Source organism: Colias croceus, chromosome 19 (genome assembly GCF_905220415.1).
Source record: "Colias croceus chromosome 19, ilColCroc2.1".
Lineage (NCBI taxonomy): Eukaryota > Metazoa > Arthropoda > Insecta > Lepidoptera > Pieridae > Colias > Colias croceus.
Window position 1 is genome coordinate 6,819,042 of NC_059555.1, and position 287,894 is coordinate 7,106,935.

At 32.3% G+C, this 287,894-nt stretch overlaps 20 protein-coding genes, 1 long non-coding RNA gene and 1 other non-coding gene across 24 annotated transcripts; 10 read left to right on the forward strand and 12 right to left on the reverse strand.

The window, feature by feature from the left end:
• Positions 1–2,503: 2,503 nt before the first annotated feature.
• Trnap-cgg lies at positions 2,504–2,580 on the forward strand. The gene is given in 2 exon segments: positions 2,504–2,540; positions 2,545–2,580. It is a non-coding gene; the product is annotated as a tRNA-Pro (tRNA).
• Positions 2,581–2,612: 32 nt separating this feature from the next.
• LOC123700308 (trafficking protein particle complex subunit 3) lies at positions 2,613–8,359 on the reverse strand. The gene is made up of 4 exons (XM_045647490.1): positions 8,227–8,359; positions 7,941–8,146; positions 6,983–7,181; positions 2,613–2,978 (listed from the first exon to the last, which is right to left on the reverse strand). Exons 1-4 carry the CDS (start codon positions 8,263–8,265, stop codon positions 2,892–2,894), a joined length of 531 nt encoding a protein of 176 aa, XP_045503446.1. The 5' UTR covers positions 8,266–8,359; the 3' UTR covers positions 2,613–2,891.
• Positions 8,360–9,453: 1,094 nt separating this feature from the next.
• Positions 9,454–17,879, forward strand: LOC123700177. 2 transcript variants are annotated; one of them, XM_045647314.1, is made up of 7 exons: positions 9,454–9,686; positions 9,801–9,961; positions 10,155–10,269; positions 10,380–14,664; positions 16,775–16,908; positions 17,061–17,209; positions 17,706–17,879. In XM_045647314.1, exons 1-7 carry the CDS (start codon positions 9,665–9,667, stop codon positions 17,772–17,774), a joined length of 4,935 nt encoding a protein of 1,644 aa, XP_045503270.1. In that variant the 5' UTR covers positions 9,454–9,664; the 3' UTR covers positions 17,775–17,879. The 2 variants fall into 2 exon arrangements, with proteins under 2 accessions (XP_045503270.1, XP_045503269.1); XM_045647313.1 differs by having other exon boundaries at positions 9,454–9,961.
• Positions 17,880–18,051: 172 nt separating this feature from the next.
• Positions 18,052–19,812, reverse strand: LOC123700178 (glycine-rich protein 5-like). The gene is made up of 4 exons (XM_045647316.1): positions 19,602–19,812; positions 19,269–19,302; positions 18,957–19,058; positions 18,052–18,316 (listed from the first exon to the last, which is right to left on the reverse strand). Exons 1-4 carry the CDS (start codon positions 19,650–19,652, stop codon positions 18,255–18,257), a joined length of 249 nt encoding a protein of 82 aa, XP_045503272.1. The 5' UTR covers positions 19,653–19,812; the 3' UTR covers positions 18,052–18,254.
• A 923-nt stretch (positions 19,813–20,735) lies between these two features.
• Positions 20,736–54,955, forward strand: LOC123700020 (phosphatidylinositol 4-kinase alpha). The gene is made up of 38 exons (XM_045647111.1): positions 20,736–20,924; positions 25,121–25,331; positions 25,936–26,660; positions 26,757–26,870; positions 27,535–27,712; positions 28,188–28,241; positions 28,957–29,057; positions 29,238–29,388; positions 30,961–31,153; positions 31,533–31,643; positions 32,090–32,263; positions 32,919–33,129; positions 34,115–34,226; positions 36,307–36,580; positions 36,814–36,915; positions 37,289–37,490; positions 37,818–37,955; positions 38,348–38,452; positions 39,924–40,115; positions 40,475–40,694; positions 41,206–41,406; positions 43,133–43,265; positions 43,686–43,760; positions 44,007–44,236; positions 44,778–44,908; positions 45,316–45,462; positions 45,769–45,950; positions 46,240–46,369; positions 47,227–47,406; positions 47,881–48,001; positions 48,277–48,467; positions 48,699–48,765; positions 48,891–49,012; positions 49,688–49,876; positions 50,576–50,698; positions 51,417–51,540; positions 52,265–52,424; positions 52,998–54,955. The coding sequence occupies exons 1-38, from the start codon at positions 20,841–20,843 to the stop codon at positions 53,221–53,223; spliced, it is 6,384 nt and encodes a 2,127-aa protein (XP_045503067.1). The 5' UTR covers positions 20,736–20,840; the 3' UTR covers positions 53,224–54,955.
• Positions 42,183–42,926, reverse strand: LOC123700021. Its single transcript, XR_006752590.1, has 2 exons — positions 42,876–42,926; positions 42,183–42,379 (listed from the first exon to the last, which is right to left on the reverse strand). It is a non-coding gene; the product is annotated as an uncharacterized LOC123700021 (long non-coding RNA).
• A 1,422-nt stretch (positions 54,956–56,377) lies between the features above and the next one.
• On the reverse strand, positions 56,378–58,194 carry LOC123700137 (zinc finger HIT domain-containing protein 2). Its single transcript, XM_045647269.1, has 4 exons — positions 58,003–58,194; positions 57,394–57,922; positions 56,971–57,174; positions 56,378–56,696 (listed from the first exon to the last, which is right to left on the reverse strand). The coding sequence occupies exons 1-4, from the start codon at positions 58,047–58,049 to the stop codon at positions 56,382–56,384; spliced, it is 1,095 nt and encodes a 364-aa protein (XP_045503225.1). The 5' UTR covers positions 58,050–58,194; the 3' UTR covers positions 56,378–56,381.
• Positions 58,195–60,380: 2,186 nt separating this feature from the next.
• Positions 60,381–62,110, forward strand: LOC123700265 (structure-specific endonuclease subunit SLX1 homolog). Of its 2 annotated transcripts, none has more exons than XM_045647435.1 (4): positions 60,381–60,706; positions 61,117–61,168; positions 61,241–61,432; positions 61,676–62,110. In XM_045647435.1, the coding sequence occupies exons 1-4, from the start codon at positions 60,528–60,530 to the stop codon at positions 62,087–62,089; spliced, it is 837 nt and encodes a 278-aa protein (XP_045503391.1). In that variant the 5' UTR covers positions 60,381–60,527; the 3' UTR covers positions 62,090–62,110. The 2 variants fall into 2 exon arrangements, with proteins under 2 accessions (XP_045503391.1, XP_045503392.1); XM_045647436.1 differs by having other exon boundaries at positions 60,601–60,710.
• Positions 62,111–68,545: 6,435 nt separating this feature from the next.
• Positions 68,546–75,646, forward strand: LOC123700334 (aldo-keto reductase AKR2E4-like). Its single transcript, XM_045647518.1, has 7 exons — positions 68,546–68,638; positions 71,711–71,806; positions 73,015–73,185; positions 73,528–73,644; positions 74,167–74,334; positions 74,647–74,847; positions 75,424–75,646. Exons 1-7 carry the CDS (start codon positions 68,600–68,602, stop codon positions 75,610–75,612), a joined length of 981 nt encoding a protein of 326 aa, XP_045503474.1. The 5' UTR covers positions 68,546–68,599; the 3' UTR covers positions 75,613–75,646.
• Positions 75,647–77,378: 1,732 nt separating this feature from the next.
• On the forward strand, positions 77,379–80,661 carry LOC123700163 (aldo-keto reductase AKR2E4-like). Its single transcript, XM_045647299.1, has 7 exons — positions 77,379–77,425; positions 77,638–77,721; positions 78,085–78,240; positions 78,613–78,729; positions 79,151–79,318; positions 79,673–79,873; positions 80,442–80,661. Exons 2-7 carry the CDS (start codon positions 77,668–77,670, stop codon positions 80,628–80,630), a joined length of 885 nt encoding a protein of 294 aa, XP_045503255.1. The 5' UTR covers positions 77,379–77,425; positions 77,638–77,667; the 3' UTR covers positions 80,631–80,661.
• Positions 80,662–82,784: 2,123 nt separating this feature from the next.
• On the forward strand, positions 82,785–88,014 carry LOC123700162 (aldo-keto reductase AKR2E4-like). The gene is made up of 7 exons (XM_045647297.1): positions 82,785–83,030; positions 83,344–83,436; positions 84,116–84,280; positions 85,030–85,146; positions 85,480–85,647; positions 87,079–87,285; positions 87,761–88,014. Exons 1-7 carry the CDS (start codon positions 82,971–82,973, stop codon positions 87,947–87,949), a joined length of 999 nt encoding a protein of 332 aa, XP_045503253.1. The 5' UTR covers positions 82,785–82,970; the 3' UTR covers positions 87,950–88,014.
• A 1,939-nt stretch (positions 88,015–89,953) lies between these two features.
• Positions 89,954–109,219, reverse strand: LOC123700262 (alpha-tocopherol transfer protein-like). The gene is made up of 8 exons (XM_045647431.1): positions 109,099–109,219; positions 103,816–103,974; positions 102,882–103,044; positions 94,328–94,386; positions 92,914–93,110; positions 92,438–92,548; positions 90,509–90,611; positions 89,954–90,152 (listed from the first exon to the last, which is right to left on the reverse strand). Exons 2-8 carry the CDS (start codon positions 103,967–103,969, stop codon positions 90,001–90,003), a joined length of 939 nt encoding a protein of 312 aa, XP_045503387.1. The 5' UTR covers positions 103,970–103,974; positions 109,099–109,219; the 3' UTR covers positions 89,954–90,000.
• Positions 109,220–115,497: 6,278 nt separating this feature from the next.
• LOC123700173 (alpha-tocopherol transfer protein-like) lies at positions 115,498–125,297 on the reverse strand. The gene is made up of 8 exons (XM_045647310.1): positions 125,222–125,297; positions 119,954–120,105; positions 119,372–119,531; positions 117,639–117,697; positions 116,981–117,177; positions 116,614–116,724; positions 116,308–116,410; positions 115,498–115,804 (listed from the first exon to the last, which is right to left on the reverse strand). The coding sequence occupies exons 2-8, from the start codon at positions 120,102–120,104 to the stop codon at positions 115,653–115,655; spliced, it is 933 nt and encodes a 310-aa protein (XP_045503266.1). The 5' UTR covers position 120,105; positions 125,222–125,297; the 3' UTR covers positions 115,498–115,652.
• Positions 125,298–129,577: 4,280 nt separating this feature from the next.
• Positions 129,578–143,719, reverse strand: LOC123700175 (alpha-tocopherol transfer protein-like). The gene is made up of 8 exons (XM_045647311.1): positions 143,579–143,719; positions 139,042–139,188; positions 138,506–138,665; positions 132,247–132,305; positions 131,786–131,982; positions 131,328–131,438; positions 130,706–130,808; positions 129,578–130,358 (listed from the first exon to the last, which is right to left on the reverse strand). The coding sequence occupies exons 2-8, from the start codon at positions 139,178–139,180 to the stop codon at positions 130,207–130,209; spliced, it is 921 nt and encodes a 306-aa protein (XP_045503267.1). The 5' UTR covers positions 139,181–139,188; positions 143,579–143,719; the 3' UTR covers positions 129,578–130,206.
• Positions 143,720–155,098: 11,379 nt separating this feature from the next.
• Positions 155,099–172,081, reverse strand: LOC123700501. The gene is made up of 6 exons (XM_045647734.1): positions 171,971–172,081; positions 158,989–159,238; positions 158,469–158,606; positions 157,958–158,081; positions 157,348–157,576; positions 155,099–156,556 (listed from the first exon to the last, which is right to left on the reverse strand). The coding sequence occupies exons 2-6, from the start codon at positions 159,222–159,224 to the stop codon at positions 156,312–156,314; spliced, it is 972 nt and encodes a 323-aa protein (XP_045503690.1). The 5' UTR covers positions 159,225–159,238; positions 171,971–172,081; the 3' UTR covers positions 155,099–156,311.
• Positions 172,082–204,722: 32,641 nt separating this feature from the next.
• Positions 204,723–218,082, forward strand: LOC123700292 (ras-like protein family member 10B). The gene is made up of 3 exons (XM_045647470.1): positions 204,723–204,882; positions 212,663–212,811; positions 217,141–218,082. The coding sequence occupies exons 1-3, from the start codon at positions 204,786–204,788 to the stop codon at positions 217,762–217,764; spliced, it is 870 nt and encodes a 289-aa protein (XP_045503426.1). The 5' UTR covers positions 204,723–204,785; the 3' UTR covers positions 217,765–218,082.
• Positions 218,083–222,189: 4,107 nt separating this feature from the next.
• On the reverse strand, positions 222,190–224,593 carry LOC123700144 (esterase FE4-like). Its single transcript, XM_045647275.1, has 3 exons — positions 224,409–224,593; positions 222,760–224,015; positions 222,190–222,544 (listed from the first exon to the last, which is right to left on the reverse strand). The coding sequence occupies exons 1-3, from the start codon at positions 224,589–224,591 to the stop codon at positions 222,271–222,273; spliced, it is 1,713 nt and encodes a 570-aa protein (XP_045503231.1). The 5' UTR covers positions 224,592–224,593; the 3' UTR covers positions 222,190–222,270.
• A 2,895-nt stretch (positions 224,594–227,488) lies between these two features.
• Positions 227,489–231,045, reverse strand: LOC123700508 (juvenile hormone esterase-like). The gene is made up of 3 exons (XM_045647741.1): positions 230,765–231,045; positions 228,297–229,558; positions 227,489–227,823 (listed from the first exon to the last, which is right to left on the reverse strand). The coding sequence occupies exons 1-3, from the start codon at positions 230,942–230,944 to the stop codon at positions 227,544–227,546; spliced, it is 1,722 nt and encodes a 573-aa protein (XP_045503697.1). The 5' UTR covers positions 230,945–231,045; the 3' UTR covers positions 227,489–227,543.
• Positions 231,046–236,025: 4,980 nt separating this feature from the next.
• LOC123700509 (para-nitrobenzyl esterase-like) lies at positions 236,026–237,987 on the forward strand. The gene is made up of 3 exons (XM_045647742.1): positions 236,026–236,243; positions 236,421–237,682; positions 237,788–237,987. Exons 1-3 carry the CDS (start codon positions 236,061–236,063, stop codon positions 237,972–237,974), a joined length of 1,632 nt encoding a protein of 543 aa, XP_045503698.1. The 5' UTR covers positions 236,026–236,060; the 3' UTR covers positions 237,975–237,987.
• A 2,134-nt stretch (positions 237,988–240,121) lies between these two features.
• On the forward strand, positions 240,122–242,247 carry LOC123700510 (juvenile hormone esterase-like). The gene is made up of 3 exons (XM_045647743.1): positions 240,122–240,319; positions 240,443–241,686; positions 242,020–242,247. Exons 1-3 carry the CDS (start codon positions 240,134–240,136, stop codon positions 242,201–242,203), a joined length of 1,614 nt encoding a protein of 537 aa, XP_045503699.1. The 5' UTR covers positions 240,122–240,133; the 3' UTR covers positions 242,204–242,247.
• Positions 242,248–256,555: 14,308 nt separating this feature from the next.
• LOC123700135 (aquaporin-like) lies at positions 256,556–257,665 on the reverse strand. The gene has a single exon (XM_045647267.1). It carries the CDS (start codon positions 257,532–257,534, stop codon positions 256,728–256,730), a length of 807 nt encoding a protein of 268 aa, XP_045503223.1. The 5' UTR covers positions 257,535–257,665; the 3' UTR covers positions 256,556–256,727.
• A 5,057-nt stretch (positions 257,666–262,722) lies between these two features.
• LOC123700063 (odorant receptor coreceptor) lies at positions 262,723–271,212 on the reverse strand. Its single transcript, XM_045647175.1, has 12 exons — positions 271,184–271,212; positions 270,279–270,513; positions 269,913–270,012; positions 269,141–269,351; positions 267,469–267,605; positions 266,859–267,019; positions 266,135–266,321; positions 264,592–264,802; positions 264,223–264,322; positions 264,051–264,155; positions 263,619–263,774; positions 262,723–262,892 (listed from the first exon to the last, which is right to left on the reverse strand). Exons 3-12 carry the CDS (start codon positions 270,010–270,012, stop codon positions 262,842–262,844), a joined length of 1,419 nt encoding a protein of 472 aa, XP_045503131.1. The 5' UTR covers positions 270,279–270,513; positions 271,184–271,212; the 3' UTR covers positions 262,723–262,841.
• Positions 271,213–287,894: the final 16,682 nt, after the last annotated feature.

Consider the following 287,894-nt stretch of genomic DNA (forward strand, 5'->3'; position numbering starts at 1 on the left):
GAATCCTACTAATCCTATCCTATTAATATTATAAATGCGAAAGTTTGTGAGGATGGATGTGTATGTGTATGTTTGTTACTCTTTTACGCAAATACTACTGAACCGATTACAATGAAATTTAGCACACGTATAGGGGGTAACTTCTATTAACACATACGTATCCCGTAATCCGGTATCCCGGAAATCCCACGGGATCGGAATTGGTAGTTGGCAAAAACCTTACATTGTGTCAATTTCTTGAAAGTAGCTCTACCATGAGTTTACGCACACGATACTCGCTAGCGATCTGCGATTGTAGTAAAGGGTTTGTATAAAATTTCGTACAGCGCCCCTAGTGTGCCGTAGCGTAACTAAAAAGCCTACCAAGAAATGTATTTCAATTTGCAGGTAGTATTTAATTTTTAACTCGAAATATATTATGTTATTTAATTTAGTTTGTCCTTTTTGGTTATTATAATATATAATAACATTCATTAGCTACGTCTACATGTACATATGTTAGCTTATTATATTAGAATATTTTAAGTGTGTTTGTCTATATGGGTGTCAATGTAAATCCACTTTAATATTTAAAGACTAAAGGCATACAAATACACGCCGATTTTAAGAGTCACGCGATCTTTTAAAATCGGCATATACTTACATACATAAATAATTCCAACCACATAAACTGAGGTAAAATGTTTGTTATGGAAGTACCTACTTACACACGATAAAATAAATTATAATGTATTATTAAAACAACGGTTTGATGTTTAAATAATTTTATTTTTTATATTTCCTCAAATACACCATAAACAATTAAACATACTTATTATTTATTTTGACATACCTACATTCCGATTTCTATGTACAATCATAAGAAAAAAAGACGTGTGGCCATTCTAATATATATATAAATCTCGTGTCACAATGTTTGTCCTCAATGGACTCCTAAACCACTTAACCGATTATAATACAATTCGCACACCATGTGCAGTTCGATCCAACTTAAGAGATAGGATAGTTTAAAATTCAAATCGTTTTAGAGAAAGCGGGCGAAGCCGCGGGCGGTAAAATAGTTGAGTTATAATATGTACTAGTACATATTAACTCAATGCGTGTGGCACTCGGGACTGCCGCGGTAAAGCTATTGCATGCTATGCCTTCAAGCCACACCTCCGCCCGTCGGAGTGGGGAGCGTGAGGTTTTTTCGTTACGGAATTTCTCGATTCGGTCCCCGCGCTCAAGGCCCGCGATAGAAGCTATATGCAATAGCTTAAAACTTGATTCTTGCAATGGTGCTTTTTTGAAAAATACAAAATCGTAACATAGTCAAAACTGTACATTGAATGTTTAATTAAAAGAATGGCGTGCTCTACACTCGATATTGCAGCCAAAAATAGTTTTAAAAATGTGTTTGTATGAATGTAAGGGCTAATCTCAAAAAGTATTGCATGGAGTTACTAATTCAAATATGGTACAGAGATAGCTTAATTCATGAGAAGGGATATGGGATAAGTTTTAATCCGGAAATCTCACGGAAACGGGTACTATGCAGGATTTGGACTATGCGGACGGGAAAAATGCTTTTATGCAAATGCTAGCATCTATATTATCTGAAAATAATCTATCATTATTATTTTTCAGATAAACTATGACATCATACATAATCACGTTCTATTACCTATGTAATATGCTGCTAATAATAGTCACAGTAATTAATAGATTACATGTGGCAAACTTATGATTTTCTAAGGCCAGTAATTTTCAACCAAACCAACAAAATATATAATAAAATACCGGACAATTTTAAGGAACTACCAGTAAATCTTTTCAAAAATAAACTGACGAACTGGCTAATGGTAAAACAATTTTATGACATTGAAGAATTTATGACTTTGAAGTAGTGTAAACTGAATTGTGTGTGATAAGTGAAGTGTGTAGTGATATAATCGTGTAAATCGTAGTGCGTTCGCGTAATTGTGAAAATTGAATTGTGTGTACATTTAAATAATTAGACTAATTAACTTTCTTTTTTAATATTTGCACACCCAATCAATGGGTAGGATGTATTAGCCACATAACATTGTAATTAAAACATCTAGAATCTGTAACTACATTCTTGCAAATAAATATAATTTGAATTTGAATTTGAAATTTGAATTTGAACCAAATATAAAACCAATGCTTTATAACTCTTTATTTAGAAAATAATTTTTCATTAAGGTTGAAGCTGGATTAGTTAGTTGCTTATAAATATTATTAAACATTTATACATTTTATCAATGTTTTCATACAATTTGTTGTCATTATAACTAACAGACAGCCTAAACAGAACATATTACATAATATTATGACATGTTATAAATTTATAAAGAATATAAAAATTCGATCACGAGGCGGGACTCGAACCCGCATCCTTTCGCGCCATTCCGGGGCGGATACCTGACCTACAACCTGGTGTGTCCATTAGACACATAAAACTGAAAGAATATATAATAAATTCGATCACTCTGGCGGTTCACGAGTGGCCGAGTTGGTCAGGCATCCGCCCCGGAATGGCGCGAAAGGATGCGGGTTCGAGTCCCGCCTCGTGATCGATTTTTTTCTATTCTTTATAAATTTATATTTATAAAGCATTTGAATGCCATAAAACCAAAAATATCAATTTCAATTATGACATGTTGTTCTGAATATTCAGATAACATTCCAAAAACAAATATGAACTAATAAATACATACCATTTACATACAATTACCTTTACAAAAACTACTCAAACAATCATATAGTTTTGCTCAATATACAAATTGTCTTAGAAAATAATCATCAGTCACTACTCTATACAGTGTGAACTAGCCTTAATTAATTCTGTATGAGAATTAACCCTATATAAAACAAATAAATATCCCTTAATCTTCACCAGCTGGTACCGCGTCTTCCAATCTCTTTATATACTTCACTCTTAACTCAGTTACCGCATCGCCTTTTAGTTGGTCCTGGAAAACATAATGTAAAAGATTTAGATCACTATTATAAACCAAATAATGTGTAAATAAAAATATCGATCTATCATTTAAAATTACTTCAATCAATTTCAATACAAAAAAATTGGTTCTCTGTAAAGTCGGTTTACTGACACTAGTTGAACGTGACAACGATTGTGCTTCTTTGTTGCTCGTTCCGCGCTCTCGCTTGCACTTCAAGCCTTACATGGAACGCCTCAGAGCGAGGTAACGCCGCATGAGTCATGTTTTTTCGGGCGTGCAGCCGGCTCTATCGAATTATAAGACGTTGTCACATCAAAAAAAATTTTTTGGCCTTCAATGATTGTTGTATGATAAAAAAATGGTGAATTAATTATGAACAAGACTTACTCATATTTTATAGGTAAAATTTGTACTTTTGGTTGTAAATCAAATTGTCTCTCTTGTGTTTGAGACGCAGTAAGTTTGTGTTTGAATATGGCACATGTTTCCTAAACACATATTTTGTTATTCATTTTGAATACATGCTCTTAATGAACTAAAGAAAGTATTGTAAGTAGAATTTGTGCCTATATATAATTTTTAAACACAAACTATACATATTATAATATTATATCAATAAATACCTAATAAATACCCAGTGATAAATCAATTCATTTGCATAGAAAGTTCACAGTTCTATCTTGAACAACTTAATTATTATTCAGAATAACCAATAAAAACAATAACCCATACATACACCAGAGATTAACTCCGCCATGGCCGGTCCTAAGCCCGGGTGAGAAAGGAGGAAGGTTGGTTCTTGCGTATTCGACCTAGCAAACCGTAAAACCGTCAACGCCGAGTATCGGGCGGCGGTCAAATAACCCGAACACTCTGCCTACCGTCAGAGAGGGCTACCACAAGCCCAGAGGAGTAAATACCCTCTGAAAGAGTGGACTCGCCAACTTGCACTAGCCAGCACGGCGTTTCACGGCTAAAACCCCTCATGATTAATATGAATAAAGCCAATAAACCACGGCCCCCAGTTCCCAGCGGTCCTGTTAGGCCTGACTACGGCAGCGGTCGGGGATCCGACAGGACAGGGGGTGCTAAAAATCTCTGGACGGGATCCGGCTGCCATAAAAACACTCTAAATTTTGCTACGTTTAATGTGAGAAGTCTTCTTAAAAACGAACATCTTGTGGAACTTGAAAACAGCGTCCTGAACAAAATCAATTGGACAGTTATGGGTCTTTGCGAAACACGCCGACAGGGTGAAGGTCTCACAAGACTACCGTCTGGCCACCTTCTATACCACAAAGGAAATGAGAACTCGCAGGGTGGTGTTGGAATTTTAATTAATAAATCCTTTGCACATCTTCTTAAGAGCGTGACCCCCGTTTCATCTAGGGTAATTTACGCTATTTTTAACGTTAATAGTCGTCTAAAACTAAAAGTTGTGCAGGTGTACGCACCAACGAGCTCCTGCCCCGACTTGGTTGTCGATGAATTCTATGGTCACCTAGAAGACGCTCTTAACACTTCGCCTTGATACTATTGTTATGGGTGATTTTAATTCAAAGATTGGAGAAGGATCTACAATAAATGACGAATACATAGGAAGGCATGGGTTGGGTACCAGAAATAGTAGAGGTCAATTATTGGTAAACTTTCTAATTAAACATAAATTATATGCAATGAATACATTTTTCCAAAAAAAGAATAACCGGAAGTGGACCTGGGCTAGTCCAGATGGTACTACTAAAAATCAAATAGATTACATTCTAACAAACAAGAAATACGTAACAACTGACGTCAGTACTTTAAACTGCATTAACATGGGCAGTGACCACAGGATAGTTAGAGCCAAAATCCGTCTGAATACAAAGTCTGAACGCTCAAAACTCATACAAAGAAGAAATGTAAAATATAATTTAAATGCTATATCCGCCAATACCGACCAATTTCAACAGCGTGTTCAAGATCTGCTTAGAGAGCTTGGAGAGAAAAGTGTAGACGAAGACATTGACAACATAAATGATCATCTATCAAATGCACTTAAAACGGCTGCAATGGAGTTTAGCAAACCAAAAGCCGGCAAGAAATTTCATATATTATCAGTGACCACCCGAAACCTGATCGATCAAAGACGCACCCTACTCTCTAATCACTCAAGCGACATATCAGTATTTAACAAAACAGTCAAAAGAGCTATACGGCGGGATTGCAGAAATCATATCCACGACACTATAATGGATACTATTTCTAAGAACCGAGGCCCCAAAGTATTCAGAAAAAAGTTGTCAATTGGTAGCCAGCATATTTGTAGACTGAAGGCAGAAAATGGGAAAGAGACCAACGATCTAGAAAAGATTACGGAGATTGTTGAAAAATTCTATTCCAACCTATACACCTCATCATCACGACCTACTTCTATACCGGGAGACTGCAGAGCTAAATTAACGAGACACTACACGGAAGACTTACCTAAAGCAAATGAAATGTGATAAAGTGCCCGGTGAAGACAACATTCCAGTTGAACTGCTCAAAAAATCAGGCCCAGTATTTCTCAAAGAACTCCAACAACTTTACAATAGTGTGCTTATACAAGGGCGAGCTCCTGAAAGATGGAAAAATGCCATAGTCACATTATTGTACAAGAAAGGCGACAAGGCCAATCTTGCCAACTATAGGCCTATATCGATCCTTCTTCACATCTATAAAGTTTTTTACCAAACTACTGACAAATAGACTTGCTAGTAAACTTGACGCTGAACAACCAGTGGAGCAAGCGGGATTTAGACGAAATTTCTCAACAATTGATCACATATTTACCGTACGCCAGGTCATAGAAAAATGCGCAGAATACTGTCAGTCATTATGTGTAGCTTTTATTGATTATGAAAAGGCTTTCGACACCTTGGAACACTGGGCAGTATTCCATGCTCTACAACGCTGTCAAATTGACACGAGATATGTGGAAATTTTGAAAGAAATCTACCGCGGTGCTACTCTCCAAGTCAAACTTCATCAACTTACCCAACCTATCCCTATTCAGCGAGGCGTTCGACAGGGAGATACAATATCGCCAAAATTATTTACAGCGGCCTTAGAGGACGTATTTAGAACATTGGATTGGTCATCAACAGGTGCGAATATCAACGGAGAATTTTTATCTCACCTACGCTTTGCTGATGATATCATCCTATTTGCACACACACCCGATGCCTTACAAACGATGATCGAGCAATTGTATTGCGCTTCGCTTGCTGTTGGATTAAAAATGAATACACAAAAAACCCAATTCATGTGCAGAGAATACCCTAACTTGAACAGCTTAGCCGTTAGGGAACACACAATACAAAGAGTAACAACATACATATACCTAGGCCAAACCATACAACTGGAAGGGGATGGGCAGACAGATGAAATAGACAGAAGAATACAACTAGGTTGGGCGGCTTTCAGTAAACTTGCCGATATCCTTAAAAACCAGAAAATCCCACTATTTCTCAGGCGGCGAATGTTCGATCAATGCGTCACACCTTCGATCACATACGGTGCAGAAACGTGGACATTGACTAAAAAAGTTACTCACAAACTGCAAGTAGCTCAACGTTCAATGGAACGTGCCATGCTCGGAATCTCCCTTTTAGACCACATACCAAATAGAACTATCAGAAAACGTACAAAGGTTACTGATATTGTTCTCAAAGTATGCCAACTCAAGTGGAGATGGGCAGGCCACATGTGCCGAAGGAGCGACGGGCGTTGGGCGTTGAAAGTGGCGGAATGGAGACCATGGAATGGTAGACGTAAGCCAGGCAAACCGAAAGCACGGTGGTCCGACGATATTTCTAAAACAGCGGGTAAATCTTGGATGCGTCTGGCCAAAGACCGAAAAGAATGGAAAAAACATGAGGAGGCCTATACCCGACTATGGGTGAATTAAGGCTTGAAAGAAGAAGAAGAAGACACCAGAGATTACCGCATATACCAGGGTCAAATATTAGCATTTCAAAGCTAAAACATACCTGAATAAACCAGCACTGTACATCAAGCTGGACCATTTGCAATGCCCCCCGTATAGCTCCCGGTATCAGGCCGCAGTACTTCAGCCCATTGTTAGGCATCTCCACCCATTCGCTCAGGGGACACTGGTCCCAGACAAGGGAAAACTCGTCTCCGGCGCTACTCCAACTTGTGACGGTTGGCTGCATGTTCAGGTACAGTCTGCAATGTCGTTACATTAATGTTAACGTCACATAAACAATAATGTATACGTACAACCATTAGTTGTACGTATACATTATTGTTTTTTAGTATATTATAATAAATAGATAGCTTTTTCTTTTTTTTTTATTTAAACCAAGTATTATCAATTTAGCAATTAAAGACATTAAAACGGATTTGAAATTTCAATTATTCATATTAATCATAAGAAGATGTGATTTATACATTAAAATTATTACTAACCCCACATTTCGCACACTGAGCGTAGTCAGGGGAACAAAGAGAGACATTTCAGTTTTATTTCTTAATAGATAGCTGCACATTTTCTGTAGTAAATTGCTTTTTGACAAGACAACGTCTTATAATTCGAAAGAGCCGGCTGCACGCACGAAAAAACATGACTCATGCGGCGTTACCTCGCTCTGAGGCGTTCCGTAAGGCTTGAAGTGCAAGCGAGAGCGCGGTACGAGCGACAAAGAAGCACAATCGGCCTTAAGACGTTGTCACGTTCAACTATCGTCAGTAAAACCGACTTTACAGACAACCAATTTTTTTACTGTTTATGCAGTGCAAGAGAATTCATATGTTCTAAACTATATTTCATTGTCTGTTCTTGATAATTGAGTTTTTAATTAAAACTTTTCTTACTAAGTTATTGGTTAGAATATAATGAAGCAGTGTTATGGGCTTTAAAAATAGGAAACATTGAGTTGTAGACAATGAGCATAGTAAACGAATAAGCTTAAAGTTACTACATACCTAAATGCTTGCTGTATTTTATCTGCAGTCTCCCTCATCTCCAGGCATCTGTTTGAACCTGTCCGAGCTAAAAAATCTTCAATCAACCGCACGCCCATATTGTAACCAATTCTCTCTAGCTGTTTATTTACATCATCTGTATTATCGATTTCTTTCAACATTTGTGAAACTAGTGCACCGTATGTAAGTGTTAGTAACTCTGAATTCTGAAATAATACATTGAAAACAATTGATTTTGTAGAAAAGTTTGTCTGAGTATATCTAGGTAGTCGACGTCTCTACTTACGACTTTTTTCGCATCAAGCCTAGAAGTTTGCCGAGACATCTTTGAGTGAAATGCAATTTATCCTTTTCACTTGCTAAATTATCAGTTTATAAGAAATATTTTTGACTAAATGCTGTACCTACATAAGTTTTTGTATTAGTTAGTTTTTGACTCACAGTCAGTAGTCACACAGTTCACACTGCCCACAATTTTTAATGAACTATGAAGACGATTTAAAAAAATTGACAGTGACAGTTGACATAAAATTGTCAACGTTAAAAAACGTCTTAAAAAATTATTCAAATGCATTTTTACGCCAATTTATGATGGGTGTGACCTTTTATTGTTTTATTAAACTTATAATTGGTATTTTGAGTATTAAAATAACTGTTTGAAGTTGGTTTAATGCTCAAGGTTTGAACATATGAAATTATTTCTATTTGTATTTCACTTAGGTCGGCCTCATACATCAGTTTTCCTGATACGATTTCCTGATCCGTTTTCCGAATCCGGGCCTCTGAACGCAGTAAATTCATACAAAAATAATAATTAATGTCACACACATTCGATAACTTTCCGTACGGTTTTCCCTCCGTACGTTCTTTCCGAATGCAAGCCCATGCATTCGGAATTCCTGACGGAGAAAAACCAAAAATCTTTCTGGATAGGCTCGTAATATAGCTCTTTTTACATAATGTTGGCCCTCCGTTATTCTTTGTTGTGTTTAGTGGATGTAGCCAGTAACGACGACGCTTTTTCTTTTTCTGAGAAAGTAAAAATGCGATTGCAAGGAGGAAATCGTCGTCGAAATTCATGCTTCTTCCAAACGTGTGCTCTCCACTGAAGCTACTCCAAGACTAATCTCGGTATTCCGAACGGAAAAAAACGTATGTGTGTGGTAGTCGTACCGAATTTTTCAAGATCTTGAACCGTATCTACACGGTTTCCGAATCAGGAAAACTGATGTATGTGGCTGACCTTATTAAACAAAAAAAGCTTCTAATATAAACAAGCCATTTTACACACATTCTATAAATTTTTGGCAGTTTGGAACACGTTGGGAACACGGAAAATCAAATACATTCTATCATGGTTCCATGAAATATTATAAATACCTACTGTGTTAAATACTTAAATACCTAGTAGGTACCTAAATGGCAACACTCTTAGATAGGAAGGCCGAAGATTAGGTACTTTAAGATTGCGACTGAAGGACTTGTATCCATGGTTATGAATAAATTAATAAAAAAAAAGGAAGGCCGAAGGAATTCGGTTTGAAAAATATGCAAAAGGCGTTTGACTGTTTTGAAAATTTCATTTTTAAGTTTGTTATGGTTTTAAAATTTAAATTTTTATTAAATTCTCAAATAAATTTGTTGAAAATTAAATAAATAACGAGTTCTTCTTTTGTTTGTGTGAAATATGTGTTTCATTTTGCCATGAAAACTCATTATTTGAGATGGAGAAAGACGAAGAAAGAGGTGAATATTACGATGCATTACAAAAAAGTTCAGCTGTAAATAATCTAATTCTAGAATATTATAAAAAGTTTGGAAAGAAACGGGATTTGGAACAGTTCTTTTCGTTATCTACAGCACAAAACGAGATAAGGGATCCGAGTAGTTCATTTTGGAGGAAAATGAAGGCATTGAGTGATTCTTCTGACTCTGGAGAAAAAAAGAGTGAATCTTCAACAGAACTTTGTCGGATTTCTATAAAATGTTCAATCCCAGAGCCCTCTGGTTCACAAATACCGGTAAGTTTGTTAAATGTTACTTAAGATATAATTAATGTTGTTTACAAAAGTGAATTAGATATATAAACTATTCATACTTTAAAAGTGGGTCATGTCATAGTAATTTAATATGTAAACATATAATATAGTATAAAATGTTAATGAACTTTATTGTGTAGCATTTAGCTTTTTATGTCTTTTACTGCTATTGTAGAGAGAAACTGTGCAGATGGCAGAATCTGATTCACCACCAATCATAAATGAAGTACCTGAAGAAAGAATCTCTGATAATGATTCTGAAAACTCAGACGATGTTCATTCACTTAAATGTAAGTCAAACAAGTTTATTTAAACTCAATTTAGTGGTTATATGAATATGGATATATTGATCATTGAATTTATATATTATAAGTAATAAGTAATTTCTTTATGTTTTTAGCTAAAGATGGGACTCTAGATACATCTATGAATAAACCACATTCACCAACAAGTAGTGTCACATCACAACGTAAACTAGAGTGGGATTCATTGGCTGATGTGGGATATGGGAATGAGAGTGATAAGAAAACATCAGCGTCAAGTTTGAGCACATTAGAGCGACTGGCGCTACAGCAACAGTATTGTTTTAATGACACACAACATAGTAGTCATGTAGGGGTTCCCACAGCACATTCTACGCCTCTTGAACCAAGTGAAAGCAAATCAAAGGGCAGAAAAGATCTTATAAAGAAAACTACGAAAATACTCAACAAAGATGTTGATCATGTCCAATTAACTTTGCCTCAGATCCCAGAAACTAGTCAAGCCTTCAATTTAAATCTCACAAAACACATCACCTTCAATGTGGATAAAAAGGGTGAAGTTAATATTGAAAATGTGACTAAGAACATATCTAGTTCTCCTGAAAAGGTATCTGTTGAAACAGAAATGACACAAGAAGTAAAATTTGACAAAGAAATACAGACAACCTTGACAAAAGAGGATAAATGTAGTGGCTCAAATGATATTCCTACAAACACAATGCAAAAGTTCCCAGTGCATGTTAATATAAATACTTTGAAAAAGAGGAATAGAAGGAAGAAGTTGAGAAAAGTGAGAAGAAAACCTAAAGAGAAAAGGCAGGTTGTTGCTCATATAGAATCAAATCAAGTCCAAAAAAGTGGGGAACAAATATCAGCTGCAGAGAGTTTTGAATACATGCCTGGACATATTTATCACCAGAATCAAATTAATAATGACCACAACCAAAACAATGTTTCACAAGTTAGAAGTGACAACAAATCCAGCTTAGAATCTAGTGCTGGACACACCACTGACTCAAGCAAAGATAAAAATTCATTTGTTAGAGATTTAGAAAAAAGCATTGACTTGCTTAAAATTACTCTCAACAAAAAACATACTGATGAAGAACTCAAGAAAAAGCTCATTAAAGAAATTGTTCAAAGGCTTTTAAAAAGTAAATACAAAGATGACGAAAGTACGACAGATTTTCTTTCTGGATTGAGTTTTGATAGTAAAAAGCTAGACTTAGCAGGAAGCAATCACACCACAACAAGTACATCAGATCAAAATGACACTGGTGACAAGAAACTTCTGAAACCAAAGAAATCCATAATACGTACAGATAAATTCAATTCCAATGTTTTACCTTCTACATCACAAAGTACTCCTAATCTACCTTCAGTAATAAATAATGACATTCCTATAAATCCTGCCTCTGCAAAAGTACATGCAACATATAATACCGATTCAGATATATCTGAAAAATATACAAAAACATCATCTGAAGAGCTTTATCAAAAATATCTGAAGGCTTTACGCAGAGAACAGGCATATAAACAACATTTGAAAGAAAAAGAATTGCTTTTTAAACAAAAACTAGTTGGCTCTGATATGCGACTCAATACTTATAACCAATCTGATCAAAATGCTCAAAATAGAATAAAAGATTTAATGAAAGACTTGATTAGAAATAACTATGATGATGGGTCTGGTGATGCTAGTAGACTGGAAGGTGGAAGTAATACTCATTTACATATGAATGACATAAATCCAATAAGGAAGCATAGAAGTCATTCAGTTTTTACATTATCATCTGGTGCATCTGATAGTCAAAAGAAAAATATGAAATTAAAAAACAGAGACCCAGTAGAAGCTGCCACTGCTTCATGCAGTAAAAATGAAAAACATTATTGTTGTTGTCCATATCATACATCCCATGGTAAATTAGACGTAACAGATAGCTCAGTGCAAGTGAATATACAATGTTGTGATAAGATCCAAATGAAAGATAATGATCAATATAAAGAAAGTCCAAAATGTAGTCATCCACATATTTGCAAACCTGATTTGCCAAGTAAAAATAATCAACATACTTGTTTTTGTCTAGAAAGACATGCTCAAAATAAGCCTGATAATGCTTACAGATGTAGGTGTACACATTTCATAAACAGTGGTCTCAAAATTAAGAATAAAGATCCACAATCATATAATCAATCTTGCTTTAATATAGATTGTAGTAGAGATCACGACCCTGCTAGTTTAATACCAAATTATAATGTGAATAAAGCTAGTAATGAAAATCAACCTCATGAAAAGAAATGTATAAACACACAAGAAAGCTCTAGTTCAAAATCATCACAAACAAATTTGGATTTGGAGCGAATACTGCGTCGTAAGTCTAGCTCGAAAAGTGTTGCATCATCAATTTCTGACAATGTTCCTTCTTTAAAAGAAGATATATCACCAAAAAAACAAACAAATAAAATTATACATGAAGCTATCAGATGGACTCAAACTGAGATAAGTATTGATCCTAAAATCGCTGATCCATCTTTCTCTGATATTGTTATAATTGATAACAAAGATTGTGCAAAATTAATAAGCAAACAATGTAGAGAAATATCACCCTTGACTTCAGAGAATAGTATGAAAACTTATAACGAAGAAATGAATACTGCATCACATAGTAAAGATAAAAGTATAGATAAAGTCACGAGAAAATCTCCAAGAACAATTTCGGAAAATAAATCTTTAGCTGTTTTGAGACTAGATAAAGAAATTCAATCAGATGTAGACCTCAGTACTTTCAACAATGTTGGAAGTCAAGTAAATATGCCAAAGCTTAAAAATTTTACAATCCCAATTCAGGGAACAAATATGACATTAAAAGTAAGTTTGGGCAACTCTGAATCATCATCAACTGCGGAAATAGATACACCTGTATCAAACAAGTCAAATCAGGAATTTATAACCCATGAATCAAAAGAAACTGTTACTAATAAACCATTAACAGTAGACAATTCTACATCCTTACTAGAAGAATGTTCTAAAGGTGTACAATCAACCAATCTTGATGTATTCAAAGAACCTCTCAAGGAAACTACAGTTGTATATAATTACGAAACTTGTATGGATACTTGTAATAAAAATAATGCAGGAAAAGCTTGTCAAGTGGGTTGTATGGTTCAAGATAAGAAATTTAATACATATCCCAAAAGAGAACAAACTAATCCTCAAAAACCATTACTGCGTTCTAACACTGACACAGGAAAGATGGAAAAGGCTTCTCATGTATCATTTGATCCAATTGCAAATGACAATAGAGAAAGTCAAAACGTTTGTGACAATCTAGATATTGCTGCTAAAGCTGTTTCCACTGAAACTGAAGAAAAACAAACTAGCAGTACTGAACGATCTTCCAAAATAAGTAAGATTTGTTCAAGTTCTAAAGCTACTTCTGATAGTGATTCACAAACCACATGCTCTAAAAGTATTTCGAAAAGTTCAGGTGATAGTACGAATGAAAATCCTTCTAAAGACCCATTAATTGATCTGATTCAAGATATAACTAAAAGATACTCAAAAAGAGACATTGAAAAGAGTAAGAGAAGAAAGTGTTTCAAAGAATTAATAACAGTTCTAAATTACTTACTAGATACAGAAGATAGTAGAGATAATACTGACCAGGAAAATAAAGTCTCACAAGCATCAAATTGTGAGAATAAAAAAGTAAATGAGGAACAAATACCCCAAACACCACCAACAAAAACATATGTAGACAAAGGAATACAGCTTTCAAATAAAAAGACGAAAAAACCTCATACAGATTCCTCTGACCCAACTTCAACAGATTTGCCTACTACTTCCACTGACTCGGCTGCTTGCCAAGTCCTAAACAAAATAAAGAAAGAATGCGAAAAATACCATCAAAAGAAATGCAAGTCGCATACAAGTAGGAAATGTGAAGCATCAAGTAGTACATCGGTGAATTGCGATCAATGTAGACGCGTCCACCATTGCTATTGCAAAGGATATAAATGCCATAAAAGTAAAGTAAATGCTGAGAAAACTAAACGTAAATGCGTAGCATATAACTTGATACTACAAAGCGATAGCTTAGTCAGCGAAGAAACGACGTGCGATAATAATCCCCGCCAACTTCGCAATATTATAATTAAAGTACCAAAGCGAAAAACAGACAATGTTCCGTTCAGAGAAATGACTGCGAAATTCGAAAGGGAATTCCAAAGCAATATTCCGCAAAGTGCAAGAGTACATAGATCGAAGAGCCTTCCGAATGATAGTGAGATATCTAGTACTGATGAGATGTTAAGAAAAGCCCAAGCTTTAACAGTGAGGGAATATTTGGAAAGAAATCGACCGGACTTTGTTGAAAGGTGCTCAAAACGTCAGAATTGTCTTAAGATAGTTAATGAGAGTCGGTAAGTTTATTTTGATTTTTAGTTTCGAATACTCACCAATTTTTCTTACTTCAGGTCAAACGAAACGTCTCCTAGAATGAATATGATTGTTGTACACACTCCTAAATGCAATACTAATCCTCGTATGGAAAATTGTAATATGTACTGTGGAGGTAACTGTGTCTATTATATTTTGTTGTAGTAATTTGGAATAAAATTTAACAGAAGTTCCTTCTAGGTGCACCAATAAATTATTGTGCTAGTTGTGTAAATCACTGTAATAATGTACATTCTATTCAAAGTGAGGTAACAAGGATTGGTGAGTTTGCCTAAAGTTTTTATTAGTAGACACAGCATATTTTAATATGTAATACTAGCTGTGCCGCGCGGTTTCACCCGCGTGGCTCCGCTCCTGTTGGTCTTAGCGTGATAATATATAGCCTATATTACTCGTGGATAATGTAGCTTTCGAATGGTGAAAGAATTTTTAAAATCGGTCCAGTTGTTTATGAGCCTATTCATTACAATCAAACAAACAAAGTTTTCCTCTTTATAATATTAGTGTAGATAGTTAATTTTAATTAAGATATATTTTAGATATTAACAGCCTTACTTATAAAAACTGACTGATCTGTTGCTTAAACACCTCTCAGTTAAACAACTCTCAACTCCATAAACAATGATTAAAATAATCATACTTATAAACCTGTCTCAGCAGTCTCTCAACTAAGTAACGTCGATATATTTTTTTCTAGTAACATTATCGACATAAAACCCGCTATTCACGTAAAACTTGACTAAAAATGTACTTTTTGACAAATATGAATGGTAGTCTTTATTTTGTATGACATTTAACTGTTATATAAACTTTCAATTAAATAGTTATTTCTTTGTAATTTAATATAGGAATAGCAATTATTGTACAGCTGTGATTTATGTAAAATTATGTTTAATGTTTATCGTATTTGTACAGTGAAAAATCAAATAACTGCGAGAATGAGTATCAATTATTTATTATTCCTCCTTGCAAAAAAGCAGGGAAGAACTTATGAAGCAACAACAAGAGTTGCATGAAATTAGAATCCAACAGGAAAGGGAGACTCATGAAAAAAGGCTCTAAATACTTACTTTGGAAGAGGAATATTTTAAGAAAACAATAATAAATTTACAAAAATATGAAAATATTCATTTAATTATAAAAATAAGTTTCAATATGACTGTGTTTAAATTTTCCCTTGATTTTCGCATTCATCTTCTTATTCTTCTACATTATTAGGGACAGTTAGTAGGACAGGGATTTGTTAATTGATTTTCAATGCCTGTAGGATCTAGAAAGAAACAAAAAAAATAATTAAAATATAGATAGCATTTATGTATTGGCATTATTAAATATACTTTGTTTGCATAAGAAAGTAGTTTGCGTAAATACCTACCTTGATTTAAAATAGACTCATTAATTAGTATTGTTAAATTGTGCAAAACTGCACCAGCAATAATCGTGATCTTGATCACGTGGAGGAATCCCCACATCGTATCATTGAGAATGCGGAATCTTTGCTTCCACACCCCGAAGCAACGCTCGACAGTTATAGTAATTATTCCTCGTTCGCATGTGACTCAGATCGTATATGCTTCCCATCAGATCGTATATGCTTTCCAAAACTACGACCGGAATTCTTCTTCTTTCAGGTCCAGAGGATTCACGCTCTGTTTATAAACTTTTTTTTGACGCCTACGAATTCTAAAATCACGAAGCACCTGCACATCCTTCGTAAAATCCTTACTCAAACTATCAATATCCATTTTACCACAATTTTACTGCGAAGTGAATAAAAACACAAATATTATAACTCTTGGCAACTACAAAACGTCAAATGTTTGACAATATATCCGCCATGATGTCTCTCAAATAGATTTAAAACACGGTCAGACGTTGCTTAAATTTTGACATTATTTTAACAGTTGCTAAAACACTTCTCAACACTGAATTGGGTTTATAAGTGAAAAAAACGTTGATCAACAGCTAAGAGGGGCTCTTAAATTTGAGAGACGTTTATAAGTAAGGCTGTAAATGAAATAAACTGTACTTTCAATGACAATAATGTTTTTGTCGTATTTCTTTATATTTCAGAGCAAACGAAAGGGCGGCGAAACGCGAGCTGCTGTCAATGCAGGTGGCCCACCAACCAGAATTAAGGGAATTATCTGAATCAGAGTTACGTTTATTCGCCAAAGTGCTTAGCAAGGATCTTAGGACTAAGAAATGTACGTAAAAAATTTCATATTAATTATCTCAAATATTACCAATCCAATATTTCGTCAAATAAGATTTAAAAAAATGATTAATGTCAAATCATAGAAAAAAAAATCGAAATTTAACAAATTTGTATTTATTTTTATATTACCTAAACTTTCAGTGGCGCCGAAATTTATAAGTGAACGTGCTATGAAAAAACATTCAGAGAAAATCTACAAATCACTGCCAGAAGTCGTGCGAAAGAAAGAGGAGTTGAAAAAGGAGAGCATAAAGAAAACTAATTTATTACTAGCGAGTATATTTAAAAAGGTGAGTAATTCTCCTTATGGTTAATACTCAGTGATTGAGATCTGGAAATAAGCTAACTCGTATTTTGTATATACTTAATCCTTTTCTGTTTTCTGAATATTGTGTACAAATACTAGTTTGCATACAAGCTTAAACCGGCACATAATGTAACCAGATCAATAGCTCACCTATACGCATTTTCATTCAAATTTGATCGACAGTCTATCCTTTAAAGACTTATGATGCGACCTTCATCTTCAAAAAATTTTTGCATTTCTATATTTTCGTCAATTGACAATAATTGCAATACGAAGATGAACGGACGTACAAAAACGCATGACATGCGATTGACGCGACGTTGCCGCTCCGCTCAAGTAATCGTCATTAATATTGGACGAAAGCGTGCGCACGACGGGTGTTTTAATAGGCCTTAGTAGTAATATTCAAAGTTCGAAAATATTTTAGTTCTTTATAAATATAATTCATATTGATATTAATCAATGCAATCTTGTTTCAGAATTTACAGAAGAAGACCCTTCAAGGTGCTGTGAATTTATCGAACTATAGTACAATTATTAAAATTTGACATGAATTTATAAGCACTGTTTTAATGTTATTTGCACTAAGTATGTGTTTTATGAAATTGTTTTGTTGCAGACATGTTTTTAAAATAAATTTATTTTTGTAGCTACATATTTTGTTTTATTTCTTAGGTTTCAGGCAAAATCAAGTATTTCTATATAACTCACATACATCCGTCCTCACAAACTTTCGCATTTTTAATATTAGTAGGAAGTAGGATCAATTTTATTAATAGAGGATAAGGACATTTCGTTTCAGGTTGTTACAAAAAAAAAAATTGATAATCACATGAAACGTAAAATTTTTACTTCAAAGAAAGAAATACATAGGATCGTCAGTAGAAACGTAGAAATATTAAGAACGTATAGAATTACGTATCTCTAAAAGTGCTAAGAAATAATTAATAATAAAAGTGCTAAAAAAAAATAATAAATTATTTCGAATGCATACAACTTATTAATTACGTTATTACACCTTAATTTTTTTATTTCGGTCCTAGTCCACCATCAGCGCCGCCGCCCACGCCAGCTCCAAAACCAAAAGAGCCTGCAACAATATTTCAATGAAAAAAATTCTTATACTTATCTGCAATAAAAAAAAAATGAATCACGTTGTAGGATCGTATCGACGTTCACACAATATTTCAAGGTTTTCATTGACGTAAGTAGTTAATATTATTTTATTCGAAGCAAAACTCTGCCTTCGCGTCTAGTTAGCAGAGTTTTCTAATGAGCGTATAGAACAGACTTTGAACATTATTGCCATGTGATAAGGTGCCATTTTGACTGAATGCTACGAAAAGACCGTCTACGACGCTTTTAAGTTGGTACTGAAGATGAAACTGTAGAATCGTAGTTTCTATTCGAATACCTACACAAACTTTAATTACCTACATTTGCAATTACAATTTGTCGTAAGTATAGTTTCATTTTAACTGAGATTCAACTCAATCTTTTTGAAATTTTTGAAGTTATACTTCTTTTGGCGCGATGGAGAAATATGATGAAGAGTGAATTTTTACGATGCGCGCGCACACCGACGCCTAAATTTAACTTGAAGTTAGTTCTAGGTGGTATGAAAATTGATAACTATGTTCAAGTTGTATATTCTAGTATTTTTTTTCCATACGCCAAAGAAGTATAACTTCTAACGCGTGTATATAAGTACACACACACTCTTTTTTTACCTTTTATTTCACCATCGCTACCAGCAGCGTTATCACCACCTTCACCACCAACGCCGAAACCACCACTGGCTCCAAAATCGGCGTTCATACCGGCGTTAGCTTCTGTATTAAATTTTAATTGGTTTATTAAAGGGAAATACAAAAGATTTGTATACCTATCACATTTACGCAAGGTTGTGACTTCAAAGTTTTAAACGCTATAATATTTTACCTAAAGGCTTGTCTCGTATGTACCTATCAATATTCGTTTGAAGTTCATAAGCTGTGTTCCTAAGTAACTATTAAATACCTATAATGTAAGTAGATACTTACGGCTTTCAGCGCCACCTCCGGCTTCCTGCATAGACTGTAAATATAAAAGGTAACAGTTGTTTAAAATTACATACACGTGTTATATTTTATTCGTATTTTGATAATCATATATCTAAAAATCCCTACTGAATATTACCTATAAATGCGAAAGTAACTCTGTATGTCTGTCTGTTACGCTTTCCCGCGTAAACCTCTCAACTGATTTTGAAGAAATTTGGCCCAGACAATCTTTAGACCCTGAGAAAGAACATAGGCTACCTTTTATTGCGAAATATGTACCACGGGCGAAGCCGGGGCGGACCGCTAGTTACTCATAAATCTTAAATAACTTACGTTTGCTATGAGTGTTACAGCTACAAAAAGAGTTAAATAATGTTTATACATTTTATACGAAGGGATACTGATGCAGTTTTTATTAGAAAAAATTTAATACACTATGTTCATCATCATGCGATGTGAACTTTTATATGAATGTTACATCGATAATAATATAATCGCATGATTGTTGTATGTTGATTATAATCTTTAAATCACGCTTAAATTGTAATAATGTGTCATTGTTGGTCTAAAACACAGTCTAGAATTTAACACGAATGACGGTAGATTATAGATTTTATCAACATTTAGTTTATAGTTATATTTATATTCATATATTTTCATAGGTTTTCGCCTGAGTAAGTAAACAGAACATATTATATGTATACTCAGGCGGTCAGGCCTGAATATGAAAAGGTAATTCCTTTAGGAATGAGACGTTTTACGACCGTTTATGAAGGTAGCATAAACGTTTTAGGCTTATCAGTCTAATTCAAAACTCAAACTCAAACATTCATATTTTATTCAATTAGCCCATTGACCACCGAGCAGCCCAATGAGACCACGACACAATAGATTTTCTATTGTGTCTGTGATTCCGGGGGCTGAGGCAGACTTCTTCTAGAAGCACTTTTAAAACGTCATTACATATTTTTAACATTAATTACCACCGATTCGGAAAGCAGTATGGAGAAGAACCGGCGAGAAACTGCATAGTTGCTCTTATCTGTCTGTAGCTCCTTTCCTTACTAGCTATTAATGGAACCATAAAATTGAAAGAAAGACAAACAAATACAACACACACTTTCTTATTTTTTATATTATTGAGCAACGATCTTAGATCATTCTAAGGCAACGATATAGTTCTCAGAGCAATAAAAGTTAAAAGGGCGTAGATAAAAGTTCGAAAAATGATGGCCCCGGTTACGGCGTAACCGTTACGCACACATAAAAACATTATAAAAATTGGGTAAAATTGAATACTGAGCGCAAGGTTGTTACTTGTTACTTATGATCGAAGCCACAATATGACTACCTGTGGCCTGTGGGTATACTTTATTTCAAGAAAAAAAAAAATATGTACGTAAAATGAAATGTTTTATTGACAAACTGTCAAAGCGGTGACATTGAGTTTGACAGTCGTGATATCACTTCGGCCCGTGTAATAGTGGCTAAAATTTTGAAGACTATATTAATTCCTAATTTTTGAATTAGAAATGTATGGTAGCGAAACGAGACTAAATAGGTAATCGAAAAATGGACGAGAACGATTTCTTCAGGCAAACGGTCCAGCATTTAGCGAGATGTCTCTCTTGTTTAAACCCAACACCTTGGGAAAAGGTAAGGTTGCAAAATGTATTTTGTAATCTTGTTTACTATTTAGTGATGAAGTGAATATCAATGTGAACTTATAATAGTCTTAATTAATTGACAATTAGTGTGTCTCGCTCATGGAGTATACTGAACCTTTAGTTTTCTGTTTTTTGTTTTATAAAATATGACCTCATCTAGTGACATAAGCTTTATATTTATCGTAAATGTCGCAAAAAATATTTCAATGTTATTGTGTTTATAAAATTAATTTTATATTCACTTACTTGTTTAAGCTTTGAAATTGAAATACTCTGAATTTCTTCTTCTCTATTATAAATCTACACTAATATTATAAAGAGGAAAACTTTGTTTGTTTGTTTGATTGTAATGAATAGGCTCATAAACTACTGGACCGATTTAAAAAATTCTTTCACCATTCGAAAGCTACATTATCCACGAGTAATATAGGCTAGGTTTCATCCCGGAAATCCCACGGGAACGGGAACTACTAGTAGAATATAACTTTGGAAACACACAATTGTATCATACAACAATAAAATTAACAGGCACTATAGGATAGTAATCACTTCAGCAAAATGTGAGATCTTATAAAATTTTAATCATATAAAGAAGAAAAAAGGTACTGCCTGTTTTGATGTGATGTATTTAACTACCTTTAATATATAATTGTTTGAGGAGAGTGAACTTAATATTAATATTAACAATCCAATTGTGTTATAATCAAACTGTTAATTAATGCTTTAGGATAAGGGTCTTCAACGTGCGGCCCGCGGGCCGCATGCGGCCCGCGGCAGCATCCTTGGCGGCCCGGCATTAGTTTACTCAAAATGAGGTTCATATGTATAGAAATTGTTTTTATGTATTTATTTCTATTATATAATTTAAAAATATACAGTCAAAACCGTTTATGGCGACATCGTTTAGAACTTTAGAACAACATACCGGTTAAATTGACCAAAATCAAAGGTCCTGGCTGAATGTTATATGACCGCCTTATCGAAAACATTGGTTTTTACGACATTGTTTACTACGACATACCGCATTAAGTGACCACATTTGGTTAATATTTTCGGAGAATTATATCTGTAGAACGACCGGCTCAGCTGTATTGTAAACAATTTGAATAGGTAACTGTATCCACATCTGGCACGGTATAAAAGTCAATGGCTATTATCGTAAAAGTAATCAAAGTTTAGGGTCTTTTGTAATTCTTAGAAACAAAGCACATGCATGCCGTAGCCTCAAGGCCCGCTTCGTCATTTAATATTTTCGGAGAATTATATCTGTAGAACGACCGGCTCAGCTGTATTGTAAACAATTTGAATAGGTAACTGTATCCACATCTGGCACGGTATAAAAGTCAATGGCTATTATCGTAAAAGTAAGATAGGTTAAATAAAACGCGCGTAGTCCAAAACTGAGTTCCGCGCTCGCGCTTGGCAGGTAGGGGCGCACGGTGCGGTGACGCAGTGGCAGTCGCTGAAACGCAGTGGCGCGCGCGGCTGGCAAGCAAGTCAGGTTTGCATCTCACAGAACTTCGGACGCGTTTATCTCATTCGCTCGTTCAGTGCGTTTAAACAAGTTGTAACTTGATTTAGTAATATCAAATTATTGTGATGGCAGCAAGTTCAAGTAGAAAACGGAAGGTCGTTGATGAACACAGATTATTTCAAGATAAATGGACGAATTTATATCTTTTCGTCTGTGTCGGGGAAAAACCCATTTGCCTCGTATGTAATGAATCAGTTTCTGTGGTGAAAGAATACAATATCAAGCGTCATTATGAGTCAAAACATTCTAGTAAGTTTGCACATCTTCAAGGACAATTACGAATTGATAAGGTGGAGACTCTGAAGAAACAACTTAAAAAACAACAGAATTCTTTTCACAAACAAAATGAAGATAGTGAAGCAAGTGTAAGAGTTAGCTAGGTACATAATTTCGGAGAAAATTGCTAAGAAGTCAAAACCATTTACCGACGGTGAATTCATAAAAGAATGTATGGAGGCCGCAGCGGAAGTTTTATGTCCCTCTCAAAAACAACTTTTTTCCAAAATAAGTCTCTCCGGCGTTACAGTCGCAAGGAGGGTAGAAGAATTGGCTAATGATATCGAACGATCATTAAAGGAACGCGTGTCGCAATTTGTTTATTACTCCATTGCACTCGACGAAAGTACCGACTAACTGACACCGCTCAACTGGCAGTGTTCATTCGCGGCATTGACGTTAATTTTGTCGTTACCGAAGAAATGGCTGCTCTTTTTCCTATGAAAGGTAGTACAAGAGGATGTGATGTGTTGGAATCGTTCAATTCCGTCATAGATAGATATGGACTCAAATTATCAAATTTGGCTGGAATTTGCACAGACGGCGCACCATCTATGGTTGGAAAAAACGAAGGACTTGTTGCTTTAATAAAGAAAAATAATCCCGATGTCTCTTTAATACAGTACCACTGTATCATACATCAAGAGAATTTAAGTGCTAAGTCAGTTAATATTCAAGACGTTATGAGTATTGTGGTAAAAACCGTTAACTTCATCAAATCTCGAGGTCTTAACCACAGGCAATTTCAGGAGTTTTTAAAAGAACAAGACGCCGAATATGGTGACATTACCTATTTCTGTGATGTTCGTTGGCTTAGCAGGGGAAAAATGTTAAAAAGGGTGTTCGATTTGCGAAAAGAAATTGCAGCATTTATGCTTAATAAGGATAAAGCTATTCCACAGTTTGGTGATGAAGCATGGCTAAGTGATTTTGGATTTCTTGTTGATATAACAGCACATCTCAATGATTTAAATAAGAAATTGCAAGGAAAAGATAATATGGTTCATGAACTATTTGACGCTTTAAAAGCGTTTGAAGTGAAGTTGGAGTTGTGGATCAATCAGTTAAAAAATAATATGACCACGCATTTTCCACATTTATCGTCATGTCGAATTCTCAACATGGACAAATATATTACCGCGCTGCTGGATCTGAAAACACAATTCGAGTCGCGTTTTACCGATTTCCGAAAACATGAAAAAAGCTTGAATTTGTTTGCTCGCCCATTCAATGTTTCTGTCGAAGATGTCCCTGATGATGTTCAGATGGAGTTGATAGAATTACAATGCAACTCTTCTTTGAAAGACAAATTCAACTTAGGATTGTTCGAGTTCTATTCAAAATACATCACTACTACACATTTTCCTAAGATAAGAGACCATGCACTGAAAATGACATCTCTGTTTGGTACCACATACCTGTGCGAGCAGTTATTTTCTCGGATGAAAAACGTTAAGTCGAAGACAAGGAGTAGAATCACCGATATTCACCTAGAAAACAGTTTGAGGATTTCAACGACCACCATAGGGACTGATATTGATAAGCTAGTTAAGAATAAACAATGTCAATCGTCTCATTGATTTCAATTTCAATTACTTTTAGTACTGTAAAATTAAATAATAAATAACTTTAAATATTATTGTTAGTTTTTATTTCAACATTCTTACTGGAACTGAAAAAAGCAGATGAAACCGCGGAGCGCAGCTAGTAATAAAAAGTTTTTGTTTTATTGCGGCCCACCGAACAAATATCAAAGTATAGTTGGCCCTTGGCTTCATAAACGTTGAAGACCCTTGCTTTAGGAGATTTATATTTGGTGAACTTTGTGCGGTCTTCATAGCTTTTTCTTAGTAAATAATTTATAATTATTTTGATGGATTTATTTATTAGCAGAGATAATATTTTTTTGATTTATTAAAATAACACAACTTATAAAAAAATTCAAGCCCAGAGTTTTTTTAATTTAGAACGGATTAAATAATTCAACTTTGTGGACTTTAAAAAGTTTAAGTTAATCCTTATTTACTTGACTTGACCTTTTGAATCACTCAGATGAATCTGATAAGATGTTAGATTACTCAACCTACAAACTTTAGAAATATTTTATTTTTAATCCGACTATGGCGAAGCACAAATTTCAAAATATATGTAAACACTTAACATAAATTCACATATCTTCAAAATATTTTAAATAAATATAAAGTTTAAAAACTGACTCTCAACTGGTAAAACATGCTCTAAAAGTACAAAACAAGAAAATAGTCTCCACTGATAGAGATTTGTTTGAAGGAAAGCCATTTTTTAATAATTTTTCACTATATTTTTCAACAGAGAATTTATTGTAATCAAATATAATAATTATTAAATATTTGTAGGTGAACACACTGTTCATGCTATGTCCACAAGTAAGTTCGCCGTTCGTAGTGACGCCACGCAGCCAAGAAGCCAGCATAGCTCTTGGACTGTACTTCCTGCAGAGTGGCTTGCAGCACCAGGAGAAACTTCTGCCGTATTTCCTGAAAGTGTTGAAATGTCTCTCGAATGCTCAGTTTCAGGAGCCTATGACGAGAGTCAAATGTGGCGACCGTGAGTAGCTTGCTTCTGTATGCTTTATTGATTGATATTAGATATATGTAATGATCCTTATACTGATTAAAATGTACAGTAATAGTATTAAAGCAGAAGTAATTTGTAAGAAATATCAAATAGGATTGTAGGTCTGCTCAATTAATTGCTCACAATTCATGAGATCGTACTTTTGTAGCCATTAATTTGAGAAGTGCCAAGCTTCATATAGCTATTAGATTATTATTCATTCTTTAATAAATAAAAATAATACAATATACTGAATAATTATTCTAGTGTCACTTAGTATGTAGAATATACATGTGATTGCCTTGTTATGATAAGAATCTTGTAATTAGCGTGTTGAAAACATATAATATACACTACTATGATTAAATCTGACATACATTGAAGTAAATAAATTACAATGACATTCATGGCTATTAAATAATAATATTTATAACTACCCATATATTTTTTATTCATCTGAATGAATGACCAGGATGAATGGATCCTAAAGATAAGTAAAGAGTGCTAATACCTGCTTAAACAAATGTAAAATCTTCTTCTTCTAATATATTATTGCAACTTTTTATTATTCCTCTACACTAAGACATTGTTTCAGGTATTCCTATGTCAGAGAAATTTAGCTTCTGTCTAAATACACTGCTCTCTGATGTCGCCACGAAGAACCCTTCGTTGCGCGAAGAAATCACAACAGCTCAAATTGAGCTCATGTCAAATCTGACAAAGATAATAATCACGTGTTTCGAAAGCAAAGACTACAGCAAAACAGTATCAAAGCTGCAACTGTGTAAGAGCACAATACCAATATTGATAGGATTGTCGAGGTCTATGGGCAGATATGCGACGGTCGAACCTTCCCTATTATGTCGATTATTTCCCCAACCAAGTAGCCCAGTCAGAACGAAAGAACCAGAACCGAATTTCGAATACGCCACGCTGGATAAGAAAAGGCGTTTCAATCAATTCAGACCAATTATACCCCGTTCTCTATCGGGGAATTTGAACCCAAATTTTGAGAGCATTGTTGAAAATGGCAGCGACACAGTCGATAGTGGTTGCGGTACATTAAAACGAAGCTCGTTCCAGAGTTACCACTCCGTACCTTACGATCCGACCACGTATTTCTTTCACAAGTTCGGATCTAGTTTTAACCAGTTTCCGTACATGCGGTTTCCGGAATCCCCTGAAAAGAGGATAAGCGTTCCGTTTTATGTAACGTACTTACAGTCGATATTGTCGTTGGCTAAAAAGTTATTGACGAGAGAGCTTTTGGCGTTCTTGGACGAAGAAGCAGAGGATATTCATGCATCTGGACAAATACAAGTAAGTCTTAAAAATCATAAAAATACAATATCTTCTATTTTGAAAATTGTATGCTTATATCCTACTTCTTGTGGTTAAAATTATTTTTTCTTGCAGGTATTTCCTTATAGATCGTTTTCAGAAACATTAAATTTAGTTATGGTGACATTATTACGTGATATTCTTCAGAATCAAAAAGATTTACCCGGTCCATTTACTAAGGATGTACAGGTATATAAATATAAATAATCTATGCTTTAAATATACAGTTACACAATTTAATAAACATTTAAATGATAGAATATTCTTAAATTGTGTTGTTACGTGCGATATTGTTTTTAAAAATTTCCACGTCACACATTCATCCAATTTTACCGACCTAAAAAAGATTAAGCTATCATATGTAAAAATCTATTTCTCCTATTATGTAAGCTGTTTTTGATAGACAATAGTAACAGAGTTGTAATTAAATTAATTATTGCCTTACCGACCTTCAGTGTCTCACACGAATGTTAAGCTATTAACAGCGTGACATAAATTGTTTTATTTTTATTTATGAATGGTGGAAAAACAGTACAAAGCAAATTCCATACAAAGTTTTTCTCAAAATTTTACACCATAACAATCGTAATCCACCTTTAAAATAATTTTGAAATATCTTTGGCAATAATGTAGCTCATTCATCATTACTACTCTACAATTTCATTTAATTGAATTTAAATTTAAATCACTCTCAATGAACGGCTTTAATGTTCAAATATTTGAAACAAAAAGTAATGTTTATCTACACGCCACATTATTTTAACACTGCTGTATCGATGTAACATACTTTATTTTATTATAACTTTCCTTTGTTGGCTTTAATACCTCATAATTAATTCAATCAATATTTCAGGAATTCGTAAAATGCCTATTCCTCAGTGGTCAAACAGAGTTACAGAGTCGACACCACGATGCCTCTGAGAAAGAAGATAGGGAAACTAACTTTGCCACGGTGAATAAGTTCAAAGTTAACGTTATGGCTAATTCGGCGTGCGTTGATTTATTGGTTTGGGCTATTGGTGATGAAACAGGTAAATATTGAACTATTATCCAATTGTAGAAAGATATTATCTTACTACTATATAAACCAATATTCTAAAGTTTGTCTTTTTGTGTGTTATATTATATAAATATACAGTGAAAGCCTTTTTGTAAGAGACTTATTTATGATTGGTTTTAGTATGTATTTCAATGAAACAAACATTTATTCTATTTTATCGTCATGTTCAATTTTTATTATTTATATCTGACTTCCTGTACTGAGTTAGAGTCTATAACTATCTATTTGAAACAACAGAGAAGAGGCAATTGCTTTTTTATTTAGATTATTTATTTGCAGCCAATTTTTCAATCAAAATTTATTTAAGATAACACAACCAAAGATATCTATGAAAATAAATAAACTAAATCCAATGCTATCTCTTTCCAACATAACGCTTATTTATCTGTATTTTTCATTGGTTTTAAAACAACAAAATCTAACATATTTATTTTATCCATACACAGTGGATGAAGACTATGATGTTCCAGCTCTAATTAATGCTCTCACGATATTAATAGGTACAATTGTGTGAGGGTTTCCCCTATTGACTAATACTGCCCCCGTACCATTATGTCTTATAGCATTTTTAGTGTGGAAAAGTGACAGCGCTACATAGCTAGATCTGTGATAGGTTGTCTATCGCCATCCCTTTCCCACACTCGAAATAACACTGCTATAAGACATCATGGTAAACCTGTTTGGCCATTGACCTGTTTTATACACAATTTAAAATGCTGTGTATTGTGTTAGTAGAGGGTAGTTGGATATTTTCTGTTACTACACTGGATTTAACTCATTCATTCATTGATGAGACACAACCTTGTATAAATAACTAACCACGTCCTATCTCGTTACCATTCATAACATTTCATATGCGCATTTTAAAAGAAATGTCTGGTTGTTTGATTAGAAGCGTCATTAAGAATGTGTTCTTTGGGTGGGCTGTGTAGTGAATGTGACGAAAAATGGTATGGAGTCTTCTACGAGTGTTCAGAGTCGGACAACGACCTGCAATGTTTTAGGCTATTATGGATTATTCGATCTTTTAATTAAAGAGCTAGTTAAGATAGAGGAGATAGTAATCTTAACTTGATTAAAATTTAAAATATATGCGCGTGTAAGTTGTTACTGTTATCAGAGGAAATGTTAGGTGAATGAGTTTTGATATGTACCACGTAGACGAATTTATAAAAAACTGAAGCATTTATATTAATAATTTAATATTTATTTTAGGAGCCGATTCATTATGTGGTCGTTTGACAGAGAAAATCAATTCAAATCATAATCACAAGTTGATATTAGCGCACATGCCGCTGCTTATGGTTTGTCTAGAGGTAAGTGAGCTGTCTTGAATTTGAATAATCTTAAAATTGTAAAGATGAACATGATTAAGACAAATTTGTTTAGACTTTAATTATTATTCATTTCAAGTCCTTTCTAAAAAATTTACATAAATTAAACACTAGATGGCGTCATTTGAAAGTTTGGATAAACGTCTATCTTGCATTTTACAGGGTCTCGGAAAATTAGCAACAAAATTTCCAACAATAGCAAATACATCTATTTATTGCTTGCGTGACTTCTTGGTCACTCCATCGCCGATATTGTTCAAACTGCACAAGTTGGAACTTGAGAGGTCTGGTAAAGACCATATAAAGGCGACGCGTAAGTTTATGTATAATTCGCTAGTTATAACGTTTAATTCTGAAATAAGCTCATAATGACTGGACAAAAAATAAAACAAATTTTACATTAGCCCCAAACCTATTCATATTGCTCCTATGTCAATTTAAGGGGAGGCTCCCTAAAGTTTATGTGAATTTGCATTAATATTCTGAAACAGTCACACATACAATCAAAATGAAACTTTAGTATACGATTTATTGGGTCTTTTTCTTTCCATGTACAATACAGTTACGTAGTTGTAACATTTTCGCTCGATTCAATTATTATTCAAAAATTATGCCTTTTTTAAGGATTATTACATTTTTTTAAAGATTTACTTGAACTTTATGTTTAAAATAGTTTGGAAAATCCAAAAGTGCACGCCTCATAATCTCATCCTTTACAATAAAATTGATTATTTATAAAGAGTACGTGACTATAAATATAAAAATGAAATAAAATAAAACATTTGGAAAAGTAAAGAAAGCGGTACCGTAATAATTGAGCTATTTTTCTTGTGGCCCCACCTAGATGTGAAACTGCGCAGGTTTAAGGGACTGACTACCAACTTATTTTTTTAAACCTTGGCTTATAGTATAAAGAATCGAGTTTATAATGGTGAATTTTGAGTACACTATAAAAAAAAAAAAAAAAAGTCGATATTTTTTTTGTTTATTTAATAACAATTAAACCACATCGAATCAGACCCTGAAAAATGAAAGGGTTCTATTCCTGAGCATACTCAAGCGTAAGAGAAAAAAAAAGACTCGATTAGTAAAGTATTTCGGTCGCTATCGTGTTAACAAGAAAAAGGATCCGCACATACAGACACACGGACGTCCAAGACAGAACTTTTTTAAACTGTTTTTTAACTAGTTTAAATAACAAAAATGACATCAAAAATATCATGAACGTTAAAAATAGTGTTTTTTCTTAATATGTGTGTGTATGTATTATCTTACAAGTGCAATGTATGATACATAAAGACATTTTAAGTTTGAAAAATCAGATGTTTTGCGCGAAGTGACAGTAGTACCCACCTCAACGCTTCGCTTATGAGGCGTGCAATAAATGTTAACAGTAAGAAAATATAGTTTACTATCCAATCCGAAGATATTTTTTCTCTAGATCAATGATTACTTTAGTTCTAAACGAAATAAGAATTGAGACTTACGAGATTTAGTTTCCAGCTCGAACGCAATCAAAGAGCGCACGCGATATTCAACTTTATTACGGCTGTGTTAGCACCGTAGCGGTCTAACCGGTCTCTCAGTGCCAGAAATTATGTTAGGCAGCCTCCTCTTAACATTTAAGAGATATTCATTCTAAAAATTTGAAGATTTCTTGCTAGCGTTGTTACGTAACATTTCTGAACATACTTTTAGAATTTACTTTTAATCATGGTGCATAAACTTTAAACTAAAATATTATTTACTTTACCAATTCATTGAATAATATTGAGATATCTCAATTATTTCTATACAATTTGAACTTATTCCCAAATATTTCTACAAGTTACATAATTCTTTAACATAATATGTTATAATATAATATTATTATAAAATTTCCCAGTAAACAAAGAAGTACCAGGAGTAACGGATACGGGAGCCCCAGTGAAATCTACACCGTTCGAGAAGCTTCGAGACGCGGCAATAGAGAATCTCTGTGTAGCTCTAGATGCAGCATTGTCTGTGGACCCTTATTGTGTACCAGCTTTGGTTGGTTCTGTTAGCAATAGACTGTTTACTGCGGAGACCAGTGATAGGTAATATTCATAGAAATAGAGAATTTTGACATTTTAATGCTACTTGGAGTAGTCCTAATTAAGTTTTAAGGCTGCTATCTAAATAGATGCCCTTTGAGACGCAGCGATAGACCACATGTTTGGTCGCAAAATAAACTGGATAAACTGATAAATATATACCAAAAAAAGTGTAAAACGTTTTGTTGAGTTTTCGATGTAATTAATGCAGGCTTTAAACTTAGAAAAAAGTTTATTTGTCAAATCCATATTGATAGAAATCCAAGATAATGTGAATTGATTTTCCATTGGTGCAATGCAAAGATATAATTGATTGCTAGACAGTAATTTAAATGTAATATTAGAAACTAGTAAATAATTCAAAGTTATGGTTCCGTTTCAGTGAGTCCTCGTTAATCAGTACAAATATCGTAATAATGTTGGGACACGTCGCGGTTGCGTTGAAAGATACACCAAAGACAACGGACACCATTTTGCAATTCTTTCAACAGAGGTGAGTGAAATTTTATAAACAAGTTGTGCCCGCGATTTCGGTCAAGATGTTAAATGGATTGTTTGTGAAAATTTTAATATTTGTGCATAAATGGCGACTCTTAATTGTTCTCTTGTATAGATCTTCAGCTTGCTGTAAATTCAACTTTAGTTTATTTTGTTGTTTGAAACTTTTTTTTCAATAAAATGAAAGAACATTTTTTTACAGGCTTTGTTGAAAATAATTGTTGCTGAAATTCCCCATACATGTATAATGTATAGGTATATACAGTTTATAATGTTGTAAAAAATATGATATTTTCATACTATTTGAGTGATTTCCTTTATACTTAACAATTTTCTGAACCGTATCTAGTTATTACATATCTGTATAAAACATTTTATTGTGTCCCCCGCAAACGACAATATTCTATGTTTATAAATTTCTGATTTAACCGTTACTTTTAGGTTATGTCGTTCACCATCATCCCTAGACACACTTATAGTAGATCAATTAGGGTGTATGGCCCTAGCGAGCCCAGAAGGACCAGCGCACGACGAGATCATGAGAATGTTCACAGTCATCACAGTGGAGGCGGCCAGCGCTGCGTATCAGCATACTGACGATAGAAAACAGTATCGGTGAGTTTGTTTTTGAAATCAAACTTCTTTAGGCAAGTAGAGAATAAAATTTCAAGGTAACGTCATGGCAATACGTGAATAGTTGTCAATCTTGCCAAAGAAATTTCACTTCTGTGTGGCTAGTGTGAGTTTTCATCGAGTAAGAAACGTTACTATCGCGTCTGCGTCACAGCGAAATTTGTATGGGGAATCAAAGCTTCCCCATACGTCCGCTAGGGGCGCTGTTCGATTTCCCATACTAATTCGGCTGTGACGCAGACGTGATAGTAACGTTTCGTACTCGATCAAACTCACACTAGGGGTACAGAACGGGTGCTCGGCACACACGCTCTTTTTTGATCTGTGAAAGGTTGTTTTGTTGAAGTGATTGGAGGATATTGTAGTTTTCTGTAAACTTGTATGTTCTCAGTAATTAAAGCGGTTAAGAAAAATATTTTCATACAATTTATTGTATAACTTTTAAAGAAACAATTACATAAGATTTAATTAAATTTATTTTTAATTAATATTTACCAAAAGTAACATCGTTAATATTTTCGTTTCTATATTCTGTTATTCTTATTTTTGTGTTTGTTTTAATTAACATCCTCATTTTATTTCACTACCATCAAAAGAGTCAAATATTGATACTAAATCGTCCTTATTCACATTACAGTCACGTATCGGGCGCGGTACTGAACGCGCTCGCGAACATAGCGGCGAACGTTCGCGGCACGAACGCGCGGCACGAGCTGCTCATCCGCCTGCTCGAGCTGTTCGTGCAGCTGGGGCTGGGGGGGGAGCGGGCTACGGACAGGTCTCCGGCACCTGTGCTCAAGGCTTCTGGAAGTGCTGGGAACTTGGGCGTGCTTATACCTGTTATAGCGGTGAGTTTGATAATCAGAAAGGGTAAGAAAAAAGTGTAGAGAAATTTGTCCTCTATGGAGTCAAAAAGGTAAGTGAATGGTAAGAAAACTTTGAGAAAGAAGAGTGGATAAAATCCCCTTTTATGCAGCCAAAAAGGGTAAGTGAATATGCTGTAATATGGGCTTCTTACTAATGGTCAACATGTGTGGTACGAATGCAAGGCACGAGCTGCTCATTCGCCTGCTCGAGCTGCTCGAGCTGGAATCTGGGAGTACTTATATCTGTTATAGCGGTGAGTTTGATGCTAAATTTGTAACAAGAAGAGTCTTCAGAAAAGTTGGAAAGAAGAATGGAAAATATACTCTTTTATAGAGTCAGAAAAGTGAATGTGAAGGTATATTTATTTCTTGTCGGAATGTGTTCGTGGCCAGCTAGATGATAGTGTGATCAGGAAAGTCTACTGGAAGATCCGAAGAGATAAGAGGAAAATCTCCTTTAGGACTACTGTGTCTAAAAGCTGATGTGAAATATGAGTACTGTACGTACCAACCGTTTTGTTCTTGTTGCTGTTCGTATCGTTTCGTTCAAACGAATCAAGGCGTTAGTACACCGAACCATTCGCGAGCGGCAGCGAATCTCTGCGAAACTACTGCGTAGCGAAATATCTGCGGAACGTTAGTACACAGCAATGTTTTCGCAACTTTTTCGCAATGCGTCTGTGTAATGGTCATTTCGCAGTTCCTTGAGAAACAATACTGACAAGGACGCAACTATTTCATCTATCTATGTGCTAGAGTGAGACATATCATATGCGAAAACCTGCCACACTACTGACAGATTTTTCGTTGTTTCGCTGCCGCACGCGAATGCGTCGTCGTACTAAAGGCGTCATCGTTTTCATTCGACGGTCAACTTGGAACATTTGTTTTATATTACTTCACAAATATTTAAAATAATATATTTGAAATGAACATTCGTTCATGTTTAAAAATGTTTCTGTTACAGGTTCTCGTCAAAAAATTGCCTCCAATAAAAAATCCCAAACCACGACTGCACAAGCTCTTCAAAGACTTTTGGTTGTATTGCGTCGTAATGGGCTTCACAGCCGCTGAATCAGGTGATTATAATTCCATTGTTTTATATTAGTTTTATTTTCCCTAATTTAAGTCGCTCGAATTTGAACTCTATTCCAATTATAATTAGTATTAAAGCACTATCCATTTTTAAGTATATACACATGACCTGTGCTCTATTATATTACTGTTTTTATAGTTTCTTTATTATCAAGGCGGATGATGCGTGGTTGTAGTTGTGCGTGTTAATAAATAGTATAGAATATAGAAAAAAAAACTTTTTTCTCAATCCGCCGATCCAAATTGTAGGTTTCATATAGTATTACGATTTGCCTTTTTAATTATGCCTCGAGTGAATGAGTTGAGGAGTTTTTAGTTTAGAAAGACACAGAGCTGTCGAATAAGAGGGATACCGAATGTATAGAAACAAAAATAAGGTCATAGATATTTAATAAAAACCATAATACTTCTATTGTAAAATTCATCATCCGTATGCTAGAAATTATATGATGATTAGAAACATTATTTCTTAATTTAAATTCCATATTGAAAGTTTTTGACGTCAGTTTAAGGATTTAAAACTGGATTGATATAATATTTAGTTTAGAACAAAAATAAGTTAAAATTTATACGTAAATTTGCGTCGCGTACGCACAATTACGCACATTTCACCCGCCTCCGTGACATGTTCGATTTATATTTAAACTTTAATGTGTCTCTTCTTCTATGGCCAATCCTGTAGCCATGCGAAAGCGTGAGTAACGATGCTTATAGAGTTGTTTTAGATTTATGTCGTTTGGTTTGATGTGTTGTGGTGACTTGGAGTTTTGCTATACGTATTTACTAGCTTTCCGCCCGCAGCTTCGCCCGCGTTTTCAGAGAAAACCCCGCATAGTTCCATTTCCCGTGGGATTTCCGGAATAAAACCTATCCTATCTCTCAAGTTGGATAAAACTGCACATGGTGTGCGAATTTTATTATAATCGGTTAAGTGGTTTAGGAGTCCATTGAGGACAAACATTGTGACACGAGATTTATATATATTAAGATTTTATTTATTTATTTATTTCAAGAACATAGTGGCTTACAGTCACGCCAAAGCACCACTATGCTATACAGTACAATTTAATCATTATTAACACAATTCAAATCAAAATACAAAAGAAAAATAATTATATCTAACTACAATTAATTTAACATTATGACAATACAAACGATAATAATTTATACAGATATTATAGAACACAATACAATGGAAATTTACAGATCGTTTGTTTATACAATTATCTTGTTTATTTAAATTGACACACCCAAATAAATTACAGGGAATATACCTTTCTTGATTTACAGTCGTTTTACAGTTAAAAAGTATTAAAAAATTTACACATTTCGAAAAAAATTAAATATATTTTTTTCCCGCTTTCAATTTAGACGTAGCTAAATTCTATTTGCATTATAAAATTATAAGTTTTCCATATCACAAGAAAAAACCAAGCTAGAGGACGCTTGCATAGCAAAACTTACAAGTCATGGCATTAAACAACCAGTATACATTGAAATGTGTGAAATACAACGTTCTGTCCAAGTAGTGAGTGTTTTATTTACGAGTGGTTTTTGTCCTTTTTACTTTAGAATGCCTTGTTAGCTCCTTTTTTTGTTTGTAGGAAAATTGTGCTTGTATTTGAGTGACGTTTACAATGTCCGCAAGTATATATTGGTCCAATTTAATTGGCGGTTTTTTGTATATAGTATCGGCTTCAGTGTACAGAGCAAGATATTATTTCTAATGATTTGTTTTCGACGACTAATTACGTTTTATTTTTTTTAAACAATGGAATACTAAAAGATTTTACACGTGATTTATTAAAACACTTAAAATTGTAGTACAATTCAATCCAATTTATTAACTGCTGAACATCCAGTAAAGGATTTGTCTAGGTGACGTCATATTTATTTGCCATATATGTATATTATTTCGCATTTTATCAAATCATTAGGCATTCAGCCTTTTGCTTCCATTTTTAGTTAATTGAAAATTAAATACATGGATAAGTTAAATGACATAAATCACGTGTAAAATTCAATAAAATTTCGCGCTATAATACATCATACACAAATCTCCAGGACTATGGCCGCAAGAATGGTACGCTGGGGTAAAGGAAATAGCCGTGAAATCGCCTTACCTCGTCTCACAGACGTCCTTACGTTCTGAAATGAGAACATATCAATACACGTCAGCGGTAAGGAACGATTCGGTGTCGATTAACGAACTGCAAGAGTTGAAAACCCAGATTCTGAACCTGTTAGACCATCAGCCTGATGTCACGGTGATCGTGAATAAGTTGACGTTTGCGCCCTGTATGTATCTACTGAGCGTCTATTGGCTGGAGTCGTTGAGGTATTAAAATTGAATATTTTTTATTTTGTTAATAACATTTTACGGATTCAATAAAATGCTGCATGTAATTTGCCTCATCATAATTTCCTTTTCTTTATCATAACATCGTATTTTATGAAAAAAAAAAAACATTATTGAATTAATGTCATTATTGTTAATTTTATTAGTCAATGTGAAGTCTTGTGATTTCAATTGCTCTTACAAATACATAAATAGTATGAAACATATTTCAGAGTGGCAAACTCTCCAGAGCCAAGTTTGCAGCCGATTATAGAGTATTTGAGTGACACAGCGCTGCAAAAAGACAAAAGCAGTATGTGGCAGTGTGTTGCAAGGTAAGATATTTTCATATTAATTCTTTTAGAATTATTATTTCCAGAGAATGTATTCAATCACTCAATGCTTAACAAATTTTGACCCAAATACATATAATATGTAAATACAATATTATATTTTATAATATAAAAAATACTGCACTTGAAGGGATATTGAAAATTAATTCAACCTATAATGCGAATTTTATCATTTACATGTTTTCAATTATTTAATATTATTAAAACACCTATTTTAAAGTGAAGAACCACGTCTTGGAAAAAGCTTGATTTAAAATAAAACAAAAAGAGAAAAAAAAAACAAAACATGTTAAAATATATCACGTAATTTCCAAATGTTTCGTTTTTAATCTTAATATCATCAAACTTTTTACAGCGTGGGCGACAAAGTATTCCAGAAGTTTCTAGACGTAATGTCAGCGAAAGTAAAGGACGAATCAAGGGAGAGGGAATTAGAGCTGCACGCACAATTTTTGCTCGTGAATTTCAACCATATTCACAAGCAAATAAGGCGGGTAGCTGATAAATGGTTGGCGGGGTTGGTTGATAGGTTCCCGCATTTATTGTGGAATTGTCGGGTCTGTAAAGTTTAATTAATAGGTCTATTGTTTATAATGCCACGACTAAAAATATGAATGCTTCACACGGAGCTAATTTTCTACGAAAATATTTATTTTATTACGCAGAGAATTATTAGCGGCTACTTCTACTGCAATTCTAAATTAATTTTATGTTAGAAGTAAGTATAATAACTACAGTAGCAGTAGTCTGTAAATGTTCTTGGTATTTTTCAAACAAATATTTTTGTTAGGAAATTCGTACTGGGTGTAGCATTAATATGTTTGAGCTGAGGTAATAATTTTTGAATTGAAAATTTATCTTATAATAATATGAGATGTTTCTAGGTATTATGGTCTATGTTGGATATATTACAAGTACTAAGCTTCAGCTTAGAATTGGACCCGAATCAAGAGACTCCGCTATTGAAAGTACCAGATACAGACTTTACATTGCAACTACAAGACACATTAGAAGGAAGAGAGGTAATTCAGATTTTATTGATTCGACTCTTTTTACACATGCATTGAAAGTATATTTGTCGTGACAAACTTCTGTTACAATCGTTTTTCTTGTAGCGATATTTGAACATAATTTTTGTTTAAAACAAAGTCGTTTTTTCTGTCCCTATGTCCCTTTGTATGCTTAAATCTTTAAAACTACGGAACGGATTTTGATGCGGTTTTTTTTTAAGTACAAATAGAGTGATTCAATAGGAAGGCTTTAGTGTATAATTTATTAGGTTTGATTCAAAGCGGGCGAAGCCGCGGGCGGTAAGCTAGTTTTAACTTAAGTATGGCAATATAATCTAATAAGTTTCCTTGTTTATCCGTTTCATGTTCTTGATTGCCTATGTAAATATCTTTATTTTTTACAGTGTATCGTAAAAGACTTCGCGGATCGCTGTGAAGGTATAGTGAAAGAAGCAATGAAATGGGCGCCGCAGTCGACCAGATCGCATCTTCAGGAATATTTGAATCAGGTAAATACTTTGATATTCTAACTCCTGCTTTGTTTTCATCTAAAAATATAATAAATGTTTTATCTCTTAAGAAAATGAAAATAAATGAGACTTGTAAAAGTAAGCGTTTACATTTGACCGCCATCTCATCATAGTCCTAATCAGTTATTAAAAAATTATTTCTGCGACCGTAAAAGAAATTTCAAATAATAGTAATCGACAACTCTCTCAACTCTTACCAATTCTTTCCTATATTTCTTCCCTTAAAAAATGAGTGCAAATTTAAGGCCTGAATCGGGTAGAATTCCCTTTTAATACCGAAAATTAACTCTAGTTATAACCGTTTTTCTTCTTAGATTCTTAATGTACATATCTAAAAATAGTTTGGAAAATCCAAAAGTGCACGCCTCATAATCTCATCCTTTACAATAAAATTGATTATTTATAAAGAGTACACTAAAAAATATATAAAAAAGAAATAAAATAAAACAGTTGGAAAAGTAAAGAAAGCGGTACCGTAATAATTGAGCTATTTTTCTTGTGGCCCCACCTAGATGTGAAACTGTGCAGGTTTAAGAGACTGACTACCAACTTATTTTTTTAAACCTTGGCTTATAGTATAAAGAATCGAGTTTATAATGGTAAATTTTGAGTACACTATAAATATAAAAAAAAAATAAAGAATATATATATAGATATACTAAAATTATGGAGAACAGTCGATATTTTTTTTTGTTTATTTAATAACAATTAAACCACATCGAACCAGACCCTGAAAAATGAAAGGGTTCTATTCCTGAGCATACTCAAGCGTAAGAGAAAAAAAAAGACTCGATTAGTAAAGTATTTCGGTCGCTATCGTGTTAACAAGAAAATCCTCCGCACATACAGACACACGGACGTCCAAGACAGAACTTTTTTAAACTGTTTTTTAACTAGTTTAAATAACAAAAATGACATCAAAAATATCATGAATGTTAAAAATAGTGTTTTTTCTTAATATGTGTGTGTATGTATTATCTTACAAGTGCAATGTATGATACATAAAGACATTTTAAGTTTGAAAAATCAGATGTTTTGCGCGAAGTGACAGTAGTACCCACCTCAACGCTTCGCTTATGAGGCGTGCAAAAATGTATATTAAAGTTTCGAATATGATAAAGGGTTGTTTTAATTTGTTTATTTTACAATCAGGTTTTTTGGAAAAATCTCATGAACTAAGGTCGATTTTTGGACTTTAAACCAAAACAAAGTCAATATAACATCAATTATTGTAGTGTTTTTACAGTGTGTTTATGAAATTGAAACACAGGGCATGGTTGTTTTAAATTTTGATTCCATATCCAAATATTTTTTTAAAATTTTTATACGTACTTTTACTACGGTAGATTCGCGCCGGTCCCCCGATCCCGCCTTGTAAATCACCTAGCAGGGTCGCTAGCCCCTATTAAGGCCTTGATCATTTTACATTATGATGTGTATTTAAATCCAGGTTCCAAACTCAACGCTCTGGCATCACTGCGGTCTAGCTCTCGCCATTGGAGCCTTATTAGGAGCCCCAGGTTTAAACAGAATGTCGACGCCATTGCCTCGAGCGGCGTTAGACAAACGGCCGCCGTGTGTGACGCAAGATTCGGCGGCGTTATTGGCGGTAGTGTCGCAGAGGAGTCGATATGTTGGAGAGGTGACGACATATTTATTTCATTAATATTAATAAACTGAATAAAATCAAAAAAATTATGTATGAATAATGTTGCAATCCGACGGCTTGTATCTAAGAAAAGATAGATTATATATAAAGATAGATAGATTTAATTTCTAAAAATACCGTATAGAATAAAAATACAGAACATGCTTTCTTATTGAACCGACTCACTTTATTAGAACTTAACACTGTATGTAATTAACAGTAAATAAATTTTATTATTATTAACATAAAGTTGCAAGTTTACTGCGTGCTGCGTTTTTACATGGCTATTTAACAAATTTGCTAAATGCAAACGAACAAACAAAAAAATATGAATTTATACCTGTTTTTAACAGATCGCAGGGTCAGTAACCGCCGAAGGCGGTGGCGAAGCAGCTCTATGGCGGGTCGGCAGCCGCTTACACACAGCGCTTAAAGAAGCTTGCGCCAGCGGCAGTGAGACAGCGCACCGTACAGCACTGTGGCGCTGTACAGCGCTGCTAGTGCACGCTAGAACATTCTCCATCAGCACCAACTACATGTCGGCTACAGCGCGCGCTCTGCTGCATAGCGTTGGTGAGTGGAATTTGAATTTAGAACATGTGTAGTTTGTTTGGAGTGTGCTAGTGGCAGTGAGACAGCGCTGTACAGCACTGTGGCGCTGTACAGCGCTGCTCGTGCACGCTAGAACATTCTCCATCAGCACTAATTACGTGTCGGCTACAGCACGCGCTCTGCTGCATAGCGTTGGTAAGTAATATTCAAATTTAGAACATTGCCTGACGATGTTCTCGACAATTGGCTGTTTGCGAAAAAGAGACAGGAGGATTGTGTTAGTTAGTAGGAGTAAAATAGCGGATCATATCTCTATTACATATCGATGCTGAGCATTACTAAAATTTATAATAATAACCGTAAATGCATTGAATTTGTTATTAATTATTTTATAAGTTATTAATGGTTTTATTTCAAGGTTCAAGGTTCAACATTAGTCCTATATTATTTTTTTATTTATAATAAATAAGTTATGAACTTAACTTTACGCAATATTCCAATCACAATAAAAATATTATATTTTTGTTCCCAGCCTGGTCACAAGTGGACATATTCACGGAGGACGCAGTGACGTCAGCAGTGGAATGCTGGCAATGGCTGACCACATCCCGACCAGATTTGGAACTAAGATTGTTACAAGAAGTGTTCGCAGCTTGGCAGACAACTGTGGACAGGAAGATGGGGTTGTTTGCTAAACAAGCGGATGAGATTAGCCCACTGGCTGCGTATGAAGGTACGTAATACATAACTTTGGTATGAAATATGTCCAGTTTATGGTCAGTAGGTAAGGATTTCTTTTATATCCACGAGAAATGTTCTAATGGCAAAATTATAGGTATTACCTGAAATTTTTGTATTTACCCTTTTTTAAGTAACCTCAATCTGCAAAAGGTAAATAACCGGGGTTTCGTTTTTTAGTTTTGATTTTTACAAAAAATGTTTTTATTGCCATTCTGTAACGTGAACAACGTATCTATAACGATAAAAAAACGTGTGTTAAAAATTCACACATTTTATTGAAAAGCCTTCAATAGTATTCATTTTCACATATCATCATAATCTTAACAACAATTTGCATTATTTAAACATATGTACTAGGTTTTATCCAATGATATTTTATGTATAGATACGTTATATACTCACAAGATATCCAAAAAAAATGCTTCCTATGCAGTGTCAGGCACACACAAATACAAGTTTCATTTTACTTAATTTATTACATTGACAGACTGTATAAGAGAGATGGCTCTAATAAAATGATATAAACAAAAAAGACAAAGATAGTTTGTCACTTCCGCGCAGGTGTAAGCAAAAGTCACAAGAATTCACCAATTAAATATAAATAAACAAATAGTTGCCATGGCAATTGGCATAGACTAACGACACAGAAGGTTCAATGTTATAGATGTTACGTTTCCTGCACACGTAAACAAATGTGACAATTTCATTTACTATTTAATTATTATTATGAAGTTGTATTAAAATGAAAAAAACTTTTTTGGAGATATAACTGTATTAAGCATTTATTACTAGCTGTGGTGTTCGTTTTCGGTCATCATCATTTCACCCGATAAACACCCACTGCTGAGCATAGTCCTCCTTATAGAACTCCATACGGACCGATCTTACGCTATTCGTTTCAAGGCAGTTCCCGGAACCCGTACAAGGTCATCACTCCAACTTGTAGGATATAATAATAGTGGTGCCTAGATGAAAAAAGTATGAAATAAAAGAAAGGATGAAGTATAAGCCTTTTTTTATCTAAAACACAAATAAAATGTATGTTCAATAGCTATTTATAGAAAAGCAAATAGCATTTTTCGTCAGTAGCGATAATCTTTTCTTTAATGTATACGTATATTCAACATCATTTTTGCAAACAAACATTTTTGCCATCACGATTTCATTGTATACATATAATAAATAGATATATTTGTTAATTACATGCACTGTGTGGATTTAAATATAAAAATAATCAAGTATTTACCCAAATCGAAATTAATAAATTATCCGTTTTATTTTCAATAATCGTATCTACATGATAATCTTTGAACACAGTGTGCGCTAGCTTTGTCACACTAGTGATTGAAGCAATGTTTTATCCCTTTCATTATTTCAATACAAGTGTCAAGCAAGTGTCATTCATTAATAATTGCAAATTGTTATTTTTGCTCTAAAATTATAATATTTTAATACATTTACCTGTGATATGATATTCCTCTATCTTTCTTTATTTTACTATCGTAATTTGTGCACTTTCTGAACACACAAGAAGGCATTATTGATAATTTTAACGTTAATATCAGCATGTACGTTCGCTGTCACAAGTCACAATCTGACTGATTCCACTGGTCCCAATTAGGACCAATTCACGGTTTACGTTTTGGTGCGTTGGTAACGTATCTACCTCTTGTTTCTATATATAATATCATTGGTTTTATCTTTAACATTGTTAATAGGTGCAAAACTAGAGCCCCGTCCGCCCTTCGTAGCGCCGCATGCTGTATGGGTTCGATATCTGTGCGAAGTTGCTGAAACAGCCAAATACAATAGCTTGGAGAAGGTTGAAATGTTGGCTAGTCTTCTACACAGGTACGTAGATATCGAAGTATCACTACATAGTATAAAACAAAGTCGCTTTCTCTGCCCCTATGTCCCTTTGTATGCTTAAATCTTTAAAACTACGCAACGGAATTTAATGCGGTTTTTTTTTAATAGACAGAGTGATTCAAGAGGAAGGTTTTAGTATATAATTTATTAGGTTTTAGACAAAGCGGGCGAAGCCGCGGGCGGTAAGCTAGTTTATAATACTATGTATTTGTATTGTGATATACGGTGTTGGTTTCTTACTATTAATGTGTCTAGATTACAATGTGTATTTAATTACTGTTATAAATCTTATAAAATATACGCTAGCCATCCATTTGTGAAAATATGCCCTTATAATTATTATCCTGATTGAAAATTGGTGTATTTTGAACTCCATTTATTATAAATGAAATATATTTTCAGGAGTTTACCCATAACTGTAGGTGATGTGAGAGATCATATAAACAGACACGTAGACGCTGTTGGAGTGCGTTTTAAGTAAGTATTTACGATTTAACTGATAACATACATAAATATTACAAAGTTTATTATTGTAATTTGGTTTATTTGCAAATAATGTGTCATAATTTTTCAGTATTTTGAAAACACTTATTGTAACCGAACACAATTGATTTAGAGCGTAATACCATTGACATTTTTTGGAATTTTTTCGCAGATATTTTTTTTAATAAGTAGTTTTTTTTTTCAAAAAATTTTGTTCCATTATCAATTAAATTTCCACAGATTGCTATCCTGCGGTCTATCCCTGCTCCAAGGGGATATACTACCCCGATCTTTAGCCAGGAACATACTCCGAGAACGAGTATACTCTGTTTGCTTAGACTACTTCTGCAGAGGCCTGCAGTGCCCGGCCAAAGGTGCGGGGGCTTTGAGAGAGGATATTATTTCCTTGATCAAGTTCTGGCAACTGATGCACTCGGATAAGAAGTACTTGAAGAGCAGCGATATTGGAGGTCAGTTTTGTTGTAAGCTAAAAGAAAAGGCGGCTAAAATATAGTTTTATAACTAAAGGAGTATGAATTATGAGGGTTATGGTAGTTAGTTTATCGGATGGAATGCCAGATCAGTCTATAGTACAACAGTGTTGTAATAACTCAGCCCCCGGAATCACAGACACAATGGAAAATCTGTTGTGTCGTGGTCAGATCGGGCCACTCGGGGCTCAATGGGTTAGAAAGATATTGTTTTTGTAGATAAAATACTAAATAGGCAATAAGATAATAATAATAATTTATTAAAATGCTTATATTTATCGATAATAAAAATGTTACAAACAGGGATATAGGAACAATTACATCCGTTAATCACTCTTTGTTCACATAATATAACAAGTTATGAAACTAAAATTCAGACAGTAAATAAGAAGGTCTTTCACTTATTACTAGAGCGCAGAGACCCAAAGTGAGTCTTGGCCTCCGACAATAAGAGCCTCCATTTGACTATCCTGCGCCATTTCTTGCCAGAAGGTCTTCTTACCTTTTAAAAATTTTTCAGCGGACTTTGAACTCATGCACGGTCCTAACAGTCAACAGAGTTTGTACACATCAAACTCGCCGACGGACAATAGATCGTCTGTGAATAGCAGCGATATTGGTAATAGACAGACTACTGGCTGGATTAATACGGTAAGTGTAGTTTATATAGATTTTATTATTATGTCTTGTTGTGTCCCATTATTTTTTCTGAAATTTGTAAGATAATACATAACATTTTTTGACGAGCGATACAATAGGCTTTTATCTTGACTGGATCGAAATAAGAATTTAATTTAAATTAATTTTTCATACAATGCTGCTCGACATTTTCATAGGCAATTGAGTTTAGTTGTTTATAGTGTTTTAATCGTCATTTACCATAAATTTGATGGTATAACCTAGTCAAAAAGGCACACGCCACTATGATATAAAAATGAATAAGTGCATAATATGTTATGTTTATTATTATTTAATACATATAAAAAACGGCTCGCTAATGTTTAAAATACTTCAATTACAGTTCACTTCATTATTTTCTTCATACTTGTATATTTCAGGTACCAATGTCAACAACAACATTAAGTAGTGGGGCAGGCAGTATCGCCGGCAAAAGGTCGAACAGAAGTGTGAAACCTCCAACGAAGACTCAAGATCCTTTCGTCAAAGATTATGTGAAAAAGAGAAACCTTATATTGGAATTGATGGTGAGATTTTTTTACTGATGCTGTTATTTTCTTGTTCTATGATGTTTTCGGTTATTATTTAAACCGTTAGAAATTTAAAATTTAATTGATTGGTTTTGGATATAAGCCATGTATTTATGACATGTTAAAACTCAATTTTTGAAATGTATGTTGATGGTTTGATTGTTTACATCAAAATTAATCTTGTTATCAAAATGCGACGGCATGTCATATTTGCCGCTTTACAGTGGAATTAAACATTGACTTTTACTCATGATTTTTTATTTAAATTCAGCCCTTACACAAAAATAAAACAAACATTTTCAGGCGGTAGAAATCGAGTTTTTAGTCACGTGGCACAATCCTCACGGAAGGCCAGAGCAAGCGGTACCGGGTGAAGACAATATAGCGACGTGGCGGTCGAAACCGAACACGGAACGCACGTGGAGAGATTATACCAAACTAGCTTGGGATATCAGCCCCACTTTGGCTGTGTTTTTACCTGAAAGGTACATAAGTGACATTTTGAAATTAGTTTTATTTGTCACAGTTTGCGCTGAAAAAAAAAAAACAATACATAACTTACTGTTGTCTATGATTTGTGTACCATAGATGAAAATTAGTTCGCCTTGAATTCTAATAAACTGAATTTTGATAATCAAATAAGTTATAACATATTTCGATACTGCCTTATAATAATTATGTGAAAAAATGGGAATCTTAGTACATACCAAAAAATAAAATCAACTTTTTTTCAAACGATTCTTTTGAGGCTATTAAAAAAAATATTGTTTCCAGACTTAAAAACGAAGGTATAGTAGCGGAGATCAAGCGGAAGGTGCAATCACATCCAACGGCCGTCTGTCACGTACCACAAGCACTCAAATACCTAGTCACTACAGAAACTCTACTTAACGATGCACATGAGGTAATTATTTATTAGATTATCAATAATTTTTTTAAAGATTTGTAGGTTAATGCTATTTGAAAAACCTTATACACAGCAATGAAAATGACGTAGTTAATAAATATTTAAAATTACAAGTACACAAGTGCCTATGAATGAAATAATATTATTCAATGTACTAAGACTTTGTTATCACCGGCAATAACAATGTTTTTGGATAGACCTTTCATTGGACACCTAAATCGTTAAGATATCTCCATAAACCAAAAATATATTTTCAAGTCGTAATTATTTCTATTCTGCGCGTGAGCGGTGACAACCGCCTGTCGTAGCGGTGACGCGGCGCCACTTACAAAAATAGTATCGTTGTAGGTACGGCTGATTGGCGGGGGCATGCTTCAGCAGTGCTAATTTTTATTATCATAATATTGTATGGGGGTGCCACAGGGATCTTACTTTGGTCCCTTGCTATTCATAATTTATATTAACGACGTTTGTGATTATATCGAGCATTCCGAATTTGAAATATTTTCCAACGATTAAGAAAGTTACAAAACTGTTGAATTTTCAAAAGATTTCACACACACGGGGCTTATTTATAAGAAAGTTGTAAACATTTTTTTTAACTTGTCATTAAAAAAAATTCTAGTGTTTGATTTAACGCGAGTATTTCTAAATAGAAATTAAAGATTTTTGAACGGATTATAATAAATAGTATAATCAATAATGAATAAATCACGTTTAAAATCCGTTAACCCATTGAGCCCCAAGCGGCCCGATCGGTCCAAGACACAATAGATTTTCTATTGTGTCTGTGGTTCCGGGGCCTGAGTTATTAAAAATCTTTAATTTCTAAATATTTTTTTTAATTTCCACAGCTAGTGCACATGGTAACATGGGCGCGTGTGAGTCCCGTAGAGGCACTATCGTACTTCAGCCGGCAGTACCCGCCGCACCCGCTGTCCGCGCAGGCGGCCGTCAGCACGCTCACGTCGTACCCGTCCTCCGCCGTGCTGCTCTACATACCGCAGCTGGTGCAGGCGCTGCGACATGACACGGTGAGAAAAAATGATAAAAAAAAGAAAAAAATTATCCATCCTATCCTATTCTACCGCATAGAATGGAGAAACAGAAACATACAGAAAAATAGGGCTAAAGAAATATAATAAAAAATATTACGTTATTTTGTTGTTTAACGTAATCAACATATCCAAAACTTAAAATTCAAATCCTTTATTTGTAAGAAAAATTTAAAGTATAAGTTTAAATTCTATCGAGCTTATAAATTTATAAAGAATAGATAAAATTCGATCACGAGGCGGGACTCGAACCCGCATCCTTTCGCTCCTTTAATTCGCATCCTTCGCATCCTTTAATTTATATTTATAAAGCATTTGAATGCCATAAAACAAAAAATATCAATTTCTATCGAGCTTACTACACCACATGCGGCCACCCTGTATATAATTTTTTAACATTTGCTAATTTTATTTTCGTTATTAGGGATAATAATACTAAAATGTCTCTTCCAGATGGGTTATGTATCGGAGCTTATAAAGTCGCTAGCGAAGAAGTCGCAAGTGGTCGCGCACCAGCTTATTTGGAACATGCATACAAACATGTATACTGACGAAGAAATGCATAATAAAGATAGTAAGTTAAACTGAAATAATTTACAATTTATATGACATAAAAGGAATTTTCAAAGTCCATTATATTTTTTTGTAAAAGATATTTTTTAAGTTTAAACTTTTCTTTCTTTGTCCGTGCTTCTTATTCGTAAATTAATATTTAGGAGTCATCAAATCTCTTCGATATTCGTGGATAAGATGGCTAATGTCGAATCAGAGCAATTTGTTCTTAAACTGATTTTCTGTGCTTTCTATTTTTTGGACCTATATCTTAACTATACTTGTATTTTATTCTAGCTGCACTATTCGACATATTAGAAGGTCTAACCAAAAACATAGTGGATGGGCTCTCTGGGCCTGCCAAAGCGTTTTATGAACGAGAATTCGACTTCTTTAGCCAAATAACAAACATAAGTGGTATTATACGACCGTATCCGAAAGGTGCTGAAAGGAAGAGCGCTTGTTTGGAAGCGCTTAAGAATATAAAGGTAAGATGTAATGTAATTTTCTCATTTAAAAGGTAGATCCTGCTCGAAGGACCAAATGCATAAATAAAGTATAATTCCTTACTAAAATTTACTAAACATTTTTTTATAGTGAACAGATATAATTTTTTTGTGGCAAAAGCTTTATGCTTTTAAAAATTGTGCCTGTTAAAATGAAAAACTAAATAAATAATGGGTCTTAGAAATAACACATTTTATAACGATTACTTTCAGGTACAACCCGGATGCTATCTTCCTTCAAATCCAGACTCGATGGTCATTGACATTGATTATAAGAGCGGTAAGTTGTCTTGATTTTATGCATAAACTACTGTATTTGTTTATTAATTTACGGCATTCAAATGCTTTATAAACGAGACATATTTCTTTTAATAAAAAATGTTTCAAACCACTATTTTTTTTAAGGTACGCCCATGCAAAGTGCGGCGAAAGCGCCGTATTTAGCAAGATTCCGAGTACGAAAGTATGGGATAGCGGAAATGGAGTCTACAGCCATGGCCATTGCTTCGGGAGAAGAACCGCCTGTTGTGAGTTGATTACCTTTATATTAAGTATATGTAAAGGTCTATAAATCTTCTTTGTAACTGTAAACAGATAGATTTTCGCCTGGAATCAATAATAGGAAGACTAATCAACCGAAATCGCGTACTAAAACTAGTACATAAAATTGAAATCCCAAAATTTTCCCGTAAGGAAAATAAGGAAGAGTACATAGAAGTCAGATAAGCATAACATGATATTAAACCTATAAAGAATTTACTTTTATTACATTACTAGCTTACCGCCCGCGGCTTCGCCCGCTTTGTCTAAAACCTATATGTCGCTTTTAAGCGATAAGGTCACCTTTTGTACTTCGCATCCATACAAATATATATTAATACTGTACATTGTAATATTAAATGGTGTGGTACAATAAATGATTAAATAAATAAATAAACCTAATAAATTATATACTAAAACCTTCCTCTTGAATCACTCTTTCTATTAAAATAAAACCGCATAAAAATTTGTTGCTTATTTTTAAAGATTTAAGCATACAAAGGGACAAAGAGACAGAGAAAGCGACTTTGTTCTATACTATGTAGTGATTGTGATATCATAGTGAACCTACCCATAGGACTATTTACATAATATTATAAAGACCCATTTCTGAACGGATAGTTACTTTAAGAATTTATCTATTAAATATCTTTATTTAACAGGAGGAAGGCAAAGACAGATTCACATCAATAGCGCAAGAGGTGTGGCAAGCGGCCATATTTAAAGTGGGCGATGACGTAAGACAGGACATGCTTGCACTGCAAGTTATTTCTCTATTCAAGAATATATTCCAACAAGTCGGCTTGGATTTGTATCTATTTCCGTATAAAGTTGTTGCTACAGCTCCAGGGGTAAGGTTTTTCTTTTGTTCATGAAAAAATGCTCTGTATAATAAATAGTCGCTCATAAAAATAAATATTAAATTTATTACATAAGATTATTAAATATTCGCTCTTAAAAAGCAATATAAAAATATTTTACTCCGACATTATTCGTAAAGTTATTTTCAAACTTCACTATTCAGGGGAGTTACTATCATGTCTTAAAACAGTATTATTTTAGTGTTGAAAAGTGATGGCCTATAAAGCTTTTTCACTTCTCCATACTGCACCCCTAGACAAGTGGCTTTCTATTAGCGTAACGTTTGATAGAATAGATTATGAATGTATGAGATTGACATAAGCTGTCGATACATTTATCTACAGGGGCCTTAGACAAAGTAACAATTACAAAACGATAACGAAGTTAGAAATCGCAAAAATGTATGGGATTGACATTAGATAGACCACGTGATCTAACGCGGCGTATGTCAATCCCATACATTTTTGCGATTTCTAACTTCGTTATCGTTTTGTAATTGTTACTTTGTCTACGGCCCCTGCTTATGTCAATCTCATACATTCATAATCTATTCTATCAAAGGTTACGCTAAACGAAAGCCACTTGTCCCCCCTGGAATCAATACTGCTATAAGACATCATAGGAATTTGAGATAATTTTCCTTAAACATTACTTATTAAACTGTGTTTTCAACTGTTTTTATGTTATAGTGTGGTGTAATAGAATGTGTGCCGAACGCGAGGTCCAGGGATCAGTTGGGCAGACAAACGGACATCGGCATGTACGAGTATTTCATTAAAACGTATGGAGATGAAACCACTAGAGAATTTCAGGTATGTACTATTTATAAGAGCAAGTTAAGGAAAGGATTGTTTTATTGCATACTAGCGGTCCGCCCCGGCTTCGCCCGTGGTACATTTTTACGTTTTCTCTCCATAAGAACCATCCTCGTACTTCAAGAAATGTAATAAAAAAAGAATTAACGAAATCGGTTCAGTTGTTCTCGAGTTATGCGCTTACCAACACATTTTGCGATTCATTTTTATTTTATTGCATATTATGACAGAAAGTAAACGAAAATATTAGTTTATCGAATAACTAGCATTCACACGCGGCTTCGAGTGCCTAGACAAAAGAAATTCCTATGGGAATGAGATGTTTCATTGATAAATAGTAGCCTATGTCAATTTTTATCTCCTAAATATCAAGGCAAAAAAATCATAGCAAAAAATCATGGCTTCGTTGCAAGTTGCAACGTGAATGAAAGACATACAAACAAACACACATTCGTAAACATTTATTTTTTGTAAGGATTTTTCTATATATTATACTAGATCACCGCACGCGGCTTCGCCCGCTTTGTTTAAAACCTAATAAATTATATACTAAAACCTTCCTCTTGAATCACTCTATCTATTAAAAAAACCGCATCAAAATTCGTTGCGTAGTTTTAAAGATTTAAGCATACAAAGGGACATATGGACAGAGAAAGCAACTTTGTTTTATACTATGTAGTGATTCAGAATGTTTATAAAATGTCTCTTTATGCAGGCTGCTAGACGGTGTTTCGTGACATCGATGGCCGCGTACAGTGTTGTAGGATTCTTGCTTCAAATAAAAGACAGACACAACGGCAATATCATGCTGGATACAGATGGACATATTATACATATTGGTAAGTGAGAAGTGATTTTAGTTCAAAAAAAAAAACTTAAATATTACGTATAACGTATATAGTTGGCTAGAGTCAGCTTGAAACTTGTTAAAAATAATATCAAGTCTAATGATTGCATTCGTAACTGCGTTTTTCGTAATTATTTTAATCTTTGATCTTAATTATTTATTCGCAGATGCATGTCAAAACTATTAAAAATGACTCAATACGATAAAAAAAGTTTTTTAATAATGTTTTTTAAAATCTATATAACCTATCTTCATGTTCGTGATCAAGTGTTTGATTTTACGCGAGCTTTATACATTTACGCAAGCTGTTATATCATTTATGTATCCTTTACATAATTTATTTATTTCTTTTTTATTTCAAGACAATTTTCACACACGGCACGATTTGATCCCATACTAAGCTTTCGATTGTGTTATGGAAACCAGATGGCTGATAAACATGCATATATAATTTTAAATAAATACTTATATATAGATAACTAGGTTTCCACCCGCGCCATCGCCCGCGCAGTCAAAGAAAAACCCGCATAGTTCCCGTTCCCGTGGGATTTCCGGAATAAAACCTATCCTTATGACCTTTCTCGGGTATCAAAATATCTCTACATCAAATTTCATGCAAATTGGTTCAGTAGTTAAGGCGTGATTGAGTAACAGACAGACAGACAGACTTGCGCATTTATAATATTAGTATAGATTAAATTCTAATTTATTTCCAGACTTCGGATTCATGTTCGAATCGTCGCCCGGCGGAAACCTCGGCTTCGAGCCGGATATAAAGCTAACAGACGAAATGGTGATGGTGATGGGCGGCAAGATGGAGGCGCCGCCCTTCCGCTGGTTCTGCGAGCTGTGTGTGCAGGCCTTCCTGGCCGTCAGGTAATGGGCCTTCGACACGGATTTAACTATACTAATATTATAAAGCTGAAGAGTTTGTTTGTTTGAACGCGCAAATCTCAGGAACTACTGGTCCGTTTTGAATCCTATATATCATTACGCTAAGACCAACAGGAGCGGAGCCACGCGGGTGAAACCGCGAAGCGCAACTAGTTTTGAATATATGGACTTTAGATTGTGACTGTGTGAATGAATGAATGAATGAATGATGTGTGGTATTATGATATAAAGTACTGAATATGATATTTCTCGCAAATTCGTAGTTTTTGCGTAAGAGCAAACAAGGTACATCTACTGTCAATTTTTCAGATTGTGGAAGCAGGTAAAAGGAGTAAATAGGTCGATTGTTGTTCTTGAATTTAAATTACCTAAAATGCAATAGCGTTTGTCAGCTTTGTTAATAATATGTAGAATTCCTCTACAGTCCTTATTCTATAATCATTACTTTTTGTTTTTTACAAAAATTTAAAACTATAACTCAAACGGTCTTTTTTATCATAATCAATCATTTTAAAAAGTATATGTCTAAGTATGTGCATAATCAATCATTTCCAGACCCTACCAAGAAGCGATAATATCAATGGTGTCCCTCATGCTAGACACGGGGTTGCCATGTTTCCGCGGTCAAACGATACGTCAATTGCGATCCCGTTTCGCGCCAAATTCAACGGAGAAAGAAGCGGCCGCTTTCATGCTCTCAGTTATACGAAATTCCTTCTTAAACTTCAGAACGAGAACTTACGACATGATACAATATTACCAGAATCAAATACCGTACTGATTTGGGAGTGTTTTTTTTTTAATATAAGTTATTTTTGTGGGGACTTGTGTTCTTCCTAACTATAAAGGAAAGGCGGTGTGGAAATGGTGTATATTGTAATATATTTTGCCAAATTGAAGTTATTTAATGGTTTGAGAAAGTTTGAAAGTTAAGAGCACTTAATTCGTCCTTATTAGAAGAATTATTATTGTAGGTGATGTCTTTGGTGTTGTATGTTGTATCCAAAAAATTATTCGAATCGAACGATTTATTTACTGATGATTTTCAATAAATATGTTTGTAAATGCTTTTTGAAGTAGTGATGCATGTTTGCAAATAGCTGAATAACTCTTCTATGTACATATCTATTTTTATTTATGTTGCTTAATATGATGACTTCTACTGTTTAAAATGAATCAAGCAAAATAAGAATGCAAATAATGCATTATATGCAATCCTCTTTCCTTTAACTTAAACTAATATAAAATGAAATTCTATGATAAATCCTCTCAAAACATTAAAAGGAACCTATCTATTTTTCGCGAAATTAAAATTGAAATAAGAAATACTAATTATTATAAAACACAAAACAGACAAAAAGTACAAACGAAATAATAATATAATATAATAAACTGCTATCTTTGAAGCGATCGATATTCCAAGTGTCTCTCTTATAAAATTTAAGTACGAAAAAATATAATATAAATATAAAATTAAATGATATATTATTCTATTAAAACCTATGTTCATGCCGTTTCAGTGTTGAATTTTCTATGTTAGCAGCCTCCATTACAAGTAGTAATTATTGATATAGAGAAAAGATATGCACGTTATACATATTTACTTAATAGGAACATATTTTAATTAAAAAATAAAATTTGCTTCGTCAGTCTAAAACTTTTCGTCCTGATATTTATAATTGATCAATTTAAATGTATCGTTTTTAATTTATAAGAACAAAAGTTCATTTATTATTACATTCCAGAGCAACTGCAGATTTAATATAAACTTTTGAAATGACATGAATTTTAAATATTTTTCAATAATAAAAAAATAATAAAAACCTATTATTCGAGAAGAACAATTCTTATGAATGTTTTAAATGCATGCCAATAAACTATTGATTAGAGTAGAGTTACTAAAAAACTTTAAACTTAATTTTTGAGTGATTTTTAAAAGATTCGTTACGTGTTCTTTGCCAAATGGATATTTCATGAAAATTAAAAAAAAACATACATATTTAGTTAGTTATTCTTACAATAAAGAATATACCTATGCGTTTTAAAAAATCTTGAAAAATAATAAGGCATACAATTTTGGATTCCAATTCTTGGAATTTTATAAATTTAAGTGATTATAATTTTAAGGAATTGCACTACTTTAGTTACCAAGTTGTATCTTATTGCCCCAAAACTATTATTTTTAATTTTTTACTTTTAAATGTCTTGGAACGTCCACCTCGCCTTGAAAATTATGAACTGCCTGTATAATTTTGTGATTGAAATGAAACAAATATCGGATAAAACTTATATAAGAATATCTTTTTCCATAATCATTTAATTTTGTATCGATGTCGCCTATTTATTTCCATAGCACTTATATTAAAAAATGGGATTATAAGAGTGGATAATTTACCTTCTTTCAATTTTTATTATTAAGCTATTGCATAGCTTCTATCGCGGGCCTTGAGCGCGGGGACCGAATCGAGAAATTCCGTAACGAAAAAACCTCACGCTCCCCACTCCGACGGGTGTGGCTTGAAGGCATAGCATGCAATAGCTTTACCGCGGCAGTCCCCGAGTGCCACACATCGTTTATATATTTTAACTATCGATGTATTGCCAAGAGAGAAACATGAAATACCAATCATACCTTTATTATGTGTTGCGTTATGGAAAAATATTATTTATTCAACTTAAACTTTAGTCATTAATGTAAAGTACTTAGTATTTTTGATTTATCTAAGTAATTAATTTGTATTCAATACAATGTGCTGTATTTATATATTTATTTTAATTTATATAGTTTTTTCCAAAATAGACACGAAGTACTATAATAGAAAACAAGACTACAATAAGCCGGATTGCCTTTGATTATTTATCTGTCTGCAGTGAGATTTATTCAATGCGTTGAAAATTTAAGCCAACTCTGGACTTATAATTCCAGAACACAGAAAAAAATACAATAGTAAGATATGACGCAAGTGTACGACAAAGTGTCACACACACAAGCTTATAATTGGTTCGTTTTGACGCAGTAATTTCTAGTCAGTATCTAATCAAAGGTATCTATAATAAATAAAAAAATAAATAAATAAAAATAAATACAATATGTTGAGTCAGAGGCGCATATTATACGTACTTGTATTATTAAGGTTATAGATATATTTGTATTAAAGTGATTATTTCGATGCTATGAATGTAGATAAATTTGTTACATATAGTTCCAATTGTTGATCATGTCGATATTCTATTAAATTATAAGATGATTTCAATAAATGTATTTCAATTATTATTGCTATAACGTTTACATTGTCGTTTTAGAATTATCAATGGCAACACTGTTACACTTTTTTCTATTTATCATTTTTTGAAGCTGTTACTACCTATTACTACTAATTTTAATTTTTAATATTGAATTGTTGATGGCAAATCTACTCAGTGCCGGTGTAAGGGCCACTAACACCCCGGGCGAAAATATTGAGGCGCCCACTTGAGGTGTTCTGAAGGTTTGCACCAGGAGAGGCAAGAGACTCCAACTTTAGACCTTGGCGCCCCCCAGAATTTATCGCCCTGGGCCATCGCCCCCCCCCCCCCCTAACGCCGGCACTGAATCTACCTATTGTGCTAATTTATTTCAAGTATTGTAACATTGTTGCTGTGAATATACCAATATAAATGTTTGGACATTCCTCTATGAAATATATAGCAAATTGTTGTTGGTATTGATAAATATATGGTAAAGGTAAATATTGCGTTTTATTTTTATCCACCCAAATTATAGATGAAAGATTTTTTTTGAATGTTTTGTGTTGAATCTGCATATTATGTTCATATTTTGGATTATTCTGATTATGAAGTTGTTCAAATATACACAACTATTTGTAATTTGCCAAAAAAAGTAAAGTTGACTTTGAACTGAATCAGGGGAATCCAAAGGAAGAAAAACTACAATGCATTTTAATATTTACATGTATTCAAGAATGATATATAAAATTCCATTTTCTTTATGCATTTCTTAACTTTACTTATATCTAGTGAGGGAAGGTGATTCTTTCCATGATCAGGGAACTTTCTTGTAAAGTCACCTTTACTTTGTTTATCCTCGGGTTTAATTTTTGATGATGATTTTGATTCATTAAATATTTGAATAAGGTGTGAAAGAGCTGCTTTAGTGTAGAATAGGGCGTTATCTTCACTTGGTCCTTGAAATAAAAGGAATGTGTCGTGTCTCATAATTTCGAGACTATCTTCATCTGTTTCTATGAGTTCACTCTGTAACAGAAATATTTAATGGTGGTGAATGGTAAGATGTTATGAATTTTAGGGAACATTTTGAATGGGAATGAAAATTTGTTTAATGAATATTTTAAAAATGGAATTATATTCTAATAAAAAAAGCTACAGGTCAAAAATACACCTTATTAGAGTGATTTGCAAATCACATTTTTTTTTTATTAGCCTTTGATCAGACTTTTGAAGACGTGTATGTATTATATATGGTAGGTTTGATCCCAAATCACGTAATACAATTTAAAAGCAAGGCTACCTGTAAACACTTTTGTGTGACTGCCTCCACTGCTATATCAGGATCATCATAATTACTATTGTTATTCAGATTATCACAAACGTTTAACACACAAGTAGTTGCTTCTACTGGCTCCACTTCCCCATTGAAGTAGCGCATTATGAATGCATATGCCGCTAGTACATTTATAATGTTGAACCTTATAGATGGTGATGGCTTGATGCTCTGAAAAATTAAATATTTATTGTAACTTTAAATAATGTAAGTAACAAAATTTATTAGACAAGTTTATTGGTTATGAATAGCTCTTATAAGTGAACTATCTCTTAATTTTTTGGTTGTTTTTATAAGTCGACAATTCAAGATCAAAATAAATATATTGTCTTATCTTTAGTAAGAATATGAATATAATTGATTTCACATAAGAATTACATAATAACTTACCGTTAGAGTATTGAATAGAGGGACAGATTTTATACAAGGACAATTTTTAAGTATTTCTTCTTCATTATTAGGTTGTTTCAAATCTTCGATCAACTTTTTATCCCGACGATACATCCACCAAGGCTCCCAATGAGACACTATAGCCCCTACATTTCCTTGACTTAATATTGCCTCAAATTCATTCTTTTCATCTTCAGTTAAGGCATTCCATACAGAATCTGCATCTTCTAAATTCATATCTTGCAGTCGTTCATGTAAATCGACTTGAATTTCATCATCCGAATCTATACTTTCATTTTCATCTACATTATCTGTGCCATCTGTTTCTTGGTCCTGCATTCGCTTCAGGATCTCAATCATTTGATTTTTAGATTCATCATCTACATTATTAGAAGCAAGCTCCTGATTGACGCAGTCCTTGTAAAAGCTCTCTGAACATTGCAAATGTTTTTCTGTTTTGTAACAGTCGAGGGAACAGTAGAGTACTTCGCATCGAGGGCAGCAGTATTTGCTGGTATTCTTTTCGCATCTGAAAATTAAAACGATAGTACTTAAATGTTATTTATATAAAAGTGAGTAATAATTTTATCTAGAAGTAGAAGTACTTACAAGCCGCATAACCTATTGTTGGTGTTATGTTTCGTTTCTTCAGACATTTTAATTATTTCAAGTACATACTTTCAAACTATATTAAATTATTATTAACTTTATATGCAACGCAGATATGAATTAATATCAGAGAATTATTAGCTAATATAAAATGCTTTGATTTGTGTTTATAAATAAGACATGACACTGACACTGACAAGTGACATTGATTGTTTTTAAAAATTCCTCGATGGTCGAAGGACCTCTTGTATACAGCCGAGATTTGAGCGACTATAGCTGTACCAGTGCAAACTTAGCATCCCATCTATGGAATTTTGGGGCGAAAATGACCTTGATCGTTAGGTCCCCGTTAGGTCCTTTAAGGTCCCACAATTTTTTCGTTAGGTCCCCTTTAGTTTTTTTTTAAATATTTTTTTTAAATTTTAGGTATAAAAAAAGTGCACTTTAGCACCCCATCCATAGAATTTTGGGTCAAAAATGACCTTAATCGATAGGTCTACGTTAGGTCCTATAAGGTCCCACAATTTTTTCGTTAGGTCCCCTTTAGTTTTTTTTTAATATATTTTTTTTTTAACTTTAGCTATAAAAAAGTTACACTTTAGCACCCCATCCATAGCAAAATTGGCGAATTTTATCAAAATCGTATTCTTTACCGTTAGGTCCGTAGAGGCCCATCATTGAAATTGTTAAATTATTTATGTTATTAAAAAATAAAATCTATATATATAAAAGAAAGTCGTGTTAGTTACTCCACTTATAACTCAAGAACGGCTGAACCGATTTAGCTGAAAATTGGCATGGAGGTAGTTTAGAGCCAGGAGAAGGATATAGGATACTAAATACGTACCACGGGCGAAGCCGGGGCGGACCACTAGTTATAAAATAATTGAAACCTGCGCATGCGCCTTAGAGCATTAAGGCATGCGCACATCATATATAAACAGTGCGAAATTTAAAGTCACGTCTGGTTCGAAAGATGAAACTGGTTTTTTATTTCGAAAATTTAATGGCAACACTTGCCAGTTAACTGTCATTAAAACCTGAGTTGTTGATGTGTCAAAGCTTGTCAGTGATTTTTTTTTCTGCGATTTTAGCTTATTTTAGATTTTAGTGATTTCTAAAAAAAAATTATTTTTGAAAACTGAGTTGAAAACATGACGAAAACTTTAAATTATGATTAATAAATTTAAAATGAAACAATTTGAAAGAGATGTAGTTTTCAAGGAAAAACAAGAGTGTTTACAAGAAATATCTCAATGCATTGTTAAGTGTGACTTGATATTTTGATGCTTTTCATCTTGATTGCATTGCAAATTATTATAAGTAGGTATGATTTGTTTAATATTATTATTATTATTTTGCATGAATGATACCAGTAATCCAGTTAAAAACTATTCAACCAGACGTGACTAGTATAGATTAATTTATTGATTTAATTTAATAAATAAAACGATACCAATTTAAATTTCGCACTGTTTATGTATGATGTGCGCATGCCTTAATGCTCTAAGGCGCATGCGCAGGTTTCAATTATTTTATAACTAGTGGTCCGCCCCGGCTTCGCCCGTGGTACGTATTTAGTATCCTATATCCTTCTCCTGGCTCTAAACTACCTCCCTGCCAATTTTCAGCTAAATCGGTTCAGCCGTTCTTGAGTTATAAGTGGAGTAACTAACACGACTTTCTTTTATATATGTAGATTTTATTTTTTAATAACATAAATAATTTAACAATTTCAATGATGGGCCTCTACGGACCTAACGGTAAAGAATACGATTTTGATAAAATTCGCCAATTTTGCTGTGGATGGGGTGCTAAAGTGTAACTTTTTTATACCTAAAATTAAAAAAAAAAATTATTAAAAAAAACTAAAGGGGACCTAACGAAAAAATTGTGGGACCTTATAGGACCTAACGGAGACCTATCGATTAAGGTCATTTTTGACCCAAAATTCTATGGATGGGGTGCTAAAGTGCACTTTTTTTATACCAAAAATTTAAAAAATTATTTAAAAAAAAACTAAACGGGACCTAACGAAAAAATTGTGGGACCTTAAAGGACCTAACGGGGACCTAACGATCAAGGTCATTTTCGACCCAAAATTCCATAGATGGGGTGCTAAGTTTGCACTGGTTATAGCTGTTTATATTTTTCAACGTTTTGAAATTATATTTATAAATGGGTACCTTTAAAATCTTTTATTAAGATAAGACGGCATGTATAATAATTATAATTAATATTTTGATAGAACTGAAATCTTCAAAAAAGGCATAGAGCTGAAAACTTGCTCTATCGTAGAAACAATTGTGGAAACAATTATTTATGGTTATGACCGACGTCAAATTCAAAATCAATTTGTATTTTTATTATATTCATAAATCGTAATGTTAATGTTGTTTTTAGTTTTCTTACAACAAAGTATATATCAATATTAGTAATTCTAATAAATCAAATATGTTTCCATACCATTAAAAATATTATATGTATATTCATAAGTAAAAGACAAAGAGTAAGTTTAAAAAATAATGTCTGAGCCAGATGTAGTTGATGATTTTTATGGTGTTTATTTACTATACAATATTAACCCTAAATACAAGGGTCGCACATACATTGGTTATACTAGAGATCCAAATAGAAGAATAATGCAGCATAACAGAGGAACATGGGCAGGAGGGGCACATCGAACTAATAATAAGGGCCCTTGGTAGGTACCTACGAAACTACGATGAAAACTTTCTCCTGCGCTTTTAATATGAAAATTTTGTTCAATAAAATATAGAATTATTCAAGCATACTTTATGTACTTATATCTTTCCGTATTATATTAAGTATGTCTACAAATAACATTCACCGAATGTTGGTTGATTTAAGATTTTATACCAGACTAACTGCTCCACGCGGTTTCACCCCCGTGACTCCTCTCCCGTTGGTCGTAGCGTGATGATAAGCCTATAGCCTTCCTCGATAAATGAGCTATCTAACACCAAAGAATTTTTCAAATCGGACCAGTAGTTCCCAAGATTAGCGCGTTCAAACAAAGAACAAACAAACTCTTCAGCTTTATAAAATTAGTATAGATTTGCCAGAATTTATTGTTATTTTATTTTTTTTCAGGAAAATGGTGTTGATAGTGCATGGTTTTCCAAATAATATTTCAGCTTTGAGGGTAATTTATTGAGAGTTTCATTCATGATAATCTGTAGAAGATATAAAACATTTAAAAACAATCTTATTCCAGTTTGAATGGGCTTGGCAAAATCCCAGTAAAACAACTAGGCTGCAGCATTTAGACCTTAAGAAAATACCAAGAAAGGAGTCTGAGTTTAAGTTTAAGTTGAGAGTTTTATCAGAAATGTTGAGAGTTGGTCCTTGGGTGCGCCTGCCTTTGAGTATTCGCTGGCTGGAACAAGAATATTATGAAGAATTCCCTGTACGTACCATATTAAAAACCAATAATATCATTTTTGGTTTTCATTATATATTCAAAAGTATTATTCAATATCATCACTTGAAGAATTAATAAATTTAGTGTGTGTAGTAGTTAGTGCATGCCTATTTTATAGTGGCTGTAGGTAGGCATGTCAAATTTCTTGATTGTTAGAATTTTGGGCTGTACGATAAATCAATCAGTTACCTTCTCATTTTATTTATTATATATTTGTCAATTTTGCAGCCAGAAAAGCACCCTCCAGAACACATGATTACCTGCTATGGTCCAGTGAAGAGCAGGAACATTAAAGTAGCTGAAAATAACTCAGTACCAACGCTACCTTGCAAATTATGTTCAGAATCTATTAGTGATAAACAAATTAAATGCCTAAATGAGAATTGTAATCTTGTAGCACATATAACATGCTTGGCTGAAAAAATGTTATCGCCAGGGGAATATATACCCATTGATGGAAAATGTCCGTTATGCAAGATTTATATGAAATGGGGTGATTTATTAAGGAAAATGAAGGGATGCCAATATATAGAAGATAAGGGAGCAGATGGTGATGGTAGTGATGATGAAGTGATATGCACTCAGGATAAAGAATTTGTTGACAATAATTCGTGGTTTCTGGACTGTAATGACGATTTATGACGAAATAAATTGGTTTGTAGAGAAAAATGTGTTTTATTTCCCTAAATAATTATATGTAAATACTGACTAATATTACCATTATTGCAAACAATAATTATGCACTACAACTTTACTATTCAACTAGGTACTATAACCTTATTTTAACATTAAATCCATGACTACTTGTACTTTTTGTTTCCTAAAGATAAATAAATAAATAAATAAATTGTATGAATGGAATCATCGGCAATTTATATGCATAATTCCCGTTCCTGTGGGATTTCCGGGATAAAAAATAGGCCAATGTCTTATTCTGGGTATTCAGCTATCTACATACTAAATTTCATTGTAATCAGTTCAGTACCTCGTAGATATTTGCGTGAAAGAGTAACAAACATCCATCTATCCTCACAAACTTTCGCATATTTTATAATAATCGAAGCAGGTACGCATTTATAATATCCGTCTATCTGTCTGTTCAGGGCATAGGCTAAAAACGATTGGTACTACTTAGATAGTTGTAACTAAGGTTGTAACAAGGTTGTAACTTGTTTTTTGGCATTTTTACTCAAAAATTTAAAAAAAATCTTGTAAATGCCGTAAGATGGCGCTAGAAGGTGAATTCGCAGACAATTATTTTTATTTTTTTTTCTATTAAAGCTCAGATAAAAAATATTACATATTTTATTTAGGCCTAATAACTTTAAAAATGTTTCTAGCTCCCAATTTAACTACCTACGTACCTACTAAGGTACCTACCATAAAAAATACTTACAAACGAAGATCAATAATGAATTACCTACATTTGAAATCAGTTGAAAATAACACGACATAGTCACAATTAGCACATAAAGAATGCGTTCCGGTTGATTTGTGTCAAATTGGTAGCAGCCATGCATGCTTTCACTGTCGCAGACGAAACCACGCGATCAAGTGTTAACTGTTCTGAACTACGTTAATTGTTAACTTTGTTACTAATTGTAAATTGAGTAGAAGGTATGTTTATGATAACTTAAATGTACGTGTTTTGTATACTTTGTAATAAATAACGCTCTTCTTTTTTTAATACATAAGCAAAATTTAAAAAAAAAAATATTCAAATATAACGCTAACGGCTCTATCTTTCCATCTTGAGCCGTTTGGAACCGTGACATAATATTATGTAGGTAAATACAGTCATTAGGGTACATCAATCTTGTAGTTGTATTCTTACTAATCCTTATCTATGTAAAATAGGATTTTAAAGATAAACCCAAAAAATAAATTACTAAAACAAGTTTTTTACGTTTCTACATAGAACATAGAAGTTTGTAACACAACATTGTGTTACAAACAATTATTTCTAAAAGCTCTAAAATCTTAATTAGGTATCTAGAGCTTTCAAACGCTAACGAACAATAATTTTCGTAGTCTCTACTAGGTATTATAATTATTTCAGGAATCTACACTAATATTATAAAAAGGAAAACTTTGTTTGTTTGATTGTAATGAATATGCTCATAAACTACTGCACCGATTTTAAAAATTCTTTCACCATTCGAAAGCTACATTATCCACGAGTATTATAGGCTACTTATATTATATTATCACGCTAAGACCAACAGGAGCGGAGCCACGCGGTTGAAACCGCGCGGCACAGCTAGTATTTGAATAAGTACCTTCGGGAGTGTCTATAAGTTCATTATCTTTCATAGTATACATTAAAAAACGTAATTCTGAGGAAATATAACATTTATTATTTACAAAAAATAAATAACGTTTTTATACAACTAAAGACACAATAGCATTAACAACATAAACAATTTACAATTGCAATAAATACTACCAGGTACACAGTCTATAATTTAAGAGCTAATATTTATAGTTAAAAATAAAATAAATGTAAGTAATAGAAAATAAGATATTACACATTCAATTTTTTCATAGAAACAAAAAAAGCCGCATAATAGACTCACTCCGAACAAAAAATAGAGACATCATAAATAAGAATTATACAATAAATACATCGACTAATTAATACAATCTTATAGAGACGTTCTTAAAAAGTAATAAATTATAAATGCATTAATTCATTTGGTGTGGATTACGTTTGGAAATAAATAGTTCCGTACAATTATAATAATTTACTATACATACCAAGCTAACAATCCTTGAATACATGTAAATCACTGTTAATAATCGTCAAATAAGCCGTCATCGTCGTCATCATCGTCGTCATCATCATCATCAGCTCCAGGGGGAACAAACGCACCGTTTAAAATACCACTCACTGGTTCCTCAAAGCCGAGAACTTTTGCCATACCATAAACAACTCTCATCACTAATAACCTTGTGAAATCAACAGGAGTAGTCTCCTTCCTTTGCAAAAGTAGCTGTTTTTCAGTTGGATAATCCATTTTTCTTGTCTTCGCCCCACATAACATAATGCTTGAAGCAATAAGCATCAAAACAAATAATCTGTTGCATCGTTCCATTTTTGTATTTCCCGCCAAAATTCTTATTTTTTTTAAATCAAGAGACTCTCACTGCATAATGGTCAGAAAGTGAAGCCGCGAAGTCACCAGGCTAACGGAATGTTGGCGCACGAGTGAATGAAGATCGTATTGCGTGTAGCAGGGAGCTGTCGCCTTCATTGTGTGTCACACCAATATGTATATGGATAACTGTCTTAACATGCTACGCTGATAGCATAACGATTTTACAGTTACTTTAGTCAGAACCGTGAAATCGAATCGCATGATCTTTTATAATCTGCAGGGGCAAATATAACTACTCAATTCCTGATTTAAGATAGTAGAAGGAAGCATTTAAGAAAACTGGATGTATTGATAATTAATAATTGAAAGATAAGTATTGTAGACTGAAAGATATTTTTGCTATATCGATAACTTAAAATTTTTTAGACGCCTAATATAGACAGACGACATAATAATAGTATATTATTAGATATGTCATAGACTCGATGTCACTCTTGTTTCGTGTATTCATGATAATATTAACTAGCCAACTAGGTCTAAAAAATACAAAAAAAAATGATTCTGTGACGGTTGTAGTTTAAGGCCTTTAAAGCGGTTTCAAGTGCACATGTTGTTAATTTAAGTTAACGAAAGCTTAACAGTTAAATAGTTTTAAGCTTTCGTTAACTTATGCTATCTTATATCTAGCGGCAATTTTCTCCACATAGGAATCATAAGAATGTCTTATCATTTGGAAATATGTAAATACATAGGTATATTATAATAATATAATATATAATAATTGTGTGTGTCTATACGCAACAGGCAGTGCGGCTCAAACATTATCAATTCCATATATAATTCTATAGAAAATCTGTGTCAATCTGATGACTAAAAAAGGTCAACTTTCATAGTTATGATTATTCATTATAGTTCATACTTTTTGCAAGTTCTATCGAAACCTCAAACCAAACACCGTTACTTGCATATTATTACAGAAAAAAGTAAATGGCGGTGACCTCAAAGTTTAACTTTTATTTATCCAGGTTCAAAAAAAGAGGCAAAGAACCTCCTCTTTTTTTTACTAGCGAATGGATGTAATTCGTGAACCTAAATTAAATGATACTTAGATCCGCTCTAGGTGTGATTAGAAATAGACACTACGCATAGCAAACAATATACCTAATTAAATGTTTCTGGAGATAAAAGAACAATCCTAATTTCTATCAAATTAAAGAAATACTATAGACCGTACAATATAACCTTATAGCGAAAAAAAAATACAAATCAAGTTCTATATCAAACGGGATGACTTACTAAATTTAACATCACGATACCACAGAATAATAACTACTTAGTAGCTAGCTAACGATACTAAAACATGTTTTTATTGTCTTAGGTATTACAAATTAATTACCGAATACCAATTACTTAACCCAGTCGTATTAAGACGTCGACCAGGCCAAAAAATGGATAGAATTTTGGAAAATTCCACATTTTTCCTCTAATCGGTTTGCGTCTTCGTATCAAATTACATATGTAATATCATCTAAACATAACAGGCACACATGAACCGACAAAAAAACTGTAGCCAGTATTTTTATATCACAAAAGTAGTGCATCTAAAGTACAATGCTATAACTGCAAATTGAGATTACACGATTAAGGTTAGACTTAATATGTAGTACACAATAGTATTGTATTTACATTTCCGGGGAAATTGCCATTTCGAATGTCACCAGTCATTAACTTGCAACCTTGATCTTGTTTGTATGTATGTACGTGTTGAGATTCGCATAGCTTAACCCACTTTTTACCCGACTGCGTCAGGAGGGTTAATGCTTACAATGAAAGTACTAGAATGGTAACTATACTTACATGTTTGTATATTTGCTGGGTTTAGAATAGTCGACCTGTCTGTATTTTTGCTTTGCGATCATAATACCTAAATTTCTTTACTAACACTTTATTAGGGACCGTGTATTAAAATACAATAATAATAATTTGTTTGTATGAAATTCTTAAATACACAGACATGTAGGTAGGTACTTATAATTCCTTGTGAATATAATGCGCTTCTTGAGGATAGTTGATTACAATGGATAATTACATAATAATAAATATTTTTACAAACTCTACATTCTACAAGGTAGCTAATTTACGAAGAACATTAACATGAGTATCAGAAATATTTTTTTCATATACTAAAATCTTTGCTTAAAAATCATGAATTTGCTTAGGTATTGCGGAAGATGATCATTATTTTAACTGTGCACAACAAGGCCATGTAATAAAATAATTTGAATATAAAAACGTTACTATATAGCTTTGCAATTAAATATTGTAATTATCTGTATATTGTTATGTGACATCGTATTTGGCGGGAAAAGTCAATTGAATTATTGTATAGGTACTCAATTTGGTATCGGCTATCGTCAGGTGAAAGTCATCTAAAACTGGGTCAAAACGAAGCCGGGTTGTAGTGGTAATTTTTAAATAAATATAGAAATCACAACATTGCATCTACTCTATCATATTTTAATTCTGTGTGTATATTTATAAGTTTTGTCCTCTACTACGTAAGGATTCTTTACGCGTCAATTTTATTTATAAAAAGCTAAAGATAAAAAGGTTAAAAATTAAATTACAATTAATCTGAATCTTATTTTATTTATGGAAGTTCCGAGCTGTTCTGATTGTAAGTATAAATATAATGTAGGTATACTTATGATAATTTAATTGTCTTTTCTACTAAGATCCTTTTATTTTACCTATAACAGGACAAGGTAAATAATATTATATAAACAATTTAAATCATCTTTAATTATCGCGTCTATACATATTTGACCTTTATAAAATTATAAATTGACTGGGTTTTTAATCTACTTAAGTTTATATGGGTTTTACCCTTGATTAGATACATATACTTGGAATTCATCTGATGCTTCAAAGTTTACGTGTTTTATAAGAATTTTATTTTGCTTTTTGGCAAATGAGTTTTGAGTTTTAAATTATAACTAGCTCATCGCCCGCTGCTTCGCCCGCTTTGTCTCAAACCTAATAAATTATATACTAAAACCTTCCTATTGAATCTCACTATCTATTAAAAAAACCGCATGAAAATCCATTGCGTAGTTTTAAAGATTTAAGCATACAAAGGAACATATAGGGACAGAGAAAGAGACTTTATATTTTATACTATGTAGTGATTACTGTCCCGGCAACGGGAAAACGTTGCCTAAGGCAGGCTACTCGTAGATACTAAAACTTAGGGGGTATGAAAGATACATGTTGGCCGATTCTCAGATGATACACAAAATTCAAATTCAATTGATCAATAGACACACAAAATTTCATGAGAATTACTACTAAAACTTAGGGGTATGAAAAATATATGTTGGTCGATTCTCAGATTTACCCAAAAGTTACACAAAATTTCATCGGAATCGGTCCTAGCCTTTTGGAAGAGTAGGTATGGAAACTAAAATATTGTGACACGAGAATTCTATGTAGGTATATAGAGAAGATGTACAAAAAACCTTCATAAAAGTGTAGCTTATGTAAATGTAGTTGTACTTTAAAAAAAGTAATAACACAGATGTATAGGTATAAAAAAACCAACCAAAGCAATAATTACAAAGACGATTATAAAATAACCGTCGATTTAATACGTAATTAATTCACCATTCCGCATGTTTTGTTATCATTAATTATCCTGAAGTTTTGAACTTTTTAGATAGATATTTGGTGAAGCCTATACCTACTTGATTGTAGCTACGATTTTTTTTAATTTCTTATTATCTAACTAACTAAAGACAAAAAATAAACCGAAAATTGTGAATACCTTCTTTTTGGACACTTTTAAAATCATAGATGATAAATTTTTCTGTGGTCCGTTGTCCGAGTAAAATTAAAAACCGCTCTCATCCTAAGCGTTTTTGTCCAATGTAAACAAACTGGGTTTAATAATCTCTACATAGTAAACAATATACTGTCCTTGGACTTGCCTAACTCGTTATATACGAGATATACGCCAGTTAGTGGCCAGTAGGGACAGAGCGTTACATCTATCGAGATGTATCCTACTTTGGCAGCTTTTGTGTTATTGTTTCACGTAAGTTTTAAGCTATTTTTTTATTTATTTGGAACAAAATTTTGCTCTTTATCTTTAATAACTATAGAGCAGGGTAGGTAGGTAGGTATGATTATGAATGGAAATAATTTTAAACTGGTTAAGAAAATTAACCGTAACTTTGAGCATGGAAGGGTTTTAGCAATAACGGTGAAATTTATAATTTGCCTACATTTTTTGGAACGGTTTTAATGGTTGTTACTACATGGTTTGGTAAAATATTTATCAGCTTTACTTGTGTCATGACTATTTGTGATGGAAAGAAAAAATCAGCAATTCTTTTATCACATTCATATCAACGGGATTTAATAACAATGATGTAAATTGTAAATTATATTATAATTATAACTTATTAGATAATTGAGAAAATGATAAAAAGCAGAGGTATTCGACCTGTCGATCTAAGTCTGATTGATTTAACTTTCAATGTGTTAATTGCACCGATGTTATTTAGAAACTAGCTAATGTTTTCAGGTGCAATCATGTTACAATCACAAAAAATATAAGACATAACTAATATAGACAAAAATAAAACTGTTTTGTAGCTATTTGAGATGCTTTGATTAATCTCAGACATGAAGCAAACCAAAAATAAGATATCCTTAATCTGAACATCAAGGTTGAAGTTTTTTATTTTTATTTATTTAAAGGTTTTTACTTTATATACAATAATTATAATTTCGAATTTTATATGAATGCCTTAATTGAGGCCAGTCGTGTCAACGAGTGGATTGCACAAGCATAAATTTAATCTTTGTATGGGAAAATAGTTCGTATGCAAGTCATTGACTGCTTCGTAAACATATAACTATTATAGTATAACAGGTTTACAAGATTTATCCGCATTAGAAGATGCCTTTGGATGAGGTTTTTTGCTGAGTTAACTTTGCGTGCTGTGAGCAATGGTAATAAAAGTAAAAAAGGTGTTCTGTATGTATAATTACATTAGCCACAATTTATTTCAGTTGATAGGTAACATGTTCTAGGGCAGCCTTTCCCAACCTTTTCCAAAGGCGGACCCCTAGCGCCACCTTATCATGATCCGCGGACACCCAAAATAACGAGTTCTTATAAGTCAATCTATTTTATTTAAAAAAAATATTTATTTCTTGCAGTATTTTTGTATGAAATAGCTTAGCCACCCATCACTTGACAGATTATTCCATCTTAAAACTGAAAAATACAAAGTCCAGCCGTCTGAATAGTCTGGTCACTAAGGCTTTCGTAATTTTCTTGATTTGTCTGCGGACCCCCTGGGATGTGCTGGCGGACCCCAGGTTGGGAAACGCTGTTCTAGGGTTTTTATTGACAGAATCAGATGCTGGTTTGAATTTGGCTACACAAAAGCCTTTTGATGTTGTTTATATGATTTTTTGGAGTTGCAAAACATGAGCTGGTGAAAAAACTTAGGTTCTATTTATGCTATATTTTGAAGAAGTCTAGATATATTTGATCTTATTAGTGCAACGGCAATGACATTTGCGAATATTATTCAAAGTCGATGCGAAAGGCAAACGAGTTCCTTTGCTAATGAGATTTATTGTACCTTGGTAATGTAAAGATGAATCTTCAATTCACATGTTTTGGTTTGAAAAATGTAAATTAAGTTTGATTTTTTTTTTGGGTTGTTTTAGACGTTACGATTTTATAGCGCTCGCACTATTAAAATTATACTGATAAATTATATTTTGAGTAGTTGTTAATGTTAATTAATTAATTCTTGATCATAATATAATACTAAAGCAACTAAAAATTAGTTGATGACCGCATTAAAGAATCGATAAAAACGTGGTGAAAAAAAAAAAAAAAATTACTCGACTCTATCACAGTATAATATTTATGAATTGTAATACCGTGACTCTATATATGTTACAAACTCTGTTTAAAAGTCAGTGTAAATAAATCTATCAGTTATTTTTTAAGTTTATAAGGAGGAGATTTCTACCTTTGCGAGAATGACAATAATTAAGAATTATTATAGATTAATAGTATCAAGAAATAAAAATGGAATTATTACGCAACTATGAAACGGTTAAGTATCTACAATTATTGTTTTATTGAGTCACACATAATTATATGGTATTTTTATAAAGACCATACGTTTTTTGCATCATAATTATTGAATAAGAAAACAATCAAAATATGAATTATATATGTCGGTGTAATTAACTATATTATGATTTTCAAAGAATTTTCATTTAATTTTCAAAATATAGCCGTTGTAAACGACTATAGCTCGGTTTTTTACAGGAGAGAAATGTGTTATTTATTAAAGATCTTGGTAAGGCTAGAAGAAATTATAAAATCAGTTGAGAGGAGAGTTACCTAATTATTCAGTAGATTACTTGATTGAACAGACTTGAATGAACAGAAAATTTATCGTAACTAATTATCGAAACTCCCCTGAAATGTTATAACCATTAAACCACTTTATTACCATTTAGTAAACGCATTTTATCGCATATAGAACAAAGAATTTTGTATCACGCACATTGTATCTATTAACCTCAGTTATGAATTCAAGGAAATATCTATAGATTTACATAATAAGAACAATGCTTAGTTCATTCATTGAAAAATGTTTAATTAAATAGGTACATACGATGTTAGATGTAGAGATTAGTGAATATTTAGTTATTCATGAATTCGTTTTAGATGTTTAGACATGCAATGATATGATTTAGGTATCACATATACCTAATTACCTATATTACAATCGGTTAAATATCTCATATAATAAGTTTTGATCTTTTGAAATAAAGAGCCCTTTAATCTTTCAGAATGTTTAATCTGAAATCTAATCAATAGCTTCTAAAATTAGATTGAGTATTTTTTTTTTGGTAGTGACTTCAAAAAGTAGATACCTATATTTCGTATTATTATGTTCTACATATTAATATGATTTTGCTTTCTTTGCATGAATTGCAATTACAACCAACAGTATAAATAACGATAAACGTTACGAGAAAACTAATGATTTCACATAAATAAGCAGTTTTCTTTGCGTAATGTGAATAGATTAACAATATATGAATATTATTTATGTTTTTGCAGATTTCTACAGCAGTATTAGCACCCACCGTGCAACTAAATGATGGTAACAAAATTCCTGTGGTTGCGTTAGGAACAGGGAGGGGCACAGCTAAAGAGGTAATTGTATCACTACATAGTATAAAACAAAGTCGCTTTCTCTGTCCCTATGTCCGTCCCTTTGTATGCTTAAATCTTTAAAACTACGTAACGGATTTTCATGCGGTTTTTTTAATAGATAGAGTGATTCAAGAGGAAGGTTTTAGTATATAATTTATTAGGTTTTAGACAAAGCGGGCGAAGCCACGGGCGGTTAGCTAGTTTACATATAAAACTGTCTGAATCGGCCGTTATTCTACCAGTGACTTTTTGTTTAGGGGTATAAAATTATCTTATAACCTATCGAACAATTGAATATAGGTACAAATTAAAAATAAAAAAAGGTCATGCCGTTTTTCAGGAGTTGTATTATACCACATGCTTTGGCATGAGAATTTTGTATATAGAGACATTTTAGTAAAGATACAAGAACCGCTTTATTTCAATAGATGTGTGATTTTTCGTATGTAGCGATAAATTTAGTTTGTTTTAGTATCGTTGAACCTATTTTATTTGCTCAAGAAAATCGTATGTGTGTATTGCGTGTTCAAATATTTATTTATAATAATGTTTGCATGCCGGATATTGTTTTAAATTTAATTAGAAATTACGGAACACATAAAGTTTCGTAGAAAAAAGATAAGAGCAATAATTTTAGACATGTAATTAATAAATTATATTGAATACAGGTAGGTACGCACGATATAAATATTAAATAATTTTCTTACATTACTCGTTATTATAAGTAGACAATTATTTATTTAGTATTTTTAGTTATTAAAAACGACGGAATTGAAATTAAATAGTAGGTAATTGATTTTGTTTTTCTGTGTGTATCGCAGCTAACTAGCACTTTCATTAAGAACCTATAGGCTCTTTAATAACGCCCTAATTAAACTGAATCCATACTAATATTATAAATGCGAAAGTAACTCTGTCTGTCTGTCTGTCTGTTACTCAATCACGCCTAAACTACTGAACCAATTTGCATGAGATTTGGTATGAAGATATTTTGATACCCGAGAAAGGACATAGGCTACCTTTTATTGCGAAATATGTACCACGGGCGAAGCCGGGGCGGACCTCTAGTATGGTTATAAGACGGTTATTTTCAAACTGAAATATTTCGTCAACTAGGCTTCGTTTTGAAGCGTTTTTGAATCGTCAAAATACAGAAAAATTATAGGTACTTAAAATCTTACTTAAAATAATAAAAAAATCTTTTTCAGTCGGAATCCGTAGACCAAGTAAGACAGGCTGTGTACTGGGCTATCCAGGCTGGGTACAGACATATAGACACTGCTGCTATTTACTTCGATGAGGAACAAGTGGGAGAGGGTATAGCCAAAGCAATTGCTGACAAATTGGTGACTAGAGAAGAACTCTTTATTACGACTAAGGTATGTTGATGTGTCTGTGTATTCTGGTTAGTTTTGCTTGGAATCTTGGTGTGGTTGATTTGGTGTAGAAATATGTGAATTTTAATAGGTAGATTCGAGTTGCATTGATAGTGTAGATAAGTATCAAATTGTAACTAATACTTTGACTATACGTGACCAAAATATAGAAAACGGTACTTTATCTAAAATAATGTGTATGGCAAATGAAAAAAAGAGATCGTTGATATTTTAATATATAAAATACTGTTTTCCTGTAATAGAATCCATATTAATAATCTAACGAAATACCTATATTAATAAATTTTCAATGTTTTACTTATAATTATTTTAATATAATTTCAGCTCTGGAACGACAAACACCGCACCGAGCAAGTGGTCCCCGCGTTGAGGGAATCGCTCAAGAATCTTGGTTTAGATTACGTCGACTTGTATCTCATTCACTTTCCAGTTTCCACTAAAGTAAGTATTTACCATCATCATTACATTCGAAGCGGATATCAATACATTTCTTTGAATGCAATCATCATTAGGAATGAAATCGTTGGGTGAAATTTTCATTTGGAACTTATGTTTTATTGATGATTGAGCTTACAAGACTAGAGTCTGTTTTTCTAACTGCCTTTGATAGTTAAGAACACGACGATATGATTTGTTTCAATATTTTTTAAACAAATGAGTCTGTCTTTGTATGTTGCAGTTATAAGCCTGGCTAATAATATGGCTATTGGCGCGCTAACCAAATTTTTATAAGTCCTTTGAAACCATTATATTATGAAAAATAACTGCTGTAAAATTGGCAAATAAAGAGATTAATTAGCACATATTCATCGAATATTTTTGATCAAGTCAAGAGATCAGTTTTTTTTCTCCTGTAATAATAGATTACTGTATTATCTGTAGTCTCCATACTATTTTGATTTATATCCTACAAGTTGTAAAACTGACATCTAAAAATGAATACCAAACCATTTTTTCCAATAGGAAGATGACACATTAGACGATGTAGACTACCTGGACACCTGGAAGGGAATGGAACAAGCCAAGCAGTTCGGTCTCGCTAAATCTATCGGAGTTTCCAACTTCAATGCGTCGCAAATTGACCGAATCGTCAAAAATTCCAAGATCTGGCCTGCTGTTAATGAAATAGAGGTAAGGATAAACAAATGTTGTAATTTAAGTAAGAACTCTAATGTATATAGGAATCTATTATAAATTTTTAATGTAACCTACTCCAGAACAACATAGTTCTATTTTAGTAATTTTAATGTGTACGCACAAACTTACGCAATATTAGATGTGATGTTTGTCTTCATTTCATTAAAAGTTTACATCAAACACAAAAATCAAGTTATCCCTTGTTTGTTCCCTAATTGCTAATGACTACTACAATTTTAATGCAATAATTCTAGTCACAATATTATACATTTTTATTAGCTAATTCTATAAATAATTGTTTTTCAGGTAAATCCCACGCTCACGCAAATAGACTTAATATCGTACTTACAAAGCCTGCGCATAGTACCAATGGGCTACAGTCCCTTCGGATTCCTTGTGTCCCGGAAATCAGCCAATGCTCCACCACCAAGGGCCGATGACCCCGCGTTAGTGAAAATGGCAAATAAGTATGGAAAAACTACGTCACAAATTGCGCTGCGTTATTTGGTAAGACATTATTTTTTATCTAATGCACAAAAAATCCTGAGATATTAAACACTGACACGCATAAATAATTCGATAATTAATTGGTATAAAGTCATTTTCCATTGAATATTTTGAAAGTTACTTTCTTTTTCTCCATACTGAGATAAAAATTTGAGTAAAAATGTAGAGAATATTTACCATGTAGAGTTGCTGATGTTATAAATTATTAAAATTTATATTTCACCAATAGTGGAATATTTATTGAGAGAAGTTGACTCCGGTAATTTGCCTTCTTTCTTCGAATATTTTTAAAGTTACTAGGTATCTTTTTCTCCATACTGAGTAAAAATATTTCTATTATTTACAATTCTAATCAGAGTAAATATTGCACCTTTGAATAAACGTACAGAATAATTTTACAATTTACTTAAATATAATATTGTCCAATAATTTAATTGGTACCTAAAAAACCATTTGTTTCCGAAGCTAAGAAATAATCTAGGGCCACATGAGAGAGAGATCAGAATTAGAATGTATTGTGCAACTGCTTCTACTACCAGATAGACTGAACTACACTTACATTTGATTCATTTTCAGATCGACAGAGGAATCATCCCCATTCCAAAGTCCACGAACCAGCAGCGTATTGCGCAGAACATCGACTTATTTGACTTCAGCCTGACCAAAGATGAAGTGGCCACAATCAACAAATTCAACAAAAATGTTCGAGTCATCAAAATCGACGGCTGGAAGGCATCGCCGTATTACCCGTTCGGGGAATATTAATTAAGAAATAGATAATAAAGATATTATTTTTTTATGAATTGTTTTTTTTAACCCATTGAGCCCCAAGCGGCCCGATCGGTCCCAGGCACAATAGATTTTCTATTGTGTCTGTGGTTCCGGGGCCAAAGTTACTAAGACGTAAACTGAAAAATATATTTCTCCAGTTACTTCGTTTAGCAAATACTAAATTCTATTAAATAAAACTGTAATATCATTATTACCGATAAGCATTCACTTACAAGTATCATGAAAAAGTATTACATTTTAATTAATAACATTTACAAATAGTGAACACTAGCTTTCCACCTCCCTGCCTCGCCCGCGTTTTCAAAGAAACCGCATAGTTCCCGTTCCCGTGGGATTTCCCGGATAAAAACTAGCCTATGTTGATCAGTGAAGATGCAGCTTTCTAATGTTAAAATAATTTTTGAAATCGGTCCAGTAGTTTATGCGTTAAAACCATACATACATAATTACAAACCTTTCCTCTTTATAATATTAGTATAGATTAGACAAAACTGACTTCGGGTGAAACCGTCCAGAAAAGACTGAAACGACGAAATAAAACCGACTGTTTTTAGACAGTAATCTTATATACTTTTTAAGTCTATATTAGTCGATGATTTATAATTATTATAAGGTACCTCGTTAATTGCTATCTCTATCAACGACTCTATAGCTATAGCTTATTATTATGTGATGTTAATTATAGTGCGTCATTTAAATGCTACTTAAGATAATGGTATCTATTAAAAGAAAATTGTTTTCGTTAATATTTTGATTAAAATGTAAAGACCGGCACGTGGTTCACTGCTCATGATCAATCAATTTTGGTGATTAGATCAATAGTAGCTTATCCAACATTTTGGATCTAGAATTTCAATTATTTAACCGTCAGAGAAACGAAAAAGGACCTCAAAATATAAATTTATCCGCCCCGGTTTGGCGCGAAAGGATGCGGGTTGGAGTCCCGCCTCGTGATAGATTTTTTTCTATTCTTTATAAATTTATATTTATAAAGCTTTTGAAACCATTAAACCAAAAATATCAATTTCAGGACCTCAAAAGTTATTAAACTTTCGGGTTTCTTTTTGTCATGTTATCCAAAAAATCTTTTACACTAAATTTTCTCAAAATTAGTTGCTAAATCCTACAAATAAAATAATAATAAAATGATTTTCCAGCAATCGTGTGAAGCTAAACATGCCTCTTGAATTAATTAACAGGTAAAAAAGTACCTATAGGCATATTTTTAAATAATTAGGTTAGGACTTAATAATATAACATTGGCATCAAGTAATTGATGCGTTAATTATGTTTAATCATAGTCTAAGAGCTAACGCGCAAGAGCAACTTTAGTCTCCGCAACTATTTTGTCTCTCCCATCAACTCTATGAGTTGCGTCGCTAGTCGCTACGTGCGCGCACTTTTCTTACTAGCCCATAGGTGGGAGAGACAAAATAGTTGCGGAGACAAAGTTGCTCTTGCGCGCTAGCTCTAAAAAAACCTTGATTGTCTGAATGTCAAACCATAATTTCTGTCTGGAAAATACAAAAAGGAACTCCGTTTTTTTATATTTTGTATGATAATACATACCTACTTATAAATTTATAAATAATATGATAATACTTATAAAAAGTTGAGACATTAAAGTGATAGACAATGCTTGATTTCAATTTTTTTGCCGTAACGCTCCCATTATAATATATATTAAACAGGTTATTTTTGTTAATTGTATTTATTTCAATAGTTATTATCAATGAATATGACGTATATTAGAACAGTTTTAATTTTATTATTAGGGGTAACATGGGTAAGTATGTAATATACAAAAGTATTTAGTATTCTAAAATTGTATATTTTATTCAAAAAAATAAATAAATAAAATAAGTTTATTTGACTCAAAAAACAAAAGCACAATGTGTACACAGATCTTATTTGCAGTTACATACATTATTATTTTACATACAGAAACAAAAATATTAATATATAAAATAATTATTTTTAAATACCTACATTTTTAAGGTAAATTCATTTATAGAAAATAGGTATAGAATGCTGAACGATGGCAACTTAATACCAACAATTGCCTATGGAACTGACACGAAGGTGAGATTTTATATGTATATTATGTACTAAATGCTAAATAATAACATAGTTATAAAACCTTTAGGTAGGTCCATACAGAGCGAGCAGCCTCGCGAAGCAATTGCTGCGCGCATTAGTCCGTGTTGACGATGCCGTGGCCGATTCGCGTTTGCCACTATTTTCCTAGCCTACCCTTCTTCTTCGCGTAGACATGCCCATACAGACAGAGCTGCTTCGCGAGGATGCTCGCTCTATGTAGACCCTCCTAAAGTCAAATAATATGCCATTTTAGTGGGTCATTCTAGAGTGGCTCTACTTAATGCAAAACAATAACTTAATTGACTATGAAGAAATCTATACAAAATTTCGTTTATTAATTTGTAGACGACACGTGAACATATAATATGGGCAGTAGAAGCTGGTTTCCGTCACATAGATACAGCTAAAATGTATGAAAATGAAGAAGAAGTCGGTAAAGGAATAGCTGATCTTATACATCGCGGTGTGATAAAGCGAGAGGACATTTTTATTACTACTAAAGTAAGTACATAACTAGGCAATATGCAATAGTTTTGGGGCTTGTAATAAAATAATATTACAATATACCACGCAAGTTCATCTGCTTACAAAGGGAGAAATTTTCCATTGATGCTCCGCTCCTATTGGTTGTATGTGATATAGTCTTCCTTGATAAAAGAAGCATTCAACACAAGCATAACTTTTCAATACGAATCAGTAGTTTCCAAGATAAGCGAAGCGAGTTCGTCTAAACAAATTCTTCAGCTTTATAAATTGAATTTAGAGTTTATATTTTACTGATATCCGAGTATCTAACATATCCGCAATGTGAAAGCTACTTAAAATGTTCTTCGCAAGAGGTAATTTATTCTTATTAATTCATCATTTTTCCAGCTCTTAAATACGAACAACAGTCGCGATGAAGTGGTGCCAGAACTGAAGGGTTCCTTACAAAGACTTGGCTTGGACTACGTCGATCTCTATTTGATTCACAGTCCGATGGCTGAAACGGTATTGTAATAAATACTTATACTACTCACTAAGACAAAATCTATAAATAAAATTTAAAATAACGTGTTTTTTAACTGCGTTTTGGAATAAATTAAAATAAGTAAAGCTAATTTCTTGGTGAAGCCTTGAGAAAGATTTTTTGTATTTCCGATTCATCGACACCGTTTATCATTGTCTACAAATATAGTGTGCTTAACCTTTATTTATATAAATAAAATATTTGAAACTAGCTGTGCCCCGCTCCTGTTAGTCTAAGCACAGCGTGATGAATATCCTCGATAAATTATCTAACACTGAAAGAATTTTTCAAATAGGACCAGTAGTTCCTGAGATTAGCGCGTTCAAACAAACAAACAAACTTTTCAGTTTAATAATATATAAATTAATATACCCTATAATACAATTTCTATTATTTTGTCAGGGGAGTGGTGAATTTCTATGTACAGACTACGTAGAAGTATGGAGAGGTATGGAAGAAGCAAAGAGCTTGAAGCTGGCCAAATCCATTGGTATTTCAAACTTCAACAGTAGACAGATTAACAGAATTTTGTCAAACTGCAATGTTGTCCCTGCCGTTAACGAAATAGAGGTTAGTAAAGATAGAGAATCAATGATTACACACTCATTTTAAATTTTGTAACAATGTATTTATGTAGGTGTACAAAGAAAATTGTATCTTTTTAAATAGTTATTATTATTTTGTCAGTGTTAATAAACTGATGTAAGTACTTAATTTTTATAAGATAAAATATCGAGTAAAGTAACCAAATTCATCTACAAAAGTAAATACCTACTACATAATAATATTATAATGGTAGTCTTAGCTCTAATTTTATAAATTTGACTTCCACTCGACTAATAAGGCTATAATAAATTTCAAGCTATAATACATAGTATTTAAATTCTCTAACACAAAAAATTTATGAAATAAAAATTGTTCCAGGTAAATCCAACATACGCCAATATGCCACTAGTCTCCTATTGCCAGCAACATGGCATCAATGTAATGGCATATACCTCCTTGGGTCACGTTGCACCACGTGGTTTCATTGAAGACCTCCCACCGTCTATGGATGACCCTGTATTAGTAGGGATGGCTAAAAAATATAATAAGACATCTATTCAAGTGGTTCTAAGATATTCGGTTAGTACTTAGTATATAAAAAAACTAGAGCTATGGTTAACGATAACGATGTTGTTGGTAGTTTTTGAACCTCGAAAATTGATATTTTGTCGTTTTCGAGACTTGAACAGGAATTACTTCATTGGTAGTCGAAATAATTACAGTTTTATCTTCAGACAGCATTTACCTTATTATTTTTGAAGTAGGTACCTAAGTTAAGATTCAGTCAGCTCTCTTTTAATTTCCCCCACTATGTATTTCGTGACCGCCTCCTTGGTACAGTGGTTGACGCGTGAGTGTAATACCGAGGGGTACTGGGTTCGATTCCCGGTGGAGACGAAGAAAAAAACTGTCTCGGTCTGGTAGGACACAGAAGGCTGATCACCTACTTGTCCCTAAAGAAAATCGATCAGTGAAACAGATGTATAATGCATCTGCCCCTTACCCCACTAGGGGATATGGGACTTCACTTTATGTATTTCGTAGCTTATATGCTTAAAAGTTCTTTTGGAATAAGAAATTAATATCTAGGAGATTCATTAATCTGGTATTTCTCACTTAAATTGCTATTTAATTCAATTTTTTTCAGATTGACCGAGACCTCATTCCGATAGTAAGATCTCAAAATAAAAGCCACATTGAAGAAAATATAAATGTTTTCGATTTCCGTTTAACTCAGAAAGAAATTTACAGGATCAACGAATATGATGTGTATACCAAAGTTCATCCATTGGCTAGATATAAACCACATATTTTCTATAGTTTTTATGAACCATAGATTTGGTATAATTTCTTAACTATGCACTTGCATTATACCATGGACCAATGAGTATATTGGTCCATGATTATACTTAACTTTGTTAAAAGTTTAAATTTGAAAAATTGCTTTTGTTGAATAAATGAGTTGTTTTATTTTGCACGCTTTGTTTCATTACCTATTTTTCCTATATATTTCCATATTTCCTAATATCGCATCGTAATAAACAACCATTTCAAAAATGTGTTATTTGCTAGATTTTTGACATTTTACGGATAATATTTACGGATAAGATTGATATCCAAGGATTGAAAAATCGACCCTTAGCCTAAATAATAAGTATTTATACTCAAATTTTCAACTACATTGGTGAGAATGATTAGATTTAAAATTGAATAAGAACTGAATGACAATTATGATAGTCTTATTCTATTCAAGAAGTCTTTTTTTTCATTTAAAATAGTAATAGGAGCTTTATGTTTTAACTTTTAAACAAAAATTTAGCAAATGGTAGAGACAGGGAGAAGCATATTTTGGTGACTTGTGTACTTAAAGAGTATTTTTAATTTTAATAATATCTAGTTAATTTAATTCCCCTTAGTTTTCGGCCTCTAAAAATGTGCTACCCTAGGTTTCAGTCATCTCTTGAAGCTTACAAAATACGGTAATGCATCTATTCCATATTCTTTAAAGGTAGGTATTGATTTGGATGATATCGTAATAGAACTAGGCAAAGACCTTTACAGACAAATAAACTTTTAATGCCCATGTAGAGCTCTATTTTGTAGCATGCAGTATAAACTCATAAAAAATATTAATTATATTAGTGGAATTTTTAAATAAGCATAATGGTATGACACCATTATGTGTTGTGTTAACGTAAATATGAAACAACTAGCTTTCCTCTCGCGGCATCGCCCGCGCAGTCAAAGAAAAACCTGCATAGTTCCCGTTCCCGTGGGATTTCCGGGATAAAATCTATCCTATATCCTTTCTCGGGTATCAAAATATCTCGGATTATCTATCTATTTACAATGATGATGATTTTTTAAAGTTCTCTACTAAAATATAATAAATATAAAGGTGAAAGTAACTTATACGACCGAACTGATTCTTATGATATTTGTTACGAAAATAGTTCGCCATTTAGTTAAGGACCAAGCGGGGTTTCTTTGGACAAAGCGGTGATTCACTATCCATTGCGAAAAATTTATCTGAATCGCGCAAAGAAAATGCTCTAAAAAGGATATAAATATCATCTTTTCGACGACATTATTCATAGGGATTGCTCGTCAATATTGTTTTTATAAATAATACAGGAGTTAGATTTTTAATAAGGGAATCTGTCACGCACTTATAGCAAGTATTAAAAAAAAGTTGATCTAAATTCTAAATTGTTATCGTCTAATACTTACCGTATGTGTAATTAGCGGTAGACAAATTACCATTAATATGCAAAAAGTTATTAATACAAATATGTGCATTATAATGAAGGTAATTATGACGCAAATAGCAACAGTTGTTTAATCAAAAAGATAAAATGAATGAAATTTCATTAATATAAAGTACTAGCTTTCCGCCCGCGGCTTCGCCCGCGTTTTCAAAGAAAAACCCGCATAGTTCCAGTTCCCAAGTTCCCCTCTATTAATATATGTGTTAAATTTTATCGTAATCGGTTCAGTAGTATTTGCGAGAAAGAGTAACAAACACACACACATCCTCACAAACTTTCGCATTTATAGGATAGGATTTGGATATGAAAAACCACTTTATTCACTTTATTGCAGCAATTTATTTTTACTAATAATGCGTGTTTAGGGAGGAATTTATAAACGCCCCTAAATTGGTTTCAAAGAGGATATTTAAATATAACAATAGAAAAGACAAAAAGTTTTTAATGCCAATATTAATTGATGATATATCAATTTATAAAGCAAAATATAGAGGGATATTATGAACAATCATATTATGTTGTTAAAATCACTCTTTAACTTAATTATAATGAGGGATTAGGATCATCTGTACTAAAATGTTTTGAAAAACATACGCTCTCTATAAGTTCCGATGGTATTGATATTTTTAAATGTCGATTTTATTGTGTATGTTTGAGTTTTAAGTGAAGCCTTGGAGAAATATCATACCTACCTAAAAACCATTAATTCGATGCGTTGTGTTGTGGCACAAGCCTATCTTTCAGAAATGGTTGATAAAGAATATTAAAAAACGATATAAATGTTGAGTCGTTTTAGATTCCACAAAACAACCACTTGTGTGTACAATTATCTTCCATATTTATTTAAATAAATAATATTTGAAGTGAAAAGTAATGAAGTTAATCGGATAAAAATACAACGATTTATCATGTATTTCTTGAAATTCAATATGATTTTCTTGGTGCAAATATTTCTTCTATTTGAATCGGTGAGAAACTTATTTATACTGTTTTAATTTGGTATTAAAATTATGTTTTACATATGAATGAAGATAAGAATAAATATAATTCAAGGGAGGGGTAGCTATGTATATTAAAAAAAGAGACGTATGTAAAGGAAAAATCACAAACAAACAGAGTCACAATATGATTGTAGATGATGTTCTTTGTTTTTGAAGATGTAGGCCAATACGTTGACCATAATTAGTAATTGTCACGCAGTAGGTAAAGTTAATGGTGCAAAACAGTTGCTTGTGGTGGAAAATTAAATTATAGATTATATTTTAACACGTATTTTTTTAGATACATTGTATGAAGGAAGGACCCAGTATCCCATTTTTGAGCTTGAACGATGGCAACAAATTACCGACGATGTCTTTTGGAACCTACCTTTTGGTAAGTTACAAGAATTTTTAATTTAGCTTACAAATATAGAAATTATAAAGAAACTATTTTTAACATCGACTTTCTGTTTTATACTATTGTTGAAATAATATGGATACTTATACGTAAGTTCTTTGGCATAATATGTAGTTAGCTATATAAGTTACATTTTATGTAAAATTGAATTGTAATATTAACAATTTTAGAGGAGTTTCTTCCCGGTTCTTCTCCATAGAACCGGCAAGAAACTCCATAGTTCTTCTCCTTTTCTTTTTCTCCTTTTCCGAATCGGTGGTAAATATTAAAAATATGTTATGTCGATTCGAAAGTGCTTCTAAAAGAAGTCTAATTGAATAAATAAATGTTTGAGTTTGAGTTAAAGCATCATAAAAGGTATCGTAAAGTAAAAGCGAACACTTAGTGTGTCTGTTATTACACGGTACCTATTTATTTTTCTTATTTCGCTACTGCTTTTAGAGCAACTATCAGAAAACATTAGAATTTTCTTTTCCTCTTTATTTCTTTCCTTGGGCAGTCTGGAAGAGATCGCTAGTAAGCGATAGGGCCTTATGTACCTACCGTGTTAATTTATTTTGTATGATTGTAAATAATTGTATTGGTGTGGTAATAAATAAATAATATTACTATAAATCATTCTGAGAATGATTTTTCTTACTCTACTTTCTCGTAGAAAGGTGAAGTGGGCCGTCAATCAGTAATACGTGCTGTGGAATCAGGCTTGAGATTTATCGACACAGCAGCCTATTATGATAACGAAGAAGATGTAGGAGCTGCTATTGCTGATCTTATTCAGAGGAAAGTCGTCACGCGAGAGGAAATCTTTGTTAGCACTAAGGTAAATTAATACATTATTATTATGTTTTATTTTTTTCTGCAAAAAGGAGGAGGAGGAGTTCAATTCGACTGTATTCTTTTGGGTTTGTTACTTTGGAGTTTTTTGTTCTTTGGAACCGATTTTGATGGTACTTTTTTTATTTGAATTTTTATTTTGTCCGGTTGCGTAACTGGCAAATCAAATGTAAATAACAATTCATTTGTTTCGGTTTAACTTAAACCTAAGTACCTACTTACTTATTTCTAAAAAATAAAATAAAGGTTCTCCGCTCTTGATATAGGCGTATCACCGATCACGTGTTTATTATCAATATAGAGCGTCATGAAATTTGCATTAAAATTGTTGTTTTTTTGTGTTCATGACAATTATTGAATTTCATATGAATAGGTATATTAAAAAATATTTTATAATCAAATTTCATAGGTACACAACCTAGCTATCGTATTCGGGACAGTATAAAGTAATAATCCTCAGTATGATAATAAACTTGGTATCCAGGTAAAAAGTAGCTAAACATGAGTTATTGCTATTTCAGACTATTATCTTATCAATTTTCGTGTCTTCACAACTTTTTTACATATATTTCAAAATAAGGAGGTGGTTCTCAATTCAACTCTTTTTCACTAGCGAACTTTTGACTGTGTGAACCGATTTAGATAATTCTTTTTTTGTTTGAAATGGTGTCTGCTATGTGAAAAACAATAAAAATTTGAAAAATAACCTGGATATTAATTACTATATTATTATAGCTATGGAGTGCTAGTCATGCAAGAGACCAAGTGGTGCCGGCACTTAAGGAGTCGCTACAAAGGCTTGGACTGGATCATGTCGATCTCTACCTTATTCACACTCCGATGGCTGCAACTGTAAAAGTTTTTTCAGTTTTTTTAGCTCAAATACATTTAATTTAAAATTGTTATTGAAATAAATTAAAACTCGTAATTTATTCACATCGTTAATAATTGATGATGTGTAGTAGCTGATATTTTTCGAATAATAAGTGCACTGACATAGGTGTATTAAGTAATTATTTAAATAATTTAAAAACTATTTTAATGCATAATCGATAAAATATAATTTTGAAGAAATTAATATGCAATCATATTCCTGAGATATAAACATATAGGTAATATACATTCCTTTCGCAAATTGATGTACGTTTTAAAATAATACCATTTATACATTTTATAAATTTTCAGGAAAATGGCACATTTCTATGTACGGATTATTTAGAAACTTGGCAGGGAATGGAAGAAGCGAAGAAACTGGGTTTGGCGAAATCTATTGGTGTATCAAATTTTAACAGTAGGCAAATCAATAGAATCATAGCGTATGGAAACATAGTTCCTGCTGTTAATCAAATAGAGGTTTGTATAGTGGGCCTTATGGGCCCTCCACACAATAGGCAGTGTAGGACGAGTAGAGGCAATTAAGATAGATCGATAGTGTAGAGGGCTTAAATATCTCGTCGTCCTTGTAGATGTCTTTTATAAACATCGACGCTCATTTGGTGGGTCAACGTTGCCCATTGTGTAGAGCGCCCAAGTAGGTACATATAATCCCCGCAAATTGCTAATGCGCCTGGCCGCCATTTTGATGACGTAATGATGACGTAATTTCGTGACGTACCTTTAGTACCACCGGCCGGCTGACGTGCGGGTGACGTCATGTGGGTGTTAATTAGACAAGGTTCCAGCGCATTAGCAATTTGCGGGGATTATAGTATAAAACAAAGTCGCTTCCTTTGTATTATATTATATGGTTCGTCTTAGAATATATCCAAAACTGTTTTGATATTAATAAGTGGTATGGCTATCTTGAAAGAAAAAGATTTGTATCATGTTATTAATTAATACATTGATTATCTTTCTTTTTATAAAACTGCATATAAATGCAAATAATCTAATCGGTAGATAAGTTTTTGTGCTCTGCATATCAACTTAATTTCTTAATTATTATTAATATAAAAGAAAATTTAAATACAATTAAACACATATGAAGTAGGTACCTACCTATTTTCTTTTTTATATGGTGCTTTAAAAGCGGATGTCGCAGTAATTATAATAAATATAATGCAATTAATATTCATGACTGGTAATAACTTTTTTCTACAGACATTAAACATATTTGTGAATGCTTAATCATATTCAAGTCTGTATAATATACCAACAAATATACATACAACCATCGAGATATACATATGGAGACGACACCGCCTACATCACTTATGTTCCGCTCAACATACGCCATATGGCGTAACAGCACGCTCATTTTTTATTTGTTTTAAAGTGAAACGCATCAAATAAGCCTTCGTGTGTGTTACGATATTGCACAAATAATACGTAAAAGTGCAAAGGAATAACTTTCATCGGTTAGCCGTTAGTACCTAACTAGAAAATAATTTTTAAAACTTAGTAAGAGCAAAAAAATGGCGCACAGATTTTGTTCGTGGTGTCTCCTCCATACGTAGTACCTATTATTATCTCAATGCATACAACTTACCTTTAAACTGAACTGAACTGAAATATCTACTGCTACGGAGCACTTACTTCAAACGAACATAGAGCCAGACAGAGCAAGAGAATTTTTCCTTGTTCTTTATAAACGAAAACTCGTATTCACTGTTATTACTTTTCGAACGTACCTACTGAGAAAAACGAAAGAATGCTCTACGCCTAGACACTATATAAATTTGACATAGTTGGGATAGAATGAGCATTCACTCGTTTGATGTAAATGCACCGTGACGTGCATTTATGAATACTTACAAGTTACAATCTACTAATTCATATTTTCAGGGAAATCCGTCTTTTCCCAACATACCATTAGTGGCATATTGCCAACAAAAAGGCATTGTTGTTATGACGTATTCTCCTATGGGATTCCTAGTCCCTCGAGGACGTGGACAAGAAGAACCAATTGGGCCGTCAATAAATAATACAGTTTTAGTTGGCATTGCTCAGAAGTATGGCAAAACTGTAATACAAGTCGTTCTTCGGTATCAGGTAAATGTCTTGGATTAAATACAAAATTAATATATCTTTTTGAACGATTCATATTTTGTAGGTGCAATCGAAAAGAATAAAAAATTTATTCAGTTTTGTAGATTACTTGTCTCTGTGTGAATTTTTTTAATATATATTTCTCATATGAAATTAAATGTAAGTAAGAATATAATTAAATGTCTAGTTTTATATTACTTTTAACATGGATTAGGTACTAAATAGTTACCTGAAGTGAAGCCTAAATCTTTACAATCTCTCAATCTTCATTCAAGGCATTTTTAAGCTATTGCATAGCTTCTATCGCGGGCCTTGAGCGCAGGGACCGAATCCAGAAATTCCGTAACGAACAAAACCTCACGCCCCCCAAGGGGACGGGCACGGAAGTGTGGCTTGAAGGCATGCAATAGCTTTACCGCGGCAGTCCCCGAGTGCCACACGTCTTATTTTTTTTAAATAAATATGCTTCATTTTGCAGATTGACCGTGGCACTATTCCAATATCAAGGACGCAAAATCCTGAGCATTTGAAGGAAAATATAAATATATTCGATTTCAGTCTCACAGATAACGACATAGCAAGGATCAATGAAATGGATGTTGATGTGAAAGTGTTCACTTTAGCATTGTTAAGACACCATCTTTATTATGGTATTTACACACCATAGGCTTCTGATACAGAAAAAATGTACTTAAAAATAAAATAATCATGATTAAATGTGTATGTATGCAATTATTGTGGTTTTATTTCTTTATGGATCCCTGAAATGTAAATTTTATTCGTTTTTCTATTTTTATGTGTGTAAAGAAACACTTCAGAATTTGATAGCATGATTTTGTATGAAAATTTTCGGTACATTGGATTACATAGGTAGCACATATTATAATGTAAAAATAAATAGAATAATAATTTTAAAAAGGAGTCGCACTCATCGAAACATTTACTGAAGGTTTTTGATTAAGAGTAGTTTAACACTGTGTTTAACACAGTCAAATTGAAAGTATGGGATTATTTTGATAAATAATAAAACATTCAGTTTTCTATAAATTTATAAAGAATAGAAAAAATTCGATCACGAGGCGGGACTCGAACCCGCACCCTTCGCGCCATTCCGGGGCGGATGCCTCACCAACTCAGCAGCTCGTGACCCGCCTGAGCGATCGAATTTTTTTTTTTCTATTCTTTATAAATTTATATTTATAAAGCATTTGAATGCCATAAAACCAAAAAATATAAATTCAGTTTTCTTACAAATGATTTTTATTTTTATTTTTATCAACATAAATCTCATACAATGTATTGTAACTTATACACTAATCTTACTTATACACAATTTAAACTTGAATACAACCATTTATTGTCCTTAACTAGTAAACACAAGTCTTATAGCAAATTATAAGAAGATCACAAAACATAAAATTATCTGTGGAAGTTTAAAAAAGTTTCAATCGATAGGTTTAGAGGTATACACATTATTAAGGTCATAAAATAAAACTAAAAAATCACAGATGTAAGTGGCTTATAGTATATAATTATTTTGAAGTGAAATAAGTTGAAAATGCAAATAAATTGAGCTAAAATTTAAGGTGATTGTTTTGCTCTATCGTTATGTATCAAGCTTTCTTTTTGATTTTTCAACTTTGAGTGTAAAATTATACAAAAAGTCTTTTTGAAGTGAAACTTCTTTATCGGGGTTGGAAAAATTTAGTGTAACATTTTTTCGTTACGCGTGACATTTTTCTGTTACGCGCCATCTTTGATTCGACGTACTTCTGTAAAGTTGCATATAGTAAATTATTTTTAGAAAAATAAGGTCATAAAGAAGTTTCACTTCTTACATGTGTACACTGGTACACGCACACATTTTTTTAATTTGTTACATGAATAAATTCAATTTGTAATGTGACTCAAATACTAAAAGGACTATGTCTATCCCTAATGGGGCTTTAGCACCGTACATTTTATTTACTATTTTATAACATAGAGCCTCATCTAAACTGTAGATAATTATTAATACTATAGATGTTTTCATTATACCATAAAGAAACAAAATTGTACTTACATTTAATCATAATTAAGGTTCTGATTATACAATTCAATTTTCAGACACATTACCGTCCGACTAAAAAAAAATAATTGTTTTTTTCGGCACAAAATGTTCCAAAAATGCTAAAAATATTACATTATATATTACATGACTAGCGCGTTCATTTAATGACGACATTTAATTGAATGACTAAAGGAAGACACGGGAAGTTGTTTAAATGTAACGTTCAACGACTTGACTGAAAGTCATAGCATAGTCGTTGGTTAGGATAAGACGATGGGTTAGTTTAGGTTCGTTGCATTTTTACAGTAATAGTAGCCGCGCTTCGGCCTAATCCTTCAATTAAGTGTCGTCATTCAATGAACGCGCTAGTCATTCAATCAAATAGCAGATTCAAACAGACACGGCGACAGTATATCACAGTTATATTAAGAGGATAGTAATGAGTAAAGCTGGTTTCTTAAGACTAACAGAATAAAAAATGCATATTTAACTAAATTAATTATAATAAGAGCTGATTTCACAATCCTTGGTTAAATAATAAAATAATAATAAAAATTCTTTATTGACAAAAGATGACAGCTTACGGGTGACATTTTAATATTATTATCGTGTACGGTATAATACTTTTAAAGTTTTAACCAAGGATTGAAAAAACGGCCATTAAACAACTAATCAATAGCCAATTGTCTGAAAGAGCCATCAATGCCAAACAGTTCGTCGTAGTTGGTCGGTTTGCCAACACGGAGTTTCTCGTTCACAACTAACGCATCTTGCGCTTTGAACCATTCGCGGTATTCGATCAGTTTTTGGGTCCATTTCTCTATTTATTGGAATAAATATAAAGTAAATAATAGTTTAATAATTAGTATGTTAATAATATAATTAATGATAGATTGGTAGTTTAAATAAGATTGGAATGGAACTTTAAACTAAAGAAAGAAACATTTGAATATCTGTTGTTTTAAAAAAATTGCTAATGAAGAAAAATAAGGAACTATAATTCATATAACAAGACTTTTATAGAACAAATTACAAAAGTATTATTATTACATTAGGAATGTTTTTATAAAAAAAAATATAAGAGTAGTACCACAGATTACCAATTAGTTACTACGAAGGGTAGAACTTCAACATCAAACATATAAAAAGTAGAGTCATAATAAAAAGTGATATTACCTTGTAAGGAGTCCATGCTTTCACATTTACCACCATATTCAACTGGCATCATCTCTTGTGGAATGTACTTGTATAAGTCCTTGATATCTTTGTGAATGAAAATCTGAAATAAAGAAGAAGCATTTATTTTAAAACCACCCTTTTAAGATTATAAGCGCCTGGTGCATTGTTATGAATTTCGAGCAAGCAATGTAAACAAAATATTTTCCAACCCCTTCCTTTCATGCCAACCTGGTGCATTGTTTTGAATTTTAATCCGACATTGCGGAGATTTTTATAAAATATTTCTTTCCGGGGTAAAAAAGTTTACCTACCTTGTTAATTTTATGTCAATCTGTGGTACCTATTGTTTATCATTAATTCCAGGATTTTATAGAGGTTAATTTTAAGGTACATATTAATTATTTAAAAACATAAATTATAAAGAATACACTTGTATTCGAAATACTTCCAAAAATTAACTCTCATTGAAAACTAATATTAAAAGTAATCACTACATAGTATAAAACAAAGTCGCTTTCTCTGTCCCTATGTCCCTTTGTATGATTAAATCTTTAAAACTACGCAACGGATTTTGATGCGGTTTTTTTTAATAGATAGAGTGATTCAAGAGGAAGGTTTTAGTATATAACTAGTGGTCCGCCCCGGCTTCGCCCGTGGTACCTACGTGTTTAAACTATCCTATCTCTCAAGTTGGATCGAACTGCACATGGTGTGCGAATTTTATTATAATCGGTTTAGTGATTTAGGAGTCCATTGAGGACAAACATTGTGACACGAGATTTATATATATTAGAATTTATTAGGTTTTAGACAAAGCGGGCGAAGCCGCGGGCAGTAGTTTTAAATAAATTATAATATTATGGTTGTTTACAACACTATTTTTTCGTTCTACCATTTTCATTGTACTTTCGGTTTGTAACTTTACTGATTTTTTAGAGATCTTATGAAATCATTTTCAACTGTTCATTACATTTAAATCGATACCATAAATCTCTTTTCACTCATAAGAGCCTTATACATTGTTTTGCATTTCGAAGCAAAATGTAAACAATATTTTCCCAATATACAAAAACACTCTTTCCAGTGATATTATCCTGGTACAATGTTTTGGGTTACGGGGTTGTTTCGTAAACAACAGGCGGGGCTTGTGCAACTATCTCATTCTGTTTTACGTACAGCTAAATATTTCATGTTGCCCTGTTGTTTGATTGGCAACATGAACGAATTATTTTGCATTTTAAATATATTTTATTTTGCTTACAAATAAAAACATTATTATTTACTGGCTCTACTAACTACTGTACTAACTTTATTAACTTAACGTGTACCAACTTATTTTGTAACTTAAGAACCTACTACCTAAAATGAAATGTCACAGAGCTCAAAAATATTTTGTTTTCATTCTTTGTTATTTAAATGTTAACATTAAAGAGGGATTGAATATAAACGTCACTATAACAGCACTATCGAAAAATAACATAACATACTAAAATACTAATTATATTTTACATAGCAAACGTAAAATTTAATCATTAAATAAATAATCATGAAAAGCAGCGTGCATAACTTATCTATGCACTACATTGCCACGTCATTATATTACACAAAATTGCACACAAACAATTTACAAGGGAGGTTTTCCGATCTCCAATAAGAGTATGCGCGCCTGGTACTTGATGTTTTGGTTTATACTGGACTAACTTTATCCGCTGATGGCTTCCACGCCAATAATATTTATTTTTTAATGTAAAGATGGATAAGTTACACGTAAAAATTAGACAAAAATTTTGTAGATACCCAAATTAAATGAAAATAGCACACGAGGAAAATTTAATTGAACATTTTTTGATACATGAAGTAAAATGCCCAAGGGCCAAATAAAATGCCTACTACACTTTTCCTTTACTAACATATTAATTTACTTACGCGTTTCCTTATTTTCTCCTTGAGGAAAGGTTTGATAAGTGTAACGAATCTCTCCACTAACGGAGATGTGTTAATTATATGAACTTCCTTCAACTTCACTGGATAGGCTTCCTGAAAGAAATTATAAAACAAATGAGTTTTGTAATTAAAATATGCGCTAATGATTTTCATTGCTCTACAATATTCGAGTAATACTTTTCAGCGGAAGTTTTTATCCATTATCAACAATCAAAAATATGTAGGTAACATAGTAGGTATAGTAAAATAGAATAAAACATAGAAAGAAAATTGTTCCAAAGGCACAAAAAAAAAATCAATTGCATATTATGTAGGTACTTAATTTTTTCCGGTAAAAAGAAAAACGTATTCACTAATAATGGTTCAGGGATTTTCTGTGCAAAACAAATATATCGTTGTACAAGAGAACATATTATCTTATTTTGTGTGACAAATTGTGAAAAGAAAGGAAAACGTACCTGAACACAGATCATAAACTTCTTGATAATAGATGGCGACAGTTTGGCCAACAAACTGGGGCCAAGTACTGCGCCATCCAGCACATAGATGTCGCCAGCTACGCCTTCTGTTTCCTCCATGAGACGAACATCACCGATCATAAGGGCTAGTTTCAAGCTGTCAGTCACTTGTTGGGGGGATAGACTTGCGTCGAGACCTAGAAAGTAGGTACTATTTATTCAAGTAAACTTTTACAAGTGTATGATTTTTTTAAGGACACACCCGTCTCGGAATTGTACCGAGAAGAATCAGCAAACACAAGATAGAAAATCCTTCTAAAGATATTTTGTTGATTACGTAGCCAGTGATTATTTTATTTCATTCTTAATTTGATGCTACAATCCAAAATCAGGCAATTTGTAGATATCCTAAATCGTATGAATAAATTATATTTAAAAACACTGCAGAAACGGTCCCATTTTAGTGTTAGAATAATTTGTAGGTATGTTAATAAGTTATAATTATTGTTCTAACGTCTAATCGCATACAGACAATCAAACAAATCATTTGCAAATTATTCATTGAAGTAGGTACATCTACGTCTAAACTGAGAGGAAAGATTGTAATGACTTAATTCAAAACTACACCGATCAATTTGACAAAAACCCTTTACTTTTAAAGCTTCATATTTTCTTTGCATTACATTAGGGTATATTTTTCCTATCCCGGGTCAAACTGGAAGAAGCCGGGACAAGCAGCTAGTATCGTAAAGAGTTTTATTATTCTATGTGTAGAGCAAACATATTATAATCAAAAATTACCAAAAAAATCAGTTCATTTATATTAACATTATGTGTTTCAACTTTTTTCCAGCTGCTGAGTTATGTGTTTAGTATGCAGGCTGTGTTTCAATATTATGGCGATTTTATTCTAAGCTAGAGACGAGTAAATTAAATATTTAGATCACGTATAAAACCATTTATTTGTGTTGCTCTACGTGCGTGTTGATATTTTTCTTTGTTTAAATAATTTAATCAACAAAAACTTCCTAACAGTTATAACATAGTATAAAAAAACGGGAAGATGAAGAGAATTCTCTTTATAATATGGTTATATTAAGATTTACATTCACAATATTTGCTGTGACAGTAATAATATGTAAGTATTTGATATTCCCGAAAATATATATCAAATAAAAAAATAGGTTTCCGCCCGCGGCTTCGCCCACGCAGTCAAAGAAAAACCCGCATAGTTCCCGTTCCCGTTGGATTTCCGGGAATGCGTCATTTTCCCGGGATAAAAAAGGCGTGATTGAGTAACAGACAGACAGACAGAGTTACTTTCTCATTTATAATATTATAGTATGGATTAAAAGCTACCTACTAGTTAATATTCTGTGACTAAACACACACAAAGTACACTATAGTCTCTCACCTCTGCATATAGTAACCCTTCTTCCATTTGGTGTAACTCCAGGAAGTGGTGGACCCTGGCTGAAAGGAAATACATTATTATTGATTTCATTCTGCTCTTATTCTCTTATTTCGAGTCCCCCTCGTATGTGAAACCACCGGCTCCCGGCATGACAACTTTTTACCCCTGTCCGTTGAAACACCGGGAGCCGGTGAGGGTTCGAGTGTTTTGTTTTTACTATAAACAACCTCATTGTATATCTACCTTTCCTTTCTAACACATTACAAATGCTTAAAGAAGAAACAGGCCGGCTAGTGACGCCAAAACACGAGCAGCGCTAGAGAACAAAATTTAAACACGCGTCATTCAAAATTACGTCATCGCATGTGGTGACTACGTATTTTTGTTTTGGTGAAAACTTGTTCTAATCTTAAAGTGATTCGCTGAATATTAAAAGCAACGATGGATGGGTTATTAAATATTGATTATAAATACTAATTATATAATAGTTCTGTTAATTTTCACTAAAAATCGGTCTGTAACTATCAGCATGTGCAAGGTCGAACGCGTGATGGCGATTTTATTGTCGTTATATTTCAGCCAGAAATGGATAAAAAGGCAAGTTGATGTTAGATCTAAAACGTAAAACTACTTAGTTTTGGTATATTTCATAGAATAGCATTATATTTGTTTCAATAACATGAAAATATGTAGTGAAATACGCATGGGCGTAGCTCTGGCCTGGAAGGTACCTAACCAAATCTAAAAAATTAAATTATCTAACTACTGACTACAAAACTTAATATCCGCAAGAAAACTCACTTTCGAAAGTTTGCGCAAGATTGACCCGATGCGTAAACAAACGTAATCCTTTTGTTTTTCGTTTGTCTGTGTGAGTCACTATTCTAGACTACAAGCCCGCATAGGAAAAAAATATGGGTCAAATGAACCACCAGGGGACATATCTAGAACGATAGCAGAGCAAAAAATAATAAGATTCATCACTATGCCGTCACTTGTAAGCTGTCCAACTGAGTGCAGATGAGTATTGAAAAGTACAGGTAGACTCGGTAAATTTTGGTCATTTGACCATGTACGGCATTCTTAACCATCGATAGATCCATTAAAAATAATAAGAAACCGCTCAGTGCCGTACAAAAATGGTGGTCCACAAAGTCGGAATTTTTATTTAATTTCCGAGAGTTACCGGGGGTAAATTTGGTCATTTGACCATGTACGGCATCTGTGTCATACTATGCCTATACTGCTTTTAATCCATTATTCCGCAACTCCGTACAAAAATCATGGGGACAAGGGGAAAAATCGAGAGTTGTAATCCCCTCTCTTTCCCCACTCCAGGGGGTCATTTGACACAACACGAAATAAATTTATTTTTAAAGTATTTTATGCATAGATAATATTTTTTCATGTGCCGTACATTTTCGTTGGTTCAAAGGGGAAAAATCTGAAAAAGAAAAAATCCATATAACGAAATGTTTGCTTTATATTTTGATAATAAAATATAAATATACATTAATATTAAGAAGCTCGAGGTGGTTAATTATCACCTTGGAAAGTCGGAGTCAGGTGGAATGGACTCCGTTAAATTGATGAACTAATAAAGAAGCTATGAACGAAAAGATGTGAATTATATGCAATCAGCCCATGAATACAGGTAAAGTCACAAGCAAATGCTAGTAATATATACATATTCAAAATGTACAAGTAAAGCGCTTTCAAATGATACCAAACACGGCATATTTATCTTAACTTTATTTTTTTACTCTGTATGTTTTGTCCGCTAGAGGGCGCCACATTAGATTTTGTGAAACCCCATATAGCCTTTAGCTAGCTGGTCGCTGGTTATCCAGTGAACAATTCAGACGCTTCTAATGATATGTCATTTGTCGAATTCTGATAAGTAGTTTAGAAGTTACGAGGGAATAGATGAACATACATACATGACCTGTCAAAATCATAACCCTCCTTTTGCTTTGCCGTAGTTGGGTAAAAATATGTTAATGCCGTACTGTATCGAATGGCCATAAAGCACCCTTAAAATTGTAGCTTTCGTCGCTTTCATCAGCCTAAAAGATGTGGTCTGCACAAAAATGTACGGCATCGTTTTTTCCTAATTTATCTATGTTAATACTATTTAAAACAACGAATAAAGTGTAGAAAACTATTATATTTCATTAATCTACGATGTTTAAACTTTTACAAAATTTCTGTTTTTGCATTTCTCTATAACTTTTTTTAGAACGGTTTCTTTTGAACGGTAATACTATACAACAATTGAATTTTACAATATCATGTTAAAAAAAAAGTTCCCGTACAGGGTCAAATGACCTTACAGCTCTTTATATCAAGAATTCGATGAAATTAAGATGATTATTGGTATACATTTAAAAGAACAATTTTTGACGGCATTGCTTTTAATAGTACTTTTGAGTGCTAGATAATGTTTTGGAACCGAAGCCGTACTTAGTCAAATGACCCCCTGGAGTGGGGAAAGAGAGGGGATTGCAACTCTCGATTTTTTCCCCTTGTCCCCATGATTTTTGTACGGCGTTGCGGAATAATGGATTAAAAGCAGTATAGGCATAGTATGACACAGATGCCGTACATGGTCAAATGACCAAATTTACCCCCGGTAACTCTCGGAAATTAAATAAAAATTCCGACTTGGTGGACCACCATTTTTGTACGGCACTGAGCGGTTTCTTATTATTTTTAATGGATCTATCGATGGTTAAGAATGCCGTACATGGTCAAATGACCAAAATTTACCGAGTCTACCTGTACTTTTCAATTCTCATCTGCACTCAGTTGGACAGCTTACAAGTGACGGCATAGTGATGAATCTTATTATTTTTTGCTCTGCTATCGTTCTAGATATGTCCCCTGGTGGTTCATTTGACCCATATTTTTTTCCTATGCGGGCTTGTAGTCTATTCCTATGTGCAATTATTTACCTCTAATTTTACTGATTAACAAATTGTCATACGCCCAGCGCCTAAGCAGATCCATATAGCCACGATCGCAATCTTAACGGAAACTATCCACTTTAGGGCAAAAGTTATTGTCTTAGGTTGTATTATGGCTTTTTGTAGAAAGTAAAATTTTGCATCTTTTATATCCTGTAAACTCTTTTTGGAAAACTCACCGTTTACTATTTATCGCCCATTAAATGAATTGGTTTATCGTTTTTGGCTCTTAAAATATTGGATTAATCAATAAAATACATCTATCCATTTTTTAAGATCACTTTATTCTCTACAACTTTTGTTAAAAAGTTTTTTTTCTAATGCCTACAATTTTAAAGTTTTGGATTACCTATGCATATTGCATACCATATAATGCTACAAATTCAAGAAACTAATTAAAAATTATGTACTGGTAGTTCTTCAAAATTAATAGTTAATTTCCTCACCTGCAATAGTACCTAATGGACTTTTTAAATATTTTATGTTAGGTATTGTATTTCGTAAAACTGAATAATATTGAGTACATATTATAATTTATATTATTTTATATTCGGATGCAAGAATAAAATAAAAGTAAACGAAAGGAGGATATTTAGAAAAATGTGTTATAAATTAATTTTTCTATAAAAAAAAATCAAAATTTTATCAAAAATCCACTTGCATTGGATATCTCTTTTTCGTCTTCATTACATCCGTAAAAAAAAAATTTTTAGGCCGCGTCACCCGCCGAGCGCCGGCCGCCGACAAACTCAAAAAGTATGGGCACTAGAAAAGTTTAAGTATTTAGTAGTTGAACAAAAGTTGTAGAGAATGAAGTGATCTTAAAAAATTGATAAATGCATTTTATTGATTAATCCAATATTTTAAAAGTTATTAGCCAAAACGATAAACCGGTTCATTAAATGGGCCATAAATCGTACACGGTAAGTTTTACAAAAAAGTTTACAGGGTATAAAAGATGCGAAATTTTACTTCCTATAAAAAAGGCAAAATAACTTTGGCTCTAAAGTGGATAGTCTCCGAAATATCGCCCAAAAATTTTTCTTTAAGATTGCGAGCGAAGCACCACCTGGATCTATCAGCAATTTGTGTTTTTATGGTCAGTAAGTGACCCTAAACTTTAAAACAAAAACGAAATTGCATCGGAAATTTAGTGCGAGGTTAAAATATGCTTTAATTACTGGGATATGTTTACCATTTAAAATGGTTTAATTTACCATTTATATAGACATGTTTATTTATTTCATGGTAAAAAGAAATTAATACATCACATTAATGTATCTATAGAAAGATAAACTATATAATATAGTAGCCAAACCATATTTTTAGGGTTCCAAACCACAAAAAGAAAAACCGGAACCCTTATAGGATCACTTTGTTGTCCGTCTGTCTGTCAAGACCATTTTTCTCTGAAACGCATGGAGGTATCATGCTGAAATTATGAAAAAATCAAACTACTAGTCAACCCAATCAAAAAGATACAGCCGTTTTTGCTGAAAATTTTCGACATCCGCAAGGATCGCAAGGAATCAAATCCTACAGGTTTCTTCGTGTACCCAGAATTGAAATTTGAAATTTTCAATGAAATAACGTCTTATAGCGCAGATAAAGGACGAAGTGCGAACCGTTTAGGTTTTGATTCCCTTGCAAATGTCAAAATATGTGAAAATTTGCAACATAAACGGCTGTATCTTTTTGATTGCGTTGGTATATAAGTTTGATTTTTTTTACAGCTTCAAGAGACGGTAGATTTTAGTGTTCAATATTAATTTCAGCTTGATACCGCGACGCGTTCCTGAGAAAAAAATATTTTTAGATAGACAGACAGACGGACAACAAAGTGATCCAATATGAGCTTCGTTTTTTTTCTTTTAGAGGCTCGAAGCCCTAAAAATTAAACGGGATTATACCTCGGATAAAGTTGCTAGTTAAATTTTTTTTATTATTGTTGCCCCACCCTGAGCCCATGGCTAGCTACGCCCATGGAAATACGATACTACGTAGTATCACGCCGGGAGCCGGTGAGTCAACAGCTTGCGTATTTTTGGGATGAAGAATAAGAATGGATATGCCACAGGAATATTTTTGTATTCATTAAAATTTTAATTGATTGCTGACTGCTACATTACCGAAATATGACCAGAATAGATGTTTTGAATGTACGATAGTAAAAAACAAACACATCTCATAAGAGCCATACCTTGAAAATATTATGTTTTACGAAAAGCCGTATCCATTTTTTTATAGCATCCAGGTACCAAAATGAAAAATTTTTTGCTACTTTTAACAACTTATATCTTGAAATATTTCCTAGAACTGTACTGTTCTGTTGATTTGTTTTGATGCTGGAATCTATCTAAATCTTAGAAAATGTCTAAAAGTTCCCTTAGTTGCAATATTTTTTCCAAAAACTATGTTTTTAAATGTACGTAATTTTTGACCCAAATTTTTGACCCATTTTTGTTTAACTCCTACTCAAGATATATATAATATAGTGCTGCGATACTTTCGTAATACATAGTTTATAAGCTTAAGTTTCTAATAAACAAAACATCGTGTCCAAATCGGCATGCGTCATTTAAAATTAGGTTGAAATACGATACCCACTTTTGATGACTCGTTAAGTGGCGGTTTTTTTGTGACGATATTAAGATCGTGTGTTGTGTAAAAAATTTGTATGGTGGCACTTGAATTTTGTATTGTATTTTAAACCTAATGTGATAAGTTGTAGATAAAATGTTTTAGTTACTTCCAAATGTTGTTTTAATTCAAATTATAACCGAAACTTATCTAAATATCACACTACCCTCTGTTGAAAGTTCTATGTTAGCTTTGATTGAGTATTTATATAGAAATGGTTGAAAGTGAATAAAGATTATTCAATTTACAATAAGATTTATAACTTGAATTAACTTATTTCGTACTAGATACGGAGAAAATCGAGTTACAGTAAAAGTCTATCTCAAAATTTCGCTGTCTGTTGACCAACCGGCTCCCGGTTACACAGATAGGGATAATCGGGAAAATGTCATTACACATACGAGGGGATAATAAGAATATAATAAACAGTTTGACAATTATTTAAATGTAATTTGCAAAAATAAATTAAAAAGACAAGCTTTAGGATCACATGTAACTAATTAAATATGTTTGTTATTAATAACATGGCTAAGATTCTTTCTGCTTATCTAATAACTAGCTTACCGCCCGCGGCTTCGCCCGCTTTGTGCCTTGAACCTTGACAACCTTGACAGAAATTATACCTTCCTCTTGAATCACTCTATCTATTAAAACAACCGCATCAAAATCCGTTGCGTAGTTTGTAAAGATTTAAGCATACAAAGGGACATAGGTGGTACATTATAGGTACAGAGAAAGCGACTTTGTTTTATACTATATAGTGATAACATGGCTAAGATTCTTGATGCTTATGTAATAATCATGCTTGTATGAATTTTCATTTAAAATTATGTACAGTATACAAACATTTATCATTTACATTCAAGCTCAAAGTATAATCACATTCTAAAACCAAAATTGAAATCTGCAAAACATGCATAAAATAACACTGTAGTATTATTTTATGCATGTATTCCCAAGAATTCGCAACACTGCGGATATGAAAAGTTCATCTGCAAATATGTTGCAATCTGTTGCAAAACCAAGTAAGTTTGCATAGTGGTGTAAGTTGGTCCTTGACTGCTCTACCAAGGCTAAAGCAAGTTACTTGGTTTTACAAAAGTATACCCTATTGCTTACTTACGATTTATTATTTATTATATAAAACGTATGGTAAAGTAGCTTTTAAGAGGTATGATGGAGAAATGTGATGACAATTCGATGAAGTTTTGCGTAATAGTAATCTTATTGTCATTATGACTGTTCAAAGGGAGAATTTCGTACTTTCTTATGTAGTGTGTAAGGTAATATCACTATTGCTTGTGGCAAATATATCCTTATGTGTAATATCCTTACTCTAAAAACATATAAAGCTTTTTGTTAAAGCTATTTCACAAATGGAAAGGTAAGTTTTTTCTATAAAACTGTACGTTTTCCTATGTAATGTTCTTTGTATAAATTATACATATTATTATCTTTACATCTATGTAAATAAATAAATTTGTAATATTTATGCAATTATTTGGGTTATTACAAATTTATTGATTTACTTACATAGAGCTTGCACGATTTTTATAAAGTTAAAATTTTATCAAATTTTTCATAATAGGACTAAACTTTGACTTGGACAACTTTATGTTTATCTCAGAAATGGCTGATTCGAATGGATGGATTTTGCAAAGCTATAATAATTAAAACAAAATCACTGGTATTAAAAAAATATAATTTTTATGCGTAAATCGTATGAAGGAAACAAAATTAACGATAGGTATATTTATTTGATAGTTAATATAATTTCCCCATATTACAGCCTTGGATAATATAGATAATGATGAATCGTAGAAAAAACATCAATGAAAACAAACAAGCTTATAAAAAACGTAATGTACTTACATATTATGAGACCAAAATAAATAGGTATAAAATTACTTCCCATACATTACATAATATATTAACTTGTTGCATGTACGTCGTTATTTTATAATGGATGATTTATTATTGAACTAGCTTCCGCCCACGACTTTGTACGTGCATCCCCGTTTTTCCCCGTTCCCGTAAGAATATCGGGAAATCCTTTCTTAGGGGACGCCTACGTCCTAACATCTACCTGCATGCCAAATTTCAGCCCGATACGTCCAGTGGTTTGGGCTGTGCGTTGATAGATCACTATATCAGTCACCTTTGAGTTTTATATATATAGATAGGTATTGTATGTGTTATTGGAATAAACATCCGTATGCGTACTTAATAAGTTACTGTATGTACAGAGGTGTGATCATAATATTTGTATTTCTCTAAACATTTTTACATATACGGTCAGCAAAGAGAGTAAACATATTTTTGTGTGTAATAGATACAGAAGTTTGATTTGAATTGATTTTTTTATTTCATTGATTTCTCGGGTTTCAAAGTATCTTTGAATCAAATATCCAAATCGGTTTTGTGATTGAGGCGTGACGAAGAGATATATACCTATACGGACAGAGTTACTTTTGCATTTACAATATAATATTCTCTATGCCACAACGTTAGTTACCATACTCCTCCGAAATGGCTCGTCTGATTCTCATGAAATTTTTTGTGTCTATTGGGATCTCAGAATCGGCCAACATCTATTTTTAACCGACTTAAAAAAAAGGAAGAGGTCATCAATTCGGCCGGTATGTTTTTTTATGTTTGTACACCGATTACTCCGAGGTTTCTGATTCTTCTTTTGTTCGATTCGGGATGGTGTCGAATTGGTCCCATAAAAATTTTATTCGGATAGGCGCAGTAGTTTTTATTTTATTAGCATTTTTGTCTGTATTTGTAAATGTTGCAAGTTCAAGTTTGAAGTCGGTTGTTTAATTGTTTTAACGCTGTTATCACTTGTTCATATACCTAAGTGATAAGAGTAAGGCAGAACAACGTTTGCAGGGACAGCTAGTAAGAAAATAACATTAGGATATTTATATAGTTAGGATACTCACAGCTTACACTTCAGCACATCTCTCAACTGCGAGCTAGATGCATCTCTATTGGTAAAGAACTCAGGGCACGCAGCACGCATTGTAAAGTACATGTCCAGTTTGCGCTTGCATTTCTCGAGAGAAAAGCTACTGCCTCGGAGAAAGGTCATTAGGGGATTGTCCTCTGAAATAGATGCTTAGTTATTTTTTGACAACTTTGGCAAAAAATATTAAAAGTAAATCCTACTAAATATGCATGGAAATGTGATGTTTTACCGCGGTAATGAAGCTATGTTTGGAAACGAAAATCGTATCGTGAAATCGCTCCATTTCTAAGTTAAAAAAAAAAAACAAACAAACACTCTTTTGTCGCAACGGAGAGCTTTTATAATAGGATTTTGCGTCTACAGATTATATGGAAGCTAGAGTTATTTAGGCTGCCTTTTTTATCGTGGAAAAATATCCCAATGTTCTCGTCAAATCATCAATTTCATCTAACTTATATCCTCTCATACAATATTGCTGGTGAATAACCTCTATCATATAGATAGAGTAATTAATTTTTAATTACTCTATCATTAATTGTAGTTTACAATAATCTTCATATTCAAATCAATTAGGTTGAATGATTTATTATTTCAACAACACTTTGTTCATAGCGTCATTGTAATTTGTATAAACCTATAATAGTAATAGTTTATTATTTTTTATAGAAACTTCGCAACTTTGTGGTTTAACGAATGTTATTTATATGTATTTGTTACTCTATGCCGCGATTTTACGTGAGAGTTTACACATTTAGGAATTTAAGGCTTTTTAACGGATTTTAAACGCGATTTAATGTCTCTCCGTGACCACACTCGCTGTAATTTGTAGTGTTCCAAACGGGTCAAATTATATAATGAATAAATCGCGTTTAAAATCCGTCTTTAATTTTAACTCAATAATAACATACCCCATTGATCAGGCAGGTGCGGTTGCTTCCGGAGCCACTCCTTGATGATGGCCAGGTCTCTATCTCTTGTATTGACGTCTTCTTTCAACTCCACTCTTATCTTTTTCCATACTTCCCCACTTGGCTGGATCATTAGTTCCGATTTGAGCTTCATTTTTACTGAAATATAATAACTATTTTTTTATAAATAAAGTAAATAAATTCACCGATATATCAGTAAAATTGATACATATAATTTATGTAAGTACACACTGCTAATCTTTTACATTATGGTAATCGTAACTGAAAGACTTATCAAAACCACCGACCTAATAGTAATCTTTAGTTGTTTAATATGTTATTTTTTCCATTATTATTTAATGTGTACAAAATAGTTTGTAATACTAAAGCTAATATCCCGATATAAACCATTTATGACACAAAATGAGCCATAGAGCCATTGCCACCATCATTACCTCTGTAGGCAATTTGTAAACATGTAATCATCGATTAGAACTATTGTTGCACATACATAAATAAATAATTAATACGTGTACACTTAGATCATAAAGGAAGACTGTTAATAGCAGATTTAGCCTGAATTATGGCACAATATCAATAAACTAGTATGCAATACATTGGCCAAGGCCTTGACATGAAAACTTGGGTGTCTACTGTCTATTCAAAATCGAGTTTTAATTTTGAAATAGAGATTTAGGTGCTTTAATTTCTTTAGTATTTGTCGTAATGTCTATGAATAAATGGGGTGTTTAATTACATCTAGATATTAAAATCGAATAAATTATTATTGGCCAATATTTAATACAACAAATTGAAAAAATGAAAAATGAAAAATATATTTATTTAAGAACCATATGTTTTACACAGTTACAATTGTATTTATGTTGCACAAGTTACATACATTTGGCTTTATCTAGGTTTATAATAAAGGTTTACCAATAGTCAACCCAACTCGAACCCAACCCAACTTTGAACTGGTTGTTATAATAGACTCCCGATAAAATTGTGTTATTGTTGTTTTTACTCAAACTGCTTAGTCAAATAAAAGAAAATATTTAATGTTTAGAAAGCTAAATGTAGTAACATGGGCTATAGGCATGTATTTTTTATATATATATTTCGGCTCTAGTGTAGCGGAACAAGTGGTTACATTTCGCAAATACATTAATACTATACAAATATAGAGCGTTTTCTCATAACGTATACCTATTTATAGATAGATTTATCGTCCACAGATTTTCATCCCGAGTGCAGTTTAAAATACCCGTTTATGTTAGGTGCAAGGGGGTGAATGCACCCAACTGTAATGCATTTTAACCGTTATACTACTTCATCAACTAGGCGTTAAAGTTCACGATCAGAACTCTTACTTAGCCATAAATTTTTTAATAATTTGTTGTTTTTGTTTGTGAGATAAGGGTGAAAGTAAAGATCGAGAGAGGATATCTATTAACGAGCTTTTAAAATATTTTAAGTAAAGAACGAAGAATAGAAGGATTTTTTTTTAAATAATATGTATTTGAGTTTAATATTATGATTTCTTTTAGAAACAATTATTTATATCATTAGAAAAATAAATAAATTAGAACGTAAGTGACGAAGTGCTTAGAAAATAATTAGATGTGAGTGACGAAGTGCTCGCAAATGTACCTAATATTTATACCGGATATTGTAAAATTTTATAGAACGGTTCTATACAATGCCTACCATGAGTAAAGTAACCAAGGCTGCCATTTCACAAACATCGATATTAGCCAAGATATTAGCCAATATTTCCATGCGATTGACGTAAAAAGTGTCAATAACTATACAAACAATATTACGCAGAATGTTTATAGTTCACACCTTAATCCTACTTACCTTCAAAATGTAAACAGCAATTCGCAGTTCGATCATCAGTTTTAAGTTTGAAATAGCTTCCTATACCTGCTTGTTGCCAAGGAGGTTACCAGGATGTCAGCAGTAGAGCAGTATTAATACAAGCGTGGGGAAAGTGATGGCGCTATACGACCCTTATAGCCCTGTCATTTTTCCACAATGGAAAAAATACTGCTTTAAGACTGTCATCCACACTAGAAATAATACTGCTTTAAAACTTTTTTAATTGTCGATAGGAAAGCGCTTGACTACAATCTCGCCTGATATTAAGCTGAGATGTAGTCTAAGATGGTACGCGCTTTCCTAGAAGGTACCTGTTCACTCTACGCTTGAAGACTTCATGGTGATCCACCAGAGAGTAGTACCTATATAGTAACTATCTTTATCTAGGTACTTGATGAATGAATGAATGAATGAATGAAAATACTTTATTTGCACCAAAACAAGGAAACTACGAAAAAACACGAAAAAACTTGATCTGTGCCAAAGATCTCTATAGATTCCGATTGTACAAGTCTTATCGATTTAGAAGCTTGGGATACCAATTTAAGTTAAAAATAGAATTGCCAAACCTTACTTGACCTTCACATTTAATAGGTTAATAAATAATAATAATTATGTCAGTTTAATTTTCTAGTTTTGCGAAGAGACCGAAAGGCGGCGGGAACTTGTTTTTATTGTTATAAGTTTGGTTGATAATTTTTCCATATTATGTAACCCTTTACAACTATAAAATTATCTTATGTATGTTCCATCGCCTATATAATTATAATATTATTTCGCATAAGTTTGATAATAGTAAGACTTTCTAGCAATCATAATACAATTAAACTCTTAATAGGCCAATAATTTTAGACAGATATTTTTAACTGTGGCTGCAAATGTCCATTTCATTCTCGTAGAAATTTGGATATTACTTACTGTGAAATTTAAAGAGATCATTAATTGATCTATAATTTATTTAAATGTCATAGTTATATTAATTCTCGGATAAGACGTTAAGGGACTGGGACATGGCTCATGGGACTATACATGCAACAACTGCCTATTACGATGTTTGTTAAGATAAATACAATTGTTAAATGATTAATAATAATTAATATGTTAAAGAATTGAATGAATTATGGACGTGCTTCAATCTTATTATACGGAGTGTATTTTAATTGTTTTCTAAGTGATAATATAAATCTCTAAGGAGAATGATTCATTAATATGATAAGGCCTATAAAACTTAGTTTGATATTTAGGGCGTTATTAGGAATTTAAATATATTTTGGAAACAGTATTTAAATTGTGTCCTATATGGGCAAGGGATGTTTATAAATAAATAAATTATTGTAATACAGTTGTGATGATAACTTCTTACTAAAGTTTGTTTAATGAATATTAGACATTTACGATTTGTTTTTTTTAACAGTGCATTCGAGGAATTCGAGAGAATTTCGAGGATGTCGCATCGTTTTATTGTGAGTATCGTGAACGGGTTTTATAACAATATTATTCATATTTTTTTAACCAATCAATAGTTATTAGTTAGGTACGTATTAATTTACCGTTATTACATTTTCCGGAATTACCCTAATGCACTTACTTAATTTTAATTTTGTAGGTAGGTCGGAAAATAAACAATATGAACCATGGTGGAGATAAGTAAAATCTTGCTTACCTATATAACCCACCATATTATATAGGTATCATATAGTTTTAGTAACTGCTCAAATCACTACATAATATACAAAGTCGCTTTCTTTGTCTCTAATTCCCTAGGGGAGAGGGGGGCATTACGGGGACGCGGGGCACGACGGGGCCATCCACACTTACAGAAAACTATACGGTCTAGATGTGTTTTGTTTTCGCTAATAGGTAGCCAATTTGTATCTCTCTTAAGTCTGAAAGTGACCGGCGAAAGGCTGCGCACGTTTGATTTTTAATAGGAAAAACGATTTTCAACGTAATTTCATGTAATTTTGAGTGACTATGAATACGCTTATAAAATGGTAAGTGTTTATGTTGCTACTATCATGTATTTACTTTGTTATTGCAGATAAGTTATTTATTGATATGTTTTGAACAAAAATACTCTAACCCTCACTCATTTTATTTGATTTGTTATTTAAAATAATGTGAGAATTGGGGCATAACGGGGACATGGCTACGGGGTACGATGGGGTATCCCGTTATGTTAGAAAAAACGAGAACAATTTAAGACAATGAAGAAATGTTCTAATCCAAATGACCCCAAGTTAAAGAAGAACTCTAAGAAACAGAAGACCCAAAAAGACTCTTCTAAAGAGAATACCGACGAGGATACCATGTGCATGTACTGCCTTGACGGGAACCACACTATTTAAGGTCTTCGGAAGGTTGGGTGGCTTGTCAATTATGTGGACGGTGGGCTCATATATCTTGTGCTGGTGTAGATGACGACAATACAGAAGAAATCCACATGTGCTTGTATTGTGATGCAAAATAAATACGTACCCCATTCTGCCCCTACCCTGGGGCACGATGGGGTTTTCATAATAGTTTCAAAAAATTAAAATTATAACGTGATATGATTATTTACATCACCAAATTCTATGCCAAATGATAGTTTAATAAGTAACCAAAGTGTTGTGATTCATTTTAATTAATAAATACATTGCGTTGATCATGTTACTGTGTATTTTCCTTAACGTCCCCATTATGCCCCCCTCTCCCCGTCCCTATATCCCTATGTCCCTTTGTATGCTTAAATCTTTAAAACTACGCAACGGATTTTGATGCGGTTTTTTTAATACATAGATAGAGAGATTCAAGAGGAGGGTATATAATTTATTATATACCTTCATATATAATTTATTAAGTTTTAGACAAAGCGGGCGAAGCCGCGGGCGGAAAGCTAGTAATACATAATTTAATATCTTTGTTTATTTAAACACGTGTAGAGATTGAAGATAAGTTAGTATTTACAGTATGATGCACTTTAATGTTGAATTGTGTATTGTATGTGCAAGACCAGTTTATAAATACTTAGTTATACATGTTTAAGAAATATAAGATTTTAGTGATAAACTTTTTAAAAGGGGTAGGTAGGTCACGCTTACAAGTCACAACTCAAGACACTCGTAAAAATGGATTTTTTGATGTAAAATTAATATATAAATTTATAGATAGAATTAGTAGTATATAGCAAACCTAGAAATTAATTTCAATAAAAATATAATATGTGAATAGGTACATAAAGTACATACCAGAACGTAAGTTTTTATTAGACCTTTAGTTTTACTAAATGTATCTAATATTTGAACTGGTGGTGTCACGAACTTTAAAATTTAAATAATTAATAAAATATTTATTTGTAACGATATAAAAACACTAATATTAAAAAAACTAAAATAAAATAGAAATTTAGAAAATACTCACGTCAGTTACGCTCCAAAACAAAACCACAGATAAAATTGAAAATTTAAAAATGGAACGCCGTTTTTTTTTCGTCTTGTGGCACGGGCTTCGAACAACAACACGCAGCTGTTACTGACCTCGGCCCACCTCTCTCTGAGGCATATTGAGAAATTGCAGCGAACTAAAGGTGATCTTATGTACTGTTCACACGTACTATCCCACGATAGTAATAAAAAAAATATTTCGAATACGCGAAAATGTTAAAACATTGGACTTAATGAGATCTAGGTAATACATTTCATGATCAAGATATTTCATTGTTATTGTTACATTTTTGGTTATTAGATTTGATATTAATTATGTAATATGACATTTAACTAAAAATCATGTCTTTATAGAAATACGTGTAAAATAATGTCCAATATAAAATTTGTAATTATCAATTAAATAGATTTTATTATTTCTAACGAATAAAATTTTGTTTTTATTTTCAATCGAATGCTGGTTTGAAATAAAAACAAAATTTAAATTTGTACTGTCGCCAGTAACTGTAACTGTTGTAACTGTTGTTAGCATGCCAGTGATTATTCAGTTTGAATGGACATGTTCATAAGAAATTTTGTGATTTGGGAATAACACAAGGTGTGTAAACTTCGCAAGGATATTTTCCTATTATTCCTTATGTGACAAGTATTTTTTTTTTATTTAAAAATAACGCGGTCTCTCGTAGTAATTGTAATTAATATTTACCACAAAAATTAATAAATATAGGTTTTTTAACTAATTAAAATTACTTATTTTACAATGCTTTCATTTTGTGTACAATGTTTATAGAATCATATGTATGCCTATTGTTATAACTCGAAAAAAAAACATAAATTTATTTATCTGTGTCTTTTGACAACTGGCGGGAAAACATAATAAAGCGAAAATAACAGAAAATTGCTTCGTTCGGATTCAAATATCAATGAAAAAACAAGAAAATCAATGTTTTGTTTTTATAACAATTAAAGTTTATTTGGTGTTGGTCAAGTTTTAGATTGTGTCTTTTTTTGGTGTTGAAGATAGCTAATAAAATTTCCACAACGGATCATTGGCAAAATTTTGGGAAAACTGTACCTACCTACTCCATACCTACTCCGATTTTTCAAACAAAAATTGAATTTAATTGAAACAACAAAAACTACATCAACAAAGGTATGTACTACTTATATTTTTATATTTTCATGGGACGTTTTTACATGCAACACACTATTCAATGGGCCATAAAATTAACAATAATAAATATGAATTAAAATTATTCGTCATAATTACGGCCCTTACGAAACATTTTGCCAAAGCGACCGTGGTGTTAGGTGTTGTGTGTAATCTGTAGTTCTTGAGGGTCAAAGTAAAAGGTTGTAAACTACATCATGCGATGCTATGTTCAGGAAATATTTGTTTTAATCAGAGTCATGGAATATTATCTATACTTACTTATATTATAAAGCTGAACAGTTTGTTTGTTTGAAGGCGCTAATCGAAGGAACTACTGGCACAGAATATATAATAGTAATTGACTGATCCGATTTGAAAAATTCTTTCGGTGTTAGATAGCCCATTTATCGAAGAAGGCTTTGGACTATATATCTATATAATATATATTATTATTACGCTAAGACCAACAGGAGCGGAGCCACTAGGTACGCAGCTAGTTTGTATGTACCTAAATGTGTAATTTGTAAAGGCCAGGAGAACTACTCCTTTCTCGTACTGGACAGAATGAATGAATGATTTTTCGGTTTTTGTAATTTACATTATTGTTTAAATCATAGATTATCGACATGGATAATATTATTTTTATTTATTTATGGCTTTAATTTAGAGTTGGTTACATATTTTACATAAGATTAGAAAGTTGACGGGTTCATTCAAAACCGCGTTATCCCTTAAAGGCAGCAAGGTCTTTTATTATTTCACCTACACAAATCTGTTTAGTAAAGGTTTTTACATACAAAAATATCTTCTCTTAGAGTACAGGATTTACATCCTAAATGTGTCCAAAGCGTGAACACATTTAGACGATTATAGTAGAGTTTTTAGAGCGTTACAATAACGCATTTAAATTAATTATGCATAAAATAACTTGATGAAAACTTAAATACATAGCTTGATAAATATGAATCACTAGACGCTCGTCCTGGCACGACTTCTTCTTTAAAAAACAAAATAAAAATATATACTTTAGCTTCGTGACAGTAATATTATCAATGAATCAAGATTATAGAATATCCTGTTGTGGATGCGTGGTAAAGATCGATTATTGGTTGTACAGCCGCGTAGCCGCCGTTTTGTATTATTATGTTTTTTTTTATAAAAACAGGTTATAGGTATTCTTTATTGGCGTAGTTGTTTATGCCACTATGAAATAAAAAAAAAACGCGGGAATCCCACATCGAAATAAATTGATTTGTTTCATTTTAAGGTTCCGTAACGAAAAGGCTAAAACAGAACAATATTACTGTCGTCTGTCCGTCCGTCTGATACCAGGCTGTTTTCATGAATCGTGATAATAAGGCATTACAAAATTTCAGAGATGATGCATTTCTTTTGCCGTTATTCTATGACAAAAAATACTTGTAAGTTATAAAAACGTCATTTTCTTAGAATGATGTTATCTTTATATTATTATAAATAAGTTGATATTTAAGTTATTATAAAAATACAATGCAACTATCGCAAAAATAAAACAAGACGTAAGTAATTTAAAGTTATGGGTTTTAAAAAAAAGCTTATAATATGTGCATGGGACCCTTAGGGCGGCCGTACACGGACCGCTCGAGCAGTTAACGGCTGAGCGACGTACACGGACGGCTCGAGCGGTCGGTCGTTGACGGCTCGAGCCGTCGGTTCTTGACTGCTCGAGCCGTCGCTACCAACCGCTCGAGCCGTTGATTTTTTGACTAGTCGCGTCATTGATTTTCAGAGCCGTCGACGGCTCTAGCGCAGTCAACGGCTCGAGCAGTCAGTGTATGCCTCACGACCGCTCGCGAGCCGTCAACGGCACGATGGAATTTCATCATGCAGTTGACGGCTTGAAGCGGTCGCGACGGCTCGAGCCGTCACGTGTACGGCGGTGAATGAATCGGTCGGTCTCAACTGCTTGAAGCGGTCCGTGTACGACCGCCCTTAGTGTCACAAGTCCGACTCGCACTTAACCGAGTTTTTAGGTTTGTAAATATTTATAAGAATTATTAAGAGTTGAAGTTTTAATCTATAAAAGTATTTAGATGAATCATGCGCCTACAAAGGTTAGGACTATGCATGCTGTCAAGTATCGGATTACAAATAATTTATTTGTGCTATTTGTTTAATAATGAGCAGTAGACATTAATTATTAAAGTTTTGATTAGCACAAAGGCACGGATAAAGTCGCGGTATCCAGCTAGTTTAATTAAATAAATCTATAATCTCTTTTAGAAGGTTGTGAAGTGAGAATATAGTAGACATTTATTATCTGTGTATATGTATTTATTTATACTCTTAATGCAAAGAAAGTCAATTATAACAGTATAATTTAGAAACTGTCCAACCATTGATTGCCATTATAATTATCAAGGCTAACGTGGCATATACGGAAACGGTAAACAATAAACAAAACCTTAATTGTTCTTATGTTGCGTAGTTCAAATTGATTGTTATGATTTGGTGTGCAGTTATCGCTTCCCGCTCTTTTCACTGTCATTGATGTTGTTTTCTAAAGATATTCTTTGTTGCTTTCCGCTCATTTACCATGATGTTTTAAAGCAGTATAATTTCCAGGGGAAAATGATGGTGCCAGACGACGAGCTCTGGCCTCTGTCATTCTTACACACTACAATAATTAATACATTAATCCCTTCAGCTACTTACCTTGTCAACGCTATTTACCGAAGTATGCTACTTTTTATGAATTATGAGAGATTTATCTATTCAAGTTCTGCTAATGTCCTGCTATTCAATAATTGTCTGCCTCCAAAGTCCAAATACCTACTCGATTTATTTTTAGATTCCACGTTTTCCTGTAACAATCCATGTCCATTTTTTTTTTTTTTTTATTATTCATTTCGTACAATACAATATGGAGTAGAAGGGCCCTCCTAGTAAGTTTAATATAAAACCTGTGTCAGGAGGACCCGCTCTTCCTTAACTTAAAATATGAATCTACATCAGAATAATAAACTGTTTAAATAACAAAATATTAATAGTTAAGTGTGGAGTGTATTCGTGTGTGTGTGTGTAATGTGATTGTGTATTGTGTGTGTGGGCGATGTGTGCGTGTGTGTGTGGGTGAATGTGTGCGTGTGTGGGTGTGTATGTGTGTGTGTTTAGATTTGTCAGTTTATGTATGAGCACGAGTTTGTGAGTGAACGATTTTAATAGCAATTAATATATTTTAGTAGCGTATGATTATGATTAAATTTAAATAAATAATATAGAAACAATAATTACACAGTACATGACGTAACAAGGAGTTTTTCTGTGTCATCATAATTTAGTGTTTTTAGCCAGTTCATTGTTTTGTTTTTTAAATCACTACAGGTTAATCTATTAATGTTTAATAATTTATTAAGATGATTATATATAAACTGAGTTAGCTGAGTATTGGCGTCTGGCAAAAATAGTTTTGGTACAACGAGTTTTGATTACCTCCTTCCTTCTTCTTCCCTCGACTGTGGTATGAATGAATGGTGTTTTTTGTGCGTTTTTATTGTAATAAGTAAGATGTATAATTGTCTAACAGCTAACTGATAGTAAATCACATAGTTTATACAGATCTGTCGTTGGAAACCGGCGAGGTTTTTGATACATGACTTTCAGAAGACACCTATGCACACGCTCCATTTCTATAAATTTAGATTTGTTAGCCCCCCCCCCCCCAAATAGGAATACAATATGCTAAGATTGATTGAACTAAGGACTTGTATATTTGATTCATAAGTTTATGTGAAGTTATGTGTCTCAAAGATTTAAAAATCCAGATTAGTTTCCGTGCTCTTTCGTTCATATAGTCAATGTGTGAATGCCAAGATAAGCGGTGATCAAGTATGATCCCGAGATATTTTGTACTAAATACTTTTTCAATAGTGTCGCAATTGCAATTTAAATTATCTGTTCCATCGCATTCGTGGAGCTTAAGGTTAAGATTAGGGTTAGGTTGTGTTTTATTATTAATTGAAAAGCATATGTAGTTAGTTTTTTTAATGTTCAGAGTGAGGAGATTACTTATTAACCAATCAGAAATTTTAGAAATACCTATTTGTGCCGCGTTAAAGACCGATATCCATGAATTCCCACTAAATACTATCGCTGTATCATCTGCGTAAGAGTAGATTTTTCCATTTAATATACTTAAATTAGTTCGATCATTGATATAGACTAAAAAGAGCGTTGGCCCCAGAACGCTTCCCTGTGGCACACCACAGGTAACGCCTCTGTCACAGCTAATATAATTTTCTATTTTTGCACATTGAGTACGCTCTGTTAAATAACTTTCCAATAGATTAAGGGGTGTACCACGAATGCCTGCATGTTCCAGCTTACGGATAAGGATAGGGATGGAGACGGTGTCAAATGCCTTTTTCAGGTCTAGAAAAACAGCCAAACATTTTTTGCCTTCATCCAGCCTGTCAGATATAAGAGATGTTAATTTCAACACAGCATCTTCGGTTGAAAGACCGTGTCCATTATCACATTACCATTATCTTTCCTTTATTCTAGACTATCTCTGTACAAATTGTTATCAAACTAGTTGTATCCTTTTCGTTCATATCAGCAAAAACGTAGTTATTAGCAATGATCTGACTACTGAAAATTTCGGGTATAAATATTACTCTTTTATTAAATATTGGGTTTTTTTCCATAGATAAGACATTTAATTAGATTTCTCTCAGCGAAAATTATTATAAATTGAAAAAATTACAAAGATATATCTTGATTTATAGTTGCCTGTAAAGTAATATTCGAGGAATGTACGCAAGTGTGGGTTTTTTGTTTTTTAATTGATGGTAAAAAAATTGATGGTAAATAAACAAACAACGTATTTTTTAATTTTTATTCGAAAATGATAAAATATCACATTCTGTAGAGATACAGTTTTTTAAATTTCAAAATGCATATCATTTCTATGATGCATGTTATTTATGGATTACGAACATATTATCTATGCATTTGAAATTATTATTATAATTTACAAAATTAAATTTGGATACCATTTGAGCTATAATTCGCTAAACCTAATAAAAAAGTACCTAGGCTTACATTTAAAAAAGTGCTTGTAAATTGTTTAACTTAAGTATATTACTATATTTATCCATTGAGCATAAAGTTTGATTAAAAGGCAAACATGATGTTTTTGCAATAAATGTTTAATTTTTTTTTCAATAAACATGAAATAAGTGAAATGAAAAGACTGTTTCTGAACATAATATTTTTCAAAGTGCGGAAGGCTTTTATGCAATTAGACAATTTTATATAAAAATACGAATAATATTGAAAGATCCTATAAAAAAAATAAATTTAATGTCATGGTAAAGCTATAAACTTATAATATATTTTTAGTCTATAGATAGTTGTCTAAAAGACCCATCGATGCCGAAAAGTTCGTCGTAATTAGTAGGTTTTCCGGGCCGAAGGGCTTCATTGGCTTTTACGGATTCCTCGTTTTTAAACCATTCTGTGTATTCTTCTAGTTTCTTCATCCATGCCTCTGTAAATTGAAAAATAATACATCAGATCTATGCAATTTAAATTTGAACTCACCTTAATAGGGGTAAAATTATATTTTTTTGGTAAAATCTTAACAAAGATTAGCCTAAGTTAGGTTAATTTTCATTAGCAAATCCTGAATCACCAGTTGTTTTTATGTTACTTTGAAGTTGGAACCTTCATTCTCTTTCTTTCAGTTTTCATTAGAAGTTATGTTGAAGTATTTAATATAATAATTAGTTTCAACGCGAGTTTTGTTTATTTTTTTTATGAACAGTAGCGAACTGCAATCTCACCAAAGTAAGTTAAGATGCTAAAGCGCTTCCCTAAAATTGTCTGCATTGGAATGCGAGAGTCATTTGAATTTCTTCTCCCTAATTCAGGCTAGTTCATATATTCTATTTTCTTAAAATCTTCTATACAGTTACAGTGTATACAATTCTATACACTGTATAGAAGAGTATTTAATTGTACCTATTAGTCATGATTAAGATAATTAATTACCGTTAATATCCGTGAGTGATCCACAATTACCACCGTATTCTTCAGGAAGCATTTCTTTGGGCACGTAGTTGTATAGCTCATTGATGTCGGAATGGATGTATATCTGGAAAATACAAAGAATTTTATAGTTTCACGTACTTTAAAAAAATAGAATTGTATAAAAATTTTGATTAAGTACATTATTTTAATAGGTTTGCAAAATGTAATCATTTGAACATAAGTATTTTGAATCAAGTGATTAATCACATTAAAATCGCTGTTCTTTAAATTCACTATAAATATGTACCTAATATTCATATTACTAACCCTGTTCTTAATTTTTTCTTTCAGGAAGGGTTTAACAAAGTTTACAATCTTCTCAATAACTGGTGACGTGTTGATGACGTGTACTTGTTTCAGCTTTACTGGGTATGCTTCCTGAAATTATGAAAGGACAAAAGTTATATCAGTCTCATAAATACTGCACATTAATTTTATAATTGTAGAATTCATATTTCTAACGCCTGTAAAAGTTTATAGCAACATCCGTATAATTTGTTTTTATAAGGCGTTGGAATTTATAACAGTTAGATATTGAATGAATCAATATTTCATATTTACCGAATTTACAAAATACGCGTTGTAAAGCTGATCTTTCTAAGAATTTCTCTAATGCTCTATTTCAGAATCTCACCTGCACACAAATAAGGAACTTCTTCACAGCAGACGGGGAGATCTTGCCCAAATGGCTTGGCGTGACGATAGAAGCGTCTAGAATATAGATGTCACCACCAACACCCTCTTTCTCCTCTCTGAGCCTTACATCTCCAATCATTAGAGCGATTTTAAAGGCATCGATTATCTGGTTTGTGTCTAAGTTCTTATCCAGACCTGGAATTGATGGAGGTAATAAGTATTTGGATGTGTGGGTAGTTTTGAAATAACTACGTTACCTATATATTGTCGATATCTATTTAGCCCTAGAAATGCTCTAGAGTCTAGGTAAATGATTTTTTTAAATTATTGCTTTGTTCTTTTGATTAGAAATGCTCTAGAAACATTTAACCCTCTAGTCATTTACTTAAATAGCGTTATTAACTAATTGAATGTTGAGACTGACCCAGGTAGTTCTGCTACTTATGAACTTATTTTATTTTTGTTTTCCTTTACTAGGTATTACAGTAACTGATACAGTAGCTGTGACATTCGTAAACACCGTTATACTACATGATTATATTTTTTGTAGTTACATACTACCTATCTCCAAGAGCACCAATTCGTATTATTAACTTAAGCAACACTAATAAATTGATATATTTTTCTCATTTTACAATAATATTTAACACAATTACCTCTGCAAATAGTCACGCGGCGTCCATTAGGTGTCAACCCTGGCAGGGGCGGACCTTGCCTGAAACATTATTATAATAATTATGAATAGAGGAAAGCCATTAGCGAATATTTCCTTGAAGCATTGATTCATTGTTATTTAAATGATTCACCTTTTGATAATTGTAAAGAAATTTAACAAATAAATTTAAATGAATGAGCAATCATTCATAAAAACAGCAGATTTAAAAGGTTCTGACATCAACCTAATTAATATTTAATATGACTGTTACAAACGATAGAACATATTTTATAAAAAATAAAAAACCTGAACCATTTGAAGTTACAATGTGATTAATCCTAAAAATATAACGAAACGAAAATATAACGTGTCGAGAAGATTATTCATAAACATTCCGAAAATTTAAAGATGCGGGGCGATTACAGATTTTACCAAAACACAATCATTTCTTTACTAATATTATAAAGCTGAAGAGTTTGTTTTTCTGTTTGATTATTTATTTGTTTGTTTAAAGTTGTTATTAATTGCCCATTTATTGCGGATAAAAAAGGCTAAGACTAACGGGAGCAGAGCAATGCTGGTGAAACTGCGGACCGTAGCATCAGTCATCAAATATAGTTGCTAATCTGTTTTCAATCGCTAGGCGAAAGATACTTTAAAAATAATATCAAGTTCAATAAGTGTAATAGGAGTTATTTACACATCAATTAGCATAATAATACTGTTTAAATAGTAATTTAAAACCAACGCCATAGCTCTATCTACGTCAAAAGATTTTTGACGCTTACTTGTTTGTATTGATGTATTATTATGTCCAAGAAGATGTAGTAGATTAACTTGCGCATAATCCAAAATCCAGATAACCAAATGCATGATAAAATATAGTGGTTTTTGTTCATTTAAACATAGCAACAAGTATGATTTTGAAGTATTATGAAAAGAACAAAATAAAACATGTAAACCGAACTCACGTTAGATATTCAGTAAAGGTCTTAAATTACGAAGGGGTAAAGCAATGGAGTAAAGAGGATAATCGCAAAGTGCGAACCCGTATAACTTAGAACTGGATAATCGAGTCTACTGTTAGTAATTGGATATCTTCACGGTACATGCACATTTTCTTGTAAAGGACCATACCATACAATGTCGTTGTTGTTTGATACCTTAGCATGATATCTAAGGTCATCAAGAAGATTGAACGATACTAGATTATTGGGGATAATTTGTAAATGTTTAGGAGCTGAATTCCTGACCAGTTCGTATCATCTATTTGATTATAACTGTTTGTTCTTTATTGATTTAATTAAAAAAATTTAGTAATAGGTAGAATGGATTGTACATAACATATTTCATTCCGATAGGTGAAAAGGACATCCAGGCAGAACAACGTTGGCTGGGTCAGCTAGTTATTACTTAATAACAACTTTCTTTACATACGTACTATCTACGTTTATAGCAAGTCCTATTCTTTTGCTATTAGTATCATAAATTTATCTATACTAATATAATAAAGCTGAAGAGTTTGTTTGTTTCTTTCTTTGAACGCGTTAATCTCAGGGACTACTGACTCGAACTCTAAATAGGATGATTTGAAAAATTATTTCGGTGTTAGATAGCCTATTTATTGAGGAAGGCTATTGGCTATATATTTTATTATCATCACACTAAGACCAATAGGAGCGGAGTAATGCGGGTAAAACCGCGCGGCACAGCTAGTTTTAAAATAACACTTACGCTCTCAACATAAGGTCCACTAATTCTGGTCGCTTCACGTCCCTATTGGTGAAGAACTCGGGACAAGCGGCTCTCATGGTGAAGTACATGTCCAATTTTCTCTTGCATTTTTCCAAAGAAAAGCTGCAGCCTCTCAGAAATGTCATTATACGACCTTCATCTGAAATATTCAAATTCACTTTAGTCGTGCGAAGTTTGTGTGTACACTCATACTTATTTAACAAATTGTTTAATGAATGTTGAATGGATTGAAATAATAAATAAAGACAATTAAAAACATTTGAAACATCGTCTAATTAGTAATCAATCTGAACTAACAAAATACCAACAAGATAAACAAAAAACGAGAACGAAAAATACTTGAAAAACGAGAACGAAAAATACTTGTAAACAATAAATTGCAATGTGGAGAAAATTTATTTAGCTTTTTCTTCTATTTATGCAAAGCTTTTATTTTACCTACTCATGATATTAATCTATGTAGAATAGAATGTGACACTGTTCAAGAAGGGACGTACAGACAGACAGATTTACTGTCGCACTTATAATACTAGTACGGAATTGTTTTTTCAAATAACTTACCCCATTCATCTGGCAAATGCGGCTGCTTCCTCAACCATTCCTTTATATGCTGCAAGTCTCTATCCCTAGTTTTGACATCTTCATTCAATTCTACCCGAATCTTCTCCCACATTTCTCCCGACGGCTGTACTAACGTCGAAACTGACGCCATTCTGTGGAATAGAATGTTCTAGAATATTCGAGAATAGAATAGAAATATTCCTGGACTTTTCGTCTTCTCTGTATGCACTACGAAGGCAAAGCATTGGCTACTATTAAGTATTCTGTGACGAAGGTATATTTATAATTGAGTTTTAAACATTGTTATGCTGTACGCTGTTTTTGTCTCAATTATTTTCGTAATGTAAGCAAATAATTGTAATTATAATTACATCCAGACGGAAATACGATTTGCAACTGATATTTGTACATATTTTTACATTGTTTAAAGTTTTATTAATTCAGGGGTTTCTTAATACTTCATCGATATAATGTAATATATAGATATCTATAACTATTATAAACAATGAATTATAAGTGCTTCAAACTGTAGACTTTCTAGACCTGACTGAGAGATTTAGAATCAATTCCGGGTAATATTTCTAATAATTCGCGTATCTAAGGTAGGTACTATAATGAATAGTTCTTCAGGTAGATTACGAAATAAACAAATGGACCATATTGATTTATTCTATATAGGTACCTAGCGTGTGGTTGTGTAGAAATCATTTATTTACACTATATCAAGGACTGTTAGCATTACACACAACATTTCCTTGAACGAGTTTCTAAAACAGGAACATAAGTACACCAAAGTTTGCAATCACATCGCAATCTATGAGGCAACGTCGGGCGACATTCTATATTCGGCGAAGCGAAGTTAGGCATTTCCTTTTTACACGATTATCTAAGGATTGAAATTCTATGAGATTTCTAAGGCTATTTTAAAGAACCAAACTTTTTTTGTTCGATTGTTTTGATTTAAAAATAAAAAGGTAGGAGATTAGTAGGAGGGATCCCTTTCCCTATCCCTATTATAAATATATTAGGGATTCGCGTTTTCTGAACTTTGTAAGGTACTTTTAAATATTTATAATGTGTAATTTGTAGTATTCATCTTGATCTTGATACCTCCGTCGTTGTGCAATTTACAAATGTGCACGAAAAACCCATTGTTTTGTTTTTTTATGATTATTATCATGTTATTATGTTATCATACTCGTATTTGTCAATAGACATACATATAGGTATAATGGCCATTAACCATAGAGGTACGTTCACTACATAGGCTGGTAAGAAGTAGCCTACTTACCATCGTATTTGCCTCGTCATATCATTTAAATCGGCAAAATCTTCTACAATATAAGACTAAATCTTCCTTCTAATGATAAAGCATTTAAATGCTATAAAATTAAAATTAAATTCTCTCTCATCATGATTGAATCACGAGAGAGTAAATATAAGATGAATCGAAATCATTTCATTATCATTTAAAATTGACCTTGTCTCCCTTAATTTTTTGTCTGTTTTTGCTCACTACATTTAGTGCTCTGGGTTCTTTCCCTAAGACCATGGGCGTAGCTAGCCATGGGCTCAGGGTGGGGCAACAATAATAAAAAAAATTTAACTAGCAACTTTATCCGAGGTATAATCCCGTTTAATTTTTAGGGCTTCGAGCCTCTAAAAGAAAAAAAACGAAGCTCATATTGGATCACTTTGTTGTCCGTCTGTCTGTCTATCTAAAAATATTTTTTTCTCAGGAACGCGTCGCGGTATCAAGCTGAAATTAATATTGAACACTAAAATCTACCGTCTCTTGAAGCTGTAAAAAAAATCAAACTTATATACCAACGCAATCAAAAAGATACAGCCGTTTATGTTGCAAATTTTCACATATTTTGACATTTGCAAGGGAATCAAAACCTAAACGGTTCGCACTTCGTCCTTTATCTGCGCTATAAGACGTTATTTCATTGAAAATTTCAAAATTCTGGGTACACGAAGAAACCTGTAGGATTTGATTCCTTGCGATCCTTGCGGATGTCGAAAATTTTCAGCAAAAACGGCTGTATCTTTTTGATTGGGTTGACTAGTAGTTTGATTTTTTCATAATTTCAGCATGATACCTCCATGCGTTTCAGAGAAAAATGGTCTTGACAGACAGACGGACAACAAAGTGATCCTATAAGGGTTCCGGTTTTTCTTTTTGTGGTTTGGAACCCTAAAAATATGGTTTGGCTACTATATTATATAGTTTATCTTTCTATAGATACATTAATGTGATGTATTAATTTCTTTTTACCATGAAATAAATAAACATGTCTATATAAATGGTAAATTAAACCATTTTAAATGGTAAACATATCCCAGTAATTAAAGCATATTTTAACCTCGCACTAAATTTCCGATGCAATTTCGTTTTTGTTTTAAAGTTTAGGGTCACTTACTGACCATAAAAACACAAATTGCTGATAGATCCAGGTGGTGCTTCGCTCGCAATCTTAAAGAAAAATTTTTGGGCGATATTTCGGAGACTATCCACTTTAGAGCCAAAGTTATTTTGCCTTTTTTATAGGAAGTAAAATTTCGCATCTTTTATACCCTGTAAACTTTTTTGTAAAACTTACCGTGTACGATTTATGGCCCATTTAATGAACCGGTTTATCGTTTTGGCTAATAACTTTTAAAATATTGGATTAATCAATAAAATGCATTTATCAATTTTTTAAGATCACTTCATTCTCTACAACTTTTGTTCAACTACTAAATACTTAAACTTTTCTAGTGCCCATACTTTTTGAGTTTGTCGGCGGCCGGCGCTCGGCGGGTGACGCGGCCTAAAAATTTTTTTTTTACGGATGTAATGAAGACGAAAAAGAGATATCCAATGCAAGTGGATTTTTGATAAAATTTTGATTTTTTTTTATAGAAAAATTAATTTATAACACATTTTTCTAAATATCCTCCTTTCGTTTACTTTTATTTTATTCTTGCATCCGAATATAAAATAATATAAATTATAATATGTACTCAATATTATTCAGTTTTACGAAATACAATACCTAACATAAAATATTTAAAAAGTCCATTAGGTACTATTGCAGGTGAGGAAATTAACTATTAATTTTGAAGAACTACCAGTACATAATTTTTAATTAGTTTCTTGAATTTGTAGCATTATATGGTATGCAATATGCATAGGTAATCCAAAACTTTAAAATTGTAGGCATTAGAAAAAAAACTTTTTAACAAAAGTTGTAGAGAATAAAGTGATCTTAAAAAATGGATAGATGTATTTTATTGATTAATCCAATATTTTAAGAGCCAAAAACGATAAACCAATTCATTTAATGGGCGATAAATAGTAAACGGTGAGTTTTCCAAAAAGAGTTTACAGGATATAAAAGATGCAAAATTTTACTTTCTACAAAAAGCCATAATACAACCTAAGACAATAACTTTTGCCCTAAAGTGGATAGTTTCCGTTAAGATTGCGATCGTGGCTATATGGATCTGCTTAGGCGCTGGGCGTATGACAATTTGTTAATCAGTAAAATTAGAGGTAAATAATTGCACATAGGAATAGTGACTCACACAGACAAACGAAAAACAAAAGGATTACGTTTGTTTACGCATCGGGTCAATCTTGCGCAAACTTTCGAAAGTGAGTTTTCTTGCGGATATTAAGTTTTGTAGTCAGTAGTTAGATAATTTAATTTTTTAGATTTGGTTAGGTACCTTCCAGGACAGAGCCAGGGTGGGGCAAGCGCCCCACCCTGCCCCACCGTGGCTACGCCCATGCCTAAGACATGGATTATATTATACGAGTAAAACATTTTCTTAGAAACTTATTAAAAATAATGCATTTTTTTCTCAATCCTATGTGAATGAAAATTTATTTAACCCGCAAAGCCTAGTCTCAGGACCAATATTATTAACATTGTACCTACCTACCTACTTGGTTTTCAATCTTATTGTTCTAGCAAGACGTCAGCGTTACTTTTTTAAAACACTTCTTAATATTCGATTGTTGTTCCATGTTTAAGAACTTAACGAAATAGGTCTTGCATACGTCAGGAATATTAACCAGCGTTATTGACCTTCTAATCTCGGGTACGTGGTGTTTTAATAATAAATGATCTTACGTGCAATTACGTTCTTGTGATAAGTGCCATGTGAGATATGGTGCGTCTTCGTAATCTTATCTTCATACTTATCAATGAATTTCTAGTATCTAGAGACATTTGCCATTAGGGAGGTTTCTCCTGGACATAATATTATTATGGTTGTTATTAGGAATGTCCGAAATTGGTGAATTTTAAGATGCCCCGGTTTATTTCGACAATTACCAATTTCATAGAGCATACATATTATAAGAGATAATATAGTAAATCTTAAATTATGCGGTTACAACGTATGAATGTTAAAAAACTGCTTATTTTAAAAATAACTAATGATATAATAATAAAAAAGTAAAAAATGCCCAAGTCATCTTCTCTAACCTAGCAAAATAGGTAAAATTTGGTATTTATGCTCTGCTAATTATATATTTTTCAAACATTTTTTGATACAGTGTTTTTAGCAAACAGAAATGCATTTTTAAGATAAACATAGGCACTAAAAATTTTTTAAGGCTTTGCTTCCAGTGCACTTTTTGTCGTGTCGAAAATGTTGATGCGATATTATTTTTATAGTAACTTCCATGGTAAATACAAGAACTCTCTACACAAGAATATATTGAACTGTTTATGGATACCTAGATGCTTCAATTTAAACTGAACATCTACATTCTATACTTAAATAAAACCGAAGGAAAGTTAAAACTGCTTATTTGATATTTTTTTTTAAATAATACTTGCAGCGTAATTTTTGTCTGTTTGTCTTTATTTTTTTTGAAAATAAGAAAAATAGAATCCCAGAATATTTACTTCTAACATGTTCGTATTAAAACCCCATCATCAAAAACAATTATAATTCTCCTTTTTAGCAATATAACTTTCAAGTTGTAAACAATTTTATTAAGTACATAATACATATTTAAATTTTGCGTATATAAGATGAATCTTTTGATAAATTACAACTTTTTAAAATAAAAGGTTCTGTTGTCTATCTATTTAATATTCAAACTGAATGCAGTATAAAACATCATCTTGCAATTAATCGTCACAATAAATTCCTAGAAAATTAATTTTCTTAGCGTTTACCCAAATAATAAATTTACCACAAACAATTATAATCACTCTAAATATTAATACCAAAACATTATTAAAAATTAAAATATTTACTCACATTAAATTTTAAATTTCCCAGTTAACTGCACAACCCGATGGTTTAAAATGAACTAACTGCGTTCGCTGAGAGCAGAACCTTGTTAAGGTTGCGACATTGGAGTATTGTCGCGATGTCATGGATAGAAATTAGGTGAATTTTCCGGTACTCAGTCTTTGTGACCTGCTCATTGTCACTTGGACTACATCTTACGCGATTATCTTATGATCACGTAGCGCATGGTGAATGAAGTAGGTTATGGTTTTAATGTTTAGAACATTTTTATTAAGAAAGACGTAGATATAGGTATAGTTTCCATATGGGCACAATTTACTTGATTTCCATAGCAAGGGCACGGCAAGGGCAAGTATACAAAATGGTTGTGACAAACTCTATTGCTTTGGTAAAGTTTATCCCCTTTTGCTCTGTTTGCTATGTATATTATAGATATAGGCCATAGGGCCATAACACAAGTGTGTACTAACGTCTAACACATGTGCATTCCGTGTTCTACAACATAATGATTTGCCTGGAGGATAAAAATCTGCATAGCCGTGAAAAATATGTGTTTTCTTTAAATTTTTAAGTAATGGTCATCTTGAAATAATGAGAAAAGGATACAAAAAGCCGACGTGCTCTCTCAAGTATTAGGTTTTGAATGGGTACAGGTTACAAATATTTCGAAAATAAACACAATACACTAGATTATTATATACACAGACCTAAATATTTATTTCCGTTATTTATTGATTGTTTAAAAAGTAAGTACCATCACTTAGAGGTTGTCGTTGACCAAAAAAATATTTACCTATAAATGTTTCAAAGACACAAAGTAAATTCGTATTAATAAATCCTTCATATTGTAATATTCATTGTTATCCTAATATATTTGTTATATATAAAACATCTATGAAAATATTATCTCCTTTGTTATGGAAAATATATGAAAATAATATTATCTCCTTTGTTCTGAAATTTAATAAATTCTGTTGTGTGAGAAAAAGTATTCATTTTGTTAAACGTTTACATTCAATCCCCTGATAAGCTTCTAAAATGCAAAAGCTAATAAAATAATAACATTTTATACTGTTATACAAAACCAAGTGTTATCACATGTTTTCGGTCGAAGAGATTTCGACCAAAAAACAAAGCTAACGAAATGTTTTACGTCAACTCTGTAATATTGTTACAATAAGGTTTTACGCAATTAAATTTCGGCATAAGTATTGATCTCAAAATAAGCAAAAAAGAATGAGATAATTCCATAATTCGGTGTTAGCATTTTTTGTTTAGTGTGCAATGATGGCTTGATATGCCTCAATTTTTTTGAGGCTTTGGGGTTTCATACACATTGTTATTATTGCTTTTTCAATACATCTACTCATTATCTTTGGATAAGGAAAACATCAAGTTGAGACTTCCACGAATGTAGGTATTCAATAAGAAGGAACATAAATTTAAAGATGTAGGCACGGTCTATTATAATATGCCTGTGGATTATGACCAAAACATCTTTATAATATAAGACAGGCAGCGTCCCGAACGCCAATCCTGTAATAAACAATAAGTACTATGGCTAAAAAAAACAAAAAGTAGGATATAAATAAATTCACGATATTATTGTGGTCACAGATTTGATCTGTGTACAAAGTTTGATTTAATCTGTCTGTTTAAAGTGGGTCAAAAATCAAAATCGATTCGAATGAGTCGGTTATATACAAACACTAGCTTACCGCCCGCGGCTTTGTCCGCTTTGTCTAAAACCTAATAAATTATAATAAAACCACTCTATCTATTAAAAAAACCGCATCAAAATCCGTTGCTTAGTTTTAAAGATTTAAGCATACAAAGGGACATAGGGACAGAGAAAGCGACTTTGTTTTATACTATGTAATGATATTATATTGGTAAAGCTCCTACAAATAAAATATATAATTTTCAAAGGAAAAATAGATTTAATAAAATTCGCATTAACAGTTTATAGAACTGTATGAACAATGAACATGAAGTTGTGACAATGATCAAAATAGATTAAAATAAACCGCAGCGTAGAACCAAGGGTTATTACGTAAAGTCTTGTTTCCCAACTAAGCTATTAAGTTGCTTTGTCGTTGACTTTCCTAATACTTTATACATATAATGGTAAAAATTATTGCGTATGTCTTAATGAATTTGACGACATATTGTGATGTAGTTTTTAATGCTGTACGTTGATTTGGAAGCATCTTTTTGTAAGAGTTTTTTGTTTTTCATAGTGGTTACTGGTTAGTAATTTTTTTTGTCATTTTGTTATCATGTTACCTACTCATTTGTTGACTAGTCAACAGTTTGGTAAATGGTATATGCTCTCAAGTCTCAATGAAACGAAACTTATTATTTCACAGAAAAAAGATTAATTTTAAGTTTGGTAAACGGATAACGCCTACTGTATAATATGTTATGTTTAAGTTTTTAATGTTATTATATCAGGCATAATAGATTAGTTAAATTAGATAGATTGGAAGATAAAATATAAAAACGTATTTTATCTAGTTACTAAACATTTCAGGTCGCAAAATGACGCTAAACTAAACTGCCTTATCCTTGATATATCCAGAATCGTTTATTGTAAAACATCGCTACTATTGACATTACTTCTTTAACTAATAAAATTCAGTTTTAAGTGATTTCAATCAACACGTGAGTGCGTAAAAAAACTAAATAGAGCATTGTCGATAAATCATAGTTTATATTGCGCATGCGCTCCTTTTGCTCGCTCTGATTCATTCGTAAAATTGTATTGCAATCTATTGTTTTATGATGCTGATTATGAATGTTTAGGTTATTTTCATGGTTTTATAGATTTGTGGTCAAAGATTAATGAAACTGAATGACTCGTGAAACTTCTTTAGCAAGATTCAAGGATACCAAATTCGTCGCCTTACCTTGTTATTTAACTCTCAACGCGCCTAAAGAAGTTTCACTTAAAAAATATCAATTACCTATATATATATAAAACTCAAAGGACAAAGGTGACTGATATAGTGATCTATCAACGCATAGCCCAAACCACTGAACGTAACGGGCTGAAATTTGGCATGCAGCCGTAGATGTTAGGACGTAGGCATCCGCTAAGAAAGGATTTCCCGAAATTCTTGCGGGAACGGGGAAAATCGGGGATGCACGTACAAAGTCGTGGGCGGAAGCTAGTTACCTATAAGAAAAATACTCCACGTAGAGTACTTGCGTATCAAATATATTTGTGTCTATTAATTTAAAGTAGTAGGTACACCGTACAAGTGAAATTTGATATAGCGAAACATTATAACTCTTGCTTTAGTCCTACTGATAAAACATTGGACGTTAAATAACTGTTTCTTTAAGAATTAATTATGCAATCGCATAAACCTTAATGTTAAATCGCTTTATTTAAATGGTCATAATATTTTTACCATCAATGTTTAGACATAATATTCTGTACGATGAATAAAACGCCATAAAATATAATTAAAAAGCATTGAAACCAAACATACAAATAATAACTAAAGTAAATTAACGTGAGTCTATTAAACTATTGATTTAATATTTAATGTTTCTAAGTACAAAGATTCTAGATGATGATTCCATCACAAATAACAACTGACAAGGCAGTAATTACGTTTAGAATTAATAACTGTTTACAGTTATGGGTAATAATTTTTTGACGAGGGATATATATGGGTTTTTCATGTACTTGTAATTAGCAATTTTAGTTCTTATGTGTAAAGCATGACATACTATTATGTAGTGTGGCTTATTGTTGTGCATTTCATGGAAAATTCGGAGGTTTTTGTTATACTATGATCTGGAGTAGTAAGTTGTACTGAGAAAAATCCCACATGCTCTACTTGCCTCAAATAAGCAAAAGTCAATCATCAAAAGTTCTCGTTTGCAGTTTTTTTGTTGTTTACTAAATAGGTTACTTTACTTACGACGTTATAATATTATATTATGACAGAACCGATATAGAGCATATAGATTATTTATAGGTATGAATGCATACTCTACCTGCTCATGAAAGAACTTTGAAGATTGCGTCTTTCCCAAAAGGTATCATTTTGAGCAATACACCAACTTAATAGGTTTTCAAGAATATTGAGCACGGTTAAGGGTTTAGTTATTAAATAGACTAAGTATAATATTATAAGATATTAAAATATGTATATAAAAACGTCGTGTGGCACTCGGGGACTGCCGCGATAAAGCTATTGCATGCTATGCCTTCAAGCCACACCTCCGTGCCCGTCGGAGTGGGGAGCGTGAGGTTTTTTCGTTACGGAATTTCTCGATTCGGTCCTCGAGCTCAAGGCCCGCGATAGAAGCTAAAAGCTATGCAATAGCTTAAAAATAACACGAAAAGAAACACAATTTTAGGAAAACTTTTATTAAACATAACATAATTAAATGATAATATTACACAATAATAATACCGTGTTACACGTTAAATGAGTATCAATTACAAGCAATAAAATTAGTCCTACGAAATTGAAAATCATCGCTATATAAAAACAACAGCCTCAAAGCGACGACTCTTCAAATTGTCGGGTTATACTAATTTCTCCAGTGGTCAAATTCTATTATGGTAATGTCAAGCAGTTATTATTTAAGAATTAAAATTGTAATGTCAGTAGTCTTTACGCTTTCGTTTCGAAAGTTTCTTAAAAAATAAAACGACATTACTGCCGATTACGGTAAAAACAATTATATTATTAACTGCTTGGTAAGGACTTTCCTATATTTTGATCATTACATAATTCAAAATCTAATCCTGCATCATACTAAATATCTTTTTTCTTTTTTAAAAATAAAATTTACTGCACTGTTAAAAGTATCGCCAAAAGTAATAGAAACATATTGACTATTGAGAATTACTCAAACATGAATCGGATGAGCAAAAAGCACTGCACTATTTAATTACGTAAATTATTCGCCTATTATATGCTTACATGGAAAGCTATAAGCAGAATTTAACCACTGTATTATCTAATTTAATCAATAACTAGTTGACGGAAGGAACCATCAATGCCAAACAACTCATCGTAGTTTGTTGGTTTGCCTGGTCTAAGCGCCTCATTCGCTTTAACATTTTCTTGTTCAGCGAACCATTCTTTGTATTCTTCTAGTCTCTTGACCCAGGCATCTGTAAATAATATGGTAGCATAAACATGTATTTGAATTTTGATTAAGGTTAGAGGGGTCAACTGATATATTATGTAAGAAGAAACTTATTTACTAATCCAGACTATATTTTTTGCCTTCATATCATTAGCGGGGTTTGCAGAAAAATAACAATGAGATGTTGAATCATCATCATCTTGCTTACGATTTTTTTGTTAGAAATTATAATTTTATAAGTTAACACTTAAAGACTTTAAAACGGCATTTGAAAGATTTAGGTTTTTATTTTTTTAATTTATTAAATTTTTGTGGAAAAAAGTGGGGTTGTATAATTATTTTAACATTTAGTAGATTATAATTTTAACTTACTATGTAAATCATCCATAGGTCCAGCTTTACCGCCATATTCAGCAGGCATCATATCTTGAGGAACATGTTTGTATAGCTCATTTGCGTCACCATGAATGAAGATCTGAAATATAATAATAATCGTCAATAAACTTGTTTTGTTGTTTTTTATCCGTCTGTATTTGACATGAGTTTGTATTATGTGTTAAGTCCCGTGTCTCCCAGTGGGGTAAAGGGCAGATGCATTACGCATACATCTGTTTCACTGATCTACTTTCTTTAGGGACAAGTAGGTGACCAGCCTTCTGTGTCCTGCCAGACCGAGACATTTTTTTTTCTTCTTCTCCACCGCGACTCAAACCCAGCCCCTCGGTTCCACGCTCACGCGTCAACCACTGTATTAAGGAGGTGGTCAATGTATTATGTATATGTGCATAATTTTTTATGTTGTAACGTAAAATTCTCTATGAAATGTCTTTTTGAGAAGCATCGTAAAATTAGTCTTGATTATGAGAGGAAAAAATTGAAATAGTTAATTTTAGACGCAGTTTTTTTGCAATAAATACTTATTGATATGAATAAGTGAAAATATTAAATGCATTATTTTATTTTTTTGAAAAGTTTTGGAATTGTAATTACTTACCCTTTCTCTGATCTTTTCCTTCAGGAATGGTTTCACAAAGTTGACAATTTTGTCGACCAACGGCGACACGTTGATAATGTGTACTTGCTTCAGTTTTACTGGATAGGCTTCCTGAAATATAAAATATATCATTAAAATATAATAATAATTTTTGCCTGTTACAACGTTTGTATGAACTAGGTACACTAACCATACAAATAAATTTTCTTAAATCCTGAAATGTTTGTATCTAATTCTAAATTTAAAATCAAATAGCAATAGTAAACTTTCCTTATTTTAGATAATATAATAATGTAGGTAGCCTATTTACAGTTTATCAAGTCAATTATAGCAAGTCCAAGAACATTAATCATAACAGTAAAATGCATGTTTTCGTAACATTAAAAAGGGGTTATAATAATATACTTTCAAAAGAGGCTTTACATTAAATATAACCAAAAATCGATCATCTAACTAACCTGAACGCACACCAAGAACTTCTTAACCAAAGTGGGTGTGAATTTAGCGAAGTGTGTAGGGGTAGCTACAGATGCATCCAGGATGTAGATATCACCAGCCACGCCTTCAATCTCCTCCTTCAGCCTGACATCTCCCATCATCAAAGCCAACTTGAAGGCATCAGCTACGTTTGGTGTTTGAGCGTCTTTGTCCAGACCTGCAATGGGGGTTTTATTATTTCTGCTCTCTTTTATTTAATTTGAATGTTACACTGTTGAGATGGTATATTTTGTTAATTTTATTTATTTGATTTGTATATTTTGGTTATTTTGGTCTGTCTACTTGTAAATCTCGGGCATATTAAAAAAATACCTACATATACTTCTCATTGTTTTTCCTTTATTGTATATACGGCATGCTTGTTTAGCACAGCTTATTTTTATGAACATATAAACGCATAATTAATTTTCAGACGACTTACCTCTCATTAGGACTACTCTACGGCCGTCTGGGGTAAGTCCTGGCAATGGAGGCATTTGGCTGGAAAACAAAAATGAATTGAAACATCGAATCAAAATAAAATTACTTATCAAGAGAAGAAGCGAGTAAAATAATGGAATTCCTGATAAATTGGAATTTTTATGTAATAGATTCAGATTTAAAGACATAATTGTCGTCACCAGAATTGTTTTGTGTATGCTGTTTTTTTTAAGTCTCATTCATGATATATTAATGTTAAGATAATAATATATTCACAGCTAATTGTTTTAATGTAGTTACAGAAAACGCTCATAGCCATTGTTTTCTTAATTACTACTTGAACAATATGTCAATCAACGTTTACATGCAAAAAGCCACAGGTTTTGCAGAGGTCAACGTGTGTTTTGCATTACTATTGAATAAGAATGTTATATAATGAACACTAGCTGTTGCCCGCGACTTCGTCCGCGATTACGTCGTTTTTCGTCATTCGTCGTTTAAAAAAAATACGTGACACTTTATTTTTGAATGTTCTTAATTATTGTCTCTTATAAAATTTAACTACATTAAAATTGAACACTGATAAGAAAATCTTAAAATCTAAAGACAACATGAATGAATGTGATTTAAATTCTACATTACTTAGTATTTCAAATAATAATCTAAATTAAATGTAGATTAACAGTTTGAGCGCACCATTATAGAATATGTACCTAAGTATTAAATTACGTCAGTATACATAGTAACTTTACTAAAAACACGATGACTTTCTTTCGCGCTCGGTACCACAAACTAAGCATGTTTGTGGTACGTGGCCCGCGTCACTTGACCCCCCGCGAGTTCCCCTCCGTTGCTATGCGAAAATACATTCGTTGCTCTACTGTAGGAAAAATTGTAATACTGTGGCCTGGGCGTTATAACACGTCCAGGGAGTTCCTGAGTGCCGATATCACCATCTTGAGGAAAAGCTTCTAATGTCGATTTAAAACTGCATACATACGAATTAACCTGTTCTAAAATAATTGTGAAATGAGTTCAGTTTTAAATTTGAGAAATATTGATTTCTTGTATTCCACTATTCGTTGTAGTCGAATACAAAATATATTTAAACAAACTTAGGTTGGCCTTCAGGCAAAAGGGATCCTATCAAATGGTAAACTTGACCTTGTATCTTAAAAGTAAGCATGAAAGGACCTTCTGATAATTATTGAGCACCAAAGGATCATTTGAAACGCACTACTATAAGAGCGAATATTGTCTAATAACAGTTTAGATTGCACAGTATGTTCCTCTAAAAGTAGTGATTTCAAAGGTTCCGGTGTATCTTCAAACGAAAGCCGTCTCCTTACTCCACTTTAAAGCATGTAAAGCATGCAAAGAACATACTACGTTAATATCGCCTATACAGAAGATGATCTGTAATAAATTGTGAGGTTATAAGCAAACCCACTTTTATATTTGTCGGACCACACCACCGAATTCGTAGATTGTTTACCTCTAAGTCATCAAGACTATGACGAAATCGTCTGCAGTAAGACGGGCCTCTCGCTATTCGTCCGTTTTCAGAGACTGAATAATTTCAATTCTTAATCTTTCATTAAACAAATATTAATCGTTCTTGTCTCAAATAATTGTAATATTCGCGTCCCTACTCTAGTCATTGCTTATGCTCATGTTCATCTTCAAGAGATCGAATAATATTATGATACACCCTATCATTTGTCAAACGGTCTTCATATTGAGTAAAGTTTCAGATTCTCGAGATAAAATATGACTGTCGTGATCAGTAGTGAGACGTAATTCCCTCTCAGTGAGGGTTTCGGTCTAACGGGATAATAGGGGAAACCGGGTTTGTTTGTCTCACGGGTTGGTTGTCACAGCGGTCTTAACACAAAACTGAACTATCGAATAAGTCTGTTGAAAAGCGTGGCAAAAGGCAAAAGCGATACAGTGACAACGCTGTCCCCACTTCGCGTCATAACATCACCATCAGAAAAAAGGAAATATTTTTAATTGTGAAAAAATATTAATATGATTAACACTATTTTAACATAAAATATTATAAGTCTGTGAGTGTGTAAAAAAAAAGACGGGTTGCACTCCGGGAGTGCCGGCAGAAGTGAAAACTTGATTATTAACGTTCAGCATGTTTGATATTTTGGAATGGTAGGTATCTGTCTTACGCATGGAATATAAGGGCTAAAAAAACTAACATCCGTCTTACGCTTTTTCGATGGTCACGTGTCCTGGCGCGAGTTTAAGATTTTATACCCAACGCCGCTAAAAAAGTTTTCACTTCAATAAATCCAGCTAATAACACATCAAACTTATGTTTATAATTAGGTATACGACATGAAAATATATTAATTACCAAGCAATAATAATACAGATAAATACTGAACATAAGTATAATAGTTAGTATTAAGTAGTATTAGTTAAAATATACTTTGACTGTTAGTCAAAGTTTATTTTTACTAACAGCATGTAAATGAAGAAGAAATAATAATTACCAACGAACTAACCTTTTCTATAATACTTAAGGCCGTGTACGCGGTCCGTGCGCTGTTTGGCTCAAATATGTGATTTTTCAAACCAGATTGTCCATCAACCACTTATCTTACAAACATATGAATTACTAATAATTTTAGGGAATTTTATTGTCTATATAGTTAGTTAAGAGTTTTTTTCAATTAATACAGTATTTGTGAATACCATCAAGATAACTGAGCCGATGATTACTTGATTTCACTTTTAGTGTCAATTTCGAAGCTAAAAATATCTGAAATTGCTGACAGATCTAACACACATTTTTTTTAACTAACTGCAAAAATCCTTATTAAAATAGTTAGTTAAAAGATTTTTTTAATTTGGACTCCTAACTTACGAAATTAAAATCCGAACAATGTGAATTTTTTTAGAAATTATACTCGACAAAATGATTATTTTCACCAAGATATTTGACTTAGTTGAATATAATTTATACATATTGCAATAAAAGAACGTATTACTTAGAAGATAAAATTTAAAAAATCAACTAAGGTACCTCTATTATTTTTCTACAATTTTTTTTAAAGTACTATAAAACACTGCGCGCGACCCGATTAAAATCAGTCGGCAGCGAGCCTTCCCAGAGAGAGGACATGTTGCTCGGCGCTCTCCTGTGGACCTATGCTGTTCATAGTAAAAGGATAGCGCAAGCCGCGATCTATCGTAATAGATCGCGGAGATTTTGACTTGCGTTAAATTGAATAAGCGCTCTTAACACGGCACATTTTTCAAATTATCTTGCTCAACTCTGCTCAAAAATTTGAGGGTTTTGTTGGAACTTTAATGTGTCAAAACTATGATATATCTAAACTACGATACAACTTGAAATAACTTGCATGCGGAAATGCTCATTACAATTGTGAATCTAAAGAATAACTAACAACATACTATTCAATTTTATTGAGCTGATGAATATCTTTTGCCTGGAAGAGATCACCGTCTCCTAATAAATATACTGTGTTTTCTTATAAAATCGTTACATAATTTATTTTATTTAGTAGTTTAGTTTTTGTTATTTTTATGTAAAAATGAGCTTGAGCAATGAGCTTATACATATTTGGCAAAAGTATACATAAATTTTGTATAATTTCAGGACCGCAACTTAAATGGGGCGCTCGGAAAATATGCCTATGGGTTATTAATAGAGAAATGATACACAACAAAGTTATGTTGGATCCATTTTATTTATAAATAATGAAAATGATATATTTATAAAATATAAAACATATTAGTTATGTAAAATGATTAAAAATAAATAAATGAAGCAACTACGATTCAAAGAAAACATCTTTTTCAGTGTGAAAATGCTCTTAGCAATCCTGGATGATGAACTGTCTATCATGTACTCTGATCCCAGTACGGTCGGTACCTCGATAGCCATAACGATAAATATTATAATCAGATAACCGCAAAGTCAAAATAAAAACATTACTTGTACAGTTGTGAGTGCAAAATTTACGTTTCATTTGGCAATAACATTTTTTCGGTACTAAAACGTAGTAGTTTGATATGTGGCTGGCTGCCCCTCCTCTCCTTCCTGAAAAATATCCTTCAAAATTTCCCGAGATACTTCCAATGATTGAACCATTATGATTAACACTATTATTGATATTGATCAATGATTGAACCATTGGACGTTGGACATTAACTTCAGTCAAAAATTAACGAAGCGGATGATTACTAATTTCCACATAATCCTCGCTGCCACTATCTTTATCATCAAATCATCAATTTTCAAGTGGTGTTGTAAAATTGTCAGCAGAAATCGTCTTCCAAAGGCGATATAATTTTATGAGCATTGAATCTGTAAATAAAAAAAATCAAAAGTTAACTGTAAATCTATAAAAAAAGCTACTTACAAATAAAATTTTATCAAAAACTACTGTTCCCAATGCACCTCAAAATCTTGTAAAAGTCATATACAAAAGAATTCATCAATTCATCATTTTATTATTTCATTCAAAAAGTGTAATAATATAATACTTACCAACAAAACACATGAATTGCTATCATTATAAAAAAAATAAATACCTGTATGTAACAACTTACCTTTAGTGGGAACGCATGATGGTGAAAATTCACAAAACACTAAGATTGCATTTGATATTTTTGGTTTTATGGCATTCAATAGTCAAAAGTCGATTTCTCTGTCCCTATGTCCCTTTGTATGCTTAAATCTTTAAAACTACGCAACGGATTTTGATGCGGTTTTTTAAATAAATAGACTAATTCAAGAGCAAGGTATATAATTTATTAGGTTTTAGACAAAGCGGGCGAAGCCGCGGGCGGTAAGCTAGTAAATTTATAAAACACGAAGATTTTTAAAATTGTAACTAATGAACACAATCAATATTAGATTAATTACTGTAGATAATGGTGTCTAGTTTTACTTAAAATAATAAACATCTACCCTCACTTTAAAAAAATATAGTATATTTATTATTTACACGAAATATACCTTATAGGGAAGGGAAGATATGGGTTAAAGAGTTAAATAAATAACATGATTATATTTAAATTATTAATTTTCAACAGTGTATTCAGTAGTGTTAACATGTAAATTGATTTGATTTTTACGAAATCTCATAGATGGCGCTGTTACAAAATTAACATTATACAACTTACATTCTTTAAACTATGTTTCTCTTCCCAAGTTACTTAAATGGCATAATTTTTATAGTTTCAATCTAGATATTGTCAAACAACATTTATATATGCGTCATTTAATTATTAATTTCCAATAGTTAATGTGTGTTTGATTTTTATAACACTGGCTATAGATGGCGCTGTTTCAAATTTGTCTTTATACTGCTAAGATTCATTTAACTGTTTCTCTGCCAAAATTACATAAATGACGTAGTTTTTATAGTGTAAAGGTAGATAATAGCATGGCTTACTCAAAAACAACATTTAAACATGAGTCTTTAGATTGTACGCTGTCGTAGTACACGGAATATGTAAGAAAAATAAAGGTTCACAGCTCCTCCCCCGTAGGTGATAGCTTGATAATATGTAGCCTATAGCCTCACCCGACCTGTTAGTAATATTCATGCAAAATTTGAAGTCAATCTATGCAGTACTTTTCGAGATTAGCCCAGACAAACATAGAGACAAACAGACAAACAGACAAACAGACAAACAGACAAACAGACAAAAATTCTAAAAACTATGTTTTTGGCTTCTATATCGATTATAGATCACGGCCCAAGTATTCTTTTAAAAAAATATTCAATGTACAGTTTTGACTTTCCTACGATTTTATTATATGTATAGATTATTATGAGTTAATATTATGAAGTATGATTTGCTGTTCTATAATTAACAAATTATTAACAGCTAATATTTTTTTGAGTAATTTAAGTAAGAATGTATTGTAAGATTGTGCGATAATATTTATTTTTATTATAATATTATATTGTAAGATGTTATTATAGGACTATCATTTATTGTTAAGAGCGAGCTGGTTTTACATATTTATTTATATTATGAACACTTAAACTAAGTTAAGTTTACGTGATAACCGAAGAAAACTTCTTGCTTGTATATCGCGTATAAAATTTGTTTTCATAAGAATCTCAAATAATCCATTTATAGGCAGAAGATGCGGGTACGGATCATGCCTAGTGATCGAATTTTTTCTATGCTTTAAAATTTTATATGTATAAATCATTTGCTATAATGCGAATGCTATAAAACCAAAATATCAAACTCACACAATCTTCAATATTTCCTGCAGTTCAGGGATGGTCACATCGCGGTTGGTGAAGAATTCGGGAACTGCTGTTCTCATGGTGAAATACATGTCCAGCTTGCGCTTGGTCTTCTCCAGGGAGAACTTACAGCCTCGGAGGAAGGTCATCAGACGCTGGTCATCTGTTGGTGGTATTCATTGTTATTCTATATCTATAGTTGATAATAAAACAGATTTTTTAAGAATACTATTTACTAAAAACTGACCATGTTTCTTGACAAATATACACCTACATGATACAATATGTAATAACGAACTGGATCATTTTTAGTTCAGAGTAAATAGGCATCTACGCATAACATGTCTAATAGAAGTGACTGCGACGAAATGCCCAATATATTCTTAAACAGTTAAAAATCGTGTAAATAGGAAATTCCAGATATCCCGTAGGTGATCACGAAAAAGTTAGTAATCGTCTTTTTATAGAGTCAAACATAGATAAACTCTTTATAATATTTAATTTTAGTAACATGAATTATAGTGTAATTTCTTACTAACCGAATTCATCAGGTAGATGGGGCTCCTTCTTCAGCCATTCCTTGATGTGCTCCAGATCCTTGTCCCGGGTTTCAGGGTTTTCATTCAGCTCTTCCCTGATCTTCTGCCACATTTCACCGGCTGGCTGTTCGAGCGTCATGGTTGGTGCTGGAAGAATAATGAACATGCTAAATTATGCGGTTTTTAAGCTATTGCATAGCTTCTATCGCGGGCCTTGAGCGCGGGGACCGAATCGAGAAATTCCGTAACGAAAAAACCTCACGCTCCCCACTCCGACGGGCTCGGAGGTGTGGCTTGAAGGCATGCCATGCAATAGCATCACCGTGGCAGTCCCCGAGTGCCACACGTCTTTTTTAATACAGCTGTTATATTATGGTCTCTTTAAATGACAATAATAGGTGGTATTCATGTCAAATTCCTCTATCATTCGCGTAAGGAGATATGCTTTTAATAATTTTTAGATAACTGCTTTTGATTAGGTACGTGAATTTTATTTATTTTCGAAAATAGTTCGTTGTTCCAAGAAAACATTCTCTTTTCATTTAGTCGTATCGAGCAATATGTATAAAATATTATACCTAGTTGTAAACGTTATTATTTAAAAAAAACAATTAACATTATGTTACCAAACGTTATGTTCAAAGAGATTTTGTTTTTTTTTCGTAAGAGTAATTATTGCGTTTTCCTCTTAGTTTTTTGTCTATAATACCTTGTTGTATTCATCGATATTACGTGTGCATACAAAAAATATCTTGAGTGTTTTATTTGTTGCATTTCAATGTTTCCCCAAAAATTACAAAAACAAAATGACGTAATTGTGTTTAGGTTTGAGTAGAGCAACAATTCTTTTCTATTAACAGTAAAGATAATTAGGGTAAGTAATTTTTATCATTTGCCTAGGCGAAATGCATCTGTTTGATGATGACGATGTCAATCATTTTATATGAGTTAATCATACCTAGTAATATACTGCTTAATTTAAAATGTATACTTTTGATGTACCTATTATGTTTCAAATTGAAAAAGGTACACCAAAATTAAAAACAGCTCAAAAGTCATACTTCATAATAAAAAAATAGAGGTTTCTAACGTCATTCACATCAGTTTGAAGCCACAGTTTTCGTCATCCGATAATATTAATTGATATTCAAGTCATATAATAATTAGCAATCAATGTAACCAATGTAAGGATTGTGGACCAGAAATGGTAGCGACGTCATTATATACTCAGGCTAACCTTTATGGTGTAGTGGTAAGGGCTATGAATTATAAGCAGAAGGTTGCGAAGTTGATTTTTCATACCTTTTGTAAAGATTTACATGGATACATTTTTAGCTACTATTGAAACAAACATTGTATTAATTAATGTAACGATTAAGATTACCTTTTTACGTATTGTATAAAACTGAACTGTAGTATATCAGGATTGTTGTTCCACAGGGTACACTTCTTGGTCCCGTTTTATTTCTACTCTACATTATTGGCTAACTGAACCACAGAATACATAATAGTAGCTAAACGCTCTGAACATTAAAATGTTATCGTCACATAAACATGCGATATTTTTACATATTTTAGTAACAAATCAATCTGTTTGTTTAGATGTTTAATGTTTGCTAATGTTAATTGTGTGAAAATATGTGTTAAGGAAAATAAAGTATGGAATTTTAATTGATTTTGTGTTTACTTATTTCATTAAAGTATGGTATGTGTTTACCGCAATGCAATTAATAGTTAAAATGTTAGCATTAACGGTTGACTGCTAAGTTTTTATGAGTCTTTTTTACTAATTCCTCATCACGCTAGCCTTTAACTAGATTTCAAAGCCACTTTCAATAAAATTTGTGATTAGCCAGCGGAACGGTTTTCGTGCAAAAAGCATTTTCAGTGACTTTCACCGCTTATACCTTTCTATTGGTCACGAAGACCTTCTAAACTGCTCTGATTACTAAATAACTGTTGGCAGCCTCATAAAAACTTTCTTAATGTGCGTGTAAATATATACAATTTAATAAAAAGACCGCTTTCACTCCTTTTAATATTGTGTTCAAATGTTTTTCTTTTTCGAATGATTGAAATTTAAAATAAGCGCCATCTATCGAATCAGTCATGTACTAAGATGGTAGCATCACAAAACAAGTAATTCCGCAGTGAGACGCTGATAAAATTTCAGATAAAAAAATAATTTTATACAATTTACATTACATTTTTACAATATTTAATAACAGTACATCTGAATATGAAAAGGCATTAGGCATTGCTATTTTTAACGAATATTCTTTTTTTGTTAATAAGTTATTGTTACAACTTTTATTGTTGTAGAGCTATTGAAAACGCTCTAGACAAAAATTTTGAGACTATTTTTATATCAATCATACATAAAATAATGTAAAAATGAATCTATCTTCTTATTTATTATTCGTTTATGTAAAAGCTACCCTACTTTTACGAAATAAGGTGTATTTGAGAATGTAGAGCGATCTTATAATCTCAACAGTTTCATCCGAACGGTTTGCAGTACCGCTATAATTTCACTGTAATTGTAGTTTTGCTTCGAATCTGATATTACTTCTAATTTTATTGCTATGCAGAGTTTAATGACCACGGACTAAGTGTTATTTTTACTTTTAACTATTTTTAATTATAAATAAATAAAGTTTATAAATTAATTGTTTTTTTTTTAATTCCTCCGTACTTTTAAACGGGAAATCTTTGATATACGATCCGAAGTTTTACTAATTATTGACACATTATTGTTTTCTAGGCCGTTCTTCACTAATTAAAAATACTTTTAGATATTTACTTAGAATTTTGCCAAAGAAGTTCACTTCTGACATGTGTGCTCGGCATAGGCATACACGCTTTTTTACAGAGTAAACATAAATTTTTCTAATAAAGTTTGTTTTGTTTCATACAATTCTAAAATTTGAATAATTTGTAGTTAGGTTATTCTTAACATACATTGGTCGCAGAGATTAAAGGATTATGTACCTACTTTTTAGTCTTAGTTATCGGGACATAATGACATAATCAATAAAGTGCCATAATTTTTTAATCAATCCATACTAATATTATAAATGCGAAAGTAACTCTGTCTGTCTGTCTGTTACTCAATCACGCCTAAACTACTGAACCAATTTCCATGAAATTTCGTATGGAGATATTTTGATACCCGAGAAAGGACATAGGCTACTTTTTATCCCGGGAAAATAACGCAATCTTGGAAATCGCACGGGAACGGGAACTATGCGGGTTTTTCTTTGAATGCGCGGGCGAAGCCGCAGGCGGAAACCTAGTATAGAATATAGATGTCAGTAAGGGACACTCTAAACCAAGAAAGTAATATCTTTGTGCTAAATCGTTTGGTCGACAAAAACGTTTCATTGTACGGACGTGATTAATCATTGGTTTCATGTAAGCTTTTTGTGGATTAGATTCAGTCCAGATCTATAAGATTCATACAAATCTTCTCAGGAGTAAGTAATGAATGTAATTATAGATAGGGGTACCTATATACTATTTTTAAGATATAAAAAAAGGGAACTCAAACTAACAATATTATTATGCTTTAATGTTTTCTATACTGCGTTATTGCTATGCTATGTTATTGTTATGCTTAACATAAATAATGCAAAAATTGATATGGTGCTGTTTGTCAAATAATCATTTTCATTCACAAATAAATGTAGAGCTATTCGTCAAATGTACATATTTTTTCATCCTCATTATAATTTTGAATTGTTTTACAAGCCATATTAAAAACAGAAGTGAGTTCTAATAAGACCAACGTATGTCCAATGGTCATTGACATACCGTAAGAAACTTAATTATGTACCTGCAGATGCGTTGCTAATTTCAAATATGAGTAAACATATATATATTTCCAATAAGTATATAAAAGAAACGGAACATTTATCGAAGTTTTCTCGATTAATTAAAATACTTTATGACTATAATTTCTGCATAACATGTCGATATAAGAAAGCATTGCTTCGATCACGATATCAACTATAAATGGTATGAAGTTTTTAAATAGTCTCACGAATAACATGAATTACGTGAAGCTATGTTTGATTACATTGTTAAAATTTTCTTGTTTTAGAGAAATATTTTTCAATCTATGAAAATGGTAAATATTACATTTTTTTAAATAGAAGTTTTGCTAAATATCCTGTAGGTTAATATAATGCTTCAATTGCAATAGCACTAAAATTGATAAATAGTCTGTTTGAATTTAACAGTATAAAAATAATTCTAGATAGATTACTATAAAATTTTTGAACACCAGAATTAATAATTATTATATGCAGCAATTAAAAAACTTAATAGCAGAATATAGTGAAATATTAAAGGTTAACACTTATACAATGAGAAAACTTATTAGTTCAACCACAGAACCGCGAAGTTATCAGCTTAACAGGTTTCTATGCAATTTCTCTGCAGGCTATTGCCCCGGAGTGACTCATTGTTACCTTGCTAGACGCAATCTCCTCTGTCACTTATAATCCTATATAATAAACGATCACAAAATAATCACCTTTGAAATGGAATATCAAATCACTCGCCAAATTTTCAACGACAGAAACACTATCACTTGAGCGCGGCGTTTTTGATGTTTTTTTGTTTGTCGGGATTTAACCGACTGCGACGGGAAAGGGGTGAAACGGTCACGTGAATGGTATTGCAAAGAATGTGAGAGACTTGGTGCGCGCGCGCATTTTATCATTTCGTCACGCGCGCTGCATCTTGAGATGGGGGGATGGCTCAGAGAAATATTGGAGGCGGGATGTTTTGATAACAATCAAAAGTGTTAATAATAATTAATATCGTGTATATTAAATTGACTTACATTGAGCGTTGAACATAATGCATACTGTTTTTTAATGATTTTATTTTGAAATTAATGTTATTATAAATGAGACTAGATATGAGAAACAAAAGCGTATTTTATTTTAATTTAATTTCATATTTAGTTTTAGCTTTTAGTTCGTGTTCTTTTCGTAATCTTTACCATTAATTAGTTGTTTGTATATCTTTAATTTAGATAACTTTAAGAACAAAATCGTGAGAGATGAAAATGTCTTATACCTACTTAATTTATATTAAGTTAGATTTTGTTACAATTGGTACAATTTTTTGTTTGGTATGTATTTGTGTCTGTGGTGTCGTGTTCGGGAAAAAAATATATTTACCATCTTCGTTTAATTAAACTACAGTTAAAATTTAAGAACTTCAAAGTTTCGTCCCAAATGAAGCACATTTTAATAATTCATAAGCTTTAATTTAAAGTTTTAAGTAGCAGATTTATGTTTGCAAACTAAATTTCAATGTGCCAAATAAAACTTCACCTTTTGCTTTTTATGAATAAAATACGTTTCTTTCAGATACAGCAAGAGCCTATTTTTCTTTAAACGAAAAAAGTAGTGATTGAAATACTTTCACGTTACAGCAAACACATCTTCAATGCTTTTAACCTTTTTTACAAAATAAACCAATACATTATTGGTTCTGAAGTAGGTATTTATAGATAAGTGCATTTAGATAAAAGGTACTAACACATATTTATCAATATTATTACCTGCTGTGCCGATATAATCGATTCAGACTGCAGTGAAAATTATAGAAAGATTCGTATAAAAGATTGTATAAATTGTATTTGTATCTTATAAATTAGTTTTATGTCTATTTGCCGATTATTTATATTATACTAGCTTTCCATCCGCAGCTTCGCCCGCGCAGTCATAGAAAAACCCGCATAGTTCCCGGTCCCGTGGGGTATTGCCGGGATAAAACCTATCCTATTTCCCGGGGTAAAAAATGGGTAAAAAGTAGCCTATGTCCTTTCTCGGGTATCAAAATATCTCTATACCAAATTTCATGCAAATTGCTTCAGTAGTTAAGGCGTGATTGAGTAACAGACAGACAGACAGAGTTACTTTCGCATTTATAATATTAGTATGGATTTCTTCTTTTCATCAATTTTTTTGAACACTAATTAGTAATTACTGACCTACGCAACTTCTCATCCCACAAATATTTTTGCAATAGTTTTCGTTGCTCTACAGTCTACAGCGTCAAATGGATGGAGCGTGAAATAATATAGTCTTCCCCGATAATAGACTATCTAATTTTTATTTATAATTTTACATATTTATAAAATTTCAGATAATCCTCTGTGTCCCAGTAACACGATTGAGATTATTCTACCAATATCATCTTCTCCATATTATTACGATATGCGATAGTAAAGAAATCACTTGCAACTTGCAAGACAAATTCGCCAGTGTTGCAAGTGTAATTCACCCCCAAAATTAGCCCACTTATAGCGTCTTCATCATTTCGCAACCTACAATAGAACCGTCATAAACGGCAACCATAATGCTTGTAGAAATTCCTAATGACGGTGACTCATCAGTGGTCAAAACCGAAGGAATTGCGGGTTTCCATTGATGTACGGTTTTATAGAGATTGAGTTATTGTTTCGTTTTACGCGAACAAATTAAAGACTTTTCAGACTTTGTATATGAACGCGTTATTTATTATTGAAGTGAAACTTCTTTATCGGGGTTGGATAAAAATGTAGTGAAACATTTTTGCGTTACGCTGTAGGCGTGACATTTTTGCGTTACGCCTTATCCCTAAGTTTCACTTCTTACGTGTGTACTCTAGAACACGCACACATTTTTTTTGATATATTATGTCATATTCACAAAAATCTAACAGTAAGGGCCAGCGCAGATACGATGGAGCGCAGCGCAGAGCATTTTTCATTGTCAAACTATTATCGACATTGTCACATGCGAAAGGTAGAGCGCTGCGCTTTTGAGAGGGCTAAGTCGATAATAGTTTGAGTTGCTCTCCGCCACCGGCCCTTAAAGTTGACGTTGAAAAGTCAAAGTTTCTAAATTACATAAATACAGTTCTAATTCCTTACATCAAAAGTTCGTACATAGGCGTTAAAGCGCTCAATATCTCTATCATCTAAAATCGTATGTAAATGGAAACAGACCGTTAAATTTCATAACGTGGCGTGCGGTCGTACGATGTTCATTTATTTCGTTTGCTATTGCACACACACATACATAAATGTCTGGAGAAAATGCGTTAATGTGCGCTTAACGTGTTTCTACTTTTACTAGTATTTCATTAATAATTCCCGTTTTATGTTTTAAACTTTATAATATCATAGGAAAGTATATGAGACGCTAATAAATGGTGCTTTCGTGTGTACCTACCTACTATTCTTAGCTATATACTTACTTTAATTCAAAAGTATTCCTTTCCGGCATAAGAGCCATTAAACTTATTTAAAACAGATTAAGGCTACGCCTTGTTGCAAGAATGAAAATTCAAGGGTTTGCAAAGACGACAGAAATTTGTATGCAGAGGCTTCACTGTGCGATGTCGGGAAAACTAGTTTCGTTCTTTTAACAGTTTTCAGTTTTCACAAAAGGGATAGGTTAAAGTTTTTATAGGATAATTTACTTTTCTGAAATTTTTTAAAAAATTTACTATTCATAACACACTGACAATTGTTAAAATGTAGTCTGTTTCTATTAGCAGTTTAATTAACAAAACTCTTTTCATAGTTATACATACTTAAATGCGAAAGATTATAAAGTAAGTATATAATATATTTTTAAATATTGAAAGCTAATCTTTACAAATACCATGCCTATTATAATATAATTCCAGTTTCCTTATAATATTATATCCACTACTAGCTTACCGCCCGCGGCTTTGCCCGCTTTGTCTCATACCAAATAAATTATACACTAAAACCTTCCTATTGAATCACTCTATTTATTCAAAAAAAAACCGCATGAAAATCCGTTCCGTAGTTTTAAATATTTAAGCATACAAAGGGACATAGGGACATAGGGACAGAAAAAGCGACTTTGTTTTATACTAAGTATGTAGTTATGATCTGTATTATGGTTAATCTCTGGGGGGTGTTGCAAAACAATGTGAGCGTAACAGGGGCGGAAAATCATCTTTGTGATGGCATATTTATTGCACGATCTGTATTATGGTTAATCTCTGGGGGGTGTTGCAAAACGATGTGAGCGTAACAGGGGCGGAAAATCATCTTTGTGATGGCATATTTATTGCACCGATAAACATCGCAATCTGAATAGCATTGCGATAAGAATGTAAAAATATAATAATAACCGAAACTAATACTTAAAAACTAGAAACATCGCTTTCTTTATTTACTTACAAAGTTAAATACAAGTTTTTAGTAATGCAATAGTACACAAAAAACAAAACAACAATTAAAATGTATGATGAAAGATATCGTAATTTTATTTTGATATACTCGGTATAGAGTCGTGTAGATTCTTTTAAAACAAATTTTTGTGTATTTTTTCTTATTTTGTGTATAAAGTTAAACATGGAGACTAATAACATTGAAAGTTAAAACCGTTTTCACTGTTCTATTATTATTTACATTATGTAAGATTGCGTACAAGACATTTTGAACTGCACGTTGCATAAGAATAATAAATTAAATCTACGCGTATACATATAGATCACCTTAGCTTGCAGTGACAATAAGTTCGCCATCTTCGCGGATAAAGTTTTCCTCAATATTGGCATCACCAAAGTTTACGTAATAAAATTCGCATTTTGCAGATCAAAGAAGACTCTTCCTAACTTAATTAAACTCTTGTTTTTTACGTGCTAAAGGCTTCAACTTTATCCGACTGTAAATTAATTTAAAAAACACACAAAAAAATTGGACTACAACGGAATAACCGGGCACTTTTAAATATTTAATCGTCATAACAAATATGGTACCAAAAAGTTTCATGGAAATATTTCATTTCGTAAATCTTGGAAATCTATCGCTTTTCAATTAAAATAATGATAGTTTTACCCCTTAATAGAAACTTTATCTTTACTTTATCGCTTTTGTGATTTAATCTAGCAAAAGGAGAATTATGTAATACTCGTTAAATATAATAATCAAGTTTAACGGAGTGTTGTAGTGCTAAGTTTAGTTTGTTACAAACTATATTACTAAGTTACTCTATAGTTACTATAGTTTTTCACCTATTGTACTATTATGAACAAAATCAAACAAATATATAAAACTCAAAGGTGACTGATATAGTGATCTATCAACGCACAGCCCAAACCACTGGACGTATCAGGCTGAAATTTGGCATGCAGGTAGATGTTAGGACATAGGCATCCGAAATTCTTGTGGGAACGGGGAAAAACGGGGATGCACGTACAAAGTCGTGGGCGGAAGCTTGTTGAATATAAATTCAGATAATAAAGACTATTGAATAATAATAATTATTTTGGATAGTACTTTACTGAAGCATTTCATGAACTAAATACTTTATTTGTATACAACACGATCCAAACATGAAAAATAAATCTTTACACTCCAAGCAGATACTCTCAGAGTGCCTTAATAACATACACTTATTAAACTTTTAAAAACATTTCCCATTTTGATTATATATCGATTTAAAATTATCCCACTTTTTGTCTAAACGTGGTCACAAGAAAATTATTAGTGCGTAATAAATTGCGTGTCGTGTCGTGTGCGGTCGATATTACATATCCAACAAAACTATTGTTCAAAACATGACCAAGCTTAGCTTTATTTTCTAGAATTCATCCTATCCAACTAATCCTATACTACAATTAATATTATAAATGCGAAAGTTTGTGAGGATGTGTATGTGTTTGTTTGTTACTCTTTCACGCAAATACTACTGAACAGATTACAATGAAATTTAGCACGCATATAGAGGGTAACTTGGATTAACACATAGGATAGGTTTAATCCTGGAAATCCCATAGGAACGGGAACTATGCGTGTTTTTCTTTGAAAATGTAGGCGTAGCCGCGGGCGGAAAGCTAGAAAAAAATATAGACGAATGGTCCATAATCTTACGAGTCATTGGTTCAAAAGAACGGGAGTTTTGTTTTCCGTTAACTGCAGATGAAATTTAAATTTCTAATTAATGTTTACAGCTTGCAAATTGCGCTTGCAAATTGAGAAGATAATATAGCCTATAAAATAAAACGTAACTATATATAGAACCTTGATACAGTAGTAGTATTTAAGATACTTAGGGGCGATAATGGGACAATGTATGTGACCTATAAATTATCGCTAATCGAATAATATACAATAGTATAAGAGTCTTTCACCGCTTTCGTCTTGCAATTATTCTAAACGTTGGTGATTGGTTTAAAATGTAAAAATAGACTAAAACATCAGTTAAAAAACGACGTGTGGCACTCGGGGACTGCCGCGGTAAAGCTATTGCATGTTATGCGGTATGCCTTCAAGCCACACTTCCGCCCGTCGGAGTGGGGAGCGTGAGGTTTTTCGTTACCGTAAAATGGGGTTAATAGACACAACTTTCAACTTCTAGACTGATTTTCTTACATATTTTCTATGAAAGCTGTTATCAAAGAATTGTCAAATTGCGAGTCTCGTTTTAATTTACCAAATAGTTATGCTTTGATTAAACATAAATTTGAGAATTATTTGTGAAATAGGAAAAAGTAGGCCGTTTCTATTTACCTTGAAAGTGGGGTCAAAAGATACGACAGAGGGGTGAATAGAGAAAAAACTTAGGGTTGTCAAAATCAACTTGTATTGTACTTATGTACCTACTTATTCGTTTTTCAGTAAACAACTATCAACAATAATTGAAAAGTTTAATTTTTGTAATTTTAATCATATTGGTAGCGTTAGTGGTAGCGTTACAAAGGTTGAAAGGATTAATGCCGATTAAGGCCGTTGAAGATAAAAAATGTAACTTTCAAATTAAAGTGTCACAGAAAAACATTTTAACAAAAATTTTTAATTGAAAACTGTCATGATGAAAAAATACTCGATTGACAACCCTGAAAATCATGTTTCTATTAACCTCTTTCTCGTTGCTATCAACCCCTCACTCGTATCTATTCACACCTTTGATCGGTTCTATTGACCCTAAAGGCGTGTCTAATCGCCCCCCACTCGGTTCTATTCACCTCGAATTCAGTAAAAAAATCTAAGTCTCGATTTTACTAAAAAATTAGAACAAAATGATGGAATATTGATACTCAGCTTTTTATTCCTAATAGATGAGAAACTTAGCTATCCAAGTATGCAAATTGACAAGGAGATAACGGTGAAGAACTTGATGTTTTTTTAAAAGTTTTACACAGTTAATAAACAGTTGTACGCAGACGTTCACTTCAACAGCTTTTTTCTTTATGTCATTAAACTTTACGTAAATTTTAATGTTGCCAGATTGAAGGAAAAATGTTGCAGTTTTATTAACAGTGGGAATAAAGATACTTTAACAGACTATAGAGACACTAGAACGACCTTAATCAAGTTCTCAGGTTTGTTTCTATACACCCCGCGATTTCTATTCACCCCATTTTACCAGTACGGAATTTCTCGATTCGGTCTTCGCGCTCAAGGCCCGCGATAGAAGCTATGCAATAGCTTAAAAACGACAGAAAAAAAAACCTTTTTGAAAATTCGAGTAACAATTATCAATTTTTGTATACTTACGCCAAAAATAACGAAATGTATAAGGAAAAAGTCGAAAACAAATTAATTCAGAAGCTCATTAATCAGGAATATGAAATAGCGAATTTAAATCTTGAAAAACCGTCTCGGTCAGCTGATGCAAAACTTTCTAAAGGCGATCGTTAAAAATATTCGCAACGGTGATTTGCGAGTGCATCTTAGTTTGAATATATTCGACTTTTATTAGTAAAACAATTTTATGAGCAAATAAAAAAAAAAAAAACATTTTAACAAAAAAAATTATGAGCTTTTTTGTTATATTGTAAGTAAGCTTGTATTTGATAACTTGTCGTTGGCGTGATATAATATTTTAGCACCAAATTTGCATTAACAAATAGATAAAAACTAAAACAAAGAGAGAAAACAATTTAAATAAAAATCCAAGTGTCATAGCTTGTCGTAAATCATATTTGTGTAATATAGTTTCATATTTTTAAGCAAGAAAAATTCACAATGCAAGTAACTTTATAAAAAACTTTCTGTGAAAACTTGAATTAACAAATGGCATATTAAAGTGTTAAAATGTAGTCTTGAAACTTTTTTCTGTTTCTCTCGTTTTGAAAATGTTATGTATTTCGTTGCATTTCGCATATAATGCGGTTACATTAAAAGTGAATTTAGAAAGCGTACACTACCGTTTGCTATCAGTTTATCTTTTGTACGTAATATTACATTACGTCTCGATTCACTTTGCTTATAATTTCTTTACTGCCTCAGCCCCCGGAATCACAGACACAATGGAAAATCTATCGTGTCTATTCCCGATCGGGCCGCTCGGTGGTCAATGGGTACAAGTCCGAGACGGGCCGCAGACAGCAAACTGCAACAGCAAACTGCAAGCGACAACACTTTTTTCTATGAACATCTATGAAATTGATTCTAAGCTAAAGTTTTCTTAACTACATTTACAGGCCTAACTATAGGACGTTTGTATAGGTAATTATTATTTTGTTTTCCATATCTTTATACTATGATATATAAAAGAGCTAGATACGTTACCCGCTCTCTATTTTGGCAAGAAAAAACTCAGCTAAGTGCCCGAGTTTCACTTAGTCACGCACCATTCAGCGTCGTGGCTGGACGTTCTTTTTATATTTTAATCGGCAGTTGTTATTACGAAGTACATGAGTGAGACATGTATTATGTCTCGTGCGTGAGAGTGAAAGAGAGAACAACTGTATTGGTGATAATGCGTTAGTAAGTAGGTATGTATTAATTACGCTGTTTTTTAGTGCAATGATGTTGGCGTATGCCGCGTCTTCTAGTATAATAGGTCATTGTCTTTATAATATGTTTTTTTGCTATACTGATAAAGATAGTGATAGTGAAAAAAAAACTAAAAATAAACTACCTATTGTTTTCATTATCGGCAGTTATCAGTTTTTATATTTAGCTATTAGTTACCTACAGCTTTTCGAAATTAAAGAAACTTATGAAGCTGAATTAATTAATGCTTAGTTATTCGTCGTTAGTAGATACCACAATATTATTCTTCTTCGAGTAACAATGTCTAATATTTTAGTGAAAGTCACTTAATGCTTCAATAATTATTATAAAGCTGAAGAGTTTGTTTGTTTTAACGCGCTAATCTCGGTCCGATTTGAAAAATTCTTTCGGTGTTAGATAGCCCATTTATCGAGGAAGGCTATAGGCTCACAGGAGCGCTAAGACTTACAGGAGCGAAGCCACGCGGGTGTAACCGCGGAGCGCAGCTAGTACTTCAATAATTTTGTGGAAAAATTATGTGTGTGACTTCAATTATAAAACAATTCCGCTATTATTAATATTCTTGTGAAACAAATCAATCTCTTGGGTGTCTATTGTCAACACGGCGGAAGTTATAAATTATATTCTCTAGAGTCTATGTTATAACTGGATATCTCTATATGGTCGACAATATAATTTTTAAACATGGCAACTAAGGAATACAAAGTTTTGAAGTAGTGTGCAGAATATACGCAAACTATATGACAATACGTGATAAAAGTTTGTAAACATCCCGAGGATGCATTTTCTGGGATAAAGCCTTTTTATGCAGGGTACAAAGCTTATTATCATGACATATTTCGTATTAGTTTCTTGAGCATAAAAGAGTTAGAAAGAAGTACACATTGATTACATTATTAATTATTATTAATGAGTAATATTAGTTTTAAGTGAACTCTATATTTTCCTAGATGTCCCGGGTATGAAAAATTGATGTTGGCCAATTCTCAGATCTTCCTAATAGGCACTCAAAATTTTATGAGAATCGGTCCAGCTGTTTCAGAGGTTTATGATACACTAGCTTTCCGCCCGCGGCTTCGCCCGCGTTTTCAAAGAAAAACCCGCATAGTTCCCGTTCCCGTGGGATTTCCGGGATAAAAACTATCCTATGTGTTAATCCAAGTTACCCTCTATATGTGTGCTAAATTTCAATGTAATCGGTTTAGTAGTTTTTACGTGAAAGAGTAACAAACATCCATACATCCATACTCACAAACTTTCGCCTTTATAATATATATATTAGATTGTGACACGACAATTTATACTTAAATAGTACCATTTTTATAATTAGAAACTACTTATTTAGATATAGGATGCATTCAGGGATTTTTATACCACCTGATTGTTCACAATATCATCGTCATATTAATAATATTATATGTAATTAGACATGAAATGAGATTCGTTAACAATTAGGCCTTTCACCGGTCCATGCTCTGTTTACCTGACTAACTAATTAAATCTAAATAATTTCGTTTATTTTGAAAGTTTATGAACGCTAATGATTAGGTTCTCTTTTTTAATTAATAAGAATTACTACATATATTTGTGGCATCTTGTTTCTGAAATTATTTTATACTTTAAAAATAAGGTAAAAAGTCATATTATCGATACTTCGTTCGAATATTTTCATGCTTTTGAAAAGAAGTAGAAATAAATTTTGATAGATTTTTATGGATAAAGTATTTTTTTTTTCAGCAGTTGATGTTAATTATATAATATAATTAGCAATAATTAAGAACAGTAAAAACATCTCAAAAAACGTGAAAGTTATGAATAGATAATGAATAAATTTTTATATTGCATTTCTCAAACGAATATAGATCGTAATGTATTGTGACCGTATTGAAAGAAAAATAAATAAACTAATACATTAATATTTAACTCAATAATGAACAAATAGTTCTATCATATTGAGTTAATAAATTTTATCTATCATGTTGGTTTAAAAGAAGTTAATATGCAAAACCTATATTATCATGCATATTCATAATTTCACATAATTTCAGTTCATCATCAGAACTATGTACTTAGGTAGTTCCTATAACGGTGCATTTACATCACACGAGCGAATGCTCATTGTAACCCCACTATGCCAAATTATTTTAGTGTAAACAGGCGTAGAGCGTTTTGTGCGTTAGAAAAGATTCTATGCAATGTTCTTATACTGAATAGGAGTTTTCGTTTTCGCTAAAAGATCACGAAAGAATCCTCTAGCTCTATGTTCGTTTGATGTAAATGCAATAAGATAAAACATAGGAAAATTTTGTATAAAACTTGTTAAGCGGGCGGTCTAGTGCTCTATAACATTTATTTTCCTTTTCCAGTACCATTTTACGCATTTGTACTCTTATAACAAACTACTAGGGTACTACGATATTTTCTTTTTCCTGTAGGTACCGTTATATGCATTCTGTACTTATAATAAACTACTAGGTACCGACGCTATAATGGCCAATACCGCAAAATGTGTTACAAAATCTGCACTATTATTTAGCTTAGCGCAGAAAATCCCTAGAAAATAACGTATAAAATATAATGATATTTTAGAGTAAAGGTTAAGCCATTTTACTGTTGGAATATTGGACGCTGCAGCGATATAATTATTGTAGAATGAAATAAAATAGGATATTCTAACTGACGCTATTGGTTAAGCTTAAGTTAATGTAAATTAATCACTGTTACTTAATCTATTTCATCTGTAAAGGTACCTAATATGAGTTGTAACTTGTAGTAGAGATGATACCAGACAAATAGATAGCATATAATGCGGATAAATCGAATAAAACTTAGTGAAAAGTAACTCATTTATTTATATATTATGTAGTTTCAAGTACAAATTATTATTTGTAAAAATGAGACAAAAACAGTAGCTGTATGTAGCGGTGTTTTGAAGAATTGTGAGTTCTGCAATATTGAGACGTAGCGCGCACGAGCAACTTTGTATCCGCAACTATTTTGTCTCCGCAACTATTTTGTCTCTCCCACCTATGGGCTAGTATGAAAGTGCGCGCACGTAGCGACGTGACTACCCATACAAATTGATGGGAGAGACAAAATAGTTGCGGAGACAAAGTTGCTCGTGCGCGCTGGCTACTTTTTGGTTTTGGACAGGCGTATAAAATTATTACTTAGTTAATATAACTGAAAGGAAAGATGTATATAAAAATAAAACAAAAATATATTGTGTTTGAGTATTTTAATTGTATTTGCTTAATTACACTAATTAAATTAATTGTAGTAGAAAAAAAAGGAATATAATATACACAATCGTAATAAATATAATACAATCATTTTACAAATACATACAATGTATAGAAATATTTAAGCACCTCATTTGTTACAATATCTTTTTAACGTTGTAAGGCATATTTATATCCTAAAAAATTATAAATAAAGATCCTGAGTTGTACTGGTTTAGTTAGGATTATAAAAACATTATACATAGGTATATAAATTACATCGAACGTGTCATGTTAATTATTATCAGTTAAAAAATTTTAACCCGTTAATAGATTACAACCTAATAATCTAAAATTATAATCATCATCATCATCAATAATCTATAATATACTAGCTTACCGCCCGCGGCTTCGCCCGCTTTCTCTTAAACGATTTGAAATTTAAACTATCCTATCTCTCAAGTTGGATCGAACTGCACATACTGTGCGAATTTCATTATAATCGGTTATGTGGTTTAGGAGTCCATTGAAGACAAACATTGTGACACGAGATTTATATATATTAAAAGAAGATAAAGATTGTCACTACCAGAATATTTCATAAAATTGTTTTCATACAACCCCGAACTCCTTATTACTATAGGATTATTTAGTACAACTCCTCCTTATTACTCCTTATTACGTTCAACTCCTTATTACTATAGGATTATTTAGTATTTATCTCTATTTAATACAAAATTTTGAATATAATTTTAACACTTTAATGGCAGTCGATATAATTAGTATCCTAGTAGTATTACAGATCATTAAATAGTTCCTATATAGATACATGTGCTCAAACTTTTTTATTATCAACTAGCGGTCCGCCCCGGCTTCGCCCGTGGTACATGTTTACGTTTTCTCTATATAAGAACCATCCTCGAACTTCAAGGAATATTATAAAAAAAGAATTAACGTAATCGGTTCAGCCGTTCTCGAGTTATGCGCTTACCAACACATTTTGGGATTCATTTTTATATCATAGATTGTTTTACTGCACATTCAGAGCTTTTTCGTTCCGGTTATTTGTTTGATGTATATTGAAATTTTATAGTAGCCTAGTGCGAACTAATTTGGGACTCACTGTTCGAAAACGAACAAATCCAGAAATAAACAATTTAGATTTGCTATTGCGTTGTTATCATCACTTTTGTATACTTATCATTTCAAAAGAGTATGAAAAACATTGACCATAAAGCTCCATAGTACTTAGCAACTTAGGTTTATACATAAAACGTCTTATCAACTTTCAGAGTCCTATAATTGCCATAGGCTCCATCATCGAGGTCAGTATTTAAGGATTTACAAGACTGACTTCTCGATATATCGTAAGAACTAACACTTAGCATATTTCGCATCACGCTTCTGTGTCGACGATGTTTCTCTGGTTGCAGTTCAGTTTGGTAATACTTGCGCTCTTCTAGTTCTAGCCATTTTGAGTTGAGTAGCAGTTTCTTTGTCCATTCATCTGTAATTATGTTTTATAATTTGATAAAATAATTGTAAGGTTGTTAATTAATATACAGGGTGTCCCACTGTTGGTTTACTAAGCTCAAAGGAGGTTATAGTTTTGAATACGCTGAGTACGGAAAAAATACTTATAAAATTCCAGACGCATTTTTTTTCTTCAAATAGATGAATTCTTAAACCTCTATGTTATGTACGAGCAAGCAACCCACCCAACTTTGCCACCAGCACGTGAGCTATCGTTTAAGATTATGTTTTCATAGACAAAACCGGCCGCTCACATCGCCGGCCACATAATGTCGGCTGCGCGAAGCTAGAGAAGAAAACATTGATTTTCAGGAAAAAATTAGCAAACAATTTTTGACGTAATTTTGTTGTTTAAGTATTTTTTACGTGATCAGTGTATGCAAAACTGTCCTTTCGAGCTTAGTATACCAATAGTAGGACACCCTGTATAGTTTGGTAATTAGAATTGTTTGATCTGTATTTAGATCTCAATGAATAAGGGTAAGTAATACCTATGTTATCTGCTAGTAATAATTGAGGTGTTACTTCGTGTTTATTTACTTTTTAAACACAATAAAATAATATATATAGGCCAATATAATTCTATGGCCAACCAGTGCTATTCAACTTCAATAAAACTAAAGATATTACTATGTTTTTCTTCATTTAAGTTAGAAGAACAGAACTTCATTCCCAAAATTGGTATAGTCCAGTTTATAATTCGATTCATTCAACTCTTAAGTGTAACTAGTAATAAGGTTGAGATTAATATTTTATAATTCTTACCATTAAGATCTTTCATAACTCCCGCCTTGCCACCATACTCGTACGGTAGACCCTCAGGCGGGTAGTAATCAACTCCAGTTACATTGTTAACTTTATCACTGTTTGGATGCATGTGGATGAACTTGCGTCGCCATGGGTACAAACCGATATGGAGTAGTAGAAGCGATACCGTTTTGAGTTTCTGTGTGTTTATTATGTGTACTTCTGAAAACTTTAAGGGATAGGCTGCCTGAAAAATAAAATTGAGTCTAAATTAGAATTCTTAGAAGAAGGTAGAGATGAAACCAGTTTCAATTATTCTTGAATATTATGTTTTAATATTCAAATAAAACATGTTGCACAAAGAATTTAAAAAAAGATATTTTAAAACTTCTTTCATCATCATTACATTTTATTTTACTTCATTTCCAAATATTTTATAATGATATTGATTAAATATGAACGAAACGATAAATTTGTTCAATACCCTGCCTATAAAATGCCATAGTAATTGCATATTTATATCGGGACTATTGTGGCTCTACATGATTTGCCAATAAAATTTTGTTAGGCGCTATTAAAACTATATTTTTTTCACAGGCGCTAATTTTTTAACAAAATACATATTTACCCTCATGCACCAAATGAAATCCTTCCAATATGTCCCTTTGAAGTGATTCTTAATATGTGAAGGCTGCACATCGCATACATCTATGATTACTACTTCATCGCCGGGCGTCGGGTCTTCTTTCAATCTGTAAAATGAGAATATCAGAATTTTGTATCTGGTACTATTATTTTCTTTGGTAGTGCTAATGTAAGAAAATAATGGGTAACATAATATTATTATTCTTTCTACAATTCTCAAGTGTCCTATAAGAAGATATCGATCCTTAAACCAGCCATTTATTTGTATTGCTTTGTGTATATTTTTTGGTGTGTGTGCTATAAAGTTTAAGCCTTGTGGTATGTCTTCACTTATATTATGTAGCAGGATACCACAGGAGGCAATTAATAGAATGGTACGCGATAGTATATATTAGAGATATAGTTTAAGTAATTTCATCATGACATTCAAATTATTTGCTAATGCAATGCTCGGTGACAGTTAAGATCTTATATTATATACTGCATGTTTTTACCTTATATCTAATATCATGAGCCATCTAGCTAGCAGTGCTTTAGCAGACAGCGGCCTATTGAGCGCAGTTGGTGCTGGAAGTCTTACAAAGGTAAGCCGCTTGCCGCCCACACTGCGTTCTCGAAGGGGTACTATGTATCTAGAAAGTATAAAAAGTTCATTAACAAACATTTTAAGGGGATCAAAAAACCTGAGCAGTGATAACGTCATAAAAGTAGAGTCTCTACAACGATACATTTATTCAAAGATACCAATAATTCATGTGTAAAACTAATTAAGTAATTAATATTGTTTATGGTAATATGTACTTAAAAACGTATGTAAGACGCTCCTCAATTTTAATACTTTGGTACATAAAGTACTTTTTTTTTCTGGTCAATGCCCATGCCCATTACTCCGAACGAATGACCATAAATATAATTTTTCCCTCCTAATATTTATAATGTAAGGCCACATTACATACTGTTATTAGTCGCATTCATCAATAAACAATGAGATTAATCAAGAATCAATATACTAACACATCCTGACAGCTAGACAAAATGTCTTCATCATCGGGGTGCCTCTTATGCCATAAATCCGTAAGCCCTCCCGGTCCTCTCGCAGTATAATACTTCCTAGCTCTTTTACTAGCTTCTATTTCATCTCCCTCACACGTTTGTAAGATGAGATCCAGAACTGCTAGTTCGTCTGGAGACACTTCCCGTGTTAGGTTGTCTCGAGCCCATCGTTCGCCAAACGACGCTGCTGGGGACATCCTGATGTCCTGGTGAAATTGATAGATTTATTGTTATTTTTTTTATGGATTTGACATTTTTCTATTATTGGATCCATAAAGTAAACATCATCGTGATGTAATAGGTAATAATTAAAAAAGAGTGTGTGTAATTATGTACACGCGTTAGAAGTTATACTTCTTTGGCATATGGAAAAAAAATACTAGAATATACAACTTGAACATAGTTATCAATTTTCATACCACCTAGAACTAACTTCATGCTGTTAAATTTAGGTGTCGGTGCGCATCGTAAAAATTCACTCTCATCATTTTTCTCTATCGCGCCAAAAGAAGTATAACTTCAAAAAAATAAAATTAAACGAATTTATATGGTGTGTCCTGTGTCCTTAACCTGCCGTCAACTCTGAATTTTATGACAATATGGTAAATAATAGTTTATGCAAAATGATTTTCACAATAGAATGTTCGTACATTGATCGTGTAAATCCTAAAATGATATAAGCTAATCGGAAGAAGCACAGGGATTTAGAGATAATAAATTAAAGTATTATGACTGATAAGATGACTATATTATTAGATCACTTGCTTATAAAAAAATGCCTGGAAAATATTATTATTCAGATTAACTAGCTAACAATAGAATATTGAGTCTGTAAAAAAATCTATTTCTACTACAATTTGTAGGAGGAATTGTTTTTGTGAGTATGAATTATTTAATTTTTATAATATTATGTCAAATCAACTTCTAATAAAACGATACAATTATTTGTATAGACAAAAGAATGCATGAGGAAAATCGCAAAATGCCTGACACGATTTTGAAAATTGTAATAAATGTTTGAATGCGACATCTTATTCAATAATATCAGACTTTATTTGCTTGGTTTGAAAATCTATGATAATACATGATTATTGAAAAATTCACTTTCACATTTACTCCAACAAATCAGTAATCAGCAAAATTTTACTTTTACTATCCATACTAATATTATAAATGCGAAAGTAACTCTGTCTGTCTGTCTGTTACTCAATCACGCCTAAACTACTGAACCAATTTTCATGAAATTTGGTATGGAGATATTTTTATACCCGAGAAAGGACATAGGCTACTTTTTATCCCGGGAAAATGACGAAATTTCGGAAATTCCACGGGAATGGGAACTAGGCGGGTTTTTCTTTGTAAGCGCGGACGAAGTCGCGGGCGGAGACCTAGTTTACTATAAATGTAATTTGAATACAAATTAATCACATAGGTATGTACTAAGAATTGGGCGATAGATGTTATTAAAACGCGTGACTCTACATACCTAATATAATGATTCAGTACTAGATGTTTGAAAACTATTAACTAAGAAGTTCAGAACAAAAGATGTTCTTAGAATAGATATGTACGTATAAATGACTACGATTCATTGACATTTGAGTGAAACAACATTTCAGAGTATGTTTCGGGCAATGACCGGGTGAAAATGGTCTCATCATTTTTTTGTTACAACTATTGTAGAGTTAAAACTGTAATGTGTGGTGTGTATTAAAAATAGACAATAGAATAATAATATGTGCGAAAACAGTTAGGTATATAATAATTAATCTGTGCTACAGATTTTAAGATACTAAGGAGACCTCACTTCTTTATAAAATACTAGGCTATTTTTATTTCTTGAAACTGTGTTAGTAGAATATATTATTTTATGTATGTTTTGAAGTAAAACTTAGGCGGGTTGAGAGTAAAATTTTGAGTTCGTTTCATGGCAATACCGTCACGTCATAGCGTAAGGCAACGATTTTGGTACATATCTTTGAATATTGCCAAAGAAGTTTCACTTCTGACACGCTCGGCACACACGCTCTTTTTTTATAAGTACTTTGTTAACCAAAATTTCCACGGAACAAAGCTCATTGCCTTTTCCAAAACAAAGCAGCCAATAAATAAAAAGTTCGCACATTACGAAACACATTCGCATACTGTAAATATATCAAATACGAAATTACATTTCATTTCGCGGATCGCAAAAAGGTTTCAAAGGAATATTCCCCTCTGATAAGTTCAAGTGTAATAAAATATTCTTTTTTATGCTATATTTACATATCTCGTAATACGCGAATACTATTTGAGGCTCAAGATTCCTCTGCGTACAATGTACATATGCAATGTTTTCTTTTCTTTATCTATATCACTTTTCTTTCGAGATGTTCCAGAAAAAATAGGGATGTGAATAATTTTCGGTGGAAGACAATGGCAATAGCATGTCGTTAAGATTTTAAGCTTATGTATACTATGTGTTTTTGTAGATTTTTTCTGGATGAATATGAATAAATATTAATTGGGATATAATGCTCGGTTTATTAATTGATTTTGGGTTACCTATGAATTGTATATTATAGCAGTACTCCAAAATTAATAATGCGCATGCAAATCTTCGCTAATTGTCGTATTTCCAAAATGTATTTCATTTGACTAAACAAATTTTACTAAATTATGCATGAAGAAAATGCATTTAACAACTCTATATTATATACATATCGTCTTCGGACGTTCCGGGAATATGACAGTTACCGAACTGTGACAAAGATTTCTATGCGCATTATCACTTTTGGAGTACTGTAATTCACATTTAAAATGTGATTACGGCTATGCTATTGAGTGTTGTGAGTGCCTTAGACATTCTCTTGACGTCGTTAATAAGCGTTATTAAGCGATCATAAACAAAAAAACTACTAGCTATAGTGCGGTCGAGGATAAAAATGATCTGTTTGTACAGGATTTCGATCAAGATCTCATAGTTCAAAAGTTTTTGTATCTACATCATTTGAATACAGAGAATAATATTCCAAATATGTAACACTGACCTTAAGGTAATGTACAAAAAATACAATAGCATATTCAAGGTATGTTTTTTTTAGTCTTTGGACGTGTCATGGGCAAATAGTAAATACGCAGTGGTACTATAATGTAAATTATAGCATAATATAAGACCAATAAAAATCCGTCTATGATATCTTGTTATATCTACTGTAGTTTTTTAAATAGATGGTTCTATGACATATTTTTAGTGGTATGGGTATTTAGCAAAATGGTCGTAGCGCATTCACTGTTGATCCCACATAAGGGGGTTAATAAACTTTTTATTCATAATTATTAAAATAATTGTCTTTCATATAAATTCCTAAACTAACCTATATCTTACATTTACCGAATGTCTTAACCATATTATAATGTCAAGGATATGCCGTGATGCAAGTGATATTTGGCTATCATTGTGTATTATCACGAATATAATGAAACATATAGTAATAAATATAACGAGATTCGTGTCATATGGTTTTTTGCTTTTATTATATGGTTGTTTCACACGCGAATTTTATAGTGACTCACGACTGTAACATTAGTAATATTTTTTAGTTCCTCATTAGTATAAAAACTGTATTGATGTTTTAATAATCGCTGACGTTAGAATAAAAAATGGTATTTATGTTGTATATTAATGAAGATAAACATATTCAATGTATAGTTTTATACCTTGAATAAATGGATGGATTTAGGACAAATAAAATATCTTGGCGTATAAACGTTGGTAATAATTACGCTCTATGTAGTTTAAAAAGCTTCGTACTTGAATTAAAGTAAATAAATGGGATATTTAAGTACATGAATGACATTTAAACAAGAGGAAAATCCGTAAAAGTTTAATTAAAGTCTGCATAAAATATGATCTAATCATAGTTATGTATTTTCGTACAATTTAACAAGATTTTAGCAAATCCCCTTGATTGTAGAAAATATAGAATAATTATTATAAAACTATATATTTATTGGAATGCCTTGAATTTTTACACTACGGTAAGTAAGTATCATCCCAATAATTCAAACACAGGACCAAGTTAATTGATTTTTTTTTTGTTAGATTTATCTTTCCTTATTGATAAGTAACTCCTAAAAATTACAAAAACTACCCGAATTGGGGTGACTAGCTAGTTTTATATAACTTCAAATAATTCAAGATCACAGTATTTAATACGTAGGTACGTACGTAACAACAGCCCATAATTTTGGTCAAACAATGCGACTGTGCAGATTAGTTTACATCCTACCATGTTATTTGAGATATGGGTGATTATTAATTACACTATGTTGTGTGCGATAATTGGAACTGTCTTTGTTGTTAGAATTAGCTTCATTCTTCCTTTGAGTTTGGTTTCACTCGCGTCGTATCACTACTTACTAAGCTACTTACTATAAAACAAAGTAGTTTTCTCGCCTGTGTCCCTATTATTATGATGCGTTTTTTTCAGTAGATCGAGTGATTGAAGAGGAACGTTTTAGTATAGGTATAATTTATTAGGTTTTAGACAAAACGGGCGAAGCCGCGAAGTAGGTAGGTATATACCTACCTACTAGTATATAGATGAGTTCAGCCAATGTACACCGCATTGGGTATTATAGACTATCTATCTGTTGGTTTTTAAATTTACAATAAGAGAATAGAGGATTCATACTTCTTTTATAAAATATGTTGTCATGTAGGTACATAACAAGCTAAATTACATTTGCTAATTCTCAAACAAATTCAAGGAACTTCACATTTGTTTTTCAAACATTTCCTTCGTGTTGACACCTCATTGGACCTTGACAATCCGTTCACTTTCTAGAAAAACTTACTATTACAATTTAGTTAAGTAAAAGCAATGGATTAACTCAAAACTTCTTAACCGATTGTGTAAATTATTTCACAAGTATATTACTCTACATTATATTATGGATATTGCAATAATCTGAAATAAATCAAATAAATAAATTTTTTATGACTAACAAGACTTATATTAAATTTGATAATATTTTTTTTAGGATTCAAATGCTTTATAATTATAAATTTTGAAAGAATAGAAAAAGCTCAATCACGAGGCGGGATTTTAACAAAAAATATTGCGAAAGACGGGGGTTCGAATCCCGCCTTAAGTCCGAGTTTTTTCTATTATTTAAAAATTTATATAGGTACCTATATGACTTATATTTATTTTGAGATTAGCCGATATACATACAAAAATACGAGTACATAGGTTTACATATAAAACACGGGTATAATCTGGGTGAAAACCTAGTGTTAGAGACAAAGGTTACTAGGACTGCATAAATGCAAGTATACAAAAGATTAGCCTTCGTACTTTTACACAGCACCTCTCACATTCTTATCAAGTCACGAAGCTGTTCATCTAACGAATACGTCATGAGATCAACCCACGGTTTTATAAACAGCGATTTAAATCTCAAAGAATATGAAATTCTCGTGTCACAGCTTTTCAGTGAAATTTTTATAATATAGCGAATCTGTGTAAATATCTAAATTAAATGCTAATGTATATCGAAAAATAAGTATTACGTCACAGTTGACAGATATATACTACGTACATACAGTTAGGAAACTTAGCCCCTGCGATGAAATTATGACGTATAGCTATAGGGCTGTTACCTTTTTGATATTTAACCGACTTCTAAAATGGATGAGGTTATCAATTCGGCCTGTATATTTCTGTTTGCTTTTTTTCACAGTTGACTTTGTGGTAATTTTGAGATTAAAGCCCGTTAAAATTAAAAAATGGTGTAGCCTAAATATGAATTTACAAGAAGAAACAATCTCAATAAAATATATATACCTTGTAAAAGCAAATAGGTACGTTTTTTTCAGTGCTATATTTCGAAATCTTGTCTTTTTTGGACGCCGAAGGCTATTTTAATGTAGGTACCTACCTAAATTATTTATAATGCTTGATATTTGTATGATACATATAAGTATTCAATAATTATTTTAAACCAGAATTAACAATACTTGTATGTAGGTATACCTACTAAATTATTTTTAAAACGATAAATTAAATTAAATTAAATTAAAAAACACAAAATATGCAAAAATAAATTAAAATTATTATTATACGAACACTCGAACCTCCTTTTATATAACCTTTTTGTTTTAGGATGAAAAAGAAAATAGTTTGACAGGCTTAGTGCTTGACAAAGTGGTAAAGTCACGTATCGATAAAAATACAATAATTATTATAATATATTTTTTAGACTTTCGTGCTCTTCTAGATTGCGTAAAAAATAGATGCGGTCTTTAAACAGACTGGACTCCTAATAGGTACTATTTGTAGAAAATATGTCAACATAATTTAAAACTCATACTGCCATATCTATAGAAATTAAAAAATAGTCTCTTTTTAACTTGTAGTCAGATACGATACAGATATATGTATATTTATTGAAAGGGCTACAAACTGAAACAATCGATATTTATTTAATGTGAAATGACATCACTTTAAACTTTTTTCCATACTATATTAAAAATCTGTGGATGTGTCACCCGCTACTATCGATCCCCCTCAATACCCTCGAAAACACGCTTTATGGGGGGGGGAGCCATTTCGAACATTTTGTATGAAGTTTCCTTACTGTATGTATCTGTATATTGTGATTACGTGGATAGTTTTACAATAAAATTCTTTTTTTTTTTTGGAAAATATTATGATACTAACACAGTAATTGGTATGTAATTTCGTATTATAGTTATTAGATTTCTTTCAAATTTTCATCTATAAGTCCTTCAATTTGATTCTGTAAACGAAAGTTAACGCAATCAAAAAGTTCTTGACTAGAATGAATAAAACTTATGACTTCCATAAAATTACTTACCAATTAATTAATTTAGAGCCAAAATGACGGCATCATGCAATAATTAATATAGGAAGAAATAGTACCTAACATAACATTTGGAATTAATTGAATAAGGAACTGTGTTTTAATTGATGGAACGTGACTTCGATATTGTGTCGGAATTAAGTTTTTTTTTCTAAAAATTACGTAACGCATAGAGTCATAATTTTATCTATTTGTTTGTGAATTTATTTATTTTAAATAATTTCTGCTCGTCGTCATCTTCTTGTACCATAATTATGTTTTTATTTATTTATTTAGATGTTCTTCTAGTCAATATTTCTGACTAGCTTCCGCCCGCGACTCTGTCCGCGCGGAAAAATTAAGAAAAATTAAGATTTTTTTTTTCTACGTATTTTTCCGGGATAAAAAGTATCCTATTTTATGCCCAGGATAATAACGTATAATTATACCAAGTTTCATCGAAATCGAAACGTTAGTTTTTACGTGATGCCTTCACATACAGACAGACAGACAGACAGACAAACATTTTTTTAATCTCATATTTGGGTTTGGTATCGATCCAGTAACACCCCCTGCTATTTATTTTTTCAATATTTTCAATGTACAGAATTGACCCTTCTACAGATTTATTATATTATATGTATATAGATAAAAAAAAATACTTATATGAATCAACTCTACGTATATTTTACCTTGAAGAAAACTCATTAATTTCAATATAAATAGATACCTAATTAAAATTCATAGTTTATGATTATATATAGGACACTTGAAAAATGTTAAATGAAAATAGCTTTCCAGTTTCTACTCTCAGTAGTTTCGGCTGTTCGTTGTCCATCAGTCAGTCAGTCAGTAACGGAAAAGTTTTGTATATATCTACTAGCTTACCGCCCGCGGCTTCGCCCGCTTTAAACGATTTGAGATTTAAACTATCCTATCTCTCAAGTTGGATCAAACTGCACATGGTGTGCGAATTTTATTATAATCGGTTAAGTGGTTTAGGAGTCCATTGAGGACAAACATTGTGACACGAGATTTATATATATTAAAGATATACAAATCTTCCATCTATCTAGATAGGAGATAAGCAACTAAGAGATTTCGTAATTTCATCTCAATAAGCAATTTATATTCATGAATCATATTTCCTCATAATACTGGGATTTAGATAACGAAGAATTATAGCACAGGTTAATATGTTTGAAGATACATACAATTGAAATTTATTAAGGAAATCTCTATTAGAACCACGTTGTTTGCATTATAAGAGATACTGCAGATTTTTCCTGCGTCATTTATCTGTTTTTTGCGGTACTTACGTGTTACTGCAAAGACCAATGACCATAAAACGAAAGATAATCAAGAATTCTAACTACAGGCGAATTATGGTTTTAAAAAAGAAAAACTAAATAATTTTTTTTTGAACTCTACTTTATTAAAGAATTTTATGACGGGATGGAAACTATTTAATTTATATTTTATTTTTATCTCATCTGGATATCCATTGGGAATACTTCAGAAATTCCATTAATAAAATAAAATAATTAGATCAATAATTATTATTGTAAGCAGCTTCAAACCACAAATTTGATAATAGTTACCACGTCAATAATTTAACTATGTACACTCTATTACTAGTAAATTTGCCAGAAATTTTTCAAAAACTCAACAATCATGACAAAGAACCATGACCACGCTCACATTAAAAATTTTCCAGTCTCCATTACAGTGTAAATAGCAATACTTAATGGATTTATCGCAATGGTTCTTAAAGCGCAATTTACATATTTTTGCAATATCTTACTATCTTACTACATAATATAATGTTTCTCTCGGACAATTTAATTAATTAATATTATGTTGGCAAATCTAATAATTGTTAACTCTACATTTATTGCCTACATAGATATTTTTGCATATAGGTATTACATTCCTCGAATTAAGTTATAGTTGGCTTCGTTAGCGCAAGGCTTTGTAAAGTTTTAGACATGGATTTAAAACATTTTTCTACGATTTATTAACTTCATAGTAACTACATATTGCTAAGGACACAACTATTGGCTAAGGATTTAATTTTTCCGAATTTATTTGGCATCGTTAACGCAATGATTTATTAAGTTTTAGACAGGACATGAAACATATTAACTTTTATTTATTTTGTTTCAATAATATTCTCCTAACTTTATAAGTCTATCTTATTTATAATAAACTTATCATACTAATTACATCATCAAGGCTCTTGGATTCCGATCAGAATGGACACGTGACGCCACGAGCTTCATTTACGGTCTGATGTAGAATAACATATCTATAAATGTAGTCTGCTTTATAAAATCTACTACAAGTTTATACAAACACTTCGATTAAATAAAAAAATAGCTCTAGGATTTTAGTATAATGTACTCTATACTTACTAAACCTAGAATTCGAGAGCAATATAGGGGTGATAATTTTTCAGGTATTAAAATATAAATCGCTCTTATAAAGTAAATTAAATCCTGACATGTGCCTACAGAGGCTATTAGTATTATTAAAGCTTTTTATAAAATTGGTATTATAATAAAGCAAATTATTTCCAAAAGTAGAAATTATGTTAAAATCTTTCGGCTCTATCGGCTTTTTAAAATTTCTAGGCCTGATGGGTGTTTAGAAATTCGTATTTTAAATTGTATGTAATTGATATCGCTGATTTATGCATAACAATATAATATTTAAAGATACAACACTCGTAGACTAATAGGGCATAGTTAACAAAGTATTGTAAAATATCAATTACTGTAATGGAAACAATAATTACGTATTGCAATATAATTTGTACTACGACTGATTACAAACTGCAACACTACCCTGATTTATAAAATTACTGCGCTGGCCCTTAGTTCTAGAGTTATTTTAGAAATGTATGATTCATATGGAAATTTGGTTCCGTATATTAAATTATACATGTAACTTTCACTAGTCCTAAATCCCTGAAGGGAGACGATATTTACATAAGTAGTTTTTATCCTATTCCTACTTGCACAACAATAGCATCCTTACAAATATCACTACATACTATAAAACAAACTCGCTTTCTCTCTCCATATGTATGCTTTAATCTTAAAAAATACGCAACGGATTTTGATGCGGTTTTTTTAAAGATTCTAGAGATTTTAGTATATCAATTATGAGGTTTTAGACAAACACTTATAAACGAAAAATGTACTTAGTTTTGCATTTTATGTGTGTGTACTGTGTGTGTGTCTTTGTGCATGTGTGTGTATTATATGTGGAATGTATTGATTAAAATACACGCATCGAGTATATTTTATCCTAGTGTAAGAAAAATATAACACATTTTTGAGTGTAGGTAGTTTCAGCAGATCAGTTACCATTTTACCATATAGCAATAACCTGAGTTTGTGTCCAATTGCAGTAGGTAATTTACTCCCAGTAATTATACATATTTACCATTTATCTTATCTGTACTTCATTAGACGTGTATTTACAACTCAGTTCAAGTGGAACCACTAAGGAATCAATATTCACTACAGGTTTTGAGAAGGCCACCACGAGGTAACTTCCTACGTTCTCAGATAAATGCTTTATGCAATATTTAATTGTCTATGATTTTTAATTTTTCACGACTTTCATTGTTTATGGAATTAATATTATGTATTTAATTTTTACGTGTGTAATATTTGTATTTTCGCCTTTTATTTGGTTTTGTATAAACATGAAAACACGAAGACGGAAAAGAGATTTTTATTTGGGATTTGCATTAGTAGAGTAAGAAAATTTCAAGTCGTGAGACCACTAAATAAAGTGAGTAATTAGTTAACGTCTTCAAATCGCTCTATGCAACATCGTTTCCCATAAAATATCCATTCCAAATTCTAATGTACCTTATATATCAAATCCATTATCCCATTCAGATTTCACATACGTACCAAATTTCCTTTAATACAATTTCTCATTTTTATCTATTTGTGTATTGACCTATTTATCAAAAATAGTTTCGTGCATATTACATCGTATATAATACGATTGATACGGTCGTGCGCAGAGTTATCATTTACTAGCTGTTCCCCGCGGTTTCACCCGCATTACTCCGCTCCTGTTGGTCTTAGCGTGATGATAAATATAATAAGCCTATAGCCTTCCTCGATAAATGGGCTATCTAACACCGAAATAATTTTTCAAATCGGACGGCGGACCAGTAGTTCCCGTGATTAGCGCGTTCAAACAAACGAACAAACTCTTCAGCTTTATAATATTAATATAGATTAATAGCACAAATAGCGAATAATCAAAACACTCATCCTTAAAATAGCTTACACAATATCCCGACAGTAAAGCATCAGTATTAATGTCCCCCTGTATGATATCCAGACCCATAAACACAAGGTTGGGAGTTACCAGGCATCGTAACGGAGATAGTAAAATAAAAGATAAAACTTTGCCATTTTTGTTACATATTTTTACTACCACTTTGTTTGTATGTTGCTGTTAATTTTTGGTGTTTTTTATGGGTTTCGTTTTTGCGTTATAGAAGTTTAAGTGTGATGTAGGCTTTATAATAATAAAGAAAGAAAGAAAATATCTGATATTCTATTCTTACACAATTTTAAAGTCTATTAAAGCTGTTAAATATAGTCATTATTTTCTCATATACTTACTAGGCATAACATAAAATATTTTTTGGTGAAATTTGTCGTTATGTTATTCATATTGTTATTGTAATGTTATTCACGTTAGCATTGCATTTATAATTGTTTATATGTATTTTGAATTTCTTTGTAGTTTATTATCATTAGTATTATAAACACTAATAAATAATTAAAGATATCAATTTCAAAATTGTTTTTTTTTTAAGTAATTTGTTTATTAGTCTAGGTTTACGCCCGCAGCTTCGCCCGCGCATTCAAAGGATAAACAGCATAGTTCTCATTCCCATGGGATTTTCGGGATAAAACTCTAAGTGTGTGCCAAATTTCATGAAAATCGATTCTGCAGTTTTTGCGTGAAGGAGTAACAAACAATCAAACAAACTTACAAACTTTCGCATTTATAATATTGGTACATTGTGTTATTATTACTACCTAGTACCTACTTAGTAACTCAATGTATTGGTACGATATGTTTTAAGATTCTAATCTTAGTACAATCTTCAACGGAGCATTTCTACAATCGTGAAATTTCAAGTCTGAACGTATTTTCAGCAAATAAACAGTACATGAGTACGTTATACCACAGACTAGAAATAATTACCACAGACTAGAAATACTACGTATGTTATACGTCGGGGAAAATCTTCACCTAATTTGGGCAATTAGTGTTAAATCTAATTACGTGATACTAACGAAAACTTGCCATAATTGACGCACGTGTTTATTACATTTATTAGAACGATATGCTTGTTTTATGGATGCTGTAAATGGGAAGATAAACTACTTTGGTGTATTGTTTTGATTCAATGTTTTCTGGGTTGAATGTTGGATTTATAAGTGTATTATTGAATTATTTATAAATTAATTAAACGTATAAAGTAATTAAAATAATGTATCATTATCATCATCTAACTATATATTTTATTTTTCTATTTGGAGGCATAAAGGCTAAGGTCATTTTCTGCCACAAAATAAAAAAAGAATATTTCTAAATGACGAAAATAGTTTGTATGCGTTGCTAGCCGTTTGAATGTCCGAAATGAAACTGGGTTAAAGGATATCCTACGTTATAATAATTGCATGTACCGAATTACACCTAAATCATATTGGCGCTTGAGTGTAAAATGACAACAAACAAACATATAGTAACAAATATACTTATATATATAACATAACAAATTTCGCATTTATAAGATAGAATAAATATGCATCTACTACTAATATTTCCACTTAAAACATTTTTTGTGAATGTGAATAAAAAATTTTCATCAATTACCAGATACCATTTGGCATTTAATAAGCATTTCATAAATTTAAATAAATAAACGAATATTTTATTTACAGTTAGTTACTTTCCATTCAAAAATCCTATGAACTATTTTTTTAACACCCATCTTTTCATACACTACGAAAAAATAAAAACAAATCAATAAAAATATAAACATACCGCACCACCGCGACCGCTACGCCTGCGCACGTTCGCACACTGAATCACTCTGCCTTGCGCCCACCTTGACCCCGGGGAATGTACAATATTTTGACATTCTACGTCATTCTCTTGGGTGCATTTTTGCTACGTTGTGACGTCATCGAGGTAGTATGGCCTTATAGGAATGGGGATTTTGGTTCTTGAGGTATAGTCGTGTTTGTTGATACTCTACAGTTTTAGAAATAAGAATATATTGTACACATAGGTACCTATTTTATATCTTTTTTTATTTTTACTTATTAATTTTGATTATCTAAAAAGCCATGATACAAATTTACTGGGAAAGGTAACAATGTCATAAGTTATAACACTACACTTTAAATCGAAAGATAATAAATCATTTATATAATACTAGGTTTCCGCCCGCGGCTTCGCCCGCGCAGTCATAGAAAAACCCGCATAGTTCCCGTTCCCGTAGGATTTCCGAGATTGCGTCACTTTCCCGGGATAAAAAGTAGCCTATGTCCTTTCTCGGGTATCAAAATGTCTCCATACCAAATTTCATGAAAATTGTTTCAGTAGTTTAGGCGTGATTGAGTAGATAACAGACAGACAGATAGAGTTACTTTCGCATTTTGTATCAGTGATACATATAAAGAAGTAATCAGTATTAATAGTGATGCTAAATTGACGTAATATTACCGTTGATTAGAGCCAATAGACATAATATCAACATTAATCAGGCTTATGCCGGTTTTGATAATTAACAGTTTATACACTATTAACAGTTTCTGCCAGTTAAAATAACAATTATTAATGTCATATTTTGAAAAAAAGGTATGTCATAAATTATCAAATAGTGTATCGGCAACCTTATCACGAAGAAAGTAAGACGGCCCTTTCAAAATTACGTTCACAACAATAATCGAGCTATCGATCACAATATTTCGTACCATATTAAAGGTACTTTAATAATTATAAGGTACTTTAAAATTTGTATATCGACTTTGACAAAGGCTTAAACTTTATAAACGATGAAGCTTTTCCATTCAATGCACTCACTTTATAGGTACATGGATCGCAATATAAAGAATATTTCTCCCGCTTTTCAGTCGAGATGTTACATTTTGAAATAAATTTCCTGAAGGAACGGAGTTTATTGAAAAGATGTAAAAACTTCTTACATTGGATTCATGATGCACAGATGTAAAGAAATAATGAATCTTTCATCAGAGTTCGTTTATTTGATTCATGTCGCTCTCTCTTTGAAGTCGTTTTGATTCATACTGAAGATTATTTTTCCGATTTGGCTTTTATTGGATTTTCTTTTGCAATTAAATATTATGGATATTTCTTATTTCTGCTATCGACTATCGTACAGTTAATTAATTTATTTTATTTTTCTTCATTAGATTGGCTCCTTTGATGTTTCATGCATGATTATAGTATGAATTAAATGTTGAAGATAATCTGAAAAATAAATAAGGATATTTTTTTTATTTTTTTCTTATGATTACTTTAAATTAATAAGATTATTAATGTATATATCAGAATATTAATTATCTGTACATATTTTTTATTATGTTCAATACATAGTAATTTTTAATTAAACAATATTATATCAATAAATTCAACAATATTTATCTCGTTGCCAACATCGCGGAGGCAACCTTCACGCTTCAAGGTAATTAGGTAATCTATCAGATGTTCATAATATGCCTAAAACGGATCAATAAAACTGCCAAACTCAAAACATGTGGCGCGAAGAAAATAAATCCTTTGCGCATGCGCTAATATTCGTGTTGCCAGTTTATGGTGGAACGTTGAAACATTATTGGGAAATATTTTAATTTAAGAGATTAATATTTAATGACAGATATTACTACGTGTATTTATAATATTAAATATTACATATTAGGTACATTTTCATGTGTAGATTGGAAAGTAATGATATTATAGTTTTAAGCAAAGTCTCATTTATGTTAAACATTGCCTTGTGGTTGTGAATCTAAATAACTTTGTTATTAAATGAGTATTGGTAAAATGTTTCAAATAATATAACATTTGTATATGTCCTATTATTATCATAATATTAGGATTTCGCAATTTTTAGCGGGAAAACTCAGTGGAATATTGAATTGGCGAAACGGCAACACCAAAACAAAAGTCAAAATCACAAACCAAGAGGAGGCAAAATTTGCTCAGATTATTATATTTCAATTATTTTTTTATGAATGAAAATTCGTTAATATGATCAATTAATTACCACAGTCGTGTTAATCAATAGTTTTTATACGTCATAAGCTTCTTTTTAGTAATAATCGTGAGATATAAAAAATGATGCAGTTTTGTGAACATTAGCTTATTAATTGTGTTAAAAATTAAATATTTTTACAGTTTAGTGGTGTCGTTAGTCTTCCGTGTTTATGTACATATCTAATTGATAACTAAAACGTGTTGTGGAAAAGGTTGTGCTAAAATTGAAGATATTTCAGTGACTTTAAAATGTAAGTATAATTATAAGTTCTACGAAATTAAAATTAAAATAAGTACCTATGTAAGTAAGTGAAACCCACACAAATACTGCAAAAAATATCATTAAAAAAAATTATGATGTGTGATCATGTGATGTATATATATTAATATATTATTATTTTGTTATTTTTTTCTTTATGTTAGCAAAAATGCTTAACGAAAAAATATACTATTGAGTTTACTTTATAGTTAGACTTATCTTTAATCAAGTAAAGGAGTAAAGTATATAAAACGACGTTTTGTTTTCTCTGAGAAACTTCAAGTGGGAATTCGCTTTGGTGCAAATTAGGTCACACTAGCAACGTGAGTATTGGCGCTATTTTAGCATATCATTTACAGCATTTTATTTCGTTTAATATAGGTACTGAGTATGAAAGGGCTAAACATCAAGTAGGTAGTTATTTTAATGAGGTTTCCTATTTCTACGTCGATCCTTAAAGTGATATTGCCCTATCCATTTCCTACTTTATATTATTGAAAGTTTGTGAGGATGGATGTTTGTTACTCTTTCACGCAAATACTACTTAACCGCTTACAATGAAATTAAGTGCACATATAGAGTAAGTTGGATGGTAAGTTGGATTAACACATGGGAAAGGTTTTGTCCCGGAAATCCCAAGGAAACGGGAACTATGTGAGTTTTTGTTATTTAAATGCGGGTGAAGTCGCGCGCGGAAAGCTAGTAGGTATATTATAAATCCCTTTTGTAAACAATACGGCCATTGTCGCGTTCTGATTATGATGAGAGACTACACGCTTTAAAACTAAAAATAGATAAAAAAGAGCATGTGTGCCAAGCACATGTGTCAGAAGTGAAACTTCTTTGGCAAGATTTAAAGATACCAAAATCGTCGCCTTACGTGACGTGACGGTATTGCCATGACGCGACCTTGAAATTTTACTCGCAACGCGCCTAAAGAAGTTTCACTTCAAAAACCACGAAGTATTCAGTGCACTTACAGTTTAACCAAAATTTACATATATTATTATATATGTGCCTATTTACGTTGATGAAACCGACAGACTATATTTTAAGAATTACATAATAAAATGCTGAGTGTGTCGGGACCTTGATCAAACGAAAGAAGAAAATATATTTTTAGAAGACAATAAAAGAATCGTCTTTTTTATCACTGTTGGAAATCACATACCACCAATCACTTGACAAGTCGATTTTGGATTTGGGGTCAACGAAAGTGACATAACTGAATATTAGTAGAGCCATTTTAATAGGCAACATTTGACAGTTCAACAAAATTCAACAACGTAACCTAGTAACGACGACATAGAATAACATGATATTTCGTTTTGTTAGAACTGCACATTTGCTTAACTTTTTTCAATTACGATTACATATTTATAATAATAATGACCGATAGAAGTTATTTTAAGATTTCATTTTACTGATAAACCATCCTAAACATAATAAACAATTTCTGAATTGAAGAACTGACGTCGCTACAATTTTGTGTCAATAAACCTTTTATCTTTTTAAATACTAGAGACGTTACTCTAAAAATCGAAATCTGACATCTAGAATCGAATGCATTGATTACTTGTGAATAAAAATCATCATAAATTAATAAATTCGATTGACAAATGTTTCAAATCCGTATCGATTAATACACTTTAATCGATGTTTTTAAGCAGGTTACCTCTCTTCGAAGATAAAATTGATAGACGTCAAATGTTGCCTATTAAATTGGCTCGACTTATAGGTATATTATTGTAGCTAATTATTTTTATTGCTTATAATAGGGTCAATTAGTTTTAATAAGTAAAGGGCGTTTTCAGGCGCTTTCTAAGAATTTCCGTGATTTCGACAGAAAATAGAATCAAGGAAATTCATAAATAAGGAAGAAGGTCGACAGGGAAGTTAATAGAACATAAGATTATTAGAAAAATCGTAAAACTTAGCACACAATGCTACATTAATTAAAAAAAAAAATAACTCAGGCGTAGGCGTTGGCGGTGGCTATCTTTGACCGATAACCATAATAGTTATAAAGAAAAAAACCATAACAACGCTGCGGACTAATTTACACCTTTCAAACAAAAAAAAAAAATATCATGGATAACTTTTAGTAAAAACCAAATTAGGAATTGGCCCTTCAAAGTTTATATTATCCACAGAGTATATTTTCATAATAAAATTAAATGAGAACAATAAATTTGGAAACATATAACTAGAAACATAAGTTACACAGTCTAAAGTTTTGTTTGTCAACTAAAGCTGATGCAGGTGTTCTGTATCACTGGGTAACTTAAACAAGCACTGTTATTACGAAACTGTAGCTATGTACATAATATGGGCCTTTTGTGGCAGTCAAATAACAAGGAAAGTTTGGGAGTTTAGATAAGGAAATGTGAGAAAGCTAATCTATGAGAAGTTTGAGAAAATTGGAGAATGCCCATTTTTGGTACTGGTTTTTCTCATGCATCAAGACAACAATATATTTAAAAAAATCTCGGCAATTTAGAGGCCTTCTTACCATCGGAAAATATATTTTGAACAGGGAATGTTTTGTAAAATCTAATAAGACATGTAATTGTTTAGATCCGTTATTATAGATTTAGTGTCCATTACCGTTTAGGTACATTTTTTCTACAGGTTTTTTCTCATGCATCAAGATAAAAATACTATTAAAAAAAATCTCGGCAATTTAGAGGCCTTCTTACTATCGGAAAATATATTTTGACCAGGGAATGTTTTGTAAAATCTAATAAGACATGTAATTGTTTAGATCCGTTACCATAGATTTAGTATCCATTACTGGTTACCACGGTAACCAAGCGGTAACTATTATGACAATATTTACTATGGTAAATAGCTAATATTATTTTCATTGAATTACAAAAAATCAATTAACATAAAATCACTCTGTAAGGTATTGTTTTAAATACACTGTAGGTTGTTTTAACATATTATATAGTGAAGTAAAATAATATAAATATATATATAAGAAAATATTATTATGACATAGCTTGTAAGATAGCTTGGAAGGTAACCAGTTATTTCTTATTTGTTTCTTTCTTCGAATATTTAGTGAAAAAATGATTCAAACAACAACAACAATATGCAAACCGAATAAAAACTCTATTGGCATTTTTTCAATATTATATATTTAGGTTTTCTTGAAATCCGTCCCGGAAGATTTCTGGTGCCTACCTACACTAGCCGATGAACAGATAGACTTTGTCTGAAAGCATAAGCTCTACGCATAGATTAAATATTATGTTAAACGAAAAATAGCTTTCAGACAGTAAAATACTACCTAAATCACACATAAACCTAACTAAATCGGGTTTATTTAAGTTTTGAGGTTAATTCACATTTTTCTCAATATCTTGAAAACCCCTGTTTTTATCACAAAAAAATGTATTGGTAAAAATCTTTTGAATATCGAAGAACCCCCCAAAACCACTCTGGCATTGACGCAACACTATACTGTGGTCCATACTTTCATGGGCATTCTCCTTTTACAAATGTTAGAATTGTAATTATTTTACTCTAATCCACGTGCAATTATTGCTTTTTCTTTCTTTAGTCTGTCCTGTGTTGGCAATAGGCCAACAAACTCGATGTTAAGGACCTCTCGAATGCATCAGAAAAGCGTTCTGTCAAATATCAAATATTAACAATACTCACCCACCCACGTACCTACTACACGTATCTTTTTACAACACCATAACAATGATATTCATAAACTAGCTGTGCTCCGCGGTTTTACCGGCATTGCTTTGATGATATAGTTATAGCCTTCATCGATAAATGGGCTATCTAACACCGAAATAAATTTTTCAATTCGAACCAGTAGTTCCTGAGATAATAGCGCGTTCAAGCAAACAAACTCTTCAGCTTAAAGTATAGATAGGTACGTTCCAAAAGACGAACCTGTGAAACATCCCTGCTAGGAACTCCGACATTATGCACTTTACAATTCCGTTGTCAAGTGATGCATTAGTATCATGATTGATTATATTGGACCTTATTTATTATTCTTATTGATATTCAATACGTTAACAAAGTAAAGAGTATACATGTGTATGCAAATTGAGTTATTGTAAATGATTGCTACTGTTTTGCCGCTACAAATGTGTATCATTATTCCTTTCAAAATGGTAACGACCAACTCATTTTAGGTTCATAAGAGTGATGAGGCAGCTATATATTTACGTGATTTGAAAGTATAAAATTTACATAGGTACTTTTCTGCTTCCTTACTATTTTCTCTCATAGCGACCTGACATAGGTAGATAGTTCTTGGGTTATGGTTAAAAATAATAAATTAGTTACTTAATTATGAAAGATATTGTAATTTTGAAATATAATTAACGACGAGGAAACGGGATGCTAATTTATCTTCACTACATAGTATAAAACAAAGTCGCATTCTCTGTCCCTATGTCCCATTGTATGCTGAAATCTTTGAAATTACGCAACGGATTTAGATGCGGTTTTTTAATAGATAGAGTGATTCAAGAGGAAGGTTTTAGTATAATTTATTTATTTTTTTAGACAAAGCGGGCGAAGCCGCGGGTTGAAAGCTAGTATGATATATTTGGGAATGTTCATAAAATCTAAGGTGTAATTATGCAAGTGATTTCATGTGTGAATCATTATCCCTTTTCTTTAATTAATTTGAGAGTTATCTCTACAAATTTGATTAATGAAACAAGCAATTGCTCAGTCCTTATGAATTGCTCGATTAAATTTGTAGGTGATATTATTTCTGTTTAATCGAATTGAAAATGTAATTAGAGTTTTTAATATAATATTATGGTAGAAAATATGAGAGCTTATATTCGTCTAAAGGTGCATTTACATCAAAATAACATAGAAATAGAGCAAGAACATTCTTTCGTGATCTTTTGGAGTAAATGAATTTTTTTTTCCATCGATCGTCGAGACGCACAGACTCTAGGCATCGCCATATGGTGGACGTTCCATGTACCCGGACAAAGCGGTTCAGATCGACATTCTTCATTCGAACCGCGAGGGACTGGAACATGCTTCCTGAGTATGCGTTCCCCGACGAGTACAATATGGGGGTCTTTAAGCGAAGAGTGAACGGGTACCTTCTAGGGAAGCGCGCTCCATCATAGGCCACATCTCAGCTTACCATCAGGCGAGATCGTGGTCAAGCGCTTCCCTATGATACAATAACAAAAAAAAACTCGTTTTCAGTGTTGTTCAAGATTAGACTATTGCATAGCATCTTTTCGAACGCTAAACGTGGCTAAACGCTCAATGTTCGTTTGATGTAAATGCACCGTTAGATATTAGATAGTAATAATTCACACACGTTTCGTTTTTGTAAACTTCGAGTTTCAACCAAAGTATTTCATTAACTTATTCAAGCTAAATGATAGAAGAGCAATTGAATCACTTAGATTTCTCAACCTAAATAATAGTAAAGACTTCAGAGTAGGTAATTTGAAAAATTTCAGTCGTACATAGACTAAACCGAAACCAATACGTTAAATATAACCTAATAATAATATTATTACCTATGAATAATTTACTACTATATACCAGTAGGACTTAGTAAAGTTTTTTCTAATTGGCATAATAAAAAGCAATCACGACTTTCAAAGGAGCAGAAATATCGCGGATACAATATTGTCGAGATCTACAAAGCGAGGGCCTTTCAAAGGAAATTGTAAGCGAGTCACAAAAGTAATTATAACGTAGCATTTTCATATCTTTGTAGATAAAATAAAACTTATTAAACTTTGGACCGAGTACTAATGGTTAAACTTTGGCTACCGACTTCCTATACGATTGGAGGCTTTGTGATTGTGTAAAGATTAAATTTTCGAAGTGGGTATGTGTGAAGATGTAGGGGAATGTACAAGAGTATCACACTTAAAATGAAAAAGTGATACTTGAAGTTTACCTTTAAACTAACTAATTTCTCATCATCTTATCAATGGACAAACTTCCCTCAAATGTTATCACATAAATGTTTTATCTGTTACATACCATAATCATCATCAAGATTTACCAATTTCATTTATAATGAATGTTATTTTATATTCAATGTTATATAAAAATCAGACGAAAAAGTTATTCATCATTTTGGAATTAATTTAAATATACTTCGGAACACTTATTTAAAATGGCTTTTCGCTGTGTTCAATCTACAGACACACTTCTAAACTCGGCAACGATGTGACAAGTCGTTGTCAAGATGAAACTTAAAATCAAGGCTCTTTTGTTCAATTGTCATGGAACTTCTTTGAGCGCCTTCACTTGCACGACAAGGCAAAAGTTAACAATCGCGATACAATAAACTTGTTGGTAATGCTTTGTGAAATATTTTATTATTTAAACGTACTTATACTTTTTGATATGATGACATACAAAGATATAATACCTACCTATTATGTAGTATGTCAGTAGACTGTACTATAAGTTTTAGTACAGGAGTAATAATTTGTCTTTCTAAAGATTGTTTGTTTTAAATCTAAGCCTCTATAAGCTTCAGGTCTAGGATAAGGATTAAGGATAGTTAATACATTTAAATCATCAAATACTATTTTCACTAACTGCTCCTTCCTCATACACGCCTTGTAATATATTACAATTTATGGTCTGATACCATTTTAGTTGCTACGAAATACTATGTCATTACATCGAATAAACAAGATGGTAAATCACTATGAAAATAACATACATTTATCTGAATATTATATCCATTTATGCTTATTCACATAAATCTCTCCCGAACGTAGGATCTGAGTCAGTCATTGTTTGTTTTAATTATAGCTTGGCTTCATATCTCTTCCTATGTAGATATAAATCCAAGAGTGCTTTTCGATATTATTAAAATCTAATAATATATAAAATTCTCTTGCCACGGTATTTGAAGTGAAATTTTGTGTGCATATCTGATAGGTCTGAGAATCGAACAACATCTATTTTTCATACCCCTAGAAGCCGATGATGTTCTGCCATTCTCCTAAAATGTAGGGTTTCGTCTATCATCGTCATCGTTTGTTACAGCTAGTTTCATATAAACTTATATTTAAAATTGTAAGTATGGTTATTGTATTAAATATTTCTTTGCAGATTATAATATCATGCGGTACAATAAGAGAAGATCGTCGCAAACAACTCGGACGTCGCGTCACTCTGATAAGAAATATACTATCCGTAAGTAGCTTTAATAAATACAGTAAAACCCGTTTAAGACGATTTTCCAGGGACCCAACCAAAAACGCGTCTTAAGCGGGAAAGCGTAATTTGCGGGAAATAAAAAACGGACTAAGGGTTCATACGCACTATGCGGGTAGCCGCATTGCGGGTAGCCGTCCGGCTGACCGCAGGATGCGGTTGCGAATGCGGCCAGCCGGACGGCTACCCGCAATGCGGCTAACCGCATAGTGCGGTTGAAGAACCGTTGCGATTTACGGTCATGTCGATCCATTTCATAGATGGAAATGGAAGAAGTTGCAGCTATTTACTACATTTACACACGTTACGTATAGAAGAAAAGCAAAGAAAGAAGTGCTGGGTGCATCCTTATTTGCAAACACGAGATGAGAGCAAGCATTTTGCAACCACGTGCACACACTCACTCAATGGCGGGCAGCCGCAGACTGAACCGCACAGTGCGTATAGCAACCGTCCGGCTGGCCGTCACTCGGGCCGCAGCTCTCCGAGCAACCGGAGCAAAATGTTTGAGTTTGAGTTTGAGTTTGAATATACAGTGTGGAAATATTCGATGGGCCCTGGAGGGAAAGTACTTGAAATACTAATGATAGCAAATTTTGCTGAAAGGAAACATTCCTTTATTTTTAAAAAGAATTATAACTGCTTTCAAAGATTTTGAAAAATCATGTGCATCGACCGGGAATCGAACTAACCGAAACTAATTTTTGTCGTCGTCCCTTTGATTTTAAAAAAGGTTACACCGCGTCTTAAATCATTAACTGCTGATAATGCCTGGGCGTGTGAATTACCACTTTGAGCCTCTTCTTGTGTGTTATTCACACTCTCAATAAGATCTTCAATAGATTAAATTTCTTATGATGATACATTATCATCAATGAATATCCAGAAGAGCACTACAGTCATCGCGTCAGTTCAGTCAGTCGGGTTTGAGTCGGCCGCTGTCACAGGGGTAATATGTGTTGGCCGTTAGAGCGTATTAAACGGGATGACGATCGTATTAAGCGTTAAATAATGTATGAAAACATGTCTCAAGTGGCAGGGACTGATGCAAAATGGTGTATTATACGAGAAATCGTATTAAGCGTGATCGTATTAAACGGGTTCTACTGTATTACAAATATATTTATATTTGTAGGTATGTGTAACTTTGTGTATCGTAAGCGGGGTTGATCTCTAAACATCAAGCAAACATTTCCTTCTTTCCTTGTTAGAAACGTTGTTGTTTGTGTATATTATAATCTTGATTTTTAGTGGTTTTATTTGAGAAGATGAAACCAAAACTGTATTATTTAAAAGAATATCTCGTAAAATAAAATCCAGTTTTTACACAGTCACTGAGCTCGTGAATGATGGAACATAACATTAAAGTGTAGAATAGCTAGAGCGCGGGAGAAGTTAGTTTAAAAATATACAAAACATAAACGTAACTCGCAACAACAAGAAACAAAAAGGTACCTTAAAATATGATCACAATTGAACTGAAACAACAATAAGTCCGTATGAGCCGAGTTTCAATTGACAAAGTTTGTATAAAGGCATCGCCAGGGAAAGCTACCAAATACCATTAGTTTAAGTGTCCAACTTCGATTGTACGTAAATTAAGCTGACGTGGGATGAATGGATCCGTATTCCGTACTATGGTGTGGGGTAATGTGTCTCTAAATTCGCTGGTTTATGTGGAATTTTCTGTGTCATCTTATATTGGGATAGAGAAGTACCTAATGCCTAAAGTTCGCACAATTTGGTTAAAAGTTAAGTTAAAAGTATCTTTCTATTTACATGATAGCTTACTTCTTTAATTAGTGAGTAATCTTGTATGAGTATGACATAATTAAACACAAACTAATATTAGCGTTTAGCTGCCTACTATTTATGTATTCTGTACAAAGCATAAGCAGCTAGATAAACGCAAAGTAGATTAAAAACATTCGTTAAAACTCTTACCTAACCAAAAGCTATTAACCGTGAAGCTCTCTGTAACTTAAGTATCATTATGACTGTCGTTTTATTTACCCTGTAATTATACTATTCCCAAGTTTGTTTCCATCTAGTTAGCTTGGAGATTCGCCAAATTCTTAACGCCTTTTCGTTTGAGCAAAACATGTTTATGCCAAGTCACGGTTGGCGAAAGAAATCTATTATTTTTGCAAAAGAAATCTCTTGAACTCAGCTATAAAACTTTCGTAATGCGATAAGTTAAAAAGATTTATTTATTTGGACACGCTTCAATAGTTGCGTAAATCATTTTATTTGTAACTTAATTTTATATTTTTCTTGTCAAAACTTCTTTACCACAAAAATAATAGAATACAATATATTATGTATAAAATTGGTAAGCTCTGGAATTGTTAAGCATAAAGAATAATGTCAAAAGCAGCCAGACGATAGTCATTGAATACACGATAACATCATTCACGTTAACTTGCTTTGATCAAAATTCTATCTCCTCCTATTGCTCTGTTCCATTATAAATAAATTCAGTACCCGTATGAAAAGTCCTGAATCTCTTTGAAGCTACTCAAACCCAATTTTCTATTGTATGTTTTTCACGTACGGCAAAATGTGTTAATCTGACGGACATTGTAGTCTATTTCGGTACATTCAGACCCAAAAGTTGTAATACAGTTTGGTCATTCTGACGGTATTTGAGTTGTATTGTATACGCTGTTTTGTGATGTGGATAATTTGGAGTGCCATTTATATTGAAGTTTGTTTTGTTAGTGGCTTCCTCCCAAAGGAGAGAATTCTAATAAAGATGTATATCATCATGTAGATGTTTTCGAATATACGGAGTACTAATTCATGAACTTATAAATTTTGTATTATCATGTTATTTTTTGTTCCGTACTCCTTTTAACTTATGTTAATGTTCTAATAGCAATTTTATAATTATGCTAACTTTTGTAACCTTGGGAAATGAACGGTATTATGGTGTAAATTTCTAAATGTTTATTGCTTACATAGAATATACATACGTGAGTTGGTCGGAAAATGTAATTGCTTCCTTATTTCTAGACATACGGCTGTAATATCATTAGTACTTCAGTTTACCGACACTTAGTGCTTCGCGAAATGTTATACTTAGTGCACTTTGGCAACTTAAAACACTCATTCCGAGTAAACACTTACATAAACAGGCACTTCTGTGGATTTATAGATAATTTTGGGCACGACGGTAAACCCACTACTAAATCTTAAGTGCCGCTTCTGTTAACATTTCATTCTACAAGCAATGTTATATCAAAGTAGTTTTAAGGCGACATAGTTGAGATTGGATAAAGAGCACTCAAATCTAATAAAAGTGAGGATCAAAGTATGTATGGAAACGAAAGGAAGGTGACCTCTACGTAGACGGTAAATAAGTATGATTTTATGTTGGTATATTTGCATTACCATGATGTCTTAAAACAGTAAATTCCAGTGTCTAAAATAGACATAGCTATACAGATAAACAGAGCTAAGTATATAGATCGTCTAGCGCCATACTCTCCCACGCGGGGAAAATAATACATGATACCCTGATCTATGAATACTAATATACTACTGTTATAAAATTGACGAGTTTATTTGAAATAACTAATCATATAACTAGAACTAGAGTAAAATTAGTTTTGTGATAACCCATTTATCGAGTAAAGCTTCAGGCTATCACTTCAGGCTATTATGAATGAGAGCGGAACATCAATAAAAAATGAGAAAAATATTCCCTTTGAGGGCAGACATTACATAAATTGCGTCGGTCAGCTTGTAAATTATAATAGCCGTTAGAGATATTTCCCTTTAACAAAATGTACATCTAATCTAATATATCTAATATATGTATATTATAAAGGCGAAAGTTTGTATGAATGTATGGATGTTTGTTACTCTTTCACGTAAAAACTACTGAACCGATTACATTGAAATTTAGCACACATATAGAGGGTAACTTGGATTAACACATAGGATAGTTTTTATCCCGGAAATCCCACGGGAACGGGAACTATGCGGGTTTTCCTTTGCAAACGCGGGCGAAGCCGCGGGCGGAAATCTAGTTTACCTATAAAATAATCATTAGAGAATTTTCATAGCAACCAGTCTAGATTCCACATTAATGAGATTTCTATGATGAAGGGTTTTGAGCTTACTAAGAGCCGGTGTAAGAGGTATTGATCGATATATTATTTAATTAATTGGATGGCTTACACGGGTGATTCATTGAGGCAGGGATAGACTGATGCTATAAGTAATGGTGTATTGAATTTTGAACGGACAGTCATCAATTTCGATACGTAACCAAATGTATAAATACGACACTTAGTATAATACACTTCCGGGAATGTATCCTGGAGCTTATTATGTTGGTAAGATAATCGTTTAAAAAGATGCTGAAAGACTACTATCTATCTATATAAGTACTGTCTATGTATAGTATGTTTGTTGTTTATGTATATAATATATTTAAAATGTATCTATGTACATATATGAATATTTATTTAGTATGTTTAATGTTTATGTATATATGTATTGTATTTATGTAAACATAGTGTTTTGTGTTTTATGCTTTATTTTATTTAAATATAGTTTTATTTTATTTTTTTATTTTTGTTGTCAAATGCAAAATTACTAATTGGTACCTAAAGTTTTGATTTGTCCTTTGCCTGAAGGTTGCCTGGCAGAGATGGCTTTGAGCCATAAGGCCGCCATTTGTACATTTTGAATGGTTTTGTTGTATTTTTATTTTATAAGACTTTTGTAAGTACAATAAAGAGTAAATAAATAAATAAAATAAATAAGATGTATAATAGAGAGTCTTGCTTATATTATAAACATGAAAGTTTTTAGGTATGGATGGATGTATCTTTGTTCCTCTTCCACAGAACCACTAAGCGGATTTTGATTATACTTGGCAGTGATGTAGCCTATATGTAACAGAAATAATACTTAAGATATAGAAATACTTGCTTTTTCCACCGGGTTTGTTGGTGGTGGGTAAAATCGTGCGGTACAGCGCAGACAAAACAATATGAGATCATTTTCACGCCTATTTCATAGTATAGCATTTTAATATAAAATTGAATTTCACATTTTCTATATTGAAATTATTATTCAGCAACAATAAATAAACCAGTTTTCAGTTATATTGCTTTGTTCCTATATATATATTATAGTTTTGCGGAATATTCCACTTTTGATTTGAATGCGGGAGAGTTTGTTGTATTCGCAGAGTAAATTGACCAGGCCAAGCGCTCGACTCGATCTGTTCACTGAACCGTATATTATATTGTTTTTTTAATGGGTTTAGTGGCTGTGGGTTACGAAATTCTCAGTTTTAATCTAAGGTTTTAATATAGTGAAAACCTCCAAGTAGGTAATATTGTGTACATAGTATAAGTAGAAGCGAGAATAATATTGTACGCTAGCATGTTTATTTTTTAATATGTACAAAATATTTTATGAAGACTAACGAGGAATTTCAACTTTAGACGCGTAGTAAGGAGTTTATATTAAGTATTAACTTTCTTCCCTTTTATAAGGAGATAAAGAAGAAAAGTTATTACAGCGTTTGCGTTAACATAATATTATAGTGAATTTTATCATTTTATATGTATTGAATAATATTATATAAAAAAATTGTTTTCCGCCTCCTTTATGAAGTTAAACTTCTTTAGGTGCGTTGAGAGAAAATTTCAAGGTCGCGTCATGGCACTACCGTCACTTCATGGAGTAAGGCGACGATTTTGGTATCTTTGAATCTTGCCAAAGAAGTTTCACTTCTCACAAGCGTGTTCGGCACACACTCTCTTTTTTACTAAATAGAGTGGTTTAAGAAGACGGTTATAGTATCATATAGCTTTTTTTAAGTTTTAGAAATGCGAGCGAAGCCGCGGGCTTAAAGCGGCTTAAAGCTAGTATATGTATAAAACATGACGCAAACTAATAGGTATGTTACATAGTTGTTAAACGTACAAGAAACATGTAACGTTAATATTTTATATAAGTGATATTTCCCAGGGTTTGTGCCGTCTACAAATGTGGGTAATTTAGACGTCTTTGTAATGAATGAGGGTAGATACGAACTTGTATTATGTTGTTATTCTCTGTTAGGATATCTATCTGTAGTAATAAAAAATCTATTGTTAGAAGACGTTTTGTATACAAGAAATATTACTCAGCATTTTCATGATAGATAGGTTTATAACCATATTTGAATAACTACAGTTCTTGGATATTTTTTTTAACACAGAATCATTAGGTACACTGGCTTACATTAGTAACTATGGAACATAGAATTTATTGACGTATTTAATTTAGGTATTTTTTTTCTACATTAAAATATAATCGCTCCATCGCTCGTTATTAGAGATGTTTTTAAATAATATTTGTATAATTTCCAAACGTCCCAGAATATATTAAAGTTTTGTTTTAATTAAAAATAAAATTATAGTATAAAAAACAGTAAAGTTAAAAGGGTGAGCAATAAAATTGCAGCAGCGGTAATTACATTCTCTGCGAAGACAAGGCTTCATTTCCCGCGGTGAATAATATCCGATATAAAATCACTTTTGTATGGAAACTTGGATTTAAATTTAACTTATTTCTTTTATTTACGTTTAAAATGTAGGTAGTTGTTACATAAAATTTCTCTATTATGACTATTCTATTCAAGAAAGTTTTTGAAATATCTTTGAATGTCTCATTTAAATCCTAAAATTGTAAGGATTTATATGAGATATTAGTAGTAATTATTTTTAACAAAACACGACTATTAAACGGCTTCGAACTGTCAGGACTTGGTATTATGAAGTCTGTTAAAAACATTCTAGGCCATGAAATAGTAAAAGATTGTTTGTGGCTACGCGGAAAAAGACCTCTTACAAAATAATACATACTACTTCAGCCAAGCCACTTTAAGAACAAGGTCCACTCACAACAAAAACTATTAACACTAGTAGCTGTACATAACACAGTTCTACATAGTAATTTAGCCAGTAATTGTGCCGTGAAGTGATGGAATATAGGGTAAGAGGTAGCCCTGGTTGCCAATTGTTAGCCGCCTCATACAGAAGCCCTTACCATGAGTTAGTAATCGACTCTTGAGTTTACTTACTGCATTCGATGGCGAGAGAATCTGTCAAATAAGTTAGTCATGGTACCGATTAGTAACAGTATAAATCGGTAGCGTTTATTTTTTTTTAAGATACAACTTTAAGTTTATGCTGAAAATTTTCGCATGTTTTGACATTCACAAGGGAAATAAAACCTACAACCAAAAACACAGAATCTTGAAATTTGGTACAACTCAATATCCGCGTCATATAGCACACACTGTGGCACACACGAAGAAAAAATTATAAAATACATACATTTTTAAACAGGTTTGTCGGTTCCCTCGGTTTGCAAGTCTGACTTGCACTTGGCCGGTTTTATTTTACTTTCAAAAACAATTTTCTAAGTGACTTTTTATGCAGTTGCTAGCGAGTCACTGTAAACTCATGGTAGGCGTACAGGGGTGGTTTCCCATCGTTATGCCTCAATAGATCTAACGAGAAATTGCTTCTAGATTTATGATTGAACGGCAAATTGGAATGATTAGGCATTGACGGCATGATTGCTTGATGAAGTGGTTGTGCTTTGTTATTTTTACACGCTTTATATTAGCTTCACCTATATGTTTGTATGTTTGTAACCGACTTCTTTGGGCGCGATTTTGACCCACTTTAAACGGCCAGATTTCGTTCAAACTTTGTAGATTTATTGAGGACCGATGACAATACACTAATTTGATAAAATTTTCTATTTTTTAGTTCGGTTTTCTATAAAAAGCGTGTTTTTTAGTTTTTTTTAAACTATTATTATTTATTTGTTTATTGGAACGAGGGTTAAATGGTCGATTTTGTAGTTTAGAATATGTTTAATGGCCTGAAAAATGACTTATGATTATACAAGTTATTCTTAAACCATACCGATTATACACTTTTTAAGTATCTTTTGAATAATTGAAGTAGATATAATGGTTATGGAAATTAATTTAGTTCGCTCTTAGATGTACAATGTACATATTAATTGCATCTAAAAATGTATGTGGAATACCTCAGTTTCTGGTTATAACACAATATCAAAGCGTACATATAATATTATGTTACTAGATCCTTTTTAACCAGATTTTTTAGTTTTTTACTTGGTATGTAAAGAACTCCAGTTAATAAAAACATTTGTGAAATACATATTTATTTATTTAACTAGCTGCTCCGCGCGGTTTCACCCCCGTGGCTCCACTCATGTTGATCGTAGCGTAATGATAGTATATATTATAGCCTATAGCCTTCCTCGATAAATGAGCTATCTAACACCGAAATAATTTTTCAAACCGGACCAGTAGTTCCCGAGATAAGCGGTACATTCCGTTCAAACCAACAAACTTTTCAGCTTTATAATATTAGTATAGATTAAAATCAACGTGAATTTAGTTATGCCCGCAATTTAATAATCTGCCCGCAAAATAAAAATCACGTATTAGATCTCGTAGCAAAGTTATTAATGCAGTCTTCCGAGATTGAGCAATAGAGAGCAGAATTTTGAGTAACAAGAACCACAAAGGTGAAGTCCTCTAGGAATATGCTCCTAACCAGATTTACTTCCAAGTTACTGCCAAGCTTATAACTATATTTGGAGAGGAGTTTGCAAACACATGACTAAGCGGTTAAATTTGGTACGTAGTTCGTGCTGGACTACAAGTCACCAGCCCCCCCCCCCCCCCCCCCGCGTACCAATAACAAACTACAAGAATAATTATTAGGTGATGGTCCAAACGATCATAAATAATTATGCATCTTAGTGATAAAAGACTAAAGATAACATCTTTCTGGAACTGTAGAACCGTATTTATGCACAGAATTACAATATTTTATGATAATTTTAAACACAGTTGCATAAATAACAGCCATTATTGGAATATAATTTATTTTCGCTTCATACATTGACCATCTATTTGCATAGGGCACAGAAAGTTGATCACCGATAATTACCTTCATTTTTAATCGACTAGACCAACAACTGTGAAATACCTATACATAAAGGTCTATAAAAATATTCAGGATTTATTGCATCTATTAGAAAAAACTGGATCCATTGAAATTGTACTCGTATACATTTTCTAAAACATGAATGGTCATAAAAACTTTTTAAAATTAGGATGAAATACTGTGGAAATACTGAAGCCCTTTTTTAGTTAATATTTTTTAATCAACTTTTATACAACCTTGTATCCACTTCAGCTATTACAAATTCATAATGAAAACCTTTTAGCGAACATTGTATAATAGTTAGTCAAACCATAATGAAAAGCAATTACCGCATCTGGTAACAAATTTTATGCGTTGCATTTTAAGCCATATTTCAACAGATTAAAACCGAATTTGCTTTGATATGCCACAACTCGGTAGATAGTTAGAAACCACTCAAACTCTGGATTTGTTGAAAACTTTGGCTTTGCATTCGTAATAACAAAGTTGGTGCATTTTGTGCGCATCTGATGAGCAGAAGATGGATGTTTTTAATGCAGGAGGGTTACTATTTTTTATTGAAGCTCCAATTCTTAATTATAATTTATAATATACAAGCATTGAGATAATATTACTACGTATGGAGGAGACACCACGAACAAAATCTGTGCGCCATTTTTTTGCTCCAACTAAGTTTTAAAAATTATTATCTAGTTAACTAGGTACTTACCGATGAAAGTTATTCCTTTGCACTTTTCCGTATGATTTGTATTATTTGTGCAATATCGTAACACACACGAAGGCATATTTGATGCGTTTCACTTTAAAACAAATAAAAAATGAGCGTGCAGTTACGCCATATGGCGTATGTTGAGCGGAACATAAGTGATGTAGGCGGTGTCGTCTCCATATGTATATCTCAATGTATACAAGCAGTGCCGTGCGATTTCACCCGAGGACGGACCGGCTAGCAAAATGTTCACGTGTTATTCTGATCTACAACCGATATTACTGTAGTACTGTAAGATTCCATGAAAATCGCTCCAGTAGTAATTTCGTGAACAAGTAACAAGCATACATCTATCTTCACAAACTTTCGCATTTATAATATTAGTCGGACAATTTAATAAAAACTATGTTTCTGTGTTATGCATGTACTCGAGCACGTATTGTTTAGTTGAAACAGTCAACAGAAACAATTCTAACAGAATATGCAGTTATTTGCAGCTGTGCGATTCATTCATAAGTATCGTTTGGATCTTTGAAATATTGCTTGTGTCCAGTTTCCAGATTATTAAACCCAATATACTTAATACTCAACAACTCGATTCTGCAAACTTATAACTAACTAAAAATCTAAATTATTGATCTTATTCTAAAACAGATACTTACTAAAATTTTCTGTTTGTTATATCTGATACTGATCAACCAAATACAATACAATATTAGCATATTATATAACTAAATAATATAGTTATTTAGTTCTCAAACTCTCAATTTAAAATAAGATAAAATAAAAGTCTAGAAATTTCTCTACCTTCAAGCGTTTGCAATACACCAAGAAATTCTTTAAGAAAATTTTAAAAGGAAATAATGTCGTGAATTTTAACGGCATACCGCATTATATAGATCGGGAAATAGGTTAAAATTTCATTCAATGAGGTTGCTTATTGAATTTAACACGTATATAAGAGGCTATTTTCACAACCGCGCCATTTATTTTCAAATCTTCTCAGAAAAGCTGCAAGGAAATTATGCTTATTTTTAATTTCTCGTGTTTTGCAATTTTAAGATGTTTTATTAATGATTCAATAGCAAAGAAGTTATGTTAAATAATGCTTGGAAAGTTTTTATGAAGACAATAAAGTATGTTCCTTAAAACATCAGCTTTTTGTTGAAAGATAGTGAGAGACCCGTCCAAATAATCCATACTAATATTATAAATGCGAAAGTAACTCTGTCTGTCTGTTACTCAATCACGACTTAACTACTGAACCAATTTGCATGAAATTTGGTATAGAGATATTTTGATACCCGAGAAAGGACATAGGATAGGTTTTATCCCGGAAATCCCACGGGAACGGGAACTATGCGTGTTTTTCTTTGACTGCGCGGGCGATGCCGCGGGTGGAAAGCTATTAAAGGTTGTTTGATTGATAGACTAAGAAAAAGTGCAAGTTAAAGTTTGTTATAATGGCTAGATGGATATTAGTCGTTCCTCATAGCAGCAACAGCTGAAATGTATGAAATCGGATACAGGGATAGATTGCACTTAATTAGCAGCTAGTTCTTGCATGTCCATTTAAAAAAAACAATCTAATATTAAAATATGAATATTTATAGGTACCACTTATAAATTCAAAGAAACCTTCAATTACCATGCAATCAAGTGGCTCAAAATATACAAAAGAGTCCAAAAGCCTCTGGAGAACCTCTCGTCTTTAATTTAGTCGCAGCCATAAGAGGTCTTGAGGCTCTCACCTGTGGCCACCGACACTGTAGAGTGTAGGGGATTGACGTGTTGTCATCAGTTTTTAAACTTTTCTTGTTAAAGTGAAGCTAGGTAAAGTTTGTTTAAACGTAGTTTAAGGTAAAACTGGTGAGATTTTTAAACGTTAGTTATGAATAATTATTGTATGAGGAATCCTATCACATACATAATTATTACGTTGAATGAATACTATTACAAAATGTTAAAAGTTACAGCTATACAAAAGTTGGATTGACATCAAGAATAAACGCATTTTTCTATATAATAAACAGGCTTACGTCAATAAAAATATGAAAAACAGATCCCACCAAAAACATTTTCATGTAAAATGTTGCCAAGACGAGCCCATATGACTCGCACTGGCAAAAAGTTATCAGATCTCATGTAGAGCGAAGCTTCTAACACTACACGCCCTAACTCTACAAGGCCTAACTTCACAAACTCTACACCTTAGTCAAAATATGTGGCTTGGCCATTTCGCTACATTCACATCGCCGTAAGGTGAAAAATTAATTCACTGTGCATTACTTTTGTGTTATACAATAGTTCTTGTAGTAACGAACGGCCAAGCCACATATTTTGACTAAGGTGTAGAGTTTGTGAAGTTAGGCCTTGTAGAGTTAGGGCGTGTAGTGTTAGAAGCTTCGCTCTACATGAGATCTGATAACTTTTTGCCAGTGCCAGTCATATGGGCTCGTCTTGGCAACATTTTACATGAAAATGTTTTTGGTGGGATTTCATTTCTTTTTGTAAGTTGTTTGTAACAAAATTTTATAAGTATGTCGATTAAAGTTTTAATTTTTTTTTAACAAGGAGTACCTATACATATACATATATATCTAGGGGAACCAAGTTTTAGATTATTAGATTAGACCTCTAGCGTCATCAAAATTTAATTTAAAATTACAGGTCTCATACAAACTCCCATCCCCTAGTTTAAGGGGTTGGGGGATGAAAGTTACAAGTTTTATAATTTTTTTGTTGTTTGTGTGCTAATACTAGCTTACATACAAAATTTCAGCTTTCTAGGACATTAGGAAATACCTTAAGAATTTTGATGATCATCAGTGAGTCAGTGACGAAATTAGCGTTTTTTAGATATAAATAAAATCTGAAGTATATAAAATTAACTGCGTTAAAAACAACCGACTTCAAAAACGGAAAAGTAAAAAATAAAAAAGATTTGATATTATTAATTGATACATATTATTTAGATGTGCTATTTATTAAATAGGTTTGATGTCGGTGCACGGGCTTAATACTAAGTGCTTAGTGTTTGGCACCGACTTCAAACCTATTTAATAAATAGCACATCTAAATAATATGTAGTAATTAATAATATCAAATCTTTTTTATTTTTTACTTTTCCGTTTTTGAAGTCGGTTGTTTTTAACGCAGTTAATTTTATTTAATACTTTTTAGTGTAATTTTCAACACGAATCAAACGAGCCCAAACTCGATAAAGTTGAGTCAATATATTACTGAGTTCCTATGGCCACCTTCCGATTCCATCATCAAATCAGCTCTATGTCATGATAATGTTTCATCGCTATCCAATTTACACACTTATACAAAATTTCAGCTCAATCGGTTACCGGGAAGTGAATCAAAGTTACTTGCTACATTCCAATTAAGTCATCGAGTACAGACAAAAATGCTCATAAAATAAAAACTACTGGGCCTAGCCGAATAAAATTTTTATGGGACCAATTCGACACCATCCTGCATCGAACAAAAAAAGAATCACGTAAATCGGTTCAGAAACCTCGGAGTAATCGGTGTACATACATAAAAAAAAAAAAAAAAAAATATATACCGGCCGAATTGATAACCTCCTCCTTTTTTTTGAAGTCGGTTAAAAAGCTAATGTAATTAAAACTTAATATGTTCAATAAGTCCGCTATTGACAATATATCCCGAAAATTTTGTTGATCTAGCATAATCCAAACCCAAGTTATGAGGGTTCAAAAAAACGTCGAAGCGCTTCGAGAAAAGGTAGGTAGTGCCCGTGCTTGTTCGCTTGGCTCGTCTTGGCGGGGGCACTACCGTGCCCCCAGATAGTGTTTATAATAGATAAAAATATATAATAGATAAAAATATAATAGTGTACTGTGTCGGTGTCTGTGTCGGTGTCTGTATCTGTGTCTGTGTCTGTGTCTGTGTGTGTGTGTCTGTGTCTGTGTCGGTGTCGGTGTCGGTGTCGGTGTCGGTGTCGGTGTCGGTGTCTGTGTCTGTGTCAGCGTCTGTGTCTGTGTCTGTGTCTGTGTCTGTTTCTGTGTCGGTGTCTGTGTCTGTGTCTGTGTCTGTGTCTGTGTCGGTGTCTGTGTCTGTGTCTGTGTCTGTGTCTGAGTCTGTGTCTGTGTTGGTGTCGGTGTCTGTGTCTGTGTCGGTGTCTCTGTCGGTGTCTGTGTCTGTGTCGGTGTCGGTGTCGGTGTCGGTGTCTGTGTCTGTGTCTGTGTCAGTGTCAGTGTCAGTGTCTGTGTCTGTGTCTGTGTCTGTGTCTGTGTCTGAGTCTGTGTCTGAGTCTGTGTCTGTGTCTGTTTCGGTGTCTGTGTCTGTGTCTGTGTCGGTGTCTGTGTCTGTGTCTGTGTCAGCGTCTGTGTCTGTGTCGGTGTCTGTGTCTGTGTCTGTGTCTGTGTCGGTGTCTGTGTCTGTGTCGGTGTCTGTGTCGGGGTCTGTGTCTGTGTTGGTGTTTGTGTCGGGGTCTGTGTCTGTGTCTGTGTCTGTGTCTGTGTCGGTGTCTGTGTCTGTGTCTGTGTCGGTGTCGGTGTCTGTGTCTGTGTCTGCGTCGGTGTCTGTGTCTGTGTCGGTGGATGTGTCGGGGTCTGTGTCTGTGTTGGTGTCTGTGTCGGTGTCGGCGTCTGTGTCTGTGTCTGCGTCTGAGTCTGTGTCTGTCTGTGTCTGTGTCTGTGTCGGCGTCTGTGTCTGTGTCTGTGTCTGTGTCTGTGTCAGTGTCGGTGTCTGTGTCTGTGTCAGCGTCTGTGTCTGCGTCTGTGCCTGAGTCTGTGTCTGTGTCTGTGTCGGCGTCTGTGTCTGTGTCTGTGTCTGTGTCTGTGTCAGTGTCTGTGTCTGTGTCTGTGTCTGTGTCGGTGTCTGTGTCAGCGTCTGTGTCTGTGTCTGTGTCTGTGTCTGCCTCGGTGTCTGTGTCTGTGTCGGTGTCGGTGTCTGTGTCTGTGTCGGTGTCTGTGTCTGTGTCTGTTTCTGTTTCTGTGTCTGTGTCTGTGTCTGTGTCTGTGTCTGTGTCTGTGTCAGCGTCTGTGTCTGTGTCTGTGTCTGTGTCTGAGTCTGTGTCTGAGTCTGTGTCTGTCTGTGTCTGTGTCGGTGTCTGTGTCGGTGTCTGTGTCTGTGTCTGCGTCTGTGTCTGTGTCGGTGTCTGTCTGTGTCTGAGTCTGAGTCTGTGTCTGTGTCTGTGTCTGTGTCAGTGTTTGTGTCTGTGTCTGTGTCTGTGTCAGCGTCTGTGTCTGTGTCTGAGTCTGTGTCTGTGTCAGCGTCTGTGTCTGTGTCTGCGTCTGTGTCTGTGTCTGAGTCTGTGTCTGAGTCTGTGTCTGAGTCTGTGTCTGAGTCTGTGTCTGTCTGTGTCGGTGTCTGTGTCTGTGTCAGTGTCGGTGTCGGTGTCTGTGTCTGTGTCTGTGTCTGTGTCAGCGTCTGTGTCTGTGTCTGTGTCTGTGTCAGCGTCTGTGTCTGTGTCTGTGTCTGAGTCTGAGTCTGTGTCTGAGTCTGTGTCTGTGTCGGTGTCTGTGTCTGTGTCTGTGTCTGTGTCTGTGTCTGTGTCTGTGTCTGTGTCTGTGTCTGAGTCTGTGTCTGTGTCTGTGTCTGAGTCTGTGTCTGTGTCTGAGTCTGTGTCTGTGTCGGTGTCTGTGTCTGTCTGTGTCGTTGTCTGTGTCTGTGTCAGCGTCTGTGTCTGCGTCTGTGTCTGAGTCTGTGTCTGTGTCTGTGTCTGTGTCTGTGTCTGTGTCTGTGTCTGTGCCTGTGTCTGTTTCTGTGTCGGTGTCTGTGTCTGTGTCTGTGTCTGTGTCAGTGTCGGTGTCTGTGTCTGTGTCTGTGTCGGTGTCTGTGTCTGTTTCTGTGTCAGCGTCTGTGTCTGTGTCTGTGTCTGTGTTGGTGTCTGTGTCTGTGTCTGTGTCTGTGTCAGTGTCAGTGTCTGTGTCTGTGTCTGTGTCGGTGTCTGTGTCTGTGTCTGTGTCTGTGTCTGTGTCTGTGTCTGTGTCTGTATCTCTCTCTGTGTCTGTGTCTGTGTCGGTGTCTGTGTCTGTGTTGGTGTCTGTGTCGGTGTCTGTGTCTGTGTCGGTGTCGGTGTCTGTGTCTGACGTCTGTGTTGGTGTCTGTGTCTGTGTCTGTGTCTGTGTCTGTGTCTGTGTCTGTGTCTGTGTCTGTGTCTGTGTCTGTGTCAGTGTCGGTGTCTGTGTCGGTGTCTGTGTCTGTGTCGGTGTCTGTGTCGGTGGTCGGTCAGCCACATATTTTGACTAAGGTGTAGAGTTTGTGAAGTTAGGCCTTGTAGAGTTAGGGCGTGTAGTGTTTAGAAGCTTGGCTCTACATTAGATCTGATAACTTTTTGACAGTGCGAGTCATATCACAATATGGGCTCGGGTAGGCAACATTTTACATGAAAATGTTTTTGGTAGGATTTCCTTTCTTTTTGTAAGTTGTTTGTAACAAAAAATTTTTATATTTTTTTCTTCTTTTTTTGGGGTGTATTCTTGCACATCAGAGACGCCTTTTTTTATAGCCCACTCTCTTATTTTATCTTATTCTTAATTTTTTTTTTATTTTTAGCTACTGTGTGGACGTAAGAGGCAGGAGACGTTCGCAACACTTCTATTCATATTTATATGATCTGATCTGAAGTATATGTCTCGATATATGTCGATTAAATTTTTAAATATTTTTTTTTAACAAGGAGTACCTATACATATACATGTATATATCTAGGGGAACCAAGTTTTAGATTATTATATTAGACCTCTAGCGTCATCAAAATTTAATTTAAAATTACAGGTCTCATACAAACTCCCATCCCCTAGTTTAAGGGGTTGGGGGATGAAAGTTACAAGTTTTATAATTTTTTTGTTGTTTGTGTGCTAATACTAGCTTACATACAAAATTTCAGCTTTCTAGGACATTAGGAAATACCTTAAGAATTTTGATGATCATCAGTGAGTCAGTGACGAAATTAGCGTTTTTTAGATATAAATAAAATCTGAAATATAAAAGCTAATGTAATTAAAACTTAATATTATGTTCAATAAGTCCGCTATTGACAATATATCCCGAAAATTTTTTTGATCTAACATAATCCAAACCCAAGTTATGAGGGTTCAAAAAAACGTCGAAGCGCTTCGAGAAAAGATAGGTAGTGCCCGTGCGCTTCGCTTTCTTCTTTGGCTAGTCTTGGCGGGGGCACTACCGTGCCCCCAGATTGAAAACAATACAATCCATTATAAATAAAATAATATAGCCGTGAAACATAGCATTCAGAAAATCCATTTACAATCATACCTACAAATACTACTCCATTTCTGAATAGAAAACACGAATCAAGTGGAGTTTTCGCAATAATTCACATGAATAAATCGTAAATCTCTAATAAATCAACATTTCATCCACGAAATGAGAATAAATCTCCAATCTTTATTTGGAAACAAAATACTTTTTATTCCATTAGAGATTCCAATATAAAATTCGTATTCCTTCAAAGGAAATTTCACTTTGTTATTTTTGTTGAATTATAAAATTAATATAATATGAAAATAGCGGTCCGCTCCGGCTTCGCCCGTGGTACATATTTCGCAATAAAAGGTAGCCTATGTACTTTCTCAGGGTCTAAAGATTGTCTGTGCCAATTTTTATCAAAATCGATTCAGTAGTTTATGCGTGAAAACCATACATTCTATACATACATAATTAGACACCTTTCCTCTTTATAATATTAGTATACACTATACAAGTATAGATATCCGACAAACAGGCATAAATAATTATTATAATTATGCCAACATAATATAACCGAGGTCTTAAGTTTTAGAAAGTATCTATTATGTTATCTGTGGTTTTAGTATTGAATTATAGTTTTATAACCATAATATAAATTTTTGACACATGCATGTTTTATGATTTATCCTTGATTTACTCCTATCGGGTAGGTTACACCTGTGGTAGGTACAATACAAGTAGGTACAATTTGTATTTTTATTTACAAAGTTCTCCTGACTTGGTTGTCAATTCGTTATAGCAAAGACTCTTTTCGTCTTTCTTTATTTGCATATTTTACTTTGCATATTGTATGTTTTAGAATTTAGATTATTCCTTGTAACGCACACAACATAAAAGTATGTTAAGAAAGTACCTATTTGAATTAAATGTTTAATTCAATATATGAAACAGCAAACTGAACAAGATTTGCATGAGTTTTGGCTCATAAATAGTTTCTATCCTGGATTAACATAAGATACTTTTATCCCAATATTGTTTAGGCCGACGAAAGCTAAGAATAGTAGATAAAATATATTTTCAACAGACTTGAAAAAATGGAGGAGGTTCACAATTCTACTGTTGTATATTTTTTGGATTTGTTACCTCAGAACTTTCGACTGGGTGAAGCGATTTTCATGATTATTTTATTTAAAAGAAAGTGCCTTATAGTTTGTCCCATTTAAAGGTCCAGTTCAGACCAGTAGAAGGCGGTTTATTTTTTTGATAAAAATATTTATTTATTCTGCATACCAATAGGGTCATTTATCGAATACGTAAGAAAGGAATTCTTATAGATTACGTAAACGGAATATTACTTATTCCTTGGTAAGATTTACTATAAGCTGGAATACTGCCAAACTGGCCCACAAATTCATGTATAGAATCGCAACTTTGCATTTTCTGAAATGTTTTTGGAAACTGCGCACTGAAATTTGTTTACCCATAAATATTGCTTAGAAAGAGTAGTTCTTTTATTTATAGCTGCAGTAGTTCATAGAGTGCTTATACAGAGATAGCAAAGTTATGCCTTGAAGTTATGTGTTGGAAACGTTGCGATATATAAAATGTATTTTTGTATGAAATCTGCGCTGATTTTTCAGTGCTTGGTTATTTGTCGAATATTGTAAACAATTACCATTACAAAAATTTGTAAAGATAAGGACTGAGGATTAAATAGTCGGCTGTAAATGTGACTCTACTTTTAGTCCGAATCAAACACAGCCTAATAATATCTAATATGAGAAAAAGTAAGAAATAAAAGATGTGCAAAATTAAATAAGATCCTGTAACCTGTAAGAATAAGGTACATATATAGTTCTTAATACTAGGTATTAATTGATTTTAAACAAATAGCGCGGCAATAGAGAATAATTAGAAAATATATAATATAACTATTGTTGGTGCTTAAAATAAATTTCTGTGAAAGTAACTCACATTAATTATATAATTTCATGAAAACAGTATAAAAGTAATTAACATCTGTACGAGTTATACATTCATAGTTAACATTGATATCTTGCTGGCTCCACATTACTTGGCGTTATTTGGCAAACTTTCAAATTAGCAATAATTAATATGCTCTGATATTAGGTAATATTAAGTTAATATAATACTTTAACTTTACTCGTTAAAGGTAAGTTAATGCTATGACAATTGTATTCAACTGCCAACTTTATCCGATATTCTTAAGGATGAGTTCTTTATAAGGGAGAAAACTTCTGACATTATTAAGAAATTACCTATGTCAAAGTGGAATTCCCTTAAAACATGAGCAGCTTTTTTTCATTTATTTGATTGGTCTTTATTCTTTTGTCTATACGAAAAAGGTAAAATTTCTTAAAGATTTGGCTCCACCCGTGGTAAGTGGTTACATCCAGGGCTTTTAAAATGGTCTTAAGGCCGTGTACGCGGTCCGTGCGCTGTTTGGCTCAAATATGTGATTTTTCAAACCAGATTGTCCATCAACCACTTATCTTACAAACCTATGAATTACTAATAATTTTAGGAAATTTTATTGTCTATATAGTTAGTTAAGAGTTTTTTTCAATTAATACAGTATTTGTGAATACCATCAAGATAACTGAGCCGATGATTACTTGATTTCACTTTTAGTGTCAATTTCGAAGTTAAAAATATCTGAAATTGCTGACAGATCTAACACACATTTTTTTTAACTAACTGCAAAAATCCTTATTAAAATAGTTAGTTAAAAGATTTTTTTATTTTGGACTCCTAACTTACGAAATTAAAATCCGAACAATGTGAATTTTTTTAGAAATTATAGTCGACAAAATGATTATTTTCACCAAGATATTTGACTTAGTTGAATATAATTTATACATATTGCAATAAAAGAACGTCTTACATATAAGATAAAATTAAAAAAATCAACTAAGGTACCTCTATTATTTTTCTACAATTTTTTTTAAAGTACTATAAAACACTGCGCGCGACCCGATTAAAATCAGTCGGCAGCGAGCCTTTCCAGAGAGAGGACATGTTGCTCGGCGCTCTCCTGTGGACCTATGCTGTTCATAGTAAAAGGATAGCGCAAGCCGCGATCTATCGTAATAGATCGCGGAGATTTTGACTTGCGTTAAATTGAATAAGCCCTCTTAAGTGTCTCATAAAGTACTCTGTGTTGTACTTTTAACAAATTAATGACAGAGTATAAAATATACTCTACCTTAATAACTAATTATCTTAGTACATTTACATAAATGTAACAATATTCTTAACATTTTTATCAATGTAAAATATATTTTATTTTCATTTTTAAGTTGGATAGACGAAATAGCTTCAAATCACTTTATACGGTGTTCATTTCTACTTTTTTGTGTGTGTTATGTGTAAATTGTATCCGTGCATTGTGTAATAGTGTTATTTTTTTATTTTTTTATTTATAGTAAGTATTCGAAAGTACAGCTAAGTACAGTTAGTATATAAAAGTTAAAATGATTTTCAGCTATAATATGAAAAGATAAAAATGATTATTCCGCAATATTAATTTACTTCCACTTAATATTAAAGAATATAACGATTCTCTAGAATAGGAATATTAAAATAGAGATCCATTTCGTACCTATTTGAATATCCCAAAGTTCTGAAACATGTTTTTAGTTAGTCATTGAGAAGCGAGGGCGGATACTATGTATTTATGGACCCCTCATGATTTCCTATGGGAATGTATATATTTTGCATAATAATATCCAACGCCTCTTACTTTAATCAGATCAAATAATATTTGCTAAAATGAAATATCGTTTTAATACTGTATATTTCTTGAATTAAATGTTCTTATTAATTAAAATAAACCTACCTACATTTAAATATGTAGGTACTTACATAAAAACACCAAACCAATTAAAATGGAGCATTTGGCACAGATAATGCCAAGATGCTTTGTGCAGATAAGTTTAATTAGAATGTTCTAACTAGATGGTGATTTGAAAGAGGGACATTTTCACAATTGGATTATGGCCTGTACCCTCATAGGAGGCCCGTGTCCCAGCAGTGGGAACGTATATGGGCTGATGATGATACTACAATAATACAATTCATTATAAATTAAATTAAACTGGCGCAAACATAATCTCTTTAGAGATTTACCGTGCGCCAGCGCCGTCGACTTATGAAAACAATTAAGATTCGAAAATATTGACAATGTAAAGTATCTTAGAGTATATATTAGTTAGGGCAGATTTTTCAATTCTTGGTTAAATCTTGTCCGTCCAATAAAGTATTACACAAGAATATACAGATGTCACCTAAAAACTGTCAAAATGTGGGCAAGTAACACATTTTTTAAAATGGTTGTGTAATACGATATTCGATGAATAAGTTTTAACTAAGGATTGAAAAATCGGCCCTTAGTAAACTAAATATAGTCTTATATTAGGTATATTATGTGTGTGTACTAACATGTAATTATTATTGGCTGATGAGCTAAACAATACCTATCTAGTTACCTATAAATGCTCTATGTTTAAGTTTTTATCCAAACTATAGAACATATTAAATGATTTTCAAAATGGTTGATAAATTGCTGTCCAACCACTAAATAGATAAAATTACGACCACATCCGATAAAATATAGCATGCATATACCCATATTAAATCGTAATCCGATGCATCATGCAAGTATTAACTACGAATAAAACCACTCCTATTTTACAAAACGGAATACAAATTATCCAATCAGCTTTCATTAATTTTGTATTAAAGTAATTTTTATCGAAAATAGGTCAATTTTGTGTGACGTCATCGGAATAGGACAGATTTCTCATTTCATAAGAAGGAGATTTTATATTAATCCCAAGAGAGTCTCTCAAACACTCATCAAGTAAAGAACAAAGGGGAAATAAAAAGGGACGTTTTATTCGTATACGTGATGTATGAATGATGGATTGGAGAAAAATCGCTTATAAGTGAATTGTTTCTGAAGTGAATTGTGTATGAAATGAATGTGCATGTGTTCCTTTGGTTCAATTACTTGATGATTTTAATAATTAAATTTGTTCCTATTTGATATAATTATATTTTGGAACTTATGGAAAATAGATAACCTTTTCCATAAGTTCAAGGCATAATTTTTATATAAATACTCATCACTGAGACAAACAAACAAAAATAATTTATCGTGCACCAAAATAATAGAAACAGCAGTAAGTAAATATAATATGCAGTGCACATAAAAATTATATTTAATTTCGCAGCATATTCATTTTTAAGGAAAGTAGTTATCTAATAAAATATGTTAAATATGTTACGGCGGGAAAAATGTAAATGATTATATCAACAAATTTTTCCAGACATAACATACCCATTTTATCAAGGGCCATAGGGGCCATATATCAACGTCTTCAAACTTATTTCTATTTTACTTCGGTAAACATAGTTGTCAGTATCGGGGCTTTAATTGTATCGAAAAATTAAATTTTCCACTACCGTCAAAGTCTACAAACAATGCCGCGTGGACAATGCCACTTAGTTTCTTAGTGCATGTAACAGTATGAAGTCTTTGTAACGTCCTAACAAGGTTGTCCTATTGTTTCGCTTCACGATGTTAACAATAACATAACCTATAAATAAATTATATTTTAGATTGACATGTTTTTGTAAAATCAATATAAATTACCTACGTGGTTATGAATGTTTTTGTAATGATCATTATCAAAATTTTAGATTACCAGCAAATGACTTGATTAGTGATCAATCAAAATACATAATATACAATACTTAAGATAAATTGGTTTAATATGTTTAACAATAATATACATTGATTTTCTCTAACGCCATTCTTATCCACAGCGAATAATTCGAATCTAATCGTACAATTAATTATTCCACCTTAAGATTTCAATTAAAATCATTCAGATGTTCGTTACAATGCCTCCGTTTTAGCCCTAATTTGCTATTCTAAGAAAAGCCTATATCTCTTCCCAATTGTAAAGGTATGAAAGCTAAAGTGGATACGTAACTAAAGTGGGAACGCACCGGCAGTTTGGTAGAGAATCTCACTGAGGGCGGGCGTATTGCACGATATCTTTTGCCGCCAAAATTACGACACATCTGCGAATATTCTATGACCAAATTATAACGATGTATGAAATTAATTGATGTACTAGTGATACGTATTGCTTAGAATCAAATAATATTATAATGTGTGTGTATGTTTGTGTGCTTTTTGGAAATGAATAGATTAGACCCATCGAAGGATACAGACGATCACGGTAAAGGGAATTGTACGAAACAAAATAAAGTGTTAGGTGAGTTCTTGATTTGGGTTATTAATAAGGTCATAATAGGTATAATATAGTACCTACCTAATCTATTAAAAATAAACTTTGATGTAAACATATAATTTACCTATATTTATCAGTAATCACCTTTAGCTTACCTCAGCTTAATTAAGTTTATCTATAGGTAATTAATTGTACATATTTGATTTTTGCAGAACAATTAATTTTTCAAACTTTTCACGAAATTATCACATTTGTTTTTTGGGTTTATTTCTAAGCACACATTACAATTACATATATTAATTAAATATATATTATTTTGTATAGATACCTTATATTTTAAAACAACATTGCAAAGTGCGATGAAGTTTCAAATTACATATATAAATTTTTCATATTATAATGACTTGTGTATGTTTAGGTAATGTTTTAAATCACTTAACCTTATATTTGAAAATTTATTAAAAACATGTGTAGTTTGATTTATGGAGGTTTAATGAGGTATATTACGTGGAAAAATAATCAAATCATTCTTTTGCTACAAGTTGTTACGCGGAAAATATTTCTTGTAGGTAGGTAGGTAAGGCGAATGTTTTCACGTATTATAAATTAAATAATGCCATTTACCGGAAGATTCGGCTTAATAAAAGGTGCTATTTTCACGGCTTGTTTTCATGTTAAGCCAATCAGTTATTCTGAGTTTCCCATTATCAAATTGTTCCAATTCCTTCATTGTTAAAGTCTCAAATGTTAACAAACTTTACAAAACTCAACTATTAAATATACATTTGCAATATTATAGTTATAAAGAAATACAATTATAAATTGATATGTGATGGTTTTGGTGTATTTTTTTAGAGATCTTGCGTTTGATTTTTAAGGTTTTTCTATACATCATGACTTAGAGTACCTATCTACTTGAAGTGAACTTCTGTTTTCGCACTGAGAAGTTGATATTAATATTAAAGTAAATAGTTTAATATTGTATGAACAAAAGCTGAGTTAGAAATATCGTTTTAAAGTTAGACAAATAAAGCAAATGAACAGGAAGGGAGATAAAATTGGAAAATACACGTTTTCGCGAGTTGAATAGAAAATATTTTATGAGATTCTTAAGCGATGAATACGACAAAGTTCCATACAAAAGGTTAGCGTTATGTTTTTCACTCCAATGACTTTATTTTTATAGTATTAGCAAACACGTAAATACCTACAGATACGAAATAATAATAAACTGTTTATTATAATACCTACTACTGACCACAGCGCTTTCCTATAATCAATAAAAAAAATTGCCAACATAGATAAAAAAAAATTAAAATGTAATAAAAGCACTTCAATAAATTCTCAGTTAAAAATTGTATTTTTTTGTAAATAATATTTCAACGTTTTCTAATTAGGATTATAACATTAATCTGTAAAAAGCAATTTTTATTCCTGTTAAAAGCAATTTTTAATCTTTGCTGACATTTTGATTTTTTGCTGACATTTTCCTTAAACCAATTAAAATGCTGTTAAATCATTAATTTTCTAAGGCAGAGCTTTAAAAAAATATTTCAATATAATATGATAAAAACGACGTCAGAGCTGAAAATTGTATTTGAACATTAAAGTGCTATCGAATCCCCAAATAATTTTTAAACGATTCTCAGGGGAACGTGATGAAATTTAATTAACGTGCTTAAATAAATTTTTATTCGAGGAACGTCATGTAGTGTATTTTCTGTTCTAGGAAATTATTATTTCCTTTCAGAAAGCTTCGATATTTCGAAGCTTTCTGATTACTTACAGACAAATAATAAAGATTTGTTCGGTGAAAAGAAGTATAAGAACTCGAGCAAACTAAATATTTAACTGTTACCTTTTTTGATACTAGTTATGTATGATTAATTTTCTTGTATTTTCTCCTCTCAGAAAAAAAAACAAACTTTACTTTGGTCTCATGCTTTTTATTATAGAAAAAAATGTGTGCGTGTCCTAGTGTCCACACGTGAGAAAGTGAAACTTCTTTAGGACCTTATTTTTCAAAATATAATTTACTATATATGCAACTTTACAGAAGAACGTCGAATCACGCGTGGAAGGGATAAGAAAAATATGGCGCGTAACGGAAAAATGTCACGCGTAAGGCAAAAATGTTACACTAAATTTTTTTCCAACGCCGATAAAGAAGTTTCATTTCAAAATACAGTACAGTTCTCAGAAAATAAAGGATTATTTATGTATCTTATTAGCCACTTTCGTCTTTCCCACTAAAATATAATTATATAATATATATAATTAATTATATAATATATATAATTATATTTAATCTTTCCTTCGTAACTACGATTGAACAATCTGTTAAAGCGCACGTTCGCTGTAAAGGCAAAATGTTTGGCAACTTTACTATCGAATTCTGAATTCTCGACAGACCACAGAGCACTGAAATTGAACAGAATATTACGTTAATATTGCAAACGCTAAAATATCGGTGTCCCTTGTTCCCTCGAGTGGCGGGGGGTGAGAGTATTTTTGTGTCCTTTTATATTTCATGAAAATATTTGTCCCTCAATAGAAATTATGTCGGTATTTTACTAGTAAACATCGTTCTTTATTTGTAATATTTAATATTTCATAAAGAACGATGTGCTAAGTAGCAATAAATTAAAAATTTTCAGTAATGCCAACACGTGGATTATTTATTTTTTATGTTTGCTCTAATCTCAATATAAGTTGGGAGCTGGAAGTTATTTATTAAAAATAGTATTAAAAAACTGAAATAAGTTTTTCTTTGTGGAATATCTTGCAGTGCATTGGATTTTATTCTACGAAATATCAATTGAAGTTGAAGTTCAGATATTATATTCTTAGAATATATTATTGTCATACATATTATGTTAACATTAGTGTCAGTGCTTAAAATTCCTTCTCTTATAAGCGTTTTCTGACCCACTAAAATAAGATTGACGAGAAAACTTTCTTGTGTTTGAGTACCTACTTTGAAAATTGACATGAAGATTTTACATTGAAATTACGACTTTATCAACTGTTTAATTACATGATGGATTTTTAATGATCAACGTTACTACAATATATAGGTACAATATCGGTAATTCTGGTAAAAATAAGTGAAAAATTATGAATTCACTGTAAACAAATATTTTAAAACTTACCGCCCGTACCGATATAAACTATGAAGATAGCCTTCTATTCAATTTGCTCTTATTTCAATATTTATCATTGAAAGAAAATACAAGAACAGAAGATTTTTATATAAAATAGAGTTTTTCACAAGATGATCGAGCAAGAAGTTATTTAAATGAAATACTCGCATTGAAAACGGGGTCACGTAGCAACATTCAAATGCTAATACAGGAGTACTAAAGGAAGAAATTCTTTCACTAAGCATTCCTATTCACCCTGTAAAGCTGTCTTATGCTTTCGAAGATCTTCGTTACTGTGTGAGAAAATCAATCCTTATTATTTATCTAGCATTTCAGCCAACTTATATATGTATACTTACTGTACAACTACTAACATATTATAAACTTAACTAAATAACAATTATACAATAGTTTATTGATTATGCATACTTCATCATCTTCATGGTATGTTCAGACGCGTGGCAAGCAGCGTGGCAAGCAGCCCGGCAAGTAGCCTGGCAAGCAGCCCGTGCGCTTAACGGTACAAACAAACAAACACTGGCTCATGCACAAACAACATGTTTACATGATTGTGCCCGTGCTTGTGCTCGTTGAATGTCACTTTGAACGCAAGCGTCTGAACCATGTCTTAACCCACCGTCAGCCCATATACGTTCCCACTTCCAGGACACGGGCCTCCTCTGAGGGTACAGGCCATAATCCACCACGCTGGCCGAGTGCTGGTGAGGTATTCATACTTATCATTCATTCATTCATTCATATATTCGAGAGTTGTTATATTGCTATTATAATTGCCTATGCGTATTGTACAATTAATTGAACATCACACAAAATGTTATTTACGTAAGCTCGAGCTTATTTTAATTAATAATTATCTTATTTTTATGCTTAGCAGATGTTTCTGACAAGCAAGTAGATGATATATTAAATTCTTATTTAAACCGGATACCCCTTTTATTTTTTTTCATAATGTTTATTAATTTTGTAATATTAGTCAAACCCTTTCCTTGTCAAATGAAATCAATCTTCGTAAATTTATGCCAACGAAACCTTTTATACACAAAAGACCTTTGAAGGAATTTTTCATTAATGCTATATAAGCGGTTTTCCCTAAATTCTAGCCATTTTATTTAAACCTTTATTTAATACAAGCTAAACCACGCTGCTTCGTCTGCTTTTTTACTAGTTAAAGTATCAATCATACTAATCAGCATAGATAAGTCAAGCATTTCTTAATGAAATTTAATTTTTTTAAAGATATCACAATACATTGAATAAACCATCGTCATCTAAAACATTTTATAATTCATGAACTTTTGTATTAAAAAGGTATAAAGTAATAACAATACCTATTTAGTATTTAGGTAGTCTATCCCAAAATAACAGCAATTCGATGTTGGTACCAAAAATAAGAAAAGCATAAGAATATTAAGAATACTTCAACTGAACGCTATGAATTATAATGTACATTAAAATTATTTATTACCTGTTGGACAGGTAGGCACGGCCAAAAAAAGTTCTTTCAAATATATTTTCACCCAATAAAAAATTAGACCACGTGAATGATTTAAACAGGCCATTTCTTTTAGTGCCACATTCCATTTCACAATATAAAAGAGCCAATAAAAGCCCGGGTCTTTAAACAGGAAACGGTGATAATCCTTAAAGTGACAAATGAAGAGGAAATTTTATTTACCGAGTCCCTTTCACAATTATGAAGCGGTGCATTTGCGCTAATGGAATTCCTAGTTCCCGATTTGCTTTTGGTCATGCTAATTTGATTGGATAAGTGGATTTGAAAAGAGTCATTTGGAGGAAATGTTTTAAGCTTTTGTAAGGGAATTCAAAAGCTTTTTTATAATATGGGGGCGTAATGTAGTCATTTGTAAGGATACTAGTGAATTCCATCCTTCACTTCATTCATTCATACACAAAAGACAGTTCAGTTTTAGTCTTTAAATAAAGCGCATTCTGGTGATGTGATTTCATGATGTGATTTCTGTGCGTGTTATACACACAATCTTTGCCATTATGAAAGTAATAGATTAAAAATATGTATATTTTTATACCGTAACTCGTAGTACTGTAGGTACTTAAAAAATGAGTCTAACTAGAGATGTGAGAGACATTAATTATTATTTGGCAGCAAAGGAGTGTTACTCAAATTGAATTTAAATTCCAAATAAATATAATATTTCAGAGACAATAGAATCTGTTCATCTCTCAAAGTACCCCTCACGATTTGTATAATTTGACAAAGACAGTAAGTTTGAACATTTTTATCTCAAAAAAAATGTTCAAACTTACATACCGTCTTATTATCTGGCATCTATAGCTTTAGTAATATTTTGAAATATAGTAACTCAGTACATTTTCTTAACCATTTATAGACACTGAACTAATGCATAAAGTGTAAAAATGACTGCACTTCTATGAAATAGGGTAAGTGCTTCCGTGAATTTCTATCTGTTCCACTCTCGCCTTACTAAAATCGACACTAGATTTTTAAATGGTTCTCGTAAGTAGTAAAATATAAATAAACTGTGTTAGCAAGAGATATTTGAAATACATTGAAATTCTGAACTCTGTACTGAAAATAGATTAGATCAAATAAAATAATTTTTTTCCCATAAGACAAAGGAGAAAGTAGCAAAATTTATTAAGCGAGACAATATTATTGACACAGAAGATAGGCAATTAAAAGAACAAAATAATTGGGTACGAAAAATAAACATAAAAAATAAAACAGTGTTTGTAATAATAGTATGTGATGTAGCACATCATAATAATATAGGCATTTGTATAATGCTAACCAAATACCGTCTGGATCATTATAATTTATTTTGTCCAATAAAAAAGAATAATTATTTTATGTACAGTAGTAATTAGACCCATCCTAATTACTGACAAACGAACTGAACAATTTGGCTGAAACCTACATAGCATACATAATGAAGGTGCAAAACCCTCTATTGTACAATTATACTGTACAAATGTTGACTCTCTTTCCCTAATGAAGACAGTATTTACTTGGTCTTGATCTTGCTTATTAGGACATATACTTTCTTTATGTATTTGTATGTCTTTATTGTGACGTAATTCCTTTATATTATGAAGGTCATTTTGGGTGTTTGGAAGTTTAAGGAGAATGTTCTATTTTGTAAGTAGGTATGTATAACTTGGTTTTAATAGATATTATTACGGTCCCGAAATACGTTATACAAGGACGCAAAAAAAAAGAAAAACATGTAAAACGATTGTAGTACGAATCATTTGGAGTCGTTTTAATTTTATACTTTTAAATAATATTATTAAATGCTTCCTAATAAAAGTAAGTGTACCTACCCAAGTCTAGGGACTATAGTAATACACTGTAAATTTTGCGTTGCCAACCTATTAAATTAATTTATTTTATAAATTAACAACAATAAATTTTATACGTAACCTTATGATATTAATGGTACTCAGTAATGAATTTATATAGCTGTAATATAAGAAGGATTAGAAAGGGCGAAGGGAAACCCAAAGGCCCTACTATATCATACTTAACCCTGATAATGGATGGTTCTAACATCTTAGCGAGCAATAAAGTGATTGTGAAATTTAATATATTAAGATGGTTTTATTCGCTCTATATAATTTAACACGGCCAAACATTTTTTGCAGTTTCGCACAGAAGTAAATTAGGATCTTCCTTTTTCTTCAATCATTTTCTTACTATGTAATAATTAATTAGCGCACCTTAGCCTAAAGTAGAAATAAAATGAGGAAAAAATAAGCATTGCCCAGCAAACAGATTTTCTTGAAAATGCATGGCTCAACATGCAAAATACTTATTTTTGAGTATAAAACTCTGTTTTGTAGCTTATACATAGCCACTTAGGTATAGACCTAGTGTCCTTTTTTTGGAAAAATCTGTCTCTACTGGACCTAGAATGTATCTTACCTCGTACCTAAAAAAATAAAACATGTTCACTAATGTATTATTATTAGCTTTAAAACTCCATTATTTACCTATTGGTGATTAAGGTTATATTTATAATATATAGCTTAGTTAAGTCTTGTATACACAAACAGCCAATACCACCAACCACAACGTCATTTCACGGGTAATTAGTTAAAGGTAAATGAGGGTATATTTGCAAAACCTTTTTGGGAGAACAATTATCAAATGTTGGCTCGGGACGCTAATGAAGCTCGGTTTCTGGGTGACTATTCAATTTGGACTTGTCAAGCCATTTCGGACAGATTGGTTTGGCCATATTATAAGGTACTAATAGCTGTTTGTGCTTGCACAATAATATACTAATTACTGAGATAATAATTCGTGTTATTCATAAGTACAAGTACTTAATATGTTAAAAATATTATAAAGTACTGTTAACAGTAAGTTTGTACTCGTTTTGTAGTTTAAACAATATTTGAATTGTTTTTAACTGGTCTACGGGTGCATTGATTTCATTCAATAATAAACGCTTTCGATGTTAAGTAGAAATCTCCAGATTTCTACTTGATTACACACTTCTAATTATTGTCGTTCTATAAACGTTATTAAAATAATATTTTCAAACAAAGAACAATGCTCATAATCAATAAATATGGTCCCTAACTTTTCCCAAAAATAAGTTAAAAATTTATTTAAATATTTATTTTCCTTTCAGAATTAGACTTGGATTACTTAGAGCGCGGTGGAGGCGGCACTTTGGCTGTGAGCGGCGCGCCAAGCGTCGAGCCGAGTCCTGACAGCTTAGACCTCGTGAAAGTCGTGCTACTTGGCGCACCGGCTGTGGGCAAAACTAGTATTATACAGGTAATGATAAGACAAGCAAGTAATGTCGTAGGTCGTAGGTATTCTAGTATTGTACAGGTAATGTTATAACAATCCGAAAGCAAATAATTGCTTGGATCTCGTGAAGGTTGTGCTACTTGGTGGACCAGCTGTGGGAAAAACTAATAGGTATTATACAGGTAAAGACGTGACAAGCAAGTTAAAGTTGCAAATAGATATCATACAGGTAATGATGTGGTTATAACGCGATACTAACCTTTCGAAAGTAAGGAATTGCTTGGACGTTTTTATCTACAGCTTACGTCAATCTCATACATTCGTAGTCTATTCTATTGAACGCTACGCTAACAGAAAGCCACTTGGCTAGGGGGGCAGATGTGGGCAAAACTAGTATGATACAGTAGAGATGCGACAAGCAATTAGAACAAACTATTATCATACAGGTAGGTATGAAGTGATTACAACGTGAGACTTATAATCCGGAAGTAAGGCATTGAAATAGTCACTGAAATAAAATGGTAATTTAAAAGCTCTCAATATATATAAAGTAAAACGTGTAGACTACATTTATATAAATCTTGTTTCATTAGCCAAAATGTCATGCTTAAAGGTCACTAAGGTCTTATCTAATTAATAATTTAATTTGTAAGCTGAATAATCTTTATGAACCATGTTAGATACCTATAGGATAACGATTTGTATTTCAGTATTATTGGTTATGACAGCAATGCAAAAGTTTGTGTGTAAATGGCTGAATCTCATCACAGAGATAAAAATATTTGAATTTGCATAATATCAAACTACGAGATATTTTATAGCCTGAATTCAATAGCACAGTAATTTATGTTACACATGAAAAACTTTCCAGGAAAAATACACGAAATATAAATATTATTTCGCTCAATGTAATATATCAAAATGTTTTTCCCAAGAAATATTTGCTCGTTCGAAATATATTTCCGAACCCTTCATATACATTAACATGGGAACAAACAAGGAAAATTATCTCGCCACGAATATACTTCATCCCTTTCGTTTACCTTTGTTTGGCTCAATAAACCTTTATATCCATAATTTACCCTTATTTTATGAGCATTTTAGGACCGTTAGATTCTACCCAGGGTCGATTATTTTATCGATGTACCCGTGAGACACTTTCCGAAATTGTGTATTATTTTATCGTATGAACAATGTGTGAAATTACATAATTTTATATATCACCCATATTTCAATGCGAACATATTATATACTGTATAAACTTAATACATAGAAGTACGATATTCTCAAATGGAAAGCATAAAATGTCAATTTTAATAACAACGACAAACAAATAAATTATATCCACGTGCCAATATCCACAAACAATTTATTTCACAACTTTTGGCAACTATAGGCAAATTCGTGACCAATACAATCGGTCCTCTCATAAACCTTTTAGTTATTAATGGAATAATATAATAATATCTGTTATATCTGTAATATAAATTTCGTGGTTAAGATGACCCAGAATAGACGTGAGGGTTGCAGGGACAGGCCTTAATTAAGCTTCCTTATTGTTTATGATTGAAGGACATCATCCCTTGACCTGTCCGTTTTCAGGTCAGCAAAAACAAATACCACTTAATATTTATTTTTCTTTGTATTTGTATAAGACGCAATGTGTAATTTGTAAGAATGTTTGTGTATTTTTGATCAAAAAGTGTTTGAATTTCATTTCATAGAAAAATTTAATAAAGACAAAATACATAATAAGAATAGAAACATTACGAGCGATTTGTGAGCCATATTGTATGAATTTATTTTCTCCTAGACGTAAGTAGTTCAATACACGGGCATACAGTAAATAATTATAGGACTATAAAGTGTAACCGTTTCAAGTAACTCATTTGTGATGTGCCATAATTAAAGCGAAGGCTATTTTAGAGCTTTGCACGTTAATTTAGCATCTCCTGCTTATAGGCGGATCCACACAGAGCGAGCAGCCCAACGAAGCAATGGCTGCAAGAAGAATCTCGGTCTATGTGGACCTGGATTGACAGCTGAAATTGTGTGTGATGCCAATTTCCTGGCCAATCTGGGCCGGGCACTTCATTCTATGTATAACCCGCTCCTACTGATACCTCAGTCAGCTATGACCACCAATACCGCAATATTCGAAACACTAGCTGAATAATAACCCTTTGAATTCATTGTTAAGTTTTCAATTATAAATTTTCTGTTACGAAACAACTTTGCAAAGATAAAATTTATTAATTAATGACGCTGGCTGGTAAAATGCGGTAAATACTTGTAGTTCATTTTCGGGAATCGGTGTTTCAATTAAAAGCACTTTGTCAACTTACCTCAATGTGGAAAATAATATTCACAATGTATAATTACTCTGTACCATAATTACTATCCAAGTATCCAGTAATGTATTTAACAAGAATGAATGAATGAATGAATGAGAAATATACAAACTTATATTTTACTAATTGATTCATGAAGCAATCTTTAAACGGATAATGCCTAATCAGACATTCTTACAAAATTAGTTATTAATTAAATAAGTCTATCTGACCTAACACGACATTTAACATTCAGTATAAGCTGAGACTTGCTTTTATTATTCACTAGCTTTTCGCAAAAACTTAAAAAATATACTAAAACCTCTTAATTCTATCTATAAAAAAAACCGCTTTAAAATCCGTTACGTAGTTTTACACAGTGAAAAACCTATATAGTTTCCGTTCCTGTGGGATTTCCGGGACAAAAAGTAGCCCATATCTTATTGTGGCTCTTCAGCTACCTACATACTAAATTTCGTTGTTATGGGTTTAGTATTGTTTGCGCGAAAGAGTAACAAACATCCATCCATTGCATTGTCACAAACTTTCGCATTTAGGTATAATATTAGTAGGATTCATTATATTGTATTCAGTATTGGTCACTAAAACTTTGTGTATAACAGTCGATCGATTAAATGAATATGTGTATAAACCTCCGGTTAAACCGGCGAGGTTCACTATAATACTAAATGGATATCAGGTAATAACCGTTCAGTGGTATTAACTAGAACCGAAACGGTTTGGGCAATTAAGTCTAAGACGTACAATAACGGTTATAGGTATTGAACTCGGTGTATAGGTATGTAGTAATGGTGGACCGTGGAAATGGTTTAATTCGAAAGGAATTGATATTTTGCTAAATGCTTGTATGTTAGTGGTTTCATGTGAAAACTATTGTTAAGTGGTTGGTCTGAAATTTAGTATGTATATAGATAGACAAATGGTCTGAAACAAAGAATAGGCTACTTTATGTAGATACGTGTAGACGACTGGCTTGTAAAAATGATGTATTTTGAAAGTCTATCGTTTGTTTCAGATAGTATTAAACATTTTTGAAATTTCCTGATATGCATAGTTACTTATTTTGTCTATTAAACCGTCTTATTATAAGTGTAATTTCTTGTCAGTGGCGCTTGTGTAAGTCATTAATTTCTATCGTAATATTTAGCTTCATTTACCTAGGTAAAGTTATACGCGAGATAATATTCATAGAGCCATAATGATAAGCCATAATGATAAGAATATATGTTTCATATAACGCGAGTGCCAACGTCGTTATAATCTCGCAATGGGCTTTTACGAAACATTATAACTGTACGTGCTCGAGATATTTGCTGATGATATCCAGGCCACGATAAAGCTATGCAACCATAAATTTTGGTTATGAGATCCAATAATTACAATTGGTTAAGCTCGAGTTGTTTCAGGATTCACGTTAGATCTTAAATTGGAACGTATGTAATGTTGATTTTTTTTAAAGGAATATCTAATATAGGATAGTTTTTATCCCGGAAATCCCACGGGAACGGGAACTATACGGGTTTTCCTTTGCAAACGCGGGCGAAGCCGCGGGCGAAAATCTAGTATATTATAAAGGCGAAAGTTTGTATGGATGTATGGATGTTTGTTACTCTTTCACGTAAAAACTAGTGAACCGATTACAATGAAATTTAGCACACATATAGAGGGTAACTTGGATTTAACACATAGGATAGTTTTTATCCCGGAAATCCCACAGGAACGGGAACTATGCGGGTTTTCATTTGCAAACGCGGGCGAAGCCGCGGGCGGAAATCTAGTATTGTATATTTTGATGTATATAAGTAGTCAGGAATACTGAGTACCTTATAAATCATCTAAGATAATATAAACATAAAATATTTGCATGTGCTCAGTCATGTTTTTACCCAACTCATCTCTTACATGAACCGTAAAACGTTTTTCATTTAGTTAAGTCGTTCATCCTTGCTCCCATTTCATCCAATTCTTTCTTATAGTTCCTAAAAACCTTTTCTTATTGCAGCAATTCGTCTGGAGCGATTTCTCCGAAGAATATATTCCAACGGACAGAAAACACACATTCTATCCTTCGGTGATTATCAACGAGCATCTGTACGAGGTTAAAATAACTGATGTGCCAGTCATCCCTTACTTTCCGATAAACTCCTACTACGAATGGGCGCATTACCGTTTTTATGGGCTCCGGAACGCGACCGCTTACATTCTAGTGTTCGACCTATCTAATGTGGAGACGTTCCAATATATTAGGACGTTGAGAGACCAAATGGTCGAGAGTCGAGACATGAGAAATGTGCCCGTTCTAGTCGTTGGTAACAAGCAGGATTTGCTATGCAGCACTACGCCGTCTGCTGCCAGCGGTTTACAACAGCTGGCGATGGCGGAAAGTGCGTGTGGGGATTCTCGTGAAAAACGGAGGAATATTGTGAATCTTGTGCGCAAGCATTGGAAGTGTGGTTATGTGGAGTGTTCCGCGAAGTACAATTGGAGAGTCATAGCCGTGTTCAAAGAGCTCATGGAGATGATAGATGCGTTGGAGTGTAGTGGGGGAGTGCGTAGTGCTGAGCCCCCTCCCGACTCCTCAGCCGGGGGAGGGACGGCGAATGAAAACCGCTGTGTGGTTGCTTAGCACCTTTCGATGTTGAAACGGTACGTACACAGGACACTTTCGTTCTCATCAAATAATCAGGATAACTGAGTAGTATAGTGTACAAATTAGCAATGTTACAAATCATATCATTTCTTCACGTCAATAGCTCAATACAATGAATGGTATTCAATGTATGTAAACAAATATATTGTAAGTAACTGCATTTTGAAAGTTTAAGTATAAGTTTTGATCTTATTGTCAATCGATAACACGAAAGCAATAGTTGGATACTGACTACTAGCCTTGTTAATTTTATGAGCACAATTAAAAATCGCATTTCATAGAAATAATTATAAATTTAAATTAGCAAAGGTTAAGGATATTTTAGTCTAAGTATTTATTAAGTTTTATATTTACTCTTCCACAAGTTTTCTTTTACTTATATTTATAATTATGAATCTTTAGAGCTTTAAAACTTCATTATATTAAAATTTTGCCAATGTTCTGTTTCTGAAAGAAAAACTGTTACTTAAATAAAAAAAATACAATTCTAACACGCTTAAAACTAGATTTATAGAGCGGTTTTTACTCTACCTGCTCTTTTCTTCCATTTATGCCAATAATATAATGTAATAAGTGACATCAGAAAATGTTTATTGAATATCAAAAGCGATTTAATCATTGTTTGCTCTGAAAAATACTCAAGTTTACAGAATGTTTATAACACTAGCTTTCCGCCAGCGTCTTCGCCCGCGTTTTCAAAGAAAAACCCGCATAGTTCCCGTTACCGTGAGATTTTCGGGATAAAACCTATCCTATGTGTTAATCCAAGCTACCTTCTATATGAGTGCTAAATTGCAATGTATTCGGTTCAGTAGTATTTGCGTAAAAGAGTAACAAACATCCATCCTCACAAACATTCGCATTTATAATATTATTAGTAGGATAGGATTTTGACTGCTCTTGGTGTTTACCTACATACTAAACCGCAATAAACAGACAGACATTGCATTTCTTTTGAAAACTTCATTACTTTCAATTAAGAGTTCTTTCTCTCTTCAAACAGAAATTCTTTTTAAATTATTTAAAGTTTCTATTTAATAACTAGCAGTCCACCCCGGCTTCGCCCGTGGTACATATTTACGTTTTCTCTACATAAGAACCATCCCCGTACTTCAAGGAATATAATAAAAAAAGAATTAACGAAATCGGTTCAGCCGTTCTCAAGTTATGCGCTTACCAACACATTTTGGGATTCATTTTTATATTATAGAATAAATATGATGTTTTCAGAAACCGAACATTGGAACAGGGTATTTTACACTTTTCTATACAGATGTTTCCGAATTAGGATAACAAATTAACACCATGTCAATGGTGTTTAGTTATATTTAAGAATATTTAGGGATTAATGTTATTAGGCTCGCAAATTCATGTTGAATGGTGTTATAATTATCAATTTTTAGTTAAGATTTCTACACGTTATTGTTATTGTAACTTTATTAAGCGAAAGTAATGTGCTTGTTTTTAAATGTTGTGTGATGAAAATAATTTGATTGTAAATACAATTAATCATGTTGCCATACTTATTACTTAATACAAATAAGTTCTAACTTCCACACGCAAACATTTTTATGTATAAATAATTGTATCTATAGTAATACGCTGAAGAGTTTGTTTGTTTTAACGCGCTAATCTCAGGAACTTCTGGTCCGATTTGAAAAATTATTTCGGTGTTAGATAGCCCATTTATCGAGGAAGGCTATATATAGGCTATTTTTATCATCACGCTAAGACCTAACAGGAGCGGAGCAATGCGGCTGAAACCGCGGAGCGTATCATAAGCATGATTGATGAGTTTTTTGTCAGAAGATTGACTAATTACGTTTGTTATCATTTATCGCGGTTCTACAAAACAAATCTGTATCATTGTTACGTTTGAGCTCATTTTGATGAATATGAAGTGCTTATCAATAATGTTTTGGCACGTGTGAAATCTTATCAATTTTATCTTGCTACGTTTTTGGCAAAAATTTAATTTTGGAAGCAATTTTGAACAGTATGAAGAATACAAAATAATGTGATAAATTAATTTTACAATAGTAAATTAATTTCGTCTCACAAAACAATGTAATGTTCAAGGTTCGACATAATCTGTTAAATAGCAAAGTAGATAATTAAATAAGTTTCAAGTAACTTTCCAAATATGTGGACAGCATTCATTCATACAAATCTGACTACGCCGATTACTGTCATATTCGTGTGTCATATCTATCCCTGAAAAGTTTGTTTTCAAAACCTTCTATAATCTTAAAATTTTTGGCTGACCAGCCCCCCTAGACAAAAGTGGCTTTCTATAAGCGTAACGTTTGATAGAATAGATTATGAATGTATGAGATTGACATAAGCTGTAGATAAATGTATCGATATAATATATAAATAAAAAAATATTCATAATCTATTCTATCAAACGTTACGCTAAACGAAAGCCACTTGTCTAACCCCCATGATCATACGAACTTTTAGCCTAATTTTCGGATTAGTAGAGTCTGTATAAAATTTGACTTTGAATATTTAAAATTACAAAGTTCTAGGAACAAAGGATTTGCGCTGAAAAGTTCAAAGAAGATTAAAATATTTGGATTGAAACAAAGTTATAATGTTGGTGTACTTTGCTAAGCATTGTTTAAGTAGTGTAGAACTTTCATTTCTTCTTTGTTTATGTTTTAACCGAAATTATTTATTTTGGGTCACATAAAAGAAAGTATGATCTACCTTTATCCTGAAACTTTTTTATTTCTTATGACATAGGCATTATAATTTATTATTATGTATGGCTTTTGATTAGATTTATACGACTGTTATTTTCTTCTAAATAGATGTCAATGATGATTCATATATATTATATAATTATGTCAAAGATAATAATTATGATTTGTTTATGTTAAAAATATAAATAAGTCTATCTGTATGTAGTTTCCCATAGTATGTAATTAATGATTGTACTCCGTGTTGTGCTTAAACCCTTGCGCTTCCTTTTGTAGTGGTTCTAATTTTATAGATATTTTGTAATCCCTTTAGATTTAGATGTAAAAATATCTGTGACATTTCCCTTTAGGTCTGAATTACGCACAATGTTGGATTTTAAACAATGTACTTGTCGCTTTTAGAATACTCTAAAGTCTAAATTATACATCAATTCGACTCTAATGTCGCCTCGAATACAATTAACTTCAAAATTTTATTTATCTGTTTTTATAATTTCTCAAAGAAGCATTTACAATGTGACAAAGTGAAGCGTGGCTATAGTTTTATATAAATTGACTGCTGTTTTTCTCTTCTGCTATATATGTATAAATTAATAGTTGAATATTAATTAATAGTGTAAATAAGTATGTCGTTGATTTACTAAAAGCCAAGCTTTTACAACAGTCAAGTATGTTATTTTCAGCGTTAAGATAATAAAAATCTATTTATGTGATGTGTGATATGAATAAAAATAACATTTTGAACATCACGCTCATAAGTGATAAGGAGCTACCTTATTATGAAACACGTTTCATGTGATTTTGACACATTAAAGTGTTGTGTTGTTTGATTGTTGTTTATTTAATTTTGTATAGATATGTGTGTAGGTGTTAAGTGTTATACAACTGTTACACGATGCAATAAAAAGTGGTGAATACTTTTACTATGGTGTGTTATTTTGATCATCTTAATTATTGAAGGAACTGTACATTCAGGTAACTCTACACTTTTTCCTTACAACAGAAACAGTTAAAGTTTAAAAGGAAGGTTTTTTATAAATCTACATTCGAATATACTACTTACTTACCGCACGCGGCTTCGCCCACTTTGTCTAAAACCTAATAAATTTTATACTAAAACCTTCCTCTTGAATCACTCTATGTATTAAAAAGCCGCATCAAAATCCGTTGCGTAGTTTTAAAGATTTAAGCATACAAAGGGACATAGGGACATAGAAAGCGCCTTTGTTTTATACTATGTAGTGATATGCAATGATTTCTTGACTATTAATCCCTAGTTCAACATTCTTAATCTGCCTGCAAAACTGCAAAAAGTTGATAAATTGATTAAAAAACTGGACATAATATCTAATTTCTATGGAAATAGTGTAGGTAGGTATAAATACCTCTGTTATATTGTATACCTACCTTATCTTTTGTATGGTATAATTAACAGATAGGCCAAAAATAGGTACTGCATATCTTTTTAATCTTTTGCAATATCATCTAAATGGGTCTGTTTTTAAATTTTTCAGTTGAGTTTAATTTATAGAACATCTTTGAATTGGACTTTTTTGCCAGGTAAGATATTTTTTATGTACACCTGTACACAATGTGTTTTTGCTGTCTACTCGCTATTAGATTCTGATAAATATAAAGCTATTCACATACAAAAAACTTTTGTAAAAATATTTTATTGTACATTGGTCTAACAACAAGAGAAATAAATAAATGTTAGACACTTTTTTAAACCTGGCTTAGAATTATTTTAATACCATACAATCCAATATTACTCATTTCAAGCAATCTTCTTACTAAGGAAGCAGAAGAAATGCACAGCTAATAAAATATAAAAGGCGGATGTTCCATCATGCCTTACAGATAAGTTGGCTTCAGGATTTGGAGCTATGGGTCCCTGGTAATACTTATCGTAGATTTGTTCCCAGAATTGTGCTCTTTCATACAAAAGCCTGTCTTTGTATTCAAGGGTTGTGTTTAGAGACATGTATGATAAATTATCTGCTGTTGTCGGTCTCCAGGCTGGTAAGGACGATCCTGTTGGTACTGGTTCCCTGGAAGAAAAATGAACATATAATAACAAAGAGAATAGTCATATTTGTATTTGGCCAGCATAATTTGTTATTTTTTTTTTGAGTTTAATTATTTATAACATTTTAATCTAAAACCTATTTTGCTTTAAAATGATTTGACTCCTTATTTTTTTATTCTTTCTTATGAATTTTCAAGTGGGTTAATTATTTGATTTGTGGTGCAATTAGAAACTTACCCATATTTTATAAAATTCAACCACAATTCCCGCATCTGCCTCTTCATTTCCTTGTATTCATTAGTTATAATATTTTCATCAGGCGAATCTAAAACAGCGTTTTCTTGTGCGCAGTGTGTGGCCCCACGTTGATTCGTATGGGGTATATAATTTATATCATCATCAACGAAGGAATACTCGTATAGATATACTCGATTGTTCCCAGCTTGCGCTTGTAACTTAGCAGCTCGTAACATTGGATAACCAAACATACTATCTGTAAAATAATCGATATATCTCATAATATTACTGTTGGCCACAGGTTCATCATCGAAATAAAAATCCCTTGCATGTAACGCTTGTTCCTGCTTTTCTTCTTCATTGGCAAATCGTAGATCGTGTGCCAAAAAGTCTGCAAAGTTATCATTCATTCTGAATTTCCAATGGTCAAAATATCTAACTCTAAAAATTCCTTCCATCTCCGCGAAACCATATAGCATTGGATATTTCGTATAATTTCCACTAGAGAGAATATTGACAGGGCTGTCATCTAGAAATATTTCTTGCCCAATATCTCGTTCAATGCAAGGAGCAAATATTGTAATATGGTCAGTTCTTTTTCCAACATCAACTGAAGTTAGAACGTTGAACGGAGCGGTGAGATAAAATTGTTCTAGTGCCTTTATATCATTGAAGTTTCTGAAATTTAATTGTCTCGCATACCATTTTGCATTTTCAATGGGGTTTGTTTGAACACTATATGCGCACACATTAGCACTACTCCCTGGTATCACTTTGTTGAACAGTCCTTGAGCTAGTTTGGATATCATTAGCAAATCAACGGATGACCCGCCAGCACTACAGCCAGATATGGTCACGTCATCAGGATTTCCTCCAAAGTTTGCGATATTATTTTTGACCCATCTTAGTAGAGCAACTTGATCTTTTATGCCAGCGTTTCCAGGAGCGGCTTCAGTCCCTAAACAGAGGAAGCCGTATGCTCCTAGGCGGTAGTTAAAAGTAACGACGACTATGTTTCCAGTTTGCACTAAATTTTTCGGGGTCAGGCCGTTCCCATAGCCCAACACATACGCACCTCCATGAACGTGCACCAAAACTGGTAAGTTCTGACTTGTAGCATTTGGTGTATAGACACTTGCAACAAGACATTGTTCCCGGATTTCCTTGCCATCCGGTATTCTTGAATTTTGAGGACACTTTATTACCTCTTCAACAGCTTCGAACGGCTCTGTCCATGTTGGTGGAGGTAGAGGTTCCTGAAATATAAATAATCTATACATTGATTGTACTTCGTGTTGTGCTTAAACCCTTGCGCTTCCTTTTGTTGTGGTTCTATTTTTATAGACATTTTGTAATCCCTTTACAACTAAAGTGTAAAAAACATTTTAGTTGTTTTAAATTGGCAAATGTAAAACAACTAAAAATCAAAAATATTATTAGGTAATTCAAATAATGTTACATTATTGCAAGTAAATGAAATACGTAAAATTCTTCTTATTTGCAAATTTGTATTAAAATTTTAAATGAATAGTCACATAGTTCTAAGGACCAAGTAAAAAAAAATATTTTTACCTTTTCCTTAACTTATTTGTTATCATAAAGAAAAAGTATCGTAACTATAGTAATTTATTAATGCTCTATAATCTTACCTTAAATCGATTTAGCCCCGTGGGTGCAGTAGCGTAGGGAATTGACAAAAAACTATACACATTTTCATTTGGCAATTTATACCCTTTCACTGGTCCTTGATTCGTATTTACTAAACGATAATCTAACGTTTCAGTTTTTACGAACGAAATCAAACAAATAAGAGTTAGAACGTTCCCAAACATGGTCAAAGAATAATGTTTAGTGCAGATTCCATAACATAATAAGTAAAAAGATAATAATATGCAAACGTTTATTGATAAGATAAAAAGATAACTTATTTATATTTATAGAATACTTAACAATATGACTATTGTTTATCGTAATACGTGATTATTTAAATTACTTTTCATAAATTGTGCTTATTGAGGCGAATAAAGCTTGAATACTCTGACGATAATTAAAAAGTACTTACTTCAAAATAAATTAATTACAATGAAACTAATTATCAAGTATATTTAATGGTATCGTAAAAAAATTGATAAAAAAACAATAATCCTACAATTGGCTTTACCAATAATTAAATTGGAGTGTATGTTTGTCATATAAAAATAAATATTACTTTTTACTATATGGATGTATACCAAAATACCGCGAAACCGCGGGACACAATAACTAGTTGCCAATTAAATTCATTGCTAATGTCTTAAAATTTTCGGTTTAAAACTAGAATTTCTCCCCATGACCATTTTTAATCACATCGAAAAACAAATGGTTTGAAATTTTGAATTATTTTAAACAAAATATAAAATAGTTTTATAGTTTTAAAGCAAAATAATGAAACACGCCGGACCAGTGAATTAAAAAGTTACAAACGACAAATAAAAATAACTACCTACGTTAAAAAAACCAACTTCAAATACGGAAAAATAAAATAATAAAAAATATTCGATATTATTAATTAGGTACTATATATTACTTAGATGTGCTATTTATTAAATAAGTTTGATGTCGGTGCAAAGCCAATGTAAAACTTACGTAGTAACTAGTAGTTTTGATTTCATAATAAGTGCTTAGTGCTTGGGACCGACTTCAAACCTATTTAATAAAGAGCACATCTAAATAATCCTCCTTTTTTTGAAGTCAGTTAGTGAGACGTAATTTATATCGCGAAAAGACTATATACCTAAGTAAGTTTTAAAACGTGAGATCATAAGAATGTTTTCTATCACTTAGCAAAGTTTCATTCTCATGTGTTTTGCAGTCACATAATGTATTCACGTACCCTATTATTATGCATGATATTTAGGGCCGATTTTTCAATGCCCAGATAAACAGTCTAATAACTACCCCTCGAATAGATTTATTCAATTGCTTATCTAACTCATAACGGCTCGCCTATTTTTCAATCGTGATTTATTTGATGAATAACTATCTGACAAAATATTTCCATATTGGCAGCTCTGCTCTTGAAGTGGCGAAACAAAGATATTAAATTAGTCAGGTTAGAGCGGGATAGAGTCAACTTGCAATATGTCAAAAACCGTCATTAGGACTCACGTCAGGAGTGCATTTTAAGTTTATCTTGTGTTCTATGATTGTTGATTATTGTTTTGATTCGAGTAAAGAGTTTTGATTAAATTTGTGTTTAAATTTATATATTTTACGATGGAAACGACATAAAGGCAGCGTTTGGCAAATTTTCAATGGCATGGTCATCAATACTACCAAAAACATCAATTTCAATATGATTTTAGTTGATAATAATTATATAGAAAGAGACTTAATTGTGTGCTTAATTGTTAATAATTCTATGCTCTATGTTATTACATACGAAAATATCCCAAATTTGACGCGTCAGTTGTCAAATCAAACGCCTATTCGTCGAATAGCGCGCTATCTGGCCGTTGGAGCGGCAAGTAGATTTATTCATCAAATAACGTAGTTATTCGATAGATAAGTCCTATTCGTCTATTGAAAAATTGAATATTTTGTTAACTGAAGAATAAAGTCTATCTAGCTGTTTATCTGGGCATTGAAAAATCGGCCCTTAGTTATGTAAAATGAGTCAAAATATAGAGACTTTTGACTAAAGCCATGTTCGTACATTTTAGGAATACAATATTATGGAGTACTACATATTTTAATAATGTGGATAGACATCACTCAGTACAATCTTTAAGTTTTATATATAGGCATTTGTGATAAGATAGAGTGCAGTATTGCAAAAACATGTTTTGTGTGAAAATATTCAATTTTTGTTGTTCTAAGTATACAATTTATTACAATATTTATATTATCTTTTTTCCATAACTTTTTTTAGGTTTAGCAGGCTACTTCGATATTCTGATTATCCAGGTAATTCGTAATTTCTTCATTACGGTTTTGCATAATGTCCTACTGATTATGAGACATAGATTAATTCGTATTGAAAGATCGAGTGAAAAATAAATTATTGTAATTTTGAGTTTTAATAATTGCAGCAGAAATTAGTGGTGTTGGGTAACTTCCATATCTTGGTTACCAATGACCATGTTGTAGTAATTTACTGTAGAAGTGTAGAGGAATATAATTTGTATATTATATTTTCGATTACATATTTTGTTTCCCAATTGTTTACAATTGTTTTTTGCATGCAAGAAAATATTAAGAACTTTATCAACTAAAATATAGATTTGATAATTGCAAAATACATATTGTGGCATGAAAATGAGGACTTCAGATTAACAAATCAATGATAATATTCAACAAGGATATCACCTGTATAAGAGAGATAATAGTATGAGTATAGTATTATCAGTGGTATAAGTACATAAGATCTGAACCGGCTTCACACCGTGTTAGACGTAATTACTCATACATTGTTCGTCACAGATATGCTGATCAAAATATATCAAGGGTGGGTAACCATGCTGACTCTACAATATAATAGTACTAGCTTTCCGTCCACGGCTTCGCCCGCTTTGTCTAAGACCTAATAAATTATATACTAAAACCTTCCTGTTGAATCCCTCTATCTATTAAAAAAATCCACATCAAAATCCGTTGCGTTGTTTTAAAGATTTAAGCATAGGGACATAGGGACAGAGACAGCGACTTCGTTTTATACTATGTAGTGGTGTGTTAAATAAAACAAATTATATTCTTATTTTATATCAAATTTATTCCACAACTAACTAACTTATACGCTATAAATATTAAGTAGGTATCTTTTGTAAAGAGTAGTGCAATAAAAATGATGTCATCAAAATATATAAAACAGACGATCCATTTCTAACAGAAAAATTGTTGATTTCAGGATTTGGTGCTGAAGGATGCTGATAATATTTATCGTAGATTTTTTCCCAAAATTGTGCCCTCTCATATAAGAGTTTATCTCTATACTCTATGGTATTATTGAGAAGCATGTATGACAAGTTGTCTTCTGTAGTAACTGGTGACCAAGAAGGAAATGGTGATCCGCTGGGAACTGGTTCTCTGAAATATGTTTTTACAATTAAGAAACTTACAATTAATTTAAAACAGGAACCTTAATTTGAAACAAAAAGTTAATTAACAATGGGAACCGTATTTTATACTTATCATGAGTTACAAAGTGATTAATTTATTAGTAGCTAGCCTAAAAAAATTAAGATTTATTTTTTTTCTGCGTATTTTTCCGGGATAAAAAGTATCCTATTTTATGCCCAGGATGATAAGGTATAGTTATACCAAGTTTCATCGAAATCAAACCGTTAGTTTTCACGTGATGCCTGAACATACAGACAGACAGACAGACAAATTTTAATCACATATTTGGGTTTGGTATCCATCCAGTAACACCCGCTGCTATTTATTTTTTCAATATTTTCAATGTACAGAATTGACCCTTCTACAGATTTATTATATGTATATAGATTACTACCTATATTATTTACAATAAAATCAAATTTCCTTCATCGAACACTTACCCTTTAAGTATAAAATTCAACCATATATCTCGCATGTAGTTTTTCATTGTTTTGTATTCTTGAGTTATATTATCTTCATTGGGGGAATCCAGTACTGCCATTGTTTGAGCGCAATGAGTAGCTCCACGTTTCTTTGTATATGGAATTATATCTACATCATTATCAACGAAAACATATTCATACAGATACACTTTATCATTACCAGCTCTGACCTGTAGCTGAACAGTTCGTAATATATGATAAGCAAACATAGTATCCGTAAAATAATCAATATACTTCAAAATATTATTTGCACCCACAGGATCATCACCAAAGTAAAACTTTTTAATCATTTGCACGACATGTTCTTTTTCTTTCTCAGTAGTAAAATGTAAATCATTCGGTAAAAAGAAAGCAAAGTTATCGTTCATCATATTTTTAATTTTTTCAAAATTACCAATTCGGAAAAGGCCTTCCATTTCAGAAAAGCCGTACAAAATTGGGTACTTATTATAATTTCCACTTGTTATTATGTTCACAGGACTATCTTCTAAGAACCTTTCATCCTGACCGACATCTCGCTCAATACACGGAGATAATATTTTAACATTGTCCATTCCATTTAAAACATCAATAGAAATTAACTTATTCAAGGGTACAGTCAAATAAAATTGCTCTAACGCTTTTATATCATCAACATTTTCGAATTTTAAATTTCTTGCGTATAATTTTGCATATTCGAGCGGATGAATTTGGAAACCGGCATCTAGAGTATTTGCGCCACTCTCTGGTATCACTTTATTAAATAAGCCTTGAGCCATTTTAGACAGCATTAACAAATCTACAGAGACCGCTCCAGCGCTGTATCCTGCTATAGTAACGTCTTTAGGATTTCCCCCAAAGTTAGCAATATTCTTGTTTACCCATCTGAGTAACGCAACCTGATCTTTCATTCCAGCATTACCGGGTATTGCTTCTGTGCCCAGACATAGGAAGCCTGGCGGTCCAAGACGATAGTTAAAAGTGACAGCTATTATCTTTCCACTTTTAACCAAATGTTGCGGTGTGTATTCATTACCATGACCTATAAAAAAACCTCCTCCATGCACGTACACCAGAACAGGTAAATTTTCAGCTGTCGTATTTGGCGTAAAGACACTAGCAACAAGACATTGTTCTCGATATACATCACCATTGTCTAGTTTATGACCTGATTGTGGGCAAAAAATATCCTTTTCAATAGCTTCAAACGGTTCAGTCCACGTTGGCGGTGGTAACGGCGGCTGTAAATCATTAAAATTTCAATAAAATTACTGACTATTACTTATTTCTATTCTTCCATATTGTTACATATGTTACCGGAAATGTATGAAATCAAGGAATTGTATACAATTCCTAGGAAATGTGTACAATTCCGATACCATTTATGAAATGTATAAAATATTGTTTAAAAAACTATTTAATGCATGCATATCCTAGGAAATGTATACTCTTCCTAGGAATTGTATACAATTCCAATATCGTATTAGGAAATGTGTAAAGTAAATGCTTTCTGTAATAAAACACGTTGTTATTTTTTTTTATTATAGCTCTCATTGATACAATCGGGTAACAATCATACCGTAAAATTGTAATTATATTTTGTTCATATTATTATCTTACTAATTAACATTTTAAAAATCAACTATCTAACTTTTAACGTAAATATCACAAAATCAACTTATATTTATTCTTATAAAATCAAATTTTCATTTGGCAAGTAATCAGTCCCCTCGTCCCGCTGTCCCCGCGTATATTTGGCGCAGTCGAATTGTATAATCCGCCGTATTACATTACGGCTAGCTATTTTAATATGTCGAAAATTCGCCTTTTTCCAAAATTCTACAAAAAGACGGTCGCGAGCTGACGGAGCCCCACTTCGTGGGGCTCCTATTTCTGTGCAGTTTTAAAAAACACGAACCTAACCTAACCCACCCCCTTATCCAAACCAAAAATTTCTGATTACGAATTATCGGCAATAGTTATTACAAAATGCCGACCGTTTGTAAACGGCCAGATTATATACAATTTGTCTGCGACATATCAATATCTTAAATGTTTTACATTTCCGATAGCTATTTAGGAAATGTATAGATTTCCTAGGAAATGTGTATAAAATAATTTATTTCACACATTTCCGAGCGATTTTAGGAATTCTATACATTTCCTAGGAATTGTACCTATACAATGACGGATTACATACATTTCCGGTAACACATATATTAATTCTAATATTTGATGCTCGACCTGATGAAAATTTTATACCTAAATTAAGTTTACGGATATGATAATATTATTATTTTGTCAATTGAGGAGTTTTCGTTGGGATTCATAAATCTTGATTTTTAATATTGATTTTTATAAACCGTCCACTGGATATAAATCTTAAATTTACTAGTACTCTACTGACAGAACCAAACTATTCTAATGAGAAGTAATAACAACTTTACCTTGAACCGATCTAATCCAGTGGGCACCGTGGCGTACGGAATAGAGAAGAAGCTGTATACATTTTCAATATCTGATTCATAACCTTTCACTGGTCCTTGTATTGTATTCACTATCTTATAATTTAAACTTTTTACTCCTAAAAATAATATTGTACAAAACACTCCTACTTTAAACAACATTGTCGCAGATGCCAAGACATATATTTAAAGAGAATGAGTTAATGACAGTTGAGATAAGATAAAAAAATTCATTAAAATTAAACTGCTTTTGCTTATGACTATCAACAACTATTAATTTCAAGGCATTGCTAGTGCGTAGGTCAGTAAATTATCTCCTTGTATATATGTCATCTACTCTAATATTATAAATAGGAAAGTTTTGATTGTTTGTGTGTTTTTTCATTCTTCCCAGTGCTTTTATTACCGTCGTCAATCCTTTCCTTATCCCTTAAAGTGGACGCATTTGCACGAGCCCTATTTTTGAAAAAAAGTATGTTGCACGGTTGATCGCTTTACCAATTAAATATTTGCTGCAACTTACTAAATAAGTAAGTTAATCAAATTACTGTTTGACTAGTAACCACACTTTCAGAAACATTAATAATATATTTTTCGTTTGTTTGTTTAATTTTTTTTATTATATTTTAAAAACATTCTTCAACAAAATAACCTTTTAAAGTACAGACATTTACAAACACTATGTATACAATATTATGTATATATATATGACGTATACGACGATAATAATATGTAGGTATATAATTGACGTTTGTGACCTAGTGCAAAGTGATTGTAAACAATTGCATTAGTTCTTATTATTGTTAGCTTTAAATAAATATATAAAATGAATCGTCAAATGTTTTGGTAAACGTAAAATTCGAGTTTGACTCCACAAATTCGGCTTTTTATTGGTTAATGAAAAGGTACATTTTTATATAGAGAAAAACTGAAGAAGTTTACGTGGAAAATAGTTAAATAGCACTTTTCTTTTTCCACGTAAACTAGAGTTCTTATACATTTTGCAATATTATTAATAACTACTTCCACAAATTTGACAATTTATATTTCCTATCATCGATTTCTTATGGTAAAAGTCCCAAAGCCTAGTATAATGAAATTAAATTAAATAAAATATTATATTATAAGGCTTAGGTTAGGCTTAGGTAGGCTGTTTCTTATTACCTACTTAAGAGATTATTGATTTCCAGATTTGGCATTGAGAGGTGCCGATTATATTTGGCATGGATTTTTCCCGAGAAATGCGCTCTTTCATATTTGAAGATTATTTTTATATACTATGAGATTGACAGATATTTATCGTAGCCGCTGTTACTGGTCTCCAAGCTGGCAGTCTTTATGCACTGGAAACAGGATCTCTAAAGTATTCAAAAAATACTATTCCCATACTACGTATAATATAGGCAAATCTATACTAATATTATAAAGCTGAAGAGTTTGTTTGTATGTTTGTTTGAACGCGCTAATCTCGGGAACTACTGGTCCGATTTAAAAAATTCTTTCGGTGTTAGAAAGCTCATTTATCGAGGAAGGTTATAGGCTATAATATATCATCACGCTACGACCAACAGGAGCGGAGCCACGGGGGTGAAACCGCGGGGAGCAGCTAGTAAAAAATAATCGTACTAAGTATATCTCAGTTAAGTGTAACAAATTCTATAATTATGATGTATATTTTTCTAAAATAACTTTTACCAGAATACGTAAAATACTTAACCCAGTCATTATAAAACTCAGCCTCTTTTCTCGCATATGCTTTTTCATTATTATAAACTAGCCATGCCGGGTTTATCCGCAAATAAAGCAAGTATTTCTACAGCTTATGTGTTATTCTGGAACATAAGCTACATCAGAGCATAGTACCATCAAAATCCCTTCAGTTTTTTTGGAATGAAAGAGTAGTAAACATCCATCCACCCAAATTTTCTGTAATACTGTAAAATGATATAGAAAACTTTATTTGCCCATTTACAAAATATAGGCACTACTTACTACTTCCTACTACACACTACCTACTTGTTTGTAAAGATGGATATGATAATTGCAATACACTGAATAAATGCCGAATATCGTATCATTATGCTGTCCACATAATCATCAGCAGCTCTAACGTTTTTGCCTTCTTACTCTATCTACTTCAAAATGTGATGTAATACCATCGAATGAGCCACACCTTCCGTCTCAGGTGAACTATAATTATCATATTAATAAAGAATTAACAATTGTGTAAACACGTGTTTTTAAAGAGCGGGTACATTGATAATAAAACATTTGCCCATTTGGCATGTAAATTAAGATTCAGTTCCGTGCAAATTCTTATTTTGAATACAGGTTATATTTTTTTATAAGGAACCGACTTTGAAAAGAAGATTTCCAAAAAAATACTAAAATTCATATTCACACATAAAACACTAAAATTCTAAATAGACGTCAAGTCAACGTCGTTTCTTTACTCAAACTAAGACTCAAATCAAGACTCAAACCGAACCCTTAAAGCCGTTAGTAGGTACACCGACGAATTCGCGTGCGCAGCGAATCTCTGCGAAACTACTGCGTAGCGAAATATCTGCGGAACGTTAGTAAACAGCAATGTTTTCGCAACTTTTTCGCAATGCGTCTGTGTAATGGCCATTTCCCAGTTCCTTGCGAAACAATACTGACAAGGACGCAACTATTTCATCTATCTAAGTGCTAGAGTGAGACATATCATATGCGAAAACCTGCCATACTACTGACAGATTTTTCGTTGTTTCGCTGCCGCTCGCAAATGTTTTTTTTTTTTTTAATTATTAATATCTCAAAAAATTGCTCCTTAAATGCTCCATCAGAATCAGTAATTGCTCCACTTCTATAATTATTAGTTTATTTATAAGTTAAAAAAAAATCAAAATACTGAAAACTTGATTTCCCTATAGAATGAAAAATATTCTCTTTTCATAAGAAAATTTATTCCAAAAAAATTGCTCCCGATTTGCTCTATTAATTACAAAAAAAATATTTATATAATTTTGATAATTTTTACAATAATTAACTGAAAAACTATGTTTGCATAGTAAACTACTGCGCTGTGACGTCATCAATTGTCGTTGCGATGCTTATGGGCCATATTTACATGTATCAGCACTGCAGCGATATCTATGTTTTCTTATTTATATTATTTACTAGATTTCCACCCGCGGCATCGCCCGCGTTTCAACATATCTGTTCCTTTCAACTTTTGCTAGATGAAACTCAATAATTAATTTATGTATTAGTATGTATAAGTAATATTTGTATGTAAAACCTATTGTCAAAAATAAAATTATTTATAATTAATATAACACATATTTTATTATTTATACTCTAGTGAAAAATTTTCAGGTGATTGTATAAAAGTAGGGCTCAATTTTTTTCGCGAACCCTACTTCTAAATAATTACCACTCTTCAGTAAATTAAAACTCCATAACTGAATCCTTTCATACCCTGAAATAAAAAGTGCATGTTAATTTTTCTTATAGTAAACAAACATTGAAATTCAATTATAAAAATACTTATTTAATTTTATACCTTGATGATGAATCATCATCATTGATGATTGATAGTAGAAATATTATCAATCATCATTGATGATTGATAGTAGAAATAATTATTATCTACTGGCCTTGATATTGTTGTGTTAATAATTGCTAAATAAAACATGATGAAATGTCTCCATTTTAGTATACATAAATTTTCATATACATAAATACAATAGTAATAAAATAACGTCTAAGAAAAAGCTGTCCAGTTCAATGAGCATTGTCGGTTGAGCATTAAAAATCTAATATTTAATTTTATATTCACAATTTTTAATAAAATCCGAAAAGTATGCTACTTTTACATGATAATCTATGTTACAGCTTCTCCAGACTGTACACAATCTTAATTATATCAAATTTAACTTAAGAAAGTACCTCGTCATTTTTACTTTACCTATGTGGAAAACTCTCTGTTGTTTTAACGGGACTGAGTAACGAAACACGCGAACAAAGTCGCAGGCACCAGCTACTTATAAACAAATATACTTACGAATTGTTCCGGTCTATCTGATATGTGCACAAATGTTTTTTGGGTATTTTAAATTCATAAAATTACATCTTTATTTCCGAATAGTGTTGCCCAAATTCAGTCTTGGTCTTGCAGTCTTGGTCTTGTTCTTGCGTTTTTGCAAGACCAAGACCAAGAACAAGACCGCGTATTTTTAGCAAGACCAAGACCAAGACTGACCGTGCAAGACTTGAGCAAGAACAAGACATAGCCTGCAAGACTCTTGCGTCTTGCAGCTAGGACTTTGATTTTTCGAATTTCTTATCAAATCTTCAGTTATTTATTAATCTGCTTGATCTTTACCATGGCTATGTTAATTCAAGCTCACAATGTTCCAATTGTAATACGTTTTTCTAAGATTTAAAGTAAACTTTAATAAATAGTAATACCTAGACTAATAGGTAATTGCAAGACTTGCAAGACTCTTGCTGCAAGACCAAGACCAAGACCAAGACTGAGAGCGCAAGACCAAGACCAAGACCAAGACCAGGTGTATTGGCGCAAGACTAAGACCAAGACCAAGACCAGGTGTATTGGCGCAAGACCAAGACCAAGACTGGCTAAGTCTCGTCTTGTTCTTGCATTTGGGCAACACTATTTCCGAATGATGCATGCATATTTTCAAGGTGAGAAAATTACTATAAAATAATCTGGTTCACCAGAAAATAATATCACAAGGATTTCATTTCTCATACAGGTAAGTCTTCTTTTTACTTGTCTAGTTTTATAATTATTTAAATTCATTATGGATGACCAATAATCGGAGAATCGGATGAGATGAGAATCGGACCGTGGTCGTAATCTATCCCATAAGAGCTAGCGCGCAAGAGCAACTTTTGTCTCCGCAACTATTTTGTCTCTCCCATCAAATCTATAGGAAGTTGCGTCGCTACGTGCGCGCACTTTCTTACTACGGATACAAAAGTTGCTCTTGCGCGCTAGCTCTAAGTGATAAGGGTGTCAACTAGTTAAATAAACAAAATGCTTATGAATTTCAGTGTCTTCATATAATTAAGTAATTCGTTAATTACATGGTAATTAACGCTTATTTAGTTTGACACAAATCTATAAATTAATATCAATTTGTAATTAGTACCTTTAATATATATTAAAGTTGGTATCTTTAAAAAAATCTTTAATATTATTATAAATACATTATTAAGGCATATCCATGTTAAAATTTTTATTCACTTTCAGGTCAAGACACCCACGATGAAAAATCTCTTCCTATTTATAGCGATTGGCGTAGTCGGCCAAAATTATGCTGAAGATTCATCACTAATTGTGAACATTAACCAGGGTCCTGTAAAGGGCTATAAGTTATCAGGATGGGATTTATTTGAATTCCACGGTATCCCATACGCTACAGCTCCCACAGGAGAAGATCGTTTCAAGGTACCAACAATTTAAAAGATGTTTTGACTCCTCCTGCCAAAAGAAATAAGAATGATTTACAATATTTCGTGGTCTTACAATCATAAACCTAAATGCTATTAAAAAAAAACTGACTAACTTAATTATTTCAAAAAAATTGCTTATTCGTTATGGTTAAAAAAAATAATTCCTTTTTAGGCACCTTTAGAAGCCCCTACATGGACAGACACATTTGAAGCTGTAGAGACAAATGTAATATGTCCACAAAATGGCAATTCTTTGAAAGGCGTAGTTGATCCGAAAGTCCGTGAAAATTGCCTTATTGCTAATTTATATGTACCAGACACCGACAAAACGAGTCTACCAGTTGTTGTATATGTACACGGGGGAGCCTATCAGTATGGATTTTCCGATATATTTTCAGCAAGAAATGTAGTACAGAGCAAGGAAATTATTGTTGTTACCTTTAACTACCGAGTAGGAGTACATGGTTTCTTATGCCTTGGCACAGAAACTGCACCCGGTAATGCTGGTATGAAAGATCAAGTAGCTCTTCTACGTTGGGTGCAGGAAAATATTGAATATTTTGGAGGCAATCCAGCTGATGTCACTATTTACGGCAGCAGTGCTGGTGCCAGATCAGTCGATCTTCTATCCATTTCTGAAATGACAGAAGGATTATTTATCAAGATGGTTGCTGATAGTGGTATAACATTAGGTCCATCAACGGTTCAAGTCGACCCAATAAGAAGCGCAAAATCTTTTGCAAAACTGTTAAATTATACTGGCTCTTACGATATTAGTAGCTTGGAAGAATTTTATACAAACGCAACTTACGATTTGTTAGTTTCTATAGATACAGCTAGATTAGTCGATTTCTTCTTTTCACCATGCATTGAACAAGATATTGGCCTAGAAATGTTCCTTTCAGAAAGTCCGTATCAAATGTTGAAAAGTGGAAATTATCGTCAAGTTCCATCCATGTATAGTTTCTGTGAATTCGAAGGTTCTTTCAGATTGAGAGTATTTGAACAATGGAAGAATATTTTAATCAAAAACTTAACAGATTTCTTACCACTTGACTTAGATTTTCCCACTGATGAGGAACGATCTGATGTTCTCCAAAAAGTCAAGGACTATTACTTTGGAGACGAAGAAGTTATAAGTAACGAAAACATATTACTGTTCATCAACTACTTCACAGACACGATGTATGTCTATCCAATGCTAAGGGCTATAAAATTGCACTTAGCAGCTGGACATGAGAATCTTTACTTGTACCAATATTCATTTACAACCGAGGAATCATCAGTGTTCCCATATATAAACAAACGAGGAGCCTTCCACACTGTTCAGTCGTTTGTCATTTTGGACAATAAGAATGAAACAACTATTTCGACTGAGCTTAAAAATATGAAAACCATAATGCGTAATATGTGGTACAATTTTATAACAACTGGGTAAGTAAAATGAAATTTGCAGGACTTTATGAATTGTCCTGATGCATCTCTTTGTATAAGATTTATTTTATTACAAGTCATTAAAGTATTTTTTCCTTATTCCAGAGAACCTACCCTGGAAGGATCGGTTGCTCAAGATTGGCCAGCAGCACAGTTAGATGATATCAAACTGATGTCGTTTAACCAGACCATAGAGTTGAAGTCCCTCGAACACAGGGCTCTCTTCTGGGAAGACATTTATGACCAATACTATAAAGACCCAATCCCTCCCACTACAGACTGCGAAGAATGATTCTTCTGAGTGAACGAAATCCCAATTCGGGCCTGATATACTTTTACTATCCTTTTACTATCTTTTTAATATCAGATTTGAGCTTGAGATAAGCCTTTCATTAGATTTAATCATGATAAGTTAGTAGGTACATTCTTTTAACAATAACAATTTAAAATTATGTAATGAATAGTCACAATAAAATAACAAAATTTGAATACATAATACACATCACAATCACAAATATTCAGAACTATTTTTATCGCGTTTCGGTCTTCTATGAAATAATATAAAGACAGACAACATACAGAAATTAATCATAGGGAATATCACGAGATATTCTTCTCTTCTTATATTTTATAGAAGAAAAACTCATATTCCTAAAGCAAGAGTTAAAAAATATATTATTTTATTGCTTAGTAAAATTAAACTTGTATTTTAAATATAAAAATTGTTTATTTTATTATGAGTAATTAACATACATAATTTTTCGTTGTCCATCAATTATATTTTAAACCAGTCAATGGACACAAACACAAACTTATAAAAAAGTAAGAATGTGACAGAATAAGATAGAAGATACAAGTGTACGTATTCCGATAAAATTATCAATGACAATATTATGATGATCATGATCTTGATCATGATGATACTAACTCACTCTTACATTGATAAGTGTATCATAAGTTGTTACAAGTTACATTCAACGCAAGTTGTGTTTATATAATACTAATATTATAATGAAGAATATATTTTTATAAAAACATTTATTGACATGATATCAGATCCGTATAGTTTTGTAATTGAGTGGAAACATTTTGTGATCTTTATATAAACTAAGGTAAGTCAACATAGAAATAGAAAGATAAAAAAACATTTATCATACACAAAATATAAATATTCGATTTGACAATATAACGTGATATTACTGGAAACTTATAATTAACTTGGAATATGATCTGAAGAACAGTTCGGTCGAATTTAATCATTAAATAGATAACAATGACAAAATTTCGCTAATATTTAGGTAAAAGAGAACGCGGAAGATCAATGCAGTGACCAAAATTCCAAATGTACAGGATATAGATAAAGTATATTAATTACCAATAATATAAATAAAAAAAGTTTGGAAAATCCAAAAGTGCACGCCTCATAATCTCATCCTTTACAATAAAATTGATTATTTATAAAGGTGTATATAATATAAGTATGTAGATACACTTGTTCTCATGTGCCAATGCTCTTGTACTGTCTCAAAACAGTTGGAAAAGTAAAGAAAGCGGTACCGTAATAATTGAGCTATTTTTCTTGTGGCCCCACCTAGATGTGAAACTGCGCAGGTTTAAGGGACTGACTACCAACTTATTTTTTTAAACCTTGGCTTATAGTATAAAGAATCGAGTTTATAATGGTGAATTTTGAGTACCTACACTATAAATAAAAAAAAAAAAGTCGATATTATTTTTGTTTATTTAATAACAATTAAACCACATCGAATCAGACCCTGAAAAATGAAAGGGTTCTATTCCTGAGCATACTCAAGCGTAAGAGAAAAAGAAGACTCGATTAGTAAAGTATTTCGGTCGCTATCGTGTTAACAAGAAAATCCTCCGCACATACAGACACACGGACGTCCAAGACAGAACTTTTATAAACTGTTTTTTAACTAGTTTAAATAACAAAAATGACATCAAAAATATCATGAATGTTAAAAATAGTGTTTTTTCTTAATATGTGTGTGTATATATTATCTTACAAGTGCAATGTATGATACATAAAGACATTTTAAGTTTGAAAAATCAGATGTTTTGCGCGAAGTGACAGTAGTACCCACCTCAACGCTTCGCTTATGAGGCGTGCAATATTAAACTATCCGAAATTCATCACAATCAATTTAACATAAGAAATTGAAATCCAATTAATGAATTATCATTATTAATAAAATTTGATTGTGATTGATCTTGTTTACCTATGAGCTGATCGTATCATGAAAAAATAATTTAATCTTATCGAGATTTGCCTTTATATATATAATTTAAAATTTTAGTTTTATCATTGCATATCCAGATAGCTGAATATTGGTAGTTACTTTTATTTCAATTTCATTGTATTGATATTTAAAAATCTGATAATAATACTAAATGTATGTTTTATCTTAGTTTCAGGTTAAGAAACTGACAATGTTTATTGGTTTTTTATTAATTTCCTTGGTATTACATGCCCAAAGTTTTGCTGACTCTGATGCCTCATGGACTGTGAACATTAACCAAGGTCCTGTAAAGGGCTACAAACCATCGGGATGGGATTTATTTGAATTCCACGGTATCCCATATGCTACAGCTCCCACAGGAGATGACCGTTTCAAGGTAGGAACGAATAAAAAAAATCTGGCGTCTTATGATTTTAATGTATTGTCACTATACACTATTCAACATTAACGAAGTTTTTCAAGTTCTTTCAAATTCAAATAAAGACAATTTATTTTTCAGGCTCCTTTACCAGCTCCCAGGTGGGAGGAAACTTTCGAAGCCGTAGAGAAAAATATAATATGTCCACAAAGTAGCATTAATGCGAAAGTCCGAGAAAATTGTCTCATTTCCAATTTATATGTACCTGACACTAACAAGACCAATTTACCAGTGCTGGTATTCGTTCATGGGGGAGCTTTTCAAAATGGATTCGCTGATAATGCTTCACCTCGGAATCTAGTACAAAGCAAAGACCTTATTTTCGCTGTGTTTAATTACCGATTGGGAGCACATGGATTCTTATGCCTCGGTACGGAGAAAGCGCCAGGGAATGCTGGTATCAAAGATCAAATAGCGTATCTACGTTGGGTACAGGAAAATATTGCTTATTTTGGAGGCAATCCAGATGATGTCACTGTATACGGAAATAGTGCTGGTGGCAGAGCAGCAGACCTTCTAGCTATTTCTGATGTAACGGAAGGGTTATTTAAAGCCATGATTGCAGATAGTGGTATTACATTGAGTGCGTCAACTGTTCAAGTAAATCCAATAGAAAATGCAAAAACTTATGCCAAACTCTTAAATTTTAGAGGTTCTTATGATATAAAAAGTTTAGAACAGTTTTACTTAAACGCATCTTACGACTTGTTAACATCAATAGATACGACAAAATTGGTTGATTTTCTGTTTTCACCTTGCATTGAAAAAGATGTTGGCCAAGAAATTTTTCTGAGGGAAAGTCCTTTTGATACGCTCAAAAGAGGTGATATCCGTAAGATTCCAACATTGTACGGCTATACTGAATTTGAGGGTACATTTCGACTAGGTGTATTTAATGATTGGAAAGATTCGTTAATAAATAATTTAGCAGATTTCTTACCTCACGACTTACAATTTCCTACTGAAGAAGAAAAATTGAATGTAATACAAAGAGTAAAGTCTTATTATTTTGGCGACGAAGAAGTTATTACTAATGAAAATATTTTACTATTCATCGACTACTTCACGGATACAATGTACGTTTATCCAATGTTACGAGCTATTAAATTGCAATTAGAGGCTGGACACGAAAATATTCACTTGTATGAATATTCGTTTATAGCAGAAGAATCACCAGTAATTCCATATATAAATAAACAGGCAGCCTTTCATAGTGCACAGACAGGAGTCATTCTTGATACTAATGATGAAACAAAAATTTCTACTGAGTTAAGAAACATGAAAAGCATCATGCGTGACATGTGGTACAATTTTATTTCAACTGGGTAAGTAACTATGGTGATTTTTAAATGATTTTTTTTAATTAGACATTCGTTTTTAACCGACTTCAAAAAAAGGAGGAGGTTATCAATTCGGCTGGTATGTTTTTTTTTATGTATGTACACCGATTACTCCGAGGTTTCTGAACCGATTTACGTGATTCTTTTTTTGTTCGATGCGGGAAGTAGTTTTATGAGCATTTTTGTCTGTATTTGTAAATGTTGCAAGTGCAAGTTTGAAGTCGGTTGTTTTTAACGCAGTTATCACTTGTCCATCTTTTTTTAGATTAAATTCGTCATCTGATTTTATTGATCATTTAAATCAATTTCTGTTATCAGAGCACCCGTACCAGAGGAATCGAGTTCCATAGAGTGGCCAGCAGCAAAATTAAATGATATTAAACTGATGTCTTTGAATCGAACGATCACTTTGGAGAGACTCCAGCACAGATCGCTGTTCTGGGAAGATATTTATGACAAATATTATTTAAACCCAATCGCTCCGAACGCTGACACCGAATAGTTCCTGCATAAAAATATTAATAGAAATAAAGAAACTGAAAATAATTGAGCTTTTATTATTTTGTTTAATGCACCTCTGCTAAAATGAGTAAAGGTGAAATTTTGGGGAATCTTAATAGTATTTTTTTATATTTAGTATTGCTAATACGCCCTGTACACCGACGCATTCGCGTGCGACAGCGAAGTAGTTGATATTAATTGTGAATTTTTTTCAATATGTAAAAATATCAAAGTTGGATTTAAAACTGAATCCTTGAACTGAATGACCTGATTGAAATCAACCCGAAGTAAATATCAACTTTGCTTTATTTTGGCAAGATAGTTATGATATAAAATGTGACGTCGTATGCATGGAGATGGCGATCTGATAAGGGTAAATGCGACAATATTGCCATGCTTATCTTAGAGATCGTACGAGGCATTAGAGGTAGATATGACCTGTCACAGAATAATAACTACTAGCTAGCTAGCCCTGTGCTGTATACGTACAGTGCAGGATTTTCTCTTTTAATATCTATCTTTTTAACCGACTTCAAAAAAAAGGAGGAGGTTATCAATTCGGCCGGTATATATTTTTTTTTTATGTATGTACACCGATTACTCCGAGGTTTCTGAACCGATTTACGTGATTCTTTTTTTGTTCGATGCGGGATGGTGTCGAATTGGTCCCATAAAAATTTTATTCGAATAGACCCAGTAGTTTTTATTTTATGAGCATTTTTGTCTGTAGGTATTTGTAAATTTTGCAAGTGCAAGTTTGAAGTCGGTTGTTTTTAACGCAGTTATTTCTAATGTGTGAGTCAAGTATTGCCAAGTAGCAAAATATTGCATTTGCAAATCTTTCTCTCTTAAAATTATATAGACTACACTTACAATTCAAAAATGTCATTAACTTATACGCGGCTATTTGCAATTATAAGTGCTACCTACCTACAGGCGAAAGAATTTGAGCCTATACGCCATATCAAGGTCTATTGCACGCCTCATAAGCGAAGCGTTGAGGTGGGTACTACTGTCACTTCGCGCAAAACATCTGATTTTTCAAACTTAAAATGTCTTTATGTATCATACATTGCACTTGTAAGATAATACATACACACACATATTAAGGAAAAACACTATTTTTAACATTCATGATATTTTTGATGTCATTTTTGTTATTTAAACTAGTTAAAAAACAGTTTAAAAAAGTTCTGTCTTGGACGTCCGTGTATCTGTATGTGCGGAGGATTTTCTTGTTAACACGATAGCGACCGAAATACTTTACTAATCGAGTCTTTTTTTTTCTCTTACGCTTGAGTATGCTCAGGAATAGAACCCTTTCATTTTTCAGGGTCTGATTCGATGTGGTTTAATTGTTATTAAATAAACAAAAAAAATATCGACTGTTCTCCATAATTTTAGTATATATATATTCTTTATTTACACCATATACATAAATATCTACATACTTATATTATATACACCTTTATAAATAATCAATTTTATTGTAAAGGATGAGATTATGAGGCGTGCACTTTTGGATTTTCCAAACTTTTTATAAATATTTTACGACTTTACGCCTCTAGAAATTAAAAAAGTGTCATAAAGATAAAGAAACGATTGAAGAGAGGAATAAGAAAAGAACAAGGAAGGGTAAAGAAAAGGACACAGGCCTCTTTTCTTTTTATTAAAAAACTAGCCGCTTCGCGCGGTTTCACCCCCGTGGCTCCTCTCCTGTTGGTCGTAGCGTGATGATATAATATAGCCTATAGCCTTCCTTGATAAATGAGCTATCTAACACCGAAATATTTTTTTTAAATCGGACCAGTAGTTCCTGAGATTAGCGCGTTCAAACAAACAAACAAACAAACTATTCAGCTTTATAATATTAGTATAGATTTATTACATTTTATAGAAATTTCAGCAGCTTGTATATACAAAAATTTTTAGGAATATATTCATGAGTAATAAAAGGTTCATTACACATTTTTCTGTTAGTGACTGTTTGTTATTTTAGTAAAAAAAGGGAGAAGATTAAATCTCATTAATTACTATAATATGTATATCCGATTAGATTATTTAACTTTTCTGATTGGATCTTATCTTTACCATTCGCACGCTCCTGATAGACAATATTGATTATTGAATATCTTTTTATTCGTATTTAAATGATAATAAATATCAGTGAAAAGAGTACAGCTTTTCATCATACCGCATACGTTTTGATTAATGTTTAATCTATACTAATATTATAAAGCTGAAGAGTTTGTTTGTTTGTTTTTTTGTTTGAACGCACTAATCTCGGGAACTACCTACTGGTCCGATTTGAAAAATTCTTTCGGTGTTAGATAGCCCATTTATCGAGGAAGGTTATAGGCTAATATTTCATCACGCTACGGGTAACAGGAGGGGAGCCACGGGAGTGAAACCGCGCGGAACAGCTAGTGTATTTATATAATATAAGATATCCAAATAAATATAATATTAAGATTATTAGATATATATAAACTAGATTTCCGCCCGCGGCTTCGCCCGCGTTTGCAAAGGAAAACCCGCATAGTTCCCGTTCCCGTGGGATTTCGTGGGATAAAAACTATCAAGTGTTAATCCAAGTTACCCTCTATATTTGTGCTAATTCTAATTTCATTGTAACCGGTTCAGTAGTTTTTACGTGAAAGAGTAACAAACATCCATACATCCATACTTACAAACTTTCGCCTTTATAATATAAGCCTTTATAAACTAGCTTACCGCCCGCGGCTTCGCCCGCTTTCTCTAAAACGATTTGAGATTTAAACTATCCTATCTCTCAAGTTGGATCGAACTGCTCAAAAAGAAAAAGGGGGCGCCCTTCGAAATCCAAACCAGCGCTGATTATTCAGTGATTATTGTTTTTTAACAATAAATATTGATTATTTTAACTTTAATTAAGTGTTTTATCTACAATTATGCTAGCCATAAGCCAGCTATTAAACCAGAGCTGATTATTCAGTGGTTATTATTTTTAAGAATAAATATTGATTATTTTAACTTCAATTGTTTTCTACTAACATAATATGATTTATTGGTGATCTCTTTAAATTTGTTTGCTTAAATACTTATTAGGACACACCTATTATAATACATACAAAAACATTAATTATTTGGTACTAGACCTAATATCTCAGGATTTTAGGTGATTTATTGTGGAACTGATTTTGCATTGTTTGGTGACTACATTTTGGTGACAGATCTACTATTTTGAGGACAAACCCTATTATTTAAGAAACACAAAACTAATTAAATTGGTGATAGCTTAAATGATACCCATATAAAATCAAGAAGCAATTTAGTGTATTCGGCGGCCCTATCACTTAGAAGTGATCAGCTCTTCCAGGCAAACAGGGTAGATTGTAATCAGTTCAATTAAAGTTTAAAGGGTAGTTTGATGTGTGTTGTAAGAAAATTTAGAAAGTATGGAATATTCCAATTATCGTCTTTTTAACCCTACAGTAGTCGCGTATCTAAAAGTGACGTGTGAGGTCGCGTGGTCTACACGTGTAATCCAGTGATACAAAATTGCAAATCTCTAAAAATATAATAGCTCCAGTTATTTCATCCTTCGTGTACTCTAAGTTGAATAATTGCCGCATGCACTCAGTGCAACGCGGAGAGTCGGGTGCGCGTGGTTGTGCAACAGGAGCTCCGCAAAATTCGCGGTCTACGTACGTATGCCGCGCGACAAACTACGTTAGTTTTTTGTTGTAACTGTTTCATTTATTTTTTACAAATATTATATTGTGATTTTAAAAATGATGTAACAGATATAAAGTATTACTTTTATAATGTATTTATTTATATTTGCAGGTAAAAACAGAGTTATTTAGATAATTATGGACAACAGACGAAAGACTGATCGAGGCTTGGTTGGCCGAAGACCATTGTCGTGATGATCTTGGTGGCGACTAGTCAAGTTCAGATAGTAAAGAAGACCATGTAGAAAAGTAGCAGTAGATGCCTATACTCGATATAAATTGACACGGGAAAAAATATCCCCCCATAATCGCACTAAACATTAATTGGATCTGGTTGATAAAAGTGTTCATTGTATGGTTACTCTTATATTGTTCAAGTCCTGAAATTCAGGAAAATGGCTCGTAACTTGAAACGGCGTGGCGCTGGCTTGGATGAAAGCAAATGGCCATGAAAATGCCACGAAAATGCCGTGAAAATGCCATTAAAATTAAAAACCCGCATAGTTCCCGCTTCCTTGGGCTTTACGGGATAAAAAGTAGCCTATGTCTTATTCTGGATCTTCAGCTACCTACATAATTTTACAAAAATACAACAAATTTACAAATTTACAAATTTCATTGTAATCGGTTTTGTAGTTTTTACGTGAAAGTATAACTAACATCCATCCTCACAAACTTTCGCATTTATAATATTGGTAGGATATTAAATATTGTTTTTAAATACAAGTAAATGATAATAATGCATGTTAAACATGTTTGCTCAGATTTACCAAAATAAATTCATACAATAGTGCGACATTTGTTTTAGGGTCCGTTCACACAGACCGGCTCGGAAAGCATGGGCGCGCATTTTTATTTTCACACAGACCGGATTGTATACGCCTAGAGTTGGTCGGAGCGGAGCCGCCAGCTATCTGAAAGCGCTTTAAGGGCCCTTAGTAGGTGAACACGGAAAAATGGACTGTTTTCTATGAGCTATAATTGAAAATATTGAGGTTTTTTCGCACTGAAATTTCTAATATGTATTACAGAACGTATGTGTGATGGGATGACTGTTTCCAAAACACGATTGGAAAAATTTTGCTCGATAAAAAAAAATCCTGAAGTTACCTCTAAAATATCATATAAATGCTCATTATAACCGTATTTTACGATAATAATTCGTATAAAATCACAAGTACATAGGCATTTACCTTCTCGATTTCGTGACTGTTTTAGATTTAGAAAATACTAAATATTTTCATTCACTTTTTGATAAAAATGTGAATGGCGCTTACGATTTTTAGTTTCGAGCACGTTGATTCCATACTAAACGCGGACCCCCTCACCGCTTACCTCAGGCCCGAATAGCTGAATTTTCGCTGACCGCCTAACCCCCCTTAAGCCGAAAGGCTGCAAGAACGAGATTTTTCTCGTACGCGATCAGAGCCGGTCAGTTCCTCTTATTATTTCACATTCACACCAAGCGTGTTCAAGCGTTCTTAATGTCAAAAGCTGTGCACACGCAAAAATAAACCTTAAAACAAATACCAAAAACTCTGTTTTCATCGTGATAAGAATTTGGTCTCCTCTCCGAGCCGGTCTGTGTGAACGGACCCTAATTGACCGGTATATTTACTTTTCTTGTAACAATATTAATTATTGTGGCAATTTGTAACGCTTTAATATTCAAAAACCCGAACATGACTTGCATTTCTTAAGAATAATGTAATACTTTATTATTAAAAAAATCATGAAGTCTCCTCTTTGCGTCAATTTCGTGGTTTTTAATACAAAGTATTTTCTTTTATAGAATCAAATTCTTTTCTCCATTAAATAAAAGCTCACCTTAGCTATTTAATTATTATAAACTAATTTTAAGCTAATTTATAAATCACAATATTTAGATATTATATTGAAATGCTATAATATTATATACTGAAATAAAAACTGCACAAATTTTGTTTTGAATCTTAAAAAAACTATAATCTTTTAATTGTATCTATTTTATTAGTTAGAATTTATATATATATATATATATATATATATATATATATATATATACATATTTACAAATGCGGGCAAATCAATTTGGAGCACACTAGCTATTAATAATTCTTAGAACTCTTATTAAGTATCTGTTGTAGTGTTAGAGCGGTTCAAACTGGTCAAAACCAATATTATTAACTTTCTTAGCCGCAAGTTGCTTGATAACGACGATGACGACAAATTTATATCTTATTTTGACGATCAATGACATTATGGTGGCTCCACATTAGTGCCGTGAAGCTCCGTAAACAGGTGTGAATGTGGTTTTTGCGTTGATCGCACGCGTTTGCGCCTGTTCTCCCATAAGAGTCGGTATCACACAGACGCATCCACACGCAGCCCATGTCATAGTACATAACTAGCATAACTAACTACATAACCCGTAGTCCATTTCACGGTGGGTTTCACAAACGATTGCGAGTGTCCTATGGATGTAGAAACCACGGCGTGAATTCGCTCGTCAATTCACAACAATTATGTAGAGCCACCATTAGAAGTAAAAAGGTGTAGATAAGATAGGTTACCTTCACATTCGATCTTCAAAGACAGCCAATGACGCATACACGATCAGACGTTGTAGTATATCTATGTAAGATTGCATGGTTCCACTATTGCGATTTCGATCGACTGCCGTAATTTGTGGCTAAATAGCCTCATTTCAACGTTCCACTCCCGGTGCGCTAATATCTACACATTTTTACTTATAATAATAAACGAAAAATTTCAGATACAACTTCAACCCCGTTCAGAGAAAACTACTAGTTTATTTCATTAAAATCTCGTTTGCAAATACTCTAGCTCACTGCAAATGCTTGAAATTGTCAAGCTAACTTATTTAGTAGTCCTTTGACCGGGCTCAGTCGCAATTTGCGAGTGGTTGATGATCGATAGACCGATTAATTCGATTTAAATAGATTTAACAACCACCAAACAATAAATTATTGCCATTAGTCGTATGTATATGTCGTGGCCATATCGTAGATTTGCTCATTTCATGAAATGATTGATCATTTCACGAAATGGTCGCATTTGTTGAAATGGTCAACATAGTTTGATCAGATCGTTAAACCGTCAATGTTTCACGGTTTGGCCGTTCACATTTGGCCAGATCGTATAAAATATAGAGAGTCCATTAAATATTAAAAAAATCAGTAATTTTAATAATTTATGTAAGTGCCGCAGCAGCCGCGGCCGGCGAATGCCAGAAGCGAATGGTTTTTGCAATAGAAAACAGATCAAATAATTTTGATCTATGTAACTATTTTACGGTATGATCAAATAATTTTGATCATTTTATAAATAGGTACTTACAATAAATAAATAAATAAATGTGGCTAATAGACATACAATATTGTAATTGAAATGAGAAAATCTACGATATGGCCACGACATATACACAATTGGATAAAAACATTACCTACTAAAAAAATACTTAGACTTACTTGCTAGATGTATTTTATTCAGTATGATTTTAAGATACAATATTAGCTGTTTATATCAAATAATCTAATTTATTTAATTTTTTTTAACTATTCACATAATTATTAAAAATTCAAATTTCATTTATTTACAAGAATGTAGTTACAAAAAAGGTGTTGTTACAATTATATTAAGGCGCTAATAGGGTAAGAGCGGGTATTACCGGTCACCTAAGGACAAAAATAAACAACTCATAAAATAATCAACTTATCTTTATTAAACTTTACGAAAATGAAACATAGTCTTACCCTCTAACGAATTACTTGATTTAAGATCAATAGTAATAGTATTTTTGGTGTAATCAACATAAGAAAAAAAAATGACTGTGACCGGCATTAGACTCCATGGAAGACAATTCCGGTCACCACGGTTCTAATGCCGGTCAGCGTAGTTTAATGACAGTCAGCGTAGTTTAAAGCTGGTGAGCGAAGCCTCAGTCCGGTCAAGCTTTTCTGAAACATATATCACACATGTAGTTTTCAGGCGTCACACTACCCGTACATTCAGCATGCGCCCACAGCCCACAAATAACACATCTGTACCAGAGTTCATTGTTTCTCCCGTAATCATCACACAGAACACACTTGTTTTCAGAATCATTATTTTCAATATCTGTGTCATCTTCTTTACGCAAGTCAGTTATCTCTATATCAGATTCTGAACTGCTGATAGTGTTATTTTTCTCCTGAAGAATTATTTTTTTGACTGTGTGGGCTGTTTTTTTCTTTCCATTTGGGTTCAGTTTGCTTTGCCTTTTCTTATCCTCACTTTGCTTTTTAGTGGCTTCTTTAGTAACATTGCTCTTCAGATTCTTTCTTGTCTCAGACTTCTATAGCGGGATAGCAGATTTCTATAGAAAACTATAGCGGGTAACTCCGGTCAGCTTGACCGGCAATAGACGACAGAAGGTATTTTTGTGAATCATATTTTTTTACAAAATAAACAAACAACAGCGTGAAATAAGACTAAATATTAAAAACTCGATCAGATCAGCAGTCCGGAAATCAATTAAGTATTGGTTTAATGTGATAAATTAAAGACCTACTTCTTATTTTCGGTGGACGAAAAATTGTATCAAATTGGCGCCAAAACTGACGACGTGCACTCCAGCTCAGCATGTAATCGGAACTGAGCGGGAGTCGGCGGGGCGCCGTCGGGAACGATCACGACACCTTGTTTACATGTGTGTGTGCATTTAGCGCACCATTTTGTATGTAATAGTAAAGTGACTGGTATTATCTCCTGACTGGAGTTGCCCGCTCTTACCCTACATTCTACCCACTATTTGGGTGTGCAAATATTTAAATGGAAATAAGTTATTATATAATAATTAATAAACAACATTATACTTAGTCTTTTATATAATTTTCTACTGAAATTTATTTTTTATGTTAAAAATGTATTAAAGTACCCTTAATAAATACCTACCTTATACGTCCAATGTCAATTTCAATTTCATAACTTTATAAAATATTTCATTAATTTTCTTCTCGTATTTTTATCACACTAAAAGATTTTCCTGTCCAAAAATGAAAATGTTAAATTCCATCTCAGCTTTAGTTAACGATGAATTACGGATATTCGTTTGACGTTAATGAATGGCTCCATGTTACAAAATGGCGGACGTTTTAGCGGGAAACCATAGTATAAAGGAACAAGTAGGCCGACTCCCGGCGTTTAGGAGCGCACGGTACCTAAACTTGCAAGGCGCAAAGTTGTCCCTTGTCACATTGATATTTTAAATGATTGTATTTAAAACAAACACCGACCGCTCATAGCAATGGTGCGGCCCTCAAGAGACCGGTCTATATGAAGAGAGTATGAACCGAGCGGCGTTGAGTACGTGCGTCAAACTTGCGTACGTATATGAACGAGGGCGTAGCCAAGCAGACCACGTACATACAATCGCTTACGTTTGTTCAAAGATAACTTACTTTTCTTCTTATACTGTGGGGAAACTAAGCTTGGGGCTTTTGTTTATTATGCGGCGAATATGACAAAATGTCGGACATTTTTCTTGTGTAGTGGCCATTTTGTAGAACTACCAAGGCTTTCTGTTTTGGCATAGTTACAAAGTTTACTGAACATTTGTTAAACTAATCGCTACGAATTATCTTTCTTCGTCTTTATTGAAGACATAACTATTATATTATATTGTAGGTATAGATACCTATAATAAGTAGAAACGAAGAAACTAAGATGTACTTAGAGCTCATTTTTCTCCTGGCGATGTGTATAAAATGTTTGTGTAAATTGTAATATAATTTATATTATTTCTATACATTTTTTGCGAAATACTTATATGATAAAAATTAAAAATAGATTATAGAAAATCCATAAAGTTTAGCTTAATTTGATCATTGATGAATGATGACCATAAAGGTATATACCGTCCAAAATATATTGAATATTTATTCCGAATGTCTTCCGTTTATTCCGTAAATTCGTTCCATTATTGGAACATAAAAAACTAAAATAAATGTAGGTTGTTTTTCACCTAGATCCTAGAGACTTCAAAAAGAGAATACGCTTAAATCACGTATTCATGTTTGCTTAGAGTTTATTGTTTTTCAATGCATAAAGAACGGATCATAGAATTTTTGCAGACAATGCTGTGTAGAATTATTTCTTTCTCGAACTACACGAAGACACAAAGATACAAGAAGTAAAAGTAAAAGCATAATCAAAAATCATTTGTGTCTGTGTCTGTAATATAGGTACCTAGGTAGGTACATCATTGAATCTGCTCGCTCTGTGAGGACCCGTCTAATTAACATAAATCGAACATGGTAATAAACAAACTATTATATGTATATTATGTATTATTTATGACATATTTATTTATTATTAATTTTATTCAATTTTAAAGCATACTATGTATCCAAAATGTATTGCACCACCACCATAAAATATGTAATCCTTTTGGTTTTTCGGGTTGTCTGGCAGAAATCGCTTACAGCGATAAGACCGCCCTCTGTACATATTATAACTTGTATCATTCTTTTTTGTAATCTTATATTTTTGTGTGCAATAAAGAATTTTTCATTCATTCATTTCAACCTACCTATGTTTTAAATTAACATAAGTAATTTCCTACATTTTTAAGGCTACTGTACTATTGTTGTTTGTACTATTGTACAAACAAAGAAGTAAGATCAAAACTTTTAATTGAGTTTTAAATTTTCACATTATTATTTAAGGAAAAGTAGCTTAAGTATTTTTAATTTTTATACAGAACTCAAGAACTTTTTAACGTATATTTTATGTACTTAACAAAAAATTTTAATCGGATATTTGAATACAGGATCACAGATTAGAGAATAGTTACTTCGTGGATTGCCTTTAATACCTAGGTAAATGAAGATCACACTTCGGAATTTTTTTATCCTGATTGAATAGGTTATTTTGTATTATTGTATATCATTTTGAAGCTATACACACAAATATCTTCTCGAAGTACCTATCACTGATGTTAATTCTCTAGACATAAATGTATCTCTAATATTATAAATTTTTACATTTTACAGAAGTTATGCCTCATTCCTACGAGACTGCGGTGTAAACGTGACCCAATTTAAAGCTAAACATTGGTAACACTCTGGTCTTTGGCCAGAGGGAGCCAGGTTTGAAAACTTGCCAATAAAATTGTTGTAAGTTATGATTGATGAAGCAGCTTTTTTAAAAGCTAATCGGATTAGAATTATTTAGAATAGAATTATATGCACTTGGTACCGAATTTTTTTCATTACGTAACGTCGTCTTTGAAAATCAAACAAAAAAATTGTTTCAGCCTGATACTGAAAATGCTTTGTATATTATTCCATATGACTAGGTAAGGAAAATATATCTACCTACATAAGATTTAATTCAATTTGCTTTTTCTGCATCCACATGAATCCTCAATTTTTTATTTGTGTAAGTTTTTATCTTGATTAAAAATGCAAATAACCTTATTGCATTACTGCAGTTGACATTTGCAAGTACAGGCAACGGCAAGGCACAAATATAAACCTTTAATAAACCTCTTGTTTTTACTGAGCAAATACGACCGGACGCAGCATTGCCTGTTCAATCTCGACAGGAATTGCAAAAGCTTAATTACTAATATTTAGGGTTTAGAAATTAAAGACTTTTTAACGGATTTTAAACGCGATTTATTCGTTATATTATTTTCCCGACGTTTCGAACACTTTACAGCGAGCGTGGGAACCACAATGAATAAATCGCGTTTAAAATCCGTTAAAAAGTCTTTAATTTCTAAATGTAAGTATAATACTCGCGTAAAATCAAACCCTAGAAAATAATATTTAGGGTGTTTATTTCGAGGTATTTGGAAAGATTCCAGTGAATCGTTCCAAGAATCGTCTACAGAATTCCAATTGGAAAGTAAAGCTCTTAATTGCATCGATAAGGCTAGGTCTTAAATTGTGAGTCTATAAATTATAGTGACATATTTTATCTTATTGAATTATGTTTATAATGCTACCGAGTACCTAAATGACTATGCATTTTAAATGGATGTAAATTGAAATATTTTATTGTAAATAAGTACCTACTTAATGATGTTTAGGTATGTTGATTTATATTCTCATTGTGTATGACATGATAATATTATGAATGGTATTGTACCCAATATTAAAAGCGCATTCATTTATTTTAACAATAATATGTGAATTATGAGGAGCAATAAATACGTGTCACCTGAAAATGAGAGGTAATTATTAGAATAGGCACCTTTCCACATTTGACACTACACAAAAATAAAAAGTTCAAATAAATACTACTAAAATATCCACAGTAAGAACTAGGAACCAATAAAAAAAGGACTGAAAGAGTATAATTATAAAGAGCTTCACTACCCGACGAAGATTAGCTAGCCGCACTTATACCTACCTACTTAAAATAGACGTGAAAAACAACCAGCAAAACTCTGAGTATGTGTGAAGCAAAGAGAACATAGTTTTTAAAACGAAACCTTAATTTCAAGTTTATATTTTTTATAAAAAAAAATATGAATTTGTGCTTTAATCAACCTCCCCATATTCCCAGTAAAGATCTTGTTTTATAATAGTAAAAGCAATAAAAACATACTGCATTCATCTCAGTAAATTTTCCCCATAGAAAATGAGAAATATCTCCGTTAATATTGGTCGATATTAAAATTCACTGAAGTGAGTCCTATAAAATAGTTTATAGCAATTTATACGCTCGCAGTTTACGGCAATATTTTTCCAATAGGTAAATATTATTTCATAGTAAATATTTTATTTATGACGTGGAAATGATATCAAAATTGAATACAATACAAATATTCAGTGAGTGACCTATGTCCACTTTCAAAGTAGGTAATAGTTACGGGACCTACATTAATAATCTATGTATTAATATGTATAAATAAATATTTCTTTCTATTTTCATTATTTCATAAACAACATCTAATCAAGATCTAAATCTGTTTTTCAGGAAATAGAGATAATATTATTATAATCCTTCAAAGTATTAAAAAAAATTGGTTGTCTGTAAAGTCGGTTTACTGACGATAGTTGAACGTGACAACGTCCGATTGTGCTTCTTTGTCGCTCGTTCCGCGCTCTCGCTCGCACTTCAAGCACATACATACATGGAACGCCTCAGAGCGAGGTAACGCCGCATGAGTCATGTTTTTTCGTGCGTGCAGGCGGCTCTATCGAATTATAAAACGTTGTCACGTCAAAAATCACACTTCTGGGAATACCGGTAACTAAGATGTTTATCACTTTTTAATATACTTAATATGATTTTTTACCTTTTTCAAAAAAAATTATGAGCTGCTAAGTAATATATAGAAACTTAGAAAGTATAAACTTACATTCAAATAATTGATAGCTGAATGGCCTAAGTGAGTAGAAGAGCGATGGCATGCGATGGATCGCTTTATGCAAAATAAATATCACGCGATTACCTTGCTTGTTACATTGAATTTGAATTTATTAATGTCATAATAATTAAAAATAATAATAAAACAGAGCAGGTACATTCTGAATAGTCAATAGAAATTAACTTCTTTACAAAAATAATATCATAAAATAATCCTACTAATATTATAAATGCGAAAGTTTGTATGGATGTATGGATGTTTGTTACTCTTTCACGTAAAAACTACTGAACCGATCACAATGAAATTTAGCACACATATAGAGGGTAACTTGGATTAACACATAGGATAGTTTTTATCCCGGAAATCCCACGGGAACGGGAACTATGCGGGTTTTCCTTTGCAAACGCGGGTGAAGCCGCGGGCGGAAATCTAGTAATTTTATATTAAGGCGACTACACCACCGAAACTAGCGCCCCCCCAACATTATATTTTTTTACTCCTAAACCAGATCAAATTAAAAAAATCTAGCTCGGTACTTTGCTAGTATATTACTTGTAGTATTTTTGGTATTACTTTTCATTATTTTGCATTTGGTAAATTAGGAGAACTTTTAATTACCGCCAAAAGTGGCCACTTTTGGCGGTAATCAAAAGTTCTCTAGAATAATGAACAGTTAGAATAGTGAAAAGTAATACCAAAAATACTACAAGTAATATACTAGCAAAGTACCGAGCTAGATTTTTTAAATTTGATCTGGTTAAGGAGTAAAGAAATAAAATGTTCGGTGGCGCTAGTTTCGGTGGTGTAGGCCTCTTAATTAGGTAAGCGATTTTTGCCTAGAATTATTATTTATTCAACATTTTTTGTACTGACTGTACTATTACTACGAAATTCTTTGGACTGACTGTAGCTGTAAATTTTGGTGTCACGTAGTTTTTGGCACCATATGGGAACTAATTTGCATTGTCCATAAAAAGCGGGTGATTCATCTAAACAGAAGTAAATATTAGCACTTTGATAGGCGGCTGTTGACACCGATTCAGTGGGTCAGTCATTACCCTCGTCTTCAATTGTTAGAGAATTCGATTTTAAAAGGATATTAGTAAATTTTATAGTATATACATTTTTAAACATTAACATAAACACACAAACACACATTTCATGTAAAATATCGAGGATGTATTATTATTTATTAACTTATTTTATAAATAAACGATATTCATACATTTAATAAATTATTGAACAACTTAGAAGAAAAATACATACTCTTATAAATGTAAATAAAGTACTTTAATTATTATTATTTTGCGCATAATAAACAGTTTCCTTAATAATAACAATTTTCCTCAATCACTACGTTTAAGTCTTCACTATTGTACCTATTACTATTTATATTATCACACAATAAAACTTAAAACTAAAATTATTAAATAATCAGTCTTCTATTACAACATTTTCGTCAAGCCTTCTCCGCTATCCGGCCATGTTAATATATCAGGTTTAATTTTATCTACCTTCAGCCATACATATTTATAAAACACAGACGCAAAGATACCTCCCAGAAAAGGTCCAAGCCAGTATATCCAATGAGACTTCCAAGTGGATGTCCATAAAGCAGGTCCTAACGACCTTGCTGGGTTCATACTAGCGCCAGTTAAAGGTCCACCAGCTAACGATAATCCTGCTATGGTTAATCCAAACTTCACTGAATTGCTTTCTTGGTTATCTTTATTCACTGGATCCCAAACAGCACATGTTATAAACACGAGAGCAGCTGTCAACATTACTTCAATACCAATTGCCTGGTATATCGTATACTTCAGTAATGGCGTTGTGGTACAAACACCAGCTTCAACAAACCCTGATGGAGATAAAGCAACCAGTATTCCATAGCCAATAATAGCACCAGCACATTGCACGATTATATACATTATACCCAAGAGTATAGAAACCTGACCCCAAATCATAGCTGCTAGTGTAACAACAGGATTCATATGTGCCCCAGAGATGTGGGCAAACGTTTGAATATTAAAAAGGACGATCAAACCGAAACCCAACGGTCCGTACATTGGTTGGTGCACGGAACCATCGTGAGGTATACATGTCATACATCCCAGGGATACCAGCATCATCGTCGCTACAAATTCCGCCACTATCGCCCTCCAATTCAGCGTTTTCCATAGCACAGTTTTTATTGGTATCTTTTCGATCTCGACCTCGGTCAATCCGACGAGTTGCGCGTTCACTGACATTGTTTACACTGAGCTAACGGTTAGTTTCATGAATCACTACATAACACTTGGGTTCACTTCGCCGCGCGTCTGTCTCCGCACCCGTCTACTGAATTATTGATCGTAAGGGATAATGTAACTGAAAATCAAAGCATAATGAACTGTTATCTCCCCGATTTGATACAATTGATACAATCAGTGTTCAAATGAAGTACGTATTGTTGATAATGCAAATATTTGATTAGAAAAGAGAGTGATAGACTATAATTAAATTTATGGAACAAATTAAATAGACTTGACTGAAGTAGACTTGAAAGCAATTTAGAAACTAGATGGGATAATAAATAAATCCAACCTAGATTTTAAACTGGCAGTTCTTCTTATTCAATTAGACGGGTTTTATAATCTAATTTTGGACATTTATGATAGTCATTGGACAAGGCGTTATGATTTATACAATAGAGAATGATGTATATTTTTGATGAAAAAATCACGTACCTATCGTTGAAAATTTGTCACGTTTATCTGAAAATAATATAATTGGGATTTGGGCTAGTTGTAAATTGGACAGAAAATAGAAATGTTGTAAGAAATTTTGCTCAATATAAGTTACTGTGACATTTCCATGAATTTGTTTCGGGGCGATATAACAGAAATCTACATAATATTATGCACATGAGAGATACAGGGAACATTCTGGAAATTCTATGAGCGCGTGTAAAGTTTTGTCGAACATATCCATATAAATATTGTAAACAGTCTCTATGATTTGTGTTTTTTAACTAAAACTTTATATTGTTAGCTGTTGAACTTCATTCCACGTCATAAATAAATAATTTATAAAATTAAATGTGTGAATAGGTTTTTGCAAAAGTATCATTTAATAATTACAATATAATTATATAAAAAAAAATCCTATATAAACGATAAGTGAGCAATGAGCATCCAATTAAAAATACGTTATCTGCTTCACAAAAAACATGTTATACCTACTTATTAGGATAAAAATCGCTGACTCAATTCGTGCGTGTGCTTCCTGTTTGATAACGTTGAGTATTTGATAAAAGTATAGTATGTAATGTATAACAATTTATTCGTCCTTTTTATAACCTATCAATATTTAATCCAAATTAGTTAGTCCAGTCAACTGCTACCAAAACAAAAATTTGGAATATCTAGAAGGTAGGTAGGTAGGTAAGGTAAGATCACAATATCAAAATAGAAATTCTCTAAATTTTAATCTCTGATATTGCGATTAGACAAGAAATCTGGCGATATGAACACTTTCATGAAAAAAATATTTTTATTCAAATCAAGAAATCAATATAAAATCATAGAAAAATCTTTGGTTTTTATTTCACAGTATCCCTGGTGGGAACTAACAAAAAAGTGTCTATTAGGTAATAAAAATTAAAATGTCTATTAATTTTATTATAAGGTTGGTACTGGTAAATAAAATAGATCATTGAAACTGTGGATAATGCACTAATCCATAGAGGAAGGATGTATAACTGAGACACTAATCCAACAAGGCAACGCAGGAATTCACAACCTGGAACCCAGCGCCCTTCACTAAGCCAGTTTAGTATTTGTAAAACTGCAGATCAACATAGTAATAAACACGATGACAATACAGGGTGTAATCGATAAGTGTGCACAGGCAATAATTATAGTTAAATATCCAAAAAATTTACATCAAACACGCCCATACATTTAGTATATGATAATATTATATACGACTATTCCGAACATGTAATATGAAAGGTTTTGCTTCTTTTTTTGGCTTCGTGCTTATATTACTTCACTAATTTTAATGACAACTCATTAAGAAACTGTAAATAGAGCTCGATGTGGAATATAATGGTATTCCAAAACGAGGATGTCACTTTGAACATTTGCTTTGAATACAAAATGTATGGGAAATTAACCGTATGGGCGTGTTTGATGTAATTTTTTTGGATATTTCCCGGTTAATTTATAAAAAGTTATTATTGTCATTTTACTTATTAGATTGAGGGCTTTCGATATCAGTTTAAAGTTTTTTTATATATGCAACAGTTACGGAATAATCACCTGTGCACATCCCTGTGTATACATAAATAATACAACGCGCACTGAAATCAATAACAACAAAACAATAGATCCCAGGTAATAAATTAAGCTTAACACTACTAATATAAATCAGAATAAACTATACCTCGAACAGAAATAATTAAATCCATTAATGGTCGCCCATTGTTTAAACGACTAAATTAACAAACCGAAAACAAATGGTAAACGTTCCTGTGATAAATCGTCGCATAAAATTTTATTAACGGACCCCTGCGTTAATTAAAACAAGAAATTTGCTTAGCAGCCGAAATTAACTTAGGCGTAAAGAGTAAAATTGATTGCTCATATATTTTATAATTCATTTGGATTTTAGCCGCTCCATGCATTTAATTAAAAGATTTAATCTCACGAAAGCTTAAGATGTAACGCGAATTCAGCAAGGTTTTCCTTTAGAAACTAGAATTTTATATACGAGAAGAAAAAGCGTCTAATTTCAATCCTGTAATTGGATTTTCTTGAGAAATTGATCATGTCTAATCCAAGATCTTAGTAATTATAGAATAATGAGATCCTCAATTATACGAGCGTATCTTGCTGAAAAAGTATTAATTTATCTAAAACGTTTGTAGTTTTTATTTAATTATTATAGGACGAAGAATCTGTTTATTTATCCTTATATCCTTACTAAATAATTAATGCAATCATGTGTTTGTTTGCCTCTCTTTCACGTAGCAACAGAGCAATTTTATGGTACTATTTGTGGCTAGAGGTAGATTAGAAGCTAGAAAGTAATGCTAATTTTAATCACGATGAAATATCTCATTCAGAAAGTAATTTTCTTTGACCACGTGGGCATAGCTGTATATATTTTTAAATATTTTAAGTTAACTGCGATCATTTCGTTTAACCTATTGTTAATGATAATGGTAAATCTTGTGCAATCTGTTAATACCTAAATCTATTTCAATGTTACAGGTAATCACAGATGATAAGCATCTACCTATCTATACTTATTTATTAGTAACATATCGATAACGTTTTCAAAATAAAAATACGCTTAGGATAATGACTAAGCAATCGGATACAGATTGTCTTTATAATATTTTAAAATATCGATGCAGGTGTAGGTACCTACTATTATTGTAAACTATAAACAAATTATTTTAGTCAGTTTAAACGACCTGTCGAAAACTGAATTAGGTGTTCTGTATTGAATTCTGCTTTGGTAACATCTTTCTCTATCTCGATTATTTTAATCATGCAATCGTTGATGTGATTGTATGAACCCAGTCATCAACTGCTAACTCATAAACATTCATCAAAATGCTATCTATTCATATCTATTACATTATTATTTTGACATGACATACATATCTTGAAAACCTTTATATTGTATTAGACTTAAATAGAAAACAATACCCGTTAGTAAATCAATATTAACTTTACCAGTAGCGACTAAATACACTGCAATATAAATCACGTAAATATGATAATAATTGTTATCTTCATTTATCAGGCTTTACGTAGTCAATAACGTTTGCGTCATTTCACCCTGAACCAAAAACAACATTAGGTATTTCAGTATTTATGATTTTTTCCTTCCCGTCTCTAAAGACGCTTACGCTTTGCCAAAAAATAAGACTAGGAGATTCAGGCACTACTAAAAAAGTATAAATAGGTAATACTTCTTCTTTCAGAAGGAACTGCAACTAAAATTAATTAGATAAACGAACAACATGGAATCATTTTATAAAAAAAATATTATTAAGCCCTTAATTATTTTCAGAAATACATAGTTTCAAGGCAAGGTTTTCAAGGCTAATACAAACTTATGCATTTAAAAATTTCTTTTAGGATTTTCAAAGATCAAAATATTATTTCCATATATTTTATCTTAGTAAAAAGTCATTAATTATAATAGGTTTTAATACCTACACATTATGAAATTCCATCCTGATCCGCCCCTCAATTCACACGTATTGATTATCATAGATAACAGAATTTAGATATTATCCAGACGATAAAATTGTTATTTGTTCTGTCATTTTAAATTGATCGCTTATTGAAAGGAAATATTGTCATTGATAATGTAGTTAATTAAGCGACAAGTAATTACTATATTCATATTATTTATATACAAACGTTTTTTTAATTATTTTGGAGGCAAGGGAAATTAAGAAATAAGTTAATAATTTGAAAATAAAATGAAATCAACTGTAAAAGGAAGGGATACATAAAAAAAATTAATTGCTTTTGGCACATTTAACAAAGAAAACTGCACGAAAAGCCCAAAACTGAACTCTATGGAAATAAAATATAATATAATTTGTTATATCTACCTATGTATTATTATTCATCTGGATTACTTCTAGGAAACTATAGTTTTGATCACATTTACTATTCAAGACGTAGGTACTTATGTATTAAAATATTCCCTTTAAAACATAAAAGTAGTATTGCAAAGGAATGGTAAAACGAGGATAGGCATTAATTTGCTAGAAACATAAGGTACCGATTTAACATATAGGTACATATATTTTACAACAAGGGGCCATCCATTAATCACGTGATGTTTTTTTTTGGCATATTTTGAACCCCCCCCCCCCTCCCTCTTGGTGATACGTGGTGAGGTTTAAGATTACCCCTCCCCCCTCCCTCCTATACCACGTGTATTTTTTCGTACCTGCAAAGAATCAATTTTTTATTTATAAAAAAATACTGGTATAAGTATCATCTAATTTTATTATAGAAAATTAAAGACTACTATAATAAACGTTCATAGGTAGACAGAAAGATTGCAGTTTGTTTTTGAATGACATAAAAATAATGAAAGAAATGCGAAAAAGTTGTACGCGTTTGACTAAAAATAAATACATGTAACGCCGGTTTTCGGTTGAGTATCGCGCGCTTGCCGAAAAAATAAATACACGTGATATATTACTTTACCCCCCCCCCCCCCCCCTCCCCCTGGTGATATTTCGTGATTTTTTGATGGACCCCTCCCCCCCTTTCGAGCCTCACGTGATTAATGGACAGCCCCAAACGATATTTATTAAAGAAATATTTAAAGGAACGAATAGAAACACTGAAATAATAGGGCAAGGAAAAACCAATGACTAATATAATAAATATGTGATGAAACATTTATTAACTATATAGTAAGCTCAAGTATCCTGCTATTTACTATACATAAAAATACTCAGTTAATTATTAGTATAATTTATTCCTTAACTTAATAAAATATTAATATAAATTGTAAATGAGTGTGATTGCTTTTTACTTCAATTGTACTAAAACCATGAAATACGTCACGACGGCACCAAGTACCTGGGAAAAAAACAAAATGTCAATAAGCAAAGTTGAAAATACACGAGAGAGAGAGATACACAAATTTCGACAATCATAATAAGTATGCTAAATGTGCATAACCTAGAGATTACCCAAACAACTCTATAAATATATAATAAGAATATAATATATATCATAAGTAAATAAATATACAATGTGGATATATTTTGTCTGTCGCCCGAAAACTGAAAGCTATAGGGGGTGATCAATCACAGGTATTACGGGACATTGCGAACTATAAATCTCTCTTATTTAACCTCTAACAATCACTCATATTGATTAATTGCGGTTTATTCTACTAGTATTATTTTATTTTACATTGAATTTTTAACTATGAAAGAGACATGCAAATGAGGGAAAAAATATTCTGTTTCATTCTATTGAAGCGGTTAAGGCATGGTCGGTCGTGTTTTAAGAAAAAGAAAAACAGGGGTTAACTATAATGGATCTTAAAGGGGTATTATTGCCAGTATGGGACAGTGATGTGCGCTAGACGATCTATATAATGCTATCATTTTTCTAAACTGGAAATAATACTGCTTTAAAACATATCATGGTACGGTGGCTGATACTATCCAGGAGTACACACATAATATTGTTAATAATATGTACTTACCATAATAATGGATAGTCAAACATGTAATTAATTATTACTAATGTACTAGGCGACCAGCAACAGTAAGGATATGAAACACAAATACTCACAGAAGCGAACAAATCAAGTGAAACCGTGAAGAACTTGGCGCCCGAAATGCTCATAGCTTTCTGGCATTGCTGGCACACGATCTGGACGAATGTCTTGGCTTCTTCTGACCCGTCATACCACTGACAGGAGTAAGCCGCTTCCATGACTGATGAGCTCTGGTACATAGTTATTCAATACAATATTACACCGTGATTGAAAGTTAAAGCAAATTTTATGAATCTGCAAAATTATTGGATAGTATTTTGCAGGAAGCTCTGTAAAATGAAGTTATATGAACTAAAAGATGATGCCATTTTTAAGCGGCTTAGTGAAATTGAATCGAAACAATAATTTTCTTCTATAATATTTGGAAAATAAGGAGATCAGGACATAAAATAAAGTCTTTTAACGTAATTTTTTTTGTCTAACTGACCAAATAAAATATTGATTACCTCTTCAATGAGTCTGTTGCCAAATATACAGAAATGAAAAACTTGTCCCAGAGTGTAGCTAAGATAACCAACAGTACTAAATGCGTAGACATTTAATCCGTTTATCTGAAAACATACAACACTTTAAACTATTTCTAGAAAAAATGCATATTTTGCCAAAAAAAGAACTTACCTTGGTAGCCTGATAAGCTAATAAAGTTAAAGTAATAGTAGAAACAAGCATGTGAAAGAGCAGAGCAGTACCATACGTATCTCCGATAGAAGAGACGAGCCTAGAAATGAAAATTATTGAATCTAATAATTATCTGAAGTAAAATTATGAGATGAAGGAAATAAAATATTAATGATATTTATTTTGAATTTAAAATATACTTCAGTAGTTTGGTGGATACAGTTTTGATGACACGATTATAACTATGATAATATTGTGGTGATTTTTAATATTGCAAATCTTATTCTGAGCTGATGGATAAAATACAAACAATATAACATATTATATTTGTCAATCACACGGTGATTTACTTGATCTAAAATTATTAACCTCACTACATGCTTATGCCGTTCCACCCAGTACTTTATAGCTGATCGCGCCAACATCTCTTGCTTCTGCGTCAAGCCATTTGGATTATTTGGTGCGTTCTGGCCAAAGGTCTGCAGCCTGCCTCCTGCGCCTCGGAGCGTCATGCCGAAGTCCGTTTGAGTTGAGTAGATACCACGAATATCCAGATCGAGCGGCTCTTTTTCTGATTTATCTGAAATTATTGAGTTTAACGATTAAATCAGCAGTTAGGTGGTTTATATTTTATAAAATATTAAAAATTAATGTAATTTAAAATGTTGTTTTACGCTCAACTACGAACTGTCTATGAATTACTTAATGATCTAAGCTATGAATCTTAATAAATCGTTGCTAAGTAGGTAAATAAAAACGCTTCGTATTTGAAAAAATATGATAATATGGTCAATGGTCAAACAACATAAATTATTTACATTAGATTCTAGAAATCTAAAATATTTTTTTTATTAAATAAACACAACTTAATATTACACCGATATTTAGATATAATATGTTACACAGCCAAACAATGGAACACGGCTACAAGAAGACTATAAACATACGTAGCCCTAAACGTATTTTCGTCACATACATTAGACAACAAAGCGCTAATTTATAGCACCAAGACAAACCTTTCAATAAATAAAGAAAGGCGAATATATATACATAGTATATAGTATACCAAATTCGCTTCCCTTTCTTACAGGTTCTCGTGACCCAAATGTATTTCGCGAAATATGCTTCAAGTAAAAGAGACACGGGATAAATCACATAGCTACGTGGCATAATCGCAACATTGTAATTTATTTCTTGGCACGCTTGAGGTTGTATAAAGCCAGTGGGTGACATATTTGCCTATAGAAATCTGAGAGCGCGGCATTTCGTTTGAACATCAATGAGCTTGTTCTTTTCATATTTATTTTTGGTTTCTTTCATATTGTTTTTCTTTGTTCTTTTTGTACTATTAACTATACTTTAGAGTTTACGGTTATCAACTTATTCTTTCTTGAAATTGGTAACGTAAACAACAAAGTTGTTAATATGTATCACTAAGTTAAAACTAATTATCGATGACGAAGTCGAGAGCTTTATAATCCGATTTTACAAACAACATAATTGAAATATTATCTACTTACACAGGAATACAATCATATAATGAATATCATGAAACATTTCACTTTGGTTATTGTTTCGCGAATTACTATGTCATTAATCATTATGAATAGTACTTGCTCTCGTATAGTCGTATTTAATTATTTTAATTTCCATTGTTTTCAACTAAATTATGTTTATTAGAAACACTTTAACAAACATATAATTTTAATGATTGTTCAAATGATAAGGATATCATTTTCTTACATACATAGTTTAATAAGACATAATATGTACAGGAAAACTGTATCTACTGTACTGAATATACTATGTGTTTATTTGTGTGGGTGTATGGATTTATATATTATGTCTAGGTATGTGTGTGTACGTGTGATTGTGTTTTGTCATAATATTTCCTATATGTTGCTATTAAAACCTGTTGAAGACACTCTAAAAAGCTCCGCAGTGTTAGGTCTGTAGGTATCCAGAGACGCGCTAAGTTCCATCAGCGGCTTCATTATTGCCTTCAAGTGTTGTAGTTGTTCACACGCAAATATCAACCAGGAACAGAACATCACATCCATGAGGTTTGCTATTATCATGGAGAAGAACAGCCAGTATACCTAAGAAGTAAAAAAAAATGTGTTCGTGTGTGTACACACGTAAGAAGTGAAACTTATTTATGACCTTATTTTTCAAAAAATAATTTACTATATGCAACTTTACAGAAATACGTCGAATCACGCATGGTAGGGATAAGAAAAAGATGGCGCGTAACGGAAAAATGTTACGCGTAACGAAAAAAATGTTATACAAAATTTTTTTCCAACCCCGATAAAGAAGTTTCACTTCAAAAAATATAATGAAACAACGAGGCTTAAAAGTAATATTATGTACAATATCAGTCAAAAGTAGATTATCTTAATCGATCAAAGTGGGTGATTCCCACATTGATTGATAGAAACATTTAAATTTGTAATCATTCAATCAAATCTTATCGAATTGACGAAAATATGAGTATATTTCAAAAGATTAACAATTAAGGTACTGACTGTACCACACTATATCTTAGCAATGTTTACCACAACACATAAAAGTTAGGATAATGTTTAAACAGTGTAGTTAACCATTACACACTACATTCACCACTCAAACCTTACCTGGAAAACAAAAGCGACAATGTACATCGTGCCACTCATAGCGTCGAATGGATACCATGCCTTCACGGGCAGACGAGGCGCTGGTTCAGTCAGAGTTTCATTTGTTTCCTTATCCAGAATCAAACGAACCGACTCTCCAAAGAATGTTATTGTCACCCAGCCTATAAATAAAGGTAATTGTTATATTTTTGCAATTATTTAAGGGAACGCGATAAGATTAGAAAATTTATCTTAAAAGTTTAATTAAGGGATTAGGGCTTTGATTAAGAGGATTTGAGCTAATTATTGTGTTGGGTGAGTATGAAAATAATGAGTTTTAAACAATAAAATACTACCTATATCAAATTATGTTATTGTATAGTAGAGCCCGCTTTCGAGGTTAGATGTCTTTAAAAACTTGCTATTACCTAAAATCAAAGTAGTGTATTATCTCTATTTTGTACCCTTTATTTTACTTATTTCTATACAAGAATATTGCCAGCATAGGAAATATCCCTACAGTTTCAAAATTTTTGTATTGTACTTAAAAATTCTCCGTCTATCCACAATAAACCTTCTAGCTCCTGGTATTAAAAATATATGATAAATCCTAGATATTAAATCTACTTACACACAACAGATAAAACAGTCATAGCGCAAATGAAATACAGGAGCCTCCTCATTTTGGTGAGAGCCAGCTGATGGTACCGTGCATCAGACTCCGTGAATAGAGGGTGACTATTCGACTGGTTCCAGACGGCTAGAGTTCTAAATGTAAATTACGAAATAACAGTTAAAAACCTAAAAACAAGCTTTAATTCATGAAATTACCGTATCGTCAACATCTGTCCGTTTAAAGTGGGTCAAAATCGACTCTGGAGTCGTTTACATATTAACATACAGGTGAAGCTAATAAAAGTCGTTGTCGTCGAACACACAGGACTCTGTGTTTCATGAGCAGTCTGTAACTTTTAATATAAGTCTGAATTTTGATTAGTTCTAGAAAGTTCGAGAATTCAATGGAAAAAACAGTTTTATAACGATGTGAAATATAGTATAACGTGAACTTTGAAAAGCTCTTTAAGCAGTTAAATTACACATGATACAAAAACAAAAAGTCTTTGATCTTAAATTTTGATCATTTATTTATTTTTACGTTAAAATCTTCTAGACTTTATTACTGAGCAATAAACTTAAGCCAAGAACACCTAAAATATGAAAGGATTAGATTCAAAGAAAAACTTTACCGAGAAATCGCTTCTATACAGCTAAATTATTACAGAAACTCAACGGAATAATACTTTGAGATAAAATTAAATGTAGATTAAATTATATTGTTCTTTGTGCGCGATGTAATAGGAATATTACGAAAAAATTTTAAAAGAAAACTAGCGGTCCGCCCCGGCTTCGCCCGTGGTACATGTTTACGTTTTCTCTACATAAGAACCATCCTCGTACTTCAAGGAATATAATAAAAAAAGAATTATCGAAATCGGTTCAGCCGTTCTCGAGTTATGGAATTACAACGAAAAGTGGCATTGATTTTTATATATTAGATGAGGGCGCTTTGGTTGTAGAATCTATTCTCTGCCCTTTGTTGTCCTGTTAAATTGAAATTGGGTGGAAATGAATTTCCTTTGTAACAACGACCTGATAGATATTTGCTCTGCCATCAGATTCAGGACTGTGAGATTTTTAATACATTATTTGAAAAGCTTTAATGAGGCATTTTTTTTCTTGAGTGGTTTGTCATTCGCCTTTTTGCTTCTTCTCTTCACCGTCAATATTATAATTGCGTAATCATTTAAATAATTTAACAGATGTAGCATTTATGGAATTTGGATATCGTTTCCTGACTAACGAATTTAATAGTTGATGTGAGCTAATAATTTAGTAAAATTAATAGTACTTTGAATTACATAAAATATTTTCGTGATAACTTTAGTATTACACCATGGCAAATCACTTTTAGCGAGGAAACTTACAATTTGTTGATTTATACAAATAAATTATCTTTGATTATGATTTTTTTTTTTTTTTTTTATAATGAATAGGCAGACGTTTGACCACGATCCCACCTGATGGAAAGCGGCGATGTGGTCTACTTGGATGCACGTCTGCCTAGAAGAAGCCTGTTCACCCTCGCTTTGAAAAGGTCCAGATTGTATTGTGCGGGAAATATGGAGCTAGGGAGAGAGTTCCATTCAGATTATGACAAATTAACTACTATACAAATTATTATACAAACCCTTATAGATTTTTAAGCGAAATTGCACAACACTGCTGCATTTTTTACATCTCACCTGTAAAAGTTCTTCGAAGTGATAGCAAAGAAGGCCAACTTGATGATCGAATGTGCGAAAAACAATATAGTAATCGTGTTGGCTGTGAGTTCGTTGACCTCATCAGAATACTGGGCCATATTAGCTCCCATACAGAGATAGTGCGCTACGAGCAAGATCGCATGGACACTGGCGTAGATCTTTCGTAGGAGTGTTGTCATACCCCCATTTTCTACAAAAAACGATTAAAATTTCAACAATATAAATACAGTTTCTATGAACATCGACTAGTTAATCCCGTTTTTATGTGAGTAGCACAAGTTAGTAGGATAGCTACGTAGTACATTCTACGTAGAACAAGCTACGCACTACGAATGTGTGCTTTTTAGCTTTTAAACATTACTAAAAAAAACATTTAACGTACAATTTTACATTTTACTGATAAAATCAAACTATTCTTAGTCTATATCTTCTTTAGAATACTCATTTGTAGTTTCAGGCTTGAATATTTTTCCTATTTCTTATTTTTTTTTTTTGATGGAAAATAGGCGCTGGAAGTCGAGTTGCTGAAATGTTAATCTTATTTATTTGGAACGGAAATTTTTTAAATGAAACTTTTTTAGGCGCGCGCTTTACGTAGTAAAATTTCAAAGTTGCATCATGATAATACCGTCACGTAATGGAGTAAGGCGACGATTTTGGTAGATTTCGAATCTTGCCAAAGAAGTTTCACTTCGGACACGTGCGCTCGGCACACACGCTTTTTTTTTCTACAACACCTTAAATATCTTACCCGAATGATAATTGAATAAGAAGTGGCCGGCCATTTGCATCAACTTGATATTGGGCATCAAGTCTGATACCAGACCCTGGGTCTTCGTTTTGGTCATCATCTGCAACGGTAACCATAATTTTCAAGTCATTGGGTAAATAGATTAAAAAGTTCTTTTAGACGGGACCAAAAAAGGGCTTGTGGCACAATTGTATCTCTAGTTTAAGATGTCAATATAATTGGTCGTGTATTTAAGAGCTCAAAAGGGCAGTTACATTAAAAATACCTAATGATAAAGAAAAAAAAATCCAAAAAAACTTAATATTTTATCAATCTAGTCTTATAAAAGTTTTGCATGTGTTAAGTTTTTTTATGATTATGTATTACCTTGAAAACTATGTTTTCTTTTCCGTTAAATATAAAAAATATATTCAATCCTTCCCTCCCTTCATCTGCATTATTTATTTCTTAATTATTTATGTAATCATGTAAGACGTGCGTCTTTCCCAAACGCGTTCAATCAAATGATCGATTTTTCATAACTTTTGCAATGCCGCCTTCCAAATTCAAAATCAAACTGACCAATAGGAGCCGTGAGATTTCACACGTGTTCATTTGACATCTGGAACATTCCCTGACTCTATTATTTATGATACCCTTGTGTTAGTTGAGGAAACCTTTAATTATTGGCGATTAAATTCTTCGTTTAAGTCACCATTTTACTGGATCAATAAAATAACAAACGGTACAACCAATGTCACTGTCTGTTTCATAATCTATTTGCTTTTAAAGTAAATATTTGAGTCGATGCCGTATTTTCAATTTTCTCTGGTATATAATTAAACTGGTAAGTACACAACAAAGCTTTATCTAATCGACATCTATTAAATATTTACCAACAAACAGTGTGGACTAATAAAACGAGAACTACCGCTCGTATGTTGAGCAAATAAGAATATATTACACGAGCTAGTAGCTACCCACCCTCGATTTCCTTTCCTTCATTGCTATAGAAGCAAAAATGAATTCTTGTGGGCCTTTATATTTAAAGGATGTACTTGTATTTTTTTTATATGGACTTATAATTTATATCGTTCAAGGCATAAAAAATACTTCGTAACTTTTTTCGAATAACAGGTGACTTTTGAGCCATATGTTTTATTGGACCAATATAATATTTTTCCAAAATAAAAAAAAAATATAAAATAAAAAATTCCTAAAGCAATTTATTAATATAAGGGATGCAGTATCAAAATTATAATATATTGAGTAAAATAAAATATATAACATACCTACAGGTATAGCAAGCAATAAACACAATATAAAATTAATCAATGACCGGCCGCAATAAGCCGCATGTCATGAAATATGCTTCTAAATTGTACAATTTGATAGCAGTTAACAATTCTAATTGTTCTTTCTGTAAGTTTTATTTTTAATTAATTTACACACGTATGAACGAAACGTGACAGTAAATCATGATCTAGTTTTTGACCGACTTTAAAAGAGGAGTATGTTGAAATAAATAAAAATGTATTGCTTAAAATGCGGATACTTTGAACATTAATATTTCGTCAAAAAGTTTCCGTGCCCACAGGATCAAAACTAATTCTGTATTCGCTGCAAAATGCCCCGGAGAATGAAGGTTACATTCATAAAATAAACACTAATCATATTTTATCGCAGTCGGTAACTAGAGCAAAACTTTTCAGAGTTTCGTAATTTGGACCAAAATCCCCTTTGAAAGTTAAGCGAGTCGAAGGCATAGTTTTATTAAGCAATTTATGAGATAGAACTTATTCCGTCCAATCATTCTTCTCCGTGAAATATTCTTACCTCATTTGGACCAATTCTATTAGATGTTGGTAGTTGGTAAGAAGTTGAGATGTTTTATCATATTTTTATGTTATATATTTTGGTTAAATGACTTTGTTACAAATGGGCAAAGTTGGCTTAATGTTTAAGGCTTTCTTTTTCGAAAAAAAGGTCTATAAATGCCTAGAAAATCGTGTAAATGTTTATACTATTTTTTTAATTAACTTCTATTGAAATAAATTGAAAGAATATTATGCGAAAACCTTTCCTTTCCGTTGTAAGTTTCAGGATTTGTGTCGTCTTCGAAACAACGCTATGAGAAAGGGATTATTATGACCTCTACGGTCAAACGAAGCTTTTATTCATCCTAAACCGTATCATAATAATTATATCCTTGGAAACATAGGAAAATGATTCCATAATGAACTCAACTAAGAAACAAAGACATTTTTCCTAGAAGATAGAATGGTAATAATATGTCTATTCCACTCTTACAAGGAAAACAACACTATAAATATTGTATGCTCTACGTATTTTTGATGCAATAATTACACCATTTTCGCCTCATCTTTCTACTTTCATAGAAAAGTTACACTACACAATTTACCAGTATAAACATAAAGTGTGCACGTTTAAAATACCTTTGTCCTTTATAATTTTTTTCAAAAGCAATCAAAAACGTGTGTTAAATAAACCTTTCCCTTAGAATGGTATCACGTCGTGTCATTTAGAACGTGTCTATAGGCAGGAGAGGGAATTAAATTCCTTTCTGTATGCCGTGACTTCAGACCACGGTATGTATTAGAATATTCTTTTTACCTATTCATTCCTTACACCGTACACGTCTTCAAACCCTATCATTCCACCTTGTTACGAAAAAGGTTGTACATTTTAAATATAACCTTTTGTATCCAGCCAGATAGAGACTGTATTTTTTTTTATTTTATTTACTTTGGTAACATATTATTAATTCATTCAAATTGTATTTTATAGGTTGTTCTAAGTAAATAAAAATTATTGACATGTAGTAGTTTAGTCTAGGCCCTAGGGATATCCTTTCGATGAATGGATCTCTTCTAAAGTATCTCTTTACTATCCTGTTATCCTGGTAGAATGTTTTGCATTTCGTAGCCATTTTGTAAACAACGAGCGTGGCTATCCCTCTATCTGAAAAATCTATTTGTCTCGCTCATAATAATATACTTACCTATGTTAAAAAGGATCAATCGACAATCATTGAAATTCTTTCATTTCATTTCATTTAATTACTCGAACGTGGGACTGGGAAAATACATTTTATTATCTAGCACACTGCATGTCCGCCATTAAAAACAAAGTGAAGAACTTAGAATTAACTTAGAATCTTTACCATCCGAGAATAAGATAGTACAAATTCTTACTTGAAGATTTATTTACTACACACATTTAATACAGCTAAAGGTCCGAAAACAATTTGATACATAAATCTAAGCGAACCGCGTCACGTCGTAGCGCGTGGTTCTTGTACAAAACATGTCCATTATTTTGTTATAACTACGTTATCCCTCTACCTATGTCTGACTTTATTATTGAGTTATAAAGTATAGTTTGCTCGTTATGTCTGTTAGGAGGAACACAAAGGAAATTCACTTATTTTCTTCAATATTAATAGTTAACTTTTTCCAATAATAATGCATTTTTATCGAGGGAAAAATATATGGCACTAGTTCTGAAGGAGGAAGGCTCATTACTATAATCATTAAGCATTTTTTTTTACTAGATTATATTTTATTTTATTATCTATAAGCTAGCGGGATTTCTTTAGTCAATCAAAACTATGAAAATGTATCCTGGCGTTTATGATGCGCTAATACATTGTTTTGAATATTGAGCTCGTTTTATAAACAAGGGGCGTGGCTTACAGGAGAGCCGTGGGAAAGCCCATCGATGCTGTGTTTTCGCAACTGCCCAAACAATAATTAACTACCTATTAAGCTATGAGAGCCTGGTACTCAATGTTTTTGTTTTCGGTTAAAAAAAACACTGCTGTTTCATTTGTTTCGCATCATTTTTTTTAATAATTTAAAAGCACTTTAAAAAATAATTTAACATTATGTTCTAATAATATCCCGCAGTTTCGAAACACACGTAGGCAGGGTCATACGGTTGTTCATTGTAAGTATCATTAGTTTGTGGACAAGATCTATTTCTAAATTAAAATAATGAACGAAACGAGTCAGTTAAAAAGTTTCAGCTTTTCAAAGCCATCCTTTAGTTTTTCTAAGAACTGTGTCATCCTGAATATACTTAGTTAAAAACAGAAAGTATCTGCTATTCCGAGGGCTACAGGCATAAGAAGTCCCTAAGGCTCAATAAAAACTTTATACGGTCTGCAACATACTATTTACTTACAAAGAAGTTATCCATACGGAATTCGTAAGCATAAACTACATTATGCTACGACACAAAGTAAAACAATTAATTAAATCGTAGTAAGGCTTATGTTGAATTATTTCTTTTGGAGCACCTAGCCAAATAAAAGTTTGTTATTTTAACAATTATTATTAGCATAATAATTATAATCTAAGCGGACACAAACCGAAAAAAATCATTAAGGCCTTTCAGACGTCTTGAGAGTTTCTCGGATAAAATATCAACATATTATTGTTTAATGAAATATTATTAGACAATTAAATTTTATCAGACCAATCGCTTGAAGTTAAATTTGACTTTCAAATAAATAGTCTAATAATAATTATTGGTCCTATTTTCTTAAAAAGATTTTTTCTTTGTATTTGTAGTGAAAATAATTACGTTTTTCATTCATTAACAAACTATAACTTCTGAAACAGCATGATCCGTAGAAAACCAAAACATAAGATACCAGGCTGACATAACGTAACGGGAGCATATCGTAATAAAATTAAGGCTTTTGGGCAGATCGAATTCTGGCACATTCTCGTATCTCGTATAATACAAGCACGTACAGAGGAAGCACGTAAAAGAAAGACATAATAAGGAAGTGTAATCAATGTCTATATAAAATTCATCTTATTTTTTATATGTATAAGTAATATTATAAGGATATTTTTATCTTATTTCTACGAAAGGAGTTTTCTTATAAGTATTTTTTTTTTAATTTATAAAGAAAACAGTTTATAAATCTAAAATGTTAACATATTAAATTTAATGTTTGGATTGCTTTAAAATTGAAACTTTCTGGAATCATGTATCGGGGAGGCTCTCTTAAAGTTGTATGATAATAATTGATTAAATTAATATTTTATCTACAACTATAATTGGTAAAGGCAGTTATTTTAACCTTGTCTTATTATGTGAATTCTGACTTTTGAACAAATTAATTATGAATGAAATATGTCAAAATATGTCTTGGATATTTTATGTCTCCAATGGGTGTATTTTAATTTGATCAAAATAGGATGTAGGTTTAGGTTTAAAGACATTTATTCCCATTAAGACATTAGGTCACTTACATGAGAAACTTAAATTTTAAACATAGGTATTTATAAAAAATATCATTCGTTAGTTAAAAATTTAGAGTAAGTTACATACTATAAACATAAGTTTAGGTTAGGTACTCATTCATTGCATTCAAAGTTTGAGCGTGTGGTCTTCCAGGATGTGTTTCGCTAATTGTTTTTTGAATACAATGAATGAGTTTACACTTTTTAATTTGCTTGGCAATCCGTTATAGAAACGTGCTCCCTCGTATGTTGCCGTTCGCCTTCCATAATTCGTTCGGATCTTCGGGAGGGCAAGATAGCTAGCTCGTCTATTAGGATAGTGGCGATTTGATGTTGAGAATATTATATTTGTATTTATGTTTTTATGTAGCGCTTTGTGGATGAACATACACGTATTATAAAAGTATAATTGTTTTAAATTCATTATTTTAGTATCGTCGTAGATTTTATTTGTAGAAGTTAAAAAAGGATATTTAAAAATGGTTTTAATAATTTTATTTTGTAAAATTTGTAGTGGCGCTAATTTATTTTTGTAAGCGCTACCCCATACTTCTATTAAATACATTAGGTGAGGTTTGACTAACGTGTTGTAGATGGTGTGGCGTAATTTATGAGGAATGCAAGAAGTGATATTACGCAGAGATCTAAGAAGTGCTGATAATTTATTTTTTAGGTGGTCGATGTGATAATTCCATTTTAGAGAGCTGTCGATTCGCAAACCTAGGTATTTCTCGTGAGTTTTATGTTCTAATACAACACCGTTAATTTTAAGTGGAGCGTGTGGTGGAATAATTTTGTTCTGAGCTTTGAATTTAATATAACACGTTTTAGATATATTTATTGTTAGTAGATTGCATTGAAACCATTTATTTAATTTATTTAAATCATTTTGTGCTTGCTTTATCATGTCATGTATAGAGGGACCAAAATAAAACAGACAGGTGTCATCCGCATAAAGTGTTAGATGACCATTTAGTTTTAAATCTTGTAAATTATTAATATAAATTAAAAAAAGCAATGGGCCTAAAATCGAACCTTGTGGTATGCCACACGTAATTGGTAAGGGAATGCTATTGTAGTTATCTATTTTAACGATTTGTGATCGATTTTTTAAATATGATTTCAGCATGTCTAGTGCTTTACCAGTAATGTTAATGGATGCTAATTTCTTAATTAAAAGTTCGTGAGAAACGGTATCGAAGGCCTTTTGTAGGTCAATAAATACTCCCAAAACTAAATTTTTTGCGTCAATGTTCTGTTTTATTTTAGTAGTCAGGTCTATAGTCGCTGACAGAGTGTTACTTTTTGGCTTAAAACCGTATTGACGCACTGAAATAAAATTAAATGAGTCTAAATATTTTTCTAATCTCGTGTGTAAAATTTTCTCTAATATTTTTGACAACACTGGCAACACCGAAATTGGCCTATAGTTACCAGGTTCAAATTTTGAACCACTCTTATAGATAGGAGTTACCTTCGCTATTTTTAACGAATCCGGAAAACGTCCTTGACTTATAGCTTGGTTGAAACAATCGCTTAAGGTATGATTCAATTTTTCTTTAATGCATTTAATTGCTTTTGTGGTAATACCATCAAGACCTGTACTACAGTTTGAATTAAGGTTATTTATAATTTTTAAAATTTCATTAGGTGTACACGGATCAAAAGTGGATAATTCGTACTTTTTTGATGGTGATTTAGGTAAGGTTGAGGAAGAGTTGGTTTGATATTGTAGGGGTATTAAATTTGCTAGACGAGATCCTATTGTAGAAAAATATTGATTAAATATCTGGCATATTTCATTTGGCTCGGTAATATATTCAGAATTTATAAGTAATTTAGTAGGTAAAGTACATTTTACAGTTTTGTTATTAGCTAATTTATTTACTAAAGTCCATAATTTCTTGGGTTTTTTTATATTCCTTGTAAATTCTTGGTAATAGTAAGAATCTTTTGTGTCTTGAATAAAATGTAACCGAGGTAACTAATTTATTATAGACGCGTGCATTTTTTCACAACATACATTGTCAGTGGGTGCCTACAACCGGCGGAACCTTGTTTCATTTGAATAATCTGGACTCTAAACCAAAACATTGGATACAAGGCTCTCAAAGATAATAAAGAGCTTCGCGATTGCTAGCTGTCTGCGTGGGCGGAAAGCTCCAAGCTTATGGGCCTCAAAGCTCCGTCGGCTTGCAACCGTCTTCTTGTGAACTTTTGGAAATACATAGTAAGTTCTCAGCAACTGTCGTCATTATTGACTAGCGACAGTTGCTGATCTGAACGCGCTAACCATTCAGCAATCATATGGCGAGCGTTATAATATCATCTTATAAGAAAAAAATAAAAAAAAAAATATTAAAAAAAATAAAAAAAAATCTCTGATCAAGATTGTAACATGGGCTTACCCATATCTAACTAGTTGGACGTAGACTGACGCTTGTAAAATCAATGTTCGGCCTAGACATTCAATCGAATTTCGTCATTGTATGAACGCGCTAGTCATTCAAACAAATAGCAGATTCAAACAGATGACGGCGACATATGCATAAAATGGACCGTAGGCTATGCTTGAAAAGTAATTAAAAAAATGAACATAAGCACCAATTTGATAGAAACAGGCAATTTTTGAGAGGAAAATTTAAATTGAGTTCTATAAAGTAGGATTTATTTCGCTTGATATCATTATCTGACAAACTTGTGCGACAATAATTAAGGTTTATAACTTCAATTTTTATCGATTGTAAACCAATTTCCCAAATAAATTCACTTCCCTTGTGCTTTATAGTGATTGTCCCGTCCCACCTTTTTGCAGTCAACGCTTGGATGTTTAAATTTGTTACCTTGTTTACGCATGCTCTAGGGAAAATACCCCGCCCACTTCACTACAATATGTGATTGAATCGACTGAACTCTTACATATTTATGAGAGCCTGGTATTGAATGTTTTGGTTTTCTGCTGTTCAAGCAAAATTTCATTGTTACTTTTTGTATGTGTTTACTTGAAGTTACTAACTATTTTAAGTTTACGCCTACTTTTTTATAAAACTTGTTTAACGACATTATTTAATTTTAATTTATTATTTATATCACAATATAGCATACTAGCTTTCCGCCCGCAGCTTCGCCCGCGCAGTCAAAGAAAAACCCTCATCGTTACCGTTCCCGTGGGATTCCGGGATAAAACCTATCCTATTTCCCGGGGTAAAAAGTAGCCTATGTCCTTTCTCGGGAATCAAAATGTCTCCATACCAAATTTCATGAAGATTGGTTCAGTAGTTTAGGCGTGATTGAGTAACAGAGAGACAGACAGAGTTACTTTCGCATTTATAATATTAGTATGGATTGTTTTTTCTAGTAGCGCGCGCGCGGAGACCAATCCATAATCTAGAAATTACATATTATATGTTTATACCGACATAGAATAATAAAAAATGGTTTTAGTAATTTAAGTATTTAAAGATTTAAATGGGAAACTAAGTAAGTATTTTTTAAACTTCCCTATTTCACTGGATCAAAAACATAGGCTACCAGGCGATCATAAATAATAGGTTCATTGATTCAGACGATGATTCGGTCACGCGTAGCGCTCACAGACGGGAATAGGATAGCATAAACGTTTCAGAGACTCTTTCAGAAAGATTTTTATTAAGCTTTGGTTTTATATCAAAACAGAAATTAAAATTAAGTAATTCGTTTTCCTGAAATTATTAAAACATTATGAAATAATTATCAGGACTCAACACAAAAGAACATCAAAAAAACACTGCATGTGGTTGAATATAAAGTTTCTCTACATATTATCCTGTGATGTAAGAAATAAAGGTTAATACGAACAAACAGTTTTTAATATACTCTGTCAATAAAAATAGATCTTTAAATAATAAAGTTGGGAAATACTATAAGATAGGTATCTGGAATATACTAAAACAAGCTTTTACATTAGCATTCTTAGAATCGATCGAATTACATAAATTATTTTAAAATATTTGTATACGTAATACTAAGAAGAAGTTAAAGTTCAACAAAAATAATTTATTTTTTGCATATTTTTACAATATATTATCACAATATTATTCATAGTTCGATATTCACAATATTATACAATATACATAATATTATGTTTATCCATACTAATATTATAAATGCGAAAGTAACTCTGTCTGTCTGTCTGTTACACAATAACGCCTAAACTACTGAACCAAATTGCATGAAATTTGGTATGGAGATATTTTGATACCCGGGAAAGGACATAGGCTAGACCCGCTACCCGGGATAGGCCTTTTATTTTGAAATATGTACCACGGGCGAAGCCGGGGTGGACCACTAGTTATTAAATATCTATAAAGCTTTGCCCTTGTAAATGATTGCTCTACAGTAAATTCTGTGTTTTAAATGAATTTACTTGACTGTTTTAGAATGTATTTTAAAGTAACGTTTCACTTTTTACTTGTTTTAAATTATAATTAATTTGATTATTATTTTTTATGAATTAAGATAGAGATATTATATGAATTAATTTTTACTTGTTTATAATTTATTAACTGATTATTTTAGAATGTATTGAATGTGTTTAACGTAGTTTTAATAGTGCATGCAGTGCTCATTTTATATTGGTTGTCCATCAAGTTCTATATTTTTTGTGTATTTTTTATGTAATTTCATCGATGTACAGCTGCTAATGAGCCTTAATAAATAAATAAATAAATCTTATTTCTGAGGTTCCATTTCCAGAATAGTAAACTTTTTGAATGAATGGTAAAGAGTATAGCCTAGTAGTCTGTAGTAGCCCCTTGTATTATAGTACGGCTGATCCAGACTGTCATCTTTCCTGTACCAACATTTTTACTTTACCGATAGTGGCATAATCTTATCAGTGGCCAGTGCCAATCATTTTGAAAATGTCAATAAAACACCGACCTTTCTTCGACTCTTTACTATGACATTCGTCAATTTACCAAACGAAGAACCTTCGAGAAACTACAGCGTGAAATAGTTTGAAAACTTGTACAAAAGTTCTTGGGAACAAGTTTAGTTTATCGTCAAATTGCTTGTATTATTCAATACGTAAGTTCTACTGCACTTCAGATTTTAAGGGAAATCTTAAGAAATATTGATTTTAACGGAATAGTAAACAAATATTATGTGTAAGTACAGGAAATAAAGAAAGATTGATACTAAGAATTGAAAAGTCGATGTTTTATGACTGGTTACGACACCAGCTGTAAAATAATATATTTTCGTTTTACTAAAAAAATCCACATCAGTTTGTAGGTATCTCTCATAGCAATCTTATAAAATGCAGTAAGCTTCTGGAACAACATTGTTTTCCTACTTATTAATCATAGAAAACTGTTTTTTCCTGCTATTGATTTCCATGTGCATTTTGGAAAAAACGTTATCCAAGTCAATTAATAAAGCTCTTTTAATCACACTTTAAATGCATGAAATGCCACTCTATTTTCAACACTAGGACGAAGGCGCACGATTCATTTTAGTTTTTTTTTATTTCCAAATTCGCACCTATATAAGGAGGAACAGCAAATGTAACTTTGTCATTGAGAATACTTGTTTCGTGGCGTCGCTTCTTCTGGATTTATAAACGGCAGTGCGTAAAATCTAAAATGTTCAGAGCATTGATAGTTTCTGTGCTATGTTTATTAGTTTTAAATATTGAGAGCCATGTGATTAAACCTGATAAATTTCCACGTGAAGGGACGATGGCTAAATTTGATATCACAGAAGATAATGTAGATCAAACGACTATAAATGTTAATGAAAACGAAGAAAAAGTTCATCCTATTGATGCAGTTGCTACCAGGACATTATTACCACCAAAAGGTAGCATCCCAGATTTTGAAAACAGATTCTTAATTCATGATAATAACAAATGTGCGAACGGAAAGGTACGATTAGCGTTTAGGTGTATATAGTTTGTAAGCAATACGCACGACAGAAAATATACATTTTATTGTAAAAATATTCTCAAAGGATTCATCAAAATATCAATATGAGCATCATAACTACAGTTTTCAATTAAAATGTGTAATTAATAATATACTGTGTACACAAAGACAATAATGAAAATATATTCTGAAAATGGACGGAAAAGTGTTGTTTATTTTAATTAATTTTGTGTGCGTTTATGTTTTCGTTTAAATAAAATAACAATTTTTAATATGTATATTGTATAAATTATGTGACCTAGCGTTGAAACTTGTAGGACCAAGATTTATGAATTAATTATTTAATTTAATAAACAATTGCAAATCACAAGTTTTGTTATTTTAAATGAAGATACGACATTTTTTTTCATCACATAAAAGTAGGTAAGTATTATATTAATAATCCATCCAATATTTTCCCAGTCCTAGGTAATACCACAAAATAATAACTAGTAGCTATCTAGTAATACCTAGTTGGATAAAATACAAAATTTTTAAGATCAATGACCATTACGTAAGACAAGCCTTATTTTGATTGCATTTTTGAAAAATGTATGTTACCTGAAAAGAAACGTGTTTTTTTTTTCAATTTCAGCGTGATTCATATGTGTGTAATGTGTATGTGTATTATGTAAATATTATATTTATATTATCTATCACATTTACGACAAGGATATGATTTTAATAGAATAGTAGAGTAACAAGACAAAACATATAGGTATGTATATGTAATTATTTTTTTTTTATTAAAATATAATTAAATAATATGTCGTAAAGTTTGTTTTCATACTTTTAATCCTTAATAATAACGAAGTAATTATCTATTAGCCAGCCGCCGTCTTTGTGATGTTTTACATACATAAATTTGTTTTATCTGGTTAATCTAATTTATGAAATAAAAGTGTACAATGTACATCTCGATCATGTCTTTTTACTTAACCATTTAATTATATTTAAATTAAAATTGAATTTCATACTCATTTCAGTAGTCACTTGCACATATCATTGGGCTAAAGGTTTAGGCTCGATCCAAATACTAGTACCGGAAAAATATTATAATGTGTTGCGGTAAGCATAGTGTTTTTGTGATGGAATATTTATCACAATAAATACTCTGACTCACTTAGTAGGTATGAATAATTATCCTGTAGCTTTTTGCAGCAGATTTCTGCTGTTAGTTATGAAAGTCGTAGTTGATTTTGTAATTGATTCGTAACAACTCAATTTAATTTACAAAAATTAAAACTTTTCCCTATATCACATAAATGTATATTGATAAAGACTAAAATATAAAAATAAGATATGAAAATTCCGGAATAAAAAAACAAATATATACAATCCTTTATTACATAAAATAAATTATGCAAAATGTCAGTTCTACAACATACATATAATACATTCGTGTCTGAAACGTCACAGCAACTCATAATGTTAAGGACGAAATTCATTATACATTCCAAAAACACAAGATGGATTAACTAAATTAAACATCAAACATATTAGCTTCCTATACGTCCCATTTTATAGCTTTTATTGTTCTTGTTGATGTTCTTAATCCCATTCTAGTTTCCTTATAAAGAAAATCAGTTCTTCTAACACGTATGTTTTGTTTACATGTTTATACACCTAAAACGGTATCGTACCTGTCCATTCGGACACTTGTTATCAAAAATTAAGACTCTGTCATCAAAATTTGGTATAAAACCTCCTGGTGGTAATACTCTCCTGGTAGCAACTGCCTCAATAGGATAAACTTTTCTTTCTTCGTTTTCATTAAAGCGAATACTCATTGTTGGGTCTATTTTATCTTTATTTACATCAAATGTAATCATTACACCTTCACTGGTTATTGGAATTTCATCAATTTTTATCACTCTGCTCTCAACACTTAAAATAAACAAACATATCACAGACGCTATTAATGCAGTAAACATTTTTAATTTTGAACTCAAACGTATTTCTGGTACACGACAAATTACAAATGACAACGTTACCTTAACTGTTCTTCCTTATATAGGTGCGAAGAATATGACACAAATCTGACGTATACTTAAATTAAATTATTATTATTATCGTTGTAATAGACACGTAATTTAATGAATCATATATCCTCCGTCTTTGCTTAGAACATAGAATACCAATTAAGCAAATTAAATCGCAATAATTTGACCGTTAGTATCTTGTTAGGTTAGTATTGAATTTGGGTTACGTTTTTCCCAGAACGTCTAATGGTGATCAGAAACAGGAAAACTATTGCCAAATTAATTGCATAACTACATATTTGGATAAAAAGGGATCCAGAAGCTTTTAACAAGGTTAAATTATGTTGATCTAATTATACATCTATCTATACATATAATAAATTTGTAGAAGGGTCAATTCTGTACATTGAAAATATTGAAAAAATAAATAGCAGGGGGTATTGGATTCCACCCCCATTCCAGTGTTACTGGATCGATACCAAACCCAAATATGTGATTAAAAAAATTTTTGTCTGTCTGTCTGTCTGTCTATCTGTCTGTCTGTCTGTCTGTCTGTCTGTCTGTCTGTCTGTCTGTCTGTCTGTCTGTATGTGAAGGCATCACGTGAAAACTAGCGGTTCGATTTCGATGAAACTTGGTATAATTATACCTTATTATCCTGGGCGTAAAATAGGATACTTTTTATCCTGGAAAAATACGTAGAAAAAAATTAATCTTAATTTTTCAGTTTTATCCATAGACCTTGTTCCGTAGAACCGCGAACACACGTTGCGTATTATTATAGGCCTAGCCGTATTTTGGAATTGGGTCCAATAGATATTTATAAGATTTTATTGTCAGTACCTACTCAAAATGGAGAAATAAACCATCCACGCGAAGACCGACATCCGCGCGGACGGAGTCGCGGGCGGAAGCTAGTTATACATAATATTATGATGATAATTCAATAGCGTGTAGCCTTCGTGTTTATAATGACGTATGATTTGTCAGATGAACGTCATTTGATTTATAATAAAGTAGATATTTCCTGATGTAGACTTAACTAGAGGCAAGTAAGTTCTTACGCTGATGCTTCCAAATAATGTATTTGCCACATAATATGTCGTATACCCGAAAATGAGTCACAAGTCAAAGGAGATGAAAATTATGAACTGGCTAACAATCGTTATATGATACAAGTCTGTAAACTATAATAATTATTATTATAATTTTTTTCGCTTAATCGTAGTATCGTCGTTATGGTCGTAATCTATTTTTTTATTATTTTAAGTGAATATGGTATCCTGGCATGGCAGGACAACAGGTGAGATCTAGTACATCTCGTTTGTATATAAAGATGTGTAAAATAAATTAGTATTTATTATTTATTTTATAAATAAGCCCTAATGACGTCACATGTCACGTATTATAAGCCCATCGTTTCCTTAACGGTTGACGCTCTTTCAGGACATGCAAATAACACAGTTTGTTCAACAAACTTGTTTTTCTTTTTTAATTATTATTATTTATTTAGCATTGACTTTGAAGTATAGTCTCAATAATAATAATTATCCACTCGAATCTAGACTTATATTGCTGTTCTTCGTTAATTTTGGTTAGGCAACTTAACAATCAGGAGCAACAGAATAAACTTTAAACGTTGATTAACAAAATTTTTTCGTCATCAATATACAACATATTGATATAATATTGTACAATAACAATAGAAATACATGTAACAATAATTTATAACCGACACTAGCAACGCGAACGGCACAAAGTTTTAGATACGACGACACTGTTGTGAGGATGGGATGGATGTTGAAGGGATGTTTGTTTCCCTTCATTTTTTTTTAGTACAAAGAACATCAGAAAACCAAAACATTAGGTACTAGGCTCTCATAAATAGATAAGAGGTCAATTGGAGTCTGCGCAATGGGATAGCCCTCGAGGGCGGGTGGCAAAGGCTGTATACACAATGCACACATATTTAAATATTAGCCATAAGGTATAGATATAATGATACTATAAACATTATTGGCGCGATATGCAGCGTGTCTTTATGTGTTATTTTCCAACAATTTTGTGACATCACTTTTTCCGAATAAAAAAAGTAGCACAATGATTCAGTGTCGATTGCGCGGCGAACTAAAAATGTACGCAATACATACCTATTACTTATTTTCATTCAAAGAGCATAATAAATAAAAACACCGTTTATAAATCAACAAACATTTATTTATTCCAATTAACAACGAAGAAATATGAAGCCAAATTTATAATCATTCGTCCATCGGAACACAGACGGGACCAACTCTGACAAACCCTTCAGGACAATTCCCATTGCCAATAATATGTTCACATGTACCAATTTTCACAGGCTGCATTTCTTCATCAATAGCCACTTGACATTCCTGTTTCTGCTCCTGTATTTCAACTGCTTGTGTTTGAACCCCTTCTGCATCCATCCTTATATTCTTTATGCGTTGATATTCCGTTCGATATTTGAAACTGTTTCTTTTTTAATTTGCAGACTGTTGTGGGCACAGACTAAATACACTTTTAGTTTTATATAGATGCAAAATTGGAATTAAATTTTTTTTTTTAATTCATGCGCCAGCCGTGTTGCTGATGCCAAACTAATAATGAAACTGTTTGTCTCAATTGGCTAGCGTTCAAATATACTTTCAATGAGAGAATTCATGACTAACAAAATTTTATTAAATGTGTACTTATATAAGGATAAATTTAAGTAGGTATGTGGGGTTTTTATAATTTATGCAAAATGTCGTTGTTATGTAGGAACATCTCTAAAATTTATGTCAGTCAATAAATATTTTTATCAAGAGAATTATAGATTTGCACCTGACGCACAATTGCGTATGTTTCCAAAGATAGATATTCGAGAACTTGTACTATATGGCTAGTTATTATGAAAGTTTGCGATGAAGATCCCTCAGAAATAAATAACTACATGCAACTATTATACTAACATAATTTTGAAGTAAATTTATCGAAACAAAAATAGTTCCTTTATATAATTATCACGTTGAGATCGAAACATTTTGGTCAGAAATAAAAAACAGAATAATAAATAATTAAAAATATATAATACTTAAAGTATTTTTTCACTTATTTACACTTGACACATTTACATATTCCATATATTAGCACATATCCTTCGGCACATTTTTTATTACTGATAACACTTTTACTTCCGAATGTTGAATGCAACTCGCTGGTTGCTTCTGCTAGCCTGGTACCTTCATCAAGGGGCATATCTTTCTTATCATCAACTGATGGACCCATTTCCACATCTCTTACATCTTTTATCGGTATTCCTTCAACTTTATTTATTGTTTCAGCACTCAACACAAATAAAAGAACCAAAGCGATATACATATTTTGAGAAAGACTTATTTAATTTGCACTCAACTATGGAGATGAATCGATAAGACCGTTTACCCAAATGACCGGGATGAAAGTTTAAAATCTTCTTATAAGTATGATACCTCAGACTTATTTGGTAGATTTTGTAATATAGTTATTGCCCATCAATTATGATGATTCATATTTTAATAATCGACCTCGTCTCGAAATTATAAGCTTTGTCATTCGGTAAAAACGTCAATAAATAAAAATTAAAGACACTCGCTACTGCATAATTAGAGCTTTAAATAATAATTTATTAATCAGGTTTCTTTATTTTTTTCTATATATATGTATGTAAATTGCAAGCTTCTAGCTCTACATTCTAAGTTCGCCAACTCATTTGGAAATCAAAGATTAGACAATTAGAAACCTTCTTTTAATAACAAATATGGAATTGTGTTTGAGAATTTCGGCCGTTAGAAACTTGTTCTCATACCTAATAGATAAGACGTTTTATAAATTCATATAAGATGTTCTGATAATCATAATATTTTATGAATTAATTGATTCTTCGTAATATTGTACATAGACATTTTTTTTCTTAAATAATTAAATAATCCAATCTCTACTTACGATATAAGAACTTTATAAGAAAACTCATAACTTACAGAAAATTGGTCACAAATATTATAAGTTCTAATATTTATTGCATTTTACTTATGATAACTAAACCGATTTTGATGAATTGTAGCACGGGGATAGATCATACGAAGACATTGTGCGATTTATTTTTGTTAGAAAAATATGCGCATAGAACACAAAACTGGAATGTAGTAATATCTTGCAGGGCTATCAAAGGTACATTATTAGCTAATAGAATAATCGGTTTTTAAATTATCTATAATAACCTATATGGATTCCTATTTAATTGATAGTGCAATTTACTGTAATCTAATTTATGACAACTGTGCAATGCTGTTTCACACACACACACGCACATATACACACAATAATGTATTATGTATAGCGTTGAGGATAAACTACTCTGTTATTATAATGTTCTTATCGAGTCCAGGTTTGAAGAAACTTGGGCTTTACTACCAGCATCATCCAGTTAATATGCATATTAACTGGTCAGCCATGGGTTAAAAATCATACTGTACAACCCAAAATTCTGACCATTTTGGGCAATACCTATGAATAAAGAACGAGCAAATAAATATTTCGTGTTTTTATACATCCTTCCCTGAGTGATAGAAGTCAAAAATAGTAAATAGATATTATATTAAAATTTCCGGAATCGCCTACGCAACAAAATTTAAATAACAATTTTTTTTCAATACAACCAAAAACAAAATTTGAATTTTCTATTAAAATTTGAATGAAATTTAAAAATAGTTTAATACTCCTTTTTTAATACTTCGATATGAATTTTATGCCTTAAAA

Coding starts and splice junctions, on each gene's coding strand:
- LOC123700501 (XM_045647734.1), bottom strand. CDS start 159,224: ATGTCCCCAGCAGCGTCGTTTGGCGAACGATGGGCTCGAGACAACCTA. Junction 158,082..158,468: donor CTCATGATATTAGATATAAG/GTAAAAACATGC, acceptor CTCATTTTACAG/ATTGAAAGAAGACCCGACGC. Junction 156,557..157,347: donor AGTTATGAAAGATCTTAATG/GTAAGAATTATA, acceptor ACATAATTACAG/ATGAATGGACAAAGAAACTG.
- LOC123700144 (XM_045647275.1), bottom strand. CDS start 224,591: ATGTTTGGGAACGTTCTAACTCTTATTTGTTTGATTTCGTTCGTAAAA. Junction 224,016..224,408: donor CGGGGCTAAATCGATTTAAG/GTAAGATTATAG, acceptor TTTATATTTCAG/GAACCTCTACCTCCACCAAC. Junction 222,545..222,759: donor TTGAATTTTATAAAATATGG/GTAAGTTTCTAA, acceptor TTTTTCTTCCAG/GGAACCAGTACCAACAGGAT.
- LOC123700178 (XM_045647316.1), bottom strand. CDS start 19,652: ATGTATAAACATTATTTAACTCTTTTTGTAGCTGTAACACTCATAGCA. Junction 19,303..19,601: donor CTGTAACACTCATAGCAAAC/GTAAGTTATTTA, acceptor TTATATTTACAG/TCTATGCAGGAAGCCGGAGG. Junction 19,059..19,268: donor CGGAGGTGGCGCTGAAAGCC/GTAAGTATCTAC, acceptor AATTTAATACAG/AAGCTAACGCCGGTATGAAC.
- LOC123700135 (XM_045647267.1), bottom strand. CDS start 257,534: ATGTCAGTGAACGCGCAACTCGTCGGATTGACCGAGGTCGAGATCGAA.
- LOC123700508 (XM_045647741.1), bottom strand. CDS start 230,944: ATGTTGTTTAAAGTAGGAGTGTTTTGTACAATATTATTTTTAGGAGTA. Junction 229,559..230,764: donor CTGGATTAGATCGGTTCAAG/GTAAAGTTGTTA, acceptor AATGATTTACAG/CCGCCGTTACCACCGCCAAC. Junction 227,824..228,296: donor TTGAATTTTATACTTAAAGG/GTAAGTGTTCGA, acceptor AACATATTTCAG/AGAACCAGTTCCCAGCGGAT.
- LOC123700137 (XM_045647269.1), bottom strand. CDS start 58,049: ATGTCTGAAGAAACGAAACATAACACCAACAATAGGTTATGCGGCTT. Junction 57,175..57,393: donor CTCTATTCAATACTCTAACG/GTAAGTTATTAT, acceptor TTAATTTTTCAG/AGCATCAAGCCATCACCATC. Junction 56,697..56,970: donor TCACACAAAAGTGTTTACAG/GTAGCCTTGCTT, acceptor TTTCTGTTACAG/AGTGAACTCATAGAAACAGA.
- LOC123700510 (XM_045647743.1), top strand. CDS start 240,134: ATGTTTATTGGTTTTTTATTAATTTCCTTGGTATTACATGCCCAAAGT. Junction 240,320..240,442: donor CAGGAGATGACCGTTTCAAG/GTAGGAACGAAT, acceptor TTTATTTTTCAG/GCTCCTTTACCAGCTCCCAG. Junction 241,687..242,019: donor TACAATTTTATTTCAACTGG/GTAAGTAACTAT, acceptor TTCTGTTATCAG/AGCACCCGTACCAGAGGAAT.
- LOC123700265 (XM_045647435.1), top strand. CDS start 60,528: ATGTCTGAGCCAGATGTAGTTGATGATTTTTATGGTGTTTATTTACTA. Junction 60,707..61,116: donor ACTAATAATAAGGGCCCTTG/GTAGGTACCTAC, acceptor ATTTTTTTTCAG/GAAAATGGTGTTGATAGTGC. Junction 61,169..61,240: donor ATAATATTTCAGCTTTGAGG/GTAATTTATTGA, acceptor ATCTTATTCCAG/TTTGAATGGGCTTGGCAAAA.
- LOC123700175 (XM_045647311.1), bottom strand. CDS start 139,180: ATGACGCTCGAACAGCCAGCCGGTGAAATGTGGCAGAAGATCAGGGAA. Junction 131,983..132,246: donor TAGAGTAGTCCTAATGAGAG/GTAAGTCGTCTG, acceptor CCCCCATTGCAG/GTCTGGACAAAGACGCTCAA. Junction 130,809..131,327: donor AGGAAAAGATCAGAGAAAGG/GTAAGTAATTAC, acceptor ATTATATTTCAG/ATCTTCATTCATGGTGACGC.
- LOC123700308 (XM_045647490.1), bottom strand. CDS start 8,265: ATGTCTCGGCAAACTTCTAGGCTTGATGCGAAAAAAGTC. Junction 8,147..8,226: donor GGCTTGATGCGAAAAAAGTC/GTAAGTAGAGAC, acceptor GTATTATTTCAG/AATTCAGAGTTACTAACACT. Junction 7,182..7,940: donor AAAATACAGCAAGCATTTAG/GTATGTAGTAAC, acceptor ACGACATTGCAG/ACTGTACCTGAACATGCAGC.
- LOC123700177 (XM_045647313.1), top strand. CDS start 9,665: ATGGAGAAAGACGAAGAAAGAGGTGAATATTACGATGCATTACAAAAA. Junction 14,665..16,774: donor AAGATAGTTAATGAGAGTCG/GTAAGTTTATTT, acceptor TTTATATTTCAG/AGCAAACGAAAGGGCGGCGA. Junction 17,210..17,705: donor TAGCGAGTATATTTAAAAAG/GTGAGTAATTCT, acceptor ATCTTGTTTCAG/AATTTACAGAAGAAGACCCT.
- LOC123700173 (XM_045647310.1), bottom strand. CDS start 120,104: ATGGCGTCAGTTTCGACGTTAGTACAGCCGTCGGGAGAAATGTGGGAG. Junction 119,532..119,953: donor GCATTTGCCAGATGAATGGG/GTAAGTTATTTG, acceptor TGAATATTTCAG/ATGAAGGTCGTATAATGACA. Junction 117,178..117,638: donor CCGCGTGACTATTTGCAGAG/GTAATTGTGTTA, acceptor CATCAATTCCAG/GTCTGGATAAGAACTTAGAC.
- LOC123700020 (XM_045647111.1), top strand. CDS start 20,841: ATGGACGAGAACGATTTCTTCAGGCAAACGGTCCAGCATTTAGCGAGA. Junction 20,925..25,120: donor ACCCAACACCTTGGGAAAAG/GTAAGGTTGCAA, acceptor AAATATTTGTAG/GTGAACACACTGTTCATGCT. Junction 44,909..45,315: donor CTACTGGCTGGATTAATACG/GTAAGTGTAGTT, acceptor TGTATATTTCAG/GTACCAATGTCAACAACAAC.
- LOC123700163 (XM_045647299.1), top strand. CDS start 77,668: ATGCTGAACGATGGCAACTTAATACCAACAATTGCCTATGGAACTGAC. Junction 78,730..79,150: donor ACAGTCCGATGGCTGAAACG/GTATTGTAATAA, acceptor TTATTTTGTCAG/GGGAGTGGTGAATTTCTATG. Junction 79,874..80,441: donor AAGTGGTTCTAAGATATTCG/GTTAGTACTTAG, acceptor AATTTTTTTCAG/ATTGACCGAGACCTCATTCC.
- LOC123700262 (XM_045647431.1), bottom strand. CDS start 103,969: ATGAAGCTCAAATCGGAACTAATGATCCAGCCAAGTGGGGAAGTATGG. Junction 103,045..103,815: donor GCACCTGCCTGATCAATGGG/GTATGTTATTAT, acceptor CATCTATTTCAG/AGGACAATCCCCTAATGACC. Junction 92,549..92,913: donor AGTTTATGATCTGTGTTCAG/GTACGTTTTCCT, acceptor AATTTCTTTCAG/GAAGCCTATCCAGTGAAGTT.
- LOC123700509 (XM_045647742.1), top strand. CDS start 236,061: ATGAAAAATCTCTTCCTATTTATAGCGATTGGCGTAGTCGGCCAAAAT. Junction 236,244..236,420: donor CAGGAGAAGATCGTTTCAAG/GTACCAACAATT, acceptor ATTCCTTTTTAG/GCACCTTTAGAAGCCCCTAC. Junction 237,683..237,787: donor TACAATTTTATAACAACTGG/GTAAGTAAAATG, acceptor TCCTTATTCCAG/AGAACCTACCCTGGAAGGAT.
- LOC123700292 (XM_045647470.1), top strand. CDS start 204,786: ATGTTTGTGTGCTTTTTGGAAATGAATAGATTAGACCCATCGAAGGAT. Junction 204,883..212,662: donor GAAACAAAATAAAGTGTTAG/GTGAGTTCTTGA, acceptor TTTTCCTTTCAG/AATTAGACTTGGATTACTTA. Junction 212,812..217,140: donor GCAAAACTAGTATTATACAG/GTAATGATAAGA, acceptor TTCTTATTGCAG/CAATTCGTCTGGAGCGATTT.
- LOC123700334 (XM_045647518.1), top strand. CDS start 68,600: ATGTATCCTACTTTGGCAGCTTTTGTGTTATTGTTTCAC. Junction 73,645..74,166: donor ACTTTCCAGTTTCCACTAAA/GTAAGTATTTAC, acceptor TTTTTCCAATAG/GAAGATGACACATTAGACGA. Junction 74,335..74,646: donor CTGCTGTTAATGAAATAGAG/GTAAGGATAAAC, acceptor ATTGTTTTTCAG/GTAAATCCCACGCTCACGCA.
- LOC123700162 (XM_045647297.1), top strand. CDS start 82,971: ATGTATTTCTTGAAATTCAATATGATTTTCTTGGTGCAAATATTTCTT. Junction 83,031..83,343: donor TATTTCTTCTATTTGAATCG/GTGAGAAACTTA, acceptor GTATTTTTTTAG/ATACATTGTATGAAGGAAGG. Junction 87,286..87,760: donor AAGTCGTTCTTCGGTATCAG/GTAAATGTCTTG, acceptor TTCATTTTGCAG/ATTGACCGTGGCACTATTCC.
- LOC123700063 (XM_045647175.1), bottom strand. CDS start 270,012: ATGATGACCAAAACGAAGACCCAGGGTCTGGTATCAGACTTGATGCCC. Junction 264,323..264,591: donor CGGCATAAGCATGTAGTGAG/GTTAATAATTTT, acceptor TTTCATTTCTAG/GCTCGTCTCTTCTATCGGAG. Junction 263,775..264,050: donor GCAACAGACTCATTGAAGAG/GTAATCAATATT, acceptor ACTATGTACCAG/AGCTCATCAGTCATGGAAGC.